Source organism: Oncorhynchus keta, unplaced genomic scaffold (assembly GCF_023373465.1).
Source record: "Oncorhynchus keta strain PuntledgeMale-10-30-2019 unplaced genomic scaffold, Oket_V2 Un_scaffold_3531_pilon_pilon, whole genome shotgun sequence".
NCBI classification, from domain to species: Eukaryota; Metazoa; Chordata; class Actinopteri; order Salmoniformes; family Salmonidae; genus Oncorhynchus; species Oncorhynchus keta.
In genome coordinates this window covers 1561325-1789868 of record NW_026290920.1, presented here as the reverse complement: position 1 = coordinate 1789868, position 228544 = coordinate 1561325, and the positions used below count along the sequence as shown (strand labels likewise).

The following is a 228544-nucleotide window of genomic DNA, read 5'->3' as shown; positions in this document are numbered from 1 at the left end:
TGTCTAAATCGCCGTAATCCCCAACCAACCTCTCCACTCACTGGACCCTTTTGATCACTCGACTAAACATGCCTCTCCTTAATGTCAATATGTCTTGTCCATTGCTGTTCTGGTTCGTGTTTATTGGCTTATTTCACTGTAGAGCCTCTAGTCCTGCTGACTATACCTTATCCAACCTATTAGTTCCACCACCCACACATGCAATGACATCTCCTGGTTTCAATTATGTTTCTAGAGACAATATCTCTCTCTTCATCACTCAATACCTAGGTTTACCTCCACTGTATTCACATCCTACCATACCTTTGTCTGTACATTATACCTTGATGCTATTTTATCGCCCCCAGAAACCTGCTTTTACTCTCTGTTCCAGACGTTCTAGACAACCAATTCTTATTGCTTTTAGCCGCACACTTATTCTACTCCTCTTATGTTCCTCTGACGATGTAGAGGTGAATCCAGGCCCTGCAGTGCCAAGCTCCACTCCTATTCCCCAGGCTCTCTCTTTTGACGACTTCTGTAACCGTAATAGCCTTGGTTTCATGCATGTTAACATTAGAAGCCTCCTCCCTAAGTTTGTTCTATTCACTGCTTTAGCACACTCTGCCAACCCGGATGTTCTAGCTGTGTCTGAATCCTGGCTTAGGAAGACCACCAAAAATTCAGAAATTTTAATTCCAAACTACAACATTTTCAGACAAGATAGAACTGCCAAAGGGGGCGGTGTTGCAATCTACTGCAAAGATGGCCTGCAGAGTTCTGTCCTACTATCCAGGTCTGTACCCAAACAATTTGAACTTCTACTTTTAAAACTCTAGATATCATCCTAACCAACTTCCCATCTAAATACACCTCTGCTGTCTTCAACCAAGATCTCAGATCACCCTCTGCCCCATCCGTAGCTGTGCTCTGGACACCACTCATCACTGTAAAACACTCCCTGAAACACTTCAGCGAGCAGGCTTTCTAATCGACCTGGCGGGGTATCCTGGAAGGATATTGATCTCATCCCGTCAGTAGAGGATGCCTGGATTATTTTTGAAATGCCATTCCTAACCATCTTAAATAACATGCCCCATTGAAATGTAGAACCTAGGAACCTCAAGACCTGACTGCCCTTAACCAACACAAAAACATCCTATCAATGAACCTAACAGCCCTCCCCAAAGCTGTTCAGGGCAGAAACCATTATACACAGGCAGTATCAAAGCCAAACTAACTTTTTCCATTCTTTTTCAAGTTCTGGGACACTGTAAAGTCCATGGAGAATAAGATCTCTCAGCTGCCCACTGCACTGAAGATATGAAACACTGTCACCACTGATAAATCCACCATAACTGAGAATTTCCCTGAAGCATTTGTCTAGGCATGCCTTTCCACCTGGCTACTCCTACCTGGGTCAACAGCACTGCATCCACAACAGCAACTCGTCCAAGCCTCCATTTCTTTCTCCCAAATCCATTCAGCTGATGTTCTGAAAGAGCTGCAAAATCTGGACCCCTAAAATCAGCCGGGCTAACAATCTGCCCTTTCATTCAAAATTATCTGAAATGTACCCCTATTACCAGGAACCTTTCTTTCGATATCTTAGATTCCCAAAGATTGGTTCTCATCCCCCTTCAAAGTGCCCTCAACCAAACTGCTACAAAATCATCCTATGCCTTTCTGGTCTTAGCAAGTCAACAAACAGATTATGCAGCTGTTCAGGGAATCTCACCAACCATTATACACAGGCAGTTAGAAAAGCCATGGGTGCACCTCAGCCATTCAAGGTCAGAAATCTTGCTTCCTAAAAACACTAACTCAAAAATTTCTGGCCAAGGCTTTCGACTCTGTCAATCACCACATCCCATGGAGAACAAGAACACCTCGGCCCAGCTGCCCACCTGGTTTCTCAAATGATTGCCCCACTGTCACCAACTACTTCTCTGATAGAATTCAGTGTGTCAAATCATCTGCTGTCCGGATCTATGGGGGTGCCACAGGGTTCAATTCTTGGACCGACTCTCTTCTCTGTATACATCAATGAGATCGCTCTTGCAGCTGATGAGTCTCTGATCCACCTCTACGCAGACGACACCATTCTGTATACTTCCGGCCCTTCTTTGGACACTGTGTTAACAACCCTCCAGGCAAGCTTCAATGCCATACAACTCTCCTTCCGTGGCCTCCAATTGCTCTTAAATACAAGTAAAACTAAATGCATGCTCTTCAACCGATCGCTACCTGCACCTACCCGCCTGTCACTACTCTGGACGGCTCTGACTTAGAATACGTGGACAACTACAAATACTTAGGTGTCTGGTTAGACTGTAAACTCTCCTTCCAGACCCATATCAAACATCTCCAATCCAAAGGTAAATCTAGAATTGGCTTCCTATTTCGCAACAAAGCATCCTTCACTCATGCTGCCAAACATACCCTTGTAAAACTGACCATCCTACCAATCCTCAACTTTGGCGATGTCATTTACAAAATAGCCTCCAATACCCTACTCAACAAATTGGATGCAGTCTATCACAGTGCAATCCGTTTTGTCACCAAAGCCTCATATACTACCCACCATTGCGACCTGTACGCTCTCGTTGGCTGGCCCTCGCTTCATACTCGTCGCCATACCCACTGGCTCCATGTCATCTACAAGACCCTGCTAGGTAAAGTCCCCCCTTATCTCAGCTCGCTGGTCACCATAGCATCTCCCACCTGTAGCACACGCTCCAGCAGGTATATCTCTCTAGTCAGCCCCAAAACCAATTATTTATTTGGCCGCCTCTCCTTCCAGTTTTCTGCTGCCAATGACTGGAATGAACTACAAAAATCTCTGGAACTGGAAACACTTATCTCCCTCACTAGCTTTAAGCACCAACTGTCAGAGCAGCTCACAGATTACTGCACCTGTACATAGCCCACCTATAATTTAGCCCAAACAACTACCTCTTTCCCAACTGTATTTAATTTATTTATTTATTTAGCTCCTTTGCACCCCATTATTTGTATTTCTACTTTGCACATTCTTCCATTGCAGAACTACCATTCCAGTGTTTTACTTGCTATATTGTATTTACTTTGCCACCATGGCCTTTTTTGCCTTTACCTCCCTTCTCACCTCATTTGCTCACATTGTATATAGACTTGTTTATACTGTATTATTGACTGTATGTTTGTTTTACTCCATGTGTAACTCTGTGTCGTTGTATCTGTCGAACTGCTTTGCTTTATCTTGGCCAGGTCGCAATTGTAAATGAGAACTTGTTCTCAACTTGCCTACCTGGTTAAATAAAGGTGCAATAAAAAAAATAAATAAAAGGCTTATAGCCAGCTGCAAACAATGCCTTTGGACATTAACATGAAACAACTCAATATCGCCATCTGCCGGCCTTTGGGCCAGAAAACAATATTGATTGATATGATCTACTGTACGACATTGTATCTCAAAATTGCCAGGAGGAACATACAGACTGCAGGCACCAAGTCAGTGAAGGTTTGAAACTGAACTGAATTATCTACATAGTCAAATCAAATTTATTTATATAGCCCTTCGTACATCAGCTGATATCTCAAAGTGCTGTACAGAAACCCAGCCTAAAACCCCAAACAGCAAGCAATGCAGGTGTAGAAGTACGGTGGCTAGGAAAAACTCCCTAGAAAGGCCAAAACCTAGGAAGAAACCTAGAGAGGAACCAGGCTATGTGGGGTGGCCAGTCCTCTTCTGGCTGTGCCGGGTGGAGATAACAGAACATGGCCAAGATGTTCAAATGTTCATAAATGACCAGCATGGTCGAATAATAATAAGGTAGAACAGTTGAAACTGGAGCAGCAGCACAGTCAGGTGGACTGGGGACAGCAAGGAGTCATCATGTCAGGTAGTCCTGGGGCAGGTCCTCCGAAGAGAGAAAGAAAGAGAGAATTGAAACTGGCTGTGCAGTTATAACAGAACATGGCCAAGATGTTCAAATGTTCATAAATGACCAGCATGGTCGAATAATAGTAAGGCAGAACAGTTGAAACTGGAACAGTTAGTGACCTACAGTACCAGTCAAAGTTTGGACACACCTACTCATTCAAGGGGTTTTCTATGGAATCATGTAGTAACCAAAAATGTGTTAAACAAATTAAATTATATTTTAGATTTTTCAAAATAGCCACCCTTTGTCTTAATGACAGCTTTGCACAATATTGGCATTCTCTCAAACAGCTTTTTTTCTTCTTTTAAAACTTTATTTAAATAGGCAAGTCAGTTAAGAACAAAATCTTATGTACAATGACGGCCTGCCAAAAGGCCTCCTGCGGGGATGGGGGCTGGGATTAAAAATATAATTAAATTAAATAAAAATATAGGACAAAACACACATCACGACAAGAGAGACAACACAACACTACATAAAGAGAGACCAAAAATGCATGGCATAGCATGGCAGCAACACATGAAAGCACAGCATGGTAGCAACACAACATGACAACAGGTGTGCCTTGTTAAAAGTTTATGGATTTTCTTTCCTTCTTAATGCGTTTGAGCCAATCAGTTGTGTTGTGGCAAGGTAGGGGTGGTATACACAAGATAGCCCTATTTAGTAAAAGACCAAGTCCATGTTATAGCAAGAACTGCTCAAATAAGCAAAGCGAAATGACAGCCCTTCATTACTTTAAAACATGAAGTTCAATCAATCCGGAAAATTTCAAGAACTTTTAAGTTTCTTCAAGTGGACTCTCAAAAACCATCTAGCGCTATGATGAAACTGGCTCTCATGAGGACCCCACAGGAAAGGAAGACCCAGAGTTACCTCTGCTGCAGAGGATAAGTTCATTATTTTGCCCCAGAAATTGCAGCCAAAATAAATGCTTCAGAGTTCAAGTAACAGACACATCTCAACATCAACTGTTCAGAGGGGACTGCGTGAATCAGGCCTTCATGGTCAAATTTCTGCAAAGAAACCACTACTAAAGGACACCAATAAGAAGAGACTTGCTTTGGCCAAGAAACACAAGCAATGGACATTAGACCGGTGGAAATCTGTCCTTTGTTCTGATGAGTCCAAATTTGAGATTTTTGGTTCCAACTGCTGCGTCTACGTGAGACGCAGAGTAGGTGAACGGATGATCTCCGCATGTGTGGTTCCCAAAGTGAAGCATGGAGGTATCATGGTGTGGGGGTGCTTTGCTGGTGACACTGTCAGTGATTTATTTAGAATTCAAGGCACACTTAACCAGCATGGCTACCACAGCATTCTGTAGCGATACACCATCCCATCTGGTTTGCGCTTAGTGGGACTATCATTTGTTTTTCAACAGGACAATGACCCAACACACCTCCAGACTGTGTTAGGGCTATTTGACCAAGAAGGAGAGTGATGGAGTGCTGCATCAGATTTTGTATTTAACTAGGCAAGTCAGTTAAGAACAAATTCCTATTTACAATGACGGCATACTCCGGCCAAACCCAGATGACATGGCCTCCAATCACCCAACCTCAACCCAATTGAGATGTTTGGGATGAGTTGGACCGCAGGGTGAAGGAAAAGCAGCAAACAAGTGCTCAGCATGTGGGAACTCCTTCAAGACGGTTGGAAAAACATGCCAGGTGAAGCTGGATGAGAGAATGCCAAGAGTGTGCAAATCTGCCAAGGCAAAGGGTGGCTACTTTGAATAATCTAAAATATATTTTGATTTGTTTAACAATTTCTTGGTTACTACATGATTCCATGTGTTATTTCATAGTTGATGTCTTCACTATTATTATACAATGTAGAAAATAAAAATAGCATAAAATAAAGAAAAAACCTTGAATGAGTAGGCGTGGCCAAACCTTTGACTGGTACTGTACATACACAGAAAATCAAGTTGTGGAAAAAAAAGTAATGACTGCACATAACTCATGAGTGTAAAATAAATGATTTAATATATAATAGAAAACATGTGCAAAATATTCATGATCAGTATGCTGAGTATAATAAGAGTGAAAGCCTGGCTTAAAGGAAAGAACGAACACTGGCTACCCCAAGCCTCTTTCACCAAAACCACCTGGAGCACGAGATTGCAGGCAATACTGTCTGCTCCATCTTACATACAAGGAACATAGTCATCCGTGCCATTTTAGAGCTTTAAAAAATTGCTTGTTACAATATGATACATTTCATAACATGACCTTTAAGGTTTTTTAATTCTAACACTTACATAGTTTACACAACATATATATATATATATATATGAATGAATGAATGAATGAATGTATGCATGTATACACACACACACACACACATATACACATAGTATTATCTTAAATTTACATAGAAACGCAGACAAAAAAAAAAGGATAGTGATCCACTTAAATGACAGCTGGTGGGGACTTGATGGGACACAAACACAGGATGTCAATCAACCAACCGAGTCATTGTCTGGTGTCAGGGGGTCAAAGGTGAGCAATGGTGGAGTTCAGTATGTCTGGCTTGCTCTTGGTGTTAGTGGCCTTGGAGAGGTCTCGCTGTGGACAAAGGTACAGAGATAAGCATAGATATTCCCTTACCACCCAACATCAACAGGCTAGTGTTCAGTTGGCACGAAACAGAGTATAATGGGGAGGTATGATCTAAATTAGAAAATGATCATTTTCATGCTAAATATTTTGCTACAGCATATCCTAATGAACATGACCACGGTGCAGTGGAAACAAATTGAGTAGCGACAAATAGCAATGGACACTACCTCAGTTTTCATTTCATAGTAAATAAACACAAATCTAGAAAATATGCAATTCTGGTAATTGCACATTTCCCAAATACATTTTCATTTAAAAAGGCAGAAACAACCACAGTGATAGCCAGAGAAAGACTGAAGAAAGGATATTAGGAGTGTGGTTGTAAAAGGTTACATTAGTAAATAGCGACACACAGCCTAGCCTGAGAACCCTCAAGGACACACTAACAAGAGGGTACACTACTGTTACCTGGGAACATAATCAGGGATGAAGCATTTGAAGAATGTATCTTAGTGGTTAATGACATGCATATATTTGGATACAGGAAGAATTATTTGATGTGTATGGTTTTAGTTTAGGCAATTCACACATTCAAACAAACCTCGATTGAACCGATTTGATTACTGTGTTGATTAAGCCTGTCTAAAAACAGAATACATGTATCAATTAGCCACAATTCTCCACTCAAACCCCCTCTCATGGCTAGACCGTGTGTTGCTGCATAATAAAATGTGGAAAATAAGACACAGAAAAAAACACAAATTACCGCAAACTCGGAATAAGTGCTGGCGACAGAGTTAATGCTGAAGTTACGCTGCGGACTAGCCAGGGTTTTAAACCCACCGCTCTGAAGAGGGACTCCAAGTCCGGTCACCTGGCCCATGTTCTCCTTGTTGCGCTCCTGCAGTCCCGCAAGAGGGGGCTTACTGCGACCCGGTGTCCGTACCGATGGGACCTGGATGGGGGAGAACACAGAGAAAAGATGGATGAGGAGAAAAATAAGCCTGGAATCCAAACTGATATATTCCATTTCCCCATCACTTCAAAAATGAAGAAACAGAGCATCAGTTTGTATTCCAAGCTTGGGAACAGAAAACGCAACAGATGGTTTGCTTGAGTAAATGTCAGGGTTTGGCCAAAGATTAGCATATTAGACATACCAAATGACTGGTCTAAATTGAGAAAAGTAATTAAATAGCGTCTAAGTATACTGAACATAAATATAAACGCAACATGTAAAGTGTAGGTCAGAAGGGCAGAAATTGTCCATATGCACAAAAAGCTTATTTCTCTCAAAAGAATTGTCACAACACAATGCCACATATGTCTCATGTTGAGAGAGTGTGCACTTGGAACGGTGACTGCAGGAATGTCCACCAGAGCTGTTGCCAGAGAATTGAATGTTAATTTCTCTAACATAAGCCGCCTCCAATGTCGTTTTAGAGAATTTGGCAGTACGTCCAACCGGCCTCACAACCACAGACCATGTGAAACCACGCCAGCCCAGGACCTCAACATCTAGCTTTTTCACTAGGGTCTTGACCGGACTGCAGTTCGAAATCGAAACTGACTTCATTGGACAAATGCTCACCTTCTATGGCCACTGGCACATTGGAGAAGTGTGTTCTTCACAGATGAATCTCAGTTTCAACTGTACCGGGCAGATGGCAGGCAGTGTGTGTGTGTGTGTATGGTGTGGGCGAGCGGATTGGTGATGTCAATGTTGTGATCAGAGTGCCCCATGGTGGAGGTGGGGTTATGGTAATGGCAGGCATAAGCTATAGACAACGAACACAATTTTATTTTATCCATGGCAATTTGAATGCAGAGATACCGTGACGATTGTTGCAAGAGTCAGTACACAATTCATGAAAGCTGAAAATATCCCAGTTCTTCCATGGACTGCATACTTACCAGACATGTCACCCATTGAGCATGTTTGGGATGCTCTGGATTGACATGTACAACTGAGTGTTCCAGCTCCCGCCAATATCCAGCAACTTCACACAGCCATTGAAGAGGAGTGGGATAACATTCCACAATCAACAGCCTGATCAACTCTATGCGAAAGAAATGTGTTGCATTGCATGAGGAAAATGGTGGTCACACCTGATACTGACTGTTTTTCTAGCGTGTCTGTGACCAACAGATGCATATCTGTATTGCCAGTCATGGACTGATTTCCTTATTTGAACTGTAACTCTGTAAAATCTTTGAAATTGTTGCATTTATATATATTTTTTCAGTGTAGTTAGTTGTTGTACAAACATGCTGCATTGACCTTGTTGACTGACAGAGGGGGGCGGGAGGGTGAGTGGCAGACAGTTCCGCCATAGGCTGAGCGCATGGTGCTGTTAGAGTTGGCACTAGAGAGGCTGGAGGTGGTGCCATTGAACTGGAGAGAACACACAGAGAGTTAGTTAGTGATGCCAAAAGCTCACGTTATTAATGCGCAACTATTTAAAACACAAGCCAGTGATTGTGTTAGCCTGGGTGTCCAGTCTTGTTTCTGCTTTAGCCACCTTTGTCATACAAACGTAGGCAGTCCAGAAACAGACTGGATACCCAGGCTAAGATTGGTCCACGCAATTGTTCCATGAGTATGAAGGCTAGAAAGAGCAGCAGCAAAGTCACTGGAGTGGTACCTTTCGTGCTTTGCTGGGGGTAGTTGTGCCAAGGAATCTCCTTTTGGTAGGCGTCCGGACAGCTGTCCCATACAGCATATCCACCTCAATCTGCTTGCTCTTTTTCAGTTGCTGTTACAATGAAATATAGATCAAAGTATTGTAACAAAGTAAGCTTTTAGCTGCACAGACCTAACCCTAACTTGAGACAAATCAAATCAAATGTATTTATATAGCCCTTCGTACATCAGCTGTTATCTCAAAGTGCTGTACAGAAACCCAGCCTAAAACCCAAACAGCAAGCAATGCAGGTGTAGAAGCACGGAGACAAGTGTGTAACAAATGATGATGGGTCCGATTTCCCAGATCCAAATGAAACCTAATCCTGGACTGAAAAACACTTCTTTGGTCATGCTTCTTAGTCCAGGACTAGGTTTGATCTGGGTCCAGGAAAGAGGACCAATACTGTATCTCTCAAGTTAGGATTCTGCCCTCAAATGAGTAGCCATGTCTTTACCCTCTCCAGCTTCTCATTTTCTTTCTCGATGCGGTGCAGCTCCCACTGCTCCTCTACAAACTGCAGGAACTTCTGTCCATTCACCAGGAACTCCCTGGCCTGCTCCTGCTCCCACAAATCAATCTGAGCCTTCAGCTTCTTCTCAAGCTGGACAAACAAAACAAAAATATAGGGATATAGCCAAGTGTTTTACAGTATAGTATGTGTTTATATAGCATAGCATTATGTACGGCTGGTAAAAGAAACAGAGCCTTGTCATGTTTCTATGTACAGTAGCTACCCCCATAACAAGGGAATAATACAGACCCCTGTCTTTTTCAAAAGGATTTACCTTGGGCAGGCTTTTGTGGAGCTCGGCTTTCTGTTTCTCCTCTTTCAGCAGATTCCCTCCTCTGTTGGTGAACCTGGAGGGGTCTGTGGCTTTTTTCTGTGGGGATAAAAAGGTCATGCCAGGGGTTAAAACCACCTAAGGTTGATGACTGTGCCTGCCTCCTTAGAAATCTAAATTAGCAGTATACAAAAAGTCAGACACACAAAAAATAATTTTGTTGTTGGTCAATTTAAGCTAGAGATGTTTTTTTGCATTGGATGTGTCTCATTCCACTGCATCCGCCTATGTAACACTTCCGCATTTGGGGTGAAAGGTGACAGAGCGGTGTTTGTCAGACCATGAGATATACCGAAAATTGGTCTTTGCACAAAATCGTCTGTAGCGTCCAAACGGTTTTGCCTACAAACTATCATGACCCTCTTTGGAAACATTTTGCTCCACGACCCCCACAAGCATCTTGGGACTTGTCTGAAGTTGGTACAGACGATCTGCCAACTTCTGTCTATACAGCCGAACAGTTTGGGCTACATACTAGTACCCCTGTATAAAGTACATCGGTTGTTTTGCTCTAGGACACCCACAGGCCTCACAAGACTCATCTGAAAGTCCCTCGGTACCGGCTGACAATTGTTTTTTATGAAAGTAGAGTACCAGTCAAAAGTTTGGACACACCTACTCATTATTGTCTTTATTTTTTACTATTTTCTACATTGTAGAATACTAGTGAAGCTATCAAAACTATGAAATAACACATGGAATCATGTAATAACAAAAATAAAGAAAGAAAAGTGTTAAATGTATTTTATATTTGAGATTCTTCAAAGTAGCCACCCTTTGCCTTGAGCTTTGCACACTCTTGGCATTCTCTCAACCAGCTTCATGAGGTAGTCACCTGGAATGCATTTCAATTAACAGGTGTGCCTTGTTAAAAGTTCATCAATTTGAGCCAATCAGTTGTGTTGTGGCAAGGTAGGGGTGGTATACACAAGATAGCCCTATTTGGTAAATGACCAAGTCCATATTATGGCAAGAACAGCTAAAATAAGCAAAGTGAAACGACTATCCATCATTACTTTAAGACATGAAAGTCAGTCAATGCGGAAAATTTCAAGAACTTTTAAAGTTTCTTCAAGTGCTGTCGCAACAACCATCAAACGCTATGATGAAACTGGCTCTAATGAGGACTTTCACGGGAACAGAAGGCCCAGAGTTAAGTTCATTAGAGTTAACTGCACCTCAGATTGCAGCCCAAATAAATGCTTCAGAGTTCAAGTAACAGACATCTCAACATCAACTGTTCACAGGAGACTGCATGAATCAGGCCTTCATGGTCAAATTGCTGCAAAGAAACCACTACTAAAGGACACCAATAAGAAGAAGAGACTTGCTTGGGCCAAGAAACACGAACAATGGGCATTAGACTGGTGGAAATTTGTCTTTTGGTCCAAATGTAAGATTTTGTTCCAACCGCTGCATCTTCGTGAGACGCAGAGTAGGTGAACGGATGATCTCTGCATGTGTGGTTCCCACCGTGAAGCATGGAGGAGGTGGTGTGATGGTGCTTTGCTGGTGACGTTGTCAGTAATTTATTTAGAATTCAAGGAACACAACCATCATGGCTACCACAGCATTCTGCAGCGATTCGCCATCCCATCTGGCTACGCTTAGTGGGACTATCATTTGTTTTTCAACAGGACAATGACCCAACACACCTCCAGATTGTGAGGGCTATTTGACCAAGGAGAGTGATGGAGTGCTGCATCAGATGACCTGGCCTCCACCATCACCCGACCTCAACCCAATTAAGATGGTTTGGGAGGAGTTGGACCGCAGAGTGAAGGAAAAGCAGCCAACATGTGCTCAGCATATCTGGGAACTCCTTCAAGACTGGAAAAGCATTCCTCGTGAAGCTGGTTGAGAGAATGCCAGGAGTGTGCAAAGCGGTCATCAAGGCAAAGGGTGGCTACTTTGAAGAATCTGAAATATATTTTTGTTTAACACTATTTTGGTTACTACACAATTCCATATGTGTTGCATACACACACACGTAAGAAAATATATATATAATAACAACAAGTTTCCTGACCTTTCTTATATCTCTTACACTTCAGAACAGCCTACTTTCTATGTAGTAAATTTGTTATTTAATGCATTTGTATGGGCTAATAGCAGTAAGACTCCCCAAAAATGTGTCATTTGTACAAATATTTTTTTGTAATTCAAAATTAAAATGTTATGTTATTTAACTTCAAAATTGTTTGGATGAAACAGCCTAGGTAATTCAAAAATAAGCAATAAACATTTTCTTAAAGTGAACTATCCCTTTAAAGCCCATTTAAAAATGTTAAAAAAGATGATTGCACTTGTCTTTTCCTACTAGCACCAACTTTGCTGATAAAGTCTTTATTGACAAAAATGTACAAACTTCAACTGTGATATGTGGTTGTCTCACCTAGCTATTTTAAGATGAATGCACTAACGGCAAGTCGCTCTGGATAAGAGCATCTGCTAAATGACTAAAATGTTTCCACGGTGCTTCTCCACTGCTAACCTCTAGTTCCAGGAAGAGTCTCCAGCTCTCCTCCCAGCGTTGAACCCCCTCAAACAGCTCCTTGTGTTCTTCATAGTGCTGCTTCAGCCTCAGGATCTCAGCTTCGTGCAGCCCCAACAGCTGCTCTGTAAAATCATCTGAAGGAGGGAAAAACAAATAATTAAATGTACTATTAAAAATCAGTCACATTGATTTTATTTAGACTTTTCAAAAGGGAAAACTAAATGCCTGGGTATGTGATGCACCGGGTATGTGATTAATAAGTTAACAATCATAACACACATTATTCACTAGAAAGACTTCTCCGAGTCTTCATTCATTGATTGGTCTACCAAAGCTTGTGTTTAACCTGTAATCAAAACCTGAAAACCCAACATACTGCTAAAGTAGGGCAAAAAGGCCTGTTGCTGATCACTGCTGAAGAAGCATTTCTCCCAGAGCCATGCCATCTCTGAGCGGATGGCTTCAGTAACATTTCGCATGTTCAGTCGTTTGAGCTCCATCAGTCGCCTGCCCTCTGCCTCCAACTGAGGTGTGAAAAAGAAGAGAGAACAATTTGGTTCTTTGATTCTAACATTTTCTTGATTAATAGACAGACTGTTTAGAAACAGCTTTAGAATGCCAGATAGAGTACTGGAGACAATGGTGACTAGCCAGGGTACAAACCAGAGGGGTATACATACTACAAAGCAGGATCAATTAGATAACCTTTTTTTTTTATTTTTATTTATTTTTTTACACCATAAACAACTATTGACTGTCTGGTTCATTAAGAAAGCTAAACTTAGATATGGGTTTTAAGTTGTTGAGTCAATTAGACCAAGCCCATTTCAAGCTTATCTTTCAAAAATAAATAAAAACAGTTAATTTAGAATATTTAGGCAAGTAAGGGGTCAACATTTGTTCATTGGGCTTTGGTCAAAATAAGTGCACTAGAAAGGGATTAGGGTGCCATTTGGGACATAAGCTAAGTGTGTTCACTGACAGCATCCAGGTTCTTCTTCTTGGAGGCAACCATGTGCTCTGAGAAGAGCTCTCTCTCCTCCTGGGGCACCTGCAGTCTGTCCCACAGCTCCTGGATCTTCTCCCTGTGAGCCTCACACACCGCCTGGTTCTCTGCCTTCCTCTCCTCTAGCTAGATAGAACAACATAGACACGGGACGGTCAGTAAAAGAGCACTATGGAAATGGGTACGTTACAGAACGTTTGTATTGTCTTTACATGGGGCGTGACTGCAATAAAGACCTGGAACACGGCCAATGACAGATATTAGCAACAAAATGCAAATTAAGATATTTACATGATCTATAGTGAAGTGATAATGAACTGATACAGTATTGTTGAAATGTAATGCGTGTAGGTCGACTGGTTTTCTACTGTATTGTGGTGGTGAGCAGATCAACTTGGCTCATTCTGCACAGACATTGCAAAGTATCGCTCAAACCATTATCTCAAACATATTGGATTAGTTCCATTCTCACTTGGCCGAGGAGGAGTTTGAGTGAGGCGATGTTGTCTTTGGACAGGCAGAAGGCCTCCTGGTCCTCGCAGATGATGTCCTTCTCGAAGCTGGTCTCTGGCAGCTGGTCCAGGTCGTCCATGCACAGGATGATCTGCCTCTTGATGCCCACAAACTCAGCATGCCGCCGCTCCTGGCCACAGGCAGAGAGATATGCCGTTAGGGATCTCCTCAAATGTGTATATTAGTTTACATCAGTGTTTTCCCCCAACATTATTTTCTCTAAGTGAGGCGCAGAATCAATGGCCAACCTTTTTTGACTTTACTACAAACAATTCAACTAATCATGAATCTAGATTAAAGACGGAGAGTAGTTGAATCAGCAAATAAGTGCCGGGCTGAAACAAAATGGCAGAACAAACAGCAGCTCTGCAGGAGCAGGGTTGAAGTATGCACCATCATTCACAACTACATTCAAATAACATGTTTTCTTTCAAATCCTTTGAGTATTTGATTGAACCTGCATGATGTATCACATGGGGTTTGCTCCTTTGGGACTATTCCATTAGTTCCATTGCGCCAGGTAAACGCAATTAAGTGCAGCTACATTATGTTTTTTTAAACAAATACTACTGGTATGTGAATCCAGGGTCTGCTTTTATTACAAATCCCTATCCACCTTCTCTGTGGTCTGGCTGGCGATGTGCTGGCGGAAGCCGTCCAGCTGCTCCAGGGAGGGCACAGCGTTAGGGTCGAGGGCGTAGGGGTCCGAACACAGAGTGTCACATAGGTCCTGGTCGCACTCCGTCAAGGCCTTCAGCTGCTGTATCCTCTGGGTCCGCTCCTTCACCAACATCTCCACCTGGGTCCGGATCTCCTTCTCCTGCTGCAGCATGGTAACACCCCGCTCCTCCTGGTAAGAGAAAATGTATTGGGTGAAGTTGCCCCTAGACACTGTATTTCCCCCACTAATGGTTAAGGTGAGTATTGAGGAGGGGAAACTGATCCCAGATCTGTACCCAGGGAAGGCACCAGGTTTGGGGTTAATGCTATTTACATTTTGAGTATTCAGGAAGTAAACTGAAAAGAGAATTTCAGTTTACATCCTGAATTGGCCCCAACCCTGGAAGACTTATCCAAAGAAATCTTCAAATTTGAAAATGGACTTATCTAAACTGGAATGGCCTCATTCCCTTCTTTTCCATAATAGCCCTTTTTTTCTCCATCAACTCATCTTCAAGAAATGGACAGCAATAAGTCCATAAATCATCATAGTAAGCAGTACATGCTGTATCCTAGAAATATAATTACTAGAAAGGACAAAGCCAATCAGACCATGGCAATTTGAGTGGGACATTGATTTGAATCCCTATCCACCAGTCATTATATTTCAATGTATTATGTCATTTGCATTCTAGTAAAACTTTTCAGACCCTGTTAGAAACTTTTAGGATGCTTACCTCAAATGGGGGTAGCTGCAGTTCCAAGCACAGCGTAACCAGTTGTTTGCGACAGGCTTCGATGCTGCTCAACAGTCTGGTCCTAAGAGACTCCTCCTCTGTTATCATCATGTCTAACAAACTCTGATGAGAGATGTGCAGAAATGACTAGTCAGTCCACATATAGGAAGGAATACATACTTGTGAATTAGCTACATATACAAATCTCACATTTAGCCGACTAAATAGATAGGGCATAAGTGTGATGTAGCCTAGCAACACACCCCTCAAAAGTAGGTTAGCTAGCTACTGTTCTAGCTCTTCACCAGACGCCCTGGAGCAGAGCTAGCTAGTTAACTAGCTACAGCAGGTGCACAGACAGGTGTCACGGCTTTGAGAATGTTGTTTCTTGGAGAATAATTACACTCTATGCTTGAGTGTCAATTTGTTCTGACTCACCTTGATGTGATTCTTCACCACATTGGTTCTCTGTAGTCTTTGGTCTTCTGGTATTCCTATCTCTTCCCAGATGTCCTTCAAGTGGCAGAGAGCTTTATTCAGGCAAGCCACAGACTCGGCTGCGAGCACCTCACTGGAATGGGCCGGGGACATATATAAAAAGGTTTAATTTTTGGACTGGCATGACTAGTTAAAGTTGCTGGACCGCTGCAAGTTGCAACGACAAGGGGCAGCACTGCAGCATTAACGTTATTGTCAATGTCGTCATGCTATTGTAATTTATCAGTCTTTGAATTGATAACACACAGCAGTCCATCCTTCATTCAGCTTTGCAGACACACCCGTCTATAACTGTTAACGTTACAGTATAGTACAATCAAATAAGTTATATCTGTGGTATTACAGACAGTAACGTTAGCTAACGTGCTCGCAGCCTAGTCTGTGAATGACTGTCTTGCTTAACGTTAGTCATTCCTGGCAAATTGACATCTAACGTTTGCTAAACTGTTGATTTAGCTAGCAAACTCATAATCTTCAGTAACCTTGCAATTTCTATATAGGTAGCTAGGTATAACGTTAGTCACAAAACACTGCTGCTGTTAAGTTAGCTAACAGCTAGCTTGACATTTCAATTCTGCATGCCAAATGCAATATTTTTTACAAATACAATTCACTTGCCTCTTCCTCATCGTGATGTCCCAGTAATTAAGTCAGTTTTGTTGAAGCTTGCAGCAAAACTTCTCATAAATCCTCAAATCTCTGTCCTTCAGCTTTGCCTTTGTTAAGTCTCTCTCAAGTCAAGCCGTTTCTGTCCGATTCAAAAATATGCATCAAATTGCGGTCTTGTTTCTCATTGGTTGATGACGGCCATTATGTCATCGTCTCGACATGATGGTACCATGTGCGCATGCGCAAGGGCGTGGATTTAAGAGAACGAACAGTTATTACCAGTAAAGTGACAGACATGCTTTCAAATGTTACCGCACAGAGACGTCATTGTTTATTTACCTACAGGTATTTGATATCGTAAGATTCATACATATAATTTATTATAAATCACAGACAACAAATAAAACATACGATTTATTTTGTACTGTGGACAGAAAACAACATTCTTTGTACACCTTTTGCAGTTGGTATAGCACTATGATGGAATATATTCCAACGTCAATCAATTTTTTTATGAATCAGATCTATCCTAGACAGTGACTGCTCTGAATAACAGGTGCAAGCATGTAGCTTGTTGTCATATTGTTGATGCAAATTGTCCAAAAAGTCATCTGTATGTGTCCCCATGATGTCTTGGACCACAAGCTGGATGCTTCCATTGGCAATGATAGAAAGACCCCAGGACTCATGCATGGTTGTCCAACATAGACTCCAAAAGTCTGGCACTGTTTGTGATAGCTGTGGTCACCACAATGAATTTAAGACCTAGAAACACCATAGAGAGAACACATTATCCACTTTTATTCAACTTGTATTTATACAGAAAATCCCAATTGAGAGCCAAGGTCTCTTTTTCAATGGTACAAAGTAATTATGTAGAACCCGCTTGACCTATATAAAACATGTATTGTAAACTATGTAGTCACCACAATAAATGTATAACCTAGGAGAAACAGAGGTAGAAATAGGGGCATGAATATATATTTCCTTAGCACACACCCTCTACATTTTCCCTGTCAGCATTGGGATTCGAACCGGCAACCCTCTGGTTACTGGCTCACCTCTCAAGACTTCTGCTGTTCCCTACATTGGCACACTGATACATTTCTAGTACCACCACCTTCCAGAATCCCAATATAAAGCCTTCCTTACCTTTCTCTCTGCCCAGGAAGCGTAGTGCTGAGATCTCTGAGAAGGTGCACCCACCCAGAAACATGACTAGGATGATACGCTGGGAATCGGTCTTCACCCTTGCGTCTGATCCGTTACTACCTGCTGAGAGAGGGGGGGTAGAGAGCGAGAGAAAATAAAGAACTGGAATTCTCTGAGTGTTCCCCTTTCCTCAATGGACTTTCCATTCAAAAGTGCCATTTACATACATTTCAGTGTGAATGTCAAGCCCACTTGTCTTACCTGTGACTGCAAATTCATGTCCGTTGAGCATGCGGGTGACTTCCTCGAGCCCTGTCCAGCCATCACGCTCCAATACCTGCAGACGTAGCACAAGCGGAATACTTTTTATTATATCACTAATTGAAACCACACTTCTGTCTTAGTATCCATGAGTTCATTCATATTGGAGTCCACCTACCTGTTCAATGAGTTTGCAGCTCAATGGAATGTAGGCTCCACTGAAGATATAGGCCATGTCTCGAGGGACACGGAGGTCATACTCTTCATCTGACTTGGGCACCTTGATATAGATATAGTAAGGACATCCGGTTTCATTGCAATACTGTTTGGTTATGGAGTTAATTTAGGGCAGTGTTTCCCAAACTATATATAAAGAAAATCGCTCTTGGTTCTTAGAACCAGGGTTTTGTCAGAAACCTCCGGTAGCCACTAGATACCGTTGTAATAAACAGAGAGGTTTCTGTTTTCTTCCTACAAATGTGGCTCAATCTTTTAAATGGTTCAAGATACAAAATATTATGACCCCATTGCTGTAAGATTAGACTCTCAGGAACACATATGTATCTTCCGTTTCCCTCCACAATGCCCACAAGCCACGCAGGACTCATTAAAACAGACTGGACAAGACCAGGCACTAAATCAAACTAAAGATCAGACAACATTATTGTCTGATGATCTTCTGAACTTATACCTTTCCTGGTGCATTTTAGTCACTTCAAACCATATTTCCTTCAGATTGAAATACTGACAAAAGTACATTCAGACTGATTTATAATAGACTGTCATAGCCTAAATGTAAACATTTGCCGTTGATAACATCAGTTTTTTAACATGGTGGAGTCAACTTTTTATTTATGTCAAAAACGGGTCGCAGCCAAAATCGTTTGGGACCCTGTTTTATGGTGAGTTTCCTGTCCATTTCCCAGCCTAGTCCTGAACTACAAACAACATTTCCTGGCCATTTCCCAGCCTAGTCCTGAACTACAAACAACATTTCCTGGCCATTTCCCAGCCTAGTCCTGAACTACAAACAACATTTCCTGGCCATTTCCCAGCCTAGTCCTGAACTACAAACAACATTTCCTGGCCATTTCCCAGCCTAGTCCTGAACTACAAACAACATTTCCTGGCCATTTCCCAGCCTAGTCCTGAACTAAAAACACAGTTTCATGGAGACTCCAGGATTAGGCTTATTCTGTGTACACGAATCCGCCCTATAATATTTAGTGAAATTTCATGAAGTTAAAGTAACTCAATACATGGGTATGTTTTTAATATGGTAATTGCTTTGTTAATTAAATTAAAAGACTACATACCAGATTGAGCCTCCTGCCCAAGGCACGGAAATTGCTCTTCTTGGCCAGGGAGGAGAAGGCATCAGTCAGCTTTCCTAAAATAGAACATGTTGAAAGGTTCAAGTGCTGATATTTTGCAAAGCATCTGGTCATTGTCAGGACTCTAAAGTACAGTATATCTATGATGTATATTTTGTGGATAGTAGTAGTCTCAAAAATTTAAATCACTGTACCCTCACTTGGTTCAGATCAGTCAGTCTCTCACTATTCTTAATTAGCTTAATTTCCTTATCCCAATTCCTTATTACAATGACTTGACAGGTTAAAGAAAACTATTCAGACACTTCATCAACTAGTGGTGGTCACTCAGGAAAGGAAACGAGGAGAAAAACAAAGTTGTTTTATACAGTAACGGTATTGGGACCCAGCCTGTATTAAATACAGTAACGGTATTGGGACCCAGCCTGTATTAAATACAGTAACGGTATTGGGACCCAGCCTGTATTAAATACAGTAACGGTATTGGGACCCAGCCTGTATTAAATACAGTAACGGTATTGGGACCCAGCCTGTATTAAATACAGTAAAGGTATTGGGACCCAGCCTGTATTAAATACAGTAACGGTATTGGGACCCAGCCTGTATTAAATACAGTAACGGTATTGGGACCAGCCTGTATCTGACCTGCGGTTTTGTCGTTGACCAGTTTGCCCACTCTGCTCTCCATGACAGTGAGGGTCTCTCCAGGCTGCTGCTCCACCAGCAGGCCTAGCTGCTTCAGGTTGGAAAACGTCAGTAGGTGTTCAATGCCATAACTCTGAGAGAGGAAATAGGACACAGAACTATATAACAAGGAAAAGGCTCCAACAAAACAACAATGGAAATACAAAGATACAGAAGGAATCCAGTCTAAATGCACATTACACTGACAATGTTACACAGTGACACACTAGCGGGCAAAATTTGGTCTGGGATGTCATAATTTTGTGGTTGTAAAATGGTTGGTTGTATAGACGTCTTTTTTCCTGACAACGTCAAGATATCTGGGACTGGGAGAGGTCATATTTTTCTGGTCACTACATTTTTTTTCTTCTTCCAACTAGTACACGACATCACAAAAGATGTCAGCCTGATATCATTGCAACCAGTTTTTCCCAACCAGTGCTATATATAATTTAAAACAAAACCTATGATACCAGAACCCACCTGTAGAAACTGGGCTTTTAATGACCGATAATCTTTGGGAAGGAGGCCTGAAAGAAAATATAAACAGCTGATTTAAAAGGACTAAGAATTATATTTTCATGTGTTTGGTTAAAAAAAATCTGTGAAGTCTCACCATTTTCTGTGAGAGACAGCAGACAAAGGAGTCTCATACTTTCCACCATAGAGACCTAAGGTGGATGATAACACAATAAGGTGGACAATAGCTTCCTCCAGGTTTACAGTTTGATGTGGTTGGAGAGAATAATTATAGTTATAAAGAAACAATTATGTGCCAGGATGATTGATGAACACAATCTGTAATATAAATCTTATTGGGCCGATTTAGCACTATGATTACCTGTATGCATGTAGCATTCATAGAAATATAATGAATAGAACGGGTTTGGAGGCTCTACTCCTGGCAATTTGACTGGTAAACTCATGGGTACACTCAGAATGGCTGCCAGTCCACCCATTATGACATCATTGACTTGAATGGAGACACCCTTTCTATTCATTATATTTCTATAGTACCATTATCTTCCAGACAATCTCACCTGTCTATTGATATGCTCCTCTATGTAGGAAATACATTCACGGATTTCAAACCCCTCCAGTAAGGCTGTCGGGTGGAGAAATAAGTATCAGTTATTATGCAATGCAGGAAATGGGATTAATTTGGGGAAAAAGCATATGCCTCAAAGTACAGTGTAGCCTATGTAATGTAATATTACAGTGCTCTGTCTTCAACAGCTCTTGGAAGTCCTGCTTCGTTTTCTTCTTCATCATCGACTCACTGGCACCAATATCTGAAGAGAGACATGTCTTTTTAAAGGGATACTTCGGGATTTCTCACAGTCTGATGAACTCATGGATACCATTTGTATGTCTCTACATCCAGTATGAAGGAAGTTAGAGGTAGTTTCTCGAGCCAATGTTAACTAGTGTTAGCGCAATGACTGAAAGTCTTTGATATCTAATAGCATACGAGCAGTTACCATAGACTTCCATTCATTCATAGGATCCTGTGTGGTGCAGCGGTCTAAGGCTGCATCGCAGTGCTAGAGGCGTCACTACAGACCCGGGTTCGATCCCAGGCTGTATCACAACCGGCCGTGACCAGGAGTCCCATAGGGCGGCACACAATTGGCCCAGCGTCGTCCGGGTTAGGGGAGGGCTTGGCCGGGGTAGCCCGTCATTGTAAATAAGAATTTGTTCTTAACTGACTTGCCAAGTTAAATAAAAACAAAAAATAAATTGCGCTAACACCAGTTAACAACTTCCTTCAAAAAAGCACGCAGACATAGAAATGGTCTCAACCAATTCATTTGACTCTGGGGAAGTAGAGACTCAATACTCACGCAGACTGAGGAGCCGATGCTCCTGTTTTAACCCTTTCAGCTCCTCCGACACAAACGTCTTCATCTGTTTAATGTCCATTCCACTACGCTTCTGTAATGACAGAGACGGAGAGAGATGAATAATCGTCAAACATGAACTTCTACTCTTTGATGTGAAGAAAGCTCTAAGGGGACATTTAAGACAAATATTATGCATCCACGCAGGGCAACACTTCACCAGGGGGGAATTGTTGGAAATTATAAAATGTGCTGTCAATCAGCTTACCATACCTAGCAAATAAAGGTAAACAAATAAATTGGAAGCACAAAGGTCCATATAGATGTAAATATGGTCAGAATGAAACACTCACATCATATGCAGTCTGGAGGTTTCGGGCCTTTTGACTTAGGAAGCCAAACACCTGGGAGAAATGCTCGTTCCTGATCTCGTTAAAAACCTGAGATAGAAGCACGCACAAATTCCAGTGAGACTGTCATCCTTAAACCAGTGATGGGGAAATGATATCAATTCAAAAGTGTTATACTTCTAAAAGGCCAACCTTATCTTGAGAGTTTAGCATCACTTTTATACTCTTGTCAGAGGAGGTGACATCTGGACAAAACTCCACACATCCTATAGGACAAAGAGATGGATTAGAATTCCATACAGACAATGGACATGCAATAAGATCTTAATGGCATTTTATGCATTATAACTGTAATGGTATACAGCAATAAGAGGCTTCAGTGTGTGTGGTCCTTAACTAGGACACAATATATAAAGACCACATTATTTGTGGTATAGCTATTTCAAAGTAGAGACTGTAATCAGAGCAAATATCATTGCTTACCACATTTAATTCTGAAAATATCATCGACAAGTCCTTCATAGACAACCTGGGAACACAGAGGAGTCACAAGGTCCACATCTGCAAAGAGAATGAGAGAAAACATTAGTATGATATCAGCTATTATTATGACAAGTATCACCCTATTGTTATACTTATAGGATAATTCCATTCCAAATCCACATTTTCATACGTTAGTCTGTGAGAATGAATAACAACATTATCCAATTTATCAAAAAATGAGAGCAACAAATAAGACAAACGTCACAACTGCCGTGATTCACAGTTCAAGAAAGATCTACCTCTGTCAATGAGAAACACATTTCCGATCTCCGCTTGACGCGCTCTCTGTTCCCCCTCCTCCACCTGCTCCCTCCATGATTCATACGCCATCTGAACCGGGCAAGAGACCAGACATACTGTTAACACATACTCTATGAATCTCATCTAAATCATGGTGTTTGAAAATCTAAATCATCTGTACCGGTGCTGATTTCTGACTGTGTCTGCATTCAACAACATACAGCTCTACCTTGATGAACAAGACAAAGACTGGTTGGCTGAAACATAAACAGACTGGCACCCATAGTAAATCATTCATTCAGTACCATCTAGAATCATAATCCCAGATGTATTTTAGCTTTGTTTTAATTCAGTATACAAGTCAGCTAAAGGCTGAATTGCGGTATACAAAAGTACATTAAAGAGTGTTGATGTACTAAGCTGATCTTACCTTGGAGCATCGTCCGATCCCATACACCTTAGAGAAGGGGCCGTAGACAGAGTGTAGGAGATGCAGGGCACTACCCGCTATTCTCACCCAGCGCTGGTCTCCCTCCTGTGGACACACAGGTCATGCTTGTTAGCAAAATAATTAGCACTATGAATATAACCACGCTAGTCCCAGTACTAGGTTGTTAGTTATATGCCAAAATGTGTTACTAATTTGTTATTACACTGTACCTGCTTATGTAACTACATGTAAATACATCATTTTTGCATCATAAAGTGGGACTGATATTCCTAAATACAGCTCCCATCAGCACTACTGTCTATCATTACCAAGAAGTAGTCTCTGAAGAATTCGGGAAGCTCCAAGCTAATGATGTCATCGTCCAGGGGCAGGAGGTAGAATGACCACTCGTCAGTAGTCACATCTTCACAAGGGAGTGAAAAAGTGTCTGTTAACATTCAAACATCTGGAATATCAAAATATGAATATGAAATATCAAAAGACACCTACCACCAAAGATTCCCTGCTCCTCCAAAAGGTTCTCGCATGCATAAAACTGTAAGAGACACGGAAAGCGAGAGAAGAATGAGCAAAGAAAACAAATATAATTGTTTTATTGCAGAGAGTATATAATAACTACATAATAATCACCTTCTGAGGGCTAAATATGATCTTATATCTTCTGAATCTCCCAAATGCTTTGTCTGCATTGACCACATCTGGAAAAAGAAACCAATTTGTCAGTGGATATAAGAAACAGCCACGAACCGTCCTGTATAACTGCCCGTACGAAGCACCTGGGAAACGGCACTCTACTCACTGCTGTCAGACTGTATAATAACTCTACCTCTTTAATGGTTTCCCCCCTCAATTTGTTTTGGTTTTACAATCACATTTTAATATTTCAATTGCCATTCTAAAAAATGTCCTGTAATGTTTCAAGTGTTCTGTATTCTATTTATGTAATGTATTATGTGTTATGTATTTAAATGAGTGTTTTGCAATTATTAGTCATGTAAATTTTGCATTTCTTCAGTTGATCTGTGAGCAAGAATAAATCAAACTCATAACAGAGTGATTTCCCTCATTGTCTTCCCGATCAAGGACATGAAATCAAGAAGCCTTTGTTTGCACAGTAACACAACGTACTCCAGAAGCACTGTCAATAATACCACTGATCCAGAAAAGACAAGGCATTTCAAAGTCTGGGACGACAGTAATACAGTCATTCATTTCTCAGGGAATAGCGTTGCTAACTTAATCTTTCACTGCATTGGCATCCCAAGAATTACACTTTAATGAAATACAATATGAATCAGCTGATTTTCAATATCAGGGTGCCACCATTCTACTTACCACATATCCACTTGACAGTTTTTATTCTTGGACGGATCAGGAAGCATAGTCTGTCAAGGAAGGCACATTATTATGTCCGTGTTACAACATTGTTATGTCCGTGTTACAACATTGTTATGTCCGTGTTACAACATTGTTATGTCCGTGTTACAACATTGTTATGTCCGTGTTACAACATTGTTATGTCCGTGTTACAACATTGTTATGTCCGTGTTACAACATTGTTATGTCCGTGTTACAACATTGTTATGTCCGTGTTACAACATTGTTATGGCCGTGTTACAACATTGTTATGGCCGTGTTACAACATTGTTATGGCCGTGTTACAACATTGTTATGGCCGTGTTACAACATTGTTATGGCCGTGTTACAACATTGTTATGGCCGTGTTACAACATTGTTATGGCCGTGTTACAACATTGTTATGGCCGTGTTACAACATTGTTATGGCCGTGTTACAACATTGTTATGGCCGTGTTACAACATTGTTATGGCCGTGTTACAACATTGTTATGGCTGTGTTACAACATTGTTATGGCGGTGTTACAACATTGTTATGGCGGTGTTACAACATTGTTATGGCGCTGATACTTGTTCCTCCAAGACAATAAAAGAGAAGCGGATCTATGGAACTACAATCGGATTTGCTACTTACTGATCTGAGGTGCTGACAATGGGTTTGTGTTCCACTTTGTAAAGCTTGTCCACATCATGTTGCTACAAGGAGAAGGGTGACAAAGATTGTATAGGACTGAACCTCATTGTAACCTGGTAAACTGATATATGTAAGGACAGGCAATCAATATGGTATACAGCAATATTCAGAAACATAACAATGACATGTACCTTTAGTGTTGTAACATTAGCAATGCGGTCCAGGGGGCTCATCAAATCTGCCTCAATGAACAGGTCCTTCCTCCCAGGTAGCTTTAAACCAGGGGAGTAAAAATGCAGTATGATGATGATGAGGATGATGAATATACCTAATCAATCCCCAGAAGAGGAATTTAGAATTGCTACCAGCAGTAGAGACTAATATACATTACAGAAACATAGAGGGACAGTTTCCCAGACACAGATTAAGCCTATAGAATCTCAATTGAAACAGATTTTTAGTCCAGGACCAGGACTGTCTGGGAAACTGACCCAGGCTTTACAACTTTAATAGGATCCATGACTTGTGTGAGTACTTGTGGATACTGAGACACAAGACAATTGATAACCTGAGTGGGGGGAAGATGAGTGGAGTAGTCCTACCTGTTCTAGTAGGTAAATGAGCTGGTCCCTGGCCAGCCTCTTGAGCAGAGAGAAGTCAGGGAGCTCAGGGGCATCTCTCCTGACACTGTGAGCCATGGGGCCTGAGGTGGAACAGAGTGACACACCTGCCCAACCATTCACCTCCCTGGAAAATACAATCCAGCTGTGATGGGCTACCCACTGGGCACACTCTAATTGAATTAATACTGTTTCCACGTCATTTCAATTAAATTAAGTTGAACCAACGTGGAATAGACATTGAATTGACTTCTTTGCCGAGTGGGTAGCTTCACAATGACAACGAGCTAGCTAACGTTAGCCACCTAGCTAGAATTCACTAGTAATATATTGTACGTTTTGCAAATTCCTAAAATATAATTTGTCAAATATCATTCGAAATGGGTGATGGACATCCACAAATTAATGCATACCATAAGAAATATAACATATCATACTAAATGGAATGTCTCGGATTTAAATACAAAATAATAAGAAATTATCTGAGACCAGGTGCCCCTACACACACACACACACACACACACACACACACACAGCAGTGGGCTCTGTCTATTGTGCTAACAGTGCAGCAGAGATACAGATTTTGTGCCAACCTGTCACTCAATCGTTTAAAAATATATATATTTTTATATAGAGACATTACAACAAAAACTGAATGGGCACAAGTTTCAAATGAGGGGGCTAATCCTTTTGGCTAATCGTGGAACCGAGCCAGCTACAGTATAGTGTATATTTTTTTATTTGAAAAAATTATTTCTCACTGAAATGAAATATACGTTTCGAAAACCGGGTTGAACGCGATTATTATTTACTTTTCTAAACGTTAAAACAGAGCGTCGCATTTTTGTTTACATTGAGACAAATGCGGGTGTAACAGCTGAAACCCTGAAAAGCAACATACAGAGAAGAGTTTTCGAGAGCTAACGTTAGCATACTGTAGTTATCAGCTGATTTAGTAGTCACACCATGATTAACTGTATATGGCAATAAGGACGACGTCAGTCATTAAAGCCAAATGTATATACCGTCACTGTATAGGTTATTGGACGATTTAGACGATTTAAAAATGTAAACTAAACCTAAAATGCTCTATCAATTTTAGCTAGCTATGTACATTACCTTGGTTTGTTTCCGGATGTGCGGATGGGATGCTGCGAATCTTTGTTTCACTACGAACAAGTAAATAGAGGGCACCGTATCTCAAGACATGACTGGAGAGAAAAACTGTTTGGAGAACTGTACCTAGTCAATGCACTTTGCTGTTTACAGTATGCAACTTGCTACTAGGAGTTCAGATTTGGTTATATTGTTGCAGACGGTGACATTTTCTGCTGAAAACCACCAAGATCAACGGACTAAAGACCCCAAAGAAACCAACTATCCAATAGGTACCGTAGCCTCTCCCTATTACCTATCAATGATGTAGCTATATAAAAAATCATTGGTACTAATGTGGTGGAAAAGTGGATTTTTTAAAGCAAATACCAAGTTGGCAGCATCCAGCACTCACCATGTTTCTTTCCTTTATCCTGAAGATCCTCTTTTGACCATTTAGATGCACCAGGTCCCTAGCAGAGCAAACCTTCCTCATCTTAATTCCATCATAATCACCCGTCTCCATCATAACCATGTTCTCTTCTTTGTTGTCAATGATATGTTTACAGGTGTGGACCAAAGACTCAAAAGAAAGGAAAACAAACACAAAACACAAAGGAGAGGACGAAAGAGGTGTCCGGTGGCCGGCTGTCAATGTAACAGGGTTATATTGGTGATTCCCCTTGCCACTTTATTGTTAAGCCAATGGGTTTTTGGTTTGAGTTTGTCTTGCCTTCACCTACTCAACATGGCATCTTATTGGCTGGTTTGCGTAGCTTGCTTACGAGGGGGGATGTTCCAGTTAGAATCGTCCCAGTGAACAAGCACCAAACCAGCGGTAAGTTGTTGGTTGCCAAGCACTGTACATCAAAAGTGATTTTTATACTCTCAAGTGATGATTTAAATGTACAATTTATATAAAATTGTTTGTAAATGTTATTCGAACATCACACATAAGATGCAGCGGTTTTTGGAGAATATGTGTTGTGCATTTTGTTGTAAAGAATTCCCGCCAGTACTAGCTAGCAACTTACTGTGTCTGGTGGGGGGGGGTTCATATATTTTGTACAGTGCGTGAGTGCAGAGTTGGATGGTGAGACGTGCATTGCATGACGTGCAATTTTGTGTCGTTCCTATCAGAATAAATCTACATGACTGGTGCTACATGTTGGAGTTCCGTGTCGATGACTGATTGTACACAACGCAAGAAGAGTACTGTTACATCAAGTCACCGTCATTCACCTACCTCGTCACCTGCGGCAGGTCCATGAGTGGGGCAGAGCGGAGGCCCAGTCTGCAGTCAACATATTCGGTCTCGGAGCACCAAGCAGACATGGTGGCAGCAGCAAGGCTAAAAACAACCATCACTCCAGGCCTTGCCCCATGACAGGCTGTCATGAAGTGGTCAAAAGACTGCCAGCCCACCTGAGAAAGCAACACAAGCTTGAAAAGAACTCTCCTCTATACAGAGAGCTTCTTACAGCATCACAGAAGAGAAGGTCAAATGTCAATGAATGAATTTTATGATGTATACTGTGAATAATTATTCTAGCTGATGTATTGAAGTTGAATGAGAAATATGTAATTGAATTGGGACATGATTGAACAAGACAATATTTGGGAAAGGAATAAAGAATGCGCTTGAACTGCCACACAGCTCGACTAACTTCGATGTCTGTTTTCCTTTATCTACAGCAGGCTGACTCAGACACCCTTTCTGAGGCTTGTAACAGATACAGCATAGACAGACCAGCATCAATTCATATCCAAAGTGGTCACACTCATTTACACACAGACCTTTTTTGTAGGATGTAAACCTTATGTATGTCCAGTGGTGTAAAGTACTTTAGTAAAAGTACTACTTTAAGTAGTTTTTTGGGTATCTGTACTTAAACTTTATTATTTATATTTTTGAAAACTTTTACTCCACTACATTTCCCTGACACCCAAAAGTACTCGTTACATTTTGAATGCTTAGCAGGACAGGAAAATTGTCTAATTCACACACTAATCAAGAGAACCTCCTTGGTCATCCCTACTGCCTCTGATCTGGCAGACTCACTAAACACAAATGCTTAGTTTGTAAATTATGTCTGACTGTTGAAGTGTGCCCCTGGCTTTCCGTATAAAACATATTTAAAAAAAACATTGTGCCGTCTCAGTTGATTATTATAAGGAATTTTAAATGATTTATACTTTTAATTTTGATTCCTAAGTATATTCAAAACCAAATACTTTTAGACTTTTATTCAAGTAGTATTTTACTGGGTGACTTTTACTTGCGTCATTATCTTTTAAGGTATCTTTACTTTTACTCAAGTTTGACAATTGGGTACTGTTAAACCACTGCGGACATGTCTGTTCCTAGAAAACCATAGAACGCGAATGGCAATGTCAAAATTGATGAGCAAGAAATTAGCTAAACTCAGCAAAAAAAGAAACGTCCTTTCACTGTCAACTGCGTTTATTTTCAGCAAACTTAACATGTGTATATATTTGTATGAACATAACAAGATTCAACAACTGAGACATAAACTGAACAAGTTCCACAGACATGTGACTAACAGAAATTGAGTAATGTGTCCCTGAACAAATGGGGGGGGGGGTCAAAAGTAACAGTCAGTATCTGGTGTGGCCACCAGCTGCATTAAGTACTGCAGTGCATCTCTTCCTCATGGACTGCACCAGATTTGCCAGTCCTTGCTGTGAGATGTTACCCCACTCTTCCACCAAGGCACCTGCAAGTTCCCAGACATTTCTGGGGGAATGGCCCTAGCCCTCACCCTCCGATCCAACAGGTCCCAGACGTGCTCATTGGGATTGAGATCTGGGCTCTTCGCTGGCCATTACAGAACACTGACATTCCTGTCTTGCAGGAAACCACGCACAGAATGAGCAGTGTGGCTGGTGGCATTGTCATGCTGGAGGGTTATGTCAGGATGAGTTTGCAGGAAGGGTACCACATGAGGGAGGAGAATATCTTCTCTGTAACGCACAGGGAGGATATTCTATTCACCCGTGGTGAGACAAAACAGTGACTTATCAGTGAAGAGGACTTTTAGCCAGTCCTGTCTGGTCCAGTGATGGTGGATTTATGCCCATAGGCGACGTTGTTGCCGGTGATGTCTGGTGAGGACCTGTCTTACAACAGGCCTATTAGCCCTCAGTCCAGCCTCTCTCAGCCTATTGTGGACAGTCTGGGCACTGATGGAGGGATTGTGCGTTCCTGGTGTAACTCGGGCAGTTGTTGATGCCATCCTGTACCTGTCCCGCAGGTGTGATGTTCAGATGCACCGATCATGTGCAGTTGTTATTACACGTGGTCTGCCACTGCGAGGACGAGCAGCTGTTCCTCCTGTCTCCCTGTAGCGCTGTCTTAAGCGTCTCACAGTACAGACTTTGCAATTTATTGCCCTGGCCACATCTGTAGTCCTCATGCCTCCTTGCAGCATGCCTAAGGCACGTTCACACAGATGAGCAGGGACCCTGGGCATCTTTATTTTGGTGTTTTTCAGAGTCGTTAGAAAGGCCTCTTTAGTGTCTCTTTAAGTTCTCATAACTGTGACTTTAATTGCCTACCATCTGTAAGCTGTTAGTGTCTTATTAACGACCGTTCCACAGGTTCATTCATTGTTTATGGTTCATTGAACAAGCAATGGAAACAGTGTTTAAACCCTTTACAATGAAGATCTGTGAAGTTATTTGGATTTTTACTAATTCTCTTTGAAAGACAGGGTCCTGAAAAAGGAATGTTTCTTTTTTTGCTGAGTTTATTTATATTTTTAACCTGAAATGAAGGTTTCTTGGATAAGCCCAAATAAATATTTGCATGCAAGCTTTGGTTACTGTCCTTCTCCATCTGACATTTTCCATCATTTTGGGTAGAGTTTACTTAGAAGATACACAAGTGATTTGACTGCAGTCTTCCTGTTTAGGTAAGAGTAGTGTGTAGTTGGTATTGTGTGTGTGCACATGTTGAGTTAGGAGAGTCTCTGTCAGAGACAGGGCAGCCCTTTTTATCTAAGAGTGTAACGAAAGAAATGTATTATTTATCTTATTGCTTCACCGACATAGTTCATCACAAACAGATTCTATACAAGTCACTTATATTAACATAGTCAGGGCATTCTATTTCAGTTTTGTTATTGTAGGAAGACATTAAACGTGTATATCAATCTAAAGTTTTGTCCTATTTTGACAATCGTACATGCAGGTAGAACTTGCAAAACATTTATGATGACATCATATGCTATTTTACACGTATGTTACTATATTCCACACTGACATTTGACGTTACAAATGTGTTAGGGCATATGGTCAAGAAGATGAACTCTCTCTCTACTGATTCTCAGTTGGAGGGATTTACATGTCAGCTTTGGTTAAAGTTTATTCTGGTTCTTTGGACCGTGAGATTTTCCGAAGCTCCTGGGTAGTTTGCTTAGAAAATGCAGGAGTTATTTGACTGAGGTGTTCGTTTTTAGGTAGTGTGTGAACAGGGCCCTTACTATATTGTCTTTCCCTGAATCCTCACATCCCTTTTCTTCTCCTTCTGCTCAAAACCATTGGAGGAGAAGATCTAAGGTTGTCCTCAGGGGGTTTTGAGAAGGATACGAGGTAAGAGAATGTGAGGAATCAAGGACAGACAATTAAGAAAGAGCCCAGTAGAAAAAATATAAGCAGTCTAATTGGTAACCTGAGAGTACAGGTGATATAAGGACCATGCCCCCTACCTGACATGATGACTCCTTGCTGTCCCCAGTCCACCTGACCGTGCTGCTGCTCCAGTTTCAACTGTTCTGCCTTATTATTATTCGACCATGCTGGTCATTTATGAACATTTGAACATCTTGGCCATGTTCTGTTATAATCTCCACCCGGCACAGCCAGAAGAGGACTGGCCACCCCACATAGCCTGGTTCCTCTCTAGGTTTCTTCCTAGGTTTTGGCCTTTCTAGGGAGTTTTTCCTAGCCACCGTACTTCTACACCTGCATTGCTTGCTGTTTGGGGTTTTAGGCTGGGTTTCTGTACAGCACTTTGAGATATCAGCTGATGTACGAAGGGCTATATAAATACATTTGATTTGATTTGATGTAACAAGGCACTCTGATGGTGTGGTGGGGCCTTTTCTCATTTGGACAAAAGTCAGTCCTGCACCCTCTCTCCTCCGTCCTTTCTCCTCCGTGACCCTGAGATGAAGAGATGGGAGGAGGCTCTGGAGGACTGCAGGGATCACTACACAGACCTCCCCAGCCTGCTCTCTAAGACTGAACATCTCCAGGCTCAGAGCAAGATGGAGGATGCCCAGACCGACCATGTGTGGACGTGTCTGATCTTCCTGGCCAGACAATGGCTGTTGGTGAACAGGGACCACCTGGAGTACCAGGCCTGGTCCGGCGGGGAGCTGCCCCACTGCCCCGCATAATATCTCCATGGTGGGACCCTGACCAGAGATGAAGAGCACTGGGGAACCAGGAACTGTGAGGAGAGGAGGAACTTCCTCTGCTCCAGAGCGTGAGCCCCAGAGGTGAGAGATATTACTGTAGTAGATATGATCATCTATGTATGCTCTCTACTTATTACTAGTTAACGCTGTCATGACGTTGCCTTCTTTGGGTACAGCGAGCACCATCCCCCTCTCTGTCTCCTACAACTAGGCTGCTGTGGTCAGAGAGGTCATAAATTCCTGGAGGAGATGATCTCCTCATGGCCACAGTATAGAAACAGAGTAGAGTTTTCATAGAAGAGAACAAAGGAATTTCTTCCACCTCACAGAACTTGAGGTCCGAACAACATTTATGTTCCGGAGAAGGTATAAAAGATCGGTGAAGAATCCAGCTACGAACTGGTCCGTTTGGTGCAATTTTGTGGGGCTCATGGGAGACAATCCAGCCACATTACCATAACGTTGTTTATATAATAGCCTCAGATATGAGGTTTACATCTAATTGTTGTATAAGATGAACGAGTGAAGATGATACTGTTTGTAAAATTGTGTGATGTGATTTTGGACTGTTTAATGAAGGAAACTCCAATTCCCTTTTGAGTTTAACTAAATCAGAGGACCGCCCATGAGCCCAGTTCGGACCTGGCGTCATGAGACAGCCTTTTCTGCAACTCCCGAATAAAAAACCCACTTTGAGAATTTCTCAACAGACCATGTGTAACAGTTTTCTAGGTGTGGTGAAGGAGAGTCGGACCAAACTGCAGCGTGTAGATTGCGATCCATGTTTAATGAACAAAAAACGTAACACGAATCTAAAACACAAACACTACAAAACAAAGAACGTAACGAAAACCGAAACAGCCTATACTAGTGAAAACTAACACAGACAGGAACAAGGACACTAAGGACAATCACCCACGACAAACTCAAAGAATATGGCTGCCTAAATATGGTTCCCAATCAGAGACAACGATAAACACCTGCCTCTGATTGAGAACCACTCCAGACAGCCATAGACTTTGCTAGATCACCCCACTAGCTACAATCCCAATACATACACACCAAAACCCCAAGACCAAACACACCACAATACAAAAACCCCATGACACACCCTGGCCTGACCCAATACATGAAGATAAACACAAAATACTTCGACCAGGGCGAGACACCATGTTTCTCTCAATTACGAGAGGACAAAGGTTGCAGACCAGCTTACCTCGATAACGAGAGGGCCAAGGTTGAGACCAGACTGCTGAATCTTTTAACCATCCCACGTGGTTAAACTCTTAGACTATCGATACCCACAGAATAAGAACAAGTCTTTAATATTAATTACTAGTCTGCAGCTAGGAATTCGGTATCATTGAAGGGCAAGACCGACAACCGCCGAAACATCTATTCTATAACAACATCGCTGAATGTTACTCTGAAGTATTCATTCTGACCACGGCAGAGAGAGAGAGACGGACAATTCTACAAAAGAAACAAACTTTTCAACAGCGATCAAGATGACACACTGAGCGAAAATATATACAGTGGGGAGAACAAGTATTTGATACACTGCCGATTTTGCAGGTTTTCCTACTTACAAAGCATGTAGAGGTCTGTCATTTTTTATCATAGGTACACTTCAACTGTGAAGAAAAACACATTGTATGATTTTTAAGTAATTAATTTGCATTTTATTGCATGACATAAGTATTTGATACATCAGAAAAGCAGAACTTAATACAGAAACCTTTGTTTGCAATTACAGAGATCATACATTTCCTGTAGTTCTTGACCAGGTTTGACACACTGCAGCAGGGATTTTGTCCCACTCCTCCATACAGACCTTCTCCAGATCCTTCAGGTTTCGGGACTGTCGCTGGGCAATACGGACTTTCAGCTCCCTCCAAAGATTTTCTATTGGGTTCAGGTCTGGAGACTGGCTAGGCCACTCCAGGACCTTGAGATGCCTCTTACGGAGCCACTCCATAGTTGCCCTGGCTGTGTGTTTCGGGTCGTTGTCATGCTGGAAGACCCAGCCACGACCCATCTTCAATGCTCTTACTGAGGGAAGGAGGTTGTTGGCCAAGATCTCACGATACATGGCCCCATCCATCCATCCTCCCCTCAATATGGTGCAGTCGTCCTGTCCCCTTTGCAGAAAAGCACCCCCAAAGAATGATGTTTCCACCTCATGCTTCACGGTTGGGATGGTGTTCTTCTTCCTCCAAACACGGCGAGTGGAGTTCAGACCAAAAAGCTTTGTTTTTGTCTCATCAGACCACATGACCTGCTCCCATTCCTCCTCTGGATCATCCAGATGGTCATTGGCAAACTTCAGACGGGCCTGGACATGCGCTGGCTTGAGCAGGGGGACCTTGCGTGCGCTGCAGGATTTTAATCCACGATGGCGTAGTGTGTTACTAATGGTTTTCTTTGAGACTGTGATCCCAGCTCTCTTCAGGTCATTGACCAGGTCCTGCCATGTAGTTCTGGGCTGATCCCTCACCTTCCTCATGATCATTGATGCCCCACGAGGTGAGATCTTGCATGGAGCCCCAGACCGAGGGTGATTGACCTTCATCTTGAATTTCTTCCATTTTCTAATAATTTTGCCAACAGTTGTTGCCTGCTCACCAAGCTGCTTGCCTATTGTCCTGTAGCCCATCCCAGCCTTGTACAGGTCTACAATTTTATCCCTGATGTCCTTACACAGCTCTCTGGTCTTGGCCATTGTGGAGAGGTTGGAGTCTGTTTGATTCAGTGTGTGGACAGGTGTCTTTTATACAGGTAACGAGTTCAAACAGGTGCAGTTAATACAGGTATATCAAAGGGGGTGAATATATATGCATCCACCACTTTTCCGTTTTACATTTTTTAGAATTGTTTTAAACAAGTTATTTTTTAAATTTCACTTCACCAATTTGGACTATTTTGTGTATGTCCGTTACATGAAATCCAAATAAAAATCTATTTAAATTACAGGTTGTAATCCAACAAAATAGGAAAAACACCAAGGGGGATGAATACTTTTGCAAGGCCCTGTACGTACGGTCACTGTGGTGACGACGTCGTCGTCGATACACTTATTGATGAAGCAGATGACTGAAGTGGTATACTCCTCAATGCCATTGGATGAATCCCAGAACATATTCCAGTCTGTGCTAGTGTTGGAGTGTTTTGCTGGTGCAGTGCTGGACTTTTGATAGAGAGGATATAGGTAACAGAAGGCAGGTGTAAAGTAATTTATAATATTAGAACAACATTACTGATTCAAATGTTTGACTAACTCCTATTACTACGAGTATTACTGCTACAAACTGCCATTGATGCCCATGAATTTTATGGTTTATTTTTTATATATTTTTTTCACAGCATGAGTGAAGGATGCTTTGTTGCGAAATAGGAAGCCGATTCTAGATTTAATTTTGGATTGGAGATGTTTAATGTGAGTCTGGAAGGAGAGTTTACAGCCTAACCAGACACCTAGGTATTTGTAGTTGTCCACATATTCTAAGTCAGAACCGTCCAGAGTAGTGATGCTGGACGGGCGGGCAGGTGCAAGTGTAGCCGATGTGAAATGGCTAGCTAGTTAGCGGTGGTGCGCGCTAGTGGCGTTTCAATCGGTGACGTCACTTGCTCTGAGACCTTGAAGTAGTGGTTCCCCTTGCTCTGCAAGGACCGCGGCTTTTGTGGAGCGATGGGTAACGATGCTTCGAGGGTTACTGTTGACGTGTGCATAGCGTCCCTGGTTCGCGCCCAGGTCGGGGCGAGGGGACGGGCGTAAAGTCTATACTGTTACACAGGCAGCAATTGGTTGAAGAGCATGCATTTAGTTTTACTTGCATTTAAGAGCAGTTGGAGGCCACGGAAGGAGAGTTGTGTGGCATTAAAGCTCATTTGGAGGTTAGTTAACACAGGGTCCAAAGAAGGGCCAGAGGTATACAGAATGGTGTCGTCTGAGTAGAGGTGGATCAAATAATCACCAGCAGCAAGAGCGACATCATTGATGTATACAGAGAAGAGAGTCGGCTCGAGAATTGAACCCTATGACACCCCATAGAAACTGCCAGAGGTCCGGACAACAGGCCCACCGGTTTGACATACTGAACTCTATCAGAGAAGTAGTTGGTGAACCAGGTGAGGCAATCATTTGAGAAACCAAGGCTGTTGAGCCTGCTAATGAGAATGTTGTGATTGACAGAGTCGGCTGCACAGTAATGTCTCTTATCGATGGCGGTTATGATATCGTTTAGGACCTTGAGCGTGGCTGAGGTGCACCCATGACCAGCTCAGAAACCAGATTGCATAGCGGAGAAGGTACAGTGGGATTCGAAATGGTCGGTAATCTGTTAGTTACCTTGGCGTTCGAAGACCTTAGAAAGGCAGGGTAGGTAAAGGAAGTATTTGGTTATCTTTTCAAATGTAGCCAGAAAGGTCAAACAAAATACTACTAAATACAATTTAGATGTCCTCCTTACATAGGAAAACACACATTAAAAAAGATGTCTAAAATGCATGTTTTGATGCCAAAACACTGATCAAGTTGATCCTTGTTTTTGGCAAACTATTACATTTTTGCAACTTCTTTCTGACAATAATCACCCCCCCCACAATATTTTTAGAATCATAACCCTATTACAACATTTTGGCATAGATTTTTCCTGATTTGGATCAATGATTGGGTCTCAAATGATGACTTACCAAATCACTTTACGCAGCAGATAAAGTTCCTTCTCTCCTGACAGTCCCTTGTTCACCTCTCTGATTAGGGTCACACAGCGGAGGTGGTGGGCGGGGCAGCTTTCCCCCGTTCGAGGCCTGGTATGTACTACTGGGGGTAGCATACCCGTTCATCCACATGTCCACAAGTCTCTGCTTCCTAGACAAATCCAGCCCCTGATCATGACATTCAAACAAACCCCTGCTCATAATGGGGACTTCATGCAAAAACGTTCTTGTCTCTAATGAACACATGGACATTAGGACTAAGTATTGATTTACGCTCTATTATGAATCAAATCAAATCTATTTATAAAGCTCTTCTTACATCAGCTGATATCTCAAAGTGCTATACAGAAACACAGCCTAAAACCACAAACAGCAAGCAATGCAGGTGTAGAGGCACGGTGGCTTGGAAAAACTCCCTAGAAAGGAATACTGCTAAAATATATATATAAAGGTAAGGCTCATTCGTATTTATATTGTTTCGCGAGGATGCACACAATTTATCCCAATGCAATATGTTATCCTTGCTTCTGTTGAAGCGGATGGAATGTTGCGAGACTTTGTCTGACTACGGACATTTAAAAAGAAGGCACTGACGCACAAATGACGGGTGAGATCTGCGACCAAACGTTGGTAATAATGTGCCGTCTGTAGTGTGAGAAACGACTTTTACAGCATGAGTTCAGAAGCGGTCATTCTGTTGGAGACTGTCAACTTTGCTGCTGAAAAGCACCGCAATCAACGACGTAAAGACGCTGAACAAACGCCATATATCAACCACCCAATAGGTACAGTTGTTATAAAAACAATCTTAACAGATGCTAGCTAGTTAAGTCATTATGCCATTCATAGACGTTAACTAGCTACCATTAGCGCCTATTGATGATAGGTAGCATCTTCTGACCGGGCAAGTTTTGTTAATTAAGAGCCCCGACGCTTGTTCTGAACGTTAAAACATCTTTTGCGGTACGGTTTTGGAAACACAAGGAACATATATTTCATATTAGCTAGACGTTTTTTTTTATTAACACAAAATGTAAAAGCACTACACACTTTTAGGGTAAGTGTGCCCACAGTCTTATCTCCATGGTACAGCGCTTGTTTACTGAAGACAGAGGCATTCATGTGCTAATTAGCTGTCTGCATCTGTTGTCACTGAAAGATGCTGTCAGCTGCATCTGTTAACAGTGTACAGTAAGTGTATGTTTTGCATTTGGGAAATTATTTGATATAAACGTTTGTTTCTAGAAGTTTACTGTCATTGAGAATTTAGTATTTAGCGGTTTTGGCTGCAAGGGCCAATTTGCCTCTAAACATGCAAGGTCCTTGGACAATAAGGAGTAACGTTAGCCTCTAGTCCATTATTGAGAGAGGCCCTTAGCAATAACTCTCTCACTGCTCGGACTTCAGTGCATGGATATCTGCATTTACATTTGCCGTGTTTATCATTTTGCAGGTGTGGCAAGGATCCTAAGCCATGAAGGTGGGATCACAGACATTGAAGTTTTGCAAGTAAGTGTTTTACGTATCAGATGAACTCAAAATACTTTCTTGCATACTTGTTCCTGGAGGGAAATATTTTAAATCGTAATGAAATTATATTATTAAGTATAGACTAGTCAATGGGCAATGTTAAGCTCATGAAAACATTCAACATTTGTGTTACGAGTTTGTGTTATTAACAGGAAGGTCATGACTGATATTTATGTTTTCCAACTGTCCTCAGGCAGCTTTGCTCCATGACACAGTGGAGGACACTGACACCAGCATAGGAGAACTACAGGCCATCTTTGGGCAAACGGTGGCTCGAATTGTTCAGGAAGTGACAGATGATAAGGCGCTACCCAAGCATGAGAGGAAACGTCAGCAGGTGGAGCATGCACCTCACGCCAGCCACCAGGCCAAACTGGTCAAACTGGCTGACAAACTGTACAACCTGAGGGACCTGAACCGCTGCACACCTACAGGTGATTGATTGTAGGGTGTCCAATCAAAAAAGCACATTTTTGGACCCTCTGTAAAATATGTTAATTGTGTTGGTTATCCTATGAGAGAACCAATGGTCCAAACCCCATTTCACTATCGTATAAACCCCATTTCACCGTTCAAAGGTTATTGGAGTTTTTACGCTTGTAGGTTAGCCAAAATCTGTGTGACTAAGTCAATGGAGGCCAGAGAGAAAAAGTTGTGAAAATAAGGAACATTGCACAGCGTTGCGTTAACTAGGCTAGAAGCTGTGTAGGAGATCATTACCTGACAAGCTCACTTTTCTGTTGATCTAGTCATCTATCTTCTCAAATCCACAGGATGTAAAACAATATAGAGGTAAGATGGATATTGATTTTGAGACATGACAGCTATATGCATCTGCTGCTAAATCATGGCCGCTACTGCGGGATGGTAAATGTTGTCAGAAGTTAACTTAAATGACTAAGCAGTCGATGGACAAGGTATGACAACAATCCATGCTTTGGTTTTGTTATCCACCATTTCAAATGCTAACTTTTTAGCATTTTTGGCACATCCAATGCATGCTAATGGTATCTTTATTAGCATTTTCACGCGTCATGTCCAAATCCTAAAGTATATATATATATATATTGTGTGAAAATGCTAATATATATTGTGTGAAAATGCTAATATAGGTACCATTGACTTGCATTGGATTTGTGCCACAAATGTGAGTGACTGATTCTTAAAAAAAAAAAAAAAAGAAATTGCAAGAGCAGCACCATCTAGTGGTTAGAAGCTGGTGAATCAGGATGCAGGATGGGACATAAACCTAACAACCTCAATGACAATTTCTCTGAACTGGGGAAACTGATCTTTATTTTCTAATTCTCTCTCTGGCTTCTCTTTACTTACTTCCCTCTCGTTGTCTGACTGTCCCTCTCTTTACCCCTGTCCTATATCTTATATTTAAATCTGTGTTGTGGTTGCCAGGTTGGTCGGCAGATCGTGTTCAGGAGTACTTTGTGTGGGCAGCCCAGGTAGTGAGAGGACTGAGGGGGACCAACCCAGCACTGGAGAGACAACTAGAGGAGCTCTTCAAGCAGAGGGGGGTTGAGCTTTGACACCTTTCTACTTCTGATACAGGGTGGCACAACAGAGCAACTCTTGATGCACACTTTTGTAAAGAGTTCATGTGAAAAGATTTGAGCATATTGTCTTCATAACAGGAGCCTTCTCCATCGAATAAACTCTTAGCTCTCATAAGGATTTATTTTTTATGGGTAATTTATTATTCATTCATTCTACAGTCATTTGCATACATTGTCTGTAGAACTGCGAAACCATCAATGTCACCTTGAGTTTTCTCATATTGAATAAAGCAATGATATGCATAATTTTGTGAAGATGAAAGGCTGTTGTGGAAATTCACCACCATGTCATGGACATGACCACCAGGGACACTTAAGTCAATCTTAAATGAATGATCCTTTATTATCAGCGGGCTGGAGAGGTTCCAACTCAATGCACTATAGAACACATGTCAATCAGGAACTCTGCTGGAGCAGTCCCAACTGTTGTCTTATATATGGCTATACACAGACATGTTATATTTGCATAATTAATTCATCATTGCCGTTTTGTTTCATACATGTGACCGACCAATACCTCAAGGCTTCTCTCTAAGCCGAGACCTTGAAACAGAACTTTTGTTCTCAAAACAAAGGTCTGGGCGTACTGCCAAATTGCAGCTACTGATAGTGAGGATTCGTTCAGTCACTTGCATGAACATAAACGGTTATTAGAGAAGCACACGAATAGAACACAGAAATGAGTTATTGGAAAAGCACAAACGTTAAACATTTCCAGCACAGTTACTTTTGTAAATCATAGTTTGCAGGATTCATCTGAATTCTGATATCTGTTGTTTTATCACCTACATTGCATCGGTTGCCTTTTGTATCATTAATACTGACAATCAAAGATGGGGTTGTGAAAATAAATGTCATATTTATCCCCTCAATAAAAAATGTGAATTACACCATTTATTTTATTTTACATTTGAGTCATTTAGCAGACCCTCTTATCCAGAGTGACTTAGTTATTGCATTTGTCTTAAGATACTATAGCTAGGTCGGAGAACTACATGTCACACTAAGTCGATTTTTCATAGATAAGGTCAGAGCTAGTAAGGGGGGAAAAGTCTAGTGTAAGTTAATGAAATTCCTTTTGGGGGGAGGCACAGAACCGTATAGAATTTCATTGTATGCTGTACCGTTAAGATTTCCCTTCACTGGAACCAAGGGGCCTAGCCCGAGCCATGAAAAATATCCCCATTATTCCTCCTTGACAAAACGTTACAGTTAGCACTATCCATTTGGGCAGGTAGCGTTCTAATGTCATCTGTCAAATGCAGATTCATCCATCAGATGGTAAACGCATTTCCGCTGCCCCAGAGTCCAATGGCGGCGAGCTTTGCATCTCTCCAGCCAATGCTTGGCATTGCGCATGGTGATCTTAGGCTTGTGTGCGGCTGCCTGGCCATGGAAACCAATTTCATGAACGGAAAGGGGGATACCTAGTCAGGCCTACAACTGAAATATATCTTCCGCATTTAACCCAACCCCTCTGAATCAGAGAGGTGCGGAGGGCTGCCTTAATTGACATCCACATCTTCGGCTCCTAGGGAACAGTGGGTTAACTCCCTTGCGCAGGGGTAGAATTACTGGTTTTTACCTTGTCAGCTCAGGGATTCGATCCAACAATCTTTCGGTGAAGCTCACGACAATCAGTTGTTGTGCTGACGTTGCTTCCAGAGGCAATGTGGAACTAGGCAGTGAGTGTTGCAACCGAGGAGACCATGTTTACACGTTACGTGCTTCAGCACTGGTCCTGTTCTGTGAGCTTGTGTTGACTACCACTTCACGGCTGAGCCGTTGTTGCTCTTAGACATTTCCACTTCACAATAACAGCACTTACAGGTGACCGGGGCAGCTCTATCTAGCAGGGCAGAAATGTGACTTGTTGGGAAGATGGCATCCTATGACGGTGCCACGTTGAAAGTCACTGAGCTCTTCAATAAGGCCATTCTACTGCCAATGTTTGTCTAGGGAGATTTTATACACCTGTCAGCAACGGGTGTGGCTGAAATAGCCGAATCCATCTCATGGTCTACAGAAACACCTCTAACCAATCAACAGTGCTAAGTGCCTGCACATTAGAATTAAACTGTAACTACACTCAAACCTCAAAAGTGATCTCCTGATGTGGTTTAAGCATTGTTATGGACTTAGATAATACAATTACGTTGTTTTCTGGAAGAAAAAGTGTAACAGAACGAAAACCTTACAGAAATGGGGAAAAATCTGAAACCTGTGAATTTGTGACTCAGTTGGCAGCCTCATTTATCTGTTTCAGTAGTAGGCCTACTATTAGCCTACTGCACAGTACAGCATGGGTTGGTCTGACTGTGAAAGACCAATATGGGATTTTAGGTCATTCATAGTGTATGTCACTGTTTCTCATATAATATTTCCACACGTGGTGCCTTTCCTTCGCCGGACGAGCCCTTTGGCAAAATAAGAGTAGACCCACTTCTCCAGGCACCACTACAGCCCTGGTTAAATATGTAGCATCAAATATGGTCAAGAATATTGAGTTCTCTGAACTCACTACTGATTCTCTGTTGGAGGGATTTACATGTCAACTTTGGTTGAAGTTTATTCGTGTCCTTTGGACCGTGAGATTTTCTGAAGCTCCTGGGTAGAATTTGCTTAAAAGATGTAGCCGTTATTTGACTGCGGTGTTCCTTTTTAGGCAATGTGTGTACAGGGCCCTTACTCTACTTTCTTACCCTGAATCCTCACATCCACTTTTAAAGTCTCTCCCCTCTGACGCTGTCCTCCAATTCGTTTAGAGAAGGCGAGGAAAGAGGATGTGGCCAATCAGAAAGCCTATGAGGAAGAGCCATGGATTGGTTGGCAAGATTAAGGAGGCACTCTGATTGGTGGGCTGTGTGGACACATGAGAGGGGGACAGTAGAGTAGCAGCAGGTTCATAATATCAGTAGCAGCAGCAGGGTCAGCTCCGCTCCACACCTACTGAGCACTGGGGCATCATGCAGAGGAAGAGTAGCTTCACTGGTCTCCTAATCACTGCTCTGTGTGCAGTGGCCTCTGGTAAACTCAGAGAATATCACTATGTGTCTGAAGAGAAGACCTGGTCAGAGGCTCAGCGGTACTGTCGTGAGCACTACACTGACCTGGCCTTCATCAGCAACCAGGAAGAAGTAGATCAGCTCCTTCCCATTTCAAGGGGTGATTGGACCTGGATTGGTTTGCACAGAGATGCTAACGACCCAACAGGATGGACATGGTCAGGAGGAGAGAACTCAGCATTTAGGTTTTGGAAGTCAGGAGAGCCAAACAATGCTGGTGGCATTGAGGACTGTGTCATGGTACAGTGGGATGTGAGATGGATGGATTCGCGTTGCTCCCAGACACACCCCTTCTTATGCTACAAGGAGAAGCTGATCCTGGTTCAGGAGATGAAGACATGGGAGGAGGCTCTGGAGTACTGCAGGGATCACTACACCGACCTCCCCAGCCTGCTCTCTAAGACTGAACATCTCCAGGCCCAGAGCAAGATGGAGGGCACACAGACGGACCATGTGTGGACGGGTCTGATCTTCTTGGCCAGAGAATGGCTGTGGGTGAACGGGGACCACCTGGAGTACCAGGCCTGGCCTGGCGGGGAGCTGCCCCACTGCCCCACCCAATACCTCCACTGTGGGACCCTGACCAGAGATGAAGAGCACTGGGGAACCAGGAACTGTAAGGAGAGGAGGAACTTCCTCTGCTACAGAGCGTGAGCCCCAGAGGAGAGAGATATTACTACTGTGGCTGACCCTGTAAAACAACACATTTCCTGCACCTATCTGGTGTATGTGACAATAAGACATATATTTTTTGGTGTGTGTTTTCTACAATAGTCTACTATTTTTGTACCTGTAGATACCGTGGTTATGATAGTGGGTGCTTTGTGTGTACAAAGACCATAACACTGGGCACAGATAACACTGGGCACAGATGTCAGTTCAATGTCTAGTTTTGATAACATTTAATTGAGTTGGTAATTAACTTCTTTTTTTTTTACCATGTCATTCGATTTAGGTAGGGTGAAAAAATATAGACAAGAAATCACGGAATTCCTTCAGGTTGATGACTCTGCAAATCCAATCAGTTTTCCTCTTTGATTCATCCCCATCAGAATGAAAAACAGTAACAGCAGATAAGAACGTACACATCATGTATTGTATATCATGTAAGGAAACCAACTGTTGGTATGAAATAAATAATTAACTTAGACAAAGATAAGAAGACCTTCCTTCTCATTTTTATTGGTGCACCTAGAAATAATAATAGATAGCAGAACATCTCATTGAAAGATCACAACTTCTCATTGATAACCTGTCATGTACCATGAAATATATGTCTGAAATAGTGAAAATATTAACTATTTACATGGTTTATGGTTACAAAAGGATTTAATCCAAAATGCACTTGAAGGAAACATAGAATTGACAATAACTGCAAATCAAATCACAAAGTGGGGGACAGAGCGGGAGAGAAACAGAGGGGGGAGGAAGGAGGGAGAGACAGAGGGGGGAAAGAAGGAGGGAGAGGCAGAGGGGGGAGGAAGGTAAGGAAGGAGAGACAGAGGGGGAGAGAAACAGAAGGGGGAGGAAGAAGGGAGAGACAGAGGGGGAAAGAAGGAGGGAGAGAGAGACAGAGGGGGGAGAGAAACAGAAGGGGAGGAAGGTAAGGAAGGAGAGACAGAGGGGGAGAGAAACAGAAGGGGGAGGAAGGAGGGAGAGACAGAGGGGGGAAAGAAGGAGGGAGAGAGAGACAGAGGGGGGAGAGAAACAGAAGGGGAGGAAGGTAAGGAAGGAGGGAGAGAGACAGAGGGGGGAGGAAGGAGGGAGAGAGACAGAGGGGGAAAGAAGGAGGGAGAGAGAAACAGAAGGGGGAGGAAGGAGGGAGAGAGAGGGGGGGAAGGAAGGTAAGGAAGGAGGGAGAGAGACAGAGGGGAGGAAGTTAAGGAAGGAGGGAGAGAGACAGAGGGGGGAGGAAGGAGGGAGAGACAGACAGAGGGGGGAGGAAGGAGGAAGAGAGAGACAGAGGGGGAGGAAGGAGGGAGAGAGACAGAGGGGAGGAAGCTAAGGAAGGAGGGAGAGACAGACAGAGGGGGAAGGAAGGAGGAAGAGAGAGACAGAGACAGAGGGGAAGAAGGTAAGGAAGGAGGGAGAGACAGACAGAGGGGGGAGGAAGGAGGAAGAGAGAGACAGAGGGGGGAGGAAGGAGGGAGAGAGAGACAGAGGGGAAGAAGGTAAGGAAGGAGGGAGAGACAGACAGAGGGGGGAGGAAGAGAGAGACAGAGGGGGGAGGAAGGAGGGAGAGAGAGACAGAGGGGAAGAAGGTAAGGAAGGAGGGAGAGAGACAGAGGGGGAGGAAGGAGGGAGAGAGAGACAGAGGGGAAGAAGGTAAGGAAGGAGGGAGAGAGAGACAGAGGGGAAGAAGATAAGGAAGGAGGCAGAGAGAGACAGAGGTGAAGAAGGTAAGGAAGGAGGGAGAGAGACAGAGGGGAAGAAGATAAGGAAGGAGGCAGAGAGAGACAGAGGTGAAGAAGGTAAGGAAGGAGGGAGAGAGACAGAGGGGGGAGGAAGGTACGGAAGGAGGGGGAGACAGACAGAGGGGGGAGGAAGGAGGGAGAGAGAGACAGAGGTGCAGAAGGTAAGGAAGGAGGGAGAGAGACAGAGGGGGAGGAAGGTACGGAAGGAGGGGGAGATAGACAGAGGGGGGAGGAAGGAGGGCGAGAGAGACAGAGGTGAAGAAGGTAAGGAAGGAGGGAGAGAGACAGAGGGGGGAGGAAGGTATGGAAGGAGGGGGAGATAGACAGAGGGGGGAGGAAGGAGGGAGAGAGAGACAGAGGTGAAGAAGGTACATAAACATTACACAACAAGTTGGAAATTCAAATTCAACAATGAGTTGTTTGGAAGGAATCCGTGACAGTGGATAACCACAAGCATTGCAACTGGGAAGTCAGACTGTTGTTTGGCAGGAATCCGTGACAGTGGATAACCACAAGCATTGCAACTGGGAAGTCAGACTGTTGTTTGGCAGGAATCCGTGACAGTGGATAACCACAAGCATTGCAACTGGGAAGTCAGACTGTTGTTTGGCAGGAATCCGTGACAGTGGATAACCACAAGCATTGCAACTGGGAAGTCAGACTGTTGTTTGGCAGGAATCCGTGACAGTGGATAACCACAAGCATTGCAACTGGGAAGTCAGACTGGGAAAATACGTTTTGAACGGTCATACAACTTGGAATTGTAAATGTTTTTCTTTGATGACAACATTTGCCAAAGAAGGACCGCCGCGCACAACAATGTGAGTCCAAAAATGTCTTATATGCTGCTGCATAAATAATGTAATATGCCAGGGTGATATGGTCAGCCATATCAGGTATGTTTTTTAAAAAGGCAGTAAATGAGGCTGAATGAATTGTTTCGCTGCCAGACAAGGCTCCGCTGATAGCCAGGTGTAGCGGTGGTAAGGATTCACTCCATTGTGCTGACTTCCCAGATGCAATGCTTGCAGTTAGCCACTGTCACCGATTCCTTCCAAACAACTCATTGTTGATTTTGCGATTTCCAGCTTGTGTAATGTTTATGTCCAATGGCCGATGAGCACTGATACGTTTTTATCTATATTTTCTCTTCATTATATCTCTTCCTATGACAAGGACTAAAAATGATTTTCCAGTAGACTTGATTCATGAAGTAAGATGTTGATATGATCAGTCCAATCAAAGCTGCTGTACATATAACGTGATTTGACGTCATTTCTGTGGCCAATGACCCTGCTGTTGCGACAGCTTTAAGTAGGATCTGAATGTTTTTGGGCACCTCTTGTCGCCATTATAGTGCAATTGATGTATTGTTTAGTGTTGTGGCTTTGCTGGCATGCATCAACAAATATATTTTTTAGGTTACCCCACCAAGATGTATATGCTATATACAGAGACACTGTATATAGTGCAAACTAATGGGGAGAACTTTCAATCTTGTGTCTCTGCACAGCCTGGCATTTCTTCTGCACGGCAGTCCTGGAACAGATATGCATCTGCGCCCCTGTAGAGGGAACATTGTCCATTGTCCATTTTTGACTACTTACTTACTTTACTAGATTCCTTAAGAAAATAATGTACTTTTTACTCCATACATTTTCCCATAAACATACAACGTTTTAAGAACATGAACAATTGTGCCACCTGGTTTGCTTAATATAAGGAATTTGAAATTATTTATACTTTTGATACTGAAGTACATGTTTGCAATTGCATTTACTTTTGATACTTAAGTATATTTAAAACCAAATACTTTTAGACTTTTTCTCAAGTAGTATTTTACTAGGTGACTACTGGGTCATTTTCTATTATGGTATCTTTACATTTACTCAAGCATGACAATTGGGTACTTTTTCCACCACTGCTCATCCCTGGATAGGGGCACAGTAAAAGCATTGATATTTGTGCCAGAGTCTGCTCATGTGGTAGTGCTGCCGATGTCGGACCACACATTGCCCAACTTGGCGGGGTTTCAAAACTCACCCTGCACCTTTAAACTTTCATTCCTCTCGATATCAGTACATCCAATAAAGACAAATATGAATGTTGAATGGATGTTAACACTTCATTACAAAAAAAACATTGATATATGAGTATTCTAGGTTAGAAATGAGTTCAATTCAATTGGAATCATCAGAATTATGTAAAATATTGTTGTATATGTTAATGTCCTATCAATTCAACAGTGGTCTAATAATATCATCACAGGTTGACTACTAATTGTAAAAGATGTTCAGTTATTGTCAGTTCTATGTTTCCTTCAGGTGGATTTTGGATTACATCTTTTTGTAACCATAAATCGTGTAAATACTATTTTAATTATATCAGGCATATCATATTTCATGGCACATGACAGGTTATCAGCGAGAATGTGTGCTCTCTCAACGAAATGTTCTGCTATTTATTTCCTTGACATATCTGTTGCTACTGTGCCAGAAAGTATTCATACCCCTTGACTTATTCCACATTTTGTTGTGCTACAGCCTGAACTCAAGGGATTAAATACATTGTCTAACCCATCGACACATAATACCCTATAATGACAAAGTGAAAACATGTTTTTGGAAATGTTTGCCAGTTTAGTATTCACACCCCTGAGTCAATACTTTGTAGAAGCACCTTTGGCAGCGAAGACAGCTGTGAGTCTTTCTGGGTAAATCTCTGAGAGCTTTCCACACCTGGATTGTGCAACATTTGCCCATTATTATTTTTTAAATGTTTCACGCTCTGGTTGTTGGTCATTACTATACAACAATTTTCATGTATTTTGTCTAACGTTGTGATTCACAGTAGGGAGCTGGTAAGGCTCAATCCCCTTTGGAAGCGATTACAGCTGTGTCTTTCTGGGTAAATCTCTAAGAGCTTTCCACACCTGGATTGTGCAACATTTTCCCATTATTCTTTTAAAAATTCTTTAAGCTCTTTCAAATTGGTTGTTGATCATTGCTAGACAAACATTTTCAGGACTTGCCATAGATTTTCAAGTAGATTTAAGTAAAAACTGTAGATCGGCCACTGAGGAATATTCACTGTCTTCTTGGTAAGCAACTCCAGTGTATATTTGGCTTTGTGTTTTAGGTTATTGTCCTGTTGAAAGGTGAATTCATCTCCCAGTGTCTGGTGGAAAGCAGACTGAACCAGGTTTTCCTCTAGAATTTTGCCTGTGGTCGCTGCATTCTGTTTATTATTTTTTATCCTGGAGAAACTCCCCAGTCCTTAACAATTACAAGCATTCCCATAACATGACCTTACAGATAATTGTATGTGTGAGGTACAGAGTTGAGATAGTCATTCAAAAACCATCGCCTCTTCACTGTTGACGTTGAGACTGGTGTTTTGAGGGTACTATTTAATGAAGCTGCCAGTTGAGGACTTGTGAGGCGTCTGTTTCTCAAACTAGACACTCTAATGTACTTTCCTCTTGCTCAGTTGTGCACCGGGTCCCCCCACTCTTCTTTCTATTCTGGTTAGAGCCAGTTTGCGCTGTTCTGTGAAGGGAGTAGTAAACAGCGTTGAATGAGATCTTTAGGTTCTTGCCAATTTCTCTCATGGAATAGCCTTAATTTCTGAGAACAAGAATCGACTGACGAGTTTCAGAAGAAAGGTCTTTGTTTCTGGCCATTTTGAGCCTGTAATCGAACCCACAAATGCTGGATCTCCAGATACTCAACTAGTCACAAGAAGGCCAGTTTTATTGCCACTTTAATCAGAACAACAGTTTTCAGCTGTGCTAACATAATTGCAAAAAGGTTTTCTAATGATCAATTAGCCTTTTTAAATTATAAACTTGGATTAGCTAACACAACGTGCCATTGGAACACAGGTGTGATGGTTGCTGATAATGGGCCTCTATCAGCCGTTTCCAGCTACAATAGTCATTTTCAACATTAACAATGTCTACACTGTATTTCTGATCAATTTGATGTTATTTTAATGGACAAAAAATGTGCATTTCTTTCAAAAACAAGGACATTTCTAAGTAACCCTAAACATTTGAACGGTAGTGTACATATTCCTGAACTTATTTAGGCTTGCTATAACAAGGGGCTTGTATACTTATTGACTCAAGATATTTCAGCTTTTCGTTTTTAATGAATTATTAAAAATGTAAAAAACATCATTCCACTCTGACATTATTGGGTATTGTATTGTGTGTAGGCCGGTGACAAATCTTATCTTCATCCATTTTAAATTCAGGCTGCAACACAACAACATTTGGAAAAAGTCAAGGGGTATGAATACTTCCAGAAGGCACTGTAGGTGCACCAATAAAAATGAGAAGGAATATTGTCTATGTCAATTGTTTATTTCATACAAACAGTTGGTTTCATGACATGATATACAATACATGATATGTACGTTCATATCTACTATTACTGTCTGAGCTAATAGTAATGATACACAGACTTGGGCCTACAGGCTGAAGAAGGCTTTAACGTGGAGTTTACATGTACCAACAAGATGCTAGTAACTAGCATACAGCAGCATCTTAGCATTCTTACTCTTTTATCATGTTATATAATTATGAAACATAATGTGAGCTAGGTGACTTCCCACTGTACACAAATTGATTGATTCAATTTTGTTTCCATGTATTAAAATAAATAAAATAAAAATCTATGTTTTTCATTCAGAACATGATTAAGTGGAAAACTGATTGGATTTGCAAAAAGTCATCAACCTGAAGAAATTTTGTGATTTCTTGTTTATTTTTTTACTCCACCTAAATCGAATGACATGTTTAAAAACACTATTTTAATTCCCAACTCAATGAAATGTAAATCAAAACTCACAAGTCACACACTATTATAACCACAGCATCTATAGATACAGTAATAATAGACTATTGTAGAAAACACACACCCAATAGGTTAATATTCTCCAACACGTAAATAGAGTGAATAATCAATCACAGCGTTAACTGGTAATAAGTAGAGAACATCCATAGATAATCATATCTACTACAGTAATATATCTCTCCTCTGGGGCTCACGCTCTGTAGCAGAGGAAGTTCCTCCTCTCCTCACAGTTCCTGGTTCCCCAGTGCTCTTCATCTCTGGTCAGGGTCCCACAGTGGAGGTATTGGGCGGGGCAGTGGGGCAGCTCCCCGCCAGACCAGGCCTGGTACTTCAGGTGGTCCCCGTTCACCCACAGTCATTCTCTGGCCAGGAAGATCAGACCCGTCCACACATGGTCGGTCTGGGCATCCTCCATCTTGCTCTGGGCCTGGAGATGTTCAGTCTTAGAGAGCAGGCTGGGGAGGTCGGTGTAGTGATCCCTGCAGTACTCCAGAGCCTCCTCCCACGTCTTCATCTCCTGAACCAGGATCAGCTTCTCCTTGTAGCAGAATATATGTTTTTATCACTCCACGCCTTATCATACCATTTGCCTTGCCATACAATGACACAGTTCTCATTGAGGCCATCATTTGGCTGATCTGCTGCCCAAATCCTAAGTGCCGAGTTCTCCTTTCCTGACCAATTCTGAGCATTTTAATAGTGAACAAATATTATGGGTGATGTTTTGGTCATTCAAAGGGTATTTTTACTTGGGAAATAGGATGGCTGCGGCCAAGAGGTGGGCCATTGGCCACGTGGGGGGACACCCTGATTGTTTCTCTCTTTCTCTCTCTCTCTCTTGTTTCTCTCCCTCTCCCTCGTGTGCTCTTCATCTGTCTGTCTATCTTTATGTGTCTGTCTCTGTCTTTATTCAGCCATCTTGATCTAACCAACTGAACTGCAGTCAAATGGCATAGAATGTCATACTACACAATAAACTGACACCTCTTACTTTATCTCTCTCTCTATCTGGCTCTTTGCTTCTCTTCACTTGCTTGCTTCCCTCTCTGGTTGTCTGACTGTCCATATCTTTATCTACCCCACCATATCTTATTCTGTATTGTGGTTGCCAGGTTGGATGGCAGAGCATGTTCAGGAGTACTTTGTGTGGGCAGTGCAGGTGATGAGAGGACTGAGGGGGACCAACCCAGCACTAGAGGGACACCTGGATGAGCTCTTCCATCAGAGGTTTGACACTTCTCTTCTTTTAACACAGGGTGACACAACAGAGCAACTGTGGATGCACACTTTTGTAAAGAGTTCATTTGAAGACTTTGAGCGTATTGTATTTATGTTAGATGGCTTCTCCATGGAATATACTTTTTATACTCTTAACTCTCACAAGGAAAAGGCCCACTTAATAAGATTTATTTTAATAGGTGATTTGATTATTACTTTATTCTACAGTACTTTGTATACATTTTGTTTGTAGAACTGGCAAACCATGAATGTCACATTGAGTCCAGTGGGTGGGGAGTTTGGTAAATGACTGGATTAAATAATGACCTACACAAACACAACTTGCTCTATAAATACTTGGAATAAATGCTTTAAAATGAATGTCTCTCTAGTGAAGGCCACTCCTTCACAACCCCTTTACCGAAATTTGAGAGCAAATATGTATAGGCTGATTTGTTTCAACTGCCAAGAATGCAGTCTTTCAGGTCATGGGTGTATACTTTAGGTATTCTGTGCTGGCCAGCCTACTCCTGATACAAATCATAGTGTAGTATATCCTGCCATTATCATCACTGTATTTACCATGCATTATCATGTGAATTCTAATGACTCCTCCATCATCGTGACAATGCATTTCAGACACGGTATGTGTTTTTTCTGCAATGTCACTACACGTGTCTTTGAAATTCACTTTGTTAGGCCTAGGGTTTTTCCAAAGCAGCACTGCACTCCAGTTTTTCTTTTAAGCACTAGTTATATTTTTGGTAATTGTGTTTGCATCACCCAGGGTGATTCTTAGGACTTAGAAAGAGAAGTGTCAACAACCTCTGCATAATCAGAACAGTTACTTTGTGAGGTGTTAAGTGGAAGGTGCCATGTAAGCCATTGAAGCCTGAAGAGTCCCACTTCCCCTCAGCCTGTCAACAGGTGAAGGGGAAACCTAGATTGGAGAAAAACCTGAGAAGTCCATTAAGGGCTTCCATTCTACCAAATGTGATGATGAGAGGAAGTGCAGTGGCAAGGCAGAGGGAGAATCTGATCTCAATACAAACAGAGCGCATTACTTTTTCTAGACTTGACCCTTTTCTAAAGTTATCCTTGAATTGTCCCATAGAATCTCTGTTTAGCAGATGGGACATTAGGAGGGAGCAGCTTCAGGGTTAAATACCAGAACAAACATAAGGAAATGTGATTCAAGTAAACAGTTCCCAGCTATCACCTGTGCTTTCCTGAACCAGTACTTATATCTGTTCTGGTATTTAACCCTGACACTGCTCAGTTCTTATGCCCCAACTACCACACAAATTGGCTAACAAAAGTGATTAAGTATTGCAAAGTTGTGTTTAGGGGCTCATATTGGCACATTTCCATTGTCACATTTGACTCCAGTGTTTAGCCGACCAATGCTACCTTTCGTGTTTCCATCTCCAAGACCTGGCCCAAAATACTAACTGGGCCATGGCCTTGGCGGACCTACCCTGATTTGGGTCCAGACCAATGTCGAATTTCCATTTTGGGATTTGTCCCAGAGTTTACCTGGTGTGGCAAAATAGTTTGACGCTTCCAACTCCACGGCCCGGGCTAGTGAGTCACTGGGCCATGTTGGGCCCTATAAAATCTGTTTACATTTTTAGCCAGATTCCGTTTAGTTTTTTTCCAAAATGATGTTTTCTTTGTTTTGTTTTTCCATGTTTCCGTGTTCCCTGTTTTTTTTCAGATTTTCACTCTATAAATCACACTTTAAAAAAATAGAAAACAACAAAGTTTGATGTTAATAAGTCCACAACAATGCCTAAACCACATCAAGAGATCACTGAATCTATTCTACCACGCCCAGAAATCTTCTCATTTTATTCTCTGTCCCCAACGCACTAGACAACCAGTTTTGATAGCCTTTAGCCGTACCCTCATCCTACACATTCTCTGTTCTTCGGGTGATGTGGAGGTTAACCCACGCCCTGCGTGTCCCCAGGCACTCTCATTTGTTGACTTCTGTAACTGAAAAAGCCTTGGTTTCACGCGTGTTTACATCAGAAGTCTCCTCCCTAAGTTTGTTTTACTTACTGCTTTAGCACACTCCGCCAACTCTGATGTGCTTGCCGTGTCTGAATCCTGGCTTAGGAACAACACCAAAAATTCTGAGATTTCCATACCCAACTACAACATTTTCCGTCAAGATAGAACTGCCAAAGGGGGAGGAGTTGCAATCTACTCCAGAGATAGCCTGCAAAGTTCTGTCATACTTTCCAGGTCTATTCCCAAACAGTTCGAGCTTCTAATTTAAAAAATGTATCTCTCCAGAAATAAGTCTCTCACTGTTGCCGCCTGTTATAGACCACCCTCAGTTACCAGCTGTGCCCTGGACACCATGTGTGAATTGATTTTGACCTCATCCCGCCAGTCAAGGATGCCTGGCCGTTCTTTAAAAGCAATTTCCTCACCATTTTAAATAAGCACGCCCCTTTTAAAAATGTAGAACTAAGAACATAAATAGCCCTTGGTTCACTCCAGACCTGATTGCCCTCGACCAGCACAAAAACATCCTGTGGCGGACTGCACCAGCATCGAATAGTCCCCGCGATATGCAACTTTTCAGGGAAGTCAGGAACCAATACACACAGTCAGTCAAGAAATCAAAGACTAGCTTTTACAAACAGAAATTTGTCATCCTGTAGCTCTAACTCCAAAACGTTTTGGGACACTGTAAAGTCCATGGAGAATAAGAGCACCTCCTCCCAGCTGCCCACTTCACTGAGGCTAGGTAACACTGTCAACACTGAAAAATCCACGATAATCAAGAATTTCAATAAGCATTTCTCTACGGCTGGCCATGCTTTCCTCCTGGCTACCCCAACCCCGGCCAACAGCTCTGCACCCCCCGCAGCTACTTGCCCAAGCCTCCCCAGCTTCTCCTTCACCCAAATCCAGATAGCAGATGTAAAAATCAGCTGGGCTAGACAAACTGGACTCTCTCTTTCTAAAATTATCTGCCGCCATTGTTGCAACCTCTGTTACCAGTCTGGCCCTTCTTTGGACACTGTGTTAACTAACCTCCAAACGAGCTGCAATGCCATACAACACTCATTCCGTGGCAACCAACTGCTCTTAAATGCTAGGAAAACCAAATGCTTTCAAACGTTCGCAGCCTGCACCCGCCCGACCGACTAGCATCACTTCTCTGGACGGTTCTGATTTAGATTATGTGGACAACTACAAATATCTAGGTGTCTGGCTAGACTGTAAACTCTCCTTACAGACTCATGTTAAACATCTCCAATCCAAAATTAAATCTAGAATCAGCTTCCTATTTCGCAACAAAGCCTCCCTCACTCACGCTGCCAAACATACCCTCGTAAAACTGACTATCCTACCAATCCTCGACTTCGGCGATGTCATTTACAAAACAGCTTCCAATACTCTACTCAGCAAACTGGATGCAGTCTATTACAGTGTCATCCATTTTGTCACCAAAGCCCCTTATACCACCCACCACTGCGACCTGTATACTCTAGTCAGCTGGCCCTCCCTACATATTCGTCGCCAGACCCACTGGCTACAGGTCATCTATAAGTCTATGCTAGGTAAAGCTCTGCCTTATCTCAGCTCACTGGTCACGATAACAACGCCCACCCGTAGCACACACTCCAGCAGGTATATCTCACTGGTCATCCCCAAAGCCAACACCTCATTTGGCCGCCTTTCGTTCCAGTTCTCTGCTGCCAATGACTGGAACGAATTGCAAAAATCGCTGAAGCTGGAGACTTATATTTCCCTCACTAACTTTAAACATCAGCTATCTGAGCAGCTAACCCATCGCTGCAGCTGTACATAGCCCATCTGTAAATAGCCCACCCAATCTACCTACCTCATCCCCATATTGTTTTTATTTACTTTTCTGCTCTTTTGCACACCAGTATTTCTTTCTACTTGCACATCATCATCTGCTCATCTATCACTCCTGTGTTCATTTGCTAAAATGTAAATACTTTGCTACTATGGCCTATTTATTGCCTTACCTTCTCACACCATTTGCACACACTGTATATAGACTTTCTTTTTTTCTATTGTGTTATTGAATGTACGCTTGTTTACTCCATGTGTAACTCTGTGTTGTTTTTTGTGTCGCACTGCTTTGCTTTATCTTGGCCAGGTCGCAGTTGTAAATGAGACCTTTTTCTCAACTGGCTTACCTGGTTAAATAAAGGTGAAATTAAAAAATTTAAAATAATGTTTAAAAACTTTTAAAGTAAGGGAAATGTTTGAGAATCTTTTGGGGGGTGTAGTTACCTTTTATTTTTTCTAGTGTGCTGCTATCAAGAGGCTGTTGTTTAGCAGTATTTTCAGTAGGGCACATGTGATCAGTGATGTAAATTACTTAAGTAAAAATACTTTGAAGTACTACTTAAATCGTTTTTGGGGTTATTTGTACTTTACTATTTATATTTTTGACAACTTTACTTTTACTCCATTACTTTTTACTGCATAAAGTTTCCCTGACACCCAAAAGTACTAAATATCAAATGCTTAGCAGTATATTGTCCAATTCATGCACTTATCAAAAGAACATCCTTGGTCATCCCTACTGCTTCTGATCTGGCGGACTCACTAAAGCAAATGCTTCGTTTGTAAATTTTATTTTACTAGGCAAGTCAGTTAAGAACAAATTCTTATTTTCAATGACGGCCTAGGAACAGTGGGAACTGCCTGTTCAGAACAACAGATTTGTACCTTGTCAGCTCGGGGGTTTGAACTTGCAACCTTCCGGTTACTAGTCCAACGCTCTAACCACTAGGCTATCCTGCCACCCCACTGCACTATGCAGAAATGCTCCTCCAACATTCTAATAGTTCACCTAATTTCAGTTTACAAAACCATCACGTAGATTGTAGTCATTGTGCCATATAAACCACTATATTTTCCATAACCACAAATGTTGTATTTTCAGCTGTTTGAAGCTGGTGTACAAAACTGAAAGTAAAATATTAAATTCTCCATATTGCAGATTTAGAGGGGCCCTAGCCTTGGCCTCTGTTGACCTGCTAGCTAACATTAACCGTCTATCTTATGTAGTCATACAAATCATAACATATCATACGAGTAAGGCGTACCAGATTTACTATTACTATGTTAAGTCTAGTGTATGAGACCAGGCTGGCGATATACGTCATCATTTTGGACAACAGGCGTGTCCGTATAGCCTCTCCCTGGTGGAACGCGCCCTTAAAGAGAAGCGACGCTGACATCACTGAGATGTGCGAATTTGATCAATTGTGATCAAACGTTAATATACTGTCTGTATTGTGTGTCAATAACTACTTTTACAGCATGAGTTCAGATTCTGTCATTTTGTTGGAGACGGTTAACTTCGCTGCTGAAAAGCACCGCAATCAACGACGTAAGGATGCTGAACAAACACCATATATCACCCACCCAATAGGTACAGTTATGACAACAATCTAACGGCTATCCAGCTAGATAGTTATTGCTAAGGACCTATCTCTCTACTCAGACTTCATTGTGTGAATATCTGCATTTACATTTGCTGTTCATAATTTTGCAGGAGTGGCAAGGATCCTAAGCCATGAAGGTGGGATCACAGACATTGAAGTTTTGCAAGTAAGTGTTTTGTGTTTCAGACAGACTCAAAGTCAAAATTGTCCATATTGTAACGACCCTTGGTTTATAAACGCGGAAATCGATCCTGCCGCACGAGCATGCTTTTGCGGCACAGTCAATAGCGAAGGTCGAGGGCTCGATACCTGCCCCCTGCTGTTTCATTACAATATATACAAATGAAAAGTAAATGTTTCAGGTAAGTGTTAGCAGTTTGGTTAAGGTTTGAAGAGACGTTTTAGATTCAGGTGGGGTTTATTACTAATTTGTAAGTCGCTCTGGATAAGAGCGTCTGCTAAATGACTTAAATGTAAATGTAATTACTTTGTAATGATACATCAGTCAATGGGCAATGTTAAGCTCATTAAAACGTTCAACATTTATTGAGTTTGTGTTAGCCAGAGTTTTGTTAACAGGAATGACTGGTATTTCACTGATATTGTTGTCTTTTCCAACTGTCCTCAGGCAGCTTTGCTCCATGACACAGTGGAGGACACTGACACCAGCATAGGAGAACTACAGATCGTCTTTGGGCAAACGGTGGCGCAGCTCGTCCAGGAAGTGACAGACGACAAAGCACTGTCCAAGGAGGAGACAAAGCGTAAGCAGGTGGAGTATGCACCTCATGCCAGCCACCAGGCCAAACTGGTCAAACTGGCTGACAAACTATACAACCTGAGGGACATCAACCGCAGCACGCCAACAGGTGATTGTGCGCTCTGTCCGTCTGTCTGTCTTCAGCCTCTTGATCCAACCAACTGACTAGGAAAATGTTCCAGGCTAGACACAATAAACTGATACCCTATCAGGATACTACTCTCTCTCTCGTTCTCGTTCTCTCTCTCTCTGTTTCGTTGCTTGTCTTCACTTGCTTCCCTCTCTGGTTGTCTGACTGTCCCTCTCTTTACCCCTGTCCTATATCTTATATTTAAATCTGTGTTGTGGTTGCCAGGTTGGTCGGCAGATCGTGTTCAGGAGTACTTTGTGTGGGCAGCCCAGGTAGTGAGAGGACTGAGGGGGACCAACCCAGCACTGGAGAGACAACTAGAGGAGCTCTTCAAGCAGAGGGGGGTTGAGCTTTGACACCTTTCTACTTCTGATACAGGGTGGCACAACAGAGCAACTCTTGATGCACACTTTTTGTAAAGAGTAAGACTTTAAGCAAATTATCTTTGTTAGCTTCTCCATGGAATATACTTTTATATACTCTTAGCTCTCACAAGGAAAAGGCCCACTTACTTTGGTTGTATTTTTATGGATGATTTGATTCTTCATTTTAAGTACAGTGATTTGTATACATTGTGTGTTCCTATAGGAAAACCAACAATGTCACCTTGAGTTCTAGCTGTATTGACTAAAGGAATGCTATGCACTCGTAATGGTGAACATTGTTCAATTATAATATTTCATGGTGATGCAGAACCTGTAACTACTCTGTCATGTCACACTGAACTAAAATAGATTTTTGTATAGATTTTTTTTTTTGTGTGTGTGTGTGTGATTTATTTTTGTAAGTATATAAATGTAGGGGGTTAGGGATACAATTAACTATACATTAAAATGGTGATATGTAAATTATTCCATAGTACCCATTATACATTTTGCTAGTAGAATGGGTCGGAAGCTATTTTTCCACTAACTTGTTCATGCTTCTACTTTCTTTGTTCTCGATTCGGGAAGACATGTGTACCTTAATGTCTGTGTTCAGTTGCAGGTACAGAATATACTCAGAAAGAGTCAAATACATGTTTTGTATGGAGTGAGAAATGCCTCTTGCATGTGAAGGTCTTTTTTTGTCACACTGTGTGATGTGCTGTCATCTACTTATACAGTGGGACAAAAAAGTATTTAGTCAGCCACCAATTGTGCAAGTTCTCCCACTTAAAAAGATGAGAGAGGCCTGTAATTTTCATCATAGGTACACTTCAACTATGACAGACAAAATTAGGAAAAAATCCAGAAAATCACATTGTAGGATTTTTAATGAATTTATTTGCAAATTATGGTGGAAAATAAGTATTTGGTCAATAGCAAAAGTTTATCTCAATACTTTGTTATATACCCTTTCAACTCCCTCCAAAGATTTTTTGGGAGAATTTTTTTCTGCCTCGTCATGCCTTCACCCAGTCTTCCCCGTTCCGGCCACTGGCTCCGAGAGGTGTTCCCAAGCCATGTAATTTTTACTTTGTTCCCCATCTCCTCCTCAATTGCCACCTGATAGGCACGTCACCTAGTATGCAAGTGCATATCCATAATCAACGCTACATCCTCTTGAGGTAACTCAGCACTGTATATGCTTTCATATCAATGCCTTCAGAATGTTGTCCAGTGTACAATTACCCCAACATCTATCCTTTCATATGATGCATTAACCAATAAAGCAACTAACCCAACCCAACTATGGCGGTTAAAGTAGCTCCCAGACCCAACCCATCTGCATGTCTACAGTGGATTCTAGTCTTTCTCTCTTTAGCTCCACTTCCTCTGTCATGGCGGCTTCAAGCTCACCCGTTATACAGTTGGACCTCACTTCACGTGAGAACTATGCACTCACCGAGGAGAGACATGGCGATCTTTACCGCTGCAGGTGCTGTAAATAGTACTGTGTGTGGACCAGACCAACGCTGTCCCAACACCACCGCCTGATGTATCTTGATGTCAATCTCCAGAATTCAGCCAGTACCCTCGGTTATCTCCTGCTACTCATGTGCCACTTACACCTTGGAATATACACACTGCAATGCATGGGTCATTTCCTGACAACAGGACAACAACACTCTCCCCTTATGGCCAGATCACTCATTTGTGACATGTGAATAACAGCCCCTAGTATTCTCATCAGTCTCCCAGTTACCCGTTACCAAGCCATGTGGCACGACTCCTCATAAAATGATATCTCAACAATACTACTAAAGTAACCCCTACTACTACTGACACTGCCCATGACCCATACCTCAAACTCCCTCATTTCTGCCATAGTCTAATTCCATGCTGTTACTATAGCCTTTAATTACTGTCCCTACAGTTACTGCCGTGATAATAACTACTGCATGGAATCTGCCAAGTGTTCGCTGGCTGTTATAAATGGGAAGGAGATGAATGACGTTGAAAACTCTGAATCACAGGTTTCTTGAAAGTTGACAAGTGTCTGAAATGCCAACACTATCTCTGCTACTTTCACCATGATCTGGGTATTTGTAACGTTCAATTTAACTTCATAATAGTCCCTATATTGTGCACAGTTAGCTGTACGCGTTCTCCTACGAGCTATCTCCTGTAACAATATACACGGAGTGGTATCATTCCCAGCGACTATAACCACGACCTTCATTTATGAGCCCTCATAGATCTCCACCCAAGTCACATTCCATTCCACTTAACAGCCTTATGTGTATCTTACCTCCTGCTACAGATACATTTGCACATATATCATTACATTTAACCCAACACAATGGTCACTACTCCTAATATACTTCTAAAGTTCTAAACATACTAAAACATTCTCAAATCAATTAGTCAATATACCTCAGTCCCTCCTCTGGAACAATGATCACTCTTATGTTCCACGAAACCTAAAAAATATTGACTTAAACAGGGAAAATAGAAAATACATGTTTTAATAATTTCACACACCCCTTGATGTGACTAAAACTCGGTAAAGAACGGTCCATCCGTTACGTTCTATGCCCATGTGATGCTGGTCTCCATGCCCATGTGATGCTGGTCTCCATGCCCATGTGATGCTGGTCTCCTTCATTTTCATCCTTGGGTGTTAATGCAAGACACAGACTATGAGCCTTGTATGCAATTGATTGTACCGTATCATCCAGCAATCTATATGTATTGATGCAATTTAACATTCAAATTCTGATGACATGGTAAAACCAAAAAAACGTAATGGTTGACCCAAGCTATCATCTAGTGAGTTCTCCAACAACCTCCCTGTCGGAGAACACAAAGATAAGGTTTCTAGAGCCTCCCTAGGCCCAATAAATTTGAGCAGTGCCCCCACCCCTCACCGTTTGAGAGCAACTCTCTCTCGCTCTATCCGAATCATAACCAAAACATTTTATAAATTATCCAACCCAAATTTAGAATGATAGCCCTTAGTGCTTTACTTGGAGTCTATCACTCAAATTCCAGCTTCTCAACCTAGCACACATCATCCCGGCTAGAATGTACAGTTATAAACGGGACCTTTTATTGCTGGTAATAACTCGTCTCATTTACAACCCCCATTTTCCCCTGTTTTCCTGTCTCGAAAGGCATGGTAATGACAGATCAGTATCTCAATGCATCTTAGTCTAAATTGTTTGCATTGTGTAGACCTTGCTCAATACCACCCCCAATTAAACAATTACGGGCACAGTTGACCACCCCACCCTTCTCCCGGCACTTATCATTCTAGCGTGTCTTCTAAAGACAGCGTTACAGTTCATCTTCCCAATGGCACATGTAACTCTTGCCTGTCACATTTGATGGCCCTTAGTAATGTCCTGATTTCAATATAAGCGGCAGGGTAGCCTAGTGGTTAGAGCGTTGGACTAGTAACTGGAAGTTTACAAGTTCAAACCACCCTACCTGACAAGGCACACATCTGTTGTTCTACCCCTGAACAGGCAGTTCACCCACTGTTCCTAGGCAGTCATTGAAAATAAGAATTTGTTCTTAACTGACTTGCCTAGTTAAATAAAGGTTAAAAAAAGTAATCAGTTTTTCCCAGATTTCAATGTTAGAGTATATAAGAGGTTAACTGATTATGTGTCAGTGTATGCGGCCTAGTTGATGGCCATGATTATAGGTTTAAGATGGGTGGAGGAGGTGAAACCACTCTGTGGTGATCTGCTCTGATTTGCCTGCAGTTTGAGTAGTGTGAAGATGGGCAGTTCGGATAGGGGAGGCTTGTTTGTGGCGATGATGGTGCTGTTATTGGATTGGAGAGGATGGGAATGGTGGTAAGCTTTTGCTGGGTTCCTACCCATGTGGGTGTGGAGGGGTAATGAGAAGGCAGATGTGGTGGCTAAGAGTGCTGTGAGGAGAGAGGGGGTAGATATTAAGGTCCCGCTGGGCTGCAGGGAAGTCAAGTCCTTGATTTGGGCAAAATGGCTTGATCTTTGGCAAAGGGAGTGTGATGCTAGTAGTAAGGGGAGGCAATTTTACAGCATGCACTGGTCAGGAAAGGAAGATGTGGGGAATATGGGATGTAGGACAGAGGAAGTTGTGTGGAGTAGACTACAGTTTGACTTTTAATGCCACGTTGTGGATGATAGAGAGACAAGAAACAGGTATGTGTGATGAGTGTTTAGTGGAGGAAACGGTGGTGCAGGTGTTGATATTTTGTGGACTGTATGACATAGATAGGGAGAGATTGTGTGAAAGGGTTAGAGGCTGGCTGGGTTGCTGTAGTGGATGGAGGAAAGTGTTGTCTAGGGCTCTATTTCACTTTCTTAGAGGAACATGAATAATTCATATAATTTAATATAATATAGGTAGACCGTGACTGGTCTCACACTCCAGGGTTGTAGGTGGCAGTGTATGCTCCTTAAAAGGATGCGATCCTATCCAGCAACCCAATCCCGAAGAAGAAGAATGATTTCCGGTAATGTTAGAGTATTTCCTGTGGTGGTCGAGAAAATAAACGACGGGTTTGTTTTGCTATCTAGAAGTCGATTTAATTTTTGTTAATATATTGATATTGTTGATCGGGCAATCATGTCTGGACGGGACGCCCTCAACATGAAGCAACCGCCGATCCAGTCCACGGCTGGTGCTGTGCCGATTCGAAATGAGAAAGGTGAGTTTTCCTGTAGCTAACGTTAGCTAAGGCAAGCTATCCTGGACTAGGTAGTAGCCGATTTCATGGTAGCAATAGATAGCTATCTAGCCATCCAAGTACACAACTTTGTATAACTTAGCTAGTTAATATCACGATATAATTGCATGCTGCATTTTCTTAATTGTACGGACAAACATTTTGTCTGCGTCTACAGTAGATATAAAAATCACAATTGATGCCCTTACTCATGTTTCAATCCATCACAAAACCAAAACGACAGTATATTCAACTTAACCTCACTAAATGTAACAGAGTAAGTAGAGCTATCTATGATAATGGACAGTTTGCTCGCTTACTTTCGTCACCAGGTGAGATTTCGATGGAGAAGGTGAAGGTGAAGCGCTATGTGTCGGGTAAACGTCCCGACTATGCTCCCATGGACTCCTCTGACGAGGAGGAGGAGGACTTCCAGTTTATAAAAAAGGCTAAGGATGCCGAGCCTGAGATGGAAATGGAGGAAGAGGTGGTGTCTGACCCGCGTCTCAAGCGTCTGCTAAACCGCGTCTCTGAGGATGCGGAGGAGAGGTGAAGATAATTCTCATTGATCCATCTTGTAAACTAGTGGGATCCTGTGTTGGTTGTGATGGCTCCCAGTCCCATCTTCATTGAGCTGAACTGTATTTGTCAGTAGACACCCATAGTGGGGTGAGGGGTTGTTAACCCACAATATGTGCAGAAAGGTTTTATCAGGAATTTGAATACTATGAATGACTGACTGGTTTTTATTGGGCTTTGATCTCTAAACCATTTAGGTGTAACTATTAGCCCTATTGGATGTTGAGTGCTGTGATGATTGTAAATGTTTCTTTCTCTCTCTCTCAGGTTGGCAAGACACAGACAGATCGCAGAGCCGGAGGTGGTTGCAGAGAGCAGTGAAGACTCCGACGAGGGAACCTGGCACCCAGAGAGAGCACCCGAAGAGAGCAGTGACGAAGAGGAGGAGGAAGAGGAAGAAGTGGATGATGAGGTGAGTGACACAAGGATCTTCTTGGAAAGCTGGATCAGGCACCCCTTTTATTCATTAAGATTTTAAAGACAAAACTGATCTTAGAACAGCACTCCTACTCTGAGATGCTTTGTGAATACGGTCCCAGGTGTGTAATATGGAATGGTATACAAGATAACCTTTACGTAACACATTGACTTTGTTTTGTGTGTAGGAAATCGAGAGGCGGCGAGCGATGATGCGCCAGCGAGCGCAGGAGCGGAAGAACGAGGACATGCCGGAGATCATGGAGGTGGAGGAAGAAGGGAATTCGGGCGCGGAGAAGGAGGAGTCTGAGTCAGAGTACGAGGAGTACACGGACAGTGAAGATGAGGCCGAGCCGCGGTTAAAACCAGTCTTCATCCGCAAGTAAGGAGTCCTGCCATCCAAGATTACTCCTGAACCATTATCAGGGCTTAATATATTTTTTTCAGAATGTAATAACTTTATTTTGCTAAGGGAAACTTTGATCGTGGGCTTGGGATTAGACAATTCAAAACGGCCAAATTGACTGAAAATACATTTGGCTTATACGAGAAATAATTTTTATTTAAAAGCCAGTACAAAACTGTTACCAGCTATGCTGTTTTCTACTGCATGCATCAGTTTGTGTATACCTGCTGTCCTGTTATCATATGAACAGAGTATGTTCACAACAAATGGATTGTGTTGCAGCGTTTGTGTCCCGAGTGAGAATTAGATTTTGATGTGTATCTCCTCAGGAAGGACCGAGTAACAGTGGCGGAGCGCGAGGCGGACGAGCTCAAACAGCGGGAGCTGGAGGCGGAGGCCAAGAAGCAGGTGGAGGAGCGGCGGCGCTACACCCTGAAGATCGTGGAGGAGGAGGCCAAGAAGGAGTTTGAGGAGAACCGCCGCACTCTGGCTGCTCTCGACTCTCTGGACACGGACGGGGAGAATGAGGAGGAGGAGTACGAGGCGTGGAAGGTCCGGGAGCTCAAGCGCATCAAGAGGGACCGGGAGGCCCGTGAAGCGTGAGTACAGTCAGACTTAAACATGAACCATGGTGTTCACTAGGCACAAAATGAATATAGATCTGAAATGGTCAAGTATTATCTTGAAACACTCGTTTTAATTTTTGAAACATTTTGCTACAGTGTGTCCTATTGTGCAGCACTTTAAACCATTCAAAACCATTTACAGGCAAATGCATAAGAGCGGAACATATTAAGACAGTCTTGAATGGAAGTAGACATCAGAAATACTTCACATAGGGCATTGATTCACTTAACCATTGAAAGCTGGTGTTGTTCCCTCTCAAAGTAAAAAAGGCTAGTGTCTTTGTTTTTAGATTATTTGATTATCTGTATGATTATCTGTATGAATGATCTGTACACTTGAAGTGTTTATACCCATGTTAATAATTACTGGTCCAGAGTTAATTATGTTGACACAGGCCTTTCCTGTCCATGTAACCCACTTGCCTTGTCGGGATTTTCCAGAATGGAGAAAGAGAAGTCTGAGATTGAGAGGTTCCACAGCCTCACTGAGGAGGAGCGCAGGGCCGAGCTGCGGAATAATGGCAAACAGATCACAAACAAGGCCTCTAAGGGCAAATATAAGTTCCTCCAGAAGTACTACCACAGAGGAGCCTTCTTCATGGTGAGTTGTAGACACGGGAGTTCAGAGAACTCCGTACAGTGCATTCTTATAAGAAACACACCACCAGATGTTGCTGATGAGGGATTGTTAGAATTGTAGGAGAAAGTGTAAGTATAGGAGTGAACTGTCCCATGTTTGTTAGCCACTACATGTGTTAAGATTGTTGTATGAGTGATTCTTATAAGCAGTGTGTGTGCACTGTTGTAGAATATTCAGAGATGTGATTCAGGTATATAAAATATGTATGATCCTTCATTCATATAATTGAAACTTAGTAAACGTATTTTGTCCGACTAGCTCGTCTTGTCTTTGATGTTGACTGAATGTGATCTGTTTCCAGGACGAAGAGGAGAATGTGTTCAAGAGAGACTTCAGTGCCCCCACTCTGGAGGACCACTTCAACAAAACCATCCTCCCCAAAGTCATGCAGGTCAGCTGGGCTTCTTTCAAACATCATACTTTTGTAGCACATGTATTCCCCGTTTATTTATTATACATGTACACTATCGATGTAAACAGAACTCATACTGTTTTTGAACCCAGTGTATTGGCAACACCTGTGTAAATTAATTTCTTTCATTTAGTGGCTATACAGAACGTTTTTTGTTCTGGAGCTGCTCTTGAGACAATGTTCTCCTAAATGGACAGATATTATCTCAAAATAAGGATGTGTGTGGTTTCATGACAAATTATACAATTATATGAGCCATACAGCCAACAATCCATCCAAAATGTGATGTCAACAATTGGCAAATAAACATCCACAGATCATCTTTAACAACCCCCTCATTTAATTCCAGGTCAAGAACTTTGGTCGCTCCGGACGCACTAAGTACACCCACCTGGTGGATCAGGACACCACATCGTTTGACTCAGCCTGGGCTCAGGAGAGTGCTCAGAACAGCAAGTTCTTTAAGCAGAAGGCTGCAGGAGTGAGAGATGTGTTTGACCGACCAACAGTGCAAAAGAGGAAGACCTGAATCTAAGTTGAGGGGGAAGAGAGACTTCAGTATATTCAGACTGTTTAACAAGCTTGGGGTGTGTTCAGTGGGATGAAATGTTTCAGAATGTTGCAGATGGAAATTAACTACAATTCACTGAAGTATATTCTATGGCCATAAATTTAGCTGACGCTTTTGCTTCATCGAGGCACTTACAGTCATGTGTGCATACATTCTACGTATGGGTGGTCCCGGGATGAACCCACTACCCTGGCGTACAAGCCCATGCTCTACCAGCCACAGAAGGACCACTACAGCCATACATTTACCTGCAATATCCTGAATGCACCAACCCTTTGAGCAAGGCCCTGCCATGATTGACTCCGGAAGGCTGTCCTGGCGTCGTGAGGGAGTTTGTTCCACCATTGGGGGCCAGAGCAGCGAACAGTTTAGGGCTATGCCCTGATAATGTGTGGATGCTTCATGGAGGCATATTGATGTCATTTTGTACATTTTCAAAGTTGTGTAGCTATTTTGTTTTGTCATTGATCTGACATCTGTTAATTTCTAACTTGGATATAAAGTGTACATGATTAAAACATAACATTTTCATCAATTGGTTTTATTTCATTCCACATTTATTATAAATCAAAAACAGGTGCTTGCAAAAGTAATCCATTTTGAAGTATTGTTGAATATACAAAGAGAAATGCAATGTTTTATTTCAGTTGACAAAATGTCTGATTTGAGCTATGGAATGGAGTCAATGAATACAGTCAGGCTAGGAAGCAGTCCAGTGTCCAATGCTGCTGCATAAAGCTGCTCTAGGGTCAGTTTCTCCTGGTCAGTTTGACAGGTCAATCAGAGCCTCTACCACATTGCCCATGTGTTCTCTCAGACTGCGCTCGGCCACTCCCCGGGAGATCTCCATCTCACCCATCTGTGGAAAGACAGTTGAGGCAGGACATTAGAATCAGAATGGGTAGTTGAACACTTCAGACGGTCTATGAATGTATCTCTGAAGCATAGTTTCTAATAACACCCCCTAGTAGAATATGGATGACTAGAGTTCCACAGGACTAATTTGATTTAATGCTTTTGTGATGCAAAAGACCATTAACTTTAGATGAGGGTTGTGACCCTGACACTTAAAACAAGAAACATGTCTGGGGGGATACTTACAATGAGTTCTACATCCTCTTTCTTGATAGTGACTTTAGCCAGTTCCTTTTCCCTGAAATCATAACCCCAGACAAGTCATTAATGTGCTCATTAATTCCCAGATCAATGATTGTTGAATGAAAATCTGACAAAGGAAGTGACTCACCTATCTTGTTTAGCTTTCTGTTCTCTTGATCTCCTGTCTCCAATCACTGACATAGCCTGAAACAGGACATGCAGACATCAGATAGTCAAAGGGATCATATTGGTATGACAGCACTGACGAGTCAGTAACTAGAACCACCAAAACAGGTTGGAAGAGTAAATTATGCAAGGCAGAAAAACATACAAGCAGCCATAGGCTAACGCTTGCTGAATAGACAGAAGCTCTACCCTGTCCTGGGATGTACAGCGCCTGTTCTGTTCAGGGCTGACTTGGTTAAACAGCACGTGCCAACGTGAAATGACGCGTTTGTATGTTGATTACGGTAACATTTTCACAACACATGGTTTGTGCAAATATGTTTCCATTCTTCACTGTACGCCAGTTAGGCCCGTTGTTAGCATACGCTAGCTAGCCTTCATGCTAACTTGGGCACCCATCGTCGCCCCGCGTGCTTGGCCCAGCCTCACCGTTTCAAGATCGGAGCTCGATATTTCCTTCTCCTCGGCATAATCGGTGACTCTCTCCAAATCGGCAGCCCCACTATCATGTTTCCGAGGCTTTTCTGCTGGTTTTCCAGTGCAGTTCTCCTCAGCTTCCAGGTCCAAATCCACATCTCCCTCTGCCGCCATGTTTGCTCCTGTAGAGCCGGAACGAAAAGAGAGTGGGTATCCGTTTACAAAACTATCGGAAGGCAAATTAAGAAGCACCGATGTCACATGGTTTCCAGTGTGCGTGCTAACCAAGTCCTTCGGACTTTCATACCCTCATTGCAGGTTAAGGTTAAGGTTATGTAAGAGTTGGGGTTATAGGGTAGGGTCGTCCCAAGGATCCCAGACAGCGAATATAGAAAAAAACGCAATATATTATCAGCAATTTGTAAGCAAAAATTAAAATATTTTACATTGATATTCAGTTTTAATTTGTATTTTGTTAACTTCATATACAATTAGATGAACTAAATCTTTATCCTAAATTATGTTATAGTAGTTATGCTCATATTACTACAAATTATGCATATTCTAGCATGCTAGGCAAATATTTAATTTACCATGCAAGGTACATTTCTTGATATCCTTAAAGTGATACATCCAGTAGTTATGAAAGTAGCGCTCATCACCAGTCAAAACTGGTCCCTGAAAAGTGTGCAAGGTGATATGTTACATCCTGGAAAATAAGAAATGTCATGCAATTACGAATTTGTAAGTGCTAAAAGTAACTGTCCAGTGTTTCCAGATTTCTATGATATATGACATATAATTAATTACAATATGAATGAAATAGTTTACCTGCTCAAAAATGGTAATTAAGTATGTTAAAAATCAGCTTTTCTGTGTTGGAATGGTGTGGGCGTACCACAACAAGGTAATGGCATGGGTGTATACCGGTCATTATAGATATTCATGAGCGTAGACCACTGATTGGCCAGCTGGATGACATTCTAGTCTTTATTTTACTAGGCAAGTCAGTTAAGAACAAATTCTTATTTTCAATGACAGCCTAGGAACAGTGGGATTAACTGCCTTGTTCAGGGGCAGAACAACAGATTTTTACCCTGTCAGCTCAGGCATTCAATCTTGCAACCTTTCGGTTACTAGTCCAACTAGTTTTTTCTCCAATTTATGCTTTGGCCACAAATACAAGTATAAGATGAGTCAAAATATTATTTGGGTATGAGTTAACAGAGCATTAACTTTCAAAAGTCAGATTTTCTCAGGACAGTTACATTAAGATCCAGTTCAATCTCTTTTAAAAAATGTGATATCCAACTTCCAAGTGTCACTTGGCCAGATGGGCCAAATGCCAAATTATATTCTGACTGGATAGGTTGATGTATAGACTGACTGGATAGGTTGATGTATAGACTGACTGGATAGGTTGATGTATAGACTGACTGGATAGGTTGATGTATAGACTGACTGGATAGGTTGATGTATAGACTGACTGGATAGGTTGATGTATAGACTGACTGGATAGGTTGATGTATAGACTGACTGGATAGGTTGATGTAAAGGTACTCCGACTGGACCTAGGCCTTGATTTCTGTCTTGCATAAGGTTGAGGTTTACAGTAGGTTGATTAATACTGGAGGTCCTGGATAGGTTGATGTACAACCTGGCCAACCTCCTGGACGTGGATAGGTTGATGTATAGACTGCATGAGGTTGGATTAAAAGGTACTCCGCACACCTAGGCCTATTTCTGTCTTGCATAAGAGGTTTACAGTACTTTAATACTCGGAGTCCCAACAACCTGGCCAACCTCCTACGTTTCTCTCTTGATCCCCCCACAATAGTTTTCCCGCCTCCTGTACACTACACTCCACTTACCAATCAATCCAATTTATTTTAATCAGCTTAATCCTAAAAAGTAGAGAAACCTTCCTTGATCACATCTGAAGCCAAAATCTCTTCGACTGGCTTTCCCCCTCAGGGTGTTTGCCTTGTACATCATCTATGCCTGTCTGTTGGGGAGATGTGTGCCCTGTACCATCACTCATTCATATATCCTTATGTACATATTCTTTATCCCCTTACACTGTGTATAAGACAGTAGTTTTGGAATTGTTAGTTAGATTACTTGTTGGTTATCACTGCATTGTCGGAACTAGAAGCACAAGCATTTCGCTACACTCGCATTAACATCTGCTAACCATGTGTACGTGAGAAATACAATTTGATTTGATTTGATCGATGGGGCCCAGAGGAATGGTGGTGCTGGGGCTTATTAATGAAAAACAGGAGGGTGATATGCATATACTAAACTGGAGTGTTTCCGGGCTTGTTAACTCTATACTGCTGTCCCAGTACCCCTTTCATCCTGATTTATGATTGATCGTTGAGAGCCGGTGGACCTGGAGCTTCTTCGCCCCCCTCAGTGCCTGCTGCACCAGTCTGGGAAGTAATGTTGTGTCGCTGTCTCTGTACTCAGGTGAGAAACTGATGAACTCAGAACGAAACATTCAGAGAGTGAGCTTGGGCTTTTGCAAGTGGTGGGACTGGTGTTGGGGTCAATTCCATTTCAATTCAGTCAATGTAGTTTAAGTTTATTTCCTGAATTTATTTCATTTAAATGTAATTGAATCCAACTCTGGTGGGACTGCCTTCAAAATGGATGAGATTAGACTATCTACCTTTAATTCAATAACAAAGAATACTTTATGAATTCTATCAAATTCTATAGTTTTTATGGATCGCATTCCCAGCCTGAGAAACAGTGAATGGTGTTTCAGACATTACCATCCTGGTAAACACAATGGAATGAATAGAATGTCTTATTGTGTCCCCCCCCTTCCCTTCCCCTGCCTGGTGGAATGTGTCCCACTGACTGCCTTCCTTCTCACCCAATTCAGCTCCTGGCCATGTTCAGTAGTTCATCAACACCTCACTATGATCCACTTCTTGATCTGTAATAGTTACTGTTGACCTAGACATATACAGTTACAGTATGCAGGCAGGCAGGCAGGCAGGCAGGCAGGCAGGCAGGCCACTGTGATCATATTGTTATGAATCTTTAGAGTGAAATGGCCCATTTTACTGTTATACAATTCATGTCACATAGGCCTATACTGTATATTATTTTTGATAGAAAGTCTCATCGAATTCATTAAGATATTAGTTTGAACTTTGCACTCATGGGTTGCTGAGCCACATAGAAAAGGCAATCAAATACTGTTTTTAATCTCCTAACCTGCAAAGCAGAAATATTATGTTTCATCCTTTCAAAAATGTTTGGGATTGTGGTGTAGATTATGTGTAGGAAGTTTGCCGTAATCTGCAGTTTCTGTGTAATCCAGAAAGCGTAAACTGGAAAATGGACTGTTATGTACACTCAATCAGTTATGTCACTGTTGATGAATGGATAAATTGTGTTGGCATGGGAATCCTCTGACTGACATGTGAGGCTTTGCCTCTCTCTGGGTCATCGTCTTAGTTCTGTGTCTCATCACTCTCAATGGACAGTAAGACTACAATGTTTATACATTCTTACACTGCAAACATATCTCTAAATAACTGAGCTCTAAAGAATCAAAAGATTTTTAATTTTTTACACACAAAAAAAACTACAGTCAATTGTGTTTTTTAGAAAACATGTGTTTGGACTCGATCCACCCGTTCTTCCAAAAGGCCTATTGAAACCATAGATTGAATGCTTCCACTCAAGCATCGTTTGGCTCCTTTAATTTGCTTTTGTCTGCTGGCTTTGGCAGTGTCTCCTCTCCCACGAGGCAAAAGCAATTATCTGTCAGTGAAAGGGCCCCCAGGAATGCTGTGTAGTACCGAGGGCGACGGTGGTGGGCCGCCCTGACTGACTCTCGAGAGTAAAACCCGGGTCTTATTCATTATGCACCAAACGGAAAAAAAACCTAATTGAAACAGGGAGGGACGACTGTTTTTTCCGTTGTATATTTTTTGAAAATGTTTTGCTACAGTGTGCGCTAATGAATACAAGCATGTTTATCTGAAAGGACTAATTGGTTCACGGAAGTTCACGGTGGAGTAATTTAGCCAACAGCAGATTAAACATCTTCAAACCAGATTAAAGTTCTTAGTGATTCTACTCTGCTGCGATTACATCAGTTAATGTTGATTCTTGGAGAATAATATTTGTTCATTGTCACTGTAAGGAATTAATTGGCAGTCACTAGTGTTTTTTAGGGCAATGATTGCGAGTGTTGATGGTTTTGTGATCTCAGACAGGAGCTATGATTACGTGACAACCAGCTGGGATGAAGGAAAACAAATAGTACCACTGTCACATTTGAAGAAGAAAAACAGTCCTCACCGTGTCACATTTAGCATGTTGATCAGCATATTTCCATTTGTAGCTTAGAACAGATAGTAAATATTGACACTGTGAACTTTCCACTATGTCTGAAAAGAGTTTAGTCATATATCATCAACAAAGCTTTACAGTGCATGCAGGGAGAATCAGTGTATCAGAGAGTGTGCAGTTAGATAACATAGGCCATTCTTAAATCAATCCCTAGACCCTTGCAAAATTCCATTAACTTCTGGTTGGAAGATTCCACATATAAGTGTATATACCCCATCAAAGTATTCAGACCCCTTGACTTATTCAATATTTTGTTACGTTATATCCTTATTCTGAAATTAATTAAATATTTTTTTTCCAAGAAATCTATACACAATACCCCATAATGACAAAGTGAAAACAGGTTTTTAAAATTCAGACCCTTTGCCATGAGACTCGAAATTGAGCTCAGGTGCATCCTTTTTCCACTGATCATCCTTGAGATGTTTCTACAACTTGATTGGAGTCTTCCTGTGGTAAATCCAATTGATTGGACTTGATTTGGAAAGGCACACACCTGTCTATATAAAGAGAACCAAGCCATGAGGTCAAAGGAATTGTCTGTAGCGCTCCGAGACAGGATGGTGTCGAGGCACAGATCTGGGGAAGGGTACCAAAAAATGTCTGCAGCACTAAAGGTTCCCAAGGACACAGTGGCCTCCATCATCCGTAAATGGTGGAAGTTTGGAACCACCAAAACTCTTCTTAGAGCTGGCCGCCCAGCCAAACTGAGCAATCGGGGGGGAAAGGCCTTGGTCAGTGAGGTGACCAAGAACCTGATGGTCACTCTGAGAAAGCTCTAGAGTTCCTCTGTGGAGATGGGAGAACCTTCCAGAAGGACAACCATCTTTGCAGCACTCCACCAATCAGGCCTTCATGGTAGAGTGGCCAGACGGAAGCCACTCCTCAGTAAAAGGCACATGACAGCCCACTTGGAGTTTGCCAAAAGGCACCTAAAGACTCCCAGACCATGAGAAACAAGATTTCTGGTCTGAAGAACCCAAGATCGAACTCTTTGGCCTGAATGCCAAGCGTCACGTCTGGAGGAAACCTGGCACCATCAAATCAAAGTTTATTTGTCACGTGCGCCGAATACAACAGGTAAATACAGTAAATTGCTTACTTACAGGCTCTAACCAACAGTGCCAAGAACGTATTAGGGGAACAACAGGTAAGTAAAGAAACAAAAACAACAGTAAAAAAGACAGTAAAAAATAACAGTAGCGAGGCTATAAATATACAGGCACCGGTTAGTTGGGCTGATTGAGGTAGTATGTACATGTAAATATGGTTAAACTATGCATATATGATAAACAGAGAGTAGCAGTAGCGTAAAAGAGGGGTTGGCGGGTGGTGGGTGGCGGGACACAATGCAGATAGCCCGATTAGCCACTGGTTGGACGGGCCAATTGAGGTAGTATGTACATGAATGTATAGTTAAAGTGACTATGCATATATGATAAACAGAGAGTAGCAGCAGCATAAAAGAGTAGTTGGGGGGGCACGCAATGCAAATAGTTCGGGTTGCCATTTGATTACCTGTTCAGGAGTCTTATGGCTTGGGGGTAAAAACTGTTGAGAAGCCTTATGGTTCTAGACTTGGCACTCCGGTAACGCTTGCCATGCGGTAGTAGAGAGAACAGTCTATGACTGGGGTGGCTGTGGTCTTTGACTATTTTTAGGGCCTTCCTCTGACGCTGCCTGGTGTAAAAGTCCTGGATGGCAGGCAGCTTAGCCCCAGCGATATACTGGGCCGTACGCACTACCCTCTGTAGTGCCTTGCGGACGGAGGCCGAGCAATTGCCGTACCAGGCAGTGATGCAACCAGTGATGCTCTCGATGTTGCAGCTGTAGAACCTTTTGAGGATCTGAGTACCCATGCCAAATCTTTTTAGTTTCCTGAGGGGGAATAGGCTTTGTCGTGCCCTCTTCACGACTGTCTTGGTGTGTTTGGATCATTCTAGTTTGTTGGTGATGTGGACATCAAGGAACTTGAAGCTCTCAATCTGCTCCACTACAGCCGCATCGATGAGAATGGGGGCGTGCTCGGTCCTCCTTTTCCTGTAGCCCACACTCATCTCCTTAGTCCTGGTTACGTTGAGGGATAGGTTATTATTCTGGCACCACCCGGCCAAGTCTCTGACCTCCTCCCTATAGGCTGTCTCATCATTGTCATTGATCAGGCCTGCCACTGTTGTGTTGTCTGCAAACTTAATGATGGTGTTGGAGTTGTGCCTGACCTGGTGAACAGGTAATACAGGAGGGGTCTGAGCACGCACCCCTGAGGGGCTCCAGTGTTGAGGATAAGTGTGGCAGATGTGTTGCTACCTACCCTCACCACCTGGGGGCGGCCCGTCAGGAAGTCCAGGATCCAGTTGCAGAGGGAGGTGTTTAGTCCTAGGAACCTTAGCTTAGTGATGAGCTTTGAGGGCACTACGGTGTTGAACGCTGAGCTGTAGTCAATGAATAGCATTCTCACGTAGGTGTTCCTTTTATCCTGGTGGGAAACGGCAGTGTGGAGTGCAATAGAGATTGCATCAACTGTGGATCTGTTTGGGCGGTATGCAAATTGGAGTGGGTCCAGGGTTTCTGGGATAATGGTGTTGATGTGAGCCATTACCAACCTTTCAAAGAACCTCATGGCTACGGACGTGAGTGCTACGGGTCTGTAGTCATTTAGGAAGGTTGCCTATGTGTTTTTGGGCACAGGGACTATGGTGGTCTGCTTGAAACATGTTGGTAATAGAGATTCAATCAGAGACATGTTGAAAATGTTAGTGAAGACACCTCCTAGTTGGTCAGCACATCCCCGGAGCACACATCCTGGTAATCTGTCTGGCCCAGCGGCCTTGTGAATGTTGACCTGTTTAAAGGTCTTACTCACGTCGGCTACGGAGAGCGTGATCAAACAGTCGTCCGGAACAGCTGATGCTCTCATGCATGCCTCAGTGTTGCTTGCCTCGAAGCGAGCATAGAAGTAATTTAGCTTGTCTAGTAGGCTCGTGTCTGCTGGTGGTGGCAGCATCTCATACTGTGGGGATGTTTTTCAGTGGCAGGGACTGGGAGACTAGTCAGGATTGAGGAAACGATGAACGGAGCAAAATACAGAGAGAGACCTTTGATGAAAACCTGCTTAAGAGCGTGCAGGACTTCAGCCTGGGGCGAAGCTTCACCTTCCAACAGGACAACGACCCTAAGCACACTGCCAACACAACACAGGAGTGGCTTTGGGACAAGTCTCTGAATGTCTTTGAGTGGCCCAGCCAGAGCCCAGATTTGAACCCAATCAAACATCTCTGGAGAGACCTGAAAATACCTGTGCAGCGACACTCCCCATCCAACCTGACAGGGCTTGAGAGGATCTGCAGAGAAAAATGGGAGAAAAATCCCCAAGTACAGGTCTGTCAAGCTTGTAGCGTCATTCCCAAGAAGTCTCAAGGCTGTAATCACTGTCAAATGTGCCTCAACAATGTACTGAGTAAAGGGTCTGAATACTTATGTAAATGTTACAATTCAGTATTTCTTAAATATTTTAGGCTAAAATGTCTAAAAACCTGTTTTTGCTTTATCATTATTGGGTATTGTGTGTAGATTGATGAATTATTTCATCAATTTTAGAACAAGTCTGTAATGTAACAAAATGCGGAAAAAGTCAAGGAGTCTGAAAACTTTCTGAATGTTTTGAGTTGCTGACAGTTCTTTATAGGCTACAGGTGGCAAAAACTGTCTTCTGGTAGAATTTGTTATGTTTACTTGGTCTGTAACAAGAACATTTGACGGGCCCTAGTTGGGTCACACAACCCCAAAAGGTTTGGGAACCACTGATGAGTTAGGCCTATGCTGTCGTAGAGTAGTAGTCCCAGTAAGAACTGCTCTGCACCCGAACGATGATAACCCAGTGTGGGTTATGGAGTTAGTCTACGGCAGGGTTGGGGAGAGCGAGAGGGACTGATGAAGGTCACACTAACTGAGACTGAGGGGACTGTACAACTTCCCTGGATTATCCTGGCACAGCGCCCTGCACACTGACCCAAATCTATTCTGACTCACTCTCTCTCTGTGTACTCCCTCCCTGTGTAAACAACCCGTGTGGGCTACTGCTCTTCAGATAAGATTGTGGGCGCAGTCCTTCTCTTGTCTTGAGAAAGGCCACTAGGCCATCGATCAAGTCCACCTTTGTAAACATGGATTAAAAAATAATATAATAATAATACACATCACCAGCATTTTTTATAGTCTACTGTACTCTTCTGCCATGGTAGGGCCCACGCCCTGCCACTCAGCCCCAGTCAAAGCCAGTTTAAAACAGAACTGAGGAGATTAAGTAAGAGTCTGTCTTGTGGAGAATGGTTGAACAGAGATTACTGTATATCAATGAATAGCATAGAGATAGACAGAGATCTTGACTTTGTATCTGTGCCAATATGGTGTCTATGACAGAATTGTCAGCGCCATTGAGGCTATCTCTATTTTAAAGTAGTCAATTTGTTTATTTTGTGTTTGAAAATAAAATGACTTTTAACTAGAAAATGACTTCTTGAAGATTTCACGTTATATATTTGCCCGCTGGGTTGACTAGAGGCCGACATCCTCTTTCTCCTGACTCAGACACAACCCTACATGTGTCCTCTTTCTCCTGACTCAGACACAACCCTACATGTGTCCTCTTTCTCCTGACTCAGACACAACCCTACATGTGTCCTCTTTCTCCTGACTCAGACACAACCCTACATGTGTCCTCTTTCTCCTGACTCAGACACAACCCTACATGTGTCCTCTTTCTCCTGACTCAGACACAACCCTACATGTGTCCTCTTTCTCCTGACTCAGACACAACCCTACATGTGTCCTCTTTCTCCTGACTCAGACACAACCCTACATGTGTCCTCTTTCTCCTGACTCAGACACAACCCTACATGTGTCCTCTTTCTCCCTGACTCAGACACAACCCTACATGTGTCCTCTTTCTCCTGACTCAGACACAACCCTACATGTGTCCTCTTTCTCCTGACTCAGACACAACCCTACATGTGTCCTCTTTCTCCTGACTCAGACACAACCCTACATGTGTCCTCTTTCTCCTGACTGACACAACCCTACAGACACACACCCTACATGTGTCCTCTTTCTCCTGACTCAGACACAACCCTACATGTGTCCTCTTTCTCCTGACTCAGACACAACCCTACATGTGTCCTCTTTCTCCTGACTCAGACACAACCCTACATGTGTCCTCTTTCTCCTGACTCAGACACAACCCTACATGTGTCCTCTTTCTCCTGACTCAGACACAACCCTACATGTGTCTTCTTTCTCCTGACTCAGACACAACCCTACATGTGTCCTCTTTCTCCTGACTCAGACACAACCCAACATGTGTCCTCTTTCTCCTGACTCAGACACAACCCTACATGTGTCCTCTTTCTCCTGACTCAGACACAACCCTACATGTGTCTTCTTTCTCCTGACACAACCCACCGGGAAAACGTCAACAGTATATCAATGTAATCTGTCAACATACTGACCTTGAACATCAATGGAATTTTGTGCTGAAAATACAAAAAGTTGTCAAAGTACACTAATTTGAACCAGAATTCAACAACAAATCATCAACAGGATTTCAAAGGTTTGTTAATTTCAACTACAATAGAATTCACGTTTGTTGAGAACTCAACTAAAAATCAACCAAATATGGACATATGGATTTTGCGTTCCGTCAGGTTTTTGCCTGGAGAGAGACCTAGCCTGTGCCCACTCCTCTTGTACTGTGTTTCTGGGCCGGTCAGCAAAATGATGATAGGATTATGGATGTGGCCTCTTTCCATTATGGACAAGCAGGGAGTATCAGAGTTTAGCAAGGAGGTGCCGTGGGCGGCGCTATGTAGGAAAGCAGAAGGTATCTGATAACATCCTTAAATGTAAAAAGAAAATGACAGTAATTTGCGGGTAATTCCATTCTGATGGGTATGTAACCCAATGAACAGCGTGGCCCAAGCCCATTGTGACCATGGTGCTGCTCTATCCTGTGTGTGTGTGTGGCCTGGAGGCTGTCTCTGGAGCAGTGGAGCAAGGGCCCTGGGGGAAGGGAGGGACAGATGGGACTAACACATGCCCCGCCTCCCTCTCTCCCTGGCTCTGCCTAATCTGCCAGGGTAAAGCGGAGCACGGGGAGGAGGGGTTGAGAGCATTCATCATCACCACCTCTCTCTCCAACTCTTCTGACAGCGCCCGACACAGAAGCAAAAAGAGAGCACACAGGATATGAGTAAAATAAATACCCGGACACTTTCTATCCCCCCGAAGTTGGATTGAGGCCGAGATTTAGCAAGGTTGGTTGGATGTGTCTTTGTGTTACATGTGATCCAGGATATAGCAGAGAAGAACTCAGGAAGAACTACCCTGTTGACCCGTTGGAAGTTGGATTGCACAACAACAAGTAGCGCTTTTGTTTTGTAACGCCGGTACTTATTTTGGGAAAACAATTTGTACTGTTTTAGATGTTAGAGGATCGTTTTCTGGGGACTTTTAGGATGTCATCCTCACAGGGTCTGTGATCTAACATGTCCGTTTTGGAGGGTTCTGAACGGATGACAGCCCAGGAGATGCACCAGAGTGGCATCTACAGCTACTTCCTCAACATGTTTGCCTACCAGGTGAGACAGAGTCCTGAATGACAGAGAGTTGGCGGGAGGGAAAGAGAGAACATATAAGAGGAATTATGGAGACGTTACACATGAATGAGAATGTGTTTGGATTGCTGTCTGTTTAGTAAGATATTGAGTCCCATAGTTTCATGATACGTTTGCTAGTAGTTGTTGTGTTAATTAACATAGTAATGTAGTTGTTGTGTTAACATAGTAATGTAGTTGTTGTGTTAACATAGTAATGTAGTTGTTGTGTTAATTAACATAGTAATGTAGTTGTTGTGTTAAACATAGTAATGTAGTTGTTGTGTTAATTAACATAGTAATGTAGTTGTTGTGTTAATAACATAGTAATGTAGTTGTTGTGTTATAAATGTAGTTGTTGTGTTATAACATAGTAATGTAGTTGTTGTGTTAATTAACATAGTAATGTAGTTGTTGTGTTAATTAACATAGTAATGTAGTTGTTGTGTTATAACATAGTAATGTAGTTGTTGTGTTAATAACATAGTAATGTAGTTGTTGTGTTAATTAACATAGTAATGTAGTTGTTGTGTTATAACATAGTAATGTAGTTGTTGTGTTAACATAGTAATGTAGTTGTTGTGTTAATTAACATAGTAATGTAGTTGTTGTGTTAATTAACATAGTAATGTAGTTGTTGTGTTAACATAGTAACATAGTAATGTAGTTGTTGTGTTAATTAACATAGTAATGTAGTTGTTGTGTTAACATAGTAATGTAGTTGTTGTGTTACATAGTAATGTAGTTGTAATGTAGTTGTTGTGTTAATTAACATAGTAATGTAGTTGTTGTGTTAAAACATAGTAATGTAGTTGTTGTGTTAAAACGTAGTAATGTAGTTGTTGTGTTAAATCATAGCTATATTAGTTGTTGTGTTAAAACATAACTTTAACACATAATAGTTGATGTGATATGACTATTGTTTTGTACCTAACTGGCCTGTTGTTAATACGTATCAGATCCAGAACTAGCAGATGTCAGTATCTGTAACAATGCAGCAGGTGTTCTATGTTGGATAGAGATCAATACACCCGTTGTACAGTAGTCTACACTGTGTCTCGTTTTATTTTGCCCCATTCTCCACCCCCTACGCTTGAGACCTGAGACTGTGTCCTGTATTAATATTAGGTCTATTGGACTCTGAAGTGTTATTGCCAGGATATACATTTGATACAACAATGCAGGTTAATCTCATATTGGAAAGACGTGAGTCATTGTCCCACAAATCCAACATGACCGAGCCACTCTACAGTTTACTCTCACCTAGTGAACCAGCTTTCTGTTGTAGATTAGAGAGATTAGAGCAATTAGAGAGATACAGATAGATCGATCGATAGATAGGATAGATTTCATCTACAGTTCTGGATGTTTATCAAAGAAACAGTCTATGCTTGTGTTTCTACTCTCCTCCCTCATCCAGTAACCCCCCCACCCCCAGTAAAATCCCAGATAACAACGACTTAAAACAGGACAAGCAGTTCAACACAGTGTATTACAATACAATGCTGTTAGTTTATAAATTGGTTTGACTCCAGGCGGATCAGATTTTCTGTGTGTTTGGACTAAATTCAACCACCTGTAACATGCAACAATCACCTGTAACACGCAACAACCACCTGTAACACGTAACGACCACCTGTAACACGCAACGACCACCTGTAACACGCAACGACCACATGTAACACACAACAACCACATGTAACACACAACAACAACCTGCCCAAAACCCTCATATCAAGGTGAAGCTCCTCTGAGAATAGTTCACTGAGTTCATTCACTGTGTAAAAGGTGTCCCCTCATATAAACAAATATGACTTGGTTATTGAGAGCGTCATGTTTTCTCTGTGGTACTACAGTGAATTAGATGTTGGGGAATTTGTAAGCAGTTATGTGCAACTTCGGTGAGTTATGGAAAGAATTTCCTCTTGAGGGATAATCAATGTCATTCATTCATGCATTTATTCACTCACTCACTCACTCACTCACTCACTCACTCACTCACTCACTCACTCGTCACCTGTCTCTTCAGTTATGTAGCTTTCTGTCTAGCACTAAGGCTACGTTCAGTTGACTTCTGATTCACAGACATGTTGACTCCACTCCATCCTAAAATATGCTAAACACCCCTCTCCTTTCCATCATTCAAATATGTTGACGTTGGAGTGTTGGAGTGGTTGATGATGACCAAGGATTTGATCCAATTGGTTAAATACACTATAATCCCTTTATTGTTGAATTTACACATCTCCTCACAGATATTGAGCATCTCTCTCTTCACCTCCTCCCAGTTACAACTCTCATATATAATTTATATTGAAAATCCCTCTCTCTGCCTCCCGCAGTTATATTGAGCATCTCTCTCCTCATCTCCTAGGATATATTGAGCACTGTCACTATATTGTTGAGCTGACTCCTCACTTGTTCTGCTCCCCAGATAGGTTTCTTCCTCTCTCCAGGTAGGTCCCCTCCTCTCCTCTCCTCTCCCCCTCCCCTCTCTCATCTTCTCTCCTCTCTCTCTCTTCCTCTCCTCTCCTCTCTCCTCTCAGATATATATATGAACATATCTCTCTCCTCTCCACAGATATGTTGCTGCTGTGGCCCGGCCCCGTGTTCACTGTGCTGCTCCTTCTGCCCCCCGGTGAAGTCATCGTCCAGCACGAGGATCATGTACACACTCTTCCACATCATGGCCTGCGCCGTCTCCTGTCTCATGCTCTCACGCACTGTCTCCGAGGCTGTCCGGGACAATGTGAGTGTCTGATGTCATATCCTCCTTTGGGGATCAACAAAGTTCCATCATGTCTGAGCACTTTGTTTGCTCTGAGGTGCTATAAAGTGTTCCTGTCCTGATTCAATTACATTAGTAATCTATTGTGGTCAGACTACTTAGTATGCAAGATTTGAAGGTTAGTAATCAAATCAAAATCTAATTTATTTATATAGCCCTTCGTACATCAGCTGATATCTCAAAGTGCTGTACAGAAACCAAGCCTAAAACCCCAAACAGCAAGCAATGCAGGTGTAGAAGCACGGTGGCTAGGAAAAACTCCCTAGAAAGGCCAAAACCTAGGAAGAAACCTAGAGAGGAACCAGGCCATGTGGGGTGGCCAGTCCTTTTCTGGCTGTGCCGGGTGGAGATTATAACAGAACATGGCCCAGATGTTCAAATGTTCATAAATGACCAGCATGGTCATATAATAACAAGGCAGAACAGTTTAAACTGGAGCAGCAGCACGGTCAGGTGGACTGGGGACAGCAAGGAGTCATCATGTCAGGTAGTCCTGGGGCATGGTCCTAGGGCTCAGGTCCTCCGAGAGAGAGAAAGAAAGAGAGAAGGAGAGAATTAGAGAACCACACTTAGATTCACACAGGACACCGAACAGGACAGGAGAAGTACTCCAGATATAACAAACTGACCCTAGCCCCCCGACACATAAACTACTGCAGCATAAATACTGGAGGCTGAGACAGGAGGGGTCAGGAGACACTGTGGCCCCATCCGAGGACACCCCCGGACAGGGCCAAACAGGAAGGATATAACCCCACCCACTTTGCCAAAGCACAGCCCCCACACCACTAGTACATTACTACTTTAGTAGTAGTACATTACTACTTTAGCGAAGGCTGGCAAACGTGCACCTTGAGAGTAACTCAATTAAATGTCTTGTTGTGTAAATTAGTGCAGGGCTCTCCAACCCTGTTCCTGGAGAGCTACCATCCTGTAGGTTTTTTCTACCAATCCTAATCTAGCGCACCTGATTCTATTTAATTAGCTGGTTGATAAACTGAATCAGGTTAGTTACAACTGGGGTTGCAGGACAAACCTATAGGAGGGTATCTCTCCAGGAACGGGATTGGAGAGCTCTGAATTAGTGCATTAGAACAGCAGCACCTTGTAGGTCTCCAACCCTGGTCTTTCCAGCCCACAGGCAAGCTTGCTAATCACCACACAACCAATAGGATGACATAGAAAGGGAAGGGTCCTTACACGATCTATTGCATTTGGGAAAACATATCCCCACACTTCACTATACCAAGTCCCTCTCCAATGGCCTCATGTGTGCCATCCCACATCTCACGCGTCCCATCCAAACCCTCACGTGTGCCATCCCACATGTTATGTGTGCCATCCCACATCTCACGCGTCCCATCCAAACCCTCACGTGTGCCATCCCAGGGCCAGTCTTATGTGTGCCATCCCACGTCTTATGTGTGCCATCCCACGTCTTATGTGTGCCATCCCAGGGCCAGTCTTATGTGTGCCATCCCACGTCTTATGTGTGCCATCCCAGGGCCAGTCTTATGTGTGCCATCCCACGTCTTATGTGTGCCATCCCACGTCTTATGTGTGCCATCCCAGGGCCAGTCTTGTGTGTGCCATCCCAGGGCCAGTCTTATGTGTGCCATCCCACGTCTTATGTGTGCCATCCCAGGGCCAGTCTTATGTGTGCCATCCCACGTCTTATGTGTGCCATCCCAGGGACAGTCTTATGTGTGCCATCCCAGGGCCAGTCTTATGTGTGCCATCCCAGGGCCATCCCACCAGTCTTATGTGTGCCATCCCAGGGCCAGTCTTATGTGTGCCATCCCATGTCTTATGTGTGCCATCCCAGGGCCAGTCTTATGTGTGCCATCCCAGGGCCAGTCTTATGTGTGCCATCCCAGGGCCAGTCTTATGTGTGCCATCCCAGGGCCAGTCTTATGTGTGCCATCCCAGGGCCAGTCTTATGTGTGCCATCCCAGGGCCAGTCTTATGTGTGCCATCCCAGGGCCAGTCTTATGTGTGCCATCCCAGGGCCAGTCTTATGTGTGCCATCCCAGGGCCACTCTTATGTGTGCCATCCCAGGGCCAGTCTTATGTGTGCCATCCCAGGGCCACTCTTATGTGTGCCATCCCAGGGCCAGTCTTATGTGTGCCATCCCAGGGCCAGTCTTATGTGTGCCATCCCAGGGCCAGTCTTATGTGTGCCATCCCAGGGCCAGTCTTATGTGTGCCATCCCAGGGCCAGTCTTATGTGTGCCATCCCAGGGCCAGTCTTATGTGTGCCATCCCAGGGCCAGTCTTATGTGCCATCCCAGGGCCAGTCTTATGTGTGCCATCCCAGGGCCAGTCTTATGTGTGCCATCCCAGGGCCAGTCTTATGTGTGCCATCCCAGGGCCAGTCTTATGTGTGCCATCCCAGGGCCAGTCTTATGTGTGCCATCCCAGGGCCAGTCTTATGTGTGCCATCCCAGGGCCAGTCTTATGTGTGCCATCCCAGGGCCAGTCTTATGTGTGCCATCCCAGGGCCAGTCTTATGTGTGCCATCCCAGGGCCAGTCTTATGTGTGCCATCCCAGGGCCAGTCTTATGTGTGCCATCCCAGGGCCAGTCTTATGTGTGCCATCCCAGGGCCAGTCTTATGTGTGCCATCCCAGGGCCAGTCTTATGTGTGCCATCCCAGGGCCAGTCTTATGTGTGCCATCCCAGGGCCAGTCTTATGTGTGCCATCCCAGGGCCAGTCTTATGTGTGCCATCCAAGGGCCAGTCTTATGTGTGCCGTCCCAGGGACAGACTGATTTCTTGAATGTGTAGTAGTGAAACATTTAGGAGAGAAACAGAACATGGATTCCCGTTTGGATATCAGGCAAGTGTATGTAGTAGGTTAAGTACGTTTCACTAGGTAGTGTTGGTCCCATCCACACACAAAAAGAGTCAGTAAGAAGTAGGGTTGCAAAGGGAGGGTATGTCACTGGAAACATTCAGAGTTTATTAGTAAACTACCAGAATTTTGGTATCTTTCAAGGATTTGATATAATTTATCACAAGACATGTAAGTGGGCCTTTTGGGTACTACAGGTGTCTGTAATGATCTCCGGCCCTCTGTGGCCTTATCGCGTAACAGTTACGAATGAATTAAAGAAGATGATTTTCAAATAAGAAATAGAACAACAAAGCTGTAAAACATGATCCCAAATATAAACCATCAACTTAGTGAAAACCATTAGTGTTTAACATGAGGGTTTCAGCATGAAATATCCTTTGTATTTGTGTTTACACACTTCTATTTATTTGACTATGTCAGTATGTATGTATTTGTGTTTACACACTTCTATTTGTTTGACTATGTCAGTATGTATGTATTTGTGTTTACACACTTCTATTTATTTGACTATGTCAGTATGTATGTATTTGTGTTTACACACTTCTATTTATTTGACTATGTCAGTATGTATGTATTTGTGTTTACACACTTCTATTTGTTTGACTATGTCAGTATGTATGTATTTGTGTTTACACACTTCTATTTATTTGACTATGTCAGTATGTATGTATTTGTGTTTACACACTTCTATTTGTTTGACTATGTCAGTATGTATGTATTTGTGTTTACACACTTCTATTTATTTGACTATGTCAGTATGTATGTATTTGTGTTTACACACTTCTATTTATTTGACTATGTCAGTATGTATGTATTTGTGTTTACACACTTCTATTTATTTGACTATGTCAGTATGTATGTATTTGTGTTTACACACTTCTATTTGTTTGACTATGTCAGTATGTATGTATTTGTGTTTACACACTTCTATTTATTTGACTGTCAGTATGTATGTATTTGTGTTTTGGCATCAAACTGGTGGCAGTTGTGAAAAAAGTAAACAGTTGGAAGAGTTGCAGAATTAATTACAAATAATGCCATTGTTGGTTAGATGCTTTTCCCATTAATTTAGGCTATTTTCTCTTGAACCGTATGTTCTATCCACTAGAAACTCATGAACAATATGGACACAGATGTATAAAAAAACTATATATGAATAGGCTTCCACTAGCTAACCTCTAGGCTACACACACATACTGTACATGCATGTACACACACACAGACACACACACACAGACACACTTAAAAAGAGATACACACACACACACACACACGCTCACAAATGGGCACACACCACACACACACACACACGCTCACAAATGGGCACACACACACACACACACACACACACACACACACACACACACACACACACACACACACATACACACACCATAACAGAGTGTGTTTGTGTGTTTCAGGTGCCTTTCTTCAACATGGTGTGTGACCAGGCCCATGGCGGAGGGCACTGTGAGATGCTGGTTGGCTACTCAGCGGTCTACAGGGTCTGCTTCGGCACTGCCTGCTTCTACCTGATGATGGCGCTGTTCCTCATCGATGTCAAGTCCAGCCAGGACTTCAGAGCGCTCATCCACAATGGGTCAGCAGTAGCCCTGAAGGTTAATTTATATTGGGGAGACGCAGGAGAACTACCATGGCATATATGTGAATGAAAGTTTGCGTTCTACCTGTAATACCCCTTTAAGGTGTTTTGTGCTAATACATCGTGTAACACCCCTCCCACTAGTACAGTACTAACGTCAATATCAACACGTCTATTTGAGGCTACGTGGGCCATATTCCTCACCTGCCTGTCCAATGCACCAGTGTGCTTTTTTAACCAGCTTGTGATACTGTCCACTGCTGTGCTATTGATTAGAGCAGTGACACACTCTAGGGGGGTTGATTAGAGCAGTGACATGCTCTAGGGGGATTGATTAGAGCAGTGACACGCTCTAGGGGGGTTGATTAGAGCAGTGACACGCTCTAGGGGGGTTGATTAGAGCAGTGACACGCTCTAGGGGGGTTGATTAGAGCAGTGACACGCTCTATGGGGGTTGATTAGAGCAGTGACACGCTCTAGGGGGATTGATTAGAGCAGTGACACGCTCTAGGGGGGATGATAAGAACAGCGACACTCTCTAGGGAAAACCTGTGTGTCTTCTGTGTGGAGAAAGTGTGGCGGTACTGAAAGAGTATAATCTGAGACGACATTATGAAACGAAACACGTGGACAAAAACAAGAATATGGACATGGAACAAAGGCTACAAAAGGCAGAGGAATTAAAACGAGGCCTCAAATCTCGACAGGCTCTGTTCAAAAAACCAAATCACAAGGCCAGGCTGCTGTCAAGGCCAGTTTTATTTTGGCAGAAGAGATTTGCTAAATCAGCCCGGCCATTTACGGAGGGGGATTTCATCAAAAACTGCATGATTAAAGTTTGTGACAACTTTGCCCAGAAAAAGGCAACTCTTTTTAAATGTGAGTCTGAGCAGAAACACCATTGCCTATGAGAGTAGACCAGTTGTCCATCAATCTAAAAGAGCAGCTTGTGAAAAAGGAAAAGATTTCATTGCATATTCCTTGGCTGTGGATGAGAGTTTACACATTTCTGACATTGCCCAGTTGTCAATTTTCATCCGTGGAGTGGACTCCAGCCTAAGCGTGACAGAGGAGTTTTTGGCTTTACGTCCTATGCATGGCACAACTACGGGGCATGATTTGTATGAAGAGGAAGTGTCAAGATGTGTAAATGAGATGGATGCCATTGTTGGAAAAATCGTTTTGACAACCGATTAACCTGCTATGTGTGGACACAGGAGCGGACTGGTGGCGAAACTCGGGAAAATATGCACAGATGTAAAAAAAACAGGTGAGCTGACAGCTTATCATTGTATCATACACCAGGAAGCGTTACGGTAAAGCCTTGAAAATGGAGCATGTGAATGGCATCATCAGTGCACTATTAACTTTATCAGAGCCAAAGGTTTGAATCACCGCCAGTTCAAGGCATTTCTGACGGAGTTAAATCCGGAGCATGGTGATTTGCCTTATCACACAGAGGTGCGATGGCTAAGCCAGGGAAAGGTGCTTCATAGATGTTTCGAGCTTCGTGAGGAGATTTGTCTGTTCTTGGACAGCAAAGGGAAAGACACAACACAACTCCGAGACGAAATGTTTCTGTGTGAAATGGCTTTTCTGTGTGACATTACGAGTCATCTGAATGCAATGAACTTGCAGCTGCAGGGTCGGGATCGTGTCATCTCTGATATGTACAGTACAGTGAAGGCATTTAAAACCAAACTGACTCTGTGGGAGACACAGATGCGGAAAGAAAACACAGCCACTTTCCCAGCTGCCAGACCATGAAAGAGCTCTCTACCAGTGCGTTCCCGAGCGCACAGTTGGCTGATAAAATAGGTATGCTTGCCGCTGACTTTCAGGCCCATGATTTGCTGACTTTGAAGCACAAAAAGCAGGTTGGAACTGCTCGGTAACCCATTTGCTGTTGACGTGGAAAGCTCACCACCAAACCTCAAATGGAGTTGATTGACCTCAATGCAATGATGCACTGAGGGCAAAATATGCGGCAGTGGGTGCTGCCCTGAAGTTAATTTTCCTCCCGACACAATGCCCCAACTGCGCATCCAGGCTGCTCAAACGTTGTCTATGTTTGGCAGCACATACCTGTGTGAACAACTGTTTTCTTTGATGAACTTGAACAAAACATCACACAGAAGTCGACTTACTGCTGAACACCTCCACTCAATTCTGAGGATTTCCTCAGCTCAGAGCCTTACCCTCAACATTGATGAACTTGTGGAAAAGATGGGACACCACCAAGTATCACCCTCAACCTCAAACAAGTGAACATTACTGTGCAATCACATATTTAGAGTTTTTACTCAGTTCAAGTTTAAAAGTTCAAGTTTAATATTTGTTTTCACTGCATGTTACTTCTCCTTAAACAAAGTGTTGTTTTTGATTAATAGATTTTTGCACTTTATTTTATTGTATTTCAATCCAATTATATTTTAAAAATATTTCAGTTGAGTGGATGATAGAAAATTGCTATTATTGTTTTTTTCTTTGAAGTAAATTTAGCCCACTTTTGCTAAAATAGAAAATATAGGCTACTGATGGTGCCTTGAATACCGGTTTCTTTCATTTAATGTTCATGTTATGATTTTTATATAAAGGAAATTTGTCTTTTGTGTCTGTTGAAAATTAAAGATTACTGACAGAGCCATAAGAAAATATTGCTTTATTTATCTGATCATATTGGAATATATTTGTTAGGTTTTCAGTAGGTTCAATTAGGTTCACTAGACTATATGCGTCATTTAAACATTTTTCAATGAACATTCGAACAGTCCGGCCCTCGGCTTGTAGCTAAATTTTTTTATTTGGCCCTCCGTCCATTTGACTTTGACACCCCTGCTCTAGGGGGTTGATTAGAGCAGTGACACGCTCAAGGGGGGTTGATTAGAGCAGTGACACGCTCTAGGGGGGGTTGATTAGAGCAGTAACACGCTCTAGGGGGGTTGATTAGAGCAGTAACGCGCTCTAGGGGGGCTAATTAGAGCAGTGACACGCTCTAGGGGGTTAATTAGAGCAGTGACACGCTCTAGGGGGGTTAATTAGAGCAGTGACGCGCTCTAGGGGGGTTAATTAGAGCAGTGACGCGCTCTAGGGGGTTAATTAGAGCAGTGACGCGCTCTAGGGGGTTAATTAGAGCAGTGACGGGCTCTAGGTTAGTTCTAAGGTCTTCGAAAGCCAAGTCAACAAACAGATTACCGACCATTTCGAATCTCACCATACCTTCTCTGCTATGCAATCTGGTTTCAGAGCTGGTCATGGGTGCACCTCAGCCACGCTCAAGGTCCTAAACGATATCTTAACCGCCATCGATAAGAAACATTACTGTGCAGCCGTATTCATTGATCTGGCCAAGGCTTTCGACTCTGTCAATCACCACATCCTCATCGGCAGACTCGACAGCCTTGGTTTCTCAAATGATTGCCTCGCCTGGTTCACCAACTACTTCTCTGATAGAGTTCAGTGTGTCAAATCGGAGGGTCTGCTGTCCGGACCTCTGGCAGTCTCTATGGGGGTGCCACAGGGTTCAATTCTTGGACCGACTCTCTTCTCTGTATACATCAATGAGGTCGCTCTTGCTGCTGGTGAGTCTCTGATCCACCTCTACGCAGACGACACCATTCTGTATACTTCTGGCCCTTCTTTGGACACTGTGTTAACAACCCTCTAGGCAAGCTTCAATGCCATACAACTCTCCTTCCGTGGCCTCCAATTGCTCTTAAATACAAGTAAAACTAAATGCATGCTCTTCAACCGATCGCTACCTGCACCTACCCGCCTGTCCAACATCACTACTCTGGACGGCTCTGACTTAGAATACGTGGACAACTACAAATACATAGGTGTCTGGTTAGACTGTAAACTCTCCTTCCAGACCCATATCAAACATATCCAATCCAAAGTTAAATCTAGAATTGGCTTCCTATTTCGCAACAAAGCATCCTTCACTCATGCTGCCAAACATACCCTTGTAAAACTGACCATCCTACCAATCCTCGACTTTGGCGATGTCATTTACAAAATAGCCTCCAATACCCTACTCAACAAATTGGATGCAGTCTATCACAGTGCAATCCGTTTTGTCACCAAAGCCCCATATACTACCCACCATTGCGACCTGTACGCACTCGTTGGCTGGCCCTCGCTTCATACTCGTCGCCAAACCCACTGGCTCCATGTCAACTACCTCTTTCCCAACTGTATTTAATTAATTAATTTATTTTGCTCCCTTGCACCCCATTATTTTTATTTCTACTTTGCACATTCTTCCATTGCAAAACTACCATTCCAGTGTTTTACTTGCTATATTGTATTTACTTTGCCACCATGGCCTTTTTTGCCTTTACCTCCCTTCTCACCTCATTTGCTCACATTGTATATAGACTTGTTTATACTGTATTATTGACTGTATGTTTGTTTTACTCCATGTGTAACTCTGTGTCGTTGTATCTGTCGAACTGCTTTGCTTTATCTTGGCCAGGTCGCAATTGTAAATGAGAACTTGTTCTCAACTTGCCTACCTGGTTAAATAAAGGTGAAATAATCAATAAATGCAGCTTCTTAACGAAGATGCTCTTCGTCTGCACGTCCTCTGTATGTAGGGGTATATATTGTAGGTGGGTAGTTGTCCCTAGGTGCTTTCAAACAAACATAGAAAAAACATGTTATTATGTGAATGTTAGTTATACAACCATATAACTGGTCCTCTCTGGTCCTAATGCAGGTTCTGGTTTCTGAAGTTCATCACCCTGCTTGGGATGTGTACTGCTGCCTTCTTCATCCCTACTGAGTCCTTCCTACATGGTGAGCAGCCTGGACACACAATTCATATTCCCTCTTAGAATACATTGCTAAACTTTCAACACAGAATTGCCCTAGCTGAAGGCAATAGGTGCTGTTATATTTTAATACCGATAGGGGGCACTGTAGACCTACTCATCATCTCACGAGATTCACCCTGCAGTCAAGCCACCATAAATGTCTGTGGTTGGATAGTGTTGTGCGAGCAGCAGTAAATCTCATCGTGACACAGTAACTGATTTCATATCCTACACGTTTTATGGCTGTTCCTCTGCCTCAGAATCTTCTGTGCTATAAGTTCATTATTTAATAGATGACTACAGTATGCTATTCTTGATGAGGAACTGTGTTTTGCAACATACACATAGGAAAACACTCTCATATACAGTACCAGTCAAACGTTTGGACACACCTACTCATTCAAGGGTTTATCTTTATTTTTTTAAACTATTTTCTACATTGTAGAATAGTGAAGACATCAAAACTATGAAATAACACATATAGAATCATGTAGTAACCAAAAAAAGTGTTAAACAAATCTAAATATGTTTTAAATTCTTCAAAGTCGCCAACCTTTGCCTTGATGACAGCTTTGCACACTCTTGGCATTCTCTCAACCAGCTTCATGAAGAATGGTTTACAACAGTATTGAAGGAGTTCCCACATATGCTGAGCACTTGTTGGCTGCTTTTCCTTCACTCTGCAGTTCAACTCATCCCAAACCATCTCAATTTTGTTGCGGCTGGGTGATTGTCCTGTTGAAAAACAAATGATAGTTCCACTAAGTGCAAACCAGGTGGGATGGCGAATCGCTGCAGAATGCTGTGGTAGCCATGCTGGTTAAGTGTGCTTTGAATTCTTAATAAATCACTGACAGTGTCACCAGCAAAACACCCCAACACCATCACACCTCCTCCTCCATGCTTCATGGTGGGAACCACACATGCAGAGATCATCCGTTCACCTACTCTGTGTCTCACAAAGACACAGCGATTGGAACCAAAAATCTCAAATTTGGACTCATCAGACCAAAGGATATATTTTCACCGGTCTAATGTCCATTCGCTCGTGTTTCTCGGCTCAATCAAGTCTCTTATTATTGGTGTCCTTTAGTAGTGGTTTCTTTGCAGAAATTAGACCATGAAGGCCTGATTCACGCAGTCTCCTCTGAACAGTTGATGTTGAGATGTATCTGTTACTTGAACTCTGTGAAGCATTTATTTGGGCTGCAATTTCTGAGGCTGGTAACTCAAATTTACTTATCCTCTTCAGCAGAGGCAACTCTGGGTCTTCCTTTCCTGTGGCTGTCCTCATGAGAGCCAGTTTCATCATAGCGCTTCATGGATTTTGCGACAGCACTTGAAGAAACTTTTTTTACCTTCTTGTCTTAAAGTCGTTTCTCTTTGTTTATTTGAGCAGTTCTTGCCATAACATGGACTTGGTCTTTTACCAAATAGGGCTATCTTGTGTATACCCCCCTACCTTGTCACAACACAACTGATTGGCACAAATGCATTAAGAAGGTAATAAATTCCACTAATGAACTTTTAACAAGGCACATCTGTTAATTGAAATGCACTCCAGGTGACAACATCATGAAGCTGGTTGAGAGAATGCCAAGAGTGTGCAAAGCTGCCATCAAGGCAAAGGGGGGCTACTTTGAGTAATCTCAAATAGAGATTATATTTAGATTTTTTTAAACATTTATTTTGTGTTACTACATGATTCTATATGTGTTATTTCATAATTTTAATGTCTTCACTATATTCTACAAAGTAGAAAATAGTAAAAACAAAGAAAAACCCTTGAATGTGTTGTGTCCAAACTTCTGACTGGTACGTATATGTATATTGAATTTTAAAAGTATACATACATTTGGACTACACTCACATTCAGAATGGGCCTGCATCAAGTGAGTTAGACAGCAAACCTGTTTCTCTCTGTCTGTCTCTCTCTTTCCATTTCTCTCTCTCTCTCCCAGCCTGGCACTACGTAGGCGTGGTGGGAGGATTTGCCTTCATCCTCATCCAGCTCAGTCTCATCACAGCATTTGCCCACACCTGGAACAAGAACTGGTGAGAGGGGAGGGAGAGCAGGGAGTGTGTGTGTGTGTGTGTGTGTGTGTGTGTGTGTGTGTGTGTGTGTGTGTGTGTGTGTGTGTGTGTGTGTGTGTGTGTGTGTGTGTGTGTGTGTGTGTGTGTGTGTGTGTGTGTGTGTGTGTGTGTGTGTGTGTGTGTTGGGGATGAGAGGTGATATGGAGTTTGGGTAGTTGTCAGTTGAAGCAGAGGATGTGAGGGTGGATGCTGGGGTCCTTGTGCTGGAGAAGGACAGGCCACATCCTCCAACCATAGAAGTGCAAGTTTGACTGGCTGTTACCTTGTACTGATCTGTTTCAGCTAGGAGCTGCAGTTTGACTGGACGTTACCTTGTACTGATCTGTTTCAGCTAGGAGCTGCAGTTTGACTGGACGTTACCTTGTACTGATCTGTTTCAGCTAGGAGCTGCAGTTTGACTGGACGTTACCTTGTACTAATCTGTTTCAGCTAGGAGCTGCAGTTTGACTGGACGTTACCTTGTACTGATCTGTTTCAGCTAGGAGCTGCAGTTTGACTGGACGTTACCTTGTACTGATCTGTTTCAGCTAGGAGCTGCAGTTTGACTGGTTTCAGCGTTACCTTGTACTAATCTGTTTCAGCTAGGAACTGCAGTTTGACTGGACGTTACCTTGTACTGATCTGTTTCAGCTAGGAGCTGCAGTTTGACTGGACGTTACCTTGTACTGATCTGTTTCAGCTAGGAGCTGCAGTTTGACTGGACGTTACCTTGTACTGATCTGTTTCAGCTAGGAGCTGCAGTTTGACTGGACGTTACCTTGTACTAATCTGTTTCAGCTAGGAGCTGCAGTTTGACTGGACGTTACCTTGTACTGATCTGTTTCAGCTAGGAACTGCAGTTTGACTGGACGTTACCTTGTACTGATCTGTTTCAGCTAGGAGCTGCAGTTTGACTGGACGTTACCTTGTACTGATCTGTTTCAGCTAGGAGCTGCAGTTTGACTGGACGTTACCTTGTACTGATCTGTTTCAGCTAGGAGCTGCAGTTTGACTGGACGTTACCTTGTACTGATCGGTTTCAGCTAGGAGCTGCAGTTTGACTGGACGTTACCTTGTACTGATCTGTTTCAGCTAGGAGCTGCAGTTTGACTGGACGTTACCTTGTACTGATCTGTTTCAGCTAGGAACTGCAGTTTGACTGGACGTTACCTTGTACTGATCTGTTTCAGCTAGGAGCTGCAGTTTGACAGTTTGACTGGACGTTACCTTGTACTGATCTGTTTCAGCTAGGAGCTGCAGTTTGACTGGACGTTACCTTGTACTGATCTGTTTCAGCTAGGAGCTGCAGTTTGACTGGACGTTACCTTGTACTGATCTGTTTCAGCTAGGAGCTGCAGTTTGACTGGACGTTACCTTGTACTGATCTGTTTCAGCTAGGAGCTGCAGTTTGACTGGACGTTACCTTGTACTGATCTGTTTCAGCTAGGAGCTGCAGTTTGACTGGACGTTACCTTGTACTGGAGCTGCAGTTTGACTGGACGTTACCTTGTACTGATCTGTTTCAGCTAGGAGCTGCAGTTTGACTGGACGTTACCTTGTACTGATCTGTTTCAGCTAGGAGCTGCAGTTTGACTGGACGTTACCTTGTACTGATCTGTTTCAGCTAGGAACTGCAGTTTGACTGGACGTTACCTTGTACTAATCTGTTTCAGCTAGGAGCTGCAGTTTGACTGGACGTTACCTTGTACTAATCTGTTTCAGCTAGGAGCTGCAGTTTGACTGGACGTTACCTTGTACTGATCTGTTTCAGCTAGGAGCTGCTCCTCTACTCTGCAACTGCTGCAGTGGGTTTAGGGAGGGTTTCCATTTCTGCCATTCAGGGTCGTCTGTAACTCATGATTCAACTCAATGCAATATAACTTTAAGGGGCAGTTCAGAAGGCATGGTCTGGGCACAAGAGTGCAGCACAATTACATATCCTTTACTGACCTAAACCAGCTGCCCTGTCACTGACCTAAACCAGCTGCCCTGTCACTGACCTAAACCAGCTGTCCTGTCACTAACCTAAACCAGCTGCCCTGTCACTGACCTAAACCAGCTGCCCTGTCACTGACCTAAACCAGCTGTCCTATCACTGACCTAAACCAGCTGTCCTATCACTGACCTAAACCAGCTGCCCTGTCACTGACCTAAACCAGCTGCCCTGTCACTGACCTAAACCAGCTGCCCTGTCACTGACCTAAACCAGCTGTGCTATCACTGACCTAAACCAGCTGTCCTATCACTGACCTAAACCAGCTGCCCTGTCACTGACCTAAACCAGCTGTCCTATCACTGACCTAAACCAGCTGCCCTGTCACTGACCTAAACCAGCTGTCCTATCACTGACCTAAACCAGCTGCCCTGTCACTGACCTAAACCAGCTGCCCTGTCACTGACCTAAACCAGCTGTCCTATCACTGACCTAAACCAGCTGCCCTGTCACTGACCTAAACCAGCTGCCCTGTCACTGACCTAAACCAGCTGCCCTGTCACTGACCTAAACCAGCTGTCCTGTCACTGACCTAAACCAGCTGCCCTGTCACTGACCTAAACCAGCTGCCCTGTCACTGACCTAAACCAGCTGCCCTAAACCAGCTGCCCTGTCACTGACCTAAACCAGCTGCCCTGTCACTGACCTAAACCAGCTGCCCTGTCACTGACCTAAACCAGCTGTCCTGTCACTGACCTAAACCAGCTGTCCTGTCACTGACCTAAACCAGCTGCCCTGTCACTGACCTAAACCAGCTGTCCTGTCACTGACCTAAACCAGCTGCCCTGTCACTGACCTAAACCAGCTGTCCTGTCACTGACCTAAACCAGCTGTCCTGTCACTGACCTAAACCAGCTGTCCTGTCACTGACCTAAACCAGCTGTCCTGTCACTGACCTAAACCAGCTGCCCTGTCACTGACCTAAACCAGCTGCCCTGTCACTGACCTAAACCAGCTGTCCTGTCACTGACCTAAACCAGCTGCCCTGTCACTGACCTAAACCAGCTGCCCTGTCACTGACCTAAACCAGCTGCCCTGTCACTGACCTAAACCAGCTGCCCTGTCACTGACCTAAACCAGCTGCCCTGTCACTGACCTAAACCAGCTGCCCTGTCACTGACCTAAACCAGCTGTCCTGTCACTGACCTAAACCAGCTGTCCTGTCACTGACCTAAACCAGCTGCCCTGTCACTGACCTAAACCAGCTGTCCTGTCACTGACCTAAACCAGCTGTCCTGTCACTGACCTAAACCAGCTGCCCTGTCACTGACCTAAACCAGCTGCCCTGTCACTGACCTAAACCAGCTGCCCTGTCACTGACCTAAACCAGCTGTCCTGTCACTGACCTAAACCAGCTGTCCTATCACTGACCTAAACCAGCTGCCCTGTCACTGACCTAAACCAGCTGTCCTGTCACTGACCTAAACCAGCTGCCCTGTCACTGACCTAAACCAGCTGTCCTAACCTAAACCAGCTGTCCTAACTGACCTAAACCAGCTGTCCTATCTCTGACCTAAACCAGCTGCCCTGTCAATGACCTAAACCAGCTGCTCTTTCAATGACCTAAACCAGCTGCCCTGTCTGTTGAGTCTGTCTTTCTCAGGGTGTGCAGGTCAGGGATGCTGGGTTTATGAGTGGAAAAATATTGAGTTTCAGAAAAGGGGAATGAAGAGAAAGGAGAAGAGAGGGAATAGAGGAGAGGGAATAGAGGAGAGGGAACAGAGGAGAGGGAACAGAGGAGAGGGAACAGAGGAGAGGGAACAGAGGAGAGGAGAGAGGAGAGGGAACAGCGGAGAGGGAATAGAGGAGAGGGAAAGAGGAGAGGGAACAGAGGAGAGGAACAGAGGAGAGGGAACAGAGGAGAGGGAATAGAGAAGAGAGTTGAGAGGGAACAGAGGAGATGGAATAGAGGAGAGGAGAGAGGAGATGGAATAGAGGAGAGGAGAGAGGAGAGGGAACAGAGGAGAGGGAAGAGAGGAGAGAGGAAAGGGAACAGAGGAGAGGGAATAGAGGAGAGAGGAAAGGGAACAGAGGAGAGGGAATAGAGGAGAGGAGAGAGGAAAGGGAACAGAGGAGAGGGAATAGAGGAGAGGAGAGAGGAGAGGGAATAGAGGAGAGGGAATAGAGGAGAGGGAATAGAGGAGAGGGAATAGAGGAGAGGGAACAGAGGAGAGGGAATAGAGGAGAGGGAATAGAGGAGAGGAGAGAGGAGAGGGAACAGAGGAGAGGGAATAGAGGAGAGGAGAGAGGAGAGGGAACAGAGGAGAGGGAATAGAGGAGAGGAGAGAGGAGAGGAACAGAGGAGAGGGAATAGAGGAGAGGAGAGAGGAGAGGGAACAGAGGAGAGGGAATAGAGGAGAGGAGAGAGGAGAGGGAACAGAGGAGAGGGAATAGAGGAGAGGGAATAGAGGAGAGAGGAAAGGGAATAGAGGAGAGGGAATAGAGGAGAGGAGAGAGGAGAGGGAACAGAGGAGAGGAGAGAACAGAGGAGAGGGATTAGAGGAGAGGAGAGAGGAGAGGGAACAGAGGAGAGGGAATAGAGGAGAGGAGAGAGGAAAGGGAACAGAGGAGAGGGATTAGAGGAAAGGAGAGAGGAGAGGGAACAGAGGAGAGGGAATAGAGGAGAGGAGAGGAGAAGAGGGAAGAGAGGAGAGGGAATAGAGGAGAGGAGAGAGGAGAAGAGGGAAGAGAGGAGAGGGAATAGAGGAGAGGAGAGGAGAAGAGGGAAGAGAGGAGAGGGAAGAGAGGAGAGGAGAGGAGAAGAGGAAGAGAGGAGAGGGAATAGAGGAGAGGAGAAGAGGGAAGAGAGGAGAGGAGAGGAGAAGAGGGAAGAGAGGAGAGGGAATAGAGGAGAGGAGAGGAGAGGATGGGAAAGAGAGGAGAGGAGAGGGATTAGAGGAAAGGAGAGGAGAAGAGGGAAGAGAGGAGAGGGAATAGAGGAGAGGAGAGGATGGGGAAGAGAGGAGAGGGATTAGAGGAAAGGAGAAGAGAAGAAGGAAGAGAGGAGAGGGAAGAGAGGAGAGGAGAGGAGAAGAGGGAATAGAGGAGAGGAGAGGAGAAGAGGGAAGAGAGGAGAGGGAATAGGGAATAGAGGAGAGGATAAGAGAAGAGGGAATAGAGGGAGAGGAGAGAGGGAGAGGAGGGATTAGAGGAGAGGGAACAGATAGAGGAGAGGAGAAGAGGGAAGAGAAGAGGGAAGAGAGGAGAGGAGAGGAGGAGAAGAGAGGAGAGGAGGAGAGGATGGGGAAGAGAGGAGAGGAGAGGATGGGGAAGAGAGGAGAGGAGAGGAGAGGATGGAGAAGAGAGGAGAGGATGGGGAAGAGAGGAGAGGATGGGGAAGAGAGGAGAGGATGGGGAAGAGAGGAGAGGATGGGGAAGAGAGGAGAGGAGGGGGAAGAGAGGAGAGGAGAGGATGGGGAAGAGAGGAGAGGAGAGGATAGGGAAGAGGGAGAGGAGAGGAGAGGAGAGGAGAGGATGGGGAAGAGAGGAGAGGATGGGGAAGAGAGGAGAGGAGAGGATGGGGAAGAGAGGAGAGGAGAGGGATGGGGAAGAGAGGAGAGGATGGGGAAGAGAGGAGAGGAGAGGATGGGGAAGAAAGGAGAGGGAGAGGATGGGGAAGAGAGGAGAGGATGGGGAAGAGAGGAGAGGATGGGGAAGAGAGGAGAGGATGGGGAAGAGAGGAGAGGAGAGGATGGGGAAGAGAGGAGAGGAGAGGATGGGGAAGAGAGGAGAGGAGAGGATGGGGAAGAGAGGAGAGGAGAGGAGAAGAGGGAATAGAGGGGAGAAGAGGGAAGAGAGGAGAGGGAATAGAGGAGAGGAGAGGAGAAGAGAAGAGGGAATAGAGGAGAGGAGAGAGGAGAGAGGAGAGGGATGAGAGGAGAGGGAATAGAGGAGAGGAGAGGATGGGGAAGAGAGGAGAGGAGAAGAGGGAAGAGAGGAGAGGAGAGGATGGAGAAGAGAGGAGAGGAGAGGATGGAGAAGAGAGGAGAGGAGAGAAGAGAGGAGAGGAGAGGATAGGGGAGAGGAGAGGAGAGGAGAGGAGAGGAGAGGAGGGGAAGAGAGGAGAGGAGAGGATGGGGAAGAGAGGAGAGGAGAGGGAAGAGGGAAGAGAGGGAGAGGAGAGAGGGATGGGGAAGAGAGGAGAGGATGGGGGAAGAGAGGAGAGGAGAGATGGGGAAGGGGAAGAAAGGAGAGGAGAAGAAGGAAGAGAGGAGAGGGAAGAGGAGAGAGAGGAGAGGAGAAGAGGGAATAGAGGAGAGGAGAGGAGAAGAGGGAAGAGAGGAGAGGGAATAGAGGAGAGGAGAAGAGAAGAGGGAATAGAGGAGAGGAGAGAGGAGAGAGGAGAGGGATTAGAGGAGAGGGAAGAGAGGAGAGGATGGGGAAGAGAGGAGAGGAGAAGAGGGAAGAGAGGAGAGGAGAGGATGGAGAAGAGAGGAGAGGAGAGGATGGGGAAGAGAGGAGAGGAAGAGGAGAGGAGAGGAGAGGATGGGGAAGAGAGGAGAGGATGGGGAAGAGAGGAGAGGATGGGGAAGAGAGGAGAGGATGGGGAAGAGAGGAGAGGATGGGGAAGAGAGGAGAGGAGAGGATGGGGAAGAGAGGAGAGGAGAGGATAGGGAAGAGAGGAGAGGAGAGGATGGGGAAGAGAGGAGAGGAGAGGATGGGGAAGAGAGGAGAGGAGAGGATGGGGAAGAGAGGAGGAGAGGATGGGGAAGAGAGGAGAGGATGGGGAAGAGAGGAGAGGAGAGGATGGGGAAGAAAGGAGAGGAGAAGAAGGAAGAGAGGAGAGGGAAGAGAGGAGAGGAGAGGAGAAGAGGGAATAGAGGAGAGGAGAGGAGAAGAGGGAAGAGAGGAGAGGGAATAGAGGAGAGGAGAAGAGAAGAGGGAATAGAGGAGAGGAGAGAGGAGAGAGGAGAGGATGGGGAAGAGAGGAGAGGAGAGGGAATAGAGGAGAGGATGGGGAAGAGAGGAGAGGAGAGGATGGAGAAGAGAGGAGAGGAGAGGATGGGGAAGAGAGGAGAGGAGAGGATGGGGAAGAGAGGAGAGGATGGGGAAGAGAGGAGAGAAGAGGATGGGGAAGAGAGGAGAGGATGGGGAAGAGAGGAGAGGAGAGGATGGGGAAGAGAGGAGGGGAGGAGAGGAGAGGATGGGGAAGAGAGGAGAGGAGAGGAGAGGAGAAGAGAGGAGAGGAGGGAAGAGGGAAGAGAGGAGAGGGAAGAAGAGGAGAGGAGAGGAGAAGAGAAGAGGGAATAGAGGAGAGGAGAGAGGAGAGAGGAGAGGGATTAGAGGAGAGGGAATAGAGGAGAGGAGAGGATGGGGAAGAGAAGGGGAAGAGAGGAGAGGATGGAGAAGAGAGGAGAGAGGGATGGGGAAGAGAGGAGAGGAGAGGATGGGGAAGAGAGGAGAGGAGAGGATGGGGAAGAGAGGAGAGGATGGGGAAGAGAGGAGAGAGATGGGGAAGAGAGGAGAGGGATGGGGAAGAGAGGAGAGGATGGGGAAGAGAGGAGAGGATGGGGAAGAGAGGAGAGGAGAGGATAGGGAAGAGAGAGAGGAGAGGATAGGAGAGAGGAGAGGAGAGGAGAGGATGGGGAAGAGAAGAGAGGATGGGAGGAGAGGAGAGGAGAGGATGGGGAAGAGAGGAGAGGAGAGGAGAGGATGGGGAAGAGAAGAGAGGAGAGGATGGGGAAGAGAGGAGAGGAGAGGATGGGGAAGAGAGGAGAGGAGAGGATGGGGAAGAGAGGAGAGGGAGAGGATGGGGAAGAGAGGAGAGGAGAGGATGGGGAAGAGAGGAGAGGAGAGGATGGGGAAGAGAGGAGAGGAGAGGAGAGGGAGGGGAAGAGAGGAGAGGAGAGGAGAGGATGGGGAAGAGAGGAGAGGATGGGGGGGAAGAGAGGAGAGGAGAGGATGGGGAAGAGAGGAGAGGAGAGGATGGGGAAGAGAGGAGAGGAGAGGATGGAGAAGAGAGGAGAGGAGAGGATGGAGAAGAGAGGAGAGGAGGGAGAAGAGAGGAGAGGAGAGGATAGGGAAGAGAGGAGAGGAGAGGAGAGGAGAGGATGGGGAAGAGAGGAGAGAGAGGATGGGGAAGAGAGGAGAGGAGAGGATGGGGAAGAGAGGAGAGGAGAGGATGGGGAAGAGAGGGAGAGAGGGGAAGGGAAGAGAGGAGAGGAGAGGATGGGGAAGAAAGGAGAGGAGAAGAAGGGAAGAGAGGAGAGGGAAGAGAGGAGAGGAGAGGAGAAGAGGGAATAGAGGAGAGGAGAGGAGAAGAGGGAAGAGAGGAGAGGGAATAGAGGAGAGGATAAGAGAAGACGGAATAGAGGAGAGGAGAGGAGAGAGGAGAGGGATTAGAGGAGAGGGAATAGAGGAGAGGAGAGGATGGGGAAGAGAGGAGAGGAGAAGAGGGAAGAGAGGAGAGGAGAGGATGGAGAAGAGAGGAGAGGAGAGGATGGGGAAGAGAGGAGAGGAGAGGAGAGGGAGGGGAAGAGAGGAGAGGATGGGGAAGAGAGGAGAGGATGGGGAAGAGAGGAGAGGAGAGGATGGGGAAGAGAGGAGAGGAGAGGATAGGGAAGAGAGGAGAGGAGAGGAGAGGATGGGGAAGAGAGGAGAGGAGAGGATGGGGAAGAGAGGAGAGGAGAGGATGGGGAAGAGAGGAGAGGATGGGGAAGAGAGGAGAGGAGAGGATGGGGAAGAAAGGAGAGGAGAGGATGGGGAAGAGAGGAGAGGATGGGGAAGAGAGGAGAGGATGGGGAAGAGAGGAGAGGATGGGGAAGAGAGGAGAGGATGGGGAAGAGAGGAGAGGAGAGGATGGGGAAGAGAGGAGAGGATGGGGAAGAGAGGAGAGGATGGGGAAGAGAGGAGAGGGAGAGGATGGGGAAGAGAGGAGAGGATGGGGAAGAGAGGAGAGGAGAGGATGGGGAAGAGAGGAGAGGAGAGGGGAAGGAGAGGGGAAGAGAGGAGAGGAGGGGGAAGAGGAGGGGAGAAGAGGGAAGAGAGGAGAGGGAATAGAGGAGAGGAGAGGAGAGAGAGAGAGAGGGAATAGAGGAGAGGAGAGAGGAGAGAGGAGAGGGATTAGAGGAGAGGGAATAGAGGAGAGGAGAGGATGGGGAAGAGAGGAAGAGAGGGAAGAGAGGAGAGGATGGAGAAGAGAGGAGAGGAGAGGATGGGGAAGAGAGGAGAGGAGAGGATGGGGAAGAGAGGGAGAGGAGAGGATGGGGAAGAGAGGAGAGGAGGGGAGAGGATGGGGGGAAGAGAGAGAGGAGAGGATGGGGAAGAGAGGAGAGGATGGGGAAGAGAGGAGAGGATGGGGGGAAGAGAGGAGAGGAGAGGATAGGGAAGAGAGGAGAGGAGAGGATAGGGAAGAGAGGAGAGGAGAGGATGGGGAAGAGAAGAGAGGAGAGGATGGGGAAGAGAAGAGAGGAGAGGAGAGGATGGGGAAGAGAGGAGAGGAGAGGATGGGAAGAGAGGAGAGGAGAGGATGGGGAAGAGAGGAGAGGAGAGGATGGGGAAGAGAGGAGAGGAGAGGATGGGGAAGAGAGGAGAGGAGAGGATGGGGAAGAGAGGAGAGGAGAGGAGAGGATGGGGAAGAGAGGAGAGGAGAGGATGGGGAAGAGAGGAGAGGAGAGGATGGGGAAGAGAGGAGAGGAGAGGATGGGATTTCTGGAGAGAGGTTGAGAGGAGAGATGGGGAAGAGAGGAGAGGAGAGGATGGGGAAGAGAGGAGAGGAGAGGATGAAGAGAGGAGAGGAGAGGATGGGGAAGAGAAGAGAGGAGAGGAGAGGATGGGGAAGAGAGGAGAGGAGAGGATGGGGGAAGAAGAGAGGAGAGGATGGGGAAGAGAGGAGAGAGGAGAGGATGGGGAAGAGAGGAGAGGATGGGGAAGAGAAGAGAGGAGAGGAGAGGATGGGGAAGAGAGGAGAGGAGAGGATGGGGAAGAGAGGAGAGGAGAGGATAGGGAAGAGAGGAGAGGAGAGGATGGATAGGGAAGAGAGGAGAGGAGAAGAGGATCTGTCGAATTTCCCATTAGGCAATGGGCATCCAGATGTTATTTTAAACAACAATTTTAATAACAATTTATTATCCATCAATCTGTCATGATCCAATTGGATGAGCACTTTATGATGGTAGTGATGTATGCTGGTGGGTATGTGTTTATGTATTTAAGTGTCATAAACCTTTCATCAGTCAACTGCACGACTCTACAATTAATATGATGTTATTAGGTTTTATAGTATGTTGGCTGATTGTCAGCACCAGACAAGCATTGGGCACTCAAGTCACCCTGTGTAACTATGACCCTTAACCAAGACCATGGTTTTGATTGAGCAATTGGCTAGAACACTGCTTTGGCTCGTGCGTTGAAATCTGGGGCGGTATTTGTGTTCCGGAGGCAGCGACTTAGACCGCTAGACCAACCTAGGTTACTCAGTTACATATCAATGTGTGTATTTCTGGATTCTCCTCTCAGGTTGACGGTGATATGTGTGTATTTCTGGATTCTCCTCTCAGGTTGACAGTGATATGTGTGTATTTCTGGATTCTCCTCTCTGGTTGACAGTGATATGTGTGTATTTCTGGATTCTCCTCTCAGGTTGACAGTGATATGTGTGTATTTCTGGATTCTCCTCTCTGGTTGACAGTGATATGTGTGTATTTCTGGATTCTCCTCTCAGGTTGACGGTGATATGTGTGTATTTCTGGATTCTCCTCTCAGGTTGATGGTGATGTGTGTATTTCTGGATTCTCCTCTCAGGTTGATGGTGATATGTGTGTATTTCTGGATTCTCCTCTCAGGTTGATGGTGATGTGTGTATTTCTGGATTCTCCTCTCAGGTTGATGGTGATATGTGTGTATTTCTGGATTCTCCTCTCTGGTTGACAGTGATATGTGTGTATTTCTGGATTCTCCTCTCTGGTTGACAGTGATATGTGTGTATTTCTGGATTCTCCTCTCTGGTTGATGGTGATGTGTGTATTTCTGGATTCTCCTCTCAGGTTGACAGTGATATGTGTGTATTTCTGGATTCTCCTCTCAGGTTGACAGTGATATGTGTGTATTTCTGGATTCTCCTCTCAGGTTGATGGTGATGTGTGTATTTCTGGATTGTCCTCTCAGGTTGATGGTGATGTGTGTATTTCTGGATTCTCCTCTCAGGTTGATGGTGATATGTGTATTTCTGGATTCTCCTCTCAGGTTGATGGTGATGTGTGTATTTCTGGATTCTCCTCTCAGGTTGATGGTGATGTGTGTATTTCTGGATTCTCCTCTCAGGTTGATGGTGATGTGTGTATTTCTGGATTCTCCTCTCAGGTTGATGGTGATGTGTGTATTTCTGGATTCTCCTCTCAGGTTGATGGTGATGTGTGTATTTCTGAATTGTCCTCTCAGGTTGTTGGTGATGTGTGTATTTCTGGATTGTCCTCTCAGGTTGATGGTGATGTGTGTATTTCTGAATTGTCCTCTCAGGTTGTTGGTGATGCGTTGAAGATGTCGTTCCCATAGCAACGATTAAAACATTCCCTAACCAGAAACCGTGGATTGATGGCAGCATTCGCGTGAAACTGAAAGCGCGAACCACTGCTTTTAATCAGGGCAAGGTGACTGGTAACATGACCGAATACAAACAGTGCAGCTATTCCCTCCGCAAGGCAATCAAACAAGCTAAGCGTCAGTACAGAGACAAAGTAGAATCTCAATTCAACGGCTCAGACACAAGAGGTATGTGGCAGGGTCTACAGTCAATCACGGACTACAAGAAGAAAACCAGCCCAGTCACGGACCAGGATGTCTTGCTCCCAGGCAGACTAAATAACTTTTTTGCCCGCTTTGAGGACAATACAGTGCCACTGACACGGCCTGCAACGAAAACATGCGGACTCTCCTTCACTGCAGCCGAGGTGAGTAAGACATTTAAACGTGTTAACCCTCGCAAGGCTGCAGACCCAGACGGCATCCCCAGCCGCGCCCTCAGAGCATGCGCAGACCAGCTGGCCGGTGTGTTTACGGACATATTCAATCAATCCCTATACCAGTCTGCTGTTCCCACATGCTTCAAGAGGGCCACCATTGTTCCTGTTCCCAAGAAAGTTAAGGGAACTGAGCTAAACGACTACCGCCCCGTAGCACTCACTTCCGTCATCATGAAGTGCTTTGAGAGACTAGTCAAGGACCATATCACCTCCACCCTACCTGACACCCTAGACCCACTCCAATTTGCTTACCGCCCAAATAGGTCCACAGACGATGCAATCTCAACCACACTGCACACTGCCCTAACCCATCTGGACAAGAGGAATACCTATGTGAGAATGCTGTTCATCGACTACAGCTCGGCATTCAACACCATAGTACCCTCCAAGCTCGTCATCAAGCTCGAGACCCTGGGTCTCGACCCCGCCCTGTGCAACTGGGTACTGGACTTCCTGACGGGCCGCTCCCAGGTGGTGAGGGTAGGCAACAACATCTCCACCCCGCTGATCCTCAACACTGGGGCCCCACAAGGGTGCGTTCTGAGCCCTCTCCTGTACTCCCTGTTCACCCACGACTGCGTGGCCACGCACGCCTCCAACTCAATCATCAAGTTTGCGGACGACACAACAGTGGTAGGCTTGATTATCAACAACGACGAGACGGCGTACAGGGAGGAGGTGAGGGCCCTCGGAGTGTGGTGTCAGGAAAATAACCTCACACTCAACGTCAACAAAACTAAGGAGATGATTGTGGACTTCAGGAAACAGCAGAGGGAACACCCCCCTATCCACATCGATGGAACAGTAGTGGAGAGGGTAGCAAGTTTTAAGTTCCTCGGCATACACATCACAGACAAACTGAATTGGTCCACTCACACAGACAGCATCGTGAAGAAGGCGCAGCAGCGCCTCTTCAACCTCAGGAGGCTGAAGAAATTCGGCTTGTCACCAAAAGCACTCACAAACGTCTACAGATGCACAATCGAGAGCATCCTGGCGGGCTGTATCACCGCCTGGTACGGCAACTGCTCCGCCCACAACCGTAAGGCTCTCCAGAGGGTAGTGAGGTCTGCACAACGCATCACCGGGGCCAAACTACCTGCCCTCCAGGACACCTACACCACCCGATGTTACAGGAAGGCCATAAAGATCATCAAGGACAACAACCACCCGAGCCACTGCCTGTTCACCCCGCTATCATCCAGAAGGCGAGGTCAGTACAGGTGCATCAAAGCTGGGACCGTGAGACTGAAAAACAGCTTCTACCTCAAGGCCATCAGACTGTTAAACAGCCACCACTAACATTGAGTGGCTGCTGCCAACACACTGACACTGACACTGACTCAACTTCAGCCACTTTAATAATGGGAATTGATGGGAAATTATGTAAAATATATCACTAGCCACTTTAAATAATGCGACCTAATATAATGTTACATACCCTACATTATTCATCTCATATGCATACGTATATACTGTACTCTATATCATCTACTGCATCCTTACGTAATACATGTATCACTAGCCACTTTAACTATGCCACTTTATTTACATACTCATCTCATATGTATATACTGTACTCGATACCATCTACTGTATCTTGCCTATGCTGCTCTGTACCATCACTCATTCATATATCTGTATGTACATATTCTTTATCCCCTTACACTGTGTATAAGACAGTAGTTTTGGAATTGTTAGTTAGATTCCTTGTTGGTTATTACTGCATTGTCGGAACTAGAAGCACAAGCATTTCGCTACACTCGCATTAACATCTGCTAACCATGTGTATGTGACAAATAAAAGTTGATTTGATTTGATGTGTGTATTTCTGGATTCTCCTCTCTGGTTGACAGTGATATGTGTGTATTTCTGGATTCTCCTCTCTGGTTGATGGTGATGTGTGTATTTCTGGATTCTCCTCTCAGGTTGATGGTGATGTGTGTATTTCTGGATTCTCCTCTCTGGTTGATGGTGATGTGTGTATTTCTGGATTGTCCTCTCTGGTTGATGGTGATGTGTGTATTTCTGGATTGTCCTCTCAGGTTAACAGGGGCGGCAGAGGACAAGCGCTGGTACCTGGCGGTGATGTGTGCCACCCTGTTCTTCTACAGCATCGCCACCATGGCCTTCACCTTCATGTATAAGTACTACACCCACCCCACCGCCTGCCAGTCCAACAAGGTCCTGCTGTGGACCAACCTGACCCTGTGTGGCATCATGTCCTTCATCGCCGTCACGCCCTGTGTACAGCAGAGTGAGCAGTCGCACGCATACACACATTCTGGCTCTCTCTCACACACAAAAATGTGTGTACAAACACACACAAAGATGTGGACACACTAATGCACATGGCATACACATACACACACACTCCCTTTCTCTCGAATGGACGCACACACGCACGTGAACACACACTCATGGTACTATTTCATCAGGATGTGTTTTAGCCCAGTAAAGGGTTAGTACAGACACAAACCCATAGTGTCATCCAGTAAGCACTTAAAGCTGACAGCAGCCTGGAAGACCACCACCAATGTGAAACAGGCAGTGTGTCTGTCCTCCAGTACTTAGCAGGGAACACTTACTCCATCTCAGGCTGAGCCAACATCCATGTGTGGATGATGCCATATAATCTAACCTGTCATCTCTCCTACTGCTCTCTATCATTGTTCAGACAGAACTGTGTTAGGGGACCTCTGTCTATACATGCCAGGGTTTTACCAGGATGTTTTTACCATGTATTGAATGTCATGCCGATTTCTCGACCTGGCCTCCCACTTTGTGTGTGTGTGTGAGAGCTCATAAGTGTGTGTGTTTTTAGTTCTCAAGCTCTCCTCTCGCTCTCTGTCTACAGAACAGCCCCGTTCAGGGCTCCTGCAGGCTTCCATCATCAGCTGCTACGTCATGTACCTCACCTTGTCTGCCCTGTCCAGCCGGCCCCCAGAGAAAAGTAGGGCACACTAGCCTTTTCCCTATGGGAAATGGGGCATTGGAAACACTGGAACACACACACATGCATACAGTTGAAGTCAGAAGTTTACATACACCTTAGCCAAATACATTTAAACTCAGTTTTTCCACAATTCCTGACATTTAATCCGAGTAAGAATTCCCTGTCTTAGGTCAGTTAGGATCACCACTTTATTTTTAGAATGTGAAATAATGTGAATGTGAATAATAGTAGAGAATGATTTATTTCAGATTTTATTTCTTTCATCACATTCCCAGTGGGTCAGAAGTTTACACGCACTCAATTAGTATTTAGTAGCATTGCCTTTAAATTGCTTAACTTGAGTCAAACGTTTCGGGTAGCCTTCCACAAGCTTCCCACAATAAGTTGGGTGAATTTTGGCCCATTCCTCCTGACAGAGCTGGTGTAACTGAGTCAGGTTGTAGGCCTCCTTGCTTGCACACACTTTTTCAGTTCTGCCCACAATTTTATATGGGATTGAGGTCAGGGCTTTGTGATGGCCACTCCAATACTTTGATTTTGTGGTCCTTAAGCCATTTTGCCACAATTTTGGAAGTATGCTTGTGGTCATTGTCCATTTGGAAGACCCATTTGCGACCAAGCTTTAACTTCCTGACTGATGTCTTGAGATGTTGCTTCAATATATCCACATAATTTTCCTACCTCATGATGCCATCTATTTTGTGAAATGCACCAGTCCATCCTGCAGCAAAGCACCCCACAACATGATGCTGCCACCCCCGTGCTTCAAGGTTGGGATGGTGTTCTTCAGCTTGCAAGCCTCCCTCTTTTTCCTCCAAACATAACGATGGTAATTATGGCCAAACAGTTCTATTTTTGTTTCAGTAGGCCAGAGGACATTTCTCCAAAAAGTACAATCTTTGTCCCCATGTGCAGTTGCAAACCGTGGTCTGGCTTTTTTATGGGGGTTTTGGAGCAGTTTCCTCCAGCATCTTCACAAGGTCCTTTGCTGTTGTTGTGGGATATATTTGTACTTTTTGCACCAAAATACATTAATCTCTAGGAGACAGAACGCGTCTCCTTCCTGAGCGGTATGACGGCTGCGTGGTCCCATGGTGTTTATACTTGCGTACTATTGTTTGTACAGATGAACGTGGTACCTTCAGGCGTTTGTAAATTGCTCCAAGGATGATCCAGACTTGTGGAGGTCTAAAAAAAAATGGGGGAGGTTTTGGCTGATTTCTTTTGATTTTCCCATGTTGTCAAGCAAAGAGGCACTGAGTTTGAAGGTAGGCCTTGAAATAAATCCACAGGTACACCTCCAATTTACTAAATTTATGTCAATTAGCCTATCAGAAGCTTCTAAAGCCAGAATTTTCTGGAATGTTCCAAGCACAGTCAACTTTGTGTATGTAAATTTCGGACCCACTAGAATTGTAATACAGTGAATTATAAGTGAAATAATCTGTCTGTAAACAATTGTTGGAAACATTACTTGTGTCATGCACAAAGTAGATGTCCTAACCAACTTGCCAAAACTATAGTTTGTTAACAAGAAATTTGTGGAGTGGTTGAAAAACAAGTTTTAATGACTCCAACCTAAGTGTATGTAAACTTCCGACTTCAACTGTACTTGCATGGATGCACATGTGTGAGCAGGCACACACACACAGGCACACATCATATCCTGTCCGACCCCTCACCTCACACACTCACCTGAGTCACTTCTGACATAATGTGCACTTCAGTCACCTCTACTGCACCACAAACAACTCAATCACATTGAATCACAGCAATGCCCAAGCACACATTCACTCCAAGACAAGGTCTCTGTACATCACACACACTATGGGCTGCTGCTACATGTTGTTCTTAGTGGAGACAGTATGCTGTAGGGAGGTGAAGAGGCTTTTTGACATTCCTGATGGATCTAATGACAACATAACACAGTAATGCTGCCTGACAGTATCATTACACACTCTTACACACCTTGTCTTGGTGAACAAGTAGTTCCTGTCCGTACAGTATGAAATAGTCCAACGTTATTCTGAAAGCATTTGAAAGGTTTTGCTGAACAGTTACTCTGACATGATCAGGTAACATTTAAAAGGTTTTGCTGAACAGTTACTCTGACATGATCAGGTAACATTTAAAAGGTTTTGCTGAACAGTTACTCTGACATGATGAGGTAACATTTAAAAGGTTTTGCTGAACAGTTACTCTGACATGATCAGGTAACATTTAAAAGGTTTTGCTGAACAGTTACTCTGACATGATCAGGTAACATTTCAAAGGTTTTGCTGAACAGTTACTCTGACATGATCAGGTAACATTTAAAAGGTTTTGCTGAACAGTTACTCTGACATGATCAGGTAACATTTAAAAGGTTTTGCTGAACAGTTACTCTGACATGATCAGGTAACATTTAAAAGGTTTTGCTGAACAGTTACTCTGACATGATCAGGTAACATTTAAAAGGTTTTGCTGAACAGTTACTCTGACATGATCAGGTAACATTTGAAAGGTTTTGCTGAACAGTTACTCTGACATGATCAGGTAACATTTAAAAGGTTTTGCTGAACAGTTACTCTGACATGATCAGGTAACATTTAAAAGGTTTTGCTGAACAGTTACTCTGACATGATCAGGTAACATTTAAAAGGTTTTGCTGAACAGTTACTCTGACATGATCAGGTAACATTTCAAAGGTTTTGCTGAACAGTTACTCTGACATGATCAGGTAACATTTGAAAGGTTTTGCTGAACAGTTACTCTGACATGATCAGGTAACATTTCAAAGGTTTTGCTGAACAGTTACTCTGACATGATCAGGTAACATTTAAAAGGTTTTGCTGAACAGTTACTCTGACATGGTCAGGCAACATTTGAAAGGTTTTGCTGAACAGTTACTCTGACATGATCAGGTAACATTTAAAAGGTTTTGCTGAACAGTTACTCTGACATGATCAGGTAACATTTAAAAGGTTTTGCTGAACAGTTACTCTGACATGATCAGGTAACATTTAAAAGGTTTTGCTGAACAGTTACTCTGACATGATCAGGTAACATTTAAAAGGTTTTGCTGAACAGTTACTCTGACATGATCAGGTAACATTTAAAAGGTTTTGCTGAACAGTTACTCTGACATGATCAGGTAACATTTAAAAGGTTTTGCTGAACAGTTACTCTGACATGATCAGGTAACATTGAAAAGGTTTTGCTGAACAGTTACTCTGACATGATCAGGTAACATTTCAAAACGTCAAATGGGATAAAATAATCAATCAACCAACCTATCAATCAAATATTTTTGTGTTTTAATGGTTTTGTTAATTGTGCATACTGTAACTTGGTAAAGTTCACCATGTCAAATAATTTATCAACCTGCCATTACTGTGGTGATAAAGTAAAGGAGTTTCAACACACAATGCCAGGAGACAGGGTGAGAGATTTGATTAGGATCCCTTTTCGTCCACAATGTATAATACAACCACATTTTCACATATAACAAACTGTTACAAACAGCAGACATAATATCCTGCCTTACTGACCAGATAAATACTCTAACAGTCTGAAAAGATAGATTGGTTCCTTCATCTACCATGGTCCTGCACAACCTTCCAATTTATTATATTTAAATGGCTCTAAAGTATTGTTTGAATGTATACTGTATATTGAAAGGTTTCTGGTCTGCTCAGATAAGAGAAAGAAGAATTACTGGGATGATTTAGTAGGGGGTTTATTTTTTTAGTCGTAGAGCTCCTGTCAGCTTCACCAGGCCAGAGGTTCCCCACAGTGAGAGGGGCACTGTGACCCCTCTGAAGCCTTGTACATTTCCTCGTGATGCATCCAATACACCAACCCAGTGTTTCTGAATCTGTATCCAATCTAGTCTCAAGCTGTGATTCATAAGGTATGAGATTTAGATGGAACCGACCTGTGGCTCCCACCGATACCGTCATCAGTCAAGCTCCCCTCTTACTTCCACGCGCTGAGTTCAATAACTCCATGTGAACGGATGGATGTGGATGTCAGTGCGTTACGTCAGATGAGTGATGGAGCAGCACAGTAACTCTACTCTACCTACCTGACCTCTCCACCAGCTCACTGCCTCCCCCAATTGCCCCTTATCTCTTGCAACCTTCCCCATCCTCCCCCAGCCACCTACAACTCCAAACAGCCTGGCCCCTCAAACTTTCATTCCAATTCAGATTGCTTTATCATGCCGTACGGTACATTTAGCAAATATTGTTTCTGACTCCTATGCTTCCACCTGCCTCTGCTAATTCCCCCTGGTCTTTCACAACCTCCTCCAGCCCCCGACTGAGTCTCCAAACACAACCCCCAGGGAGTCCAACAGTCATCTTTCTCATTCCTCTCTTTCTGGATTTATGAGTCCCTTCAGACATCCAGCTATTTCCTCTCCCTCTCATCTTTCTCTTTTTAAACATTCTCTCTTCCTTTCTCTATTTAACTATGTATCTTTCTCCCTCTCTCCTTCTCTCAAGCCATGCTTCTATCATATAACGGTGATTTGTTGTGACATTGCAACGTGTTGTGACATTGCAACGACATTGCTTTGAGTTGACATGTACATAACATTGTTTTGAAAAGGAATGTCTGTTCCACCCATTCTGATTTGTACATTCTTTGTATCTGCTAGTTGTTTTGTGTGGAGGCAAGGGTACGTGCTGTCCCGGGGCAGTACAGGGCAATGCTGCAACTTGTTGAGGAAATCAGCACCGTGTATAAAAACATCTGTTCAACACATACACTCACACTATACATCCCCAGTAAGGATAGTGTTTTAAATAGTCCTTTTCACTGGAGTGTGTGTGTGTGTGTGTGTGTGTACGCATGCATGTATATGTGTGGGCCCTGTTCAGAAGTAGTGCACTATAAAGGGAATAGGGTGCCATTTGGGACGCAAAAGAGTGGTCCTCCCTCCTGTCCTGTTCAGTCATGTTTGCCTGTTCAGTTTCCCTCTGGCTCAGTCTGCTGGGTGACCTCATCAAGCACACAGGCACACAGACACACATCCCTGTGTTTCTATGTGGAGGAATTAGTCTGGAGTGGGACTGAAAACACACAACACTGGGAGCAGGACAGGTCCCCTCTCCCCTGCAGTGGCCTGGTGTGTGTGTGTACAGTAAGCAACCCTGTAATTGTTTTCACTGAACCCAAGGCATCTGTTCTCTTGGTCACAACACACAGGAATCCACTCTGGAATCCACAGCTATGGCAACCTGGGGGAGGGAGACACAGAAACAGAGAGAGACCGAGAGAGAGAGAGAGAGAGAGAGAGAGACACAGACACACACACACACACACACACACACACACACACACACACACACACACACACACACACACACACACACACACACACACACACACACACACACACACACACACACACACACACACACACACACACACACACACACACACACACACACACACACACACACACACACAGAGAGAGAGACAAACACACACACACACAGAGAGAGACAAACACACACACAGATATGCTTATCATAACACAGTAATAGTGTTAGTTTGCATCTCACACAAAATAACCAATGTTTGACAGTCTGTTTAGTCTTATGCACAGACAGAGACTCAGCGGCCCCTCTACCTTTATTGTTCCAACTGTCCCAGGGACATGAGGCAAAGAAAACTATGGTCAAGTATATTGTTATTATTGCACTTACCTCCAGGGATGTTTTCTTGTCCTGCCTTGGCTATTATTGTATTGTAGTATTGTACATGTTATAAATCTGTAATATTAGAGTAATAATATATTGAATGATGTATTGTGTTGTTAAGGGTGTAGGCTGTTAGGTTTGGTTGTGATGTAATTGTTTTAATCCTGTTTGGACCCCAGGAAGATTAGCTGTTGCATCAGCTAATGGGGATCCTCAGAAATATCAAAACAACTATACAACACTGGGCCTCCGTAATCTGACATTCTGAATCAGAGCCCGTATTCATTTATCATCTTAGAGAAGGAGTGCTGATCTACGATCAGTTTTGTATTTTAGATCATAATGAAAAAGATATGGACAGGGGGGACCTGATCCTAGATCCTAGCACTCATACTCTGAGGTGAGGACAGGGCGACCCGGGCGAAGACGGTGGAACTCCTGCAGCATTGAAGGGTCCAACATGTCCTCGACCGGAACCCAGCACCTCTCCTCCAGACCGTACCCCTCCCACTCCACGATATACTGAAGGCCCCTCGCCCGACGCCTCAAATCCAGTATGGAGCGAACGGAGTACGCCGGGGCCCCCCGATGTCTAGAGGGGGTGGAGGAACCTCCCGCACCTCAGACTCCTGGAGCGGGCCCGCCACCAGTAGCCTGAGGAGAGACACATGGAACGAGGGGTTAATACGGTAATCGGGTGGAAGCTGTAACCTATAACAAACCTTGTTCACTTTCCTCAGAACTTTAAATGGCCCCACAAACCGCGGACCCAGCTTCCAGGCAGGGCAGGCGGAGGGGCAGGTTTCGGGTCGAGAGCCAGACCTCAATGCGGTGGTTAGTGGATGAGTGGCGAAGCGAGTTCTGTGCCATCTCGGCCCAGGGCACGAACGCTGCCCACTCCCCTGGCTGGTCCTGGCAATAGGACCACAGAAACCTGCCCACATCCTGGTTCACTCTCTCCACCTGCCCATTACTCTCGGGGTGAAACCCTGAAGTAAGGCTGATCGAGACCCCCAGACGTTCCATGAACGCCTTCCAGACCCTAGTCCTGATCTGGGGACCCCGATCAGAGACTATATCCTCAGGCACCCCGTAGTTTTATTTTTATTTTACCTTTATTTAACTAGGCAAGTCAGTTAAGAACAAATTCTTATTTTCAATGACGGCCTAAGAACAGTGGGTTAACTGCCTGTTTAGGGACAGAATGACAGATTTGTACCTTGTCAGCTCGGGGATTAGTGCCGGAAGACGTGTGTAAACGTCTCCTCGCTGCCCGGATTTACTCCAGATTGCGGTGGTCATCCCCTCAAGCCAATGTCTCCACACCTTCAAGGCCTTGAAGACAGCCAACAGCACCCGGTCCCCCATGTCATAATTTCGCTCCACCGGGCTGAGCTTCTTCGAGAAGAAGGCACAGGGACGGAGCTTCGGTGGCGTACCCGAGTGCTGAGAGAACACAGCTCCCAGCCTCGGACGCGTCCACCCCCACTATGAACACCAAAGAGGGATCCGGATGGGCCAGCACGGGAGCAGAGGTAAACAGAGCCCTCAGGTGGCTAAAAGCCCTGTCCGCCTCAGCCGACCACTGCAAGCGTACCGGACCCCCCTTCAGCAGTGAGGTAATGGGAGCCGCTACCTGACCAAAACCTTGGATAAACCTCCGGTAGTAGTTGGCAAACCCTAAGAACTGCTGCACCTCCTTTACCGTGGTGGGAGTCGGTCAATTACACACAGATGAAATGCGGTCACTCTCCATCCCCACCCCTGAGGTGGAAATGTGATACCCTAGGAAGGAAACGGACTGTTGGAAGAACAGGCATTTCTCAGCCTTGACGTACAGGTCATGCTCCAACAGGCGACCAAGCACCCTGCGCACCAGGGACACAATATATTAGAATGTCATCTATATACACCACTACACCCTTCCCGTGCAGGTCCCTGAAAATCTAGTCTACAAAGGCTTGGAAGACTGATGGCGCATTCATCAACCCGTATGGCATGACAAGGTATTCATAGTGCCCTGAGGTGGTACTGAAAGCCGTCTTCCACTTGTCTCCGTCCCGGATAGGAACCAGGTTGTGAGCGCTCCTGAGATCTAGTTTGGTGAAGAAGCACCCCTTGCATTGACTCAATTGCTGTGGCTATGAGCGGTAGCGGGTAACTATACCTCACAGTGATCTAATTCAGACCCCGATAGTCAATACACGGGCACAGACCTCCCTCTTTCTTCTTCACAAAAATAAATTTGAGGAGGTGGTGGAAGTGGAGGACTGAATATACCCCTCACGCAGGGATTCGGAGATATATGTTTCCATAGCCTCCGTCTCCACCTGTGAGACGGGATACACGTGACTTCTGGGAAGTGCAGCGTCTACCAGGAGATATATCGCACAATCGCCCCGTCGATGAGGTGGTAATTGAGTCGCCTTCTTTTTGGAGAAGGCGAGAGCCAAATTGGCATATTCAGGGGGAATGCGCATGGTGGAGACCTGGTCTGGACTCTCCACCGTAGTAGCACTAACGGAAACCCCTAAAGACCTACAGTGCCTTGCGAAAGTATTCGGCCCCCTTGAACTTTGCAACCTTTTGCCACATTTCAGGCTTCAAACATAAAGATATAAAACTGTATTGTTTTGTGAAGAATCAACAACAAGTGGGACACAATCATGAAGTGGAACGACATTTATTGGATATTTCAAACTTTTTTAACAAATCAAAAACTGAAAAACTACAAGAAACAATTACCAACAAGGGGGAACAGAGGGTTAAATACACATGTAATTGATGGAATTGGAACCAGGTGTGATGGAAGACGAGACAAAACTAATAGAAAATGAAAAGCAGATCAGCGATGGCTAGAAGGTTGGTGACTTCGACCGCCGAACGCCGCCCGAACAAGGAGAAGGACCAACTTCAGCGGAAGTCGTGACACCAGTTTTTCCTAATCAGGTCACATGTTGGTTTTTTTATGAAAAAACTGCAGCAACCTTATACTTGTTCATATGAATTATATTTAGACTAGATTAGGAGGGGGATTTCCTCTACCCAGACAACTGATAGACAGAACTCGCAGGGCTGAGCTTGCTTTACGCATGTTTGCGTTATGACTCACGTCTGTCATCACTATTATGTTGATTGATTCATTCCAGTTAATCATTTTGGATCAAAAACGTATAGGCAGCTTTGCCAGCCCAATTTTGAATATAAACCAAATTTGATCACATTCACATTTTCTCCTGACACACAAATGGACTATAAATGCATAACATTACCAATTATTTACCTAAACCAGATGAGCAGGATGCATAGGCTGTATACAGCACCTATTATTATTATTTACCTAAACCAGATGAGCAGGGTGCATAGGCTGTATACAGCACCTATTATTATTATTTACCTAAACCAGATGAGCAGGGTGCATAGGCTGTATACAGCACCTATTATTATTATTTACCTAAACCAGATGAGCAGGGTGCATAGGCTGTATACAGCACCTATTATTATTATTTACCTAAACCAGATGAGCAGGGTGCATAGGCTGTATACAGCACCTATTATTATTATTTACCTAAACCAGATGAGCAGGGTGCATAGGCTGTATACAGCACCTATTATTATTATTTACCTAAACCAGATGAGCAGGGTGCATAGGCTGTATACAGCACCTATTATTATTACCTTGACCTAAACCAGATGAACAGATGAGGGGTGCATAGGCTGTATACAGCACCTATTATTATTATTTACCTAAACCAGATGAGCAGGGTGCATAGGCTGTATACAGCACCTATTATTATTACCTAAACCAGATGAGCAGGGTACTGTATACAGCACCTAAACCTAAACCAGATGAGCAGGGTGCATAGGCTGTATACAGCACCTATTATTATTATTTACCTAAACCAGATGAGCAGGGTGCATAGGCTGTATACAGCACCTATTATTATTATTTACCTAAACCAGATGAGCAGGGTGCATAGGCTGTATACAGCACCTATTATTATTATTTACCTAAACCAGATGAGCAGGGTGCATAGGCTGTATACAGCACCTATTATTATTATTTAAACCAGATGAAACCAGATGATGAGCAGGGTGCATAGGCTGTATACAGCACCTATTATTATTATTTACCTAAACCAGATGAGCAGGGTGCATAGGCTGTATACAGCACCTATTATTATTATTTACCTAAACCAGATGAGCAGGGTGCATAGGCTGTATACAGCACCTATTATTATTTACCTTGATGCATTACAGCACCTAAACCAAACCAGATGAGCAGGGTGCATAGGCTGTATACAGCACCTATTATTATTATTTACCTAAACCAGATGAGCAGGGTGCATAGGCTGTATACAGCACCTATTATTATTATTTACCTAAACCAGATGAGCAGGGTGCATAGGCTGTATACAGCACCTATTATTATTATTTACCTAAACCAGATGAGCAGGGTGCATAGGCTGTATACAGCACCTATTATTATTATTTACCTAAACCAGATGAGCAGGGTGCATAGGCTGTATACAGCACCTATTATTATTATTTACCTAAACCAGATGAGCAGGGTGCATAGGCTGTATACAGCACCTATTATTATTATTTACCTAAACCAGATGAGCAGGGTGCATAGGCTGTATACAGCACCTATTATTATTATTTACCTAAACCAGATGAGCAGGGTGCATAGGCTGTATACAGCACCTATTATTATTATTTACCTAAACCAGATGAGCAGGGTGCATATGTATACAGCACCTATTATTATTATTTACCTAAACCAGATGAGCAGGGTGCATAGGCTGTATACAGCACCTATTATTATTATTTACCTAAACCAGATGAGCAGGGTGCATAGGCTGTATACAGCACCTATTATTATTATTTACCTAAACCAGATGAGCAGGGTGCATAGGCTGTATACAGCACCTATTATTATTATTTACCTAAACCAGATGAGCAGGGTGCATAGGCTGTATACAGCACCTATTATTATTATTTACCTAAACCAGATGAGCAGGGTGCATAGGCTGTATACAGCACCTATTATTATTATTTACCTAAACCAGATGAGCAGGGTGCATAGGCTGTATACAGCACCTATTATTATTATTTACCTAAACCAGATGAGCAGGGTGCATAGGCTGTATACAGCACCTATTATTATTATTTACCTAAACCAGATGAGCAGGGTGCATAGGCTGTATACAGCACCTATTATTATTTACCTAAACCAGATGAGCAGGGTGCATAGGCTGTATACAGCACCTTACCTAAACCAGATGAGCAGGGTGCATAGGCTGTATACAGCACCTATTATTATTATTTACCTAAACCAGATGAGCAGGGTGCATAGGCTGTATACAGCACCTATTATTATTATTTACCTAAACCAGATGAGCAGGGTGCATAGGCTGTATACAGCACCTATTATTATTATTTACCTAAACCAGATGAGCAGGGTGCATAGGCTGTATACAGCACCTATTATTATTATTTAAACCAGATAAACTGTATACACCTATTATTATGATGAGCAGGGTGCATAGGCTGTATACAGCACCTATTATTATTATTTACCTAAACCAGATGAGCAGGGTGCATAGGCTGTATACAGCACCTATTATTATTATTTACCTAAACCAGATGAGCAGGGTGCATAGGCTGTATACAGCACCTATTATTATTATTTACCTAAACCAGATGAGCAGGGTGCATAGGCTGTATACAGCACCTATTATTATTATTTACCTAAACCAGATGAGCAGGGTGCATAGGCTGTATACAGCACCTATTATTATTATTTACCTAAACCAGATGAGCAGGGTGCATAGGCACCTATTATTATTATTTACCTAAACCAGATGAGCACCTATTATTATTATTTACCTAAACCAGATGAGCAGGGTGCATAGGCTGTATACAGCACCTATTATTATTATTTACCTAAACCAGATGAGCAGGGTGCATAGGCTGTATACAGCACCTATTATTATTATTTACCTAAACCAGATGAGCAGGGTGCATAGGCTGTATACAGCACCTATTATTATTATTTACCTAAACCAGATGAGCAGGGTGCATAGGCTGTATACAGCACCTATTATTATTATTTACCTAAACCAGATGAGCAGGGTGCATAGGCTGTATACAGCACCTATTATTATTATTTACCTAAACCAGATGAGCAGGGTTAGGCTGTATACAGCACCTATTATTATTATTTACCTAAACCAGATGAGCAGGGTGCATAGGCTGTATACAGCACCTATTATTATTATTTACCTAAACCAGATGAGCAGGGTGCATAGGCTGTATACAGCACCTATTATTATTATTTACCTAAACCAGATGAGCAGGGTGCATAGGCTGTATACAGCACCTATTATTATTATTTACCTAAACCAGATGAGCAGGGTGCATAGGCTGTATACAGCACCTATTATTATTATTTACCTAAACCAGATGAGCAGGGTGCATAGGCTGTATACAGCACCTATTAGCAAACCAGATGAGCAGGGTGCATAGGCTGTATTATTATTATTACCTAAACCAGATGAGCAGGGTGCATAGGCTGTATACAGCACCTATTATTATTATTTACCTAAACCAGATGAGCAGGGTGCATAGGCTGTATACAGCACCTATTATTATTATTTACCTAAACCAGATGAGCAGGGTGCATAGGCTGTATACAGCACCTATTATTATTATTTACCTAAACCAGATGAGCAGGGTGCATAGGCTGTATACAGCACCTATTATTATTATTTACCTAAACCAGATGAGCAGGGTGCATAGGCTGTATACAGCACCTATTATTATTATTTACCTAAACCAGATGAGCAGGGTGCATAGGCTGTATACAGCACCTATTATTATTATTTACCTAAACCAGATGAGCAGGGTGCATAGGCTGTATACAGCACCTATTATTATTATTTACCTAAACCAGATGAGCAGGGTGCATAGGCTGTATACAGCACCTATTATTATTATTTACCTAAACCAGATGAGCAGGGTGCATAGGCTGTATACAGCACCTATTATTATTATTTACCTAAACCAGATGAGCAGGGTGCATAGGCTGTATACAGCACCTATTATTATTATTTACCTAAACCAGATGAGCACATAGGCTTATTATTATTTATTTACCTAAACCAGATGAGCAGGGTGCATAGGCTGTATACAGCACCTATTATTATTATTTACCTAAACCAGATGAGCAGGGTGCATAGGCTGTATACAGCACCTATTATTATTATTTACCTAAACCAGATGAGCAGGGTGCATAGGCTGTATACAGCACCTATTATTATTATTTACCTAAACCAGATGAGCAGGGTGCATAGGCTGTATACAGCACCTATTATTATTATTTACCTAAACCAGATGAGCAGGGTGCATAGGCTGTATACAGCACCTATTATTATTATTTACCTAAACCAGATGAGCAGGGTGCATAGGCTGTAGCACCTATTATTATTATTTACAAACCAGATGAGCAGGGTGCATAGGCTGTATACAGCACCTATTATTATACCTAAACCAGATGAGCAGGGTGCATAGGCTGTATACAGCACCTATTATTATTATTTACCTAAACCAGATGAGCAGGGTGCATAGGCTGTATACAGCACCTATTATTATTATTTACCTAAACCAGATGAGCAGGGTGCATAGGCTGTATACAGCACCTATTATTATTATTTACCTAAACCAGATGAGCAGGGTGCATAGGCTGTATACAGCACCTATTATTATTATTTACCTAAACCAGATGAGCAGGGTGCATAGGCTGTATACAGCACCTATTATTATTATTTACCTAAACCAGATGAGCAGGGTGCATAGGCTGTATACAGCACCTATTATTATTATTTACCTAAACCAGATGAGCAGGGTGCATAGGCTGTATACAGCACCTATTATTATTATTTACCTAAACCAGATGAGCAGGGTGCATAGGCTGTATACAGCACCTATTATTATTATTTACCTAAACCAGATGAGCAGGGTGCATAGGCTGTATACAGCACCTATTATTATTATTTACCTAAACCAGATGAGCAGGGTGCATAGGCTGTATACAGCACCTATTATTATTATTTACCTAAACCAGATGAGCAGGGTGCATAGGCTGTATACAGCACCTATTATTATTATTTACCTAAACCAGATGAGCAGGGTGCATAGGCTGTATACAGCACCTATTATTATTATTTACCTAAACCAGATGAGCAGGGTGCATAGGCTGTATACAGCACCTATTATTATTATTTACCTAAACCAGATGAGCAGGGTGCATAGGCTGTATACAGCACCTATTATTATTATTTACCTAAACCAGATGAGCAGGGTGCATAGGCTGTATACAGCACCTATTATTATTATTTACCTAAACCAGATGAGCAGGGTGCATAGGCTGTATACAGCACCTATTATTATTATTTACCTAAACCAGATGAGCAGGGTGCATAGGCTGTATACAGCACCTATTATTATTATTTACCTAAACCAGATGAGCAGGGTGCATAGGCTGTATACAGCACCTATTATTATTATTTACCTAAACCAGATGAGCAGGGTGCATAGGCTGTATACAGCACCTATTATTATTATTTACCTAAACCAGATGAGCAGGGTGCATAGGCTGTATACAGCACCTATTACCTTGATTATTTACCTAAACCAGATGAGCAGGGTGCATAGGCTGTATACAGCACCTATTATTATTATTTACCTAAACCAGATGAGCAGGGTGCATAGGCTGTATACAGCACCTATTATTATTATTTACCTAAACCAGATGAGCAGGGTGCATAGGCTGTATACAGCACCTATTATTATTATTTACCTAAACCAGATGAGCAGGGTGCATAGGCTGTATACAGCACCTATTATTATTATTTACCTAAACCAGATGAGCAGGGTGCATAGGCTGTATACAGCACCTATTATTATTATTTACCTAAACCAGATGAGCAGGGTGCATAGGCTGTATACAGCACCTATTATTATTATTTACCTAAACCAGATGAGCAGGGTGCATAGGCTGTATACAGCACCTATTATTATTATTTACCTAAACCAGATGATGAGCAGGGTGCATAGGCTGTATACAGCACCTATTATTATTATTTACCTAAACCAGATGAGCAGGGTGCATAGGCTGTATACAGCACCTATTATTATTATTTACCTAAACCAGATGAGCAGGGTGCATAGGCTGTATACAGCACCTATTATTATTATTTACCTAAACCAGATGAGCAGGGTGCATAGGCTGTATACAGCACCTATTATTATTATTTACCTAAACCAGATGAGCAGGGTGCATAGGCTGTATACAGCACCTATTATTATTATTTACCTAAACCAGATGAGCAGGGTGCATAGGCTGTATACAGCACCTATTATTATTATTTACCTAAACCAGATGAGCAGGGTGCATAGGCTGTATACAGCACCTATTATTATTATTTACCTAAACCAGATGAGCAGGGTGCATAGGCTGTATACAGCACCTATTATTATTATTTACCTAAACCAGATGAGCACCTATTATTATTATTTACCTAAACCAGATGAGCAGGGTGCATAGGCTGTATACAGCACCTATTATTATTATTTACCTAAACCAGATGAGCAGGGTGCATAGGCTGTATACAGCACCTATTATTATTATTTACCTAAACCAGATGAGCAGGGTGCATAGGCTGTATACAGCACCTATTATTATTATTTACCTAAACCAGATGAGCAGGGTGCATAGGCTGTATACAGCACCTATTATTATTATTTACCTAAACCAGATGAGCAGGGTGCATAGGCTGTATACAGCACCTATTATTATTATTTACCTAAACCAGATGAGCAGGGTGCATAGGCTGTATACAGCACCTAAACCAGATGAGCAGGGTGCATTGTATTATTATTTACCTAAACCAGATGAGCAGGGTGCATAGGCTGTATACAGCACCTATTATTATTATTTACCTAAACCAGATGAGCAGGGTGCATAGGCTGTATACAGCACCTATTATTATTATTTACCTAAACCAGATGAGCAGGGTGCATAGGCTGTATACAGCACCTATTATTATTATTTACCTAAACCAGATGAGCAGGGTGCATAGGCTGTATACAGCACCTATTATTATTATTTACCTAAACCAGATGAGCAGGGTGCATAGGCTGTATACAGCACCTATTATTATTATTTACCTAAACCAGATGAGCAGGGTGCATAGGCTGTATACAGCACCTATTATTATTATTTACCTAAACCAGATGAGCAGGGTGCATAGGCTGTATACAGCACCTATTATTATTATTTACCTAAACCAGATGAGCAGGGTGCATAGGCTGTATACAGCACCTATTATTATTATTTACCTAAACCAGATGAGCAGGGTGCATAGGCTGTATACAGCACCTAAACCAGATGAGCAGGGTGCATAGGCTGTATTATTTACCTAAACCAGATGAGCAGGGTGCATAGGATGAGCTGTATACAGCACCTATTATTATTATTTACCTAAACCAGATGAACAGGGGTGCAGGGTGCACCTAGATGAGCAGGGTGCTGTATACAGCACCTATTATTATTATTTACCTAAACCAGATGAGCAGGGTGCATAGGCTGTATACAGCACCTATTATTATTATTTACCTAAACCAGATGAGCAGGGTGCATAGGCTGTATACAGCACCTATTATTATTATTTACCTAAACCAGATGAGCAGGGTGCATAGGCTGTATACAGCACCTATTATTATTATTTACCTAAACCAGATGAGCAGGGTGCATAGGCTGTATACAGCACCTATTATTATTATTTACCTAAACCAGATGAGCAGGGTGCATAGGCTGTATACAGCACCTATTATTATTATTTACCTAAACCAGATGAGCAGGGTGCATAGGCTGTATACAGCACCTATTATTATTATTTACCTAAACCAGATGAGCAGGGTGCATAGGCTGTATACAGCACCTATTATTATTATTTACCTAAACCAGATGAGCAGGGTGCATAGGCTGTATACAGCACCTATTATTATTATTTACCTAAACCAGATGAGCAGGGTGCATAGGCTGTATACAGCACCTATTATTATTATTTACCTAAACCAGATGAGCAGGGTGCATAGGCTGTATACAGCACCTATTATTATTATTTACCTAAACCAGATGAGCAGGGTGCATAGGCTGTATACAGCACCTATTATTATTATTTACCTAAACCAGATGAGCAGGGTGCATAGGCTGTATACAGCACCTATTATTATTATTTACCTAAACCAGATGAGCAGGGTGCATAGGCTGTATACAGCACCTATTATTATTATTTACCTAAACCAGATGAGCAGGGTGCATAGGCTGTATACAGCACCTATTATTATTATTTACCTAAACCAGATGAGCAGGGTGCATAGGCTGTATACAGCACCTATTATTATTATTTACCTAAACCAGATGAGCAGGGTGCATAGGCTGTATACAGCACCTATTATTATTATTTACCTAAACCAGATGAGCAGGGTGCATAGGCTGTATACAGCACCTATTATTATTATTTACCTAAACCAGATGAGCAGGGTGCATAGGCTGTATACAGCACCTATTATTATTATTTACCTAAACCAGATGAGCAGGGTGCATAGGCTGTATACAGCACCTATTATTATTATTTACCTAAACCAGATGAGCAGGGTGCATAGGCTGTATACAGCACCTATTATTATTATTTACCTAAACCAGATGAGCAGGGTGCATAGGCTGTATACAGCACCTATTATTATTATTTACCTAAACCAGATGAGCAGGGTGCATAGGCTGTATACAGCACCTATTATTATTATTTACCTAAACCAGATGAGCAGGGTGCATAGGCTGTATACAGCACCTATTATTATTATTTACCTAAACCAGATGAGCAGGGTGCATAGGCTGTATACAGCACCTATTATTATTATTTACCTAAACCAGATGAGCAGGGTGCATAGGCTGTATACAGCACCTATTATTATTATTTACCTAAACCAGATGAGCAGGGTGCATAGGCTGTATACAGCACCTATTATTATTATTTACCTAAACCAGATGAGCAGGGTGCATAGGCTGTATACAGCACCTATTATTATTATTTACCTAAACCAGATGAGCAGGGTGCATAGGCTGTATGCACCTATTATTATTATTTACCTAAACCAGATGAGCAGGGTGCATAGGCTGTATACAGCACCTATTATTATTATTTACCTAAACCAGATGAGCAGGGTGCATAGGCTGTATACAGCACCTATTATTATTATTTACCTAAACCAGATGAGCAGGGTGCATAGGCTGTATACAGCACCTATTATTATTATTTACCTAAACCAGATGAGCAGGGTGCATAGGCTGTATACAGCACCTGATGATACAGCACCTATTATTATTATTTACCTAAACCAGATGAGCAGGGTGCATAGGCTGTATACAGCACCTATTATTATTATTTACCTAAACCAGATGAGCAGGGTGCATAGGCTGTATACAGCACCTATTATTATTATTTACCTAAACCAGATGAGCAGGGTTATTTACCACCTAAACCTAAACCAGATGAGCAGGGTGCATAGGCTGTATACAGCACCTATTATTATTATTTACCTAAACCAGATGAGCAGGGTGCATAGGCTGTATACAGCACCTATTATTATTATTTACCTAAACCAGATGAGCAGGGTGCATAGGCTGTATACAGCACCTATTATTATTATTTACCTAAACCAGATGAGCAGGGTGCATAGGCTGTATACAGCACCTATTATTATTATTTACCTAAACCAGATGAGCAGGGTGCATAGGCTGTATACAGCACCTATTATTATTATTTACCTAAACCAGATGAGCAGGGTGCATAGGCTGTATACAGCACCTATTATTATTATTTACCTAAACCAGATGAGCAGGGTGCATAGGCTGTATACAGCACCTATTATTATTATTTACCTAAACCAGATGAGCAGGGTGCATAGGCTGTATACAGCACCTATTATTATTGATTTACCTAAACCAGATGAGCAGGGTGCATAGGCTGTATACAGCACCTATTATTATTATTTACCTAAACCAGATGAGCAGGCTGTATACAGCACCTATTATGCATAGGCTGTAGGCTGTACAGCACCTATTATTATTATTTACCTAAACCAGATGAGCAGGGTGCATAGGCTGTATACAGCACCTATTATTATTATTTACCTAAACCAGATGAGCAGGGTGCATAGGCTGTATACAGCACCTATTATTATTATTTACCTAAACCAGATGAGCAGGGTGCATAGGCTGTATACAGCACCTATTATTATTATTTACCTAAACCAGATGAGCAGGGTGCATAGGCTGTATACAGCACCTATTATTATTATTTACCTAAACCAGATGAGCAGGGTGCATAGGCTGTATACAGCACCTATTATTATTATTTACCTAAACCAGATGAGCAGGGTGCATAGGCTGTATACAGCACCTATTATTATTATTTACCTAAACCAGATGAGCAGGGTGCATAGGCTGTATACAGCACCTATTATTAGTAGGCTACAGTTAATCAGACTGCAAAATTGTCTAGTTTTCATCCCATACAGCATGTCAGATCTGTCAGTTTAGGTGTAGCCTAGGCTGCTGCAACATTTATGTCATGAGTTTTTGCTTGTGTCTGTCTGGAGTGATTATGTTTTATCTTTGCTAAATAAATACCGGAGAAAAGTGGAAACCCTACTTGAGCGCGCTCAAAAATGTTCTGCGTGTTAGGGTTGCGTAAATTCGAATCTGGTATCAGGATAAATATAACAATGAGTCACCGATTTTATACTATGTATTTTTTATTAGCTAAGTAATAAATGGCAACAGAGAACTGACAGGATGTATGTAAACATTATTCTTTATACTGTGATAGGCAGTTCCAACCCGTCTGTTGGCCTATCACAGTAGAGGCTGCTCAGCCTATTGCAGGCGCTCAGGCGGGTCCCCGCCTCTTGGCGCTTCTGTTGATAGATGTAACTGTTGCTGTGAAGAACATCCATGTGCTCATGCTCGATACCGTTATCTCGCACCTGGCTCCTGTTATCTAACAAAAGACCGCTTGTTCTGCAACCCCACGCTCTGAATGTGCCCCCAACTCATTGCACAGGTCCTGTCTTCTGTATTTTACCATCATGAGAAAGGCCCATGGCCCTGAAACTTTTAACAATGTTTCAAGTCAGCTATGTTGCATAACACATACATACATCCACACAAGCCAACAGCAGATCAATCATATATATGGTAATGCCTATAATGTAAAACACAGGATCCAACATGTGTCAAACTCTCATCTAACTTTTAATGGATGACATGATGGAAGCTATCAAATCATTCAGAACATCCCAGAAAAAAAGTAGAACGTTCCATATGTTCAGCAAGTAAAGAATCATAACGTGCAATTACCGCTGCAAGTAGGGTTTCCACTTACCTCTGTAGTTGCACTTGTTAGCGGAACTTTCCCTCTCGTCGTGTCCTCTAAAAGCCAATTATTGCATGGTGAAAAACGCAGTGGTGTTGATAAGTCGCTTGAGAACATCCCCGTTTCTTCTTTCTCGTTATTGCGCAGTTAGAATATCCAGACATCCTCCGTGATCGATGCAACTTTTTCACAGAAGCTTGAATCTGATGTGGACATTTATATACATTTATATTTCTCTCCATACCATTTGTATTTCATATACCTTTGACTATTGGATGTTCTTATAGGTACTTTAGTATTGCCAGTGTAACAGTATAGCTTCCGTACCTCTCCTCGCTCCTACCTGGGCTCGAACCAGGAACACAACGACAACAGCCACCCTCGAAGCAGCGTTACCCATGCAGAGCAAGGGGAACAACTACTCCAAGTCTCAGAGCAAGTGACGTTTGAAATACTATTAGTGCGCACCCAGCTAACTAGCTAGCCATTTCACATTGGTTACACCAGCCTCATCTCGGGAGTTGAGAGGCTTGAAGTCATAAACAGCAGAGCTGCTGGGAAAACGCACAAAAGTGCTGTTTGAATGAATGCTTATGAGCCTGCTGGTGCCGACCATCGCTCAGTCAGACTGCTCTATCAAATCATAGACTTAATTATAACAAAATAACACACAGAAATGCGAGCCTTAGGTCATTAATATGGTAAAATCCGGAAACTATCATCTCGAAAACAAGAAGTTTATTCTTTCAGTGGAATATGGAACCGTTCCGTATTTTATCTAACGGGTGGCATCCATCAGTCTAAATATTGCTGTTACATTGCAATGAGCCAGGCGGCCCAAACTGTTGCATATACCCTGACTCTGCAATGAATGCAAGAGAAGTGACACAATTTCACCTGGTTAATATTGCCTGCTAACCTGGATTTATTTTAGCTAAATATGCAGGTTTAAAAATATATACTTCTGTGTATTGATTTTAAGAATGGCATTGGTGTTTATGGTTAGGTACACATGGGAGCAAAGACAGTCCTTTTTAGCGAATGCGCACTGCATCGATTATATGCAATGCAGGACACGCTAGATAAACTAGTAATATCATCAACCATGTGTAGTTCTAACTAGTGATTATGATTGATTAAGTTTAATGCTAGCTAGCAACTTACCTTGGCTTCTTACTGCATTCGCGTAACAGGCGGGATCCTCGTGAGGCAGGTGGTTAGAGCGTTGAACTAGTTAACTGCAAGGTTGCAAGATTGAATCCCTGAGCTGACATGGTAAAAATCTGTCGTTCTGCCCCTGAACAAGGCAGTTAACCCACCGTTCCTAGGCCGTCATTGAAAATAAGAATGTATTCTTAACTGACTTGCCTAGTTAAATAAAGATGAAATAAAGGTGTAAAAAAAAAAAAAAAAATGTAATCTGCAAAATCGTCTTCCAAAATTACCGATCTCCGATTGTTATGAAAACTTGAAATTGGCCCTAATTAATCGGCCCTAATTAATCGGCCATTCCGATTAATCGGTCGACCTCAACTTTTGATACCAATCGGTATTGAACACCCTTACCTTTTCACCCTTCTTCGTGAAACTGATCTCAGGCAGAGGTCGACCCTCGGTTTTAATTAGCACCTTTTCCGTGTACCACAGCGGATTAAAAGGGGTTCTTCATCAAAAAGTTAACAAAATTGAAATAAATTGCACTAACTGGACACAAAAATGATGTTCTAAAACCAAGAAAACAATCTACCTCCTCCGTGTCCTGTAATTTGAAGAAACTAATTTGAATTGAAAAATTGCTCAACTATGACTTTTCTATGTCCAATAATGTCACCAAGCTCCTCAACACATAGATTCCCACCCTAATGCTTTGTGGCACAAGCCCAATAGAACACTCGTTTCATCTGATCCTAATCCTATGATTGGATTACAACATGTCAGTTCATACTTATCAATGTTGATTGATTGGAGGTCGTCCTCTGGAAGTGGTCAAAATTACCATGCAGGTCTATTGAAGGGGGTGAGGCCCTACGTGCCTCCTAGGTTTAGTATTGAGGTCAATATACACAAAAGACAAAAGCTATCTTTTTTAGTGTTTCACTATTTTTATTTTAATGAAATTTCACAGAGGAGGATGGTCCTTCCCTTCCTCCTCTGAGGAGTCTCCACTGGTAGAGAACCACACACTAATATAGGGTCAAACAGACAGGGAGAACCAGACACTACTATAGGGTCATACAGACAGGGAGAACCACACACTACTATAGGGGCATACAGACAGGGAGAACCACCCACTACTATAGGGTCATACAGACAGGGAGAAACACACTTTCTTTATTCCCTCAGTAAAACCACACAGTTCACTGTTACTAAAGAAAAGCTGGAAACCGAGGATGAAACTTTCTTTGCTCTGCTCCCTCTCTCTGTTTTCCCAGTGGTGTACCAGGGGGTGAATATGACAGTATGTTACCCCAGTGTGGGTCAGGATGGCATCCAGAAGGAGACCAACGCGGTGGCCATTATAGGAGCTGCCATCATGTACTGCTGTGTGCTCTTCGCATGGTGAGTGGCACGTCACTGGAGGAGTGTGTAATGAATGTCAAAACGTTTTCCCATTGAATCATATGTACAGTCTCTCTACACAGTGATCGAACAATAAGAGCTCTATTCAATCCGAATCGCTGAAGATCAGCGTTACAGCGTGATTGAAATTGAAAGACAATTGTCCTGCGTTTAGTGGAGACTGCATTCACGGTAAACACTGCATGTGTTGGCTCAATCGGAAAATACCTTTACATTTATATTGCGCAATCTGTAACACTTCATCGATACAGACTGAATAGAGACCTAAGTACTTTACTTATTGACTTATTTAGGCTAATTACTTACTAACTTTCTATGTAACAAATGGAGATGCAATTTTGAGGTTATATTTTGTTTCTGTTTGAAAAAAATACATTGCTTGTCCTAATATTAGTTTACTTCAGTTGCTTATTCAAACAATGCTATATTTTCAGTAACGAAGCATCCTACCTAGCAGAGGTTTTTGGCCCTTTCTGGATGATCAAAGTTTACCGCTATGAGTTCCAGGTAAAGTACGAATTCATATAAAAATATTACTGTCGAGGATCATTCACTGCCAACATGGATAATGGAGGATCAACTCTGTGTTCCTGTGGCTCTGCATACATCTTGTTCTCAGTGGGTTCATGGCACTTTAATTGGGGAGGATGGGCTCCTAGTAATAGTTGGAGTGGAATAGATGGAATGGTATCAAATACGATGCCATTCCATTCGCTCCGTTCCAGACATTATTATGAACCGTCCCCCCTCAACAGCCTTCACTGATCTTGGTATTAATTTGTGATGTGTGAGCGGCATGTTTCCACGCTCCATACATGTGTGGATAATGTATGGGCATCCTGAGCTCTGCTTACCTCTAGCAGTTTGATACAACTCCTGGAATCTCTCTCTCTGTCCGTTTTCCTAGAAAGCCACATGCTGCTTCTGCTGCCCTGACAAAGAGGAAGGTTGGTAGCCTACATGTCAATACATTCTCAGCAACACTTTATTTGAAGGGTACCTGAATAAGGACTTCGTAACACATTCATGAAACATACATAAAACAACAATAAGCAGTACATTTATGTTGGCGAAAAACTTCCTTTATAGTTGCGGTTGTTTGACATAAGCATGTTAATGTAATGAAGTCCTTATGTAGGTACCCATTAAATATATAGTTACGTAGTTATCTTAATCTGGATTCTTCTCCATATTATAAAGATGCCAGTATTAAGGCTGCAGAATAGAAAGTATGTCTAAATAATTTATGTACAGAGTAGCGGCAAGCCTATACTGAGACTGGTGTTATGACATTCAAATAAATCAATATGATTTAGCACTATTCTTACAACTTCTGGGAAAATAAAATGATTGTGAAAGATAAATTGCATGTTTTCTATATGCTGCTATGGTATTGTCGAGAGCAGCAGTATTCTTTATCACCCTCAGGTGATTGACTTTATATGTTCGGTCTGTGGTGTTTCCAGAGGTGGAGTTTGTGATTGACGAAGAAATCAAGGGCTGCCAGAAGGTGATTCACAACGAGAACCAGAGAGTGGCTTACAGCTACTTCTTCTTCCACTTCGTCTTCTTCCTGGCCTCGCTCTACGTCATGATGACCCTAACCAACTGGTTCAGGTCAATATCTCACTCACTGGGCATTGGACACCCCAGCAAACAGACAACCACAACACAACATTGTCTCAATGTTGGCTTTACATGAAAATGAAGACACTTTACTTGATGGCTCAATCATAAGGGCTACATAACCCTGTCATAATATAACCCTGTCATAATATAACAGATATCATAAACATCATGATAGCTTTCAACGCGCTAGCGCATTTGGCACACTGCGTTTCCAAAGCAAAGCGTTTCACACCGCATCCCAAACACCTGAGGGTAACAACATCCGTTTGTCAGTAAATGTCTACAACTAACTAGCTATTCATTTAGTACTAGTAGCTGGGATGAGTTAAACATTTTCGGCATAGCTAGTTAGCGATGCATTGCTAACTAGGTAGCTAGAGGACTGCATCTAACTAGTTCACTTGCTGCTGATGTTGAATCATTGCTGGTGAATGTTGATTAAATCTTTAGGGGTTTTAACTGAGATTTGTGATACAGCTAGCTAGCCTCCAGCAAGAAAGGGAAACAGAACATTTGGTTGGGGTCACCTAGCAACAAAAATGTGCACTGACTCGGTGGAGCGCATCAACAGCTCAGCCATTCAAAGTGGAGCGCCTCTCTTCTTTTGGGGGAAATTGCCATGTCGACGCAGAACCAAACTTCATACAGTCATTAAAATACAGTTGAGGGCACTTAAGTTGCAACACTACCATATAGCATCATGTAGCGATAGTTTGCCACAAAAACATGTACCGCAGTACAGCCTAAAAAACATTTTAGTTCCCTTAATTGTGGGTAAGATTCTTGTTGACTCACCTCATCCGTTACCTGGGTGTACACAGCAGCTATATTGTGCCATTTCCGTGCTAATCAAAATTCCTCTCCCACCTTTCCTTCCTCCACCTCCAGCTATGAGTCAGCGGTGCTGGAGACCACGTTCACCCACGGCAGCTGGTCCACGTTCTGGGTGAAGATGTCGTCGTGTTGGGCATGCGTGGTGCTCTACCTCTGGCTGCTGCTGAGCCCACTCTGCCACTGTGGCTCTGACTCACACCGTCCGCGACGTTCCCGCATTAAACGCCGCTCAGCCAACTCCTCCAGTCACGTCAGTGTGAGCGTCTGACCTGTGACCTTTGGGCCAGAGCCTGGCTTCTGGGGGTGGAGAACAGGATAGGACAGCTAGCAGGAGAAGTTGGACAGTTGCCCCCGCTGTGGTACCCTGAAGGTGGGGGATGGTTTTGATGATGTCCCCTTGCACCCTCAACCGGTCTCCCATATTGAGGTCAGATGTCAGTGGTCAGAGATGAGATGTCATGGGTCAGAGACTCACTCCAGCTAGAAGGACAGACTAACAGACTAACCAGAGGATTAATGATTGAATCTGATGTTCCTCACACAGACCACCTGAACCTCCAAACATGGGACTAACCAGACTGTGCTCTGAAACAGGAACAAAGACCCTATACAGAATCACTACATCCTGCCATCCAAACTGATTTCGCAACATTTCACTATTGTTTCACTCGGTAAGTGAAGTATTCAGTCTGGTTTAACCAGGCTAGAACCACTATGGACTACTATGCTGAGACTGCCAAAAGGGAACAAAAAGGATGAACTCTCGACTCGCGTACGACGGGAGCTGTAGGGAAATGTTGGCTGACTTTTTACTCTTTTTTAATATTTTATTTCTTATAGTAAGGACTGTGTAGCATTTTTAAAATTACAACCAGGGGTAGATTTGTCAGTAGGATCATTCTTTTTCTCAGTGGTTTCAACAACTGAAGGTTTACCTGAATGTTTCGGTGAAAGTTTCCCTGAACGTTTCACACCATTTCTAAAGGTTTACATTAAGATTTTGCACATTAGTGTGTTCATACTGTTTGAATATGTTCGCTCTGGTGGGGAGCTAATGTGAATTATAAAATAAAATATTACTTAACACTTTCGCCAACAGGTATAATGCTATATTACTTGTTATAAGCATGTATGCCTTAGTAAGGTCTATTCTGTTTTATGTTGGCCGAGCAAATTTCCAACGGACCTAATGGCTTATATAGTCAGGATCATTATGAGTTGATTACAACACATTATAAGGGGTTCATAGATGTTCATGACAAGTCTTTCAATGCATTATATCTGTCGGCTTTAAGTAAAATGTTACCAAATACTCTTATACCAATTATTTATTTCGCAATGCCTTTTTAACATCCATTTCTAAATTGGTTTTTGAAAGGAAAATGTGGTAAAATTGTTTTGGCAGTTAAGTTTTACAAGAAACCTCAGCTACAAGACCCTGACATGTCTGGTTTAAAGGGGCTCTCTGTGATCTGGGGTGTATTTGCTTGGAACCGAATGGAAACAAATGTGCCGAAACGGGAAGAGACCTACCTGGAATTTTCCAATATGAAACGCTTGTTTTGGTATTTACATTTCAAAATGCTTCGCTACGGAGTGCACTAATGAATGCACCCGTGTTTTAGAAGAACCATTGAGGATCGAGAGCCACGTTTCTGTGAAGACTTCTCCACAGTTAATGACCAATAATTTGACTCTGTAAAACCTTTGTGTACGATACTGCATTTAGGTCCTTTTTTAGCTAATTTCATGTTACTATGATAGCAGGTGTGTGAAGTTATTTTTGTAAATACATTTTGTAATGAAACACAGCTTCTGTTGCTTAAAGTGTGATATTTTTGTAAGCGAACAAACCCTTAAAATCACATTGGATTCCGATTAGTTTCCCAAATTCCATTTTTTCCCTTTTGTATTTTTCAGGTTTTCGCTCTCAGAAATTACACTTTTTTTGGTAAGCGTTATGGCGATCGGTTCTCTAATCACATGACATGGCTGGGAAAAAACTATAGCCCGTTTAACTAACAGTTCACAGAATTCAAAATGTGCCCCTAACGAGATGGTCGTTTTCAATCAAGAACAATTGTGGCACTTGATTTAACTCTTTAAGACTATTTTTGTGGTAGTGGAAGAAGTTTAAAACGTTTTACTTAAGCTAAGCATTTAAATATAGTCAAAGTTAAATGTAGTAAAGTAATTGATCGGATTACTTTGATAGAATACTAGATCAACCTTATTACTTTGGATTGTAGGGCAGTTAAAAAAATAACTACACTCTGACTACTACACTTTTACACACTCTGCTACTAGAAAATCACAGAATATTCAAACTAATAAAAGACAGAAGACAATGAGGCAGTGTTAAAGTCCTCTCTGGGCTGGAGGGGTATCAGTGGGAAGAGGTACCCATTGGCCGGAAAGGCGGAACCCTTACCCTGGGAGAACTTTCCCAGAGGACACACTAGTTAACTGAGCATAGCACACATTGGGCCCTATAAAATCATTACATTTTTTGTCCTGATTCCGATTAGTTTCCCAAATTCCATTTTCTCCCTTTAGTATTTTTCAGGTTTTCGCTCTCAGAAATCACACCTTTTAAAAAGATTTGTTTTTACACACAACAACAAAAATGGATGTTCCAAGTACACAACACTTTTGAGGTCTGTGAAAAATAGAAAATAATTTCGATTTTTGGGTGTAGTTACCCTTTAATGCAACTGTGCAGCAGGAAGAGACTGTTGTTTGGTTAGTGTTGTTTCTGTGGCGCTCATATGATTGCAGAATTTGCAAAACAAATGGCCACTGGATTGATGCAAATAATCACATGCCAGATTATAGGCTACTTTGTAGTTAACATTTAATTGAGAAGGTTTTGGGAAAAGCCTTTCTATCTCTACCAGAAGACGTTTATTATTACCATAATTGCTAATGGCTACACAAAGTGTAGACATATGCACACACACACACACACTCCTTTTCCAACTCAGAAAGTTGCTGGATAATACAAATGACATTCTGACTGAACCGAATAGGCTACACACGCTCATTCAAATTCAAATATCTAAACTACAGTTGTTGCATGTGAAAAGGTTTCACGTACAAAAAATAAAAAGTCAATGTGCATCAGCCTTTCTTCTTTCCCTACTCTTGCTTCGCTTGTTAGATATTAAGCACATTGATAGTTGGCTATGTACAGCACCGTGCTGAGGAGGACGACACGCTGTTGCCTTGGCTGCCACCTCTGGAGTAGTAGCTGCTTTCTTGTTGTTCACAATTCTTCATCCACCCTTTTCACCCTCTGCTTTACTTTCCCTGAGAGTGTGAGTATCCATAGCAACGACTTAATGAAGAGACATGAGAGAGCTGTTAGCTGAAGTTAGCCAGCTAATTTTCTCCACTCAACTCAAACAGCAGATACTTCTGTTCTGATTCCAGATTTGAATAGCAGAGAAGTAGAGGAAGATATCAAATGCCCAACGTGTCTAACTTGTTGAGAAACTGGTCAGCTGATTTGTGTCAAAAGTTGCAGTGAATGGAATGTTAGAAGTCTGGAAGTTGATATTGTCACAATGGGATCTTTAGAAATCCCATTGAATTGAATGAAGATGGGAAATAAAATAGTTTCATTAAAAAAAAACTTTTTAAACTATCAAAAAGTTGTATGCCAGCACTCAGCAGGGTTTAAAGTTTGAATGATGTTTCTAGGGGTAATCTACCTATACAAACTACACAAAAATGCATATGAGTACAGACCATCCCGCCTTGTAAAATGTGGTGTCGGTGGTGTTAAAGAAAGCAATGTGTTGGCAAATTTTTAAAACCTGATAATAAAAAATAACTTGTTACAGCATAGTTCATGTATAGGAATAGATTGCACATAATTCACCAGTCATTCAAATTAAATATGTTTCTTATATTTGTAGCTACTCAGTGCCACACCAATATAAAATACTGAATAATCCATATTTTTGTTTCTCACAAAAGTAAATATTCATGTGAATTAGACAATAGGAGACCTAACAAAACAGACTAAGGGAACCTGATTGATTTAATATTCAAAACACAGTAACACTTTACATGAACTTGCTCTTATGTCAGTGTAGATTTAAATGCATAGTAATAGTAGTAGAGTTGAGCGCTTTCTGTTACTACAAGTGAAATAAACTCAACCCCATCACTACGCAATTACAATGCAATTCATGAAGTACTGTGCTATAACATGTAACTACAATGCTACTAGTGTAATTAATGACACGGTTACTACACAGGTATAAGAGCAAATTAATGTAAATTGTTACCCAAAACACATACATCAATAGATAGAAATACATTGATAGATTTAAAAAAAGACTATATTTTAGAAGCAAAACACAAATATAAATGTTATGATCTAGATATTATTTTGCCACATAAATACAATATGGAACAATATGTAGTTTTATACATCTTAGGTATGAGAAGAAAGTAAAGTGTCACATTTATTTTGACATAGAGTGACTGAACTGTTAGCAGTCCTGCGGAGTAGTTCCACTACATTTAATTCAGTTAGTAATTTACCTATATTTTGTAGTAACTCCATTCAAATCTTTGTAGTGTCTTTGGTGGTTAATGACTTGTTTTAGCCATGTAGCTATCTACTGGAACTGCCCACGACATTTATTCAACTACCCCCTATTGTTTTCTCTCTCCCTGGCCACTGGGCTAAGCCAAAGCACTCACTCTGGCTATCACACAGATCTCACTACACTGTTAACATCTGACTCCAGAGTGATGTGTTCTGGCAGTCATTTTTCTTAACTGTGTAGTCGATGACATTTCAGATTTAGATATGATAGTTTTTTATGTAGTGAACTACTTTTCAAAGTAACTATTAAAGTCAACTATATTTTTCTTTAGGGTAGCGTAATGGCTCTATTCAATCAGATCCGCTTTAGCCGACATCCGCATAGCAGTTGTTCAGGCAGTGTCGGAGGTGGAACTGCGTTAGAGCAGATCCTGGCATTACACCTGAAGCAGACATTGCTATTGGCTGCATTTTCTTTAGGCTAATGATATTCAATTTGAGAGTCATTATTTCTATATAGCCTACACTTTGTCATTCTGAATATCTAACTTGAGTGACAATGATGAAGAGTAGCTCTTCACCAATTTGACAGCTCCAACACTGTTACATCTCCGGCACTGTCAAAACATCAGTTATGCAGGTGTCTGCTATCGCCGATTAACGCTTGTTCTGATTGAATCTAGGCCGAAGTGTAGCTTAACCTCTTCCAGTGTGAAGTAATTGATACAAGCTATGAACTATATTTTCAGAGTAGCTTCCCCAACACTGCCTGTTAGTAACCCAGGCAGATAGTTATAGTCAGTTATCTAGTTAGCAAAGGGAACAAAACAAAACACAAATTCTTGGCCATTGAAGTGGATATATTCTTCTCTTTGGTAAGTTTTAAAGGTGGGTGATAACGTCCACCTAAAGTGCTATACTTTGTGAGCTGGTCAGCTTTTGCATTGCTCTTTGAGGGCTTTGCCTTCTTATCACGCTGACTGGCAGATCTACTGGGTCACCCTGAGTATAGTCTCTTCCCAGAGTTCAACTAGTGTTTGCCTCCGCCATTTTCAGTTCCCCCATTTTGGAATTCTAGTGGTTCTGTTGCTCTCTGTGTGTCTTTTGAAGGGCCAGAGGCAGGAAGTTGTTGCGTAGGGGTGTATGGGATTTTAATGTCACACACAGACACACACATGCAGTCCCATTGTTTGTCTGATTCACCATCAGAAGTGCTCAGTCTTGAGGAGTGTTAAGGAGTCATGACAGTCAAAGTATGTGTGCATCTAGGTGTGCACGTGTATACTGTACATCTCTATGTCTAGGCATAGCCGCCTCTCAGTTCCGCAGGTGGCCTGGGCCCTCTGTTACTACACAGATCCTCCAGGGGGCGCAACAGAGCGTCCTCTCTAGGTTTATAGGGTATTGCGTAGCTGTCCTCCTCCATCAGTATCCGGTTCAACGTCTGCTCGTTGTTAATGTGGCGACGCACCATCAGTACGTACTGGCGCCCTTCCTCCAGAGGGGGGCAGTCACACACGTTGGGCACCCACAGGAACTCGCGGTGCTCCAGGCGGAAGCGATTGTGGTAGGTGTGGATGATCTGGACATCGTAGCGCGTCTCCTCACCCCGGTACAGCTTGCTCATGACTTTGGCACGGAACACTGACAACCAATGAAAGACATTATGCTAAACACTTTACATAAAGCCAACAGGTATAATGCATTAAAACTTGTTATAACTTACAAGCATGTATGCGCCCTTACAATGTCTTATAATAAGGTTTGTTGTGCCATGCTTGTTTTTCCATGCTGTGATTTTTCAACTGACTTAAAATGTCTGTTTAAGTTTCACCGAATTACATTCGTTCCGTACTTTAAAAAAATATTCAAGTGAGATGTCAACTTGCACCACTATCACCTGATGTTGTAAACTCAAACCCAGCTGTAAACTGGGTCATGTGAATTTAAAGCACACAAGGGTGTTTGAACCGCTAACTTTAGGTATTAAAGAAGTTCAGACTTACCGAAGTCTTTCTGGCAGTACTGCCTCTGGCGCTCCCCTCGACCGCGGGCCCGCCTACATTTCCCACAATGCCCTACGGGAGTAGAAAGAGAAGCGGTGAGTTGATTTGAGCACAGATTGTTTTTTATATCAGGGTATTGCACAATGGTTAGGATGGCACAGATGAGTTTCTGAGAGTGAGTGGGGGACTTAAGGAAGTAGAGTAGAGAGTAGGATAGATAAAAGGAAAGAGTAGAGAGCAGGACAGATTAAAGGAAGAGTAGAGAAAAGATTAGGACAGATTAAAGGAAGAGTAGAGAGCGGGATAGATTAAAGGAAAGAGTAGAGAAAAGATTAGGACAGATTAAAGGAAGAGTAGAGAGTGGGATAGATTAAAGGAAGAGTAGAGTAGAGAGCAGGACAGATTAAAGGGAAGAGTAGAGTAGAGAACAGATTAAAGAGTAAAGTAGAGATTAGGACAGATGAAGGAAGAGTAGAGTAGAGATTAGGACAGATGTAAGGAAGAGAGTAGGACAGATTAGAGGAAGAGTAGAGTAGGATAGATTAGAGGAAGAGTAGAGTAGGATAGATTAAAGGAAGAGTAGGGTAGGCATTTTAGCAAGGCGAGAGTTGAGGTTTAGGGGAGTGGGGTGAGATAGGGGTTAAAGATTTAGGTGAGGGAGAGATTGAGGTGAGGTGGAGCAAACCTCCTCGGGGTGGTTGGGGTAGTCGGTTCCTCCTGGTCTCATCCCTCTCCAGGCGGGGAAGGACAGGTGGGCGATGGGGCTGGTGAGGGGGTTGTCGAGCTGGGTGGCGAGGGGACTTGATGGGCCAGCCACCTGGAGGAGCTGAGGGACAGTGCGGGAAAAGGTGAGTTACATTATTGAGTATCAACATGCCTTTGGAGTTAGGGCCAGGAGTTTTCATGACCTGACCAAGAAAAGGACCTGGGTCCAAGACATAAACTCAAATGGAACTTTAAGGGATAGTTTACTTATTTATTAGATGTTTGTTTTCTTACCTTAAAAGCAGTCTATGGAAAAGGAGTGACTGCAATCCACACTTTGATTTTGTTAAACTAGCCACTGCCAACAAAATGTTAACATGAGCATTTTTTTTTACCAAAGCACCATGTCAGTAAATCTCCCCAGTTAAGCACGTTTTAAATGTCATGCCCAAATAATTTTTAATCATTAAAAAACAATTAATTGAGGACCACAATCCATTTAAGAGATGAGGGAAAAAATATAAAAATATGTACAATTTCTGAACTATTCCTTTAAATTTGCATTAATCATCCATTAATGTGAGATTTGTGCAAACGATGGAGAAGCATATGTGTATCTTGAATCAGGATTTGGGCAAGGGATCTTTCCAAGGCATTCTTTAGGTAGAATCTGTAAGGACAGGCAGTGGGAGACGAGAAGCAAGTACAGGGAGTGAACATTTAATGAAATAGACAGGAAACAAAACACACGAACAGGGTCTGGACAGGGGAAACAAAACAACATTAATGCTGACACGGGGATGCAACTGAGGAACAGACAGATAGAGAGGAGGCAATCAACAAAGTGAAGGAGTCCAGGTGAGTCCAATGAAGCGCTGATGCGTGTAATGATGGTGACAGGTGTGTGTAATGAGGGGCAGCCTGGCGCCCTTGAGCGCCAGTGAGAGGGAGCGGGAGGAGGCGTGGCAGAATCTCTAAAGAGTGACTTTCTGTCCAGCATCAAATCACTATGATACGACATGAGCAAACATCGTCTTAGATCTTTGAATTCTGCTCCAAAATGCTAAAAAGCAATCGCTTTTGTTCGTCTTGACTCCCCCACAGGCTTTCAATGCTCCCTGTGACCCACAAGGTAAATAAGACCATGTTTCTAGACCTAACTCAGTCTTTAGCCACGACTCAAAAGGAACTGACTGCGTGACCCTTTAGTGGATCTAAACCCACCAGTTAGAAAACACTATGCTAGGGGCTAGACCACTTCTCAACCCACCAGTTATAAAACACTATGCTAGGGGCTAGACTACTTCTCAACCCACCAGTTAGAACACACTATGCTAGGGGCTACACTACTTCTCAACCCACCAGTTAGAAAACACTATGCTAGGGGCTAGACTACTTCTCAACCCACCAGTTAGAACACACTATGCTAGGGGCTAGACTACTTCTCAACCCACCAGTTAGAAAACACTATGCTAGGGGCTAGACTACTTCTCAACCCACCAGTTAGAAAACACTATGCTAGGGGCTAGACTACTTCTCAACCCACCAGTTAGAAAACACTATGCTAGGGGCTAGACTACTTCTCAACCCACCAGTTAGAAAACACTATGCTAGGGGCTAGACTACTTCTCAACCCACCAGTTAGAAAACACTATGCTAAGGGCTCGACTACTTCTCAACCCACCAGTTAGAAAACACTATGCTAGGGGCTCGACTACTTCTCAACCCACCAGTTAGAAAACACTATGCTAGGGGCTAGACTACTTCTCAACCCACCAGTTAGAAAACACTATGCTAGGGGCTAGACTACTTCTCAACCCACCAGTTAGAAAACACTATGCTAGGGGCTAGACTACTTCTCAACCCACCAGTTAGAAAACACTATGCTAGGGGCTAGACTACTTCTCAACCCACCAGTTAGAAAACACTATGCTAGGGGCTAGACTACTTCTCAACCCACCAGTTAGAAAACACTATGCTAGGGGCTAGACTACTTCTCAACCCACCAGTTAGAAAACACTATGCTAGGGGCTAGACTACTTCTCAACCCACCAGTTAGAAAACACTATGCTAGGGGCTAGACTACTTCTCAACCCACCAGTTAGAAAACACTATGCTAGGGGCTAGACTACTTCTCAACCCACCAGTTAGAAAACACTATGCTAGGGGCTAGACTACTTCTCAACCCACCAGTTAGAAAACACTATGCTAGGGGCTAGACTACTTCTCAACCCACCAGTTAGAACACACTATGCTAGGGGCTAGACTACTTCTCAACCCACGAGTTAGAAAACACTATGCTAAGGGCTCGACTACTTCTCAACCCACCAGTTAGAAAACACTATGCTAGGGGCTAGACTACTTCTCAACCCACCAGTTAGATAACACTATGCTAGGGGCTAGACTACTTCTCAACCCACCAGTTAGAAAACACTATGCTAGGGGCTAGGCTACTCCCATTATGTCCTGCACCAAATTACTTGATAAATTACTAAATTATCAAACCTGTTTACTAAATTCTAAAGGATGCTAAAGTCTTAGATCATTCCTTTGTTGAGCAGTACACAGAAATGAGTCAAAACTATGGTTTTGTACCAAGCACCACTATCTCAGCATGGAATATGCGGTGGGTTTTGGGATTAGGAGCGTTATCACTAAACACTAAGATAAGAGGGGGACATTCTACTCCAGAAACTTCATGCCTTGGCTTTATCAGTTATTGTCAGCCAGGTACAGATCAAAGTATAGCAGGTCAGAACAGAACAGAACAGTTTTGGATCAAAGTCCACTTTTGCAGTTATATAGGACAAATATAATGATTACTATTGAATGTTGGAATTGTTAGTTAGATTACTTGTTGGTTATTTCTGCATTGTCGGAACTAGAAGCACAAGCATTTCGCTACACTCGCATTAACATCTGCTAACCATGTGTATGTGACAAATAAAATGTGATTTGATTTGGTTACATTCCAACCAGGGCCAATTGAATAGAAATACAACACTGATTATAAACCTATGATTGAGTTTGCAGTTAATAATTCCCCTCTTATACAAACGGATTTAATAAAACATTCCAGAAGACATTTGCTGCACATTAGCAAGGCACAGTCAGTTTGTAGGCCAGGGGTTTTCAAACTGGGCTCCCTGTCAGGCCCATGTTGCCACGGGTTATGAACATACTTTGTAGATTAATAATATTACATTGTGTTGTATTACACCTTCTAAACTTATACCACAGATCCCTTGGCCAAAATGTGTTACCTTTGTTGTTAGTGATATTCATTAAAACAAAATTATATGTAAAAAAAAATATTTTGAGATCTGGCAGTACCTCTGCTGTACCGGAGGCAGTCAGATCTGAAAATATTAAAAACACAAACATTTGTTTATTCATTTTACTTGTAGAGCTTGTCGTAATGTGCAGATTTTTTTATACCCCTTGCAGCAATGTTTAGATCCATCTATCTATCCATCCTTCGTGTCTATCTATCTTTCGTATCCATCCTTCCATCATCCGTATCCATCCATCCATCCATCCATCCATCAATCATCCATATCCATCCATCTTCTGTATTCATCCATCCATCCATCTTCCATTTCTATCCATCTATCCATCTTCCGTATTCATCTATCCATCATCCGTATCCATCCATCCTTCATCCGTATCCATCCATCATCCATATCCATCCATCATCCATATCCATCCATCATCCGTATTCATCCATCCATCTTCCATTTCTATCCATCCATCCATCCATCTTCCGTATCATCCATCCATCTTCTGTATCCATCTATCCATCCATCTTCCGTATCCATCCATCCATCTTCCGTATCCATCCATCCATCTTCCGTATCATCCATCCATCTTCCGTATCATCCATCCATCTTCCGTATACATCCATCCATCATGTATTAAACTTCAGTCACACAAACAGAGGATGAGTGAAACCAGGGGCAGGTTTTCCCATGTAAATGCATACATCACATTAAATGGACATTTTGGACATGAAATTTAACACATGTTAATAATGGGTACATTGATGTCCATTGGCTTTTGCTTAGAAAATGCTAGCTAGCGGTTGGTGACAGTGCCTAGGTAAACAAACCCACAACCTGGATTGCATTTTGTCCTTAGACTTCTTACAAGGTAAGGAAACAAAATGTTATTTTAATTTGGTTGAACTACCCCTTCAACAATGGTCAGCGGTCTTACCCCAGTAGGGTCTTGTAGTGACAGGGGGAGGTCTAGTAGTAGTAGTAGTGGTAGTAGTAGTGGTGGGGTGATCCCAGGGGATGTAGCTAGCAGTGTGGTGAGGCTGGCGTAGCTGACTCCTCCTGCCATGGAACAGAGCGTAGCGGTCTGGAGGGAGCCAATACTCGTATTCTATCCCCGGGTTCCTGTCTGTCACCAACACCTGCAGACACAACCACACAGTGTATAACGGATGTATATTTTAATATATATTGTTTTATAATACCCGGTATATTTTAAGCAATATTGGCCATATAACAAAAACCCCAGAGATGCCTTATGCTATTATAAACTGGTTACCAACGGAATTAGAAAAGTAAAAAATAAATGTTTTGTCATACCCGTGGTATACGGTCTGATATAACACGGCTGTCAGCCAATCAGTATTCAGGGCTCAAACCACCCAGTTTAGAACTGTCAATACCAACAATATACTGAAAAAATAAAACATATGGAAGACAACACGTTAAGAAAATATATGTCCGTTACATATAGGAGAGGAGACTGACTGGTTCTGATAAATTGGCGTTTTGTATTTGTCATTATTAGGGATCCCCATTAGCTGCTGCCAAGGTAGCAGCTACTCTTCCTGTGGTCCAAACACATTGAGGCACTTACATTACACATAAAACAGTTTATCATATAACAGTATTACACCACTAAATATCTACAATACAAAATGTATAATACCACAATATTACAATGTACGTGTGTGTCGAGAGAGTCTGCTAGCGTGTGTGCGTATGCATGTGTCTGTACCTGTGTGGGTGTCTCTTCACAGTCCCCATTGTTTCATAAGGTGTATTTTTAGCAGTTTTTTTTATTTGATTCTACTGCTTGCATCAGTTACCTGATGTGGAATAGAGTTCCATGTAGTCATGGCTCTATGTAGAACTGTGAGCCTCCCATAGTCTGTTCTGGACTTGGGGACTGTGATGGTATGTCTTGTGGGGTATGCATGGGTGTCCGAGCTGTGTGCTTGGAGTTTAAACAAACGGCTCGGTACATTCAGCTTGTAAACACTTCTTACAAAAACAAGTAGGGACGAAGTCAATCTCTCCTCCACTCTGAGCCATGAGAGATTGACATGCATATCATTAACGTCAGCTCCCCTTAAGGGCCAGACGTGCTGCCTTATGAGCCAATTGTACTTTTCATAAGTCCCTCTTTGTGGCACCTGACCACACTACTGAACAGTAGTCTAGGTGCGACAAAACTAGGGGGCTGAACAAGTATACTAACAAAGCTATCATTGTGTACCTTAATTAGTGAGGTTAGTTTGCAGTCCCTATATACACTGAACAAAAATATACAGTAAACACAACATGTAAAGTGTTGGGCCCATGTTACATGAGTTGAAATAAAACATCTCAGAAATGTTCCATACACACAAAAAACTTTTTTCTCTAAAACGTTGTGCACATCCCTGTTAGTGAGCATTTTTCCTTCGTCAAGATAATCCATCCACCTGACAGGTGTGGCATATCAAGAAGCTGATTATACAGCATGATCATCACACAAGTGCACCTTGTGCTGGGGACAATAAAAGGCCACTAAAATGTGCAGTTGTCACACAACACAATGCCACAAATGTCTCAAGTTTTGAAGGCGAGTGCAATTGGCATGTTGACTGCACGAAAGCCCACCAGAGCTGTTGCCAGAGAATTGAATGTTAATTTCTCTAACATAAGCAGCCTCCAACATTGTTTTAGAGAATTTGGTAGTAGTCTTTGACCAGACTGACCATGACGTGCAGGTCCTCCATAGTGGGTCCAGGGACCTCAAAGCTTTCCCAGGTGTCCACAGAGCGCTTGTACAGGAGCTTGGTTCCCGCTACGCTGTACTCCCCAGGAACACTGATCTTCCAGTTCCCATTAATGACAAACTGGGAACGCCCGTTCTGGAGCGCTGGAGGGAGAAGAGAAGGCTTGAATGAAGGTAGGGAATGTGTTTGGTTTTCAATGCTGATTGGTGAAATGTGACTGAAATTGGCTTTGTGATGATAATATGTATGTGTTTGATTGAATTATGCTACGGTTGGGGTCAATTCCTTTTCAGTCAATTCACAAAACGCAATTGAGTATGAGGGAAATTTGACGTGGATTTTTCCTCCTCAATTTCATCACTGAACAAAAATATACAGTAAACACAACATGTAAAGTGTTGTCTCATCGCTGCAACTCTCCAACAGGCTTGGTAGAGGTGAAAGTCGAGTCATGCATCCTCTGAAACATGACCCGCCAAACAGCGCTTCTTAACACCCGCCCACTTAACCTGGAAGCCAGCCGCACCAATGTGTTGGAGGAAACACTGTTCAACTGACGACCGAAGTCAGCTTGAGGGCGCCCGGCCCACCACAAGGAGTCGCTAGATGAGCCAAGTAAAGCCCCCCCGGCCAAACCGCACCTAACCCGGGCAAAGCTGGGCCAATTGTGTGACGCCCTATGGGACTCCCGGTCACGGCCGGTTGTGACAGCCTGTGATTGAACCCGGGTCTGAAGTGACGCCTCAAGTACTGCGATGCAGTTCCTTTGACCGCTGCGCCACTCAGGAGGCCATGAGTTGGAATTTCTACTTACATTTATGTCAGTTAGCAGACTCTTTTATCCGAAGTAACAGAGTAGTGAGTGCATACATTTTTTTTGTATTGGTCCTGCGTGGGAATCAAACCCACAACCCTGGCGTTGCAAGAGCCATGCTCTTCCAACTGAGTTACACGGGACCATGGGACCACTTTACTAAATTGAAATGGAATAAACCTCAACCCTACAATGTAACATTTCTTAATTCAGCAAAGTAACAAAGTTGCCTTGCCAAACAGTGGCATTACTACATCATTGCCTTGTTTGGCCTAACCGTGACAAGTTGCAGGAACAGACAAATAGGGAAACCATCTCTTGGAAGTACATTTTTTTTTTGGGGGGGGGGGATCTTCCAACCAAGTCAGAACTAACCAAGTACATCCACTTGCGTGGCAGAAGGCCAGATCCCCAGTTCCCCCCACCCTTTTCCCACACCCAGTTCCCCCACCCTGCCCCATGGCTAAATTACACCTTTACGAGTGTTCCATTTCAGGATCCCTGCATTTTCCATTTCAGGAGTCACGTTATTACGGTCTTGTAAATGTGGGTGAGAATAGATGGATAGCCTTGGGTGTTGTGTTGACTGGAGAGCCCAGCCAGAGTGCAGCTGTGTATCAACCAGAGAGCTGTATCGGTCTCTGGTGCCAGTAAGTAACAGTAAGCGAACAGGAATGAGAGGAGAGCAGCATTATGGCTACTGAAAGTGTCAGGGAAGTGGTAGAGTTCTCTAGCCATGGCTGGGTGGGTTGAAACTCATAGCAGACATACAGAAGATGTCAAAGCAAATTCTCTGTCAAACCAGCACTTCTGAGAGGCTGTCTGTATATGTACTGTATATAGTTAATGATATACAGAACATTGATGCTGTCCTTGTGTGACAGCTCATTCCCAGTGTGTGTGCGTGCGTGTGTGCGCGTGCATCTGTCTAGCTGAGCCATCTCTTACCCAGATAGTTCCTGCTGTTATCGGTGACACGGATGTGAGTAGCTCCAGCTGGGATCATGGTCACTTCATTGTACCCAAACGGACCCGCTATAGCCAACAGAGTACAGAGACATTCATTAATACAGATATTACACCAGTGGGAAACAAGTATAAACCATTCATTTAGAGACTGGGTAACAATGATCTAGATAAACACAATATGTGGTGCAGTATGTGTTATATGCAATATATATATATATATAAATATATATTTATATTTGTGAATATATACTGTATATGCTTATGTGTAACACATATAAAACTTTAGGGACGTGGTCCCGTGGTGGGAACATCAATCAGCGGAAATGTTCAAGAGCGCCACCTATAGAGGTTGATAAAACTCAAACTTTCATTAAAATGGACATACAATGTACTGAATTAAAGCTACACTCGTTGTGAATCTATCCACCAAGTCAGATTTGTAAAATGCTTTTCGGCGAAAGCATGAGAAGCTATTATCTGATACCATGCACCCTCAAAATACTGCAACGTCACCTAACACGACAGATTTTGCGTTAGCCGGCGCAAACCAAAACGCAGAAATAAAATATAAAACATTCATTACCTTTGACGAGCTTCTTTCTTGGCACTCCTAGATGTCCCATAAACATCATTTAGGGTCTTTTTTCGATTAAATCGGTCCTAGATATCGATCTAAGAATACTGTGTGAACAACGGGAAAAAATAGCTTTTTCTAACGTAACGTCATTTTTTTAAATAAAAAAAGTCGACGATAAACTTTCACAAAACACTTCGAAATACTTTTGTAATGCAACTTTAGGTATTAGTAGACGTTAATAAGCGATAAAATTCATCAGGAGGCGATGTAAATTCTATAGTTGTCCGTCTCGAAAAAATGTCTTGAAGAGAGCTCGACCAAAACATCCGGTCAGAGACCGGAGGGAATCGGTTCCCTTGATTCGGTTAGACCAAGAATCAAAGCTGAATCAAATGACAAGACTCTAGACAACGTGTGGAAGCTGTAGGCACTGCAACCTCGGCCTAATTTAATTCGGTTCACTTTGAACAATTCCTTGAAGTCGCGCATGGATATTTATTTCCATTTTCAGTGATCAGATTTTCATGCACTTTTCGATGAAACGCACGTTCTGTTATAGTCACAGCCGTGATTTAACCAGTTTTAGAAACGTCTGAGTGTTTTCTATCCACACATACTAATCATATGCATATACTATATTCCTGGCATGAATAGCAGGGCGCTGAAATGTTGCGCGATTTTTAACAAAAAGCTGCGAAAAGCTGCTTAAATTCTCGACTTCCCTAACAGGTTAAAGTAAATACATATACATAAACTCAGAAAAAAGGCCCTCTCAATGTCAACTGCTTTTGTTTTTAGCAAACTTAACATGTGTAAATATTTGTATGAACATAACAAGACTCAACAACTGAGACATAAACTGAACAAGTTCCACAGACATGTGACTAACAGAAATTGAATAATGTGTCCATGAACAAAGGGGGGTCAAAATAAAATAACAGTCAGTATCTGGTGTGGCCACCAGCTGCATTAAGTACTGCAGTGCATCTCCTCCTCATGGTCTGCACCAGATTTGCCAGTTCTTGCTGTGAGATGTTACCCCACTCTTCCACCAAGGCACCTGCAAGTTCCCGGACCCTAGCCCTCGCCCTCCGATCCAACAGGTCCCAGACGTGCTCAATGGGATTGAGATCCGGGCTCTTCGCTGGCCATTGCAGAACACTGACATTCCTGTCTTGATAGAAATCACGCACAGAACGAGCAATATGGCTGGAGGCATTGTCATGCTGGAGGATCTTGTCAGGATGAGCCTGCAAGAAGGGTACCAGGGAGGAGGATGTCTTCCCTGTAACGCAGGAAGGGTACCAGGGAGGAGGATGTCTTCCCTGTAACGCAGGAAGGGTACCAGGGAGGAGGATGTCTTCCCTGTAACGCAGGAAGGGTACCAGGGAGGAGGATGTCTTCCCTGTAACGCAGGAAGGGTACCAGGGAGGAGGATGTCTTCCCTGTAACGCAGGAAGGGTACCAGGGAGGAGGATGTCTTCCCTGTAACGCAGGAAGGGTACCAGGGAGGAGGATGTCTTCCCTGTAACGCACAGCGTTGAGATTGCTTACAATGACAACAAGCTCAGTCCAATGATGCTGTGACACACCACCCTAGACCATGACGGACCCTCTACCTCCAAATCGATCCCGCTCCAGAGTACAGGCCTCGGTGTAACGCTCATTCCTTTGACGATGAACACGAATCCGACCATCACCCCTGGTGAGACAAAACCGCGAGTCAACAGTGAAAAGCACTTTTTGCCAGTCCTGTCTGGTCCAGCGACGGTGGGTTTGTGCCCATAGTCAACGTTGTTGCTGGTGATGTCTGCCTTACAACAGGCCTACCAGCCCTCAGTCTGAGCACTAATGGAGGGATTGTGCGTTCCTGGTGTAACTCGGGCAGTTGTTGTTGCCATCCTGTACCTGTTTGCAGGTGTGATGTTTGGATGTACCGATCCTGTGCAGGTGTTTTTACACGTGGTCTGCTACTGCGATGACGATCAGCTGTCCGTCCTGTAGACCTGGAGCGCCGTCTTAGGCTTCTCACAGTACGGACATTTCAATTTATTTCCCAGGCCACATCTGCAGTCCTCATGCCTCCTTGCAGCATGCCTAAGGCACATTCACGCAGATGAGCAGGGACCCTGGGCATCTTTATTTTGGTGTTTTTCAGTGTCATTAGAAAGGCCTCTTTAGTGTCCTAAGTTTTCATAACTGTGACCTTAATTGCCTACCGTCTGTAAACTGTTAGTGTCTTAACGACAGTTCCACAGGTGCATGTTCATTAATTGTTTATGGTTCATTGAACAAGCTTGGGAAACAGCGTTTAAACCCTTTACAATGAAGAGCTGTGAAGTTATTTGGATTTTTACAAATTATCTTTGAAAAACAGGGTCCTGAAAAAGGGACGTTTCTTTTTTTATGGAGTTTATATACGTATATACATATAGCTTTTTTCCTGAGATATATTCTCATAGCAAATTGTTAATACATATTAATTTACTCATTAATGATAACTAAATTAGGATTACATAATGATTAACAGACAGTTTATTAATGGTTAAACCAAAGAGGGATATTTCATCATCGAGCCAAAAGCATGAACCATTCATTTAGAGAGTGATATTTCACTAGTCAAAAGCAGTCAACATCTTTTGTGGTTCCCCTGCTGCTGGTGTGTGAAAAGCGAGCAGCAAGACTACCCTATTCATCGTGGTTTTTCTATGGGACTGAGAAACCGTTGCTCTTGTTTTGACAATTGTATGTCTCTGAGATTAAAGCTGTGTGTGAATTAAGAGTTATAGTGCTATTTTAAACGGGTCCATTTGAAGAAAGCGTAAAGCTAATATGGTGATTTACCGCCACCTTTAACACTGAGTCCTGAACCAAATATTGTGTGAAATTCATTTCTTTTGGTCACTAGATTGAGGTGATATGGCTTAAAGTGGCAATCAGCAGTTGCTACATACATTTTATGGGGATAAATTAATTATATGTTCCCACTGAACTTATAAATGCCTCATAAACTTACTTCATCTGTCCTACCTCATCAGAACACAAAATATAAGCTTGTTTTACTCCGTTTGTAAACAAAGAAAATGTTATCAAACACTATATGGCCTCAAAACATGGTTAAAACTATAATGTTGATATCATGGTCAGTCCTTGCATACATAGCTTTGTCTATAAACATGAGAGTGGTTCATTCCCTCAGCTGTTTACTGAACCAGGAAGAACGCTTTGTTATTGTTTCTACTGTAGATTGCCGCTTTAAAGACATTTCCTAACCATACGCAACTCCATTTGAAGACAATGCTCTAATCATTTGCTAGTTTAAAAGGGTGGAAGCCCTCAATTGCAATGTCCATGCTAAAACGGGTTATATCCATCTAGAGTCCTCTATCTGTCTCTATGGTTCAGAAATAGACTTAGTTATGAACCCCGAGTTTGAGTTTTTTGAATGAATCTCGTATGTTAGTGCTGGGCTAGAACAAAGGCCTCCAGACCCCGGAGGGGCATACCCTTAATAAGTTCAGCTGTGTTCAGGACTTCCTCGTTCAAACAAACATCTAGCAACATCTAAAAACCAAAAACATTTTCTATGCAAGCTAACATCACTGTGTGATAGATCTGCACAGGGCTGTTGAGTTATGAAACTTATCTAGTTGTATGTGATAGATCTGCACAGGGCTGATCTGTATGTGATAGATCTGCACAGGGCTGAGTTATGAAACTGATCTAGTTGTATGTGATAGATCTGCACAGGGCTGTTGAGTTATGAAACTGATCTAGTTGTATGTGATAGATCTGCACAGGGCTGTTGAGTTATCTGAAGTTACTGATCTACATGTGATAGATCTGCACAGGGCTGTTGAGTTATGAAACTGATCTATATGTATGTGATAGATCTGCACAGGGCTGTTGAGTTATGAAACTGATCTATATGTATGTGATAGATCTGCACAGGGCTGTTGAGTTATGAAACTGATCTATATGTATGTGATAGATCTGCACAGGGCTGTTGAGTTATGAAACTGATCTAGTTGTATGTGATAGATCTGCACAGGGCTGTTGAGTTATGAAACTGATCTATATGTATGTGATAGATCTGCACAGGGCTGTTGAGTTATGAAACTGATCTAGTTGTATGTGATAGATCTGCACAGGGCTGTTGAGTTATGAAACTGATCTATATGTATGTGATAGATCTGCACAGGGCTGTTGAGTTATGAAACTGATCTAGTTGTATGTGATAGATCTGCACAGGGCTGTTGAGTTATGAAACTGATCTATATGTATGTGATAGATCTGCACAGGGCTGTTGAGTTATGAAACTGATCTATATGTATGTGATAGATCTGCACAGGGCTGTTGAGTTATGAAACTGATCTATATGTATGTGATAGATCTGCACAGGGCTGTTGAGTTATGAAACTGATCTAGTTGTATGTGATAGATCTGCACAGGGCTGTTGAGTTATGAAACTGATCTAGTTGTATGTGATAGATCTGCACAGGGCTGTTGAGTTATGAAACTGATCTACATGTATGTGATAGATCTGCACAGGGCTGTTGAGTTATGAAACTGATCTATATGTATGTGATAGATCTGCACAGGGCTGTTGAGTTATGAAACTGATCTATATGTATGTGATAGATCTGCACAGGGCTGTTGAGTTATGAAACTGATCTATATGTATGTGATAGATCTGCACAGGGCTGTTGAGTTATGAAACTGATCTATATGTATGTGATAGATCTGCACAGGGCTGTTGAGTTATGAAACTGATCTATATGTATGTGATAGATCTGCACAGGGCTGTTGAGTTATGAAACTGATCTAGTATGTATCTGCACAGGGCTGTGAGTATGTGATAGATCTGCACAGGGCTGTTGAGTTATGAAACTGATCTATTGTATGTGATAGATCTGCACAGGGCTGTTGAGATCTGCTATATGTATGTGATAGATCTGCACAGGGTTGAGTTATGAAACTGATCTAGAGTTATGAAACTGATCTATATGTATGTGATAGATCTGCAGGGCTGTTGAGTTATGAAACTGATCTGTGATAGATCTGCACAGGGCTGTTGAGTTATGAAACTGATCTATATGTATGTGATAGATCTGCACAGGGCTGTTGAGTTATGAAAAACTGATCTATATGTATGTGATAGATCTGCACAGGGCTGTTGAGTTGAAACTGTCTATGTATGTGAAGATCTGATCTATATGTATGTGATAGATCTGCACAGGGCTGTTGAGTTATGAAACTGATCTATATGTATGTGATAGATCTGCACAGGGCTGTTGAGTTATGAAACTGATCTATATGTATGTGATAGATCTGCACAGGGCTGTTGAGTTATGAAACTCTAGTTGTATGTGATAGATCTGCACAGGGCTGTTGAGTTAAACTGATGAAACTGATCTATATGTATGTGATAGATCTGCACAGGGCTGTTGAGTTATGAAACTGATCTATATGTATGTGATAGATCTGCACAGGGCTGTTGAGTTATGAAACTGATCTATATGTATGTGATAGATCTGCACAGGGCTGTTGAGTTATGAAACTGATCTAGTTGTATGTGATAGATCTGCACAGGGCTGTTGAGTTATGAAACTGATCTAGTTGTATGTGATAGATCTGCACAGGGCTGTTGAGTTATGAAACTGATCTAGTTGTATGTGATAGATCTGCACAGGGCTGTTGTTGAGTTATGAAACTGATCTATATGTATGTGATAGATCTGCACAGGGCTGTTGAGTTATGAAACTGAACGAGATGTATTTTTGTATTAGTGCTAGGCTGGAACAAAGATCTTCACACAATTTGGCCACAAAAGTGCCTATCCTGTAGAGTTCAGCTGTAGGGTTTGAGTTATCAACCTTGAGTTAGGGTTCTGTTCCGCCTCCGGTTAACATTAGTGTTATAGCCTGACCGTGATGATTATTTGAATCTGGTGAGTTAGTACCGGGCTGGAACAAACACCTGCACACCAGACGTGCCTGACCTTAAGAAGATCTTAGAGTTAGAAAAGGTAAGACAAATGTATGAACTCACTACTGTAAGTCACTCTGGATGAGAGCGTCTGCTAAATGACTCAAATATAAATGTATGTATAGCTTGACCGTGATGAGTTCTCTGGGCCCTTGGCTTTTGACCCTGTGGGAAGCAATGATTACGCCCAGCGGCATCAAATCTGTTATGCCTCATTGGGACACACAGCTGCAGGAGGAGAGAAAACCCGGGAAGCCCTCCTAGGCTGCCCAGGCACTCAAACAAAGCCTCCTTTATCTCCATGTTGTCTCCTCACTCAAGCTGAACCATCATGAAGCAGTACAGCCTCTCTTCAGTCACTGTGCCCACACGCGGCGCCAGCTTTACAGAGGATTCTGTTTCAGAACTCAAGCTGAACCATCATGAACCAGTACAGCCTTTCTCCAGTCACTGTGCCCACACGCGGAGCCAGCTCTACAGAGGATTCTGTTTCAGAATGGAGCGCAGTGCCAAATCGCACGCCAGAGGTGTTGGCCGCTCTGTGTGTGTATGTCTGTGTGGGTCTGTGTGTGTGTATGTATCGAGGGGAGGGGGGAGGGGGAATTTATTATTGTGTATTCTTGTTTGGGTGCCTGTCTCTGCCTTGCACAGAGTGCAAGTGTGTGTCCTTGTGTGTGTGTGTGTGTGTGTGTGTGTGTGTGTGTGTGTGTGTGTGTGTGTGTGTGTGTGTGTGTGTGTGTGTGTGTGTGTGTGTGTGTGTGTGTGTGTGTGTGTGTGTGTGTGTGTGTGTGTGTGTCTTTGTCTGCTGCTTGAACACTCGGTCACTGTCCTGCAGGAATCACTTAGGTTGAGAATTCCATGGCAGAGGGCCAGAGCTTATAGTTTGGGGGGCCTCTGCTTTGACCCTCAGAAAACACACACACACACACACACACACACACACACACACACACACACACACACACACACACACACACACACACACACACACACACACACACACACACACACACACACACACACACACAGAGTGCATTTATGTGCCTAGAGTAACATTCTGTTGACGCTCTGTTTTTACATTCTGTTTCTTAGAGTGCAGCAAGTACCATTAGTGTTCCCTCATCGAAACTTCATGAATCCAGCTTTGACTAAACATAAACACTGTGTACAAAACATTAGAAACACCTACGCTTTCCATGACACACACTGACCAAGTGAATTCTATGATCCCTTATTGATGTCACCTGTTAAAGCCACTTCAATCAGTGTAGATGAAGGGGAGGAGACGGGTTAAAGAAGGGGTTTTAATCCTTGAGACAATTCAGACATGGATAGTGTATGTGTGCCATTCAGAGGGTGAATGGGCAAGACAAAATATTGAAGTGTCTTTGAACGGGGTATGATAGTAGGTGCCAGGCGCACCGGTTTTAGTCAAGAACTGCACCGCTACTGGGTTTCTCCGCGCTCAACAGTTTCTTCCTGTGTGAATCACTGGGCCACCACCCAAAGGACATCCAGTCAACTTGACACAACCATGGGAAGCATTGGAGTCAACATGGGCCAGCATCCCTGTGGAATGCTTTCAACACCTTGTAGAGTCCATGGCTGACAGACTGAGGCTGTTCTGAGGGCAAAAGGGGGTGCAACCAAATATTAGGAAGTTTGTAATGTTTTGTACATTCAGTGTGTCAGCCTTTGACATTTTCTTTGCTCTGTCTATGCTTTGTGTGTGTGTGTGTGTGTGTGTGTGTGTGTGTGTGTGTGTGTGTGTGTGTGTGTGTGTGTGTGTGTGTGTGTGTGTGTGTGTGTGTGTGTGTGTGTGTGTGTGTGTGTGTGTGTGTGTGTGTGTGTGTGTGTGTGTGTGTGTGTGTGTGTGTGCGCTTATGTGTACCTGCTCCCTGTGCATTCTGGTACACACTCCTGTGGTGTAGACAGGTGGAGTTCTGTCCTCCACACACCATACAGGCATCCTCCTGCTGGTCCGAGCCCAGGATCAGGTCACAGCCCGGTGTCTGCACAAGACAGACAACATACAGGCAACGTTCAGACAACATACAGGCAACGTTCAGACAACACAGAAAAAGACAACAGAGACAATTAACATAAAACCAGACACACAACAGACAAAGCAAAAACAAATCAAGGTTGAAAACCAAATACCCCAAGATACCACCTGAAAAAGAGCACCAGTAACTGCTGATGGCCTTGTTAAACGTAGACCCAGTGAAATGCCACAAGCAGCACTGCAGATATTGAGATGAGTGAGATGCAAGACTTCACTCTCACATAGTCACACACAGCATCTGCACATGTGCACGGGTTCGCTTTACGTTGTTACAACGTGGGACCCACGGAACCAAAATGGCTGAGAATTTGTGCCTCGCGCTTCAACGCTCTTAGTTGTTGCGGAAATTGACCCACGCTGCTGTTTACTTTCTGTGTTTATGTCATATCGCTGGGTCTACCTTTTAGGGACGATCAATCCGGGTACCTGATTAGACTCTTTTACTATGCCTCAGACACACAGCTTTATGACTGGTTTTTCATCATGACACATTCACACCACATCCGGGAGTTCAGAGTTGGTAACCCTTTGTCAGAAAAGAGCCTATGGAAAAGTCTTGTTGTTTTCTCCTTTCTCAGTAAAAGTGGGACTGACCTCTGACCCCGGCTAGAGCAGGCTGACCCCCAATATATCAGTCGTAACTCCATGTCTCTCCTCTCATCGTCTCTCCTCTCAGGAGAGACGATGAGAGGAGAGACGATGAGAGAAGAGACGTGGAGAGGAGAGACGAGAAGAGGAGAGACGATGAGAGAAAGACGAGGAGAGGAGAGACGTGGAGAGACGATGAGAGGAGAGACAATGTGAGGAGAGACGATGAGAGGAGAGACGAGAAGAGGAGAGACGATGAGAGAAAAGACGAGAGAGGAGAGACGTGGAGAGACGATGAGAGGAGAGACGATGTGAGGAGAGACGATGTGAGGAGAGACGATGTGAGGAGAGACGATGTGAGGAGAGACGATGCGAGGAGAGACGATGCGAGGAGAGACGAGAGGAGAAAATAGGAGAGACGAGAGGAGAAAAGAGGAGACGAGGAGAGATGGTGAGAGGAGAGACGAGGAGAGATGATGAGAGGAGAGACGGAGAGACGATGAGAGGAGAGACGAGGAGAGACGATGAGACGAGAGACGAGGAGAGGAGAGACGTGGAGAGATGATGAAAGGAGAGACGAGGAGAGGAGAGAGACGTGGAGAGACTAGGAGAGGAGAGACGTGGAGAAACAATGAGAGGAGAAAATAGGAGAGACGATGAGAGGAGAGACGATGAGAGGAGAGACAAGGAGAGATGATGAGAGGAGAGACGAGGAGAGGAGAGGAGAGAGGAAAGACGATGAGAGACAATGAGAGGAGAGACGAAGAGAGAGAATGAGAGGAGAGACAATGAAAGGAGAGACCATGAGAGGAGAGACCATGAGAGGAGAGACGATAGAATAGGAGAGATGAGAATAGAAGAGACGTGGAGAGACGGTGAGAGGTGAGATGAGGAGAGGAGAGACAAGGAGAGGAGAGACGAGGAGAGACGATGAGAGACGATGAGAGGAGAGACGTGGAGAGGCGAGAGGTGGAAAGAATCGGAGAGGAGAGAAGAAAAAAAGAGACGAGGAGAGACGAGGAGAGACGATGAGAGGAGAGACGAAGAGAGGCGAGGAGAGGAGAGGCGAGGAGAGGAGAGACGATGAGAGGAGAGACGATGAGAGGAGAGACGAGGAGAGACGATGAGAGAAGAGACGATGAGAGGAGAGACGAGGAGAGACGATGAGAGGAGAGACGATGAGAGGAGAGACGAGGAGAGACGATGAGAGAAGAGACGATGAGAGGAGAGACGAGGAGAGACGATGAGAGGAGAGACGATGAGAGGAGAGACGAGGAGAGACGATGAGAGACGATGAGAGGAGAGACGTGGAGAGGCGAGAGGTGGAAAGAATCGGAGAGGAGAGAAGAAAAAAAGAGACGAGGAGAGACGAGGAGAGACGGTGAGAGGAGAGGAGAGACGAGGAGAGATGATGAGAGGAGAGACGAAGAGAGGCGAGGAGAGGAGAGGCGATGAGAGGAGAGACGATGAGAGGAGAGACGATGAGAGGAGAGACGAAGAGAGGCGAGAATAGGAGAGACGAGAATAGGAGAGACGAGAATAGGAGAGACGGTGAGAGGAGAGGAGAGACGATGAGAGGAGAGACGATGAGAGGAGAGACGATGAGAGACGATGAGAGGAGAGACGATGAGAGGAGAGACAAGGAGAGACGATGAGGAGAGACGAGGAGAGGAGAGACGAGGAGAGACGAGGAGAGACGAGGAGAGGAGAGGCGAGGAGAGACGAGGAGAGGAGAGACGAGGAGAGGAGAGACGAGGAGAGACGATGAGAGACGAGGAGAGGAGAAATACCAACCCAACAAAGCACTTTGAAGCCTGGTGAAAAGCATCATAACATCATATACATTAAAACACTCAGAGAGAAGCTTTTTTACATTTTAAATGTAACCTTTATTTAACCAGGCTAGTCAGTTAAGAACAAATTCTTATTTACAATGACTGCCTACCGGGGAACAGCAGGTTAACTGCCTTGTTCAGGGGCAGAGCAACATATTTTTACCTTGTCAGTTTGGGGATTCGATCCAACAACGGTTACCGGCCCAACACTCTAACCACTCGGCTTGCTGCTGCCCCAGATTCAAGTGGGCCTCTGTGTATGTTTGAATGTGTGTGTGTGTGTGTGTGTGTGTGTGGGGGTCAGGGGTCATTTGCTTGCTACACACCAGTCAGATTACAATCTGTATGTTCCTCCTGCAGTGCAGAGAAAACCAATCAAGTGGGAGTTTCTAGAGTAGAGACCAGCAATCTAGGAAACATATAATTATCTACCCCTCACACACACACACAGTGAATCTGTGTACGCAACAGTATATGAATCAACACAACAAGCTACCTGAGTGCATGAGGCACTCTTTACTGTATACATGAATACGCCCACACACACACACACATTTAGTCCAGGCAGCTATGTGTAGTGTGGGCCTGAACTCAATCTGTGTCACGCCGCCTTCCAGACCAGCTGGACTCTGCATCTGCTTCCTGTCCTAGACCACTCCCCCTGGGACCTCAGACAGTTTAGGGCCACCACTGACCTCACGCCACATAAATCCCCTCATACACATCAACTCACACAAAGACATACAAGCACACACACAGACATAAAGACCAAAATGCTAATGTTCACACTCCTACATTTCTCTGCACACACACACACATTTTGATTTTGGGATTTGACGGAGGACCATAATGTACTAATGACCAAAGCCTCAACCTCTGGGGAGAGAATTGATTTTCCAATCATCTCCATCTGCTGGAGTGTGTGGGGGATGGGAGAACCCTATTACTGAGGTGTGTGGGGGGGATGGGAGAACCCTATTACTGAGGTGTGTGTGGGGGATGGGAGAACCCTATTACTGAGGTGTGTGTGGGGGATGGGAGAACCCTATTACTGAGGTGTGTGTGGGGGATGGGAGAACCCTACTACTGAGGTGTGTGTGGCAGATGGGAGAACCCTATTACTGAGGTGTGTGTGGGGGATGGGAGAACCCTATTACTGAGGTGTGTGTGGGGGATGGGAGAACCCTACTACTGAGGTGTGTGTGGGGGATGGGAGAACCTTACTACTGAGGTGTGTGTGGGGGATGGGAGAACCCTACTACTGAGGTGTGTGTGTATGGGATGGGACAACCCTACTACTGAGGTGTGTGTGTGTGAGTGTGTGTCCCTGAAAGGGCCCCTCGTGCATCCTTTGTTGCATTGTTCCACATACACAGAGCAACAACATGTTTGTGTCCGTGTGTCCCAGTGTGTCCCCGTATGTGTGTGTCCGTGTGTGTCCGTGTGTCCCCGTGTGTCCCCGTGTGTCCCAGTGTGTCCCAGTGTGTCCCAGTGTGTCCCCGTGTGTCCCCGTGTGTCCCCGTGTGTCCCAGTGTGTGTCCGTGTGTCCACGTGTGTCCCCGTGTGTCCCAGTGTGTCCCCGTATGTGTGTGTCCGTGTGTGTCCGTGTGTCCCCGTGTGTCCCCGTGTGTCCCAGTGTGTGTCCGTGTGTCCACGTGTGTCCCCGTGTGTCCCAGTGTGTGTCCGTGTGTCCCAGTGTGTGTCCGTGTGTCCACGTGTGTCCCCGTGTGTCCCAGTGTGTGTCCGTGTGTCCACGTGTGTCCCAGTGTGTGTCCGTGTCCGTCCGTGTGTGTCCGTGTGTCCGTGTGTGTCCCAGTGTGTGTGTGTGTCCATCCGTGTGTGTCCATCCATGTGTGTCCGTGTGTGTGTGTCCGTGTGTCCCAGTGTGTGTGTGTGTCCATCCGTGTGTGTCCATCCGTGTGTGTCCGTGTGTGTGTGTCCGTGTGTGTGTCCGTGTGTCCCCGTGTGTCCCAGTGTGTGTGTGTCCATCCGTGTGTGTCCGTGTGTGTGTGTCCGTGTGTGTGTGTCCGTGTGTGTGTGTCCGTGTGTGTGTGTCCGTGTGTGTGTGTACGTGTGTCCCAGTGTGTGTGTGTGTCCATCCGTGTGTGTCCGTGTGTGTGTTTCCATGTGTCCCCGTGTGTCCCAGTGTGTGTGTGTGTCCATCCGTGTGTGTCCATCCGTGTGTGTCCGTGTGTGTGGATCCGTGTGTCCCCTGTCCCAGTGTGTGTGTGTCCATCCGTGTGTGTCCATCCGTGTGTGTCCGTGTGTGTGTGTCCGTGTGTGTGTGTGTCCGTGTGTGTGTGAGTGTGTCCCCGTGTGTCCCAGTGTGTGTGTGTCCATCCGTGTGTGTCCGTGTGTCCGTGTGTGTGTGTCCGTGTACACAGAGCAACAACATGTGTGTGTCCGTGTGTGTGTGTCCGTGTGTGTGTGTGTCCGTGTGTGTGTGTGTCCGTGTGTGTGTGTCCGTGTGTGTCCGTGTGTCCGTGTGTGTCCCAGTGTGTGTGTCCGTGTGTCCACGTGTGTCCGTGTGTGTGTGTCCGTGTGTCCCCGTGTGTCTCAGTGTGTGTGTGTCCATCCGTGTGTGTCCGTGTGTGTGTGTCCGTGTGTGTCCGTGTGTGTGTGTCCGTGTGTGTGTGTGTCCGTGTGTGTGTGTCCGTGTGTGTGTGTGTCCGTGTGTGTGTGTCCGTGTGTGTGTGTGTCCGTGTGTGTGTGTCCGTGTGTGTCCGTGTGTGTGTGTCCGTGTGTGTCCGTGTGTGTGTGTGTCCGTGTGTGTGTGTCCGTGTGTCTTTCTCTGCTGCTTGAACACTCGGTCACTGTCCTGCAGGAATCACTTAGCTTGAGAATTTTGTGGCGGAGGGCCAGAGCTTAGAGTTTGGGGGCATCTGCTTTGACCCTCAGAACACACACACACACCGAATTTATGTGCCTAGAGTAACATTCTGTTGACGCTCTGTTTGTACATTCTGTTTCTTAGAGTGCAGCAAGTACCATTAGTGTTCCCTCATCGAAACTTCATGAATCCAGCTTTGACTAAACATTAATTAGTTATAAAAGAAAAAGCCACAATGAATGTCAGCCCTTGACATTTATTTTGCTCCGACTATCCTTTAGAGGCTGTGTTTGTGTGTGTGTGTGTGTGTGTGTGTGTGTGTGTGTGTGTGTGTGTGTGTGTGTGTGTGTGTGTGTGTGTGTGTGTGTGTGTGTGTGTGTGTGTGTGTGTGTGTCCATCCGTGTGTGTCCAGACAGAGACAGTCCCAATACTGTCCAGACAGAGACAGTCCCAATACTGTCCAGACAGAGACAGTCCCAATACTGCCCAGACAGAGACAGTCCCAATACTGTCCAGACAGAGACAGTCCCAATACTGCCCAGACAGAGACAGTCCCAATACTGCCCAGACAGAGACAGTCCCAATACTGTCCAGACAGAGACAGTCCCAATACTGCCCAGACAGAGACAGTCCCAATACTGTCCAGACAGAGACAGTCCCAATACTGCCCAGACAGAGACAGTCCCAATACTGCCCAGACAGAGACAGTCCCAATACTGTCCAGACAGAGACAGTCCCAATACTGTCCAGACAGAGACAGTCCCAATACTGCCCAGACAGAGACAGTCCCAATACTGTCCAGACAGAGACAGTCCCAATACTGCCCAGACAGAGACAGTCCCAATACTGTCCAGACAGAGACAGTCCCAATACTGTCCAGACAGAGACAGTCCCAATACTGTCCAGACAGAGACAGTCCCAATACTGCCCAGACAGAGACAGTCCCAATACTGTCCAGACAGAGACAGTCCCAATACTGCCCAGACAGAGACAGTCCCAATACTGTCCAGACAGAGACAGTCCCAATACTGTCCAGACAGAGACAGTCCCAATACTGCCCAGACAGAGACAGTCCCAATACTGCCCAGACAGAGACAGTCCCAATACTGCCCAGACAGAGACAGTCCCAATACTGCCCAGACAGAGACAGTCCCAATACTGCCCAGACAGAGACAGTCCCAATACTGCCCAGACAGAGACAGTCCCAATACTGCCCAGACAGAGACAGTCCCAATACTGTCCAGACAGACAGTCCCAATACTGCCCAGACAGAGACAGTCCCAATACTGTCCAGACAGAGACAGTCCCAATACTGTCCAGACAGAGACAGTCCCAATACTGCCCAGACAGAGACAGTCCCAAGACTGCCCAGACAGAGACAGTCCCAATACTGCCCAGACAGAGACAGTCCCAATACTGCCCAGACAGAGACAGTCCCAATACTGCCCAGACAGAGACAGTCCCAATACTGTCCAGACAGAGACAGTCCCAATACTGTCCAGACAGAGACAGTCCCAATACTGCCCAGACAGAGACAGTCCCAATACTGCCCAGACAGAGACAGTCCCAATACTGTCCAGACAGAGACAGTCCCAATACTGCCCAGACAGAGACAGTCCCAATACTGCCCAGACAGAGACAGTCCCAATACTGCCCAGACAGAGACAGTCCCAATACTGCCCAGACAGAGACAGTCCCAATACTGTCCAGACAGAGACAGTCCCAATACTGCCCAGAGACAGTCCCAATACTGTCCAGACAGTCCCAATACTGCCCAGACAGAGACAGTCCCAATACTGTCCAGACAGAGACAGTCCCAATACTGTCCAGACAGAGACAGTCCCAATACTGCCCAGACAGAGACAGTCCCAATACTGCCCAGACAGAGACAGTCCCAATACTGCCCAGACAGAGACAGTCCCAATACTGCCCAGACAGAGACAGTCCCAATACTGCCCAGACAGAGACAGTCCCAATACTAGACAGAGACAGTCCCAATACTGCCCAGACAGAGACAGTCCCAATACTACAGAGACAGTCCCAATACTGCCCAGACAGAGAGAAAGGGGATGCAAGAGTGAGAGTGTGTGCTTTCGATTCCAGTACTGCCTGACACACACACATAGTGAGACCACCTCTGCGTAGTGGACACACACACACAAAATTTTCACTCACCAAGCATTTTCCGTTGACACACATATCTCCAGGCTCTTTACTGCAGGCAGTGCCGTCCAGGACACGACCAAAGTTGTAGTAGAAGTTGTGACCCTGGGCCAGACAGCTCAGCTCACACGGGTTAGAACCTTAGGTTAGGAGGTGGTATCACAAGACAAGGCAAACATACACATATAAACAACCTCCTCACAGACAGACATTACCTCTCACATACGACTAAACAGTACAGTTACTAGAAAGTTGGGTTAGTCACGTTACTGGCTATTCTAGTCTATTATCTCCTAGCCGTAGTACTGCAGGACAGGGTTTAAAACAACTGGACATTTTAATTGATGGAAGCAGGTAACTAGTAGCAGGTGGAGGACAGATGGGAATGGAATGAGGTAGGAGAATGGGGAAGGAGGTATGAAATGGGGGGGAAGGGTTGGTGGGGGTAGGGTGCAGAGGGGAAAGGGTGAAACAGGTCAGTGGAGAGTATGGACTGAACTCATAATACAGATGTGGCCAAATGACAAGCAGATTTCCCAATGGACACATGCCACATTTAGTGTGCCACACACACACACACACACACACACACACACACACACACACACACACACACACACACACACACACACACACACACACACACACACACACACACACACACACACACACACACACACACACACACACACACACACACACACACACCATGCCTCACCGACCTCCATGGAAGGTGGTCCATCTGTAACTGTTTCCAGCCACCAGTGGTCTGTCGTTGTAGGCAGAACACTGCATCTCCCTGAAGTCCTCTGAGCCCCCAGCACACCCCTGCAGCAGACAGATACATACAGTAGAGAGACCTGGTTACCCAGTGCTATGCACTCACACATGCCTCAACACACCTCACGTTAATATGTTTAATATACTGTAACCAATACTGACTCACTGTCTAAACACACATGTACACACCCATACTTCTGACAGAGGATCCTCACCATACACCTTCCAAGTAAACCAACGTCTTGGACGGGATATCTTCAAGAATATATACCATGAAAATATACTATTCACTGAGGGTGTAGATGAAAACTCTGTTGTATCTATCTATTTCTGGGACTCAGATAGAAGTATATGTACCGTTCATATAGTATCAGGAGCTCAACTTGTGTACAGTACAATGGAGTGACAGGTTCATGTGTCAGTGAAAGAGATCACGCCCAGACAGCATACCTGCTTAGTTAAATATAGTAACAGCACAGTTCACATTCACTGAACCAACTTTGTTATCAGCCCTGAAGCACACTTAGCTTATCGTTTCAAAACGTTTGACAACAATACGAAGGTCTGCATCGACCATTCTGTATAGAAATCCATCATTCACAAGCTGTGATTCTGATGACACCTTTTGTCTTGTTGAAGGAGAACAGATGTATTTTTCCCTTCGGTTTGGTTATTCTTAGACAGTGAAGAAAGGGAGAAAGCAGAAAGGGATGATGCAGGGTTGAAAGTGATTGACTTTAGGGCGGACCAGGAATCGAACCCTTGTGTCTCGGGGCAAAGAGTGAATGGGGGTCTGCAGTAGACAGCACATGACAACAAGTCACAGTTACAATGAGATTGTAACACAGTGGAATCTCAAACTCCAAAAAAAAGCAACAAGTGACAAATTGATAGATTACAAATTCCTGTCATACACAGAAGGCTGACGCAGGGTTACAGATCTGTTTGTGATTTAGCCAACTCTGTTGTGTTTATCCATTGTCTTGCCAGTGTGTCATGTAGGCCTATGGCAGGAGTCAGAGGAGGTGGCACTTCAACAGATGAGACCAGGGATGTGTTAATTAGACTATAGGGACTTCCTGGACTCATCCAAAACAAAATGTTCCTTTAAATGTTCCTTTCCAAAATGTTTTAAACCGTTTTCCATTGCGTTCCGTACACAAGCTTGACACTCACTTGGCTGCATGATATTGTGGATGTTGTATTGGGCCAGTAGGTCTTGGCATGATAGACATGTGCAAACACAGCATACTGCTTTCCCTGTGTGGTGATGTCATTGTGTTGACACATACCTTGGTGTTGCAGATCTTGTATTGTCTGGGGTCTCCTGAACATGGTCCGCCAACTGGGTTCCTGGGACAGAGTTCAGTCATTTATGAAAATGACAATGATGTGAGATCCGAGCAGCATTAGTTCATTTTTTTGTCACTGGTTATTTGGATGAATCAGGATTGGGAAAAGGCGATGCTTAAACTGATTCGCCTCGAGTGCATCGCACCTGTGCCCACACGGATCAGCGGGGGGAGACTTGACATTTGCTGGAAATGTACATTTCTAATATATATGAACACCAAAGTTAAACACGCAGCTGACCAAATGATGTGAGATTTGACTTCTGCTTTAACAGAGATTACTGTAAGCCTACTGAACACAGGGATGAGCCTCCAGCCAAATGTTTTCATTTTAGAAGTAGTCAATCTGACTGGGGCCATTGTGGTCAAAATGTTAAAAACTTGATTTACCTATGTTTTATATTTCCTCAAAATAAGGTTGGAATAATACTGTGAAATTGTGAAAATGATGATAATGCACTTTTAGTGTAAGACTGTACACTTATGGGCACACTAAATAAGGCCACTGGTCATCCCCTTACAGAAATCTGACTTGAATGGGAAAGTTTGTGGTAGTCATTGTGTTCTCATGTTTTATTACTAGATAGACCACAGCAAATACTAGAAAGCAGCATACAAAGACATTCACTGACATTTTTTGAGGATTAACCTGTTTGAAACAAGTCTCTATTGTGATTGGACCATCCCTGGTTCTTACCTGGTGATGCAGGTGCGTGTTCGCACAGAGGCCCCTCCCCCACATGAGCGCGAGCACACGGACCAGCCATTCCACGAGGCCCATTCGTTCCTGTAGTGCAGCTGTCGTCGGGCACGCGCTGAACGACCCTCTGAAGGACCCCACGCAGACACCCAGGAAGACTGAGACACAGAAGGTCAGAGGTCAACATAATTTATTGACGTAAAGTAAACTAGACTCTATTGATATATTTCTAATGGTTCACATACATTACAAACAGCACTCTGCATCAACTGATTATTCATTGATTCCTACAGAATTGATCCCAAAGGGCCAAGGCCATTAGCTTATTGGTTGAAGAATGGATTCTCTAGGGCCCCAATTATGATTCCTTATTGGTTGAAGAATGGATTCTCTAGGGCCCCAATTATGATTCCTTATTGGTTGAAGAATGGATTCTCTAGGGCCCCAATTATGATTCCTTATTGGTTGAAGAATGGATTCTCTAGGGCCCCAATTATGATTCCTTATTGGTTGAAGAATGGATTCTCTAGGGCCCCAATTATGATTCCTTATTGGTTGAAGAATGGATTCTCTAGGGCCCCAATTATGATTCCTTATTGGTTGAAGAATGGATTCTCTAGGGCCCCAATTATGATTCCTTATTGGTTGAAGAATGGAAGAATTCTCTAGGGCCCCAATTATGATTCCTTATTGGTTGAAGAATGGATTCTCTAGGGCCCCAATTATGATTCCTTATTGGTTGAAGAATGGATTCTCTAGGGCCCCAATTATGATTCCTTATTGGTTGAAGAATGGATTCTCTAGGGCCCCAATTATGATTCCTTATTGGTTGAAGAATGGATTCTCTAGGGCCCCAATTATGATTCCTTATTGGTTGAAGAATGGATTCTCTAGGGCCCCAATTATGATTCCTGATTGGTTGAAGAATGGATTCTCTAGGGCCCCAATTATGATGCCTTATTGGTTGAAGAATGGATTCTCTAGGGCCCCAATTATGATTCCTTATTGGTTGAAGAATGGATTCTCTAGGGCCCCAATTATGATTCCTTATTGGTTGAAGAATGGATTCTCTAGGGCCCCAATTATGATTCCTTATTGGTTGAAGAATGGATTCTCTAGGGCCCCAATTATGATTCCTTATTGGTTGAAGAATGGATTCTCTAGGGCCCCAATTATGATTCCTTATTGGTTGAAGAATGGATTCTCTTATTGGGGATTCCCCAATTATGATTCCTTATTGGTTGAAGAATGGATTCTCTAGGGCCCCAATTATGATTCCTTATTGGTTGAAGAATGGATTCTCTAGGGCCCCAATTATGATTCCTTATTGGTTGAAGAATGGATTCTCTAGGGCCCCAATTATGATTCCTTATTGGTTGAAGAATGGATTCTCTAGGGCCCCAATTATGATTCCTTATTGGTTGAAGAATGGATTCTCTAGGGCCCCAATTATGATTCCTTAGAAGATACGTCACTTTGGATTGAACAATTGACTGATTGATTTGGTCATTCAACAATACACTTAGACAACAGTCAAATCAGTCTCCGTTATTACCACTCACACATTATGATTAAAGCAGTACATTCATTCCTAATGATTGAGCATGAACATGTGGAGCTTTGTGGAGCTCTGGGCCCATGTTCATAAAGTTTGAGTTCATGCCCGACTACATTGCAGACGCATACCAGATCTTACAATGCCTGGATAAGTATTTAACATATCACACTGTGTGTGTGTGTGTGTGTGTGTGTGTGTGTGTGTGTGTGTGTGTGTGTGTGTGTGTGTGTGTGTGTGTGTGTGTGTGTGTGTGTGTGTGTGTGTGTGTGTGTGTGTGCATCAATGTGTTTGTGTGTGTGTGTGAGAGAGAGGAGGGGGTGAAAGCAAGGTATAGGTGAGGTAAATACCATGAATGCGTGAACGCGGTGTAGTAGGTGTGTGTGTGTGTGTTTGTACACAACCTGCTACCTGTCAACAAGATCACCTTGGGGAATCCAGTTGTTGTTTAGTGCTGTATATAAAAGCTTCATCTCCATCACATAAATCTATTTCAAGAGTGTGTGTGTGTACCTGCACCATTATGTGACAACTGTAAACACAGCCAAACTACAAAATGATGAGAGAACTAAACGGTTCATTTTCAAAAGCATTCCAGGGTTTCTCTGGGGGTGGATTTAAACTGTCAGTGATCCCTCTTGTCTTTCATAGGGGAGCAGAGCATGGGCTTCAAAACCTTTCACTTACAGTACACATTATTATGTATCCCTCACTGACAAACATATCTACTTCTACTGAAAGCATTGCTGCGCACGTACGTGGTTGACACCTGTGCCGAAGGTGTGTGTTCACGCTGACTTCCTGGTTGGTTACTATTGGCCCAGTTTCAGATCAATCAGTTCCCTTGTTGTGCATAGCTGTAAGAAATATGTTTATATCCCCACCTATCTCTCTGAGAACCCTAGCTCTGGGTGGAGTTTAGGCCATATTATTTGTATACTAATCAGGTATTTTCAGGTCAATGAGGGGGAGTCACTAAAGGCCAAGTGAGTGGATTGGAAATCGGACCCAAAATCTGCCTCTTTATAATTGCCAGAGTCAAATTTTCCTCAGTTAAGGTTCAGGAGTGACTAGTCTAGAGGACTACATTACACACTCCATCATATGGTCCATGGCAGGGTGACCTGGGGTTACAACCACCGCCAGTTCAATTAGCATCCATAAAGTTGGCGATAGGAAGGCCCGGCATACTAGACTAATGAAAACAACCTCTAACCTTTCCAAACACCCCCCAATCCCCTTTATTATCCCCTTATCCCTCAATATATTCCAGGAGAGGTGATTGAAGGTAAGGTAGAGTGAATCAGGAATCCCCTTCACTTCTACAGAGTAAATAAGTTATATTTGTCTGAGCCAAAACAGCCCATAGGACAGGAGCCCATCTATTTCTGTAGTGTGAGGCAGCTTGGTGTCCACCCCTTGGACATGCTAGTCTGTCGCAGGGCCTTACCCCTAAACTATCTCCCTACTGCTGTGTGCCAAGCAGAGAGCCCTCGTTTCTAGAGTCTTTGGTACAACTCGACCAGGAAACAAACCCACAACCTTACAATCTCAATCTCTTCTTGGACTCCTGAGTGGTGCAGCGGTCTAAGGCACTGCATCTCAGTGCAATAGTCCCTGGTTTCAAATCCAGGCTGTCACATCTGTCCGTGATTGGGAGTCCCATAGGGCGGCACACAATTGGCCCAGCGTCGTCTGGGTTTGGCTGGGGTAGGCCGTCATTGTAAATAAGAATTTGTTCTTAACTGACTTGCCTAGTTAAATATAAAATAAATGAATAATGGCAGATAGTCTTACCACAAGACCTCTGAATTGAATGCTCTCAGAGTGGCTTATAGGTAATCAGGTTGACCTGGCTACCAGAATGGATGGACGTCTCAGGGTAGGAGTGCTGATCTAGGATCAGGTCCCCCGTCTATGTAATCTTATTCATTGGGATTCAAAAAGGGAATATCCACATTTCTATTCACACCTTTATGAAGACTAAATCATATTATTGGTAACTATGGTAGTTATCAAGGTAGATTGTTTTTCAAGTGTGTAATTTTGATGCATCTGAATGACTCAGGTAAGACTCTGGTAAGAGTTAAGGTAAGAGAATAAAGACTTCCACAAAGTTGAATTGTTGTTTGTGTAACATAGTGGATGGATAAAGCACAGGGGAGCAGCATGATACATACAGTGTGTTGGCCTTTCTTTATACATCGTGCATTATTACACAACAGTAGTAGGCCTGATTACCAACAATGAGGAGAGCCAACAGGGAGGAGGTGAGAGACCTGGTGGAGTGGTGCCAGGAAAACAACCTCTCCCTCAACGTCAACAAAATGAAGGAGCTGATCGTAGACTACAGGAGACAGCAGAGAACACACCCCCATCCACATCGACGGAGAGGGTCAAATGTTTCATGTTCCTCGGCGTGCACATCACTGGTGACCTGAAATGGTCCCTTCACACAGACAGACAGTGTGGTGAAGAAGGCCCAGGACCCCAGCCCCCCGAGACATGGCCTGTTCATCCCGCTCCCGTCTAGGAGGAGACAGTACAGGTGCATCAAGAGACTGGGACCATCAAATCTGGGATCGAGAGGCACAGTCACTACTAGCCGTCCTCAGCCCAATACCCTGCCCTGAACCTAAGACACGGTCACTAGCCGGCTACAACCCGGGTTATCTACCCCACACGTTAGAGATCACTGCCCTATGTACATAGAGTCATTGAACACTGGTCACTTTAATAATGTTTACATACTGTTTTACCTAATTAACATGTATATAGTGTATTCTAGTCATGGCTCATCCTATATAACTACTGCTATATACACCTTTCTATTCCCATACTGTCCATATTGTCTACACACATCATTCACATCTACAGAGGCTTCAGAAAGTATTCATACCCCTTGATTTTTACACATTTTTACGCATCAGCCACATTTTAAACCGGTCTTCTAGTGTCATTTTTCTGAAAACTAAAGGAAAATCAGCTGTAATCTTGATTTCTGTTGTGTTTTTGAATTTATTTGTTCTTATAGGGAAGGCATCTACATTTTAAACTGGTTGTCTTGTGTCAATGTTCTGACATGAAACTGCATTGCTAGGCAGCAGCCACATTTTAAACTGGTCTGTTTGCTGTCAATGTTCTGATAAAATATCAGCCACATTTTAAACACTTTGTGTGTCATTTGAGACTTTGGTCTGTCTGTGTGTCAATGTTCTGAGGTTCTAGAGGAAGGCATGCCACATGATTTCAACTGGTCTGTCTGTGTTCAATGTTCTGAGGGAAACTAGAGGAAGGCATCAGCATTTTAAACTGGTCTGTCTGTGTGTCAATGTTCAGAGGAAACTAGAGGAAGGCATCAGCCACATTTTAAACTGGTCTGTCTGGGTCAATGTTCTGACTGTCATCAGCCACATTTTAAACTGGTCTGTGTGTGTCAATGTTCTGAAAACTAGAGAGGAAGGCATCAGCCACATTTTAAACTGGTCTGTCTGTGTGTCAATGTTCTGAGGGAAACTAGAGAGGAAGGCATCAGCCACATTTTAAACCGGTCTGTCTGTGTGTCAATGTTCTGAGGAAAACTAGAGAGGAAGGCATCAGCCACATTTTAAACCGGTCTGTCTGTGTGTCAAAGTTCTGAGGGAAACTAGAGGAAGGCAGGACAACAGATGGTGTTAACAAGGCTGTAAATTCAACTTCAAGTTCAGTATTGCTGCCATATTTTAAACTGGTCTGTCTGTGTGTCAATGTTCTGAGGGAAACTAGAGGAAGGCATCAGCCACATTTTAAACTGGTCTGTCTGTGTGTCAATGTTCTGAGGGAAACTAGAGAGGAAGGCATCAGCCACATTTTAAACTGGTCTGTCTGTGTGTCAATGTTCTGAGGGAAACTAGAGGAAGGCATCAGCCACATTTTAAACTGGTCTGTCTGTGTGTCAATGTTCTGAGGGAAACTAGAGAGGAAGGCATCAGCCACATTTTAAACTGGTCTGTCTGTGTGTCAATGTTCTGAGGGAAACTAGAGGGAAGGCATCAGCCACATTTTAAACTGGTCTGTCTGTGTGTCAATGTTCTGAGGGAAACTAGAGAGGAAGGCATCAGCCACATTTTAAACCGGTCTGTCTGTGTGTCAATGTTCTGAGGGAAACTAGAGGAAGGCATCAGCCACATTTTAAACCGGTCTGTCTGTGTGTCAATGTTCTGAGGGAAACTAGAGAGGAAGGCATCAGCCACATTTTAAACTGGTCTGTCTGTGTGTCAATGTTCTGAGGGAAACTAGAGAGGAAGGCATCAGCCACATTTTAAACCGGTCTGTCTGTGTGTCAATGTTCTGAGGGAAACTAGAGAGGAAGGCATCAGCCACATTTTAAACTGGTCTGTCTGTGTGTCAATGTTCTGAGGGAAACTAGAGGAAGGCATCAGCCACATTTTAAACCGGTCTGTCTGTGTGTCAATGTTCTGAGGGAAACTAGAGAGGAAGGCATCAGCCACATTTTAAACCGGTCTGTCTGTGTGTCAATGTTCTGAGGGAAACTAGAGGAAGGCATCAGCCACATTTTAAACTGGTCTGTCTGTGTGTCAATGTTCTGAGGGAAACTAGAGAGGAAGGCATCAGCCACATTTTAAACTGGTCTGTCTGTGTGTCAATGTTCTGAGGGAAACTAGAGAGGAAGGCATCAGCCACATTTTAAACTGGTCTGTCTGTGTGTCAATGTTCTGAGGGAAACTAGAGGAAGGCATCAGCCACATTTTAAACTGGTCTGTCTGTGTGTCAATGTTCTGAGGGAAACTAGAGAGGAAGGCATCAGCCACATTTTAAACTGGTCTGTCTGTGTGTCAATGTTCTGAGGGAAACTAGAGAGGAAGGCATCAGCCACATTTTAAACTGGTCTGTCTGTGTGTCAATGTTCTGAGGGAAACTAGAGAGGAAGGCATCAGCCACATTTTAAACTGGTCTGTCTGTGTGTCAATGTTCTGAGGGAAACTAGAGGGAAGGCATCAGCCACATTTTAAACTGGTCTGTCTGTGTGTCAATGTTCTGAGGGAAACTAGAGAGGAAGGCATCAGCCACATTTTAAACTGGTCTGTCTGTGTGTCAATGTTCTGAGGGAAACTAGAGGAAGGCATCAGCCACATTTTAAACTGGTCTGTCTGTGTGTCAATGTTCTGAGGGAAACTAGAGGAAGGCATTTGGCTTTGACGTCTCTGACAGAGGGACAGAATGGAAGGACTGGATGGAATTCCAAGAGAAAGTCATGTTAATAAAAACACAGCTTTGTTTAAGGGGGGTGGGGTGGGGGGTGGACAGAGGACTATTTGGGATGTCAGGAGGAGGTGTGTGTGGGGGAGTGTGAGGGGTGTGTGTACGTGTGTCAGGAAAGCCTCCTTACCCTCAGGCTCTCCCTGACAACCAGACAAACAGTGATGAAAGATGGCCGCTCCGCTTGAAGGAGAAGCAAGGGGCAACGCAGCAATTAGAGAGTGCCCAGATGGGAGAGAGATGGAGGGCAACTACCAGCCCTATAGGAACATGCCGCCATCCCCGCCTCCATTAGCAGGCTAAACGCTACACAAACATTCCAATCAGCTCCTTTCTTCCAGAATCTCAGAACCTCAATCGCCGTGCCAGCTGGACCCCTCATCACATCTGATACTAGTTGGAGCACATTGATTTTTATATTATCTAAATGACCTGGATTTTCCTCAGGGAAACACTGGAGAACAGGGATTTATGTCCCAAATGGCACCCTAACCCTATGGTTAGGGTTAGTGGCCTATACCACTACTTTTGACCAGGGCCCATAGGGTTAGGGTTAATAGTGCACTATATAGGGAATAGGGTGCCATTTGGTACACAAACGTTCTTTGCACAGATTAGAGCATCAGACTAATCAGGCCCTGTTCTCAGACCTGTTTCTGCTGTCTTGCCAACTCCTATGGTCATTGTCAAGCCAATAGGAGTTGGCAAGAATGCACAAACAGATCTGGGAGCAGGCTACTGAATGAGGTCTGTGAGTTTATAAAGTGTCCAGACAGGATGGGTTCAATTCCATTTCACGTCAGCCATTTCAGGGGAATGATTGGAAATGTCCCATTAATGTAGCATTGTTTCATGAGTTGACTCAAAACCGTGGGCATCCAGTCAGTAGGTGTTGAGGTGAATCCAAACATTATTGTCTGAGGTTTCCAAAAGCTTTCCTAGCGAAAGTGTTAATATTCATTATTTATTAGTGTTATCTTGACAACATGAAATCACACGCTCGCAGAACAGTTAAGTGCTTAATTTGACTAATTCTGTTCGTTCACACATATACTGTATAATTGTTACTCTCTCGCGGCTGTGCAGCAGGGCTGTGGAGAGAAATAAGAAACGTCTTTAGCGACGTGAAACCCAGCCCTCAGCAGGCGCTGTGGACATGTCTATCAGTGTTAACCTCTTACAGCCCCCCCTACTTTGTGCAATTTCCACCTGAGGACATGCCCAAATCTAACAGCCTGTAGCTCAGGTACAGAACCAAGGATATGCATATTCTTGGTACCATTTGAAAGAAAACACTCTGAAGTTTGTGTACATGTGAATTGAATGTAGGAGAATATAACACAATAGATCTGGTTTAGATAAAACAATGAAGAAAACCATACGTTTTATATTTTTATTTTTGTATCACCATCGTTTAAAGGAACAAGATATAACAAACATTCAGATATGATGATGGGGACAATTTCAGTGAAACATATGAGGGCAACAGTACTTGTCAAAGTTTCAGAATGATAACTTCCAACATGAGTGTGCCACATGACATTTATCATGAAGTCACCCAGGTGTCCCACACAAGTAGCCCAAATGTACCCAAGTGGACAAATTGGTGAAGGTATACATTTTGAAACAAATAACTATATACAAAATGGTATTCTAACACCCCCCCCCCCAAAAGAATTTAGAAAAAAAAGAAAACATTTGTAAAATATTTTTTTATATTGATTAATGAGGTGTGCTGGAGAAGGGAGTGAAGAACTAACTTACGCTGGGCTGGGAGGACAGGTAGACGGCAGAGACCAGCAGGCAGATGAAGGTCAGAGCCTGGCAGAGAGACAACCTCCTGGAGACAGAGACAATAAACAACCTCAGTCAGTTACACACCCAGCTTTTCCCCATACCAATCACACCCTCACATCGATAAACAACCTCAGTCAGTTACACACCCAGCTTTTCCCCATACCAATCACACCCTCACATCGATAAACAACCTCAGTCAGTTACACACCCAGCTTTTCCCCATACCAATCACACCCTCACATCGATAAACAACCTCAGTCAGTTACACACCCAGCTTTTCCCCATACCAATCACACCCTCACATCGATAAACAACCTCAGTCAGTTACACACCCAGCTTTTCCCCATACCAATCACACCCTCACATCGATAAACAACCTCGATTAAATCAGAGAGAGAGAAATGAGAGGGGACAGCGAGAGAGAGGGAGGTGAGAGAGAGGGAAAGCGAAAGACAAAGAGAGAGAGTGGGGAGGAGGAAGAGAGAGAAGAGAGACTTTTGATGGTCTTTATTGACAAATCCTCACTTACAGAAGTTTTAAAAAACAGAGACATCCTCACAGTAGTTAAACACAGAGAGAGAGACAAAGACATTCAAGAAATTCAAGCTATATGTTGTAATATCTAAGCAAGATTCCTGATGTTGTGCATATGTGAATGGTACTAGCCCAAGTGCACCCTTGGAGATGTAGAGTGGTATATTTGTAGTGGAGATATCCATCTTGTGGGCAGACATGACAGGCCAGATGGAAATAGCAAGCAAAAGAGAGAGAGAGAGAAAGAAAGACAGACACAAACAGATAGAAAGTGGGACAGAGAGAGCCCAATCGGGAGACAATGAGAGAGAGAGCCCAATCGGGAGACAATGAGAGAGAGAGCCCATTGAGAGACAATGAGAGAGAGAGCCCAATCGAGAGACAATGAGAGAGAGAGCCCATTGAGAGACAATGAGAGAGAGAGCCCAATCGAGAGACAATGAGAGAGAGAGCCCATTGAGAGACAATGAGAGAGAGAGCCCAATCAATGAGAGAGAGACAATGAGAGCCCAAGAGACAATGAGAGAGAGAGCCCAATGAGAGACAATGAGAGAGAGAGCCCAATCGAGAGACAATGAGAGAGAGAGCCCATTGAGAGACAATGAGAGAGAGAGCCCAATCGAGAGACAATGAGAGAGAGAGCCCAATCGAGAGACAATGAGAGAGAGAGCCCATTGAGAGACAATGAGAGAGAGAGCCCATTGAGAGACAATTGACGAGAGAGAGAGCCCATTGAGAGACAATGAGAGAGAGAGCCCAATCGGGAGACAATGAGAGAGAGAGCCCATTGAGAGAGAGAGAGCCCATTTTGAGAGAGAGAGAGAGAGAGAGAGAGAGAGAGAGAGAGAGAGAGAGAGAGAGAGAGAGAGAGAGAGAGAGAGACCATTTTGAGAGAGAGAGAGAGAGAGAGAGAGACCATTTTGAGAGCGAGCGAGAGCGAGAGCGAGAGCGAGAGCGAGAGAGAGAGAGAAACCCATCGGGAGACAATGAGAGACCCATCGAGAGAGAGAGACAGTCAGACGGCTGAGACCAGCAGGCAGATGAAGGTCAGAGTCTGTGACGACCTAAATGCCAGAATCGAACAAGAACCTGGCACAACTCCTGCAGATCTGTCACACGCTGGGACTCCTATGGTTGTTACACCTACAGCTCATCTCTTGGCAGTAGTACTGTAGACTACTTTATCACTGACCTCAACCCAGAGTCTCTCAGAGCGTTCATCCCATTGACACCCCTATCAGATCATAGCAAATGAACAGAGCAATACTCAATCATGAGGCATCAAAGCCAAAGGAACTCAGTAATATTAAGAAATGCTATAGATGGAAGGAATGTAGTGTGGGCACCTACCAAAAAACAATTAGGCAACAACAAATTCAATACCTTCTAGGCAACTTCCTGGACAAAACATTCCACTGTAATAGTGAAGGTGTAAATTTGTCAGTAGAAAATGTTAACAGTATATTTGACCTCTCAGCTTCCCTATCTAATAAAAAAAAATCAAAACAGAAAACTGAAGAAAATGAACAACAATGACAAATGGTTTGATGAAGAATGTAAAAACCTAAGAAAGAAATTGAGAAATCTGTCCAACCAAAAACAGAGACCCAGAAAACCTGAGTCTACGCCTTCAGTATGGTGAATCACTAAAACAATACAGAATTACACTATGGAAAAAGAAAGAGCAGCAGGTCAGAAATCAGCTCAATGTAATTGAAGAATCCATAGACTAACCACTTCTGTGAAAATTAGAAAACACTAAACAACACAAATAATTATCTATCCAAATGGAGATGTATGGGTAAACCACTTCTCCATTCTTTTTGGCTCTATAACAAAGAGCAAAAACATATACATGATCAAATAGAAATCATAGAATTAACTATTAAAGACTACCAGAACCCACTGGATTCTCCAATTACCTTGAATGAGCTACAGGACAAAATAAAAACCCTCCAACCCAAAAAGGCATGTGGTGTTGATGGTATCCTCGATGAAATGATCAAATATACAGACAACAAATTTCAATTGGTTATACTTAAATTGTTAACATCATCCTTAGCTCTGGAATCTTCCCCAATATTCGGAACCAAGGACTGATAACCCCAATCCACAAAAGTGGAGACAAATTTGACCCCAATAACTACCGTGGGACATGCGTCAACAGCAACCTTGGGAAAAGCCTCTGCATTATCATTAACAGCAGACTCATACATTTCCTCAGTGAAAACAATGTACTGTACAAATTGGCTTTTTACCAAATTAACAAATGACAGACCACGTATTCACGCTGCACATCCTAATGGACAAACCAAAACAAAGGCAAAGTCTCATCAATCAAATTCAATCAATCAATCAAATTTTATTTATATAGCTCTTCGTACATCAGCTGATATCTCAAAGTGCTGTACAGAAACCCAGCCTAAAACCCCAAACAGCAAGGAATATGCTTTGTTGATTTCAAAAAAAGACTTTGACTCAATTTGGCATGAAGGTCTGCTATACAAATGGATGGAGGCACATGGTGATTGGGAAGAAAACATACAACATTATAAAATCCATGTACAGAAACAACAAGTGCGCGGTTAAAATAGGCAAAAAACACACATATCTTCCCACAGGGCCGTGGGGCGAGACAGGGATGAAGCTCAAGCCCCACCCTCTTCAACATTTTTATCAAATTAATTGGCGAGTGCACTAGAATAAAAGTCTGCAGTACCCTGCCTCACCCTACTAGTCAAATGTCTGTTTGCTGATGATCTGATGCTTCTGTCACCAGCCAAGGGCCTGCAGCAGCACCTAGATCTTCTGCACATATTCTGACAGACCAGGGCCCTGACAGTAAATCTCTAAGACCAAAATAATGGTGTTCCAAAAAATGTCAAGTCGCCAGGACCACAAATACAAATTCCATCTAGACACAGTTGCCCTAGAGCACACAAACTATACATACCTTGGCCTAAACATCAGCACCACAGGTAACTTTCACAAAGCTCTGAACAATCTGAGAGACATGGCAAGAAGGGCATTCTATTCCATCAAAAGGAACATAAAATTTGACCTCGCTTAACACAGGAGCCCCGGCTCTAGGGGTCACTGATAACAACAAACAAGCTTCCATGCCACTGGGGTCCCTGGGGGCAGGGCAGGAGCCAAAGTCAAGAACGCACCCACACAACCACCCTCCATCATCATTAACTCTCTCTCCCACAGCACCACCAGGGTTCAGCCACCTCCCACCATCATCATTAACTCTCTCTCCCACAGCACCACCAGGGTTCAGCCACCTCCCACCATCATCATTAACTCTCTCTCCCACAGCACCACCAGGGTCCAGCCACCTCTCATCATCATTAACTCCCTCTCCCACAGCACCACCAGGGTTCAGCCACCTCCCACCATCATCATCATCATTAACTCTCTCTCCCACAGCACCACCAGGGTTCAGCCACCTCCCACCATCATCATTAACTCTCTCTCCCACAGCACCACCAGGGTCCAGCCACCTCTCATCATCATTAACTCCCTCTCCCACAGCACCACCAGGGTTCAGCCACCTCCCACCATCATCATTAACTCTCTCTCCCACAGCACCACCAGGGTCCAGCCACCTCCCACCATCATTAACTCTTTCTCCCACAGCACCACCAGGGTTCAGCCACCTCACACCATCATTAACTCTTTCTCCCACAGCACCACCAGGGTTCAGCCACCTCACACCATCATCATCATCATTAACTCTCTCTCCCACAGCACCACCAGGGTTCAGCCACCTCCCACCATCATCATCATCATTAACTCTCTCTCCCACAGCACCACCAGGGTCCAGCCACCTCCCACCATCATCATCATCATTAACTCTCTCTCCCACAGCACAACCAGGGTTCAGCCACGTCCCACCATCATTAACTCTTTCTCCCACAACACCACCAGGGTTCAGCCACCTCCCACCATCATCATCATCATTAACTCTCCCTCCCACAGCACCACCAGGGTTCAGCCACCTCACACCATCATCATCATCATCATTAACTCTCTCTCCCACAGCACCACCAGGGTTCAGCCACCTCACACCATCATCATCATCATCATTAACTCTCTCTCCCACAGCACCACCAGGGTTCAGCCACCTCCCACCATCATCATCATCATTAACTCTCTCTCCCACAGCACCACCAGGGTTCAGCCACCTCCCACCATCATTAACTCTTTCTCCCACAGCACCACCAGGGTTCAGCCACCTCCCACCATCATCATCATCATTAACTCTCTCTCCCACAGCACCACCAGGGTTCAGCCACCTCCCACCATCATTAACTCTTTCTCCAACAGCACCACCAGGGTTCAGCCACCTCACACCATCATCATCATCATGAACTCTCTCTCCCACAGCACCACCAGGGTTCAGCCACCTCCCACCATCATCATCATCATTAACTCTCTCTCCCACAGCACCACCAGGGTTCAGCCACCTCCCACCATCATCATTAACTCTCTCTCCCACAGCACCACCAGGGTTCAGCCACCTCCCACCATCATCATCATCATTCAGCCACTCTCATCATCCATTAACTCTCTCCCACAGCACCACCAGGGTTCAGCCACCTCCACCATCATCATCATCATTAACTCTCTCTCCACAGCACCACCAGGGTTCAGCCACCTCCCACCATCATCATCATCATTAACTCTCTCTCCCACAGCACCACCAGGGTTCAGCCACTCCCACCATCATCATCATTAACTCTCTCCCCACAGCACCACCAGGGTTCAGCCACCTCAGCCACCATCATCATCATCATCCACCATATTAACTCTCTCTCCCACAGCACCACCAGGGTTCAGCCACCTCCCACCATCATCATCATCATTAACTCTCTCTCCCACAGCACCACCAGGGTCAGCCACCTCCCACCATCATTAACTCTCTCTCCCACAGCCACCTCCCACCATCATTAACTCTTCTCCCACAGCACCACCAGGGTTCAGCCACCTCCCACCATCATCATCATCATTAACTCTCTCTCCCACAGCACCACCAGGGTTCAGCCACCTCCCACCATCATCATCATTAACTCTCTCTCCCACAGCACCACCAGGGTTCAGCCACCTCCACCATCATCAACTCCCTCTCCCACAGCACCACCAGGGTCAGCCACCTCCCCCATCATCATCATCATCATCATCCCACAGCACCACCAGGGTCCAACTCCCACCATCATCATCTCCCACAGCACCACCAGGGTCCAGCCACCTCCCCCATCATCATCATCATTAACTCTCTCTCCCACAGCACCACCAGGGTCCAGCCACCTCCCACCATCATCATCATCATTAACTCTCTCCCACAGCACCACCAGGGTCCAGCCACCTCCACCATCATTAACTCTTTCTCCCACAGCACCACCAGGGTCCAGCCACCTCCCACCATCATCATCAGGGGTCAGCCACCTCCCACCATCATCATCATCATTAACTCTCTCTCCCACAGCACCACCAGGGTCCAGCCACCTCCACCATCATCATCATCATTAACTCTCTCTCCCACAGCACCACCAGGGTTCAGCCACCTCCACCATCATCATCATCATTAACACCATCATCATCATCATAGGTCTCTCTCCCACAGCACCACCAGGGTCTCTCTCCCACAGCACCACCAGGGTTCAGCCACCTCCCACCATCATCATCATCATTAACTCTCTCTCCCACAGCACCACCAGGGTTCAGCCACCTCCCACCATCATCATCATTAACTCTCTCTCCCACAGCACCACCAGGGTCAGCCACCTCCACCATCATCATCATCACAGCACCACCAGGGTTCAGCCACCTCCCACCATCATCATCATCATTAACTCTCTCTCCCACAGCACCACCAGGGTTCAGCCACCTCCCACCATCATCATCATCATTAACTCTCTCTCCCACAGCACCACCAGGGTTCAGCCACCTCCCACCATCATCATAACTCTCTCTCCCACAGCACCACCAGGGTTCAGCCACCTCCCACCATCATCATCATCATTAACTCTCTCTCCCACAGCACCACCAGGGTTCAGCCACCTCCCACCATCATCATCATTAACTCTCTCTCCCACAGCACCACCAGGGTTCAGCCACCTCCCACCATCATCATCATTAACTCTTTCTCCCACAGCACCACCAGGGTTCAGCCACAGCACCACCAGGGTTCAGCCACCTCCCACCATCATCATCATCATTAACTCTCTCTCTCCCACAGCACCACCAGGGTTCAGCCACCTCCCACCATCATTAACATCACCATCATAACTCCCACCATCTCTCTCCCACAGCACCACCAGGGTTCAGCCACCTCCCACCATCATCATCATCATTAACTCTCTCTCCCACAGCACCACCAGGGTTCAGCCACCTCCCACCATCATCATTAACTCCCTCTCCCACAGCACCACCAGGGTCCAGCCACCTCCCACCATCATCATCATCATTAACTCTCTCTCCCACAGCACCACCAGGGTTCAGCCACCTCCCACCATCATTAACTCTTTCTCCCACAGCACCACCAGGGTTCAGCCACCTCCCACCATCATTAACTCTTTCTCCCACAGCACCACCAGGGTTCAGCCACCTCACACCATCATCATCATCATTAACTCTCTCTCCCACAGCACCACCAGGGTTCAGCCACCTCCCACCATCATCATCATCATTAACTCTCTCTCCCACAGCACCACCAGGGTCCAGCCACCTCCCACCATCAGCATCATCATTAACCCCCTCTCCCACAGCACCACTAGGGTCCAGCCACCTCCCACCATCATCACCATCATTAACTCTCCCACTGCACCACCAGGGTCCAGCCACCACCCACCATCATCATAATTAACTCCCTCTCCCACAGCACCACCAGGGTCCAGCCACCAACCACCATCATCATCATTAACTCCCTCTGCCACAGCACCACCAGGGTCCAGCCACCACCCACCATCATCATCATTAACTCCCTCTCCCACAGCACCATCAGGGTCCAGCCACCACCCACCATCATCATCATTAACTCCCTCTCCCACAGCACCACCAGGGTCCAGCCACCACCCACCATCATCATCATTAACTCCCTCTCCCACAGCACCACCAGGGTCCAGCCACCACCCACCATCATCATCATTAACTCCCTCTCCCACAGCACCACCAGGGTCCAGCCACCACCCACCATCCTCATCATCAACTCCCTCTCCCACAGCACCACCAGGGTCCAGCCACCTTCCACCATCATCATCATTAACTCTCTCTCTCCCACAGCACCACCAGGGTCCAGCCACCACCCATGACTGTAACACACAACTATTCTCAAATGTAAGAACTGAGTGTATTTGTACGTGTGTGTACCCATGCGGATATGTAGTGGATATGTTTTCCCAATGCCCTAGAAACGCTAATTCAGTCAAAATGAACAACGTGTGCGTGTGTGTGCCAGCTACCTACCTTATTTAACCTTAGAATTATACATGTAGGTCAATTAAGAACAAATTGGTATTTACAATGAAAAAGTGTCTGCAGTGGCAGAGATGGAATCAGTACAGGGCCTTAGGTTCCATAGCCTTTTTTAAAAACTATTCAGCCTATTACAGCTAATTAAACACATTATACTGCTGATAAAGGACCTTGTCTGTCAAAACGTTCCTCCTATAGTCAATAGAATGGAGCCAAACATATTGTAAACATGTGTTTGGTACCCCTCTATTCCTGCCATTTCAATGAGCCCATCCTCCTAAAGCTCCTCCCACCAGCCTCCTCTGCTGTACAGTTCCCATCGTTCTTTAGTCCTGTTCATTTATTTGAATGACTGCCGTGCTCCATCTGGATGTATGGAGATACACATTGAAACGAGAGTATGACTGTTAGCACAACTGTATGTCTTGAGCAGCCACTGCCAGCCAGTCTACACCCTGTCTGTCCTTATTAACCCGTCTGCATTCACCTCAAAGCTCAGACGATAACCCGAGACCACACACACACACACACTTAGTTTGAGTCGTTACACCCACATGCACACTGGTCATGCGCACACAAACAAGCACATACACAGGATATCTGTACTTCATCCTCTCCCTGGCTGACACACAGTCACTCTGACTCATCAAAGGCTTTAGTGTGTTTTCTCAGAAATGGTTGGAAACCCCCCCTCTATAAAGGCTTCCTGGTACTAATTTGTTTAGTGCTAACTAACTACTGTTAGTCCATCTGTAAGGAGAGTTGCACAAGTCAAGTGGGTCTGATTTGTCATTTGAGAAACAGCACGAGTACGTCCCTTCCCTACATATGGCTCTGGTAAGAAATGGTGCACTATGGGCCCAATAAATAGAATAGGGTTCCATTTGAGGCGACACTCATACCATTTGTCAAAGTCTCAGTATTAGAGACCACTAGGGTACGTTAATGTTAGATCTCGAGCACCAAAACAAGCTCATCCAGGCCCACCCACTCAGATTAATAAATACAAATATTCATTTTTTGCTCAATCAAATTTAAAAAATGATGCCCTTTAATTTCCAGTGTTCCAAACAGGACATTATTTGTCTTTTTATCTAAACATGCAAACACCATCAGATAGAATTGACAGCAAGCAGTTTGTTTTTTCCTGGGTCTCCCTTCAGTGTATTTGGTTCTTCCCATGTAATGATATGTCATTTAGCAGACACTATTATCAAAAGCAACTAAAAGTAGTGCATTGATACATTTTGTATGGGTAGAAAGAACACAGCGGGAATCAAACCCACAATCCTGGCATAGCAAGTGCCATGCTCTACCAACTGAGCCACACACACGTCCCTTTCCCTTTACGCATTCTGTTTATTCTCTCCGTCTTCTCCCGCTCCCTCTTTCTTATCTGTAACAAGTTTGTAAACACACATCTAGGCCAAAAGCTCTGTTTGGCAGAGTCCCAGGTCAGTAGTCGCCCTGTCCAATTAAACGATACACATCTCCCTCACATTCCACTGAGCAGCCCTTCTCCTAGGGAAGTCTGGGGGAATCTGGGGGAATCTGGCACTGGGCTGGAGCTAAGGAAGCCTGGGAAATCTGGCACTGGGCTAGAGCTAGGGAAGTCTGGGGAATCTGGGAAAGCTGGCACTGGGCGGGAGCTAGGGTAGTCTGGGGAAAGCTGGCGCTGGGTTGGAGCTAGGGAATTCTGGGGAATCTGGGAAAGCTGGCACTGGGTTGGAGCTAGGGTAGTCTGGGGAAAGCTGGTGCTGGGCTGGAGCTAGGGACGTCTGGGGGAAGCTGGCACTTGGCTGGAACTAGAGAAGTCTAGGGGAATCTGTCGCTGGGCTGGAGCTAAGAAAGTCTGGGGGAATCTGGCACTGGGCTGGAGCTAGGGAAGCCTGGGGAAGTCTGGGTTTGCTGGTGCTGGCCTGGAGCTAAGGAAGGCTGAGGGAACATGGGATGGAGTTGGGGGAATCTGGGTTTGGGGACACCGAGTTGGTACAATGCTGGGAAAGGCTGGGGAAGGCTGGGAAATGTGGCGGAATCTGGGTTGAAGACTTAGGGAGGTTGCAGGTCTGGGCTGGGGATAGGATAGACCGGGGGAAGACTTGTGGAGTTAGGGCTGGTGAAGGTTGGGGGGAAAACTGGACTAGGGCTAAGGAAAAACTCGGCTAGGGCTAGGCGAGGCTGGGGATAGCTGGGCTGGGACTAGGGGAAGGAGAGACTGAGGTTAGCTGGGCTGGTGCTAGGAGAGACTGGGGGTAACTGGGCTGGAGCTAGGAGAGACTGGGGGTAACTGGATTGGAGCTAGGAGAGACTGGGGGTAACTGGGCTGGAGCTAGGAGAGACTGGGGGTAGCTGGGCTGGGGCTAGGGCAGACTGGGTCTAGGAGAGACTGGGGTTAGCTGGGCTGGGGATATAGGAAAAAGAAGCAAAAACCAAACTTATGGAGGGGAAGTGTAGCAGTAGGCAAGATACAAGATCGAATGTACCGCAAATCATTCAGAATATATTGAGCCGTACCCAAAACTACATGCTGGACCTTTTATGCCTCCTCCATTTTCCCCAGGTCGCAGGGAGTCTGTCTGGCCACTGTTTGCCCCCTAATCACAGAGGCCCTACTGGAGGTCAACAACAGCTCCTCCTGTGTCTCATTAAGCCAATGGTAGCACATTAGAGCAGGGCTCAGGGGAAGGCAGGGGGAAATGGCTTTAATCATTACGAGACAAGTTGTTTATTTTGACTGAATTAGCCTTTCTATGGCATTGGGAAAACATACCCATTACCCATCCCCATGGGTGTACACACACACACACACACACACACACACACACACACACACACACACACACACACACACACACACACACACAAAGTCAGTGCCAAAGACAATGTGAGAAAGCAGTTGGTGCTGCCTTCCTGGTGATGGGTATTCCACATAATATCCATTAAACCTGTGACTCATATGAAACCATAGCCAAGAATCCAACTATTCAGGCTGCATCTTCTATGTGTCTCTTTTCATGAAATAGATATTGGCATTATTCAGTTTAATACACTAAATGGCCTATAAATGTTGTTTTTCACCAAGGTTATTTATTTTCTATAGGACAGTAGTACTTTATGATGTTAGCGACCCATGAATACTGGAGGTGATGCAGAAGCAGTGGATCACTGCGTCTGTAGTGTTAGTGTGCAGGCATTTGGGTTTATTTAAGCAGAACTTTTCACCAAGTATCTACATATAATGGATGTAACCCGTCACAACATTACCATTCTTTCTTATATATGTATTATTTGTAAAGGTATTTTTCAGATTTTACTGAAGAGAGAGAGGCAGGATGACAGTAGGTTGTATGAAAGGGCAGTAGGCCGGTATCCAACCCATCCTGACACCGTAGATCTTTGAGGCTGTGGCATTGCCACTAGTCCAGCCAGACCACCATTGCCATTATTTAAATACATTTGCTAATATCACACACAGGCTGAAACTGTTCCACCCACCTGTCTGGCACGAGTACAAGAGAGAGAAGAGAGTTCAGAACCCTCATTAAAAAAACGTCATCCCTACCCACCACCCCACATTTCTCCCCATATTTTGGTTCAGCTGTAATATGGTTGACCTCACACACCCTTGTTTTAATTCACTCCAGAAAACACAGCTCTCGCTCTCTCGTAATTTTTATGCTGTTATCTCGGAGATTACTGCCATAACTGTGCACTGATTACTAGAGTGTATTGCAGGTTAGAATGTGCCCTTTGGCCCTCTAACGCAGTGGGCACCATGTCACAGGGACAGAGATGGCATGGTTGCTAGGGGGGCCACCTCACTCTGGCTCCCAGTGGTCCCTACTTCGTGTAAGATGGATTCCCACTAATGATATTTGTTTTATTTACATAGACATGAAATTGTGAGAGACTCCAGACACCAAAGTCATAGACTGTTTTTTCTGCTACCACACGGCAAGCAGTACCAGAGCACCAAGTCTAGGACCAAGAGGCTCCTTAACAGCTTCTACCCCCAAGTCATAATATTACTGAACAATTCATCAAATGGCCACTGGACTATTTACACTGACCCCCCTATTCATTTTTACACTGCTGCTACTCGCTGTTTATTATCTATGCATAGTCACTTTACCCCTACCTACATGTACACATTACCTCAACTAACCTCAACTAACCTGTACCCCTGCACACTGACTTGGTACCGGTACCCCTGTATATAGCCTCGTTATTGTCACTTTACCCATACCTACATGTACAAATGACCTCAACTAACCTGTACCCCTGCACACTGACTTGGTACCGGTACCCCTGTATATAGCCTCGTTATTGTCACTTTACCCATACCTACATGTACAAATGACCTCAACTAACCTGTACCCCTGCACACTGACTTGGTCCCGGTACCCCTGTATATAGCCTCGTTATTGTCACTTTACCCATACCTACATGTACAAATGACCTCAACTAACCTGTACCCCTGCACACTGACTTGGTCCCGGTACCCCTGTATATAGCCTCGTTATTGTCACTTTACCCATACCTACATGTACAAATGACCTCAACTAACCTGTACCCCTGCACACTGACTTGGTCCCGGTACCCCTGTATATAGCCTCGTTATTGTCACTTTACCCATACCTACATGTACAAATGACCTCAACTAACCTTGTTATTGTGTTACTTTTTATTATTTTTTACTTTAGTTTATTTGGTAAATATTTTCTTAACTCTTCGTGAACTGCACTGTTGGTTAAGTAACCGTAAGTAAGTGACCATTTCACAGTAATGTCCAGTAAATACCTGTTGTATTTGGCGCATGTGACAAATAAAGTTTGATTTGAAAGACTAAAAACACCAGGAAATCAACTCCAAGTGAATTTAATTGAGAAAGTCTTCCCAAGCATAATATAAAGACGCGTGATCGTATACAAATGGAAGCAAGGTTTGAAATTATTATGTTTTAGTCAAATATTATATCTGTTTGGGCAAATTATTTGCAATTCCTGTATGTTCGACCATCGGCTGAAGAAGAAACAATAATCTGGCAGCGGAATCTATACTTAACAAAAACATAACATGCAACAATTTCAAAGATTTTACTGACTTACAGTTCATATGAGGAAATCAGTCAATTTAAATAAATTCATTAGGCCCTAATCTATGGATTTCACACAACTTGGCATGGGATAGGCCCACCCAATGGGGAGCCAGACACAGCCAATCAAAATGAGTTTTTCTCCCCCACAAAAGATAATTATTACAGACAGAAATACTCCTCAGCACCGTGGTTACATGTGTTCTGCAGTTGTGAAGCCGGTTGGAGGTATTGCCAAATTATCTAAAAATATGTTGGAGGCAGTTTATGGTAGAGAAATGAACATTCAATTCTAGAGCAACAGCTCTGGTGGACATTCCTGCAGTCAACATGCCAATTGCACACTTCCTCAAAACTTGAGACATATGTGGCATTGTGTTGTGAGACAGAACTGCACATTTTAAAGTGGCCACCCAGCACAACGTACAATGTGTAATGATCATTCTGTTCAACCAGCTAACATTTTTAGGGAAATAAGCATTTTGTGCGTATGGAACATTTCTGTGATTTTTTATTTCAGTGCATGAAACATGGGACCAACACTTATACATGTCACGTTTATATTTCTGTTCAGTGTAGTTGATGATCCCTGGTGTAGGCCATCGTTTCCCAACACATCTTCAGGGACCCCAAGACTGGACATTTTGGTTCCAGCCCAGAACGAACACACCTGATTCAACTAATCAAGGCAAGGGCTTGGTGATTCAGTAGTTGAATCAGATGTGTTATTGCTGGTCTAGAACTAAAATGCGCAGGGCATGGGTTCCTAAACCAACGGATTTCTTTAAAACACTGGTCAGGCCTGGTGGTTCCTAAGACCAGGATTAAATCTGAAACCTCCCTATGACACTTGACATTTAAAGGGAATTTCCAATTGAGCTGACATCTGCTGTGTTTACCTTGAATTTAATATCCGCAACACGTTAACATTGTGCTTGTAGGCAACGTGGCAATCAGATTGAATCCTGGCCTGAAATGTTTTGTGCTATGACCCAACTATACTCTTGAATGTATGCAGCTGTGCCAGAGCTACCAAAAGGTTTCTATGGGAATGGGGTGCTTTTCTGGGTAAACATAACAATAAAACTGGGTAAAGAAAACAATAAAAAATGACAGCTACACCCTATGACTGCAACAATGATATATTCAGTTAATTTTGCGTTAGCTTTTACATTTTTATTGATTTCTTTTTACAAAAGAGCACCATGGAATTAACTGACTACGTCGGCGTCATCTGCAGCTTTTGAATGATCAAACCAAATGAACAAAAGACAGTGTCTCTAGCCAGTCCCCCTCCTCCTTGACCCACAGGGACTTAGCAGTGACCCATTATTTGGTGAACACTGGTCTAAAAAGAGATTCTCTGGTACTGTTTGCATAGTTTTCAGCTAGTAGTTCTGAAAGTAGCACTCACGAGCCAAAAGTGGTCCCTGAAAACTGTGTACTAAGTCACATATGTACAGATATGTGCACCACATCATTGCGCTCTCTCTTGCTTTGCTATGTGTGCATCTTGCTCGCTGTCGCTCAAATGGCAATGGGCTAAAGCTCATTGGCTGGAACTTGAATTGCTAGGAGGCTGGCCCACGTGGGGGAAAATGTAGGGTAATTAGGGCCACAGGTTTTAGTAAATAGTCACTTTCAAACTAGGGGTTTCGCAGCTAATTGAGTTAAGACAATTCTGCATGTATGAACACATCGACACATCCAGCGCAGACCGGGAGGTTGAAAAAAAGACTTACTAGTGGCCAGTGTTCCAGAGCTTGTCTTTAAGGCCCGGTGGACGCATATAGACTAGGTACTTCAGTAAATAGAGTTGAATAGATTAAAAAAACATGACTTTTGAACCCTAAATCTGAACAGACTATTAATGGGCGGGAACAATGAGACGCTCACTATCAGGCAATGATCCTGGTCAGGGATCAGCCCAATCAATGAGGCAACAATTCATCATTGCACGAGTCATGAAGCACTGAAAGGGTCGATCCATGGGTATACCTTAATACAAAATTAATGACAAAAATGAGCACCATATAATGAATTTGTTTCAGTTGAGGCAGAAAACTGGATCAACACAACTGATGGTGTGGGACAAGGCTTTTGACAAACTTTGACTTTGTGTAATGCCCCTTTAAGCAACATAAGGAGTTTAAGACATTTACTTTGAAAAGCAGTGCTGAGTATTGACCAAATGCATTATGTTTAATGTGATGCTATTCTAAAGACAGAGGTTGCTGTTTAAACTAATCCCACACCTTAGTTGTGTCTTGGGGTCTCTGACCATTGCTCCTAGAACTCAAAGATACTCTTCTGTTCCTCTACTGCCTGACTGGCTGCACCATCGTTCTCCTTCTCAGGACAAACAGACGAAATCTCTTGACATTGTCATACCTCTTGGATTATGAGCTTATCTTTTCACATTTGACTGAGACAGACCGTCCGTCTGATCCAGTCTGGCTGGCCATCTACGGTCATGCTCTTCCTCAGCCAGCTCCAACATTTGGATCTACTGACATGGTGAATAACACCAGGGTCGTGTTCAGTAGGGAAAGCAACTGAACATTTTCTCAAATGTTTTGCAATGCCAAATGAAAATGTGCGTTTCTTTGTCAAGTTCAGGTAGCCCCTGCCTGTTTCGGTCTGTTTTCTTCCGTTTGGTGCCTAATGTTTTCCTGATCTCGTTTGGTCACTGCCTACATTAGAACATGACCTTCCTCCACTGATCTTTTTATACTTTTTTCACTGGTCACTGCAAATCAAACACATTAGAACACCATTTTTCCACCATGGTTACAGATGTTCACTCCACTGAGAATTTAAAATACACCATTTTTATACACTTGGTTTAATGGTCACTGTGGAATTAGGTCACATGCACATGTTAGCAATGTTATGGTCAATGCACATGGTTAGCAGATGTTATTGGTCACATGCACATGGTTAGCAGATGTTATTGGTCACATGCACATGGTTAGCAGATGTTAATGGTCACATGCACATGGTTAGCAGATGTTAATGGTCACATACATGGTTAGCAGATGTTAATGTCACATAGGTTAGCAGATGTTAATGGTCACATACACATGGTTAGCAGATGTGTTAATGGTCACATAAGATGTTAATGGTCACATACACATGGTTAGCAGATGTTAATGGTCACATAATGGTCACATGGTTAGCAGATGTTAATGGTCACATACATGGTTAGCACATGGTTAGCAGATGTTAATGGTCACATACACATGGTTAGCAGATGTTAATGGTCACATACACATGGTTAGCAGATGTTAATGGTCACATACACATGGTTATCAGATGTTAATGGTCACATACACATGGTTAGCAGATGTTAATGGTAACATGCACATGGTTAGCAGATGTTAATGGTCACATACACATGGTTAGCAGATGTTAATGCGAGTGTAGGGAAATGCTTGTGCTTCTAGTTCCAACCGTTCAGTCATATCTAACAAGTAATCTAACAATTTCACAACAACTACCTTATACACACAAGTGTAAAGGAATTAATAAGAATATGTATATATAAATATATGGATGAGTGATGGCCGTGCGGCATAAGCAAGATGGAGTAGATAGTAGAGTACAGTATATACATATGAGACGAGTAATGTAGGGTATGTAAACATTATATAAAGTGGCATTGTTTAAAGTGACTAGTGATAGAATTATTACATCCATTTTTTTTATTATTAAAGTGGCTAGAGATTTTGGAGTGTCCCAGGTCTGTTTGTGCTGTATACAGTGGGGAGAACAAGTATTTGATACACTGCCGATATTGCAGGTTTTCCTACTTACAAAGCATGTAGAGGTCTGTAATGTTTTATCATAGGTACACTTCAACTGTGAGAGACGGAATCTAAAACAAAAATCTAGAAAATCACATGGTATGATTTTTAAGTAATTAATTTGCATTTTAATGCATGACATAAGTATTTGATCACCTACCAACCAGTAAGAATTCCAGCTCTCACAGACCTGTTAGTTTTTCTTTCAGACGCCCTCCTGTTCTCCACTCATTACCTGTATTAACTGCACCGGTTTGAACTCGTTACCTGTATAAAAGACACCTGTCCACACACTCAATCAAACAGACTCCAACCTCTCCACAATGGCCAAGACCAGAGAGCTGTGTAAGGACATCAGGGATAAAATTGTAGACATGCACAAGGCTGGGATGGGCTACAGGACAATAGGCAAGCAGCTTGGTGAGAATGCAACAACTGTTGGCGCAATTATTAGAAAATGGCAGATCAAGGACAATCACCCTCGGTCTGGGGCTCCATGCAAGATTTCACCTCGTGGGGCATCAATGATCATGAGGAAGGTGAGGGATCAGCCCAGAACTACACGGCAGGACCTGGTCAATGACCTGAAGAGAGCTGGGACCACAGTCTCAAAGAAAACCATTAGTAACACACTACGCCGTCATGGATTAAAATCCTGCAGGGCACGCAAGGTCCCCCTGATCAAGCCGGCGCATGTCCAGGCCCGTCTGAAGTTTGCCATTGACCATCTGGATGATCCAGAGGAAGAATGGGAGAAGGTCATGTGGTCTGAAGAGACAAAAATAGAGCTTTTTGGTCTAAACTCCACTCGCCGTGTTTGGAGGAAGAAGAAGGATGAGTACAACCCCAAGAACACCATCCCAACCGTGAAGCATGGAGGTGGAAGCATCATTCTTTGGGGATGCTTTTCTGCAAAGGGGACAGGACGACTGCACCGTATTGAGGGGAGGATTGATGGGGCCATGTATCGCGAGATCTTGGCCAACAACCTCCTTCCCTCAGTAAGAGCTGGGTCTTCCAGCAAGACAACGGCCCAAAACACACAGCCAGGGCAACTAAGGAGTGGCTCCGTAAGAAGCATCTCAAGGTCCTGGAGTGGCCTAGCCAGTCTCCAGACCTGAACCCAATAGAAAATCTTTGGAGGGAGCTGAAAGTCTGTATTGCCCAGCGACAGCCCTGAAACCTGAAGGATCTGGAGAAGATCTGTATGGAGGAGTGGGCCAAAATCCCTGCTGCAGTGTGTGCAAACCTGGTCAAGAACTACAGGAAACGTATGATCTCTGTAATTGCAAACAAAGGTTTATGTACCAAATATTAAGTTCTGCTTTTCTGATGTATCAAATACTTATGTCATGCAATAAAATGCTAATTAATTACTTAAAAATCATACAATGCGATTTTCTGGATTTTAGTTTTAGATTCCGTCTCTCACAGTTGAAGTGTATGTATGATAAAAATTACAGACCTCTACATGCTTTGTAAGTAAGGAAAACCTGCAAAATCGGCAGTGTATCAAATACTTGTTCTCCCCACTGTAGCTAACTCCTAATGTTGTAGGATCTTAATTTTAACCAGCCTCCTACAGCAGGAAAATAATCCTGTAGCAACAGGAAATGTGAATGATAATTCATGGCCATTTTTGTAGGGGCTGATACATTTTTCGTAATGAAAAATCAAGTCTGATATTTCATAGAGGGAATTAGAAACATCTGTTGTCCATTAAGCCTCAAATACACAAGTTCTACATTTCCTGCATTGCAGGAATGTTCTCCTGCGACAGATTGGTAAAATTTAAGATCCTACATCTGTGTGGTCATCATTCATGCCAAATCATATGATGATAGAAGTTGAGACACAGCACAAACAGATCTGGGAGCAGAGTACAATGGAATTCCAGCTAACGCATAAACATGTGATTGGGGGAGAAAGTGCAAGGTGACATTAATATAGACAAACAACTGAAGTATCATAGTCATAGCATTCCTGACGTGACTATTGACCTGTAAAGTCTTATCTGACAGGGTACTCTGCCACACTCCACTGTCACTCAATGAGGATCCATCCACATTATTTGAATCATTAGTACAGTGCCTTGCGAAAGTATTCGGCATTTGTAAACTGCTGTTCACAAATGCTCTCCATCCAACCTCACTGAGCTCGAGCTGTTTTGCAAGGAGGAATGGGAAAACATTTCAGTCTCTCGATGTGCAAAACTGATAGAGACATACCTCAAGCGACTTACAGCTGTAATTGCAGCAAAAGGTGGCGCTACAAAGTATTAACTTAAGGGGTCTGAATAATTTTGCACGCCCAATTTTTCAGTTTTTGATTTGTTAAAAAAGTTTGAAATATCCAATAAATGTCGTTCCACTTCATGATTGTGTCCCACTTGTTGTTGATTCTTCACAAAAAAATACAGTTTTATATCTTTATGTTTGAAGCCTGAAATGTGGCAAAAGGTCGCAAAGTTCAAGGGGGCCGAATACTTTCGCAGGGCCTGTATATCCCAACCGCACACAAATACAAGGTATAGTTGTGCTTACCCAAAGCGTCAGTCCACTGTGCCGGCTCAGATACTGTATGTTCTTTTCACATTGTTGTTATTTCCAGCGAGGTTTCACTTCCAGCAACTATGGTGGGTACATAACCAGGCCAGCACAGTACAGCTCGGCATGGCTCTGCTTAATAGTGTCAAAAGTTTAAAACAGAAGAGGCTATATCACAGTGTGACCGATCAGAGTACTAAGGCTACTGCCACACAGACTCAGGAACAACTATGAAACTGTCAAAAGTACAACACAAATCAAGAGTTTAATCAGTCAAAAGACAAAGTTTGTGCGTTTTTTTGTCAGACAATCATCCATTTTCATTTATCCGGCAACTGATGACTCCCATTGAAAGAACATTTGATTCATCTGAAATTCAGACACAATCCCAGTATGCCGATGGCCTTACGTGCAAAATACATTTAGAAATACATGCTATTCAATCATTGCACCCACACTGCTCGCACGCGCCAACAATTGTCTACGATGCCAAGGGATAAAATAGAACTTCTTTCTATTTCTGACGCAGATCACGCTGCAAGTCCTGCCTCTCCCATCTCCTCATTGGTTATATCCACGTGGGTGATTGAAAGACAAACTGTTTTGCCGGTTGTCGTGGTAATACTATGAAAGTATAGATGCCATCACCATATAAGATCAAAGATGAAAAAGCCTGGAAGGAGGAGAGATGACTAGAAACTATTTGGTTGGCTGTTCTGTGTGGATTAATTGTCGGAGTAGAGGACCTTGTGCATTTCAGGTAAAATAACAACTCAATGTTTATATCCCAGGACAAATTAGCTAGATACAGCATGTTAGCTAAATAGGACAAATTACCATAACATTTTTAATGCTTTCCGACCTGTCCCCAAATTAATGTCATCGGTTCAGAGTTTGTTTTGATATTTTAACCTGCGTGTGGTGATCGCGTTTGGTGTGGGGGGACAAAATAAATGTATGCACGATCGCGCAGCCGGTTTGGGTTCCGTGTATCCGGGTCTCCTGCACACGGAGCCCCTGAGCTTGGAGAGCAGTCGCACGTCTTCATGTTTCAAACATGCAAACGTTGATCCGAACCTCCTTTACACCATCAAGGATGAGACCTGCTTATTCATGACCTTCATTAAAGTATCAATTACACGCTGCTTCATGCATAAACATTACATGCCCATTGCCAAGCGATCGAAATTCCACCCCCGGGGGAAGAGATCTCGAGTGACGACATCGACATTCTGAAGCTGTCACTTTAATTAGGGAACTCATTCCGGAGGGATTTGAGCAGCGTGCCATAGTACATTGAGCTGTCTCGCTCCCAAACAAACATTCCTTAAGAGACGGATCTGGGAGAAAGACTGTTATCCCTCTCATGTCCCGAGCATTCAACCTGATCTCACATTAGCCAATTTGACAGACTACAGACCAGTAAAGGAAACATCATAGGTTGATCCTGAGGAAGCTCATGTCGTCCATTAAGTTGAGAAGAGTCGCTATTTTATGTGTGCTTTTAATAGAAAAACTGCATTTGTTTCGTCAAAAAGTGCTTCATTAGGTCTAAAATCCCAAAGCACACCCAGATGTTCTGATTCTCATTTCCCCACAGGAATATCTTCTTCAGTGAATAGCATACAATATCTAGGAACAGTAGATTATACTTCAACTCTTCAGGAAAATAAAACCCCTCAACTCCTATTAGGGATTGAGTATTGAGGCACAATCAAGTCCCCTCATTCCAACAGCCATGAGACTCCCCTTATTCTAGTGGGGCGCTTCTGTAGAACAGCCATGAGACTCCCCTTATTCTAGTGGGGCGCTTCTGTAGAACAGCCATGAGACTCCCCTTATTCTAGTGGGGCGCTTCTGTAGAACAGCCATGAGACTCCCCTTATTCTAGTGGGGCGCTTCTGTAGAACAGCCATGAGACTCCCCTTATTCTAGTGGGGCGCTTCTGTAGAACAGCCATGAGACTCCCCTTATTCTAGTCGGGCGGTTCTGTAGAACAGCCATGAGACTCCCCTTATTCTAGTGGGGCGGTTCTGTAGAACAGCCATGAGACTCCCCTTATTCTAGTGGGGCGGTTCTGTAGAACAGCCATGAGACTCCCCTTATTCTAGTGGGGCGGTTCTGTAGAACTGGCATGAGACTCCCCTTATTCTAGTGGGGCGGTTCTGTAGAACTGCCATGATGGGATACGTATGAAGCTGGATATTTATAGCCTCTGACATTTGGAGATAAAGGTAATGGAGCCGGATGAGAGGAATGCACAGCCAGGGGCTTCTATACAAGCCACGCTGCTGCAGTCTCTCAGTATATGAATGGGGGTTACCTCAGACTAGTAAGGCTACTTCACTCCACTCTTGATGAGTATGCCTGACTGTATCTGCATCATACTCTGATAGGGACTGTTACACACACACACACACACACAGCAAACAAAAGCACGTACACACACACGCTGTATGTTTGTCAGGGCGTTCAAGACCAAACTTTCACTTGTTTATCATAATGTGTAGTCACTAGACCTAATAATAAACATTTTTAAGTGTTAGCCAACCTCCATTCAAGGACATACCATGTACATGGGGCTATACATCACAGGTAATCTTACAGTTGTTTATTGTTGAAAAGATCATGTGTTCTCTAAATAATCTTAATATACTCATATACAAATCACACAGCACCTTCATAGTTAAATTGGATAAATCAGACATGGATGCTTTAATACACTAACTCCATTATATATATATATATATATATAGTAGGCTACACAGTCACACAGGAGACAAACTGACACTGGAATTTATCACCGACCATCCCTTGGTGTAGACCAGGTATTCCCAAACTGTGGTACGCGCAATGCCTTCAGGGGTACGCCAAATAAAAATGTTATTCACATTTTCCAACAGTCCATTTATATTTTCCAAAGGGTCTATACTTTTGGGTGAGGTTTCTTTTCTTACCTGAGGAGCCTCGTTGCACTGCCAAAAATAAATGTCAAATACAGGTAGCCTAGACAAAGAATTAACATCCAATCACATGAACCGTTACTCATCCAATCACATGAACCGTTACTCTCTCGTGGGAATTCCACTAACGGTCCGTATGTAGCCAAACGCATCTGCTGCTTATGTTGGTGTCTGTACTGATGGCGCAAAATCCATGACAGGGAGACATAGTGGAGTGGTAATGCCCGTGCAAGCAGTTACTCCCGACGCCACTTAGGTACACTGCAGCATCCACCGCGAGGCTCTTACTGCCAAGGGAATGCCTGACATCTTGAAAGACATTTTGGACACTACAGTGAAAATGGTGAACTTTGTTAAAGCAGGGCCCTGAACTATTGTGTATTTTCTGCACTATGCAATGATATTGGCAGCGACCATGTAACGCTTTTACAACACACAGAAGTGCGCTGGTTATCAAGGGGCAAAGTATTGACATGTTTTTTTTTTATTGAGAAACAAGCTTAAAGTTTTTACTGACTGGCCTGTAAAAAGTCTCACTTGTCTGACTGGTTGCATGATGACGAGTTTCTCACACGACTGGCCTGTCTGGGTGATGTTTTTTTTCACCTGAATGATCTGAATCTAGAATTACAGGGACTCTCCGGAACTATATTAAATGTGCGGGACAAAATTGAGGCTGATTAAGAAGTTGGACCTCTTCTCTGTCTGCATTAACAAGGACAACACACAGGTCTTTCCATCATTGTATATTTTTTTGTGTGCAAATGAACTCAACCTTACGGACAATGTCAAATGTGATATAGCGAAGCAGCTGAGTGAGTTGGGTTCGCAATAACGCAGGTACTTTCCCGACACGAATGACATAAAAATCTGGATTCGTTACCCCTTTGAGCGTCATCAAAACTCTCCAGGTTCTCCTTTACCCAAATCCAGATAGCAGATGTTCTGAAAGAGCTGCAAAACCTGGACCCGTACAAATCAGCTGGGCTTGACAATCTGGACCCTCTATTTCTGAAACTATCCGCCGCCATTGTCGCAACCCCTATTACCAGCCTGTTCAACCTCTCATATCGTCTGAGATCCCCAAGGACTGGAAAGCTGCCGCAGTCATCCCCCTCTTCAAAGGGGGAGACACCCTGGACCCAAACTGTTACAGACCAACATCCATCCTGCCCTGCCTATCTAAGGTCTTCGAAAGCCAAGTCAACAAACAGGTCACTGACTATCTCGAATCCCACCGTACCTTCTCCGCTGTGCAATCTGGTTTCCGAGCCGGTCACGGGTGCACCTCAGCCACGCTCAAGGTACTAAACGACATCATAACCGCCATCGATATAAGGAGCCGTCTTCATCGGTCAATCACCATATTCTTATCGGCAGACTCAGTAGCCTCGGTTTTTCAGATGACTGCCTTGCCTGGCTCACCAACTACTTTGCAGACAGAGTTCAGTGTGTCAAATCGGAGGGCATGCTGTCCGGTCCTCTGGAAGTCTCTATGGGGGTGCCACAGGGTTCAATCCTCGGGCCGACTCTTTTTTCTGTATATATCAATGATGTTGCTCTTGCTGCGGGTGATTCCCTGATCCACCTCTACGCAGACGACACCATTCTATATACTTCCGGCCCGTCCTTGGACACTGTGCTATCTAACCTCCAAACGAGCTTCAATGTCATACAACACTCCTTCCATGGCCTCCAACTGCTCTTAAACGCTAGTAAAACCAAATGCATGCTTTTCAACCGTTCGCTGCCTGCACCCGCACGCCTGACCAGCATCACCACCCTGGATGGTTCCAACCTTGAATATGTGGACATCTATAAGTACCTAGGTGTCTGGCTAGACTGTAAACTCTCCTTCCAGACTCATCAAACATCTCCAATCGAAAATCAAATCAAGAGTCGGCTTTCTATTCCGCAACAAAGCCTCCTTCACTCACGCCGCCAAACTTACCCTAGTAAAACTGACTATCCTACCGATCCTCGACTTCGGCGATGTCATCTAAAAAATTGCTTCCAACACTCTACTCAGCAAACTGGATGCAGTTTATCACTGTGCCATCCGTTTTGTCACTAAAGCACCTTATACCACCCACCACTGCGACTTGTACACTCTAGTTGGCTGGCCCTCGCTACATATTCGTCACCAGACCCACTGGCTCCAGGTCATCTACAAGTCCATGCTAGGTAAAGCTCCGCCTTATCTCAGTTCACTGGTCACAATGGCAACACCCATCCGTAGCACGTGCTCCAGCAGGTGTATCTCACTGATCATCCCGAAAGCCAACACCTCATTTGGCCGCCTTTTGTTCCAGTTCTCTGCTGCCTGTGACTGGAACGAATTGCAAAAATCGCTGAAGTTGGAGACTTTTATCTCCCTCACCAACTTCAAACATCTGCTATCTGAGCAGCTAACCGATCGCTGCAGCTGTACATAGTCTATCGGCAAATAGCCCACCCATTTTTACCTACCTCATCCCCATACTGTTTTTATTTATTTACTTTTCTGCTCTTTTGCACACCGATATCTATACCTGTACATGACCATCTGATCATTTATCACTCCAGTGTTAATCTGCAAAATTGTAATTATTCGCCTACCTCATGCCTTTTGCACACAATGTAGATAGACTCCACTTTTTTTCCTTCCTATTGTGTTATTGACTTGTTAATTGTTTACTCCATGTGTAACTCTGTGTTGTCTGCTCACACTGCTATGCTTTATCTTGGCCAGGTCGCAGTTGCAAATGAGAACTTGTTCTCAACTAGCCTACCTGGTTAAATGAAGGTGAAATAAAAAAAATACAAAAATAAATCTATGTGAGAGTGGATTCTCGGCCCTCACTAGCATGAAAGCTAAATAGACACAGACTGTGTGGAAAATGATTTAAGACAGACTCTCTCCAATACAACCCAACATTGCAGAGTTATCTGCATCCTTTCAAGCACACCCTTCTCATTAACCTGTGGTGAGTTATTCACAGAACAAATAAGGTTTTATTATTTATTTGTGCCCTGATCCTATAAGAGCTCTTTGTCACTTCCCACAAGCCGGGTTGTGAAAACTCACACTCATTCTTATATTTAAAACTTCTTATGGCTGCAATCCCATTAACGGGATCGATATGACAACAGCCAGTGAAAGTGCAGGGCACCAAATTCAAAACAACAGAAATTAAAATTCCTAATAATAATTAAAATTACAATTCCTCAAACATACATGTATTTTATACCGTTTTAAAGGTAATCTTGTTGTTAATCCCACCACAGTGTCCGATTTCAAATAGGCTTTACAGAGAAAGCACCACAAACGATTATGTTAGGTCACCACCAACTCACTGAAAAATTCAGCCATTTTCTAGCTAAAGAGAGGAGTCACAAAAAGCACAAATAGAGATAATGTCACGCCTTGGTCTTAGTATTTTGTGTTTTCTTTAATTATTTGTTCAGGCCAGGGTGTGACATGGGGTTATTGTATTGTCATATTGGGGTTTTTGTAGGCATTGGGTTTGTGGTTGATTAGGGGTGTGTCTAGTATAGGCTTGGCTGCCTGAGGCGGTTCTCAATCAGAGTCAGGTGATTCTTGTTGTCTCTGATGGGGAACCGTATTTAGGTAGCCTGGGTTTCACTTTGTATTTCGTGGGTGATTGTTCCTGTCTCTGTGTAGTTTCACCAGATAGGCTGTATTAGGTTTCACGTTCCGTTTTGTTGTTTTGTAGTTATTCAGTTCTTTTCATGTATTGCTATTCTTTCATTAAAGACACGAGTAACCACCACGCTGCATTTCGGTCCGACTCTCTTTCGACAAACGAAGAACGCCGTTACAGATAAAATGAATAACTAACCTTTGATGATCTTCATCAGATGACACTCATAGGACTTCATGTAACACAATACATGTATGTTTTGTTTGATAAAGTTCATATTTATATTTTTAAAAATCTCAGTGTACATTGGCGCGTTACGTTCACTAGTTCCAAAAACACCCGGTGATATTGCAGAGAGCCACATCATTTTACAGAAATACTTATTTTAAAATGTTGATGAATACAATTGTTAGACATGGAAATATAGATATACCTCTCCTTAACTTGTTGATTGTAGGGTGCAGTATTTTGATGTTTGGATGAAAAACGTACCCAAATGAACCTGGCTATTTCTCAGGCTCAGAATATGTATGCAATTGTCAGATTAGGATAGAAAACACACTAAAGTTTCCAAAACTGTCAAAATATTGTCTGTGAGTTTAACAGAACTGATATTGCAGTTGAAAACCTGAGGAAAATCCAACCAGGAAGTGGGTTCTATTTTGAAAGCTCCCTGTTCCATTGCATGCCTTCCCTCCATTTAAAGGGATATCAACCACATTCCTTTTTTATGGCTTCCACATGGTGTGCACAGTCTTTAGACATAGTTTCAGGCTTTTATTCTGAAAAATGAGCAAGAAAGATCAGATCGCGTCAGTGGATGGCTGGGTGCCAGCAGCGTTTTGCATGCACCAACAGAGTGGACAGACATTTTCTCTCTCTCTCCTATTGAAGAAGCTACTGTCTGGTTGAAATATTATCGATTATATATTGTAAAAACAACCTGAGGATTGATTATAAAAAACGTTTGACATGTTTCTACGAACTTTATGCATACTATTTGGAATTTGTGTGCCCCGTCGTGACCGCTCGAGTCTGTGGATTTCTGAACATAATGCGCCAAACAAATGGAGGAATTTTGGATATAAAATCATCTTTATGGAACAAAAGGAACATTTATTGTGTAACTGGGAGTCTCGTGAGTGCAACCATCCAAAGATCATCAAAGGTAAGCCATTCATTTTATTGCTTTTGTGACTTTCATGACCAATCTACTTTGCTGCTAGCTGTTTGTAATGTTTTGTCTGCTGAGAGAGATGTCCTTACATAAACGCTTGGAATGCTTTCACTGAAAAGCTTTTTTGAAATCTGACATGCCAGGTGGATTAACAACAAGCTAAATTGTGTTTTGCTATATTGCACTTGTGATATCATGAAAATGTAATAATTTTAGTAATTTAATTTGAATTTGGCACTCTGCAATTCAGCAGATGTTGACGAAAATGATACGGGATGGGTGCGTCAAGAAGTTAATGCAACCGCTGTGTCAGATTTTAAAAAACTTCACGGAAAAAGCAAACCATGCAATAATCTGAGACGGCACTCAGAAGAAAAAAAATTATGCGCCATGTTGGAGTCAACAGAAATCAGAAAAAACATTATAAATATTCCCTTACCTTTGATGATTTTCATCAGAATGCACTCCCAGGAATCCTAGTTCCACAATAAATGTTTGTTTTGTTCAATAATGTCCATTATTTATGTCCAAGTAGCTACTTTTGTTAGCACGTTTAGTACACAAATCCAAACGCTCGTGCAGGTCCAGCCGAACGAAAACTTCAAAAAGTTATATTACAGGTCAAAGAAACTTGTCAAACTTAGTATAGAATCAATATTTAGGATGTTGTTATCATAAATCTTCAATAACGTTCCAACCGGAGAATTCCTATGTCTGTAGAAAAGCCATGGAACGCAAGTCGCTATCATGTGAAATGCGTGTGACCAGGACCTGGCTCTCTGCCAGACCACTGACTCAAACAGCTCCCATCCGGCTCCACATCACAGTAGAAGCATCATTCAAGTTTCTAAAGACGCTTGACATCTAGTGGAAGCCTTAGGAAGTGCAACATAACCAATATCCCACTGTGTATTCAATAGGGGCTGGGTTGAAAATCAACCAACCTCAGATTTCCACTTCCTGTTTCTTCTCAGGTTTTTTGCCTGCCATGTGAGTTCTGTTCTACTCACAGACATCATTCAAACAGTTTTAGAAACTTCAGAGTGTGTTCTATCCAATGCTAATAATAATATGCATATATTAGCAACTGGGACTGGGGAGCAGGCAGTTTACTCTAGGCACCTCTGGGCATCCAAGCTACTCAATACTGCCCCTGCAGCCATAAGAAGTTAATAAATGTATCTTATAGTGTGTGTGGCAGGCTTACAATGATGGCAAAAAACAACATTTGAGAGAACGAAGACCCTGGTGCTAGAGGGGTACAAAGCTGGAGGTTGAATGTTTGAAGGGGTATGGGACTATAAAAAGTTTGGGAACAACTGGTGTAGCGCGCACACGCGCACGCACGTACACACACACCTCTCGGATTACAGTAATAATCGACTAGGTCTGAGTTTGCCAAGTTTCTAAATAAATTTAAAATCACTTGATATGGGCCACTAAATACTCCCCTTTCTTTCACTATAACAATTAGGCTGTGTGGATTAATGGTAACTTTATCAGAGGTATGTACAACGTCATATGTTTTAAATGTACAACGTCATAAACATATACTTCAGCATAAACATATGCTACTTCAGCATATAGGCTACACTTGTACATAAACTTGTAGGCTATATCAAATGTTAAACTGTTTATAACCATACACCTGCGTTTATAACCATACACCTGCATCTTACCTGGTTGGTAATGTTGACATAGTAGGTCCTTGTCAAATGTGATCAGCTGTGTTGCATTCGATGTCAGGTGCAATTTTACGCTTGCATCATGATCCAAGCAGTTTCAGCTCAGTCAATTGGTTTGTTGGGCATCCCGGAGTCAGTGGAGTCCAAGAGAACGTTCACGAATTTAAGCTCAAATTTTGTTGAAATTCATACTTTGTTGAAATACCATAACCAGATAATTAACGTGTGATCTCTTTCATTCAGGCTTAGAACGTTTGGCTATCCAACGAGTTCCAAATATATCCAGTTCTAGTCCATGTTCTTCCTGCGAAAGGCGCGACGAATCTCTTTTGGAAGACGAGGCAAAACTCATCTCTCTCGCCAAGTAGACATTCAGGTGCAATGTCACAGGACACACACTGTGCTCTGCGCCTTGCCGTGCAGGATTAAATGACATTTGTATTATGTCCTATTCTCAGCGATAACTTTTATGCGGATAACATTGGAAAACGCAATGGTTTATCATTGGAATGGTGCCAATAGCGCAGGTGATCGCACACCCGATTGCTAGATTAGTGTACAGAAAGCATAGGCTAAACTACTGGCAAGAATAAGATTGCAATCTGACAAATTTGGTTTACAATTCAGGCAATTTAGCAACGGTAGGCTAATATAAGAACAGTAGGCATATGCTCTTAAAATGGCATGAACGTTCGATTTAGCCTACCGCTGTCTATTTTCACATGTGCACAAAATCAATATTGTGAAAAATACAAGGATAATTGTGTTTTTTTCCATTTAAGCAACTTTTTTTGAACGAGATCTTACAGGTTGGTGGAGCATTACGAACAAATAGATATGCTAAGCAAATAAAATTATGACTAGGTTACTCCTCTGTATTCTTCATGAGTCAACGTCTGTTCCACTTGCAGCCGGAAAATAATATCCTTCTGATACGCCGCTACCAGCAACCAACAGGACAGGTAGGTATAGCCCTGTCCCTCTCTCTCTGAATTGAAACCAGTTGTTTAGGGCCCAGTCCTTTTGTGAATATCTTACACACGCAAGCCTTTTTCAGATAGAATAGAACGCTGTCAATAAATAATGTCAACCCCGCAAGCGACAACCACCCTTTAGTTATAGTTCACCAATAGGGATCAGCTTGTCAAAAAAGAAACTCGCCGAAAAAAAAGCTTCTCTCATATCTGAGCGTATCCAGTTATCGCTTCAGCACGCTGCCTACACCTGAGGCCCGCTCCCCTATGTTGCATTCCATTGAACATGTAGTAAACACTCCCCCTTTCACTCAGCGCGTCCAATCGAGAGTGCTATCGCTCAGTAGCCCCGCAAAAAAAAAAAAAACAGGAATCGAAGGATCTGCTATTTTAGTCTGTGTGTCTGAAATGATTAGAGAGTTGGGGACTGCGTTATGTACACATAACTGTCAAAATAAAGGAAACACTTGAATAAACGAGGGATACAAAGTATATTGAAAGCAGATGCTTTCACACAGATGTGGTTCATGAGTTAATTAAGCAATTAACAACATGCTTAGGGTCATGTATAAAAATGCCCAGTTGCCCATTGTTGTGCCTACCATGGCTGCACTCTTAGAAAAAGATTTCCAAAAGGGTTCTTCGGCTGTCACCATAGGATTTCCCTTTTGACTTCCATGTAGAACCTTCTGTGGAAACGGTTCTACCTGGAGCCCAAAGGGGTTCTACCTGGAGTCCAAAAGGTTTCTTCAAAGGGTTCCTCAATGGGGACAACCCTTCTAGGTTGTAGATAACCTTTTTTCTAAGCGCGTAGAAGAAGAGATCTCAGTGACTTTGAAAGAAGGGTCTCAAAGGAGTATAGGGGCTTTAAAGTGTGTGTGTGTGTGTGTGTGTGTGTGTGTGTGTGTGTGTGTGTGTGTGTGTGTGTGTGTGTGTGTGTGTGTGCCTCAGTCACCAGATCTCAACCCAATTAAACACTTATGGGAGATTCTGGAGCAGTGCCTGAGACAGCATTTTACATCACCATCAACAAAACAACAAAATTAAGGAATTTCTTGTGGAAGAATGATGCCAAATTGATTATACAAGTGTCTGGAACTCTATTGGAGGCATGTGGCATCATTCTTACAAAATTTCAAAATTCCTTCCTTTTGTTGATGGTGATGTAAAACGCTGTCTCAGGCACTGATCCAGAATCTCCCTTAAGTGTTCAATTGGGTTGAGATCTGGTGACTGAGACACACACCCACCCTTTAAACCCCCTATACTCATTTGAGACACCTCTTTGAAGCTGTCCTGTGAGCTCACCCTATGAAGACACTTTATGTTGGTGTTTCCTTTATTCTGACAGTTACCTGTAGCAAGCCTACTGTGTATATTTGTCTGTGGCAGGCTACTGTAGCTGTCAGACACAAAAGTTCTGCTCTGCATTCTTCTTGACCTGTAGGTTACATGGCTACAAGCTGCCATTCAAACTTTTTGCTCTTTGAACCTCATCACACACCTCCTCCCCATAGGCCATCACACACCTCCTCCCCATAGGCCACATCACACACCTCCTCCCCATAGGCCACATCACACACCTCCTCCCCATAGGCCATCACACACCTCCTCCCCATAGGCCATCACACACCTTCTCCCCATAGGCTATCACACACCTCCTCTCCATAGGCCACATCACACACCTCCTCCCCATAGGCCATCACACACCTCCTCTCCATAGGCCACATCACACACCTCCTCCCCATAGGCCATCACACACCTCCTCCCCATAGGCCATCACACACCTCCTCCCCATAGGCCATCACACACCTCCTCCCCATAGGCTATCACACACCTCCTCTCCATAGGCCACATCACACACCTCCTCCCCATAGGCCATCACACACCTCCTCCCCATAGGCCATCACACACCTCCTCCCCATAGGCTATCACACACCTCCTCTCCATAGGCCACATCACACACCTCCTCCCCATAGGCCATCACACACCTCCTCCCCATAGGCCATCACACACCTCCTCCCCATAGGCCATCACACACCTCCTCCCCATAGGCCATCACACACCTCCTCCCCATAGGCCACATCACACACCTCCCCCCATAGGCCATCACACACCTCCTCCCCATAGGCCATCACACACCTCCTCCCCATAGGCCATCATCCTCCCCATAGGCCATCACACACCTCCTCCCCATAGGCCACATCACACACCTCCTCCCCATAGGCACATCACACACCTCCTCCCCATAGGCCACATCACACACCTCCTCCCCATAGGCCATCACACACCTCCTCCCCATAGGCCACACACCTCCTCCCCACCACACACACCTCCTCCCCATAGGCCACATCACACACCTCCTCCCCATAGGCCACATCACACACCTCCTCCCCATAGGCCACATCACACACCTCCTCCCCATAGGCCTCATCACACACCTCCTCCCCATAGGCCATCACACACCTTCTCCCCATAGGCCACACACCTCCTCCCCATAGGCCGCATCACACACCTCCTCCCCATAGGCCACATCACACACCTCCTCCCCATAGGCCACATCACACACCTCCTCCCCATAGGCCATCACACACCTCCTCCCCATAGGCCATCACACACCTCCTCCCCATAGGCTCATCACACACCTCCTCCCCATAGGTCTCATCACACACCTCCTCCCCATAGGTCTCATCACACACCTCCTCCCCATAGGTCTCATCACACACCTCCTCCCCATAGGCCTCATCACACACCTCCTTCCCATAGGTCTCATCACACACCTCCTCCCCATAGGCCTCATCACACACCTCCTCCCCATAGGTCACATCACACACCTCCTCCCCATAGGCCTCATCACACACCTCCTCCCCATAGGCCTCATCACACACCTCCTCCCCATAGGCCTCATCACACACCTCCTCCCCATAGGTCTCATCACACACCTCCTTCCCATAGGTCTCATCACACACCTCCTCCCCATAGGCCTCATCACACACCTCCTTCCCATAGGTCTCATCACACACCTCCTCCCCATAGGTCTCATCACACACCTCCTCCCCATAGGTCTCATCACACACCTCCTCCCCATAGGTCTCATCACACACCTCCTCCCCATAGGTCTCATCACACACCTCCTCCCCATAGGCCACATCACACACCTCCTCCCCATAGGCCTCATCACACACCTCCTCCCCATAGGCCTCATCACACACCTCCTCCCCATAGGCCTCATCACACACCTCCTCCCCATAGGTCTCATCACACACCTCCTCCCCATAGGTCTCATCACACACCTCCTTCCCATAGGTCTCATCACACACCTCCCCATAGGTCCCACACCTCCTCCCATAGGTCTCATCACACACCTCCTTCCCATAGGTCTCATCACACACCTCCTTCCCATAGGTCTCATCACACACCTCCTCCCCATAGGCCTCATCACACACCTCCTCCCCATAGGCCATCACACACCTCCTCCCCATAGGCCATCATCACACCTCCTCCCCATAGGCCATCACACCCTCCTCCCCATAGGCCACATCACACACCTCCCTCCCCATAGGTCACATCACACACCTCCTCCCCATAGGTCTCATCACACACCTCCTCCCCATAGGTCTCATCACACACCTCCTTCCCATAGGTCTCATCACACACCTCCTCCCCATAGGTCTCATCACACACCTCCTTCCCATAGGTCTCATCACACACCTCCTCCCCATAGGTCTCATCACACACCTCCTTCCCATAGGTCTCATCACACACCTCCTTCCCATAGGTCTCATCACACACCTCCTCCCCATAGGTCTCATCACACACCTCCTCCCCATAGGCCTCATCACACACCTCCTTCCCATAGGTCTCATCACACACCTCCTTCCCATAGGCTCATCACACACCTCCTCCCCATAGGTCTCATCACATACCTCCTTCCCATAGGTCTCATCACACACCTCCTTCCCATAGGTCTCATCACACACCTCCTCTCCATAGGCCTCATCACACACCTCCTCCCCATAGGTCACATCACACACCTCCTCCCCATAGGCCGCATCACACACCTCCTCCCCATAGGTCACATCACACACCTCCTCCCCATAGGCCATCACACACCTCCCTCCCCATAGGTCTCATCACACACCTCCTCCCCATAGGCCATCACACACCTCCTCCCCATAGGCCATCACACACCTCCTCCCCATAGGCTATCACACACCTCCTCTCCATAGGCCACATCACACACCTCCTCCCCATAGGCCGCATCACACACCTCCTCCCCATAGGTCACATCACACACCTCCTCCCCATAGGTCATCACACACCTCCTCCCATAGGCCACATCACACACCTCCCCCCATAGGCCATCACACACCTCCTCCCCATCACACACCTCCTCCCCATAGGCCTCATCACACACCTCCTCCCCATAGGCCATCACACACCTCCTCCCCATAGGCTATCACACACCTCCTCCCCATAGGCCATCACACACCTCCTCCCCATAGGCCATCACACACCTCCTCCCCATAGGCCATCACACACCTCCTCCCCATAGGCCACATCACACACCTCCTCCCCATAGGCCATCACACACCTCCTCCCCATAGGCATCCTCTCCAGGCCTCATCACACACCTCCTCCCCATAGGTCGCATCACACACCTCCTCCCCATAGGTCACATCACACACCTCCTCCCCATAGGTCTCATCACATCACACACCTCCTCCCCATAGGCCATCACACACCTCCTCCCCATAGGCCTCATCACACACCTCCTTCCCATAGGCCATCACACACCTCCTCCCCATAGGCTCATCACACACCTCCTCCCCATAGGCCATCACACACCTCCTCCCCATAGGCTCATCACACACCTCCTCCCCATAGGCCTCATCACACACCTCCTCCCCATAGGCCATCACACACCTCCTCCCCATCACACACCTCCTCCCATCCCATAGGCCATCACACACCTCCTCCCCATAGGCCATCACACACCTCCTCCCCATAGGCTATCACACACCTCCTTCCATAGGCTCATCACACACCTCCTCCCATAGGCTATCACACACTCCTCCCCATAGGCATCACACACCTCCTCCCCATAGGCCATCACACACCTCCTCCCCATCTATCACACACCTCCTCCCCATAGGCCACATCACACACCTCCTCCCCATAGGCCACATCACACACCTCCTCCCCATAGGCCATCATAGGCCATCACACACCTCCTCCCCATAGGCCATCACACACCTCCTCCCCATAGGCCACATCACACACCTCCTCCCCATAGGTCTCATCACCTCCTCCCCATAGGCTCATCACACACCTCCTTCCCATAGGCCACATCACACACCTCCTCCCCATAGGCCATCACACACCTCCTTCCCATAGGTCTCATCACACACCTCCTTCCCATAGGCCATCACACACCTCCTCCCCATAGGCCTCATCACACACCTCCTCCCCATAGGCCATCACACACCTCCTCCCCATAGGCCATCACACACCTCCTCCCCATAGGCCATCACACACCTCCTCCCCATAGGCCGCATCACACACCTCCTCCCCATAGGTCACATCACACACCTCCTCCCCATAGGTCTCATCACACACCTCCTCCCCATAGGTCTCATCACACACCTCCTTCCCATAGGTCTCATCACACACCTCCTCCCCATAGGTCTCATCACACACCTCCTTCCCATAGGTCTCATCACACACCTCCTCCCCATAGGTCTCATCACACACCTCCTTCCCATAGGTCTCATCACACACCTCCTTCCCATAGGTCTCATCACACACCTCCTCCCCATAGGTCTCATCACACACCTCCTCCCCATAGGCCTCATCACACACCTCCTTCCCATAGGTCTCTTCACACACCTCCTTCCCATCGGTCTCATCACACACCTCCTCCCCATAGGTCTCATCACATACCTCCTTCCCATAGGTCTCATCACACACCTCCTTCCCATCGGTCTCATCACACACCTCCTCTCCATAGGCCTCATCACACACCTCCTCCCCATAGGTCACATCACACACCTCCTCCCCATAGGCCGCATCACACACCTCCTCCCCATAGGTCACATCACACACCTCCTCCCCATAGGCCATCACACACCTCCTCTCCATAGGCCACATCACACACCTCCTCCCCATAGGCCATCACACACCTCCTCCCCATAGGCCATCACACACCTCCTCCCCATAGGCCACATCACACACCTCCTCCCCATAGGCCATCACACACCTCCTCCCCATAGGCTATCACACACCTCCTCTCCATAGGCCACATCACACACCTCCTCCCCATAGGCCGCATCACACACCTCCTCCCCATAGGTCACATCACACACCTCCTCCCCATAGGCCATCACACACCTCCTCTCCATAGGCCACATCACACACCTCCTCCCCATAGGCCATCACACACCTCCTCCCCATAGGCCATCACACACCTCCTCCCCATAGGCCACATCACACACCTCCTCCCCATAGGCCATCACACACCTCCTCCCCATAGGCTATCACACACCTCCTCCCCATAGGCCATCACACACCTCCTCCCCATAGGCCATCACACACCTCCTCCCCATAGGCCATCACACACCTCCTCCCCATAGGCCACATCACACACCTCCTCCCCATAGGCCATCACACACCTCCTCCCCATAGGCTATCACACACCTCCTCTCCATAGGCCACATCACACACCTCCTCCCCATAGGCCACCACACACCTCCTCCCCATAGGTCACATCACACACCTCCTCCCCATAGGCCATCACACACCTCCTCTCCATAGGCCACATCACACACCTCCTCCCCATAGGCCATCACACACCTCCTCCCCATAGGCCATCACACACTCCTCCCCATAGGCCATCATCACACCTCCTCCCCATAGGCCATCACACACCTCCTCCCCATAGGCTATCACACACCTCCTCCCCATAGGCCATCACACACCTCCTCCCCATAGGCCACACACACCTCCTCCCCATAGGCCATCACACACATAGGCCTCCTCCCATAGGCCATCACACACCTCCTCCCCATCCATCACACCCTCCTCCCCATAGGCCATCCATCATCACACACCTCCTCCCCATAGGCCACATCACACACCTCCTCCCCATAGGCCATCACACCTCCCCATAGGCCATCCACACCTCCTCCCCATAGGCCATCACACACCTCCTCCCCATAGGCTATCACACACCTCCTCCCCATAGGCCACATCACACACCTCCTCCCCATAGGCCACATCACACACCTCCTCCCCATAGGCCATCACACACCTCCTCCCCACCATCACCTCCTCCCCATAGGCCATCACACACCTCCTCCCCATAGGCCACATCACACACCTCCTCCCCATAGGTCACATCACACACCTCCTCCCCAATAGGCCACATCACACACCTCCTCCCCATAGGCCAACACACACCTCCTCCCCATAGGCTATCACACACCTCCTCCCCATAGGCCATCACACACCTCCTCCCCATAGGCCACATCACACACCTCCTCCCCCCATAGGCCACATCACACACCTCCTTCCCATAGGCCACATCACACACCTCCTTCCCATAGGTCTCATCACACACCTCCTCCCCATAGGCCTCATCACACACCTCCTTCCCATAGGTCACATCACACACCTCCTTCCCATAGGTCTCATCACACACCTCCTCCCCATAGGTCTCATCACACACCTCCTTCCCATAGGTCTCATCACACACCTCCTCCCCATAGGTCTCATCACACACCTCCTCCCCATAGGTCTCATCACACACCTCCTTCCCATAGGTCTCATCACACACCTCCTTCCCATAGGTCTCATCACACACCTCCTCCCCATAGGCCTCATCACACACCTCCTTCCCATAGGTCTCATCACACACCTCCTTCCCATAGGTCTCATCACACACCTCCTCCCCATAGGCTCATCACACACCTCCTCCCCATAGGTCTCATCACACACCTCCTTCCCATAGGCCTCATCACACACCCACTGTCTCCCCTCTTCAACCCTTTCCTCCTCCTCAGTCCTCTGCTCTGTTCTCAGCAGCTCAGTGCTGCCTGTCTGACACCTCCGGGACTTGAACATTATCTTAATCTGCAAGTCAAGACACCTATAGCTCATTAATTTCATGTCTCTCTCTCTCTCTCTCTCTCTCTCTGGGAAATCATCTGGGCTTCTCTCCTATTTCTGGCCTGGGTGTAATTTACGCCTAAGGCATCTCCTGCTGCTATGTGTACTTTCGAAAGTAAAACATTTTGTGAAATCGGCCAATCACTCATAGGATTTGAAAATGTGCACAATGTCACAGTGACATTTGACAAGTCAGGACAAAGGGACAATAATCTGTAATTTCCTACAGCACTTTCACCCCCGCATGTCCTTTCCAGGACTGAAGTTTGAACAATCTCCATGACAAAGTTATCATCAAGAAACAACACGGCCTCACCCTGACCCAAACCTACAGAGAGCTATCTGCACGAACCACACAGCGCTCTAATCTATTACTAAAGCGGAAAAACTAAGGGTGTGTTCATTAGGGCACACAACGGGAAGCATTCTAACACATTTTTCAACTGAAACAGAACAGGTACACACCTCCCTGTTTAAATCTGTTTTCATCCGTTTGGTGTCTAATGAACACAACCTTTAGACAGTGACCTTGAGCTACCATCGGTAGCTATGCAGCCATAACAGAGCAAAACAGTCTAACAACGCCAAAAAATAATCCCAATGGAATGCAGTCACAGGCCTAGCTGTGTGATCTTGACTGTCAATGCAATTCTTTGCAATTCTTTTTAAATACATTTTGCAATTACATAGGGTGTGCTCGTAAATTCACTCTGGAGTGCCAGAGTGCGCTCTGGGAGTTCGTAAATTCAGTGTTTTGTCAGCACCCAAGCTAACTGGCTAAAGTTGGCTAGCTTGCTAGCTACTTCCAGACACAAATGAGAGAACGCCCCACTCTGACCGTTTTACTCGCCCTAGCAGAGCTGGTTAGGCAGTGTTCATTTTATCTAGAGCGTTGGTGACTAACTGAGCTGCTGGCAACAATTGAATTCAGTTGTTTTGCCGATGTTTGCTGACACCGGTCATATTCAGTTCATAAATTCATCAGTTATTATTCTGTGCTCTGGCACACTTAAGCGAGAGTGCTCTGACATCGGAGTAGACAGCCAGAGTTCATTCATGAATACACCTCTAGTTAATTGCTGTCATGTCATCAATGGAATCCAGTAAGATTCTGCAGACCCAATTACAAGTGTGACAGAGGTGGTTCTCGAAGCCGGAATAGGCTCCTGCGATGAGTAACCATGCAAAGACCTGAAAGATTCAGCTCCCAATGCTTCTTAGACTTTAGCTCAGCAGGCTAACTCAGTCTTGAATCACACAGACAACTTGGATCAGTAGACCGTGTAGTAGACTACAGGAGTGTGACTGTGGAGCCAACATCCTCTTAGTGTGTGTTACACTCACTAGCGTGCCTAACCTTAACCTAACCCTAACCTACACCATTCACCTGCATGCTTCCATTCTGTTTTCCATTTCCTTTTATAGTCAAGTGAAACCAAGCACCCCTGGTTATAAATATCAACTATCCCACTGTTATCTTGTTTAGCATGGCCTTGCTAGACATAACCTGTATCTACTAGGACACTGAGGGACAGGGTAAATCATGCACTGTAGAGAATAGCTATGGGAAATCACAACAAAGAGGGGAAAATCTATAAATATGACATTCACTACAAATTTGTACCAAAGGTGAGATTAGCTGTGCAGCCTCTCCATGTACAGAATGTCGACTTCATACCCATGGTAGCCCTTATGAAACAGAGGATTACAATAACCATTTAGGACAACCAGAAAAGAACACAGCAACAGCCAGCATTTCTTTCTAGACAAGGCCACGTAGTCCCTCCCCGTTTCAGTACATTTTCTGAAGTTCGGTGCCTAATGAACACAACTTTGGTCTTGCAGCTCCAACAGCATGGAGGGATTCTGCTGAATAATAATAATTAGCTGAGTCGTCACCCTGGCATCTATGGACGTGTCCTGTCTCGCAGGGAGATTTTCCATGGCAGTCCCATACGTTCCCAATATTCATGCCCTTGTTTAGGATAGTCTGAGATATTAACAGAGACCAGAGAGATGGATAGCACTGTCTGATTATCATTCTACTGACAGCCAAGTGTGGACAGTAATCATTAGTTTGGGTGCACAGCGTTACATAAGAGTGTGTGCGTGTAGCTGTGTGTCTGAAGCACCAATCGGCGGGACAGCTTCTTCGGGCAGCACTAAACTGATTTAGTACAGCATAGAGACATGTGGATGACACTTGCTATGTTCCAAGCATAGCATCCCACTGGGCACACACTGGTTGAATCAGCGTTGTTTCCACGTCATTTCAATGAGTTTAGACGTTGAGTTGCCATCTGTGCCCAGTGGGGTGAGCCACGGTGAGTGAGTATGAGAAAAGGCTTCGACACATGACCTGGCTGACAGTGTGTGTGTGTGTGTGTGTGTGTGTGTGTGTGTGTGTGTGTGTGTGTGTGTGTGTGTGTGTGTGTGTGTGTGTGTGTGTGTGTGTGTGTGTGTGTGTGTGTGTGTGTGTGTGTGTGTGTGTGTGTGTGTGTGTGTGTGTACAGCAGACAAAACATTAAGAACACCTTCCTAATATTGAGTTGCACCCCCCACTTGCCGTCAGTGCAACCTCAATTCGTTGGGGCATGGACACTACAAGTTGTCAAAAATGTTCCACAGGAATGGTGACCCCTTTTTTCTCCCCAATTTCGTGGAATCCAATTGGTAGATACAGTCTTGCCTCATCACTACAACTCCCGTATGGACTCTGGAGAGGCGAAGGTTGAGAGCCATGCATCCTCCGAAACACAACCCAAACAAGCCCCACTGCTTCTTGACACAACGCCCATCCAACCCTTAAAACAGCCGCACCAATGTGTGGGAGGAAACACCGTTCACCCCGCGACCTGGTCAGCATGCACTGAGCCCGGCCCGCCACAGGAGGCGCTAGTGCGCGATGAGACAAGGATATCCTGCCGGCCACACCCTCCCTAACCCAGACAACGCTGGGCCAATTGTGCGCCACCCCATGGGCCTCCCGGTTGAAACCGTCTGCGACAGAGCCTGGGCTCGAACCCAGAGTCTCTGGTGGCACCTTAGACCAGTGCGCCACCCGGGAGGCCTGGTGACCCATGTTGACTCCAATGCTTCCTACAGTTGTGTCAAGTTGGCTGGATGTTCTTTGGGTGGTGGACCATTGATACACACAGGAAACTGTTGAGCGTGAAAAACCCAGCAGCAGTGCAGTTCTTGACTCAAACCAGTGCACCTGGCACCTACTACCATACCCCGTTCAAAGGCACTTAAATATTTTGTCTTGTCCAATCACCCTCTGAATGGCACAGATAAACAATCCATGTCTCAATTGTCTCAAGGTTTAAAAATCCTACTTTAACCCGTCTCCTCCCCTTCATCTACACTGATTGAAGTTGATTTAACATGTGACATCAATAAGGAATCATAGCTTTCACCTGGATTCACCTGGTCAGTCTATGTCATGGAAAGAGCAGCTGTTCTCAATGTACAGTGTATATATACACATTTGTACAGTATATGCAATTACAGCAGTGGACATGCCTTCACAGGAGACTGTCTGTAAGCAGGTCTATAAACAGTATATAAATATGTTTTATTGTCACATCGACCGGATAGATGACGTGCTGTTTTACAGGGTTACCCATAGTAGTACGGCGTCCCCTTGCTCAAGGGCACCGACAGGTTTTTCATCTTGTTGACTCGGGTATTTTAACCAGCAAAGTTTTGGTTTCAGGCCCAACGCTCTAACCGCTAGGCTACCTGCCACACCGTACATAACAACTCAACGTTGATTCAATCAAAAGCATTGGAAAATCACTTTGATAAACAAGGACATTAGCTGTTCTGCTCATACCAGCAGATGTGACTGCTGTAGAACCAGAGGAAGAATTCCCCAGCCCCTTGGCACCAAATAATAGCATGAAACAGAAAACCAGAACACCACACCGGTCTTGAGAAACACAACCACTGGTTCACACAATATCAAGGATCAAAACAGATTTAGAACATGAGAGGTTTGATAGTTCTTCATTTCAGGGAATACAATGGAGTAGTTAAAGGGGAAGTTCACTATCTTACAACTTAATGTAAGATGATTCCTCAACCTAACTGTAGTCTATGGGCCAGGAAATACTGTAAACCATTGTTCGGTTCTCTTTACGCAACCACTGCAACCTTCAGATAACTTAATCCACTGCTAGCTAAACATCTATGGGAAGTGTAGGTGCATGCACATTACCTTTAAGTAATGCCAAACCAAAAAATGGGTTGATTTAAGTTTGATTTGGCCATTACAAGTGAACTTCTCCTTTAACTGCTTATCCTAGTGTGGTGGTTAGGATATAAGGCTATTTCTGTCCCAGGCGCACTACAGCAGTCAACAACATAGCTGGGACTTCAGTGTGATCCAAGTCTCTGTCTGCGTCCCAAATGACACCCTATTTTGACCAGGGCCCTAAGAGCCCTGGACAAAATGAATGCACTAAATAGGGAATAGGGTACAATTTGGGACAGATACTCTGTGTTCTATTAATAGGGGTCACAAGCCTAGATACAGAATGGTAACCAAGGAGTCTGTTTTGTGGACGGCTTTGCGTCAGATGTGCAGCAAAATGTCATTTCTTAAATCCGGTTTTCCTTTGAATGTGCCAGAGAGGTTACAGAGGGAGAGCAGCTGACTAGGGAGATGACGGGTAGAGATCTAAGGAGCGATACATGAGGGGCGGACCAGGGGATGTGTATGTCCAACTGAGCCAGACGGCTGTGTTATCCCAATGAACTAAATCTCTGGGAGCTAACACAAGTCTTCAGGGCTCAGGCAAGGTTGCTCATCAGTTGGGCATAGTTCACCGAAGCACTTCTCTGACGCATGTGTGCATGTCTGTGTGTGTATCAGCCTACAGGAAGTCATGTACACTAACAGCCAATACATATGAAGTGAAGTGTCAACTTCAAACTAAACTGCTGGGCCACCACACACCCCATAGTCAATTAGCGGTGGATATCTTTCTTTTTCAAACACTAACCATAAATTCTGTTACTTGGTTTAAAGCCTTAAGTAGAGAGGAGAATTAATCACAGTAATGTCTGGGGTAGTGTTCAGTAGGGCACACCGTAGCAAAACAAAAATGAGTGTATCTTTCTAGACAAATCCAGCTAGTCACTGCATGTTTAGGTGTGTTTTCGTCCGTTTGGTGCCTTATGAACACAGCCTACCGTTCTTACTGCAGTTCTGCTGTGTTTATAACAGGGCTGACACAGCAGGTCAGATAAACAGATATGAGCAAAGCAAAGCAGAGGTAGAAAGAGAGATGTAGAAATGCACACACACACACACACACACACACACACACACACACACACACACACACACACACACACACACACACACACACACACACACACACACACACACACACACACACACACACACACACACACACACACACACACACACACACACACACACACACACACACACACACACACACACACACACAGCTCAATGTTCAGTACTACTTCTCTTTAAAGAGGAATGTTGGGCGTATCAGACAGTAAGTGGGATTGTTATCATTCATTCCATTACAGCTGGAACTGTACCCCCCTTGTTTAGCCTGGGGTGGAACCCTGGGCTCTGTTCAGACAGATGAAATGTTATGAACATTACTGGTTGAAATATTCCACTGAGACAAGACACTGTTCACTAAACTCCACCTGATAGGATAATCATCTGCTCATCTACCTTACATTTTTGTCCGCAATGCTCAGAACATTTCAACCACCCCTGAAGAGTTTAATTTAGTATCAGTTAGACTAGAACTACAGAGCCAGACAAGTCAAGGGAATCCCTCCCTGTTTCAATCAGTTTTTTGTTTGTTTGGTGCCTAATGAACAAGACCAAGCATCCCACCTGGCCTGTGTAATGTGGTGTGCTCTCTGTGGTCTCCCTGTAGAGGTGTCTGACAAACAGCACAGGGACAACAGGATACACCGAGCCTCATAAACACCAGGAAAACATGTGAGAAACGACAGACAGACAGACAGACAGACAGACAGACAGACAGACAGGCAGGGCAGGGCAGGGCAGGGCAGGGCAGGGCAGGGCAGGGCAGGGCAGGGCAGGGCCGGGACTGAATAGGTAAGTAGTAGAACTTAAAGTACCATGGAAGAGTGAAGACTGGATAGAATAGAAGATAACTTCTATTCATTTTGTAGAGGTGGACAGCGGTAACAGTAGTCGTAGCCGTAGGCCTGGGAAACTCTCCACAGACACTAATCAAATTAGCACAGAGCTAAGCTCCCCATTGTCCATGGGCCAGAGGTTCACAGTCAGTTAACAAGCATAGAAACGCCTGGGGGAAAAATGAAAAGAGGTCATATCAGGGAGGGAGATGTGGAGGTGTGTGAATGAGGGAGAGAATAGATGAGAAGAGTGTAAGGCAGAGATGAGAAGAGCGTAGGGCAGAAATGAGAAGAGCGTAAGGCAGAGATGAGAAGAGCGTAATGCAGAGATGAGAAGAGTGTAAGGCAGAGATGAGAAGAGCGTAGGGCAGAAATGAGAAGAGCGTAAGGCAGAGATGAGAAGAGCGTAATGCAGAAATGAGAAGAGCGTAAGGCAGAGATGAGAAGAGCGTAGGGCAGAGATGAGAAGAGCGTAAGGCAGAGATGAGAAGAGCGTAGGGCAGAGATGAGAAGAGCGTAAGGCAGAGATGAGAAGAGCGTAAGGCAGAGATGAGAAGAGCGTAAGGCAGAGATGAGAAGAGCGTAGGGCAGAGATGAGAAGAGCGTAGGGCAGAGATGAGAAGAGCGTAAGGCAGAGATGAGAAGAGCGTAGGGCAGAGATGAGAAGAGCGTAAGGCAGAGATGAGAAGAGCGTAGGGCAGAGATGAGAAGAGCGTAAGGCAGAGATGAGAAGAGCGTAAGGCAGAGATGAGAAGAGCGTAGGGCAGAGATGAGAAGAGCGTAAGGCAGAGATGAGAAGAGCGTAAGGCAGAGATGAGAAAAGCGTAGGGCAGAGATGAGAAGAGCGTAGGGCAGAGATGAGAAGAGCGTAGGGCAGAGATGAGAAGAGCGTAGGGCAGAGATGAGAAGAGTGTAAGGCAGAGATGAGAAAAGCGTAAGGCAGAAATGAGAAGAGCGTAGGGCAGAGATGAGGAGAGCGTAAGGCAGAGATGAGAAGAGCGTAAGGCAGAGATGAGAAAAGCGTAGGGCAGAGATGAGAAGAGCGTAGGGCAGAGATGAGAAAAGCATAAGGCAGAAATGAGAAGAGCGTAGGGCAGAGATGAGAAAAGCGTAGGGCAGAGATGAGAAGAGCGTAAGGCAGAAATGAGAAGAGCGTAGGGCAGAGATGAGAAAAGCGTAGGGCAGAGATGAGAAGAGCGTAAGGCAGAAATGAGAAGAGTGTAGGGCAGAGATGAGAAGAGCGTAAGGCAGAGATGAGAAGAGCGTAAGGCAGAGATGAGAAGAGCGTAAGGTAGAGATGAGAAGAGCGTAAGGCAGAGATGAGAAGAGCGTAGGGCAGAGATGAGAAGAGCGTAATGCAGAAATGAGAAGAGCGTAGGGCAGAAATGAGAAGAGCGTAAGGCAGAGATGAGAAGAGCGTAAGGCAGAGATGAGAAGAGCGTAATGCAGAAATGAGGAGAGTGTAAGGCAGAAATGAGAAGAGCGTAGGGCAGAGATGAGAAAAGCGTAAGGCAGAGATGAGAAGAGCGTAAGGCAGAGATGAGAAGAGCGTAAGGCAGAGATGAGAAGAGCGTAGGTTAGAGATGAGAAGAGCGTAGGGCAGAGATGAGAAGAGCGTAGGGCAGAGATGAGAAGTGCATAGGGCAGAGATGAGAAGAACGTTGTGCAGAGATGAGAAGAGCGTAGGGCAGAGATGAGAAGAGCGTAGGGCAGAGATGAGAAGAGCGTAGGGCAGAGATGAGAAGAGCGTAAGGCAGAGATGAGAAGAGCGTAAGGCAGAGATGAGAAGAGCGTAGGGCAGAGATGAGAAGAGCGTAAGGCAGAGATGAGAAGAGCGTAAGGCAGAGATGAGAAGAGCGTAGGTTAGAGATGAGAAGAGCGTAGGGCAGAGATGAGAAGAGCGTAGGGCAGAGATGAGAAGTGCGTAGGGCAGCGATGAGAAGAACGTTGTGAGAGAGAGATGAGCGTAGGGCAGAGATGAGGAGCGTAGAGAGATGAGAAGAGAGTAAGGCAGAGATGAGAAGAGCGTAAGGCAGAGATGAGAAGAGCGTAAGGCAGAGATGAGAAGAGCGTAAGGCAGAGATGAGAAGAGCGTAGGGCAGAGATGAGAAGAGCGTAAGGCAGAGATGAGAAGAGCGTAGGGCAGAGATGAGAAGAGCGTAGGGCAGAGATGAGAAGAGCGTTGTGCAGAGATGAGAAGAGCGTAGGGCAGAGATGAGAAGAGCGTAGGGCAGGATGAGAAGAGCGTAGGGCAGAGATGAGAGAGTAGGACAGAGATGAGTGTAGGGCAGAGATGAGTGTAGGGCAGAGATGAGAAGGAGAGGACATAGATAGAGATGAGAAGAGAGATGTGTGTAGGGATAGATAAGAGTGGAGGAGAGAGATGAAGAGAGACTGTAGGGCAGAAATGAGAAGAGAAGAAGAGAGAGAGATGTAGAGAGAGAGAGAGAAGAGAGATGAGAGAGAGATGTGGAGGGAGAGAGAGGTGAGAGAGAGATGTAGAGGCAGAGAGAGAAGAGTGGAGAGGCAGAGATGAGAAGAGAGAGAGGTGTGGAGAGAGATGTGGAGAGAGAGAGAGAGGGGAGAGATGTGGAGAGAGAGAGAGATGTGGAGAGAGAGAGAGAGATGTGGAGAGAGAGAGAGAGATGTGGAGAGAGAGATGTGGAGAGAAAGAGAGAGATGTGGAGAGAGACATGTGGAGAGAGAGACATGTGGAGAGAGAGAGACATGTGGAGAGAGAGATGTGGAAAAAGAGAGAGAGATGTGGAGAGAGAGAGAGAGTGTGGAGGGAGAGTGAGAGAGAGATGTGGAGAGAGAGAGAGATGTGGAGAGAGAGAGAGAGATGTGGAGAGAGAGAGAGGCATGTGGAGAGAGAGACATGTGGAGAGAGAGACATGTGGAGAGAGACATGTGGAGAAAGAGAGAGAGAGAGAAGTGAGAGAGATGTGGAGAGAGACAGCGAGAGATGTGGATAGAGAGAGATGTGGATAGAGAGAGATGAGTGAGAGAGAAGATGTGGAGAGAGAAATGTAGAGAGAGAAAGAGAGAGAGAGAGATGTGGAGGGAGAGAGAGAGGTGTGGAGAGAGAGATGTGGAGAGGGGGAGAGAGAGAGATGGGGAGAGGGAGAGAGATCTGGAGAGAGAGAGAGAGAGAGGTGTGGAGAGAGAGATGTGGAGAGAGAGAGAGAGGTGGAGAGAGAGATGTGGAGAGAGAGAGAGATGTGGAGAGAGAGAGAGATGTGGAAGGAGAGAGAGAGATGTGGAGAGAGAGAGAGAGATGTGGAGAGAGAGATGTGGAGAGAAAGAGAGAGAGAGAGAGTGGAGAGAGATGTGGAGAGAGAGATGTGGAGAGAGAGAGATGTGGAGAGAGAGAGAGATGTGGAGAGAGAGAGAGAGATGTGGAGAGAGAGATGTGGAGAGAGAGAGAGATGTGGAGAGATGTGGAGAGAGAGAGAGAGATGAGAGGAGAGAGATGTGGAGAGGGAGAGAGAGAGATATGTGGAGAGAGAGAGAGAGATGTGGAGAGAGAGATGTGGAAAAAGAGAGATGTGGAGAGAGAGAGAGATGTGGAGAGAGAGAGAGAGATGTGGAGAGAGAGAGAGAGATGTGGAGAGAGAGAGATGTGGAGAGAGAGATGTGGAGAGAGATGTGGAGAGAGAGAGATGTGGAGAGAGAGAGAGAGAGAGATGTGGAGAGGGAGAGAGAGATGTGGAGAGGGAGAGAGAGAGATGTGGAGAGGGAGAGAGAGATGTGGAGAGAGAGAGAGAGAGATGTAGAGAGGGAGAGAGAGAGATGTGGAGAGGGAGAGAGAGAGATATGTGGAGAGAGAGAGAGATATGTGGAGAGAGAGATGTGGAAAAAGAGAGAGAGATGTGGAGAGAGAGAGAGAGTGTGGAGAGAGAGAGAGATGTGGAGAGAGAGAGAGAGATGTGGAGAGAGAGAGAGGCATGTGGAGAGAGAGACATGTGGAGAGAGAGACATGTGGAGAGAGACATGTGGAGAAAGAGAGAGAGAGAAGTGAGAGAGATGTGGAGAGAGACAGCGAGAGATGTGGATAGAGAGAGATGTGGATAGAGAGAGAGAAAGAGAGAGAGATGTGGAGAGAGAGAGATGTGGAGAGAGAGAGATGTGGAGAGAGAGAGAGAGAGAGATGTGGAGAGAGAGAGAGAGGTCGAGAGAGGTCGAGAGAGAGAGAGAGCTGTGGAGAGAGAGAGATGTGGAGAGAGAGATGTGGAGAGAGACACCTCTCTCTCTCTCTCTCTCTCTCATCTCTCTCTCTCTCTCTCTTCACAGTGTGTCTAAGTGTCTAAACTCTGGAGTCCAAACACCCAGCGCGCCCTAGACCTTCTGTCTGAGGACCAACTAGGGTCACCCAACAGGACAGACAGTGATAGAAAATGCTTTTTCTACTTTCCCCAATGCTTACTGGTCATTTTATATTGTTTATTTCACTTCTGTTTAAATCTATTTCACTTGCTTTGGCAATGTAAACATATTTCCCATGCCGATAAAGCCCCTTGAATTGAATTGAGAGATGTAGAGAGAGAGAGAGAGCTGTAGAGAGAGATGTGTAGAGAGAGAGAGAGAGCTGTAGAGAGAGATGTGTAGAGAGAGAGAGAGAGCTGTAGAGAGAGATGTGTAGAGAGAGAGAGAGCTGTAGAGAGAGAGAGAGAGCTGTAGAGAGAGATGTGTAGAGAGAGAGAGAGAGCTGTAGAGAGAGATGTGTAGAGAGAGAGAGAGAGCTGTAGAGAGAGATGTGTAGAGAGAGAGAGAGAGCTGTAGAGAGAGATGTGTAGAGAGAGAGAGAGAGCTGTAGAGAGAGATGTGTAGAGAGAGAGAGAGAGTTGAGACCTTTAGATCTTTAGGTCTTATTATGCATCAAAACAACAAAACATGAATATATTTCACCTATTTCAAACCAGGAAATCCCATTGAGACACATAATCTGTTCCAACTTCTAAATTAAAATCTGGCCATGAAATACAAACAGAGGCTGAAATCTCACCACAGTTCAGGGTCAGTGTTGTGCTGCTGCAGATCAAGATGTGGTCTAACCAAAGTCAGCCCCCTTTACGCAAAATTATTGAAATGAGCTTGTAAAAATAACAAAAAGGTCATTTACTCCTCTGACTCCAAGTTCCCACCAGCTGGCCTGTACACACACACACACACACACACACACACACACACACATCAGAGGCTGACTGGGCCCTGATCTTGGTCTTGACTCCTACAGGCTGTACTCTCTGGTTCTCTTTCTCTGACTGGCCGTTACACTGCCCATCCTCTCAGCACTGTGGTGTGTGTGTAGTCTCTGTCCATGCCCCCTACAGTGCAGTAAATGTCCCCTTCGTCATAATTATCTATCCAATATCAGACTCCAGATCTCTCTTTGTCCCCTTCCTTAACTTCCCTTCCCTTTCTCTGTGTCATCATGGATGGTTTGGCCTGTGTGTTGGATGGGTAATTACCCAGAGAGTTCTATAGCAGCCATCAGAGCGCCATCAGAGCCAGACCTGGATTAAAATACAATTTGAACTTTTAGAGTAGGCTATAGCCTGCCAGCAAAAGTATTTGAAATGATATTTAAACCAAGGTGTGATCAGAGCCTTACCACATTTTAACGACCCATGGAGACTTCAAGGATTACAGGGAAAGGCCTGAGTGGACATTCATTCTGCATGGGCTTAAACAAGGACAGAGATGTCAAACACTGCTGCAAATAACAGCTTTCATCTTTAATGGAATGACAAGGAGGGAGAAAAGAGAGGGGGGGAAAGAAAGCAGGGAGTTAGGGAAGAAGGGGGAGGGAGATATGGGGGGAGAAGGAGAGAGAGCATAAGGAGGAGGAGTGTGATGGAAGAAGTGTGTGAGACATATGTGGGAGGGAGGGGAGGGAAAGAAACAAAAACAGAGAAAGATGGAGGAAGGGATAGGTCATGATAACCAAAGGAGTGCAGGTACTCAAGCACCCCTTTCAATCCCGACAAGACAGATGACTGGGAAGTTGGAACTGAAGATCAGGTTGCAAAGGGTTCTCAATCCAGTACTGGGCCCGTATTCATACATAGGAGTGCTGATCTATGATCAGCTTATCCATTTGATCATAATAAGATTACATGGACATGAGCAGGGATCTGATCCTAGGTCAGCACTCCTCAGATGCTTTATGAATACGTGCCCTGAGCCCACAATCCACTTTCTCTCCAAGTTGGAGGAAGTAATGATCACCACCATCTGACAGTGTATTATTGTAATCACCTCTCTTCCTTACAAGGGAAACACTACTGGAGGGGTTTGGAGAGAAACCAGAGCACTTACAATATATGGGAAGAATCACTTAGACTGATCCAGTTCAGAAGACTGGGAACATTCAAAAACACCTTACATTAATACCAATAGCAGTTCGGAGGTCAGTGAAACCATGAAAGTGCACATTATCATCAAATACAGTCTCACTAAATAAGAGGGTACTGTATGATACTACTGTAAGTATGAGGTGTTGAAAGTGAACAAAAATGACACAAAAATGATAGCTTGTTGCATGATTTTCTCCCTTTGTGGTTTATGAGAAGTGTGTTTGTGTGTACAGCTCTCTGTACTGTATCACATCCCACAGCTTTAATCTTCACATATAATGACAAGGTTGGCCTAGCTGTTTTTTCACATCCATTATCCACACTGCATCCAACAGGTAATAACAGGCCAACCTAGACATGTGTTCCTCTGCGTCAGCTTTACCTGAAATCAAGGTATGCACATAGATACAATAGTTTTCCATGTAATTATATGGGTGCACTACTGCAAATGGATGGATCTCCAGTCTCTCTCAGAACACGCACTTATTCAGTAACAGACAGCTCTTTCAGATGGCTATAACTGATGGAAAAGCACCTTAGTGTATGTGTATAGTTTTTCTGCACAAACCACAGAATTCCACAAAACCTTCACTTATTTGATCTGTTTATATCTTTAAGTGATAAACAGACCCCGGGAGAATATTTGAAAAGGCTAACCAGCAGCAATCACTTGAAAAGTTATAAAGCACTGCCTCCACCTAGTGACCACAGTTAGAACGGTAATGGCTGATCCATAGACTTACACACAGCTCTAGTTCCACAAAGCCGGGGCAGCGCCATTGAGGACTTTCACCATTTTGAAGTAGTCAACTGGGCGAGACTTCCTACGGAATAAGAAAGGGGTCACATAATTCCATCCCGGTCATCGGGGGAATTATGTGATCCTTCCTTAAACCATAGAAAGTACCAGACAGTCTACTACTTTAAAGAGATGGAAGCCCTTAATGGCATTGGCCATGCAAAAACAGGTTCTACCCATCCAGAGCCTTACTACCTCTGTGAGACAGACAGGTTGCTCTCTTTTCGCGCCAGTCCGTCCACTATTATCTACTAGACCAGGGTTTCCCAAATTCTGTCCGGTGGCCTCCCAGGCACGTTTTGTTTTTTTGCCCTAGCAAAAGGGACACACCTGTTTGGAAAAGCACACACCTGTCTATATAAGGTCACACAGTTGACAGCGCATGTCAGAGCAAAATCCAAGCCATGAGGTCGAATACATTTTTCGTAGAGCTCAGAGACAGGATTGTGTCGAGGCACAGATCTGGGGAAGGGTACCAAACAATGTATGTAGCATTGAAGGTCCCCAAGAACACAGTGGCCTCCATCATTCTTAAATGGAAGAAGTTTGGAACCACCAAGACTCTTCCTAGAGCTGGCCGCAGACCAAACTGAGCAATCAGGGAGAA

The 228544-nt window shown here is 44.2% G+C and overlaps 9 protein-coding genes and 2 long non-coding RNA genes across 24 annotated transcripts; 7 read left to right on the top strand and 4 right to left on the bottom strand.

The window, feature by feature from the left end:
• Positions 1-5870: 5870 nt before the first annotated feature.
• Positions 5871-16700, bottom strand: prc1b (protein regulator of cytokinesis 1b). Of its 7 annotated transcripts, none has more exons than XM_052515915.1 (15): positions 16527-16699; positions 15853-15981; positions 15415-15537; positions 14634-14867; positions 13977-14147; positions 13481-13630; positions 12875-13022; positions 12496-12632; positions 9945-10040; positions 9614-9760; positions 9118-9228; positions 8754-8867; positions 7239-7427; positions 7074-7114; positions 5871-6478 (listed from the first exon to the last, which is right to left on the bottom strand). In XM_052515915.1, exons 1-15 carry the CDS (start codon positions 16539-16541, stop codon positions 6430-6432), a joined length of 1854 nt encoding a protein of 617 aa, XP_052371875.1. In that variant the 5' UTR covers positions 16542-16699; the 3' UTR covers positions 5871-6429. The 7 variants fall into 7 exon arrangements, with proteins under 7 accessions (XP_052371875.1, XP_052371877.1, XP_052371878.1 ...); XM_052515917.1 differs by having other exon boundaries at positions 7316-7427; XM_052515918.1 differs by lacking the exon at positions 8754-8867 and having other exon boundaries at positions 16527-16700.
• A 222-nt stretch (positions 16701-16922) lies between these two features.
• On the bottom strand, positions 16923-37699 carry vps33b (VPS33B late endosome and lysosome associated). Of its 4 annotated transcripts, none has more exons than XM_052515912.1 (25): positions 37219-37699; positions 28329-28507; positions 25970-26114; positions 25559-25639; positions 25368-25429; positions 24713-24762; positions 24008-24075; positions 23867-23912; positions 23686-23780; positions 23357-23461; positions 22926-23016; positions 22627-22704; positions 22336-22409; positions 22147-22233; positions 21797-21887; positions 21170-21244; positions 20993-21057; positions 20569-20623; positions 20436-20482; positions 19914-20046; positions 19251-19324; positions 18113-18214; positions 17935-18010; positions 17674-17796; positions 16923-17286 (listed from the first exon to the last, which is right to left on the bottom strand). In XM_052515912.1, the coding sequence occupies exons 2-25, from the start codon at positions 28478-28480 to the stop codon at positions 17207-17209; spliced, it is 2055 nt and encodes a 684-aa protein (XP_052371872.1). In that variant the 5' UTR covers positions 28481-28507; positions 37219-37699; the 3' UTR covers positions 16923-17206. The 4 variants fall into 4 exon arrangements, with proteins under 4 accessions (XP_052371872.1, XP_052371871.1, XP_052371873.1 ...); XM_052515911.1 differs by lacking the exon at positions 37219-37699 and adding an exon at positions 31813-31959; XM_052515913.1 differs by lacking the exons at positions 28329-28507; positions 37219-37699 and adding exons at positions 27107-27156; positions 27498-27588.
• On the top strand, positions 27151-28748 carry LOC118375537 (uncharacterized). Its single transcript, XR_004823833.2, has 3 exons — positions 27151-27375; positions 27652-27920; positions 28223-28748. It is a non-coding gene; the product is annotated as an uncharacterized LOC118375537 (long non-coding RNA).
• Positions 37700-37824: 125 nt separating the features above from the next.
• On the top strand, positions 37825-41238 carry LOC118375536 (guanosine-3',5'-bis(diphosphate) 3'-pyrophosphohydrolase MESH1-like). Its single transcript, XM_052515925.1, has 4 exons — positions 37825-38030; positions 38699-38754; positions 38969-39209; positions 40186-41238. Exons 1-4 carry the CDS (start codon positions 37919-37921, stop codon positions 40314-40316), a joined length of 540 nt encoding a protein of 179 aa, XP_052371885.1. The 5' UTR covers positions 37825-37918; the 3' UTR covers positions 40317-41238.
• Positions 41239-43229: 1991 nt separating this feature from the next.
• Positions 43230-44553, top strand: LOC118375541 (macrophage mannose receptor 1-like). Its single transcript, XM_035762126.2, has one exon. It carries the CDS (start codon positions 43310-43312, stop codon positions 44060-44062), a length of 753 nt encoding a protein of 250 aa, XP_035618019.2. The 5' UTR covers positions 43230-43309; the 3' UTR covers positions 44063-44553.
• A 12543-nt stretch (positions 44554-57096) lies between these two features.
• On the top strand, positions 57097-58991 carry hddc3 (HD domain containing 3). 3 transcript variants are annotated; one of them, XM_052515924.1, is made up of 4 exons: positions 57097-57336; positions 57460-57515; positions 57978-58113; positions 58465-58991. In XM_052515924.1, exons 1-4 carry the CDS (start codon positions 57225-57227, stop codon positions 58593-58595), a joined length of 435 nt encoding a protein of 144 aa, XP_052371884.1. In that variant the 5' UTR covers positions 57097-57224; the 3' UTR covers positions 58596-58991. The 3 variants fall into 3 exon arrangements, with proteins under 3 accessions (XP_052371884.1, XP_052371883.1, XP_035618018.2); XM_052515923.1 differs by having other exon boundaries at positions 57103-57294; positions 57978-58218; XM_035762125.2 differs by having other exon boundaries at positions 57105-57336; positions 57978-58218.
• A 4105-nt stretch (positions 58992-63096) lies between these two features.
• On the top strand, positions 63097-67080 carry mfap1 (microfibril associated protein 1). The gene is made up of 8 exons (XM_052515922.1): positions 63097-63306; positions 63657-63873; positions 64171-64315; positions 64509-64702; positions 65056-65325; positions 65794-65953; positions 66294-66383; positions 66754-67080. Exons 1-8 carry the CDS (start codon positions 63225-63227, stop codon positions 66931-66933), a joined length of 1338 nt encoding a protein of 445 aa, XP_052371882.1. The 5' UTR covers positions 63097-63224; the 3' UTR covers positions 66934-67080.
• Positions 67081-67495: 415 nt separating this feature from the next.
• Positions 67496-69015, bottom strand: hypk (huntingtin interacting protein K). Its single transcript, XM_035762122.2, has 4 exons — positions 68689-69015; positions 68222-68277; positions 68077-68128; positions 67496-67834 (listed from the first exon to the last, which is right to left on the bottom strand). Exons 1-4 carry the CDS (start codon positions 68848-68850, stop codon positions 67739-67741), a joined length of 366 nt encoding a protein of 121 aa, XP_035618015.1. The 5' UTR covers positions 68851-69015; the 3' UTR covers positions 67496-67738.
• A 10172-nt stretch (positions 69016-79187) lies between these two features.
• serinc4 (serine incorporator 4) lies at positions 79188-135789 on the top strand. Its single transcript, XM_052515938.1, has 12 exons — positions 79188-79685; positions 82282-82449; positions 86766-86944; positions 91668-91747; positions 93726-93819; positions 107835-108046; positions 108647-108742; positions 131372-131498; positions 131954-132026; positions 132427-132466; positions 132986-133136; positions 134037-135789. Exons 1-12 carry the CDS (start codon positions 79593-79595, stop codon positions 134248-134250), a joined length of 1527 nt encoding a protein of 508 aa, XP_052371898.1. The 5' UTR covers positions 79188-79592; the 3' UTR covers positions 134251-135789.
• On the top strand, positions 103823-105770 carry LOC127928701 (uncharacterized). Its single transcript, XR_008131921.1, has 3 exons — positions 103823-104613; positions 104653-104974; positions 105014-105770. It is a non-coding gene; the product is annotated as an uncharacterized LOC127928701 (long non-coding RNA).
• Positions 135790-136819: 1030 nt separating the features above from the next.
• Positions 136820-206721, bottom strand: adamtsl5 (ADAMTS like 5). Of its 3 annotated transcripts, none has more exons than XM_052515936.1 (14): positions 205469-206721; positions 196003-196140; positions 176513-176588; positions 167932-168092; positions 167175-167235; positions 165821-165930; positions 165115-165242; positions 157513-157633; positions 149036-149122; positions 147253-147416; positions 145470-145671; positions 141235-141375; positions 140550-140621; positions 136820-140187 (listed from the first exon to the last, which is right to left on the bottom strand). In XM_052515936.1, exons 4-14 carry the CDS (start codon positions 167999-168001, stop codon positions 139844-139846), a joined length of 1500 nt encoding a protein of 499 aa, XP_052371896.1. In that variant the 5' UTR covers positions 168002-168092; positions 176513-176588; positions 196003-196140; positions 205469-206721; the 3' UTR covers positions 136820-139843. The 3 variants fall into 3 exon arrangements, with proteins under 3 accessions (XP_052371896.1, XP_052371897.1, XP_052371895.1); XM_052515937.1 differs by having other exon boundaries at positions 196003-196137; XM_052515935.1 differs by lacking the exon at positions 196003-196140 and having other exon boundaries at positions 165825-165930.
• Positions 206722-228544: the final 21823 nt, after the last annotated feature.

Coding starts and splice junctions, on each gene's coding strand:
- adamtsl5 (XM_052515935.1), bottom strand. CDS start 205,488: ATGTCAACATTACCAACCAG. Junction 147,417..149,035: donor TAACAGCAGGAACTATCTGG/GTAAGAGATGGC, acceptor TTCTCCCTCCAG/CGCTCCAGAACGGGCGTTCC. Junction 145,672..147,252: donor TGGAGGACCTGCACGTCATG/GTCAGTCTGGTC, acceptor TTGTGTCTGCAG/GTGTTGGTGACAGACAGGAA.
- hddc3 (XM_035762125.2), top strand. CDS start 57,225: ATGAGTTCAGATTCTGTCATTTTGTTGGAGACGGTTAACTTCGCTGCT. Junction 57,337..57,459: donor ATATATCACCCACCCAATAG/GTACAGTTATGA, acceptor ATAATTTTGCAG/GAGTGGCAAGGATCCTAAGC. Junction 57,516..57,977: donor CAGACATTGAAGTTTTGCAA/GTAAGTGTTTTG, acceptor AACTGTCCTCAG/GCAGCTTTGCTCCATGACAC.
- LOC118375541 (XM_035762126.2), top strand. CDS start 43,310: ATGCAGAGGAAGAGTAGCTTCACTGGTCTCCTAATCACTGCTCTGTGT.
- mfap1 (XM_052515922.1), top strand. CDS start 63,225: ATGTCTGGACGGGACGCCCTCAACATGAAGCAACCGCCGATCCAGTCC. Junction 63,874..64,170: donor TCTGAGGATGCGGAGGAGAG/GTGAAGATAATT, acceptor TCTCTCTCTCAG/GTTGGCAAGACACAGACAGA. Junction 64,703..65,055: donor AAACCAGTCTTCATCCGCAA/GTAAGGAGTCCT, acceptor GTATCTCCTCAG/GAAGGACCGAGTAACAGTGG.
- vps33b (XM_052515912.1), bottom strand. CDS start 28,480: ATGACAGCCTGTCATGGGGCAAGGCCTGGAGTGATGGTTGTTTTTAGC. Junction 24,763..25,367: donor ATTGTCAGCACCTCAGATCA/GTAAGTAGCAAA, acceptor CTTCCTTGACAG/ACTATGCTTCCTGATCCGTC. Junction 22,410..22,626: donor TATTTTCAGAATTAAATGTG/GTAAGCAATGAT, acceptor TTTGTCCTATAG/GATGTGTGGAGTTTTGTCCA.
- hypk (XM_035762122.2), bottom strand. CDS start 68,850: ATGGCGGCAGAGGGAGATGTGGATTTGGACCTGGAAGCTGAGGAGAAC. Junction 68,278..68,688: donor CGAGCTCCGATCTTGAAACG/GTGAGGCTGGGC, acceptor GTCCTGTTTCAG/GCTATGTCAGTGATTGGAGA. Junction 67,835..68,076: donor AAGAGGATGTAGAACTCATT/GTAAGTATCCCC, acceptor GTCTTTCCACAG/ATGGGTGAGATGGAGATCTC.
- prc1b (XM_052515915.1), bottom strand. Junction 12,633..12,874: donor CTTTTTGCCCTACTTTAGCA/GTATGTTGGGTT, acceptor TCCCTCCTTCAG/ATGATTTTACAGAGCAGCTG. Junction 7,428..8,753: donor CCCCTCTGTCAGTCAACAAG/GTCAATGCAGCA, acceptor TCCCCCATCCAG/GTCCCATCGGTACGGACACC.
- serinc4 (XM_052515938.1), top strand. CDS start 79,593: ATGTCCGTTTTGGAGGGTTCTGAACGGATGACAGCCCAGGAGATGCAC. Junction 108,743..131,371: donor CAGCCGGCCCCCAGAGAAAA/GTAGGGCACACT, acceptor CTGTTTTCCCAG/TGGTGTACCAGGGGGTGAAT. Junction 132,467..132,985: donor CTGCCCTGACAAAGAGGAAG/GTTGGTAGCCTA, acceptor TGGTGTTTCCAG/AGGTGGAGTTTGTGATTGAC.
- LOC118375536 (XM_052515925.1), top strand. CDS start 37,919: ATGAGTTCAGAAGCGGTCATTCTGTTGGAGACTGTCAACTTTGCTGCT. Junction 38,755..38,968: donor CAGACATTGAAGTTTTGCAA/GTAAGTGTTTTA, acceptor AACTGTCCTCAG/GCAGCTTTGCTCCATGACAC. Junction 39,210..40,185: donor GAACCGCTGCACACCTACAG/GTGATTGATTGT, acceptor TGTGGTTGCCAG/GTTGGTCGGCAGATCGTGTT.